A 287,519-nucleotide genomic window follows, 5' to 3' on the forward strand; every position below is an offset into this window, starting at 1 on the left:
TGACATAGGCATTCGCATAATCAATTGCAAAAAGTCATCTTGGTCAAAAATCATTTTTAAAGGTTGCCATATTAAAGAATGCAACATTTTACCTAATGCATAACCCAAGTCATATTCATATAAAATCTTGTAATAGTATTCCATCATCTCAGCCCTTCAGTCTTTTCCTTTCAATGACTGTTCTGTATCTCTCAACCTGTCATCAAATGCATGTGTACATCTGTTTAGGCGTGGCTAAAAGCAAATAAACATGAACCTATTGGCACCATATTTAAACCCAGGCATGGGCTAGAGGGGTATAAAGCCCCCCCCCAGCACTGAGCTGTGGGGTAGTGGAGCTGGTGGTGACTGTCCAACATCCTGACCACACTAGCATTTTGTCACCGAATGCAATCAAATTGTCACAGCAATGCTCCAAAATGTAGTAAAAAGCCTTCACCTGACAGTAAAAACAGGTACTCTAACAAAAGCAGGATAAACACTTTTTAAAACATTTGCACAAGTGTCTCAATACGTTTGTCCATTAAGTGTATATCGCAATATGCACCAACACAATCTCAGTATGGTACATCTGTACACATCAGGCAGTCCTACCACAAAGCCAAGAATCAGAGGATGATGATTAGCTGAGGTTGGCGTGTTCTCTGACTCAGCAACAGTGAACTGGGACAGGTTGTGGTTTCTGAGTGCTGAGGAAAGCAATAGTACAGATTAGACTAAAGACATGTTGTGGTAGGGCTGTATAGTGATCAGTGTGCGTGTGCTGAAAGCCAGTACAGGGGGCCAGTCAGGGCTTAGTCCGTGGAGTCTGCCCTCCACTACTGTCCCTCTGACCTCACCCAGCTCACATGCAAACACACAGACACACACACAGAGTCACATACAACCAAATCAGGAGTAATTCTGAGTGACAGCTACCACAGGGCACGACCCCAGCATCGACAGCAGCCGTTTGTTCCCATGATCGCTCCCTGATAGGCAATTGAATTTGTCAGTGACCCTAAACAATCGCTCCGATGAGGATCAGCGGGCCCTTCCTTCCCCTAGCCCCACTGCCCATCCTGATCAATACAGCCGATCAATGGCCAGCAGCCGATATTGACGCCCCTGTCCTGTCTGCTGCCTGCTCCATGCGACTGCCCAGAAGGGTGGCAGTGGAGTTCCTCCACAGCACTTGTTGAGCACTGCTCACCACAGTTAGACTGACATCTAAATGAACAAATGAAACAAACAGAACAAGCAAAAACACCACCCAGTGCAGCGCTGGGGAACAAAATATCTATACCAGTTTAACAGTGGTTTGTCCATATTAAGTATATGGACAAATGTATTGAGACACCTGCTCATTCGTCATTTCTTCCAAAATCAAGGGTATTAAAAAGAGTTTATCCCGCTTTTGTTGGAGTAGCTGTCTCTACTGTCCAGGGAAGACTTTCTACTATTTTCTGAAGCATTGATCTGAGGATTTGGTTGCTTTTAATGACAAGAGTGTTAATGAGGTCAGGATGTTGGTCAGGATGATCAACACCTCACCTCATCCCTAACTCATCCTAAAAGAATGGATGGAGCACAATCCTTCCAGAGAACACAATTCCACTGCTCAGTGCTGGGGGGCTTTATACCCTTCCATCATCATATGGGCCTACGATCATTGTTCCACAGGTTAGGGTGTTCTGGCTAGTGTGTTAGATTGGTGTTTCTTATTGGATTTTACCAGTAGAGCCCAGCACAAGTCTAGTCTAGTGTTTGAACTAGTGTTACACAAAGTGGGCATACAAACACCTATGCGAACTCCCCAAAATCTAATCAGCGGAGCCCACCTGAGCGCATTGTGCCTCAGATCAAAACAAACATGATCTAAATTCCTGATCTGAGAGCAGCTCTCTGCATCAGCTGAGGTTTATGGTCACAATTGAAGAGGCTCAGCTGCGAGGGCCTGCCAACCCCCTTCAGCTTTGCGTCCTGGCTGGCTGAAGGGCCTTGAGTAATAGGGGAACCCAATTAAATCCCTACCTGAGCTGCTCTCTCAAGTCGGGACGGGCCGTGCAGCCCCTCGCCTCTGCATCTCAGCTGGGTCACCGCTTACCACCGCATACCCCAAAACCCTCTCGTCCACAGGTGCTTAAGGATTTTCTACCTTATGAGCTGAGCTGATAGAGAACCAGCGCAGCGCTCCTGATTCAGATACGGCCTATAAATAAAAACACTTGTAGCTGAGTGGACCGAGCGAGACACACTGACCCAGAGAGGGAGAGAGAAGGGGGGGTGGGGGAGAGAGAGAGAAAGAGAGAGAGAGAGAGAGAAAGCACAGCAGCTGCAGCAATTAAAGCTGATTAACGGCAAATTAAAGGGAAGACGTGGAGTGGCACGACAAGTTTAACAGACATGACTTACTGCACATTTTCGGCGGGGCAGGAGCAGACGATGTCGATTTTGTTTTCCGTTCGACTGGCTCACACATCTGTCTGAGCTGTTGCTTTGGCACGCTCCCGCCATTGTCGGAGCCAAGAGGAGTTAGTTAACCATTCTCATTAATTAACAGATTTAGCCCCCTGGAGAAAATGGCACAAAAGCACCACTGTCAAAGCACCAATCCCCTCACGCTGCAGTCTTGTTGATATTTGTCCATCCAGGCCTTTTGTATTCTGGAGAGAAAGCAGTTTAAGGGTACACACACACACACACACACACACACACACACACACACACACACACACACACACACACACACACACACACACACACACACACACTCCCCCCCCCCCTCTCTCTCTCTCTCTCTCTCTCTCTCCCCCTCTCGCTCACACACACAACACACCTTAAACAAATGAATTTTTAAAGGTTGTGTAGCTGTAGGAATGTTTATAAAAATAAATAAATAAATAAATAAATAAATGAAATTGGCCATAAACATGGCTTATTCTTCACCACGTGAATAAAGCAGAGGGCTATTAGAACAGATGATGGCTGTGTTTGATCTGGGTCAGCCTGCTGAAGGAGCCTTCTATTCTTCAGCTCACACACAAAGAGTGCAATTAGTACCTAATCAATAATCATGCTTCCTCTGTATTTCTCTATCAATTTCCAATGGAATTCACACAAAACAGAAGCCTTGAGATGTCAAACAAAAAAAAACCCACAAAAACCAAAAACGAGCGTGTCTTGTTTACTCTGTGGCCAAAGTTGTTTGTGTGTAATTGGAATTCTTTTATTGTCTTTGAGCAACAAGCCAATCTGCTCTCAAGTGAGCATATGAAAAGAAAATGCATCTGTTTTGTCCACGCCATGCGTAATAATCTCCCAAGAAGTTGTTTTCTATTCCACTAAAGCATGCAGATATGACACACACACACACACACACACACACACACACACACACACACACACACACACACACACACACACCATGGCTGCAGTGAAGAAATGCACTTGTCCCTTTACAAGGAGTGACTTTCACTAACGCACTAAAGTTCAGCTCTAAACGGTTTTAAACACTTAAGTTTCAGCCAAAGCCTCTTGAGTTTCAAGATTTCCCTCCTAACAGATTAATATCTTGCCTGCTGCTTGTTAATCCTTTATTCAAAGACTGAAGAGTGGGGTAGATATCACAAACCAGGCGCAATTAAAGACAAAAGACAAACAGGCTTGGCATTCCTTTAAATCAGTCTGTTGCAGCTTCGTGCGATTCAGCAGAAAAACACTGACCCATAGCTTTTTCTTCCTTCGGGTACAAACAGAAACGTACCTCAGCGCAGGCGGATATAATACGCCATTCTCTTCCCCCCGATTTAACCAGCACCTCCAGGGATGCTGTGCTTTTTGAGAAAACACAATCGCTCCCCTGCGACACTGTTAATGTTTCTGTAAATATCCAGAAAGCGTCTGTTAATGACTGGTTACCCACTAAATCTCGAAAATACAACAAAGGACGGCGCTTTATTCCAAGGTAGCTAATTGGCAATTAGTAAAACAATTGCAAAATGCTGCAGCTCCTGTCTAATTGATAGCTTTTCCTGCGCCCCCCAACCCAGCAGTATGCTTTCTGCAGAGCACACAGCAAGTTACGCTTCCCCATGAAATTACAGCAAATTGCTAAAACTGCAAAATGAGCTCATTTACCTAAATAGTGTGATTGAATGTATGTTTATAAAGTTTGTTTTGTTGTTGTTGCTTTTTTTTTTTTTTTTTAAATGAAACCAACAGAAACTGGCTCATCCAAATCTTTCTCGATTACAGTTTGCAGACAAAAACAAAAAGGCGAAGAGCAATTAAAGCCAGAGCATAATAACCAAAGTTTAACAAGACAGGTAGATTTGCACATAGCCACACAATTGGCTGATGCTACAAACAGCTGTAATACTGTAGTCTATAACCTATAGTCTATAAACCATTACTACAAAATAAATGCAAACCAGCTAACTGATCAAATCCTGCTAATTAAGGACGCAATAAGACAATGAATATAATAAATATTGTGTTTGTATTGTCATACATCTTACAGCAGAAGAAAAAAATCACATTGGGAAGCACTGCTTTTGGTCCATTTACTTTAATGTAAAGAACATTTTCCAGATTCAAATTACGCCAAAAGTGAAAAATGGAGATTTTTTATTTTGGTTGGGAGTGACAAAATGCAAGGCTTTGTTATAATCTGTAAAGAGGGTTATAAAAGACTAAGCAAATAATCTACCTTTCAGCCATCCAGCAATCTAGCTCCTTTTATATTAATGTTAAAAGGGAAAATAAATGTCAAAAAGCAAGTGTGTGTAGAATAACACCCTTCAAGGGTTCCTTGGTAAAGATATATATTAAAATACAGATTAATAGATAGTGAAAAACATTTTGTATATGGTCCTATATAGCACCAAAAAAAAAACTAAAGAACCCTTTTTCAGAATGATATAAAAGCATTTTTCTACAGTTTCCACTCACAGCATTTGGCTGACACTTTTATCCAGAGTGACTTTTGAAATTTGACACCCTTAACAATAAAGGTGCTATAAAGGGTTCTTTGAGCAGTGCCATAGAAGAACCTCTCACATTCACACTCACATTACATCTACAAAAATGTCTTATTAGTGTAACATGCTCAGGCAGGGAATCAGGCAGTGCTGTTACCCACTAAACTACATCAAGCACTAGTTCATAACAAAAACAACTACCCCCACCATCAACCTTAATTTCTTTAATGCTTTCATCCCCAGTTCTATAGCCCAGTAAAATTCCAGCCCCCAGATCATAAATTCAGCTCATCTCAAAGATAGAACATGCCAACATCATCCATCACACAGTCCAGAAGCTTTCGTCAGCACATCCTCCCCCCCACCAACCCCCACTCTAATAATGAGTTCAGCAACTTGAGCTTTTTTCCCCCAATTAACATCAGGACAATGGAGAAATCTCCCTGGGTTTGCTGCCCATTCGCACTGGGGAGAGAGAGAAAGAGATGAGAGCTGGGATGGGAAGAAAGAAAGGTGTGAGCCGCTCTCCAGCACATGCTAGCATATTTGTAAACATCGTTAATCACAGATTAGCAGATGGGGATGTTAATTGCACCTGTGGAAATAACATGACCCAGAGGATGCTTCTATTTACTGACTTCAAACGGCATTTACGCAAGGAGCGCAATGAGAAGGGCACCAGGAGGCTGGATGTGAATGAGTCTCCGAATTGTCATCACCCAGCATCACTATAACACACACACACACACACACACACACACACACACACACACACACACACACACACACACACACACACACACACACGTAATCAGCAGGTACGCCCACTACTCTGCCTCACACCTAGTGTTACCCCAATGTGAGACTCAGCATCTCTCTTAGTCCCTACAGACTTAGGCCTGCAAATGCTGGGCTACACATACCACCTGCTACACACACACACACACAAACACACACACAAATTAAAAGAATAAGATCTTAAAGAAATAAAATAAATACAATTATATATTTTTTCATATACTGTTGAAAATCCAAAAATTAAAAAAAAGATATATATTATTATTCTGTTATTTATTAATGGATGTGATGCCAAAAAACGCATTGTTTTTTATACTTCATTTTATGCTCAATCAAAAAATAAATACAACTAACAGGGCTGGACTTTGATTTTCATATTTAGCTTGACCATGTACCTTTTCAGTGAGGGAACACTAAGGGAAGGTCTTACCACATAGCTAATAGTTGAAAATAACATACGTCTGTGCAATTTTACAGAATAATGCTAAAAATAGCGTATTTAGCACAAAAATACAAGGACATTATGTTGGGTTTTTTGGTTGGCTTGTTGTCTTCCTTGAGAGCAACGTTTTTTGAAGGCTATAAAAAACTGAATGAAAGTAACAGTAAATTAACAGTAAATTCAGGGGTAGCTCAAGAAAATCAAGAAAATCAAGTTCTATCATTTTTCCAACGTTTAAATTTCTTAGTTTTTCTGCATCAAATTCATTAGCAAATAATGAAATTTAATTTTCAAATTGGTATTTTCAATTGAATATAAAAAATATATAACATTAATGCACAGGATTTTTCTCTCTTACCCCAAACACAGTCAATAAGCCAAGACAAGTTTGGTGTCTGACACTGTTTCTGTAGTGTCTATAATATATAGTGTATCTATAAATACGGACAAAAATAGAGATAACTGCCCAGAACCACAAGTTAACTTAAACACCTCTTCTGAGTTTAGTATGTCATGTTGATGATCGTAAAGTAATGGTTAATCTGGATAATAAATGTTTAAAGTTTAAAACTGTCTGTGAGTCTGTGCTGGTTGGCTATAGGCTGTTGGGATTCTAGAGCAGTCAGGAGTCAAAAATCAAGTATCCTAAACGCAAGAGTATATCAAACTTTAGACTTTCAACCCACCAGTAGTGTATCCTGATCAACTCAGCTTCCTCCAACAGCCAACGAAACACTTACATGTAGCAGAGCTTTTAAACAAACAATCGTACAACCCAAACTCTAAAAACTACCATACCAATCCCACCTCACATGCATGACCATCAGTGCAATGTCTGAGACCTTCTTCAGTATAGTTCTAGTATAAATAATGGTGAGATCAACTGCAGCAGGAACAAGTTGCTTTAACTCACGCTTGAGCCTCTCCACAGGAACAGATTTATATATTTCAGTACAAACGCATATCATAAAACAACTCCGGCATCAGGCAGTAATTTTTTTTTTAGATAATAACATACCACTGAGGTTCAGAAACTACATTACAATTTGAGATAGCTATTTAAGATCATATGGCTTGAAGCAAGCATGATTCTTTACCTGCACTAATTTACCACACAGGTCTGTGTTGATTGAATATTTTGGGTTGAGAGGATAGTTCTCTATGTTTGTTTTTTGTCCTTTCGGCCAAACTATTCCTTTAAACACAGACAGAATTCAATAAGTGTTAACACACAATCAAAACTAATCATAAGCATCATATCATGTTTATTCATAACCAGTGATGGCATTATAATGGTGATGGTGGACTCAAATGATAAGACAGACATCACAGTAGTTGGCAGTGTAGGCTTTTAATATTTTCCATATTCAACAGAAAAATCTCTCTAGCCGGGCTAATAGTGAAATAGTTATATTACTATAATTTAGTGTTATTGAATATTTAAAAAAATCCTAAGATTACAAATAAAAAAAAAACTGCTAAATGCTTTATACGCTTATATTATACTCCATACATCTTTTACTGCTTAACTCTGGTCATCAAAAAGGCAGTCTACAGTCTACTGTATTAGTTTAGAGTAACCTGTGCCTTTTCTGAACTACAGCAAGTCTACATACTGCAACAAACACACTACTGCATTACCAATGAAAAGCTAAACTGCATATTTCTACAAAACCTCTTCCTTAGCAGGTGCATGCAAGCTTTGCCCCACTTGGAAACGACTGCAAATCCAGAAAGAATTAAAATACACTTCATGGACAAAAGTATTGGGACATCTGCTCATTGTTTCTTCCAAAATCAAGGGTATTAAAAATAGTTTATTCTTATTTTGCTAGAGTGCCTCTACTCCAGGGAGGGCTTCCACTAGATTTGGATTGCATTTAGCAACAAGTGTGTTAGTGAGATCAAGATGTTAGATGATCTCTACCCCACCTCATCCTCAACTCATCCTATCTATTCAAGTATTGGATGGAGCACCATCATTCCAGAAAACACAGCTCAAAGCTGGGGGGCTTTATATCCCTCTAGCCCATGCCTGGATTTGGGCATGGTGCCAATAGGTCCATGTTTATCTGCTCCAGAGAGTCCTATTCTAAAGACAGAACCTCCCTACAGGGACTTGGCAACTGTGTGTGTGTGCGCGCATTAGCACATCTGTGTCAGCATAGGGTGTAACTTAAAGTAGCTGAATGCATTCATTAGAAGGGGTGTCCACAAACATTTGAACATACAGTGTATCTTAAGCAGTATCACATCATATTAATTGGTGGTAGTAAAAGAGAGTAGTTGTATAAAGGGGAGTATTTCTGTCAGTGCTGACTGTGGGAGGGAGGGGTCCCCTCCCCTTAAATCGAGCCCTCTGTTGCTGGCTCCATTACATTTAACACACAAACACATGCACTCATACACACTTGGATGCTTTACACAAACACAAGCTCCAGCATGCTCCACACTCAGCAGAGCATCAGCAGTCTCAATCAATCAGGGCCCTCCCTTGCAGTGATTGCTAATTGATGCACTAATCCAGTGGTTAAGTACTGTGCCCAGGAGCTCGGGAGTGCGTCCAAAGCAAACACCTGGCGTCGCTCATCGACGTGTCGTCTCTAGAGATCCAATCGAACGGGACGGCACAGTTACAGACTTACAGCGCATGTGAGAGAGAGCTCAGAGGAGGCTGAGGAACCAGCAGCTGGGTTGGGGTGGCAGATTATCATTTTTTAGGGCCTATTCCGATTTTCTTACAGCCAAATTAGCCAACAGATGTTTTTGGCCAATTTGTATTTGCCAAAGTTTAAAGCAACAGGCAATAAAGACCAGTGTAACAGTGCTTATTTGCTTGAAACTTGCACATAGGCTGGTAGGCCCAACACATGCTCAGATATGCATACATACAATCTAAGACAAAAGGTTCTATATAGTACATAAAAGGAGGTTTCTGGTTCATTACAATAGTGAGAGCGCTTTTTGGTGGTATATTGAACCTTCTGCAAAAGGTTTTCCTCAAATCAAAAGAACCTTTTAATCTGAAAAGGTACCATTTAAGAACCAAAATAGTTACCTGAGGTCTTAAAGGCAGGAAGAAGGAAGGAAGAACCACTCAATCACCCTTGTGCAATAGAAATTTGTCCTCCGTATCTAACCCGTCTGTCACAAGGCCTCTTTTCTAACTGCCATGGCTGCCCTTAGAACTTCTATATTGCCAAAACATTGAAGAACTCTTTTTCCAAAAGTGAAGCAAGAAATGTATGCCAAAATGCAGCGCCTATGTCTCAAAAGACGGTGCGATACCACTGCTGTTCTGTTGTGAAACTGATAGTGAAATCTTGAGTATCAGCTGATAACGATACCTTGCATTGTTTTAAATGAGGTTAATGGTTCTATATAAAAAAATATTTCTATATATATATTTTTTTAATTTGAGCATCTGAAAGTGGGCGTTCAAAGCACTCAAACATTCCACCACACCACAGGAAAAACTACACTGCTAACGTTACATCACAGTGCGAGTACGTCCTATTTCAGGCTAGATTTGTGACAGGACTTTTCCCTCCAATACCTAATCCAACATTTTCTACTGACTCGATACCAACACCCACCAGACCACTAACTGCCTCATAAATGAGAATAAATCAGCCAGCAAAGAAGATTTACATCTTGTAATTTACAACACTGCCATAAATCCCATTCAGTCTAATTAGAAACTGTACTGTACGTCTCAAAACACCTCATTTAAAAAACATTATTCATTTAAATGGATAATTATTTTATTTGAGTGTGAAAGGTCACTCTTTTGGGATATACACGATATGTCCAAATGTTTGTGGACACCTCTTCTAATGAATGCATTTGGTTGTTATAAGTTGTAGCATTTTCTGACACAGATGTGCAGACGCGCACACACACGTAGCTTGTCTAGTCCCTGTAGGAAAGTACTGGCAATAGAGTATGACTCTCTGGAGCAGATTAACATGAACCTATTGGCACCATGCCTAATGCCAGGCGTGGGGTAGAGGGGTATAAAGCCCCCTCTAGCACCCTTAGTCTTGGGAGCAGTAGAACTGCGTTCGCTGGAATGATAGTGCTCCATCCAATTCCTCTGGGATGCGTTGGGAACCTGGGGTGAGGTGGTGATCAACCTGTATCCTGACCTCACTAACGCTCTTGTCGCTGAATGCAATCAAATCCTCACAGCAATACTGCAAAACCTAGTAGAAAGTCTTCCCTGTATGGCAGAGACAGCTTCTCCAACAAAAACAGGAAAAACTCAATTTAATAGCCTTGCTTTTGGAAGAAACGTGGAATGAGCAGGTGTCCAGAAACTTTTGTCCATATAGTGTATCTGGTGTGTAGTGTTCTCTCTGCATGGCTTAACAACAACAGCACAGAGCTACAAAGTTGGTAACATTTTCAAATTCAACCTTAATAATGGTATGTTGTAACTCCAAGTCCAACATGAACTTAAGCAGGTTGAATGGGATTTGCCAGCGTTCCAAAAACCTCTCCACAGCTGCTACGGAAGAATATGTGTAGCCAGTGCATGGAGAGCTCAACTGCTGGTCTCATGTGAAATCTGTTCTGAAATCATTCCACATTCATGAAGCTTCTTAAGTGTTGCCACAGCCAGCCCATAATAGTGATCCTCTCCAGTCTCATCTTTACGGTCTCAGTCTCCCCACAGGACACTGTATAAAAGGGCAAGGATCCAGAAGAATGCATAGAAAAGGTGAACACAGCATCAGCCTTGTAGCTTTCCATGAGAGTCAATAGCCCAGTGGCACCTCCAGGCCAAAACAATATGCACTCATAAGTGCACTCAGTGGGCAACACACTATTCAGACCTAGACCATAAGAGTGCGAGAGCCTATACACTATATGTCCTCAATCTTACGATCAGCCTTGAGCCTCAGTTCCTTCTTAAACAATACCAAAACCACCCTGAACCCACAAGGAAGAACACACACTAGCACTGCACATCGCCCATACCAATATGGAGGGTAAAGCCAGTCAATAGGGCAATATTTATTATGGTATTGTGATAAACAGCACAAAGTCACAGTATACTTTTTTTGAGTACTTATAGAACTGATAAACTGCATGTTTGTTTTATTACAAACCAGAGCATATTATGGGCTGGTTAATAGGATTTGGTGCAGAGCAGTGAGTAAAAATTAATTGCATTGTTGTATTTTCCTTGATGTCTCCTTTCCAAAATGACATTAAGTTCTAATGGAAGTCAGTGTAAAAAGATACACTGACTTTATAACAAGGCATTCTGGAGCATTTCTATTGGTCCATCCATCATGAAATATTTCATTCATCACAACTGAGAGATTTACATTGTCAAAAAATATTTTAATATTTTATAAGTATTTGGATACCTGCTCATTCATTGTTACTTCTAAACTCAAGGTTTTGGGTGAAGCGCAAACAGTCCAGAGAACACCTTTCAATCAGAATCTTTCAATGCTCCACAGCTCAATACTGGGAGGCTTTATACTTCCCTATAGTCCACGCTGATCATTAGGCATGGTGATATAGGTTTATGTTTATCTGCTCTAAATAGTTCTATTCTATTGGTAGTAATTCTTTACAGGGGCTCGACAAGCTGTGAATGTGCATTTGCACATCTCTGTTAGCAACCTGTGCAATCTAAAGTAGCTAAATGCATAATGTAATAATTTCTTGACATATCGGGATATGCCGTGATATGCCAGCCCCTAATGTTTCTTTTTCTAGATCTCAGCAAAAGTGTCCTAATATAGCATACATGTGTCGTGGTCACCCAACCTTATTACAAAACAAAATGTCAGTGTTAAACAAGTGTGGCTGCAGAAGCACGCTGCCACCTGATTAACACTACAGAACACAAAGCTGCTTCATTTCCACTCCAGCTCCAAAATCACAAAATGACTTCAAATTCTCAATGTTCTAAAAGCCTTGGAAGCGCTGTATCCCACTGCCTGTCATCTTGACAGAAGTCTCTTTAGTTAAGGTTATGGCGCCCTGGCTCTTGTCCTGACAAGCATGAGCCGCGCTGAGCAGAGGACCGTTTTAGTGGCACGCTACTGCCACCCAGTGAACAAAATCAACCAGGTACAACAGCCTCCAGCACCACTGCATAGCAGGCTGGGCTAGGATAGAGATCCATGACAAGTGAAAGAATCAGCAGGATGATGTGGTATCTGCTGTGTGACAGCATTGTGACAGCATTAGTGCTTTATTAAAATAAACATGTTCAGTGTCAAAGAAGTAATAACACTGAATGGCTTGAACGGTTCATACTGTAATCTGTACTACAATATGTACAGGAGAAAAATAAAAAAAAAGAAAGAAAAAAAACTAACTCTCTAAAAAGCTAATTTACAAGAGTTATGAATGATCTACTTTATATTAAGCTTGCTGTGACATATTTGCAACTGTGTAGTTATTAGAACAGCTTAATGTATAAGGAAACAGTGAATAGCAGTCGTAAAAAGGCTCTCTGTGGAAATCTTAGCAATTTGAGTGAGTTAACAGACACTGGTGGTCATCAAATACTCCTAGAAATCTATCACAAGGCATTCAGTACCGTTCCCCTTCTTGCAACAAAGTCCCTCTATGCCCCTCATACCTCACTCTCACGACATACCGCACAACCTCTCACTCACTTCCCACAGCTTTCTGGCCAGTGCATCGTCCCGGCCGGCTGCACTGACCTCCTGCAGCCCACAGGAGGAGAAGTAACGTCCACTCAGAGGCTCCAGGCCCTCCTGAAGCGCACAGTGCAGTGTAGTCTGAGCCCCTCCCTCTGCGTCCAGGAAGAAGAGCTTAGAGAAGGGCAGCATCAGCAGCCTCAGCCACCGACTCATATTGCGACCAAAGTCTGTGTCAATCACTCCTGCCACAATGAGACAAAAGAGAAGATCACAGCTTCATGTAGTCAATACGGTGCTGTTGTATCAGTCTCCACAAGAATTTTGCAGCGGTCCCTTTTAACACTAGCAAGAAAATACAATACATGGACAAAAGTATTGGGACACTGCTCATTCTTGGTTTCTTCTGAATATAAAAATAAATAAATAAATAAATAAAAACAGGATTGAGTTTATCCTCATCCCCAACGCACCCCAGAAGTATTGGCTGGAGTACCATCATTTCAGAAAATACAGATCCACTGCTTCACAGATTAATACAGCTTTATACCCCTCTAGCCTACGCCTGGCATTAGTCATGGGGTCTATAGGTTCACGTTTATCTGCTCCAGAGGCCTAATGCCAATAGTTCTCTACAGGGACAAGACTGTGTGCTTTTTCACATCTGTCATCACATCTTAAAGTAGATTGATGCATTCTTCAGAATTCATTACATTCATTTGGACATACAGTGTATTTTATGTATGTATAAAAAAAAGAGACTGACAAAAATATAAATCAATCAAGTATTAGAAAATAAATGTTGAATGTAAGTAACCTTTATTCAGAGAAATTAGCTAAATGTATTGGCTAGGTGGATATTAAATATATATATATACAGTGAGTCCAAGAAGTATTTGATCCCTTGCTGATTTTCTTTGTTTGCCCACTAATAAAGACACTATCCTTCTGCACTTTTAATGGTAGATATATTCTAACATGGAGAGACAGAATATCAAGACAAAAATCCAGAATATAATTTTAAAGAATATATTTTAATTAATTTGTATTTCAATGAGGAAAATAAGTATTTGATCCCTCTTGCCAAACACACTCAATACTTAGTGGCAAAGCCTTTGTTTGCAAGCACAGCGGTGAGACGTTTGTTGTAGTTAACCACAAGTTTAGCACACACACCAGGGGGAATTTTGGCCCACTCTTCTTTGCAGATCCTCTCTAAATCATGAAGGTTGGTGGGCTGTCGCTTGGCAACTCTGACCTTCAGCTCCCTCCATAGATTTTCGATCGGATTGAGGTCTGGCGACTGGCTGGGCCACTCCATGACCTTAATGTGATTTTTCTTGAGCCAATCCTTTGTTGCCTTTGCTGTATGTTTAGGGTCGTTATCATGTTGGAAGACCCAACCACGGCCCATTTTCAGATCCCTGGCAGAGGGGAGGAGGTTGTCCCTCAGGATTGTGCGGTACATGGCTCCATCCATCTTCCCAGTGATGCGGTGAAGTAGCCCTGTACCCTTGGCAGAGAAACACCCCCAAAACATTATGCTTCCACCTCCATGCTTGACGGTGGGCACAGTGTTCTTGGGGTCATAGGCAGCATTTTTCTTCCTCCACACATGGCGGGTGGAGTTGAGGCCAAAAAGTTCAATTTTGGTCTCGTCTGACCACAAAACCTTCTCCCAATAACTTGGTTCATCTTTCAAATGATCATTGGCATACTTGAGGCGCGCCTCCACATGTGCTCTCTTCAGCAGGGGTACCTTTCGGGCACTGCAGGATGTGAATCCATTGTTGCGCAAAGTGTTGCCAATTGTTTCCTTGCAAACTGTGGTCCCAGCTGCCTTCAGGTCATTTGCTAACTCCTGCCGAGTGGTTGCAGGACGATTTCTGACTGTTCTCAGCATCATTGCCACCCCACGAGGCGAAATCTTCTTTGGAGCACCGGGCCGAGGTCTGTTGATTGTCATGTTATACTCTTTAAACTTTCTGATAATTGCACCAATAGTTGTTACTTTCACATCCAACACCTTACTAATCTTTTTGTAGCCCATTCCAGCTTTGTGAAGGTCAACAATTCTGACTCTGAGGTCCTGTGACAGCTCTTTGGTTTTACCCATGTTGGAGACTTGAAATCTGTGTGATCTGTCTGATTCTGTGGACAGGTGTTTTTCACACAAGTGATTAGTGAGAACAGGTGGCTTCAGGTCAGGTAACAAGTTGATTGGGAGTGTCTAACTGGTCTGTAAAAGCCAGAACTGCTAATGAATACTAAGGGATCAAATACTTATTTCACTCCATGAAATACAAATCAATTAATATATATTCCTTAGATTTATTTTCTGGATTTTCTTTTTAATATTCTGTCTCTCCATGTAAGAATACATCTACCATTAAAAGTATAGAATGATCATGTCTTTATTAGTGGGCCAACGAAGAAAATCAGCAAGGGATCAAATACTTCTTGGACTCACTGTATATTATTTAATATTACAAATATGCACTTTATACACTATGTCAAATAACCAGAAATGATGTTAAGGTAGCCAATCCATTTATCATGTATTATCATCATATGATCATATGATCATGTATTAAAACTAATATATTATTTTATAAGACATTATAGAAAATATCAATTAATTCTAAAGTGCCCCTTGCCCACCAGACACTTACAAGTTTGAGATTGTGCCCATTGTAAAATACTGTGCAGACCACCCGAGATACTAGGAGTCCTGTGCAATGGAAAAAGATCCAAAAATGAAAGGAGGTGGTCATAGCATAAGGGTCACTAACCAGGATGCAGGCCCATTTAAAAAGACCATTAATAAGGGGTCACTAACCTGGATGCAAGCTATAACAGGTGACGCCAGTCCCCTCAAGACGGTTGGCAAGCTCCCGGGTGAAGAGCACATTGCAGAGCTTGCTGTGGCAGTAGGCCTTGAAGCAGTGCCAGGAGGACTGTCCCGTGACCAGGTCCTTGTGTGTGTTGAGTGTGCTGAAGTCCACAGAGCCCAGGCGATGCAAAAGTGCTGAAACATTGACAATTCGACTCTGCCCCGACGCCTTCAGTCGGTCAAGCAGCAGCAGGGTTAACAGGAAGTGGCCCAGATGGTTGACCCCAAACGCCATGCCAAAGCCATCCTCAGTCCTGCCTGGTCCTATCAGGCCTATAGGAAAGCAATGAAGACACAACACATGTTGAGTGCAAACAGACTGCAAAATAGTTTATGTATTATTAGGTGCTTATTAAATAGGGATGTCTTAATCCAGCCCGTCTACCTCCCCCAACTTCTACTCCTTTTACTATAAATAAATCTGCAATAGTTTTACTTCTGAACAGCCATAATTCAAGAGTAAAGACATGGCGGGAGTTTATTTTCCTGCATGGTTTTAGCATCATGGCCAAAAACAGCAGAAAACACAGTGGCAGACTGTGAATAACCTCCATTTGTGGTGCCTAGAGGATGTCAAAGGGCTCTTTGCTAGAACAAAGTGAAAACAAAGGACTGGAACTGGTTCAGGCTTAAAATAGCCTATTTTTAATCCCTTAACATATGCCTGGATCTGTCCCAATCCTGATTCACTGGATCAGATCGGAAAATACCTATTATTAGCTAACGTCTATGTATATTTACATATGGTCAGCCTACAGCAGTTTAGCCCCACCCGTTTACTTCCGTTTGAAGTTACAAAGAGTGTTTCAGAATTAGTGCTTACATTTTATTTCAATTATTAATCTTAAAGGCACAGTAATAGCCCGGGAAATGGTCTTGTAGAAATTAATTCTGGCTCTTTTTTTTTTTTTTTTTTGTGGTAATTCTACAATTCTTGCAATACTCATAAGTAGACTTCAGGGCAAAAATTAAATACAAGAAAAATGCAAATGTGGACATCTGTAGAACTGTACCTTATTCTCCTCTCCTTTATATGCACTTTGCATGTGACGGACAGATTTGTTTTTCTGTGTATAACTTCTAATACTCAACGTCACTCATAGGAAACCCATTTGTGAGGGAATCTACTTCTGTCCTTGTCTTATTTCCTTTTTCACACTTAAATTGCCTATATTCTGTTTGTGACAGCTACATGCTGGATGTCCCAAATTTCACTACACATCTAAAAGGTAAAACACAAAGTTCTTGAAGCTTTTTGGACCGGTTTTGTTTTTCTAGGTTATTATATTCCATTATAACTGAATTAATATTTAACTGGAGTTAAAAAAAAAAATTAAAAAACAAAAATAAAATAAAATAAAAAAAACAGTGGACTTCTCCACCCTCCTCGGGCCAGATGTTATTGATCACCTGCATTGTTGATGAGCAGATCGAGTCTGGGCTCAGTCTTCAGAAAGGTCTCAGCAAAAGTGCGCACAGACTGCAGACTCGCCAAGTCCAGATGCATAAACAACACCGCTGTGTTCCCGCTTTCCTATGAGACAGGGGTTCATTAATGGGCAGCTGATATCTCCGGAGAGCGAGTGGAAACACGACCTTACCCTCCTAATGTCATAAACAGCAGCCTCTGCTTTCTCTTGATTTCGGCAGGCTAGGATAACTCTGGCTCCTCGTTTGGCCAAATCCAGAGCTGCTGCCTTCCCAATGCCAGTGTTACTCCCTGTACAGAACAACCGTTGGACCCACTAAGCTTTGCATGGTGGACAAAAAAAAAGAAACACTGCTTGTCTGTACCGAGTTTCAACCAACCTGTGACAACCGCTGTTTTCCCCTTCAGCGTTGCTTTGCTCCTGCATCTGGACCCACTGATCACGGTGTAGTAAATCAGCACATACGCTGCGAGAGCGCCTGCTAAGATCGTTAAGAGAGCAGACATTGTAGCAGGGTATTATTATAGATTTTTAAGGCAGTTAAAGATCATTTAAGTTTTTCTTAAAGTTTAAAGCGGTGGGATAGTTCAGCAAGTGTGAGCTTTTATTTTTTGTCTTGTATGACGCCACCGGCCCACTTCCGGACTTCTTTTTTCACAGTCGCATTGCAACACCGCAGGCCGCCACACAAGGTCGCTATTACACTTCCGGTCGCAGTTTACAGGCCCCTTTCAATGAAGCCTGTGTTTGTGTACTAATACATACAAAATATAATAGTAATGTTTACTAAAGTAATAGTAATGTTTACTAAAGTAATAGTAATATGCACAAAATTAATAGTAATGTTTACTAAAGTAATAGTAATGTTTACTAAAGTAATAGTAATATGCACAAAATTAATAGTAATGTTTACTAAAGTAATAGTAATGTTTACTAAAGTAATAGTAATATGCACAAAATTAATAGTAATGTTTACAAAATTAATAGTAATGTTTACTAAAGTAATAGTAATATGCACAAAATTAATAGTAATGTTTACAAAATTAATAGTAATGTTTACTAAATTAATAGTAATATGCACAAAATTAATAGTAATGTTTACAAAATTAATAGTAATGTTTACTAAATTAATAGTAATGTTTACTAAAGTAATAGTAATATGTATAAATTTAACAGTAATGTTTACTAAAGTAATAGTAATATGTATAAATTTAACAGTAATGTTTACTAAAGTAATAGCATGTTTACACATTTAATAGTAATATGTACAAATTTAATAGTAATATGTACAAAATTAATAGTAATGTTTACTAAAGTAATAGTAATATGTACAAATGTAATAGTAATATGTACAAAAGTAATAGCATGTTTACAAATTTAATAGTAATATGTACAAAATTATTAGTTATATGTACAAAATTAATTGACAGGGCATCGTACTGGCCATTTTTCTACAGTTGAATTAAACACACTGACTTTGTTTACTCTGTGTTTGCCTGTGTTAGGCTAACTGATTTAGTTAGTGTTTTGCTTACTAAAAAAACTTGCTTGTAATTTGTATTAATATTATTAATAATAATAATAATAATAATAATAATCATTTAAAACCTTAGTCAACACTATATAGCATTATAAAATAAATAAATTCAAGTATACATAAAAACAGTATACAGTAAAAAATGTTTTATACAGGTAAACTGTTTTCTTTCATTTCATCAGCAGCTCACCTCATTTGCCTTAATGAAGGAGGACTAATAATCTTTTGATGGTAGCTGTAAATACATGGCTTTCTTTGAGCAGAGATAGGCTAACAAACTAATGCTCACATTAGTGGGTTTTTTTTTTATTTAAAAAAAAGTGTATACTTACCTCCCAGATATAGAAATAGCTTTACTAACGTTAATGCACATTTATACAGTACTGTATGTAAATGATTTGGTTTGTGATATCAATGTTTATGAACATATTTGAACCATATGGACTGGGAGGTGAATGGGACAAGTTTAACAGTGTTTAAACTACTTAAAATCTGTTGCTTTTATAGATTTTTTTTTAAATTTATTTAATTTAATTTATAGAAATTAAGTAAAAGTCCATTTTCTTTAATTGGTTATAATGACTAAATTACTCAAAATCCACTTTTTGCAGAACCAGTCCCTCAGACCTGCTTTGTCTAAATCAAATAAATCAAGATTCCATGACAAGATACAAATCCACCCTTATTCAGATTTATTTTTTGCTTTTTTTAATTCAAGCTTGCTTACAAGTTGATGTCGAGTTAAGACATGATTGTGTGTTTATGTCTCTTTCTCTAAAACAAACATCAATTTGTTCTTTTTTTTCTTCACAGCTTTTAAAACAAAAAGAAAGCATTCCACGCACTCTCACACAGCAGAAACGATTTTATGTTGGTACCCTTTATTGATCGCTTTTTGCACAGATCGCACTGTGACAATAATAAGGAGCAAAGCCTGAGTCACATCACTGCCCCATTCACAGCCTCTGCCTGCTGGGGGCTCTCTCACTCCCTCCTTTCTTTTGCCAGGGGGAGCAGAGAGAGAAAAGTGCTGTAAACATTTGCCGCGTAGCACCAGATCTTCAGCCTGTGCCATGAGGAGTCTAACTGGGCTGACCACAGTTGGGGTGGATGGGTGGAGGAGAGGAGCTGGAAGAGGACGAGGAGGAGGAGGTGGAGGTGGAGGAAGGAGGGAGGGAGAAGAAGAAGGAGCTGTCCTCACTGCTGCACTCGGCGGAGGGACTGCACCTGGAAGGTCTGAGCGTGGGAGCCCCACTCCCTGTAGTGTTTGTACTCTCCGCCGTGGCGGTCACACTCCAGGATGTACTGGTACCCACGGTAGCCAGGGTACTGGTAGCAAACCCAGCTGAATAACAAGGGCAGGAATGGAAGAGATCAGGTCAATAAGGACACAGCTTTATCTAGCAGCAGCTAGCTGATTTCCCAGGTACAGATTAATTCCCAAATCCAAATCCTATGGGCCTAAATGTTGGCCCCCACTTTAGTTCCTTACACATATAAGGTCAAGCTTGACATTAATAAACTGCAAATTGCATTGAGTTCCATGATACTCACGCCCCACTTTGAACCTGCATGGATCCAATCTCATTGTTGGGCCAGCCCATGGCCTGAAGAGAGGGGTAGTCATCATTCATTTCCCACTGCCGCCCAATGAAATTCTCCCGCTCGTACACGGTAATCTTGGACTCCTTATGGTTCTGCACATATCAAGAAAGACTCAGTCAGCCCACTGCTGTCTGCAACCCCTTTGAGCTTGTTTCCTAGACATGGATTAAGCCTAGTCCTGGACTAAGTTGCAATGGCAGTAGAGAAAGTAGAGATTTAACATCGGAAATTCTGTTTGTTCTAGACTCAGGGATAATCTGGGTCTGATAGAGTATGCCATGCCACCATGTAAATGCTCTCACTGTGTAGGAAGACTTACAGCACAGCAGATTGGGCGGAAGGACATCAGCCTCTCGATATGATAAGCATTGCTGCCACTCCATGACTCCCAGCGAGGATAGTCTCCTCTCTCCAGGATAAACTGCTGCCCACAGTAGCTGGAGTGCTCATAACCTACCCAGCTACCCAAACACACATAGTCATTGAGGTCAGGATTCAGTATAGGTCAGTATATATATATATATATATTTTTTTTTTTTTTTTTGGTGCAATGTCATAGAAGAACTAAAGAAAATCAATATACTGGATCATGGGGATGCCATGTTTCATCCCCACATCCACAAAGCACACATCTGGAACATCTATATTATAGTGAACATGCTGACAATGACCTACTCCGATTTTGCAAGCCTAATGTGACTACATATCTGTGTCTGTGGACATGACTTACGCTCCACACTCCACCTTCAGGGAGCGGACATTGTCCATTCCACACTCCATGATGTTCTGGCAAGATGAGGTGAACTCCACTCGTTTTCCTTGGAAGTTCTCCTGGTCATAAACTGTGATCTACATGTGGACACAGCAACAGGCTTTAAGAACTGTGGAAGAGTCATTATGTCTGTTCACCTCTATGTGCGTTCGTCATCCCTGCCTACTCACCTTCCATGGTCCCATTGGCATGGGATTAGTCAAAGCCATTCTTGCAAATTTCTTAGTGCTGCTTGACCTGGAGAACACACAAGAACACTTGAGAGTTATATAGACATATATAGAAATATATGTACGGATATATTTACAGTACCAAAGGCAGAAAGCATGCATTTACTGTATTGCCAAGTTCCTCATCCCAAATCAGTGTTAATGCATAAGTCTATATTTCAGAAATGCCATTGTTTTTTCTTTATCTAAATCAGGCATATTTTAGGCCTAAAGGTTGAGATAATGGAAATATTTGGAGCATGAAATGTGTACATTCAATTTAACTTCCTATAGCATCAATAAGATGTTTTGTGCAGTTTGTGGATTTAAAGTTCTGTTAAAAATAATTTGAGTACTTGAGGTGCATGCAGTTGCATTGTTCTACATGTAGGTAAAGTGCCCATGCATGTCTCTAAAAGATGCCTGTTTACTAGCCTGTTATGTTTGTTTTGGGCCATTTTTGTTGAATGGTGCACTGTGTTGTGCAGATTTTGCAGATCAGCGAAAAGCGCTAAAAGGAAAGAGGCTGAAAGGACCGAGATGCATGGCTTACCTGACCTACCCAACAAATAGCTGTGTGCGTTCGGGGGCTCCACACAACGGTCTCCTGACCTCTTGCTGAGGGCTCTATTTATACATGGCTTGGGTGAATGGGAAGCTAGGCCACAGGCTGGGCAGCAGTCAGCACTTTGCTCCAGGCCTCATTGTTTGTGCCTGAGCCACTGGCTTTACCCGGCCCACAATACCAACTGTAAGGAGGGCACTGTGCCCACTGCGTGCTGGCACCAGGCTGCATGCCAGGCCGATGGCTTCCATACATACTTTTACACATGACAGGTTTGTCAGGCAAAAGATACACGGATGGGGGCGACGCTAACAAGCTAACAACAGCGGTTTTAAGTAATCTTTACCTCAAAACGGTTCCTAAAAACATTTTGTGCATAAATAACATTGATAAAGAGTCCAAAAAGAAAAGAAAATCCTCTAGCGAGAACATGTTGTAAAATAAAAGCGTAGAGTTAACAGAGGACTGGTGCTCACTGCTCTCTAACCTCACAGACAGGCAACTAGCCCCTCAACTGACCTCCTGCCCTTACATACCCACACACATGCACACATGCATGCACACACACACACATAGGCCTTTACGTGTGCAGCTATTCAACATCCATGTCCTGCCCACTCCTTTGACTTTATGCAAAGCAGGCTGCCGACCGGGGCTAGGTGGAACATGAGGAGGAGTCTGGCTAGATGAAAGGAAAGTGAGGAATGTATCCTTTGGAGATGCAAACAAATCCTTTTAATCCAAAGAAAATTCATTTGGACATTTTGTCGAGCATGGGGGTAAGTGGCCTCTGTATTTTGTGTATTTGTCAGTGTCAAAAATGGCAGGTAGGCCTTTTATGATTCAGTGGCCCTATGTTGTTTTGTCTCAAAGCTGTAATACTATTATTGCTATCTTTATGGAAGTGGATCAGCAACTAAAGCCAGGCCTATGTTATTCAGGCTTGACTTTTCTGATTTACACAAGATCACAGAAAGTGAAATCATCAAAACACCATGAACAGCTGCAGGTATTTTCAAGTCCACCAGCACACACAACAACAACCCTGAAGCATCTCACTGAGCCCAGCGGCGTGAACTGAGACCAGCCTACTGAGGTCAGCACATTGCTATCAGTGCTACAGAGGGAGAGGGAGAGAGAGAAAGAGAGAGAGGAATGGAGGGAGGCTTTCTGCTGATGGAGGTGGGTGTCCAGCAGAGTCGTGGAACAAAGCGACCAGCAGAGTCAGCAAGGCCACAGAGATAAGCTCGCTCTCCACGCCCTCCCCGAAACCCCATCACTTTCATCCAATAGCGTGGCAGCATGCAGGCCTAATAGCACGACTGGGATATATATGTATATATAGAAGCCTTCCAAAGGCTGGACCAGCACTTCATTTGGGCCTTGCCATCTTTTCCTCTGCCAGCACTCCTCTTACATTCCATTGCTCTGTGCCTGACTGCAGCATTTTGGTGAGATTCAGGAGGTGGGTGGGTGGAGGGGTGGGGGATTTTTGAAAGGAGGGCAAGGGACCAAATTAAAGCACAAAAGAGGATGTCCCTCCATAATATGTGACACATATAAGCCAAAGAGTTAAATGTGTTGTGACTGTAGCAATGTGTTGTTTTATGCAAGGCATTCAAGGCATCAGTGGATTGATAATCAAGAAAATTGCATAAAACAAAGAAAATTGAGGGGAAAGGCTGTTATTCCACTGGGCCTGACATGATAATATAACTACTTCTACTGTTGTTTTCCAAAATAGCCTGATTTCCCATTGTCTGTTGTTTTAATTGGTGGTCTAATATGGTCTAACAAAGCCACAAATGCAGCTAAGTCTGCTCATTTAAGCAAGCAACTTCTGCTTTAGGGCATCTAGGATCCAATAGATTAAACTGAAGGTTTTTTTCAAGCTGTTTTACACTGCAGTTAGCTTAGGTTTTTTATTGGTGCTTAACTGTATGGATGTTTTAAATGAACAAAGTCCAGTTATGTCCGGCTATGTTTTAACTCGATAATCCTATTCAGTTCTACTATTAATTTGATAGCTACTATGGAACAAGTATGTGAGTGAGATGCTGAAGTGTGGGTCCATGCACAGCCTGTTAAGGTGTATGGGGAAAGTGGTAGCAGAACTGCAGATAGTTTTGCTGCTAGTGGAGCTGTAACAAAAGGCTGTTGCTCCTTTTGTCTATAATGGTGCAATTACAGCATGGTCACAGAGCTCTGATTTCAAGCTCTCTTTTCACTCTCTCTCTCTCTTTCTCTCTTTATGGTTGCAGCCTCAGCCATGTCTCATACTGCTGTGCAGGGTAGTGTCGGGAGCCATTCTGCCATGGGGATGCCCACCCACAAAGTAGGTCAACACTTTTCTGTAAGGACGATTACTCTGTTCACTTCAAACCCCATTACCACTGAATTGCTAGTATGAACACCAAAGCATATGCATTGCCTGACAGATAATACTGTTTAGTAATTCTGACCTGTGTTCTGTGTGTGTGCAGATATATCTGTACGAGTGTGAGAACTTCCAAGGCCGCAGGATGGAGTTAAGTGGAGAGTGTCGCAATATCTGTGAAAAGGGCCTTGATCGTGTCCGCTCCATCAGAGTGGATTGTGGACCGTAAGTGTATAGAGCATTAGACGACAGCTAGGCTGTAGACCAAACAGTGCATTGCTGCATCTTCCTGTTACAGTGCTACATTTCGTAGTAGCACCATTTTAAATATTTTATTAATATGCAAATAAATGCAATGTATTTTTCTGTTCATCTTCAGCTGGGTGGGTTATGAGCAGCAGAACATGTGTGGTGAGATGTTCATTTTGGAGCGAGGAGAGTACCCTCGCTGGGACACCTGGTCCAACAGCTACCGCTGTGATCGCTTCATGTCCGTCAGGCCAATCCGCATGGTGGGTGAAAGAGAATGAGCAACCCATTAGCATTGTTTCCAAACCATCTCCTGGTTCCACATTCATTATGCAGTTCATCAGCTTCACTTACATATGGGAGCACTTTGTAGTTCTATACTTACAGACTGTAGTCCATCTGTTTATCTGCATACTTTGTAAACCTCCTTTCCTGTCTGTACCACTCATACCAGCGCAACTCACACTAACACGCCACCACCATGTCAGTGTTCCTGCAGTGCTGAGAATGACCCACCACCCAAATAACACCTGCTTTTGTGGGGGTAAAAGAAAAAGATGGACTACAGTCCATGTAATTATAGAACTACAAAGTGCTTCTATATGTTCAGTGGAGCTGATATAATGGACTGTCAGGGTAGGAACAAGGAGGTGGTTTCAATAAAGTGTCCAGTCTGAGTACATTAGGTAGTTATCATTAGAGTGAAGTGTTAAAAAAGTTGACTTGCAGGTCTGTATCACTCTGCCTGTAGGACCCACAAGATCATAAGATCTGCCTGTTCGAGTGTATGAACTTTGACGGACGTAAGATGGAGGTCTGTGATGAGGACATCCCCAGCCTGTGGTCTTATGGCTTCCAGGACAGAGTAGCTAGTATTCAAGTCACCGGAGGAACGTAGGTCACTTATCATGTAAATGACCACTGTGAATAATTAGCATGACCACTGTGAACAATTCACCGTGATTACTTTCACAAATGCACTTCCACATTTCTGTTCCTTATAGGTGGGTTGGGTACCAATATCCTGGTTATCGAGGATACCAGTACCTGTTTGAATTTGGCCCCTTTAAGCACTGGAATGAGTGGGGTGCCAACCACCCCCAGATCCAGTCTATCCGTCGAGTGCGGGACATGCACACACATCGTCGAGGCTGCTTTGAGATGATTGCATAAAGGACACTGCAGAGACTGGTGGGTGGGGCAAGACCCTGCAGGAGAGGCTCTGTGGACAAATCATCTCAAATCATCTCTCAGCATCTACAGAGCCATTCAGAACAGAGCACGGCTACTGTGGCAGATAGCTCTATTAGTTTACAAAGGGAAAATACGAAGGGATATGTTATGGGGCAACAGGCCACAGTGCCGCTACTGGTGGCTGATCACCTGCGGTTTCTTAGGGAAGAAGAGGGTGGGCAAATATTTAGTGGCATTTTCCGTTCAACCTCCTAGTTGGGCATGTGGGGCAAACTGAACTGATAGATCACATGTGAAGATGATCTTTATTCCAGGAAATGATGGCTCTTTATTAGTTTTGTTGACTTGTTTTCACTTCTAAAACCCCTATTTTATTATATATATATATATATATATATATATATATATATATATATATATATATATATACTCATATATGTTGCTTAGGTATATTAACATGAAAAAAAAAATATATATATATATATATTAGGAGCTTTCCCCAGCAATTTATCCAATGAACTTCAACAAAATTCCAAACCACCTATTCAACTGATTGATTAAACGATACAAAGCTTGTACTGAAGACAGAACACAAAAGGGGGGCGCTGTCCGCTAACAAGCTCCCTCTGTGTTTTGTCCTCTGGCTCAGGTAGGCCCACATCACCGAGCATCTGACAGGTATTGGCATGAGCAGGATGGTGGCTTGGAGTTTTGGGAAAAAGCCCCTGAAATGGCAGGCTTTGCTCGGGCGAGGATTTCCTTTTTCCTCTCCTTTCTTATGGTGACAGGCTTCAGGTGCCCTTTGTCTTCCTTAATGAGGAGACATGTTGTGGTCCTGTTGCACCTGTTTCTTTCTCAGGGATGCTGGCATCTGGAAAATATATTTCCTACAAATACAAATAAATAAACATTTAAACCTATGCCTTTGTGTTCTTTTATAGGCTATGTTTTATATGTTCAGTCTGCAGTCAAGGTGGGACTTATTTATTCACTCAACATCTGCTTTGCATTTTCATTCACTAACACTCAAATCTGTATACTAAGGAATTGAAAGAGCCGGTTGTTGTTGTCTTGTTCAAGTTTGTAGAATCTGCAGCTAGTACAGCATGTTTGGGGATTGAGGAGAAACCGCTTTGAATTTTAACCAGACCGTGTGGGAGATGAGCAGCGGTGGAGAGTAGTCTAAAACTATCCCCAAGTGCTCTTGGTGTATACTAAAATAGGGACTTGAGGAAAAGTGGCATAGAAACGGAAGTTTCTTAGATGGTTTTGGTGTTAAATAAAATGATCTCATATGAAGGCGGTATGAGCAACAGCAAAACATGCCAGGAGCTCAACGAGCTTAAACAAATAATTAGGAATTCAATCTGACAATTTGACAGTGAGGTACAACAAATTCATCAAGAATGCATTAGATGTGAGAGAATGTGATCTGACCTCAATCCGACCTAAGTTTTAGGTGTACTCTGCAAGTTTGAGCTAAATGGTCCCCTTAGACAGTGTTAAGCTTGTATACTGACAAAATATTTACTACAGATATGAACAAATGCCATCCCTGCAGTTGTTGCTCCACGTTAAATTGCACAGAAATCTGTATTAACTTTCTAGCTCCCGTCCCAGACATATCAAATACCAATAAGCAGAGAGAACGTTCACATGTGATTTGTTATGGCACATTTTGTGTGCTTCTACTAGATTTTGAAGCATTGCTGTAAGAATTTAATTGCATTCAGCAACAAGAGTGTTAGTGCTCTCTCTCTCTCTCTCTCTCTCTCTCTCCCTCTCTCTCTCTCTCTCTGTCTCTCTCTCTCTCTCTCTCTCTCTCTCTCTCTCTCCAACCATTTACTCCAGATAAAATGGGAAGCATTTTTTGCACAAAGCATTTGCACTAATAACTTTACTACCTCACTGGACTCAATATTTATTGCACACTGCATAATTTGCACACTACCACCAATTATTTATTATTCTCTGTCTGTATAGTGTTGTATTGTCTGTCCACACTTATACTGTGTTGCACTTGTGTTCTGTATGCACTGTGTCTATGTTGCACCATGGTCCTGGAGGAACGTTGTTTCGTTCACTGTGTACTCTGTATGTAGTTGAAATGACAATAAAACCCCACTTGACTTGACTTGATTTGACTTGACTAGTGAGGTCAGGATGTTGGCTGATCACCACTCAACCTGACCCATCCCAAAAGTATTGGATGGAGCACCATCCATCATTCCAGAGAACACAGTTCCACTGCTCCACAGCTCACTGCTGGGGGGCTTTATACCCCTTTATACCCCTGCGCCTGGCATTATGCAGCATGGTGCCAATAGGTTCATGCTTATCCACTCCAAAAAGTCCTAATGTATTGGCAGTACTTCTCTACAGGGACTACAAAAGCTGCATGTGTGCATTTGCACATCTGTGTCTACCTCTGCATTATGTTTTATGGTTGATGATTTATGCATATGCCTTAATAACTTGTGAGTGGTCTGACTCTTCAACAACGTGATTAGTTTTTTTTCCCACCCATATTCAAGCAAACCCCGCCCCATGTATTTGGATTGGCTAGAAGTACCCAACAGCGATCAGCTCCTGACCAATCCTAGCGCAGGAATTCGGAGGCTATTAGCCAATCGTAGCAGAGGGGGGCGTGGTTAGCGAGAAATTGAGTGGGTGAAACAAAGCTAACGGCTGCGGGAGAAGAGGCAGCTCCTCAGCCCGTCCTTCAAGGCGCTTTTCGGAAATGAGAGTGAAGGCAGGGAACGACGCGGGACTCCCGTGTACAACAGAGGAGGAGCTGCTCCAAAACCCAGCTATAAGGCCCGAGGACGTGCTCGGCCTGCAGAACATCACCGAGAGTAAGTGGAGCCACTGAAACAACGCCACTCCACTTAGTTCAGGAATTGCGCTTCTTCTGCGTGTTTGTAGCTCCAGTCATCACACAGTAGCTTTGTTCCTCCACATGGGAACATTAGGAGCCAGGTTAGGACGGTTACGCGTGCTAATTTCCCCTGGTTATTCTGTTATCCAGTGTTTCTCTGGCTGTCCTGTTGATAAATCAGGACCACACTATTAAAGTTGCAGTGTGGACATATTTCTGTCCCATGTGCTTTACCTCTGAAATGCTCTAAGACCTGCGTTGGGGAAGTTGTGGATCTAATCCTTCCAGCAGCAGCTGAGTATAGCTGCTCTTAACAGGTGGTCATGGTGAAAACTTCGAGAGCCTCTTAAAAGATCTGCATTAGACCAGCCGCACACACACACACACACACACACACACACACACAGAGCTGGGTGACTTGCCAAGCTGCCTAAAATGCAAGAAAGCATGAACATAGGTCGTGGGAGCTGCTTATGTGCTCGCAGTAAGCGGACAGACAGATGGCATTAAGCACATTTTGTAAAAGGTCCTAAATGAGCACAGCTCTGCCCACAGCATGCAGCCTGTGTACATATGTGGCAGAGCAGGTGATGTAACATTGGTTATATAGGCCTAGCAGGGTGTTCTGAATAGAGGCCTACACATATACCTACGTAATATTTAGAAAACTGTATAACAAGGTCATACGCCCTGGAAAATCTAGAAACCCTGGAAATTTAGAGGCCGTTTCCCAGTTTCCCAGTCATGGAAAGATGTGCAAATGCACACACGCAGCTTGTCTAGTTTCTGAATTGAATTGAATTGACTCCCTGGAGCAGTTAAACATGAACCTTTTGGCACCATGTCTAATGCCAGATGTAGGTCAGAAGGGTATCCCCCCCCTTCCATGGAACTGTGTTCTCTAGAGTGATGGTGCTTCATCCATCCTTTTGGGATGAGTTGGGGGAAGTTGAGGATGAGCATCCTGACCTCATAGTGCTCCAAATCTTGTAGAAATCCTTCTTCCTTGGACAGAAGAGACAGTTACTCCAACATTAGCAGGATGTTTTTCCCCTTTTTTATTTTTTAAATGCCCTTGATTTCAGAAGAAACAGTGAATGAGCAGGTGTCCCAATACTTTTGTCCATATAGTGTATTAGTGAGATCCTAGATAAGTTGAGCTACTGAGCCACTGAGATTATACATCTTAGCTGCACTGTAATGTGGATAGATAGACATACCGGCATCATATCTTACAGTGTTTACTGTTACGTAGGTCACTACTCTCATCATGCAGATATTGCTCATTGATAAGTAGGACGTTAAAACGCGTGCCTCATACGTATTGGCAAGTGTGGTAGCAGCTTTGCCAAACGTATAAGCTGTTTTGTGTCTAGCTGCATGTTATTTGCTCTCAATTTGGTGACCGTTGAACATATTTCCATGGATTTACAGGGATTTGTATCTTATGGAAAAGCTTTGCAACTTTGCCCTGGAACTGTGGGTTTCATAGAACTAAAGATATGATAATTAAAAGTCGTACACAGTCATGGGAAATGTTTTCCTAAAAAACTACTGGATAGTCTCTTTTTGCAAAGCATGACCTGGCTTTTAAAAAGTGGTAATAACTTGTGTTCAGGTCTGGATAATATAACCCTTACTGTATTTGGCCTGTGCTCCTGTCCAGAGAGGCTTACTTAATCACGTTTCAGAGGTAGGCGACTGTAGTGAGTCTTGCTGAAAGATGTTGACTGGCATAGATCTTTACGATTAGTATTGATTGAGTGAATAATTGTGTGTTTAACCTGAACTTTGCTTGAAAATGCTATTTATGCATTTTTTGAAAAAGCATTTTATTTAACTCATAAATAAACCAGGGCAAACCTTGGGAAATGGCCTGCAGTGCAATATTTAAGCATGGATGTTCTGTACTTTCTCCAATTAATCCCTGGTAGCTCAATGGCTACAACCTTTGTCTCTGCAAGCTTACCGTCCCCCAAGGGAAACCTAATGCACTGCATCTCGGTGCATGTTTCCTGTACCTAATGCTCATAACCATTTACCCTAGATCTGAAGCCACCTCGCTTTCCAGACAACTGTAAGGGCAGTGTAAGCAGCCCAGACTATTCAGGGATAATGTCTTTCAAATGGGCTAAATATATGAAAGTAGGCTACAAGACTGCATTGTCTATAATATTAACAATATGATATAATGCATCTGACCAAAGTCAAATGCCAAATATTTTTTTTCCCATTTTTAATTGTTTAACTTTGTGTCCAAAACATCCTATAATGAATAATAAAGTCCTATAATATATATTATATACACACACATTAAATTCAGCAAATGAATAGAAACTGCTTTAAGTTATTTTTGTAAAGAATTTAAAACTCATTTATTTTTAATAATTTTTATATTTTTTGCTTGACGGTTGGATGCAAAAGTTTGACAAAGGGTGTTTGTATTAAATAATGAGGTAAATTATTGTAAAAAGTATTTACCTTTCGCAATCTCTAAACACTTAAACATTTACGTGCATTGCATAACTAAATGAATAAATATGGATATGGATCACTGGATTGATATACATTTTACACTTGCTCACTTGTGTTGAGCTTATCCACAATATACTTTAGTTTAGATATTTTAACATTATCATGTCAGTACTAGAGATGCACTGATCCGATATTAGGATCGGATATCAGTCCCGATAGCTGGATTGAGTATCGGATAATTAGGACGATCTATGGAACCGATCCCTTCACTTTAATTTGTTGGTGTGGAACTGCACTAAATGTTTACATGTTTGCAGTTTTTGGTTGCTGCTTGTTGGTTTGGTTGCTTATTTATTCTCAGGTTCAGCCGCTAGATTTTATTTTTAAATACTGTGTATGCTAAATATTATCTGCATAAGATTGATTACTGTTTGTGTGTTTGACAAAGTGAAGATACATATTTTCAGTTTTGGCTTATACATTTTATTTATTTATTTATTTATATATATATATATATATATATATATATATATATATATATATATATATATATTATTATTATTATTATTATTATTATTATTTATTTTTTTTTTTTTTTTTTTTTTTTTTTAAATGGACTCCTTTTTTATTTTGAATAATAATTCTGTGTCCTGCACAATTGTTTATTTTGGTGACAAATAAATAGCAATTAGGTGCATTTATATCTGTGTTAATTTGTTATATTTTGTTTTACGAAGTCAGTAAAGTAATGTTTAAGTCAATGCCTTCAGGATCTCCCACATGGTGAGGTATACAGTTTATTAATTCAACACTGGTATCGGATCTGTATTTGGCTGATATGCAAAGTTTCTGTATCTGTATCGGTATCGCTGGATCAGTGCATCCCTAGTCAATACAGTGTCAGACTGAGGTGTTAAAAGGACTGAACGGTACAGTCCTGGAGCTCTTCAGAATTTAAGTTTGAGAACATAGACGTTTTATTCAGTCAGTTCTGTTCCGTAGGAAAGTTGTACTGATTCCAGGTATCAATGTGGAATTATCAAGACTAGTTCAGAAGATGGTATGAATAGAAGAGCATCTGAGTGGGTTTCAGTCTTGTTTAAGCCACCCACTCCAGCCAGAGAAAAATGTGCTTAGTGGCACAGAAATACTTAAGACAATACTTACAAGGTATTCCACAAAGTACGTTCTAGCCCTAACTTACTGTATTTTATGTCCTTTGTTTTATGACCTAGTTTTGTTATAATTTTACTTTTATTTTACTGTATATTATAGCATTCCTTGTATTAATCTTTGAATCTCCACATAAACATTACTTTCTGTTACTGTTACAAATGGCATGCTGAAGAGTTTAAAAGCTCAGCTTTCATATCAGATTGGACCCTGTGTTCCCAGATTAGACATCGCTGAAGAGTTTTTGCAAAGGAGACATGCTGTGGACTAGGTGCTGATAAATATGTATGAAGTTTTTGTACAAACATGATGCACACAGTAAAATTGCCTGTGTTAAATTAGCTCCTGCAATACCAGTATATACCAATGATGCCAGTATTTCATCACCATTGCTATCACACTACTTTACTTTAAAAGGCAGAAATCCAAAACCTCAAAGTAGTGTTATTAGGGATGTAACAGTATAGTATATCATGTTGCATTGATGTTTATCACAGTTTGTATCATTGTATCGTGACTAGCATATTAGCTTGTGGACAGTATATTAGCTTGCTACTAAATGGCTCTTATTTATTAAACTATATTAATATGATCAAATAGAAATAAATGTTTTAAATGTAGTTCTTTGTATTATAAAGCTCCACCAATGTAGTTTCAAAAGGGCATATTCCTGAAACCTTTCAATATTACAGACTTCAGTGTTCCTATAAACAATTATGTAACCTATGTAAAATTGTTACCTAACTGTAACCTATAAAAATGGCGTTGTGGATCTAAATGTCCGGTAAACCGATTTCACTCTTTAAATAAGTCTGGAACACATGTCTTTTGTCATATCTTGACCAAAAGAACATTAGGCAAGTCATTTGCTTAATTAAGCTACCTTTCTTTATCCTGTGACCCTGATTTTATGTCATTTCTAACAAATTAAATGTAGGTATTTTAACAGCACACAAGAACTCTGTGTAAAATGTTGTATTGTGGTGATAAACAAGGCCACATACTCTCAGCAGACTGAGAACATGTATTTCCTTCCTATAGTTCAGGTCACACCTGCAACTTCCTATTTTAATGTCATAACCAGCCGCTTGGGCAACTTTTTTTTAACTGTAGCGAATTACCACTAAATGCTTCTCATTGCTTATTAAATAATAGAACTTTACAGTGTGAAATGTCTGTCAGCTGATGCCCCAGGACAGAATTAGTTTACAGAATTCACAAGCTCAAGAGTTAAAAACACCAGCTTAGAAAAGTGACCAGGGCGCATGAAACAGTTGATGAAGCACTTCACTAGTGCCACTTCTGAGAAGCAGGTGCAGATATCTGCTGGAGATGGCACCAGCCCTATATCAGGGCCTCAATACTGGGCTGATATCAGTAGAAAATGCTGGAGTGGATATTAGAGGGAAAATAAAATAAAAACATCTGATCAAGTCCTGTAACAAATCTAGCCTGAAATTGCTGACACTGTGTGATGTGGTGATGTTAGTTGTGTATTTATTCCTGTGGGCTAGTAAAAACTTGATATAAACATGATATATTTCTTTGAAATGCTCATCTTAAAGGTTTAAATTAAAATTAGCTAGATTTACAGTGTAGTAGGTTTTAAAGACAAATGATCTGTTTGGGTTTGGCTGATACTCACTGTATCAGTATCAGAAAAGAAAGAAGTGGCATTGTGCCATCTCTAATACATCTACATATGCTTTGCATATTCATCCAGGATCAGTTTATCAAGCCATGTATTTTTTTACAATGCTGTGTTCTACTTATAAGGCATGTAGGTGCTGGCCCGGCCCAACCAGAGTAGATTTATGAACACAGATTGGAGTTCTGATTAACGGAAATTAGCCGGAGGCAGTTTTTCTTTTGTTCTTTACGTGTCTTTCAAAGATAAAGATGAAGTAGGTCTTGTTTTGAAAACTCTTTTATATGTGATTGCTTGTCTGTTAACATGTGAGAGTGGTGAATTCATTGGAATTGTTTGATCTTCTGTCACTGAGGGTGTTGCAATCTGTCATTACACAAACATGATCTTACAAGGGCAAATTGCAAAGGAATTTGCACCAGACATTACAAATAGGTTACAGTTACCAGTGGCTTTGGAAACTGTTTGTGTTTATTTCTGTGATGTCCAGCAAAATCACACAAATTCCAGCATATTAGAATTCTATTGAATTCTCAAGTTGGGTTGATTAGATAGTAGATATGCTCAAGGTGTTTATTTATGTGTTCATATTTTTATTTATCACATGACTCATGTATTCTAGAAAGAGGTTACTGCCTGAAAAAGGATAAATAGCACTAATGATAGCACTAATTGATGTCTCAGAACATCAATTGGGGGGGGGGCTGATCAATGCAATTCAGCATGAACTGCTGCTGCTGCTGAATTTTCTCTATAATCATGTCTGTCTTGATTAATGTTGTGTATCGTGAACATGTCTTTAAATGTCGTGGTATGACATTTACCATATCACCCAGCCCTAGCTTAACATGGTTTTGCATAAGTGAGACTTTCTGATGATAACCACTATGCCTCATGTTGACCTGCATTCTGCACTTAAAGTTGGTGAGTAATGAACAGAGCAAGACCTGGTTTATCACTCACAAAAACACTGACTGTTTTGACCCTATATTTTGATGACTAAACTAAGATACATCCTATCTTAAATCCCTTGGACAGAACCAAATGTTAGATATCTCTCTTCTGTCTGTCAATGGATGAACTTGTGCTGACTTTCTAATCACTGGGATTTACCTCTAAAAACAGAGACTACTCTTGATTGAGGTCACGGCTGGCTATTTTGAGGTACTGCGGACCCTGCCATGGACTAAAGATTAATTAAAGATGCTGGCTGTTTCATTTATTGAGGTTAAGCACCTTTGACAAGAGCCAAGCAAATGCACAGTATTAAGTTCGTCTCCATTAGAAATGTCAATGGGCCGAAAACGGCATTCCAGAGGCCAAACGGTTCCAGAATAGACTGTATGCAATATCAGACACTGAACAGAGAAATGCTGGTTGCAAAGGAGAAAAGGACATATTATGCCCGAGCGGTTCTTTAATCCGCTGCTTTTTCATAATACATCTGCATCATAGTGTCTGTCTGGAGGTCAGTGGATGTATAATACCCTATCCAAGCAGTGCACCCTGTGTTCAGCTCATAGTTTCCTTTGTTTACCTACAAGGTAGAGGTGGCAGAGAAAGCAGGCACTTATCCTGGATTGGTATCAGAAGGCATGTTGCTAGGTGACCGCATTATAGGAAATGAAGTGTGGCTGCTGTCAGCTTCTGAGGGCGAGCCAGATCAACAGTCACACTTGGCTGCCACACTGTAATAACCGGCAGCACGTCCTGTGTCTTACCACATATTGTCTGGGCAGTGCCCTGTGCTGGGCATACTGGAACGAGAACTGAACAGAATGGCCACTTTGCACTGACAAACACGATGTCCCCTAGAAATGCCACAGAGTATTTTGGCCTCTATTTTGGAGGATTGGAAAGAATACGAAATTAAAGAGAACATTGCTTGGGAGAGAAATATCAGATGAATAGTAAACTGGGTCATATGCTGAATGTCTTGGAGAATTATCCATATATCTGCTACAAGCTGTTTACAACATGTAGACAAGACGGATCAGTTTACTATGTTTGTCATCCTAAAGGGTTGTTATTTTCTGTTATATGAGGTACTGCGAACCCTGCCATGGACTGCAGCTAAAGATTAATTAAAGATGCTGGCTCTTTAATTTATTGAGGGTAAGTACCTATGATGAGCCAAGCAAATACACTGGATTGATTTTTGTCTCCATTAGAAATGTTAACAAGCCTTAAATCGCTTTCCAGATGCCAAACGGTTCCAGAATAGGTTTGTGGAGGTTCAATTCCATCACCAGCTCACCTGATTTAATATCATTAAGGACTGATTTACCAAACCAGATGTTGGACGATAACTGTAAATAATAATAGACTCGCATGAGGAGAGTTTTGGGGATTTCTAATGAACACAGTGATGTAAAACCACTACTCTCTGTATAAATGTTATTAATATGTTTTCCAATATTAGTGTTTTGCTGAGTAAATAAACACGTACTGCCCAGATTTTTAATTAAAACTTTCACAGGCCCCTAAAACTTTTGTCTGCATTCTGGCTGTGGGTTTTCAGTCTTATAGCCTTATTATTGGTGAAAGCTCAGTTGTTTTCTCCCAAAGAAAGCCTCCCAGTTTGTAGGAATTGTTGTTCAGGACTTCATCTTTGTTCAGTGTCTACACAATGGTGTCAGCAGGATCAGAAGCTACCAGAAGCATTTGATCCAGCTCAACAGTTGAAATGTGAACAGGCCAGTTATTTTCTACACAAATCACATTCAGAGGAAATAAATCATCCCTTCTTATCATGTACGGCAGCTGCTCTGGGGCCAGACAAAAAGCCACAGTTGCCATAGTAACAATGTCATGCCCATAACAGTTGTCATGGATATTGATGAAGTCTGGTTACATGAGTGTGTTTTAAGACCAGATCCCACTGAATACAAGAGTAAACCAGAGGCGTCAGCCCCTGTGCTAAATTGTTGAGTCTTGGAGGAGGAAATTATGCATTTACTCATAGCCTGATGGTGTGCCATCAGTACACATTGCACGGAATAGTCCTTTAGAAAGGCATTTTGAAAGCATAATTGGTGATACGGTAACCTTTTACACTATTGAAATGTCACATTTAGCTTTAATTTTCAACACTACATCTTTGCCATTACAGCACAATGGTGCCACTCCGACATTCTCTCGCCGTTAAAAGACGCTGCTGTCAATCATGGTTGAGGTGATAATGTGTGTAATATTTGGTACTTTATTGTTGCTGTTGGTAGGTTTTCATACTGCATGCCTCCTAAATAATCAATTGTTAGCTAAATTATCTGCTGATTGGCAGAGCAGGAAGCATGTGAACTGATTGCTGTTTTGATCTTACCCAACTTGTTGGGTCATTTCTGTTGTAAAGCAGAAAGGACATAATGTACAATAAAATGCTGTCAGATTTAAATACATGAAACATGAACACTTTCCTTCTCCAATGAAATTACCATTTTGGGGATGAGTGTTATGACAAAGTAGAAAAGCTACAGTACATGGGATGACTGTCTTGATTTATTTTCAGTGGGATCTCAGTCTGTGTGCCTTGTGAGGGAAAGGTCAACATAGAGGTGCTGGTCCATAAGGTTGTAAGACGCTGGTTAGAATTTCTGTACTGTACTAGGCAAGTCATCTGTACTGGCGGATGGAACAAAAGATATTCCCACAATTTATAGTTTTGAAGGTGGTTTAGTAAAACATTCTTGAATACATTGGTCCAAAATCTCCCACACATGTTAAACCAAGTTGTAATCTAATGTAGAGCTGGCCAATATAACAGTATTTTATCATATTGTGATAACAATATGCTTTTCTAAGCATATCGAGGATACTGTTAGTGCTTAATGTACACTGATCAGCTGCAGGTGTCTTTTTAAGCAGTGTAATTAGGCTGGTTTAATTAGATAAAGTGCCGCAGATGTTGAATAAAAATCACTATTCAGTTCAGGAGAGTATCTGAATAGTAGTTTATAAGAATCTGTCACTACTGTTTACTGTACTGTGTCTGTGATTACATGTGATAAATATTGTGTATTGCGAAAAACTCTTTAAATATCATGATACAGTATTTTTACCATATCGCCCAGCCCTAATCTAATGATTGTAAAGGCCGTAACATATGGCTGATATCATTTTCATTCTCATTAAACCGTTTAGTGACCCCTCGTGCCTTGTGGATGGGGCATAATTGTCTTAAAAGAGACCACTCCAGTCAGGATACAAATGTTTCATCATGAGAAGCGTACAGCCAGAATAAACGTGTGCTGATTTGCAGTGACCCTCACCTCAAAGGGCATTTTTACACCTGCACTTTTTTTGTTCAGTTAAATTAGACTCTGGTCCGTTTTAGGAGTGAATACAGTAACCACACTCGGACCACAACATCCATATGAAGACCCTTAAGAAGACGAGGTCTCTGTCTGGTCCCAAACAAACTTGGCGTGTTTCATTTGTGGTGAGGACATGATCTGACCTTATTCCGACCAAACTGTCCGGTGAACTCTGTGAATGCAAGTTTCAGCTAACCAGCTCCCATAACCAGGTGTTCCCCATATATTTTCTACAGCTATTGACAAATGCCATCACTGCCATTGCTTCATGTTAAATTGCACAGAAATATGCACTAGTCCAGAACACAGACCTTCTCCCTGTATTTACTTTCAAGCTCCCTCCCCAGTCAGGTCTGACCAATAAGCGGAGAGAATGTTCTCACATGGTTTGTTGTGATTCATTTTGGTGCACTTGAATTTTTTCCTGTGTGAAAACAAACAAAAGAACTTTTACTTATGTTAACTGATTCAGTCCACAGCAAACTATAGGTGTGTATTGTGCACTGAAGACTAAAATCTTAGAATGGAGAATTGCACTGCAACATTGGACAGACTGTTCTTCCTGAATCAGTCTGATCACATCTTGCACCGACATTCTGAGGAACAGGTCTTTTGTTTTTGCTTACATACTACAGTAATGCACCAGCATCACGCTCACTGAATGTGCATTTTCAACCACACTTTCCAAGCCTATTTACTTTTTAATGTCTTTTTCAAAAGAAAGCACCAACTATTTGAGCAGTCTTTGTGAGTGAAGCCATCCTGCCATTTGTGCCCCCAAAATGAACCCTTTCAAAGTCTTTCAGAGCATCCAAAATTAGTCAGCTGGTTTGACTAAGAATTTATATACATGCCACAGAGCATAGTATGATGTTAATTGCTTAGTTGTATCATTAATTTTTAGATTCAGTTTTTTTTTCTTTAATTTATGACCCATTATTTCATCTCTTATATCACTCATATCTTATGTCCAGTTGTCCACATGTCCAGTTTTACATCCAGAATGCCTAGCTCCACTTGCTGGCTTATTAGTACCAGACTTAGGCCAGAACAGTCTACGCTAGCAGGCAAATTACAGGGCCCGACCAACGCTCTGCAAACGCATAGGTCTGCTTTACAAACATGCGTTATTGTCTTACTGTGGTGATTAAAACACCATGCCAGTTGACTGGAAAAAGTATGTTACAGCAACGCTCTAAATGCAGTTTTTTAAATGCAACTACTCATGAAAGCCAGCCAACATCCTTGCGTTAAGAATGCTTCGACCCTTACACTGCAGCTACAGTGTGTTTGCTTTTTAATGAAGCAAAACTTAGTAATGGTATTTTGCACTGGAGGTATCACCCAAAAGGCAAAGATGCACTGACAGCACTGTTCTGCTCAGGTGGTGCCAGTATCTCTCCTAATAGACCTTATTTTATGTAGGATACAGCAAGTTATGTATTTAAACCTAGCTTTGACCTCCTATTGGTGCTATGAGCTGAATCAGCATCTGCTGATGCCAAGAGTTGGTGTGAAAAGCAAGGTAGTATTATCACACAGTAAAATGTCTGTAGTTGTGGTACATTGAGCTTTGCGTTTGGTATAAGCTCGGATTTGGATAGATTTTACTGTGCATAACGAAACATTTGTTTGAATGGATCATTATAAAATGAGTGTACACGTTTTAGGAACCTTTCCATGGGTAGCTGCTGCTAGAAAGGTGTCCGATAAGGATTTCAAGAAGAGCACAGGTAGGCAATTGTGTTAATTAACCACAATAAAAGGTCTGTTCAAAGCCGTGAGCTTAAGCAGATGTGTGTCCTGTGCCTCCTTTTTCTCTGCATAGCTCACCCAGAAGGCAGAAAGCCTATAAATATCTCAAGTGATTGGCTAAAGCCTGTTTGGTCCATCTGTTCTCTCTTGGAAAGGCTAGGTGGAAGTATGGCTGCTGGTCTAAGACACTGTTACCATGCCAGTGGATTGTCACTAAGTGTAATGTGGTCGTGAAGTGTTGTAGAAAAACCTGAGAATGTAGGGACCCCAGAGAGTTGAGCTTGCACTTTATGCTAGCTGAGAGGACTATTTAAAATCCCTTTAGCAGACCCCCCCCCCCTCCCCAATCTGACCATGTGATTGTGAAACAATATAAGCCTCTTAGGTGTAATCCAGCCTAAAGGGGAGGTTGACTGTACAGCAGGCTACACAGGGCTGTCCACAGATTCTGGCACAAATATATATCCGCCTGGCGAGAGTCACCCACTCCCACACACACCTTCACTATACACATCTTCACAGTCGGATCATCGTTTCTGGCAGCTTTCGAGATAATTTACAAGTGGGCATTTTTGTTGTCCTTTTTAGGACACGTAGCACCTGTCTAGTTTGGCATGTTTTCCTGTCTTGTAATTTAGTTTTTTATTTTTGATGTGCATATATTACAATATATTAATACAGTAATCAACCATAACATTAACATTAGCAACACTTGCCTTGTATTGTGTAGATCTTCCACAGCCACGACAGATCTGATCAATGAAGGCACGGACTCCACAAGACCTCTGAAGGTGTCCTGTGGTATCTGGCTCCAATACATTAGCAGCAGATCTTTAAAACTCTTGTAAGTTGGGATGTGAGGCCTCTATGGATCACATCAATGAGCCTTAGGTGCCTATAACGCTGTCGCTGGTTCACAGGTTGTTCTTTCTTGGAGCACTTTTGGTAGGTACTGACCACTGTATACCAGTAAAACTCCACAAGACCTGCCTGATGTTTTGGAGATACTCTGACCATGTCGCCTGCCTTCACAATTTCGCCCTTGTGCCTCAGATTTTTATGTTTGCCCTTTTTTTTTTCACATCGCCATAAAGAACTGACTGGTTACTTGCTGCCTAAAATGTCCACCCCTTGACAGATTCATCACCCCTTTATCATGTATCACCCCTTTATAGATTATCACTGTAGATTATATATATTTATGGTACATTTTTCAAATATTCATATTTTCTGAATGAAAAGTAAAAGTTTTCATAATAAATAGGTGCTGCATTATCAGTCACTCTCTTCAGACTTGTTGAACATTTAAAGTATCTCATTACACTCATTTTGGCTGAAACATCCACTATTGAGAGAAAACGTGATTCAAAGCCATGTTTCCAGAGAGAAGCACAGTTAATGTAATCAGAAAGCAGTGTGGTCATCGTCACTGTCACCTCCACACAGATTAGTGAAGGGCAGGAATAGACTTCCTTGTCTCTGCAGTCACTCACAGAAGATGGAGACTCTTAACAGTTCACTTCTCAAAGTCATTTCCACAACAGACTTTATCTATTGTCACACATTTAAAATACATGAAGAAGATCCTTTAGGTTTAAAATGAGATGTGGCTGTTTGGGGGGAAAAGTCCCATAAATTATATGATATTTTGATATAATGAACATTTATTAGTAGTAGTCTTAGTATTATGCCTTTTTTACAGTCCCTGTGGAGAAGCATTATGAATAGAGTAGGAGACTCTGGAGCAGATAAACATGAACCTACTAGCACCATGCCTAATGCCAGGTATGGGCTAGAGGGGGAATAAAGCCCCCCAGCAGTGTCGCACTGTTCCCTGGGCAGCAGAGAGTGTTACTACTACAAGTTATAAAAGAGAGAAACTCAATAAACTGGATGTCAGAAGAAACAATGAATGAGCAGGTGTCCCTATACTTTAGTCCATGTAGTGTATTATCAACGTATTGTCTTGGTACATGATGAGGCCAGCGTTGTTCTGGAGTGTACTGTACCTTTTTTACAAGGGTCGTAATCAAACATTGCAATTGGAACTATTCGTATGTCAGTCAGACTAATCATCATTATCAGCAGGAACCATCCCCTGCCTCATTTCTACTTTGTCTCTGTTCCAGTTTTGGGTTACATTGTTCCAGCAAAAGAAAGCTGGTAGATGTTTAATTAGTTTCCTGTTGCTGTAAGCTGGTCTCATTTTCACAGATTACCTGTGCAGTCCAGAGGACAATGTGCACAAGATCGACTTCACCAGGTTCAAGATCCGAGATATGGAGACGGGGGTGGTTCTTTTTGAGATCACCAAGCCTCCTTCTGCAGGTGAGTCTTTACCATAACCTCTACCTCCCTATGCTGCCTGTGTTCTGCTCATTGGACCAGGAGCTAGACATTAGTTGCTGTGAAACGCTTGCTCTGCTTTCTTTCTACAAAGCCCTGATTTCCATTTAGATACGGTGTGCTTTATAAGAGCACTTCAGAAGTGCAGGCTGTCATGTCTCCCCCTTTATGCCACACAGAGAGTTCAGAGGACAGAAAGGACATTGACCCCAATGCCGGGCGCTTTGTACGCTACCAGTTCACTCCAGCCTTCCTGCGGCTACGCCAGGTCGGAGCCACGTAAGTACACAGCACAGTAGATTACGATCAGAGCACTGTGGCTCTAGACGACCCTATTCTCACCCCCCTGTGTACCTGGCTTCTGCATTAGATTTAGTCTGATTACAGTCTGAGTAAAAGCACACATCTAGAAAGAATTCCCCAACTGGTAATATTTTGCAGCTCTGTGTAGAACTATTACTTTAAAGACAATTTCTTGTTATTTTTTTTCAGTTTTGATAAAAGTATTCAGGTAATCTTACAAAAAGATAGTATTTATTAATAGTGGATGTCTTAAGGAAGCAATGTACATGTAACCACAAAGCTTAAAGCATGGGTTACCCAACAGAGTTAATCAAGCAATTTATCTGATCTTATCCTGCTTGTGTTCATGTGGTAATATGAAGGACATTTCAGGTCACCCGTTAATTTGGCTACTGGTGAAATTGTCAGTGTTTTGGAAGGAGAAGAATGTATGGGACATGAGCTTTAGTGCTGTAAATCAAAAGCCATGGTCAGGTCGCTTTCCAGAAATCAATCCAACTGATTGCTTACATAATTGAGACTGTGTTCACATACTGGGATTAAAGTGCTGCTGTTATTTTTGCCATAGTGTGAGACAGATCTAGAGACAGAGCTGTGTGGACACACTAATTTGGCCAGATTTGAGCACCTTCATGTTTGGTCCTGTATCTAATACATTTACATGTGAAAATAATAAGAATGTGCATGTGCACGCATTACTGCGGTCATTATCCTGTGTGGACAACATGTCGGCAGCAGTTTAGCTGCACTCTTAAAAATAAAGGTGATAGAAAAAGTTCTTTAAATGATGCCATAGAATAACCATTTTAAAGAATTTATGTTGGTAAAGACCTTTACATCCAGTTTTTAACTTTAATCTTTTAAAAGGTTCTTCACTCTCAAATTGTTGCGAAAATGGTTCTTTTATGGCATTACTCAATTGAAGCATCTTTTTAAAAAAAAAAAGGAAAACAAAGGGTGGATCACAATATATGGGTCCTTTTAGAGCTGCGGTGTGTTGACATAAATAATAAGTGGGAGTAGCTTACAAATTACAAAAATCAGAGCTTACAATGTGAATGTATCCTCTGAGACACCACCTCCAGAATACCATTTGCATTGATTTCTGTCCATATGTAGTATGTGTTGCAGTGCACCAAAGCTTCCCTGCCATATGAGTGTCTGGGTTACTATTTGGGTAAAGATCATTTTTAAAGCAACATTATGTATTATGTAGCAACTTTACCTTAAAATAACAGCCATCAAAATCATTTTAATGCTCCACTGACTTGTATTAGGGAGAATAGTGTCTCTGTCATTGCCACTTCAGGTTTGGCACTCTGCTAACTCTGGTGGTGCGTGCTGGGGACCTCTTGTGAGAACTGCGCAATCCAAGGGATATTTGTGTTAAATCTTTTAATATTACTGTACTTTCAGTCCACATGCTTCTTTCACTTTCAGTGCCAGTTCTGTATCTGTCAGCTTGTGTGAAATGCATGTCCTACAGAGGAAGCTCAAAGCCCACTTTGTACTTAGTGTAGTGGTGTAAAGGTGAATTACACCCCCACCTAATTCTCACAAAATTATGCTTTAATTTGGTATACTGAATGATTTGACACACCCTTTTGAAGGATTAGACTTGGGACCGTTTGCATGTAGTAAGCGAGTGTGCCGTGTCTCCTGCCTCTGCAGAGTGGAGTTCACAGTAGGAGACATTCCAATCAACAACTTCCGCATGATCGAGAGGCACTACTTCCGGGGACAGCTGCTGAAGAGCTTTGACTTCGAGTTTGGTTTCTGCATCCCCAGCAGCAAGAATACCTGTGAGCACATCTACGAGTTCCCTCCACTCTCTGAGGAACTCAGTAAGTGTCCTTTCACCTACACCTGCACCTGCACTTACCCTCATTAGCCATGGTTATCCTACTTAAATATAGCACCAACTCATGCCAACTTCATTGCTTTTACTTAAAACACTTAAAAATGTGTAGCAGGTCAAACCCATTTTTGACATGTTAGTCTTTTGTAGTGTTCTAGATATCAAAGCAAAAAATGAATCCATTGCATCCAAAATAGTCATTTAACTCTGTGTCTGGTTAGTGTTTGGGAGAGTGGGGCAGGGGGCTAAATGTAACTGCATAAACTTCTTCATAAACCAGTAGTGCATATTATATAGCAATTTTTAATGACTTACTATAAAAACCTTCAATATACGAGTATTATACAATAGTCATAGTATTGTAGTCTGATAGCCAATAACTTCTCTACCAAGCCTAGATCCTAATTGTTCAGCACCACATCATTACAAAGGTGTGTTTGTTATGGCTATTGTCATTTACTGTATATTAATTCAAACTAAGCCTGCAATGCAGACATAGATTCTTTCAGTGATGCACCCAACAGTTTTGACTTGTGTGCTAATAGTGCACATACCAGAAAAAAACCCCACTAGACCTGCCTTATTTTTTGGAGATGTTCTGATCCAGGCATCTAACCATCACAGTCTGGCTCTTGTCACAGTGGGCCGGATTCTTACCCTTGCCCATTTGCCTGTTCACTTGCAGCCTAATATATCCTACCTCTTAACAGATGTCTCTGTAGAAGATCATCCATGTTTTCTTTACTTCACCCATCAGTGGTGCTAATGTCATGGCTGATCAGTGTGAATTAGGCTTTTTTTATCAGACACATATATAGTTTGATATTTCTTGATATTTTTGAAATCCAGCCTATATTTTTACCCATCCTGTCTCTTCTGACTGATTTGAAGACTAGTTTCCTCACACAGGCCCTCTAGTGGTCCATACTTTAACTTACAATCTATTTTACAAACTTATTTAATACCATGTACTCTAGTAGCAGTACACAAAAAAGACAAATAACATTTAGAGATGACTGAAGTCTAAAATATGTATTTGTATGCATATTACTTGATACTTGATGTTTTTCTCACACTTCTCCACAGTCCATGAGATGATCCTGTACCCGTACGAGACTCAGTCTGACAGCTTCTACTTTGTGGACAACAAGTTGGTGATGCACAACAAGGCAGATTACTCCTACACCGGAGCACCATAGGAGCTCCCCCTCACTGAACGTGCTCAGAAACATGGACAGACTTGTCACAGGCTGGGGAGTGAGGCATTAGGACAGACTGAGAATAGGCCCCTAGTCCAGTCTGGGATGCTTTCTTTTTGGTGAAAAAAAAAAAAAAACCCAAGCTCAGGGTTTGTGTGAATGGATGAGGAAGTGTGTGAATGTGTGTTTCCCAGAGCCAGAGAAAGAAATGGGCTGCTACTGAGCACACATTGTGTACCATTAGATAGTCCTAAAAAGTTTTTCTTTTCTTTTCTTTAAATTACTGCCTACAACAGAATGTGTGTCCCTGTTTATGTATGTGAGTGTATGGGTGTGCCTGCATTCATGTGCATTAATAGTCTGCATGACACAATGAGAAGTTTTTTTTTTTATTCTACTCTGTGCTTCTTAAAATCTGATATGGAGAGTTCATCCACACTCATGTAATAGCACTGCAGAACAATATATCTGTCTTGATGTGATGCTTTGGTGTTATTCAAGGCACAGTGCATTTAATTCCCCTCAAAGCATATACAAAAATACACATTCTTTTTTAAAAAGAATTAAAATTAAAAAAGAGTTTATCCTGCATTTGTTGGAGTATTGTCTCTACTGTTCAGGGAAGACTCTCTACTTTAGAGGAGCATTTAGTAAGGTCAGGTTGTAGAATGATTAAACTCCACCTCATCCCCAACTTATCCCAAAAGTATTGGATGGAGCACCATCCATCATTCCAGAGAACGTTTCCACTGCTCCACAGCTCAATGCTTTGTATCCCCTTTTGCCCCACACCTGCCATTAGGCACATTGCCCGTAGGTCAGGTTTATCTGCTCCTGAGATTTGAACATACATTTTTGTTTTTGATTTAGTAATTTGACCCCATTTAGTAATTTAACTTGTGCATAAATCTGTATATAATAGTAACTCTATTACCCTATGTATATTCCAACTCCATCTGTTTTGGGGTCCAGAACACACCATGTTTGAAAGGTGGATGAAGATGAGCTCTCTATGTGCAGATTACAAGAACCAGAAGCACATTACTGACACAGAATACAGTTTAACACACTGCCCTTAGACACTTTTTTACTCCTTGACGGTTTGGGCTATTTTTGATTGCAAACTTGCGATTTATTTATATTCATATAAAGACCTTTGTCTGAAGTATATTTTATTAGCTGTGCTGGTCGAAACCATCTTGGAGAGATAATAGTGAATATTATGTGTTTATCAATATTGTCTATTTCAGTCTATGTTCTTGAAATAAATAATGTTTTCCCTTTATTATATGCAGACTTTCTATAGAAAATGAAATTGGACAATGACAAGCACCAACAATTTAATTTACATTTTAGCCTGGATTTACATTTACAATGTGCATCTGTTCATTACTATAGATTTGCATGTTGTGAACCATTGCACATGTAATTCCCTTTAAAAACACTGAATCATTTCCTCCAGTGATATCCCAAGGGCATCTACAACCATAATATTTCATGGTAAGCCACAGACCACTGTGGTGTTGTTGACATAAGCTGTGTTAGCACATGTTGTGCCTCTTGAAGGCATTTGGCAGCATTTCCAAAGTCAAGAAGCCCTTTACTGCTCCCTTGTGGAGTAAAAAGGTAGTTCTGTTCTTGAAGATCCAAACGAATCCTTGTTAGCAGTTGCTTGTGTGTAAACATGTGCCCTGATTGGAACATCTACAGCAAATGTGAGATTATACAGCATCTTGAATGACACACTGAAATTATGGTGCCACTCAAAGCATTGCCTTATGCACCCTATGCAGATGTACAAGTCTAAAATTAAAAATAAAATTGTAAAATTAAAGAAATATTCAAGGGTTTAAAACAAGCACCTTTTTCAATCCAGTGTTTTACCAGTTCACCGACTTTCAGTGGAAACCTGCACAGGGGTGCCCGTTTATTAGGTACCCATGCAATTATATGTGCATTAATATGGTTGGTGTACCTGATAAAATGTTTAGTAAGTGTAGGTACAAGGTAGGTGTCAAATTAGGGTGGATGTTAATCGGACATCCATGTTAGGCCGTTACTGAAATGTTGACCTCCTATAATGAATCTAGTTCTTCTTCATAGTAATGGAATTGGAGTGTTTGTTGAGGTGGAGTGGAGGCCTGCCATGCTGTCTGCACCGCTGAAGCTGGGTGAGTAAAGTCCAGTGAGTTGCAGCCCTGTTTCTGACCCAGCTGTGCTCACTTGCCCACTGCCTGAGCCACAACTCCCCACATAATCCACAGCCTGGCTGGGGCTAATCTGGCCTGGCGAGGTGGATGTGTCCATGACCACCAGTGAGTCTGGAGCCAAGCTGTCATCCCTCAGCTCCTCCCAAAGATGACCTGAAGAGAATAAGAGTGGTAAGGAACGAAGACTGTGCTACAGGTTCCAAAAGCAAAATGAACGTTTCTTCTCCAAAAAAAAGTAAAAAAGAGAATTAAGATGAATACTGGTAGTTATTTAATATTTATATTCCTAATATTTAACTGTACAACTCTGAAAAGCCTCTGGCTAGAAAATCACTGACGAATGATCTGTTCTTCAGATGCCTTTTTTCACCATCCCCCATTATTCTGTCCACTAGGATAAACAGCGATAAACATAAAAAAGGGAAAAAAAAGGAACCAGTAAAATATTGTACTCAGTCTTGTAAAATACTGTCTCAGTCTTGTAAATATTTGTTTACCTTTTAGGAAGCATTATTATTTTATACATCAATATAGTATAATAAATATCTTTGCACAGCAAGACAAAAGGTCTGTGTTCTTACCCTGGAGCTGCAGATCCGTTAGACTGGGGTTGAGCGTGTCAACATCATTGCTCAGCTCCCCTTCCATTAGCAACTCCTGCATGCTCTCTGCAGCGCTGTGACTGGCCTGCAGGGCGGCGTTGTAGCTGGGTGGAGTGTGTGCAGGTAAAGGAGAGTCCAAGCTGCCTGTTCTTGGGGGTAGCCGTGTACTGGGCTGCTGGCTGATGCTGGGGTAGAAGGAGAAGGCGTGGGTGCTGGAGGCCAGGTAGGGGTTCTGCGGGACAGCTTGTGAAGGTGAGCTGTAGTGGGTGTACTGGGGCCTCCTAATGTGAGTCCCGAGATTGTAGGAAGGAGGCATGGTGACTCTGGGAAACTGTGGATACGTATGGTTGTTGAGATGAGCAGAAAGGGACTTTTGCTTTTCTGGTCTCTCGCCGAGAAGATGATCCAGCTCTTCTGTGAGAATAAGAAGTAGTGGATGACTTTGTTAAAGCCACTGTAATCATATTACCATGTTTATCATCTACTGATAGACTAATATAATAAATATGCAAACTTTTGAATAGTAGTGTACATTTAAAGCAGTTCAGGTCTCTGTTCACCTGGTCTGGCCATGCTCCTGCGCACAGTCACTGGATCTTTCCTTCTCCACTTATGCAACTCCTCTTGCATCTTCTCCACCTTGGCTGGGTTCAGGGCCCATAGGCAGCCCTTGCGAGATGAATTCCCATTCTTGTTCTCTACTTTCTCAAAGCACTTGTTGAGGGAGAGGTTGTGGCGGACAGAGTTCTTCCAGCCATCAGGTGCTGTCTGCTCAATCAGGAGATACAGGTGAGACTATGAAGAATGCCAATATGAAAGAAAAATACACTATATGGACAAAAGTATTGGGACACCTGCTCATTCATTGTTTGTTTCTTTTGAATTTAGGGCTTTTAAAAATCTGTTTTTTGTTGGAGCACTGCTGGTTTTGACTGTCTTCAGCCACAAAAGCCTTAGTGTAGTCAGGATGTTGGATGATCACCACCCTACCTTTTCCCTAGCTCCCCAGCACCAACCATCATTCCAGAGAACACAGTTCCACTGCTCCACAGGTCTATACTGGGAGGCTTTTTACCCCTCTGGCCCACACCTGACATTAGACAGGGTGCCAATAGGTTCATGTTTATCTCCCCCAGCAAGTCCTATTGGATATATGTCTCATCAGGGACTAGACAAAGTGTGTGTGTGTGTGTGTGTGTGTGTGTGTGTGTGTGTGTGTGTGTGTGTGTGTGTGTGTGTGTGTGTGTGTGTGTGTGTGTGTGTGTGTGTGTGTGTGTGTGTGTGTGTGTGTGTGTCAGCAATGGGTGTAACTTAGAGTAGCTAAATGAATTCATTACAAGGGGTGTCTACAAACATTTCGACATCTAGCATACATGTGCAATATGCATCTGTGATGTGTTGGCACTGGGATATCAAATGAAAACAAACATTGTTGCTCCTGATATCCAATATATACATGCCATCTGAGTAAATATCGGCAACTTGACAGAATTGTGCAGGTATGAAGATTACCTTAAACATGAACATTTCACCCTTGTCTTTACAGTGATTGAAATGACAGTAGTTTAAGGGGGGAAATGAAGGTTCAGGGTTTTAATGTCAGAACAGAATTCAATCCTGAGATAGTCTTTGTCTTGTGTAAGCATAATTTACAAGGAATTTAACCTGTCCTTCAATGTAGAACTGCTATTATGCCTGGAGCTCTATTTGTGATGGATGCCTGGCAAGTCATCAGTAATATAATGAATGGCACAATCATTATCTACGTAATTCACATGATCACAGAAAGCACAGAACTACAGTTCATGCTACTGTACATTTACTCTAAATCTGATGTCACAGGAACAGGATTATTCACACAATATCAACATAGTTCCTATTCAATCTGAGGCAACCTGAATATAAACAAAGCCACTCATTGTCTCCACACTCTCCAGACTAAGGACAACTTGTATTCATTAACCTCAGTTCTACCAGTCCTACACCCTCATCACTCCAGGACATTAAGGTCCACGTAATTCATCTGGATCTGCACCAGAGTTTGTCTGGAAGCAAACCAAAACAGTGCCACGTTGTAAATCCCTTCGCTAGTTAAGCCTATCTGGGAGCAGGACCAAGTCGGCAGATAAAGGCACTGAGATCAAGCTATAACGGGCATAGCCTGCAGGAAATCCAGCACAGAGGAGTATTTGTGCTAGCGATTCTCTGTCATTGATCATGACTGGGGTTTTGCCAACATCATTTTCCTATGAACATACGGTAGATACAGAAACTATCCTGCTACTATCCAGTAGCACTCACTGAGGGTGGGCAAAAATATGGCAAAAATGAAATATCATGATACGTTTCTTACGATACACAATATCTATTGTTTGTAAACAAGTGGGATTTTTTTTCCAAGCAATAAAATCATTCATTAAAGGAGCTATATGTGATTTCTATTCAATTCACATTCTGTAAATTTAGCAAATGTTTCCCCACAGTCTGGTCTGTTTGCATGCTGGGCAAAATCTGGTGTTTGTACTCAGCACTAGGAAACATAGGTCAAGCCACACAACACTATTCCAGACAATTAGACAATTAGCAAAGCATTTGTGCTTGGGACAGGGAAAGGGGAGGGGCAGGGGGAACCGTGTAATTGGCACTTGCTAGCTACGTGCTCAAGAGAGAAGTCAGAGAAACAGCCAAAATGGAAAAGATCTGACAAACAAAAGCTGAATAAAAAGTTCTTATATCAGGCGAGGGCGAAGACAGCACTGCACTGCTGCACAGCCCTGTTGCATCTGATGTACCTGAACCAGCACAACGCACACTAACACGCCACCACCATGTCAGTGATCACTGCATTGCTCAGAAAATAATAACCCAAATAATACATTCTTTGTGGTAGTTGTGTGGGGTCCTGACCATGGAAGAACAGGGTGAAAGGAGGTTTACAAATTATGCAGAGAAACAGATGGACTGCAGTCTGTAATCATACAACTTGTGCAGAGTTCATTCCGAACCAGACGTGGTCATAATATTATGATATGACAGTGTATATAGGAGGGAAGTCTTTTATGTGGTGTGAAAGAGTATTGGTTCAGAGGAGCATTTTGAGATAACAAATAATACTAGGCTTATTAAAGTACCTTGAAGTAAGGAAAATGCTCAGTCATGAAGCTGTAGATTTCACTCACTGGCAGGCTGCCAGTTCTGCTGTTCCTCAGAGCCATGAAAATGAGAATACTGCCGAAATACAAGGTTAAAACATTTACGCTGCCATATAACGATTGATTGCTATTTAAAGTTGCTTCAGTCTTCATAGAACATTTTATGAGCTCTAAAAGAAAACATTAGGAATGTAGCTGCTAGCGCTCTCCCATAGCTGTCTGAAGCCGCAAAAGAACCTTGTGTGCTCTTTAAATCTTAAATCTGATGACAGAAGGGTGACCCTGGTTATAGGTAGATCCAGGTTGGGAAGTAATGGAATACATGTAATTTAGCATTACAGGCACATAAAAAATGTGATTACTAGTAAGGCTTACAACACCAAGCGCGTAGTTGTCTTCACTTTTATGTAACAGCGCCCCTGGTAGATAATCCAGAGATTGCTTTTTTTTTGTGACAAATGTTTTACACTAAATAATAAAATCTGCAAGGTAAAATCTAAAAAAAAAATTAGTGAGTGAATGCAATATATATATACAAAATATATGAATAAATATGATTGACTGATTTACTCTCTTTGCAGTTATTTAATACTCATTTTGGCACATTTTAACAAATGTAAAAGATTTAATAATAAATTATGTTATGTATATTATGTACCCTATGTTATGCCTACATTATAATGCATTATAAAATCAATGTACATTTTAAAATCTATTTCTGAAAAAATAGGAATGCACCTGTAATGTAATGTTTAATTCAGCATAATGTCTAATGTTGGATATTAAAACCCACCTCTTGCTGTTTGATAAATTGATAAATAAAATTGTAAATGTGAAGTATACAGTATGTTTATTTGGCAAAATAGGTACATATCTTAGAGGCAAAGTAAAACCTTGACAATTTTTACATGCTAATGATAGCCTAGCAGACCTAGGATTTTTCATACAATATGTAATATTTACAACAGTAATTGTTCAAAAGTGACCAATAATAAAATATAAGGACATTGATTATTGAAAGAACTTCTTATACTTACTGCCACACCTGTACTGCAGCAGTCATTTACATTTACATTTAAATTATTCATTTATCTCCCAACTGATCAGCAGAAGCTTTAGCTGGCAACATATTAAGATTTCTATGCTAACAGTGGCACCCTAGAAATATGCTACAGCTTAGAATCACTGCAGGATGAAATTGGCTCCCACTGGGACAGGTAATGGAAATATCTGCACAACTGAGAAAAATTTAAGCTCTGATTTCATAAACTGAGGACACCGACAGTTCATCACGCACCTGCATGCCTCAGGGAGTGATTTGTTCAGGGCAGGTGTGTTATTTTAGCATTGGATGAAGGAGGCCGGAGGCACATGAGCCTACCTATAGGAATAGATTGGTTTAGGGTAGAGGGACTGCACGGGACCTTCTTGACTGGTTTGAGGAGAGAGGCTTTGGTAAGAAAAGTGTGAGCTGTCCACTAGTCCTCCAGATGGATATTCACCTGAAAACTGGAAAAAACACACACACACACACTTTAAGTTGCGGTTCATGTGTAATGGTGTGTTTCATATACACCAGACAAGTAAAATAAAGGATGCATTCAAAGCCTGTGACACATTGTAATTCTTGTCCATATCACTGCACTGAATCATACACCGTTCTTCTCCACAAAACCACACTTTTTTTTTTCTCAGGACACTGTACACATGTTGAGCTGTCTTGTACTGGCCTTTGTAGTTTGACACTGTGAAGATATGGGAGAATATCCTGCCAATGTTTTGATTGCAAGTATGAAACAGTTCCAAAATATCCCTCTGTGTTATCATTTGACGCATTTCTTCCTTGTTGACACATGTTAAGAGTTCTGCGCAGAGAGTGATATTGACTTTACACAGTAAATAGAATGCACTGTGAAAGCTGTGAATCAAAAGGGTGAGAACAGGCCAAACCAACTCGTAGAAAGCAGAAAGGCCCTGTATGTGGCTGTAGTCTCTCTTACTGCATTGAAAATACTACCAATGCCCCCAGTTTACCGGTTGTTGGAGGGTGTTGTATGCACGGTGGCTGGACGATGTATAACTGGGCGGCTCTTCAGGCCTGGTTTGCATCTCAGCAGGACTCTGCTCTGCTCCCTGCTCCAAATACACACCATAGAACTATTAGCACAACTACACCAGACGTCAGTTACGTTAATGTTGCAGATGCCTTATAGTGGGGAATCATCTACACCCAATGCAAATCAATTCCCATAAATCAAGACTGGTCAACCCAGTGCACACTAACTGGACTCTTTATTCCTTTGTATAGTTAGACAATGACAGAGAAAAGAGTTGTGGTGGACCACAACACAGCCTAACAGTGACATGTATAAATACCCCAATAAGAGACTGAGCCTTGTGCTACACACACTACTATGTCAGTGTCGCTGATCACCCAGCTAACAACCACAGTCCCCATATATCAGACCTGTGGCCAGACACTGTCAAATGTTGAATATGGTAGAGGACATATCTCATTAAAACTATGCATGATACCAAATGGGATGCTCTCATACAGTGCATTTATTACAGAAATAGAGTAAAGTCAATGTTTCTGAGTTCTCTCTTACCACAAAGATGGAGGACTGGCCACTGATGTTAAGGGGAGTCCAGGCATTCTGCTCTTCTACTTCAGTAGTCCTGCTGAGGGCTGGAGAGACTGAATCAGTCAGCTGGCAGTCTCCAAGGCAGCAGTAGGCTGCTCCAAGCCCAGTGGCCGCTCCATCACTGTACTGCCGGCTGTAAGGGTGGAAGCGCTTGTCCTTGCCAGAGTCAGATTCTTGGCCCAGAGAGCTCCCATCCACACTGTGCCTGCGAAATCGCTCTGCAGGACCACTCTTTAGCATGTAGGGGACATTGTCTCTCTGAGAGCTACTGACAGAGTCTTCTGCAATGCTGGGTTTGGGACACTAGAAATGAGAAAATGAAAGTCAAAATTTCAGAATAAATGGGCCAGTAGAAATGACCCAGAATGACTTTGAACAATGTAATAGTTTTACTTTGACTTCTATTGAAAGTTAAGAAGATTTCTTTCCACATAGAGACTACATCTCTAGTAGTAAGCCTTCCCTGGAAAATAGAGACTCCAACAAAAGCGAGATAATCTCTTGAATACCCTTACTTTGGGAAGAAACAATGAATAAGTGGGTGTCCCAATACTTTTGTCCATATAATGTTTATACACAGTATGTATACAATACATTTTGATTGTTTGTGCGTGTGACAGCTATTTAATCTTTCGGTACATGAAGGATGAGGTGATCAGGTGAGCTTCTGGTGAAATTGAACAAGGATGGATGGATGGTTTGATGGATGGGTATATTGATATAATTGTATGTCTGTGTTTTTTTATGCTACAGTAACAGGAAACAGCAAGGACCTCACTATAACCCTGAGATTATTAAGAAATGAATAAATTCAAAGACAGGCATATAATTCTAATGTCATAATAAAGTCTTGGAAAACCAGCTTGTTGCAGTTTTTCCTTTTAGACCTACCTGACAATTTGAGTTCCTTTACATCTCTGAATAATGAAGAGCATCACCTGCCTCCTGATTTTACTCTAATAGATGGCATAATTTTATTTCAGAGTCCTTCACCATATAAACCGGAGGTGTTTCTTTTTCCATTTCAAAAATGCAAAGAAATATAAAGGTCCTTGATCTGATAAAGATTACATTAAAGCATTTGCCATGATATATAACCCCCTCAGGTTGTCATTAATTAATATAAATGAAAGGAACTTTGATTAATGACAAGATAAAACACAGGCACATTGGCTCCAGGGCACTATGTCCTTGGATGGTGTGTTCTGCTGAGGTTCACGTCCTCTTCAAGCAGCAGAAGCATCATAAAGAATGTACGTGCTATCGTATGCAGCTGCCTGACAGCAGTAACTTATCGGGGTGGCGGCAAGTACAAAAAAACAGTCGATTGAAATATACATAAACCTGCATGTGTACTACAGCGTCCAGACATGTCCATTTCTGACTAAGGTTAAGAAAAAGTCACACCTGAGACAGTGGCATTTGTGGGCAGGGAGTCACCAGCAGGGCACCTTGGAAGCTCTTTGGTAGGCTGCTGCTGACCGCAGATGGAAAAGGCTCAGTAGACATCAATCCCCAACACTGCTCCTACAGAGTGGCCATAAGGAAGAGGTCATCATTGTGGACATGTTTTTCAGTTGCACAGATGCATGAACAGACTGGGTGCATGATGAGAGGCTTGTGTTAGGACTAATTACTAGAAATGTGGTGGTCATCTCCAAAATGAGAAAGTCTATGCTGTTTATGTCTGGTCTACACTCTTTAAAATATTGCTACAAAATAAAAGCTTCAAATGCTATAGAAGCACTATCTTTGTTTTTATGAATACCATTTTTGTAGAAGAGATGTGTGTATTTGTATGTGTGTGTGTGAATCATCATCCAATTCTGCAGAAACCTGAACCACTCATGCCAGACAGAGTTCAAGCTGTGATTAAAGCAGGGGATGCATCATATACTGAGTACATTTAGACTTTTAGTAGGTATTAGAGATGAATGATGTAATCTTGTCTGAGAAATATAATTTGACCCAAAAAATGTGATTAGTTTCCATAACTGATGGAATAAAAATGGTTCTTGGAAGTGATCTCAGGGTTTTGGGAGCCTCTGCATGCAAGCCACTGACTGACAATCCTCTGTTCTTGAAGGAGCCATTGTGAACAATAGACTTTTGGTGCTTTAAAATGCCGAACTGAATGTAGTTCTACAATGTCACTCTATCTCATATTAGTTATTTGTGGCTTTGGCTGATTGCAGAAACACAGTGGACTCTGTACACTCAGGCTCTCTGCTGTATCCTAACATACAGATGTCAAATAATGTATTAGGAATAAGCCTCAAAGATCTGCGAGCAATCATTTGATTTGATTGAATAATTGAATTGTTGTAGCTAAATATATAAATTATTCTACTATGGAGGAGGTACTATGTAAATGTATAGATTTAAAATAATTTTAGGGAAATCTTACAAATGTAAGAAGTTTTACATTAAAATAACCACAATGTTGGACTAACAACAAAGACCTATGCTTGTTTCAACTGTCTATACTTAAAATGATTTGAGGCCAACGAAGATTCAAATTTTTTTGTAATTTGTAAAACCAGCATCAGTATTTCTAAATCTCATAACTCATCCACTTTTTAATGTAATGAGTTAATAAAAAGTCTTAGGATGTAATCCAACTCTCTGGAGAGACTACATTAAAATATATTTTAATCATTAATGTTATTATTAATAGAAACAGAGTTCAGTAACAAACAAACAAAAGAGTTATAAAAGTTATATTAAAATGAACATGCTAACACTATGTTAAAGCATAGGATGAACACCTCACTGATTAATCTACAGAATTATTAGGTGCTTTGAGATGACCCACAGATAAACATAACAACCCATTAAAGAGAGTCAGTATATTCAGTTAAGGTCTTTAAGCTTGACCATCAGCTTCATCATTGCTACAAAGGCAAAACTGGTTCAAGTCAAGGCTTGAAGGCTTCAGAAGTCAACCAAAGTGCTGTACAGTTAAAAGAAAACAAAAGAAACTATAAACTAAATAGTGTAAATAAATAGAGTAAAGAAATCAACTAAATAACATTTCACCTGGACATAAAACAAAGAGCTATGAAAAAAATTAATATGGAAAAAAATAAGGATAAAGTAATTAGGCATCAATTGTAGGTGACATCCTTATATAGGGTGGTAGACTATTCCACATTTATGACATGAACTGAAAAAAAGGAAAATAAATAAAAGATAAACAACAAAAAACAACACTGAGAATGTTAAAAATGATGGGAAGTTTTTGGGTTGGAGCAAACACTACTTGGTGCAGGTAAACTAATGCACCACCATTGTCTAACCTGTTATTTATGTCTGTTACTCTGTACAACAAGTTAAGTTACACTTTGTTAAGTTAAAGAATCTGATTTTTTAGTTTGGTTTATGATATTAATTTGTCATCTTGTCCGCTTCTCCCAGGTCAGGACTACGGTTTGTCCGGAGCATCCCTGGAAACACAGGGTGCAAGGCGGGAATGCATCTGAACAGGCCGCCAATTGACCAATTCAACCACCGGGTTGGGAGCCAGGTGGGAGGAATGAATAAACTCCCCCTCATCTGAAGCAGTCTGGTACACACTACCTACTGTCCCAACGACATTTTTTACACTGTTATTAACAGTATTATCATTCCAACAGCAAATGACCAACAGTGTATGCTCTGCTGTCACATACCACTTTACTAGTACAATGTCAGCAGCTCAATATTTAGATCACACACAGGAGCACTATTAAAAAATCTCTTTATTGTCAAAAGCTACCAAATCCAGATGAAATGCAATTGCAATTAGCTGTAACTGTTCTGTCCCCATGGACCTGTCTAGGCTGCTCTGTCAGCTGTTCAACCCATGTGACCACTCCAGGGCGTTTTCACAGGTTCATCACTGTGTAACTTCTTGAAAGTGATTGAAATCCGTTCCTAAGTGTACACGTAAGCACTTTCTATGACAGGGAATATGTCTCTGTGTGATCGCTTTGAAAAGGGGAAAGTGTATTTCTTATTTCATCCTCCTGATATCTGATCGTCAGACACACGGCCACAGATGAGTTACTGGAAAAGCGGCCTTCTTTCACTTACAGTAAACAGACCGCACTGCCCGAGACAAAAACTCATTAAAATCACCAACACACCATGAAGCATTTGTCACACAAGAGCCAATATATTTGCAGCGTGGAAGTAAAGTGAAATGGAGATGGATGAGCTGGACTTCATGCGAAACATGGAGGCATTGTAACTGAGTATCGGAGAGGAAGTTGAGACGTCCTTATGCTTATCTGTGTGACCGGCTAAAAAATAGTCCTGGGTGCAAAGAGAAAAAGGCTGAGCAGAGAAAATGCTGATCACTCACGTACTGCTCGGCTGAATAGACAACTGATCCAGCAGAGATCACTTTCTTCATGCTTATTCATTACTGCTTTGATTCATTCGAAAGATATTGTCACTATCATGTACATTTTTTATTACTTCGTTACATCATTTCATAATACCAGACGACCTTTATTTTGTATGAACATTTCATGAAAGGCTCAGAGTGACTCAGAGCAGTCTATTGTACTACCTCTAAGGTCTGGAGGTCACATGTTTGACTCCCAAGCCATTTTCTACTCGCTTTGCCATCAGTAGCTGGAGTCTGAGAGAGCACAATTGGACATAGATGGAGCTCTTTCTCCACATTACTCTTGAAGCAATGTTGACCGGCACAGGTATCCGTTGGCTGGTGTGGTGGAGCTGGGAACCTGGCGCTTTCCTCTAAGTGTGTTGGCTGCCCAGCAGTGCTGCTTTGACGGCAGTTCTAAAAGAGGTGGTGGCTGGCTTTGCATGAACATACAGTAGCAAAATATATTTTAGTGTGAATAGCTGAGCGAGTACAAGACTTGATATCCAAAATGCATCAGCATTCTTTAGATGTTCCTTTAAAGACTTCTGATGCTGAATTTGGCGCTGAGGATGTAGGAACTCTTCTGATGATTTCTGTGAAGGTTGTATTTGTGCAGGTGTCACTGCACAGTAGAGTAGTGCTCCACCACTCCAGAGTCTTTTGCCTTCATTTGTCTTTCTTGAAATTCTGCGAGCAGTTCTTTCTTGTAGATTTTCTTGGTATTACAGACCTCAACTTGAACATTTTCCCAGACCTCAACTCTACCATTCTTATTTTCTGCCACTTCTTAATTTTATTTTCAGCTGATGAAACATCTACCTGAAAATGTCTTTGTATCTTTTTGTAGCCTTCTCCTTTGTGTTGTGATAGGGAAAAAAGTGTGAGGAGCTGTGATCTGGCATTTCTTAATAACTGACTGTGACGAAGCCATAACCCAAACATGTTAATTAAGAACTGAGGCATTGGTAAAAGTTATCGGCTTAAGCTCAGATTTCTTGGAGGGTTAGGGTTTGCATGGTGCTTTTTTCGTCGAAAATTGTACAAAACAAAACAAAATTCTTCCCGAAAATGTTAACATTTATTTTAAAAAAATTGTTGATTGTTGTTTGTTTGAACAGAAAAAAATGATATACCCACTACAAGTGTATACAAAATGTTGTCTGAAAAAGTTGAGAAAACTGTGTAAAGTGGAATAAATGGTCACATGAGCAGAGCCATGTACTTTAAGCATACATCTGAGAAAGATAATGTCTGCAAGTCAGTAAAACATCAGAACATTGATATAAGTATTTGGATGTTTGCTAAACATGATCTGTAACAGGTCTGTTATTGTTATGCTGGTGAGGTTGCAATAAAACATTTTTATCAATGTTCACTAGAGATGTAAACATATGAACTGCTAACATTTTGATGGGGGAGAGAACACAGTTACACACTTGCGGTTTGATTATCCAACTATCTTTGCCTGAAGTTTTGGACATGCTAGAACATGATGACCCAGTAAAGTCTACCTGTAACTTTTCCATCATTATATCAGTTTTTTTTACACCATTTCACTGACACAGTTTAATCACTGTTTAATAATCTATTTAGTCTAATCTAGTCTAATTAATCAACTGATGTGACTTTTGAATTTGCAGATTCCCACGTATCACAACTGTCCAAGAAAAAAACTCTTCAAAGGATTTTCTAAAAAAAAAAAAAAAAACAATGTATGTTATTCATGAACTGCCTGAAAAACAATGTAAACTGACAACATTTATGATATTCCTAAATTATAGGAGTGTGTAACAGAGGTCTGGACCCCCAATTGAGTCCTGGTCATTTGAAATGTTAACATCAGTTGTTTGTGAATATGTAAACTTCTACATTTAGCAAGCATTGAAAAATGCACTGATTCTGTTAGCTTAGCAGTTGCACTGTATAAAGTATCTCTAAATGGTTTGACAGTAGGTTGTTTTACACAATACTTCACAATAGTTTCCTCCTCTGTATTTATGCTCATATTCATCTCTAGCTCGTTTCTTGCATGTCAATGCAACCACAGCCTGCCGACTCTGCCTCTTTACCCACGTTTGATTGACACTTCAAATGGACTGTGTGTCTCCCTTTAGCCTTTCATTCATCATGTCATTGGTGGGAGTTTTTTTTTTTTCATGTGCCCTCTCGGCACTTTGGCTGTAAGTGTTGCTCTTTAAAGGTTTCCTCTCAGGTGCAGTCAGCGGGAATAAATCTCGACAGCCTCAAACACTTACCACAAGTGCCACTCAGCAAATCTGATGTCTTTTGCGGGGCGTTTGTCACTTGCTATCAGAGAAATCACGCTTTGTCTGCTGTGTGTAAGTTATGTGTGAAAAAATGGCTTTTTGTGGTATGTGATGAATAGTATACTTTGCTGAACTCCAGAGATTATACACTTCTGGCCTAAGATTATCATCTGAACTCAAATCATCAAATACAATACATCATATTTGCATTGGATTTTTTGAATATGTTAGAAATACAACACCTACTTTTTGTCTTCAGTATGGGCGAGTAATTGTATTCTAGTTGACCCTGATTAAGGACAGGTTCCTACCTGGGCATCCACAATTATCCAGTCTAAACCTCTGTCCTTAGGTCCATGGTTTTGTGGATTAATCACTCTGAACCCCTAAATATCCAGGTTTTTACAACCAAATGTTTAATACATGAGAATACATGGTTGAGTACATTTAAAGCTACAGGAGTGTGGTCGGAAAGCCTGGACCTACCAGCTGGTCCTGGCCATTTAGAGGGTTATATATATATAATATAAATATATAAATATATTTACTTTGACATCTACATCTACCACTACATCTTGCAAACAGCAGAAACCACAGACATGTTGGAAAACAGGTCTCTAAAAGAACTAATCTGTTTGACAGATTAGAGATAACTGATTTATGAAGTAAAACTCCTGGTTATTGTTTGTTGATGTGTTGCAGCAGGTTAGCTACTAGCAGTCAGGATGAATCATTAAATTTCTCCTGATGTTTTTATGACTGCACCCACAAAACAAAGAAATCCGTCCACCACACAGAGAAAGGAAATGAGAATATGTGCAAAAGGTGTGCCCATACATGTATATGAAGAGGAGAATATAATTTTTTTGTTGTTGTCATTGGTCTTTTAAGCCAATCAAAGTATAAGCTAAACATATGTCTTCATTATTTGTTTATGTTTATGTCATAAATGCATCATAATATGTTAAAATACATGTATTCACAAATCAGACAGAAGATGCTGAATAGAAGTGGTGACTGGCTGTGACACTGCAGTCTGTCTATCAATAAACCCCCTCAGTCAGTTCAGTGCTACACTAAGAAAGCCAGGAGACTAGTATTTACAATTTCATGAAAGTATTGGGCAACTTTGACTACATGAACCATACGTTTTGCTGTTTTTTGAGAAGAAGTAAACACAGTTTTTGTAGCTAATCAAACACAAAACACAGCAAAAAAACAAGCAAAGGCATGTTTGGTTACCGTAAGCACTGCAAAAGGTGAGACTTTTTTTTGGTAAGGTCTCAGATCTGGATTTGCAAACAGATCCCAGGCATGTCACCAACTGTAATTAGAAACTGTCAGCTGAAAGTTTCACGTTTTATATATTTTCTGATTTTCCAAGCACTCAGCAACCATGGGCTCCTCTAAGCAAATGTCTAAACTCAAAATCTGAAAATGAAAGTAATCAATACCTCCAAGGCAAGGGAAGGTCATAAGCTTTTATTCTACTGTATCTACAGTGCAGGATATTATTAAGAAATGGCAGTTCAGGGGAACTGTGAAGGACAATATGTAATCCAGAAGACCAAGAAACTCTTGGTGAGAACTTGGTGATGTATGCCGGTAAAACACTGCCAAGAACCTGCAACAAAATTAAGCCAAGAGGGTGGTGCACCGCTTTACCGTGCAGCATTACTTGCACAAACATAAACTTCATACTAAAGAACATCTAGATACGCTAGATGAGTTTTGCAAACAAATGCTAGGGACTGATTAAGTTAAAAAAGTGACTGGCCAAGGGTTAGAGTTAGGGTTAGGGTTATAAATTATGCATTTCATAATTTCACAACCGCACACGTCCTCTACCTCCTCATTCTCCCTCTTTCTGGCTGCTGCATGTTGAGATAGTGACTCATATAAGGTCAGTCTTTTCTTTCTTTATTCTTTATTGACTAAAATAAACAAGTGTCTCTAACATTCTGACCTTTTCCATCTTATTATGACTGAATGGCTCAGCGGTTAGAGCACCGGGATATCGATAACAGGGTTGTGGGTTCGATTCCCGGGCTCGGCAAGCTGCCACTGTTGGGTCCTTGAGCAAGGCCCTTTACCCTCTCTGCTCCCCGGGCGCTGGAGTTGGCTGCCCACCGCTCTGGGTGTGTGTCTGTACTCACTGCCCCTAACACATGTGTGTGTGTGAGTGTGTGTTCACTACCAGATGGGTTAAATGCGGAGGACACATTTCGCTGTACAGTCCACACTGTACAGTGACAAATACGTGCACCTTTACCTTTATTTCAACTCATAACATTACGTACGAGTGTGGTCGGAGGATTGGATCAAATGGTGTGTATGTATACATATACACTTTACTTTCCCATTGTACCATACCTGTACTGAACAGTATGCTGTGTGAACCATACCGTGACTTCTATGTACAGTTACACTCCTACTTCCACAACAGTATAATGAGACAAAATACACCTCAAAACCACCATAGACTATCTGAAGAGACACAAACTAAAGCTTTTAGAATTACCCTTACAAAACCCCTGATCTCAAACTGTACATGGAAAACAACCCCGGAATTTTAGATCTCAAAGTTGATAAAAATAAGATCTAAAATACTTTTAGCTGCTACAAAATATAGGTTTTAGTCCTGACTTTGTAAGATGCCCAACCTTTTGCAAAGCCCACACTGATATTTTTATTTTATGTTATCTAAGACAAAGCAGCCGTGCATTAGGATTTGCTGAAATATGTTTGATTAGCCACAGAGACTGTGATATCTAGTTGAAATATATAATTTGGCCAAGGGTGCCCAAACTTTTGCCTAAGACTGCACTATCACTAACACATCCAGTTTTGCTCAGGAAGGGCTTGGATAAGTCAGGTGTGTTCATACCAATTAGAGATGTGCCATCATAGGAATACAGTACATTTCTGCTTATGCTGATACTGAAGCTGATGGTGATGCTTAACATTGTAAATTATATATAAATTATGAGAATTACTGTCAACTTCATGTACAGTAAATGTAAATGAATTCAGTACTCTGATGCTACTCTGGATGCGCATAAGCATCCAGCTCTTTTGGAGTGCTATAAATATCAGTTTAAAATATCAATTAACTCTAAACATCTGTCAGATGCCAGCATTTGTAATCACTTATACAGCAATACCAATATGATGCAGATTCCATTGTGCATCTTTAATATCTGCCCTATATCTACAATTATTTGAAATTGGAGTTGCTCCAATTTCAGTTTATTTACAGTAGGTATTGTTTTTTTGCACCCAGTGCTCACCAAATGATCAGACTGAATGAAGGTTAAACACAGTGTTGTTTATTATGTGTACGCAGTACATATAATAACTTCATATCACTCCTAAAAAAATCTTCCTGTTGGTTCATTTCCAAGCTCCAACCCTTTAACCATAGCAGGACACAAAATGACCAAAACACTATGAGAGAGCTCACCAACATCCTAATAAACTGTAGGATGGCTTTGCACTGTCATTAAGAGAGGACACATAGCCTATGTTTGTCTATAATATTTAATTATTTTCACAGAAACTGAAAAGTCTCAATTGAGAAGGCTCAATCTCTAAGTCACTTACTGCTGTCAGACCAGGGCTGCATAATACCTACTGTGCGATCATACACTAATCTTGTGTTTGGGCACAAATCTTTATCAGAATAAAATCACAGAGCTCTTTAATACTGGCAAAATGTTAAAATTTTAAAATTCATCTAAAATTTAAAACAACATATTTCTGCATATTTTTCTTCGCTTTGAGGACTGCTCCGTGTCCCGGATGCTACACAGCCTTGGTCATAAGAGTTATATGCAAATCTTACTAGATCAATGATTGGACATGGTGCTGGAATGCAACAGTCTCCCTCCTGCACATGCATGCATGCACTTGTACACATGCCTGTGACAAGGGTTCCTTAGATTCTGAACATGTGAGCCTACTATAAATCTGTGCAATATATGAAGTGTGTATGGAGCACAGGAGGTATGTAAAATAACCAAAAACCACTTCTGAGTTTGGACTTCACTTCAAATATGAGAATTACACCTGACACGGTATACCTGTATGAAAAACACTGCACTGACTTTGCAGCATCTGATAACCAGAATCTGTGCAGTAATGATCAGATTAATTATGTAAAAAATCCAGCATGTTATACCAAAGACCAGAAAAGGTCTCCACAGTTGCAGCAGAGCCCTGTCACATGGCATGAAGAAAATTTTGGATTTAGGCAAGGGCCTGAAAGTGGAATCACTCTTCAATGTGTCATGCTTTACAGTAAATAAAACAATACAAGTCTGAAGATTAAAGAGCCTTAAAACAGATCCTTAAAAACAACAAGACTTCATTAATGGGACACAAACAGTGCAAAATATACCCCAAAGTTTTCATCACAATCGTACTAGATTTCATTGCGAAACAGGCCGCGAATCTAGAACTCAATGTGAAAGATTAATCAGTGTGTCGATGAATTATCAGCAATAGATAGGTTTCTTCAACAGTGCCCATATGACTCAAAATCTTTCATCATAACTGGTATGACTTACCTTACTTCTACCAAGCACCCTCCTCAAAGCTTCTTCCATTCAGACTTTCACACAAGTCATCCCATAATAAGCATATCATGCGCAAACACACCCACAAACATGAACGCCCCCTTCATAAAGCTCCTCGCTCTTGTTCGTTAGCTCTCTCAGTGTGCTGATGAAGTTTCACCTGAAAGAGTGTTAACAGATATCTCTCCCTCTGGCCCAGAGCCAACCTATAGGAGCCACAGAGCCATGGGAGAGGTTCCTGCTGCAACAGGTTCTCCAACACACACACACATACACATAGACACACACATACACACAGAAAACAAGTTGGTGTTGCTATATTTGTGAGGACTTTCATTATCTTTGTTTTGTTATGGGCAAGTAATACTGCACCTACACCCAAACCCAACCTTAATCTTAAAAGGTTCATATCACAGAAATCACAGTGTTACATTTTTTTAAAATAAAAGATTTTGAGGTAGCGTATAAACATTGCTAAAGTTTTAAATCACACCGTTCACACCAAATGCAAACACCAAATGCCACAAAAAAAAAAAACCTTTACATACATATATATCCACCTACCACCTGTTAAAGGCTAAGTGATAGTGGTTGACTAAAAACTGTTATAGGCATATAAAAACTAAGTGTGAAAAAACTAAGCCCCTTAAACTTCATATTTTTACTTTGTCATATTTGTCATAATTTTTCCCTATAATGAGGACATTTGTTTCTCACAAAGTGTTAAAAACATGCATGAACCCCCACACACACTTTTGCTGAAGTCTCTGGTAGCTGATCTCTTAGAGATAGTTGTTTTTGTAAATGAGATGCCAGATACAGTTCTAATCACATCCCATTGCTATAGAGATCAGGCTCGCTGCCCAAAGTCAGCACCTGAGGGGGTGACCTTGCTGAAAACTCTGATTGCACCCTCCCTCTACTGCCTATCTCCATACACTCCTCTGCCACATCCTTCACTGTTTCTCTGCACTGTCTCCATGTGGAGACAAGCCTGAAGGACACATTGCTGTTGTGATCTTCTTAGTGCCAGCAGAAGATACTCTGACAAAGCAAGCAGTTCAAGGTCACGATTGCCAGCTTATAGCCACTGTCACACTTACATACTGTTTAAATGCTAAAAACAGACAACAAACAAGAAACTTGAGCAAACAGTAAATGAGAGAATTACAGTGATTTATTTAAAATAGCATGTAATGACTTCTTCTATCCTTATACCCTCGAACCAGTCCTCAGGAACAACCAAATGTGTCCTTTTCACTCCTAACCAACTTACTACATATAGGGAGTCAAAATCTGGACCTGACTTACAGTGCATCTGTGTGCGTTGTGTGAGTTTTATGTGGTCACTTGATACAATGTCAAAGTCCATTTCTGTTACATCATTAAAATAACACTTGTGAAAAGCAGCATTTTGCAGGATTTGTATTTTTGATCCTGAGCTCCCCCTACAGTAGGAAAGTGTAATTCACTTTTATACCACTGCCATAAATGCAAATCATGCTTTGTGCTCCCCCTCATCGACAGCTGTAAACATGCATTTTTTGACAAGCTGAATGATCCACACGGCCTTTCAAGTAAAAGAAACATGTGAACTGCGGCAGTAGAGTAATATTAAAGGATTTGACATGAATATGACTCGAGCAGCTTTATGTAGTTTTAGCGAGAGGTCTTGTGCAACGCCAAGTTACATAGTGCAGTAGAAGCATTTTGGCCTAGAGTGGCAATGATAGGGAGGCTATTCTCCCTTTCACACGTCAGTATAGCATCAAACTCATTTTAAAACTGTTATTTTAAGGTAGAACTGCAACATAATGTTGCAGTAAAGGGAAACCATTACTAATTACTAATTTGCATATTTCAAAGGAGTACACCAGTGTTAGTAGTGCATTAATTACTGTAGTATATATAGTGTAGAGTATGTAGTTTTAAAAAGAAGAAACAGGTGGAAATAATGATCAGTAGTCAGTTGAATCAGTTAAAGGAGATCACAGAGAGGTGAAGCTATGGTGGAACAAGTGGGAACCATGATGAATGTTAGAAAAAGGGGCAGAGCTGGTCTCAATTAAACCGTTACACTGAAGAATTCATTTATACTTCATTGCTATGGGCAATAAGCCTAACTGTTCATAATATGTTGATAAACATTATTGTACCTGATTCTCAGCTTTTCTTCATGCTGAAGCGGAGGGACACAACAAAACACAAACAGAATGGTTGTGGACTGGTTTCAACACTAAGGCATAGTCAGCACTGATGCACTGGCATGGCCCATTGGCTGTCAATCCTTATGTCTTCTTATTGTAATCCAGTGGTGTCCAATCTTATCCCAAAAGGGATGGTCTGGCTGCAGGTTTTCATTCCAATAAAGCAGGAACTCAACTGATCAACTGTTTGAAAACCGAGACTTACTGATTAAACAAGTGGAATCAGGTATGCTCTGGCTTGTTTGGAATAAAAAACCTTGTGGATATAATTGAACACCCCTCTGTAATCACACCACCATCACAGCTCAGATGAACACAGGCATTCTGGAAAAGACATTGGGAGTAATCTAGTTCCTCTGTGGTGCCACCAAGCCAAACCCACACTGTTTCATTAACAGCTGCACACAGCTGCTTTGCAGTCAAAGAGCACGCCTTGTTTCAGTGTTTTCTTAAGCAAAAAAGCCTGAAATAACATACCCTGAGAATGCTAAGGGGGCACAGATTGTGGCAAATACTTTGGCACCAGGACACGGCATGACAGAGCCTGAGTACACAGCTGCCAGTCTTTGCGTGCTCCATGTTAAAGCAGGTGAACTCAGGGAAACACAGAAGCGGATCAGACAAAACATGTACACTCTGGAGACCACCCTCTCACTCTCACTAATAAACCGCAGAGCACTGAACATTCCTGATCTAAACATAAGCTGTCAATTTTACAACAGGGCTGTTTAATGACTGCAAATGAACAGGGAGTTCTCTTGTCTGATGTCTGGACACGTGCCATTGAGCAAAAGCTGTTTGACAAAAACAAACAGACGGATGTTTCTGTTGACTTGGACTCCAGGTCAGCATGTTGCACTGCTGGAGTGATTGAAAAAGCAGAAGCATGGAGGAAGAGAATCATGGCATGCAATAATCATCTCAAAGAAGGAAAATTCCTTCAAAAAAAAGGAGATTTATGGTTTCATGAACCATTCAGAGGCAAGTATCCCTGAGGCAATTGGATTTATGAACTTGGTGATTCACTTTCAGCTCAAGGTGTAGGCAATAAAACCTGTATCTTTCAAAATAACCCCTGAACAGCTGCTCCGTCTGGGGTGTGCAGCAAGGCTCCTGCACTGTGCGCGTGAGGTCACACCCCTCTGAGCATTAATTCCAAACAAGTGCCACAACCTAATTTCTTAATTCGATGCTGTCAAGCTTTCAACAGGAAATCACAAATAAAAAAAACAGTTCCCAAAACAAATACTGCTGTTCACTATGACCTGTTATCAGGAGAATCTAATTTTACCAACACCTACTATTAAAAGCCTGGACCTGTGCCAATTGTTCCATCAGTTTCAGATATATCATGCACAGACATTTACAACATGTTTAGAAGAAAGTAAGGAGCACTTACCAACTGCTGACGCTTGTGGAGTCTGATTTTGATACAACTGACAGATCTTGATGTTGGGTCATATTTGCTGGTGCAACAGCTGACCAATACCCAAGCCACTGGTAAGCCTGGATGAGTGAGGGTCACAGAGGTCATCCAAAGGTTATCATATCAACCATGATCCATTGTCTTCATTCAAACACTACTCTGCTGTATCACAGGCAAACTGTGCAAAAACATAATATTTTAAAAATATAGTATTATACAAAAATCCATTTGGATTTTGGACTACATGAACAGCCTTGTATTACATTTATAATATATTACATATTTATTTAAGGGTACCATTTTCATCTCTTTGCCTTCCTTCTCTTGCTCTTATCCACTTTACCTCCACTTCATTTTCCTCGCTGAAAGGATTTGCCGTCTGCCCCCTCCACTCGTTCCAGCCCAATCGGGGTCTGTGGAGCTCTAATCCTATCCATGGCATAAAACTGCAGCTGAGGACCTTCATCCACTCAGCACAAAAGAGCGACGGGTGGAGATATACAAAGCGGCTAATGCTAATGCTAAAGTTGGATGCTTCCATCTTCCAGATACAAGGCAACTAATTAAAAATGAAAAAAAAAAAGATTCAATGTTTACATAACTTTAGGGATGTCACTATTGATTGCTTTCTATTAGTACTATAGCAACCACCAATTATTTCTGATGATTAATCAAGTAATCTGGAGTTATTTACAGGCCAAATAACCTTTTAAGAATTTTTGTCAAAAATATTGAATATAAAAACACTGTGTCCATGAAGCATCTTACTGTAAAAGAAACAAGTACAATATGAATTATTAGGGTATCTGCAGGTATCAGCAAATTCTTTTAAATGCCAAGATTGGAGAGTTTTGGAGAAATCTTTAACGCTTGTTTAGCTTTCTGCAGGCTGGTCTGTGAGAACGTCAATGCTATGATAGCACCAAGCTGGCGCAGGATGTCATTCACTTCTCAAACACGGTTTATTGAAAGATTTTCTGTGGTTTAGCATTGCTACCCATGTCAGTCTGAAGCATTTAAAAATTGATGATTGCATTGTCTTTACTTTAGTTTTACAGTGAATACTCTAAATACTGTTCTCATGGAGTAGTCTGTTAGCCTGTCTACACATGCTAAAGCAAAACCTTTCACTTCATTGTCATATAAATTTATATTATTGTGAGATACTGCTGGTGTGGCTTTCCTACAATGAAGTTGATTTACTAAGATTTTTTTTTTTTATCAAGTAATTGTGACAGGATTACTTTAATTCAGCTTGGATGCAAGGTCAAGCAGCTCTACTCTGCATGTACACTGTACATGCAAATGTGAATAGAAAAATATTGTATATAAAATGCCATAAAATACATAATTCTGGTGTGACATGAGGGTTTTTCCTCATGTGGATATACATTTGGATATTTATCTCCATTAGGCTTATTACACAGTATTAGTCAGTTACTAGAAGGACATCTGTACAAACTGGTATTCTTTGGTAACAGAAGTCTGTAATAACACTTTCGGCCTGCCGGCATGTCAAAGGCTGTTTAAGGGGTTACAGGAAAGCAAAAAAACAACACATCAAAAAAGGCTTTCATTGCACTCCCTACTATAGTAATAAAATGGTCAGTTCGCACTGATTCCACAGTAACTATTCAGCATTCGGTAGTGGTTTAATATTTAATAGGGGTTTATTAGGAGAATAAATTGCTTGGATAACTAAGACGGTTGTTGTTCCAGATTTGGACCAGTTGTTAAAGGACTTTTACCACTTCTTTAAATTGTCAAGTTTGTGTGTAATACAGCTGGCAGCTAAAGCCTAACTACAAACACTAACCGTAACTTGTATCTTTTTCATAGAACAGCTGTCACACTCCAGGGATGGCAAAAGATCTTACCTATTATACAATCATGCAATGGCAGAGACCTACACAGACTACGATGTCGACTGCTATCCATGGAGAAAGAAATATGCTTTCAGAGTGTGTAACTCTGTATCTTTTGAATGGGTTCAGTGAACACTGAATGAACACACTATGCACTGTACCTGCAGCAGTGAGGCCCTCTGGAATGCCACATTAGTAATCCCAGTTCTTTTGCACTTCATCACGATGACACCTCCTTTGTTTACTTAACACAAGGGCAGCATGCTATAGCTTACATGTGAGCAATGACTTTGACCCCAGGGCCTGTCATTAGGATCATCGTCTCTCTGCTTAACCCTGCTAATGTGGAACAATACGCCCAGTGCCACGTTCGGGAGAGCAAGTAAATATGAGCGTAAACACTCCAGGATATATAGTTCATGCCCCTTGAGACCGTTAGAAGAGCTGAGTCAGTGTGGAGGCCAGAGATGACTGACAGAGGCAAGAGTTATTCATGTTCTACAGGATGGTTGAAGATAAGGCGTGTTAATCTCAAGAGCCATGTTGGAACATCATTTGAGCATGCACAGCTGACAAGAACAAAGAGGAGGCAAATTGGTCAGGAAATTGAAACAAAATATTTAATTTCAGTAAAAATAGAGTCTATTTCAGGTTACTTGTTGCATACATGCTGGGGGCTTGTTAGAAATGGGTGCATTTTAAAGAAACTAAATGCATTCATCAGAAGGGGTGTCCACAAACATTCGGACACATAATGTATACACTGTATAGTGTATTTCACTGGAACAAAAATCCAGGGAAAGCACAGTTATTTCCACACGGACAACCTGGATGGTTGGCAACTCTAAATGTGACCACATGATTAATGTGATATAGCTGGATTATGCTGAACTGTTATATGCTGTAATCAGTAAAAAGTAATCTCTTGTATTTTTACACTAACTGTAATGCAACTCAGTTACCAGTATGTACATTTACATATGAAGGAATCAACGTAACAGTGATAAACAGTATTTACAGATTTACAGTGATATACTGTGAAATCCTGTCAACGGTGCAGCCCAACAGTGTTGCACCACATTTACAGCTGGCAGTTAAAAGACTGCCGTCAGTCAAACTTACATTATATTCATATTTATAGTTATATTATATCTGACAGTGCTCTAAGTTTCAGTTTGTTGCTGTTATTATTTTAGGGCCTGTATTTGAGTAAAACCACATTAACAGGATTCCTACCATAGATAAAAAATAACAAATATGAACTAAACATGAATATGTCTATTAAGATGTAGGTATAGAAGTAATTGATCTGTACAAATTACAGTGAGTAGTGTAATCTGCATTTACAGTATTAGTCTACATGTTTGGTCAGGGAAAAAAAACTACTTAAGAGGTTAAACTGCGAGCATAGTATCCTGAAATGATTTCCTGAATGTAAGCTCTTCTGATCCCATTATAAGCTCACTTGATCTTTGACCAGGACATGAAAGACACTGGAACTGTCCTAACATTTCAAAAGATTAAATAATGAACCTAAATTCAAAGATTACTGAATAGAATTTAGAGGGAAATGCCATAACCTCAGCAATTGAAGGCCAGCTCAAGTAGGCCTATTCAGTATTCAATCTACTTCTGATTAAAGAGCTTAAGCCTTAAATAAACACCGGAAGGTTGTGTGATCCCGAACCGGCTTTTCATTCATTTCTTTAAAAGGAAGAGTGTGAGAAAGCAAGGTTATTACAACATGCTATGGATTTTTGCCATGGGTCTAATGTGACAGTATGGTATCACACAGAAGGATCTACTATTTCAGGAGGCTTTATTTGTAGTAAGCCTATTTTAACATACTTTACCTAGAGCTAAAGACGAGCCAGCGACAGCCTTCTGTAACATTGTTTGCAGAGCAGTGTTAACTCCACGGTCCTAAGGGCTCATATAACACCAGCTTGTTTAATTCTGAAGGATAAAGAGAGATTTGAAAATAAATTACAGTTATTATTATAAACAAAATGTTTTTTCTCAATTATTAGTATTTGGGCTTTGCATAGGTAGAAAAGTATTTATTTTAATATATATGTAAAACAATTATAACTTGTAATATAATATGACTTGTTATATATATTATGATATAATATATATAAATTGTGTGATTTGTACACAGGTATTATTTATTATAAGTTGAATTTAAGGCCATTTGTTATTTTTATTTTAATTCCTTTACAACTTTAACATTTTTAGCATAATGTCTTGCATAGTTAGGACTATAAGTAACTTATGTAATATTATATATATATATATATATATATATATATATGTGATACATATGAATCTAATTCTATTCAGTAATCTTTGAATTTAGGTTCATTACTTAATTGTTTGAAATGTTAGGACAGTTCCAGTGTCTTTCATGTCCTGGTCAATATCATATACATATAATATCATATACATATATATATGATATAACATTATATATATATATATATATATATATATATATATATATATATATATATATATATATAAAATGTTATATCATATACATTCAACATACATGCATTCAAAGATTACTGAATAGAATTAGATTCATATATATCATATATGATATCATATATGTATATATGATATATATAATATTACGTTACTAATAAGTTACTTATAGTCCATACACACACACACACACACACACACACACACATTATATATATATATATATATATGTGTGTGTGTGTGAATACTATTACGTTACTATATAAGTGATATATATATAATATTACGTTACTAATAAGTTACTTATAGTCCATACACACACACACATTATATATATATATATATATATATATATATATATATATATATATATATATATGTGTGTGTGTGTGTGTGTGTGTGTGTGTGTGTGTGGACTATAAGTAACTTATTAGTAACAGTCCACTATTACTGGAGAAGTAACTATTTGCGCAATCAGCAGAAGGAGCCACACAGGCAGTGTTTACACGTGACCTGACAAAGTTCGGGGTGAAAACAGACACAGCTACAGCCTGCAGACAGCAGAGCTTCCGAGCCCAACCGGGTCGTTTCAGACAATATACAGAGAACCTGAGGACTCGCTCAGGGAGCTTTGGCCGTGCTGCTGGTTTAGCGCTGTGCTCTGTGGCCATGGAGGAAGATTCGGACACCACAGAGATTTTGCCCGCGGACGCGCTGAGCCCCGAGCAGGAGGACCCGGTAGGAAGCCCCCGCTGCAGAGCTCCACCGTACTCCTGTCCGTTTTCAGTCACAGTCCAGCCTGTCCTGTTCCTCGCCACCTTCTCTCTGGCACTGCAGATGCCGCTGTACACTCAGTACCTGTGGGATCGCATTAGTGAGGACTTGGGCTACAACGGAACGAAAGGAGGAGGGTGTAATTCTTCTGCACACGATCAGCTTCAGAAGGTAGACAGACACACACACAGGGCTGCGCTGAACTTGCGCAGGATTTGCGCAGAAATGATCTACACACCATGTGAGTGGAGGGTGTTGTGGAGGGTGAGTGTAGGGTGTTGTGGAGGGTGAGTGTAGGGTGAGTGTAGGGTGTTGTGGAGGGTGAGTGTAGGGTGTTGTGGAGGAGAGTAGCTGAAAATGAAGCTAAAATGTGACTACGGCGGCTCTGAGGGGTCAGAGCCAAACCCTCCCAGAATAGCGCCAATATTATTGCTGAATAAAATTCATAATCATTTTTTTGACACAACAAAGAACTACTAATATTTATTTTTTACATGTTTTTGTTTTATGTTTTTAGTTTTTAATTTATTTTTAGTTATATATATATATATATATATATATATATATATATATATATATATATATATATATAAACATAAATTAGTCTAAATGGTGGTATTAGTGCACAGACAAAACATTCAATAATTTTAATCCAGTTTACCTCTCCAAATTCAGATTGTCCAACCCACTACAAATTAGTTCCTGCAAAAGGTATAAATATGCAAATATTAAATAGCTTAGAAATACACATACACAAATAATGTGTAATAAAGAATGAATGAATGGAAAAAATAAATTAAACAATATAATAGAATATATTAACAATATATATATTCAAATTTAGCTGTTTTCTTTTTGAGAAAACAAATGACTGATCATGACTGCTCAAGACTGCTTGCAAACTGACCTACATGCCGTATACATTTTTTTTAACATACTATGAAAATGCAAGCTGGCCTTTACATTTCATAAAAATTTCATGAACCAATAACAGTAGTCTGAAATGTACACTGACCTCACAGTGACCTTCATTTCAAGTTTTTTCCCCAGTGACAATATATATTTTCCTTTTTTAACAATTCCAAAACAATCAAAATACATAGATTATACATCAGTGAGGGAACTCACTGACTGTGATTCAACAGAAGTAGAAGGAATTAAAAAAAAGTTTAGATTGAACAGTCAATGTCGATCCATTTTCATGATGTAAATCATAGGAGCCATGACTATCTGATCGTTGCGGTATGTTGTATTTGAGTGCAAACTTTGCTATGACCAGTATCTGCTAATTTCGTGAATGACCTACAGATTTATTTATCATGGTGGGAGTCACAGTGTTAAATTAATAGGAAAGGACCAATTTTACCATTTCCTGGTTCACAGTCCAATTAAGCAAGGTCTAATTGAGTCAAAATGTTTCAGGAAACCAGACCTTTTTGATTAGTAATGTTTTTTTGTATTTAATCCAGGAGGTCGAAATTCTAACTGCGCACTGGAACATGTACATCAATTTGGGAGGTTTTCTGGTGGGCCTCTTTGTTGTGATCCTTCTTGGCTCATGGAGTGACCGAGCTGGCAGACGGCTGGTTCTGATCATCCCCAGTCTGGGTCTGGCAGTTCAGGCTAGTATCTACCTGATTGTGATGTACCTGAAGCTTCCTGTGGCCTGGTTCCTCTTGGGAAGGATCTGCAGTGGCCTGTCTGGAGATTTTAATGCCATCTTGGCAGGCTGCTTTGCTTATGTGGCAGACACCAGTGACAAGAGCTCTCGCACCTTTTGTGTGGCCATACTGGAGGCATGTCTGGGGCTCGCTGGCATGTTTGCAAGCATTATTGGAGGCAAATGGAGACATGCACAAGGGTACTGCTTATTTATTCAGTTTAGTTAGTAAGTGCCTTGTTATACGCCAGGCTCCTTTAGACCAATGTTTTAACACCATTTTAATAGAAAAAATATATATATATATAATACAAACTCATTGATATAATTTTCTCCTTACCCCTAAAAATAGCTGATCAGCCAAGACCTACACTATGTGGACAAACGTATTGGCACACCTGCTCATTCTTTCTTTTTTTTTTATCAATTGGTATTAAAATTGTTTATCCTGCTTTTGTTGGATTAACTGTCTCTACTATCCAGGGAAGACTTTTTTTGAGATTTTGGAGCATTGCTGTGAGGATTTGAAAGCATTCAGCAACAGGAGTGTTAGTGAGCCAGGATATTGGTTGATCACCACCTCACCTCATCCACAGCTCCCCAACTTATGTCAACAGTACTGGACGGATCACCATCCATCATTCCAGAGAACACAGTTCCACTGCTCCACAGCTCAACCTCTAGCAAGGCATTAGGCATGTGTGTCTGCACATTTGTGTCAGCATTGGTTGCAACTTAAAGTAGCTGAATGCATTTATTAGATATCATCAGAGCCCCCTGTTTCACACCATGTTGAATTGACTTTCTTTGTGTTGTCTGACACACTATCATATATAGTGTATACATATTAAAATAGACAACTGTTAACATCAAACTTCTTTAACATCTTAAGTCAAGTCACTACATATAATATTTCTAATATTATAAGATTATTCAACTAATTCTTGGGCATTTGTATGTGTTTTAAGTAATATTATCTAGTGAAAATGCCTTTTCCAACTGGCAGACGGAACATACTAATATGTATTTAAATGCTTTTACTAGATTGAAGTAAAGAAGATGAGTAATAAAAAATCTAAAATAGGTTGAATAATCTTATACAACCCATACAACAGTCTCATAGTGACAAACACTAGATTTATTGCTAGGTTTTAGATGTTTTCACTTGCCAAGGTATCATTTTTTGCAGTGAAACCTCATTAGCCAAGTAACTTCAGACACCAAACGTGTCTTGACTGATCAGCTATACTTCGGGTAAAAAGAAAACTGTGTAAATTTTTTTTTTGTCTTTCAAGACTGCACTTAAACCCGTATTCCAAAATCCAGTGTTGACAAGCCTTGCCTTTACTTCCTGTGATTGCAGGTATATCAGCCCCTTCTGGCTTGTTCTGGCCACAAACCTGGCCACAGCCCTGTACGCTTACCTCTTCATACCAGAATCTGTCACTCCTGACCCAGAGGCGAAGCTCTTCTCTGGCCGGCATTATAGGGCTGTCTATGATCTTTATACCTCTGGAGGGCAGAGAGGACATAGGGTCTGGTTGTGGCTCTACACACTCTGCTTTTTCCTGGTGGTCACTGTACACTTTGGCTCCCGCGAGCTGTATGTACTGTATGAACTGAGCGCACCTCTGTGTTGGGATTCAGTGCTGATTGGCTACGGTTCGGCTGCTCAGCACCTGTCATACCTCAGCAGCCTGCTGGGCCTGAAGGCTTTGCAGCACTGCCTGGAAGACTCCTGGGTGGCCATCATAGGCCTGGCCTCCAACATGATTGGCTCGGTGGTGTTTTCTGTGGCAAACACCACAGCTCTCATGTTTACAGGTAATTTGTTCTCAAAGAAAATATCTGCTAAGCTAATGTCATGTATTGATTGTATTTGACACATATTGTGGTGAGCTACTAACATGTTAGCTGTACATTAAGCCATTTCATTATTGCAAATGTGTGTCTGTTTAAAAAAAAGGCTTTTATCTGGGTTTGGTACACGACCAGACACAGCATGTCTCTGATCTTTCTAAACATCACAAGCATCACATACAGAGCTGTTTTTTTACCAGAACAACAAAAGGAAGACATTATGATAGAGGTTAGGGGATTCATTGTTCTCCAGCTACTGATTATGTAATTGAAATTGAATTTGGGAAACCTTTTGCATTTAGTAATGACTAAACTGTAGCAGAATCAGGCCCACAGACTAAGCCACATGCTTCAGAGGGCAATACAATGGGAGTAGATTAAAGTATAGAGGTCAAGGAAATCATCAACCCTGTTTAATTCACCCATGCCCCTGTTTAATCACCCTGCCTGTGATCTAAAGGTGCACTTTGTGCCACTGGTTGAAAGTTGGCCAAGTGCACTCTGAGAAACAGGCAAGTAGAATCCTGCAAGGAGAGTGAAGGACTAGACTAGGTCCTTAAGGCTACTCCACACTGCTATCTGGTGGCTGTGGAGGGAAAAGCTAACTTGTGAAGAGGAACATGACCAGCTCTTTTCATGTGTGTTTACCAGGATACGGCCTGTCTTTACTATTTATGACCTCCACTCCAGTTCTGAGATCCAAGCTGTCCAAACTTGTGGACCCTTCAGAGCAAGGTGTGAAATCATACAATAGAAACATCAGTGCTGAAAGTGTTCGTCCCTCAGGGTGATTGTGTCTTTCATTTTTCCAGGTGCTCTGTTTGCCTCTGTGGCTTGTGTGGAGGGCCTCTGCTCGTTGGTGGCCAGTGGACTCTTTAACTCTCTGTATCCTGCCACCTTACACATAATGAAGGGTTTCCCCTTCCTCTTCGGAGCCATCGTCCTTCTCATCCCTGCTGGAATAATCGGGTAAGGTTACATGAGAGCCCTGACGCTATTTAGGCTCACAAACAACTAATCAGTTAATAAGGAACTACAGTACTGCTAGATGGTTTGTAAACCTGTTCATATTGTTAGCATTTCTGCATAAATTTGACCTGAAATGTGATCAGATTTCAATTTAATCTCTGAAATTAGACATGAAGAACCCAATTAAACTAAGAATACAAAATCATTATTGCTTTTACATTTCTTTATATTATACAAATTTCCATTTCCAATTCTCCAATGTTGAGGCCCCGTCAAACGCATATCGAGATATTTTTAAGAACAGAATATTTTGTCTGTGTTTTTGCCTCCTATCTGCACAAATCTCAATTTTTTAAAATATCCAAGTATGTGTGGAAGGGGGCCTTTATTATCAAAGTATGGTCTTCAATATACAGGTGCCATGCCATAATTCTTAGAGTTATCTAAGCTCACAAGTCTACACTAGTGTTACTCTCATGTCAGTATTCATTTGGCAAACACTGTGCAATGGGAAAAAGCCACTACTCTCCAAAAACAACACTGCTACCTATCTGTGGTTTCCTCAAGAGCACATGGATAAGCCAGAAGCATATTGGAAGAATATTATTTGGACAGATGAATGCAAAGTATAACTCTGGTAAAAACATTCCAACATAAGAATCTTATCCCAACTGCTAAGCATGAGGCACAATGACCCTAAGCACGCATGCAGGTCTACAAATAATGTCCTAGATGGTTTAAGCAGGAGAAATGCAACAGAGATATCAGGTGAGGACATGAAAAGAGCAGTTCATGCATTGAGGCCCACCATTATCATCAAGTTGAAGCAGTTTTGTATGGAAGAATGAGTCCAAAGTTTAAGTTATTGCTGTGGTCACACTATGAAAGCAAAGGTTCACACACTTTTTCCAACAACGATTTTTAATGTACTCAATATAGAAAATAAAAACATATTATGTTAAAAATTATGTTTTGATGAATGATGAATGTAAAGATCACATTTTAGCACAAATGTATACAGAAATACAGAAAAGTGTAAAGGGTTTACAAGCTTTTTAGCAGCACTGTGTATATCATGTTTTTCCTTGAGGTCTGCTTATTTGTGTAGGGTCATGTATCAGAAACTGTCCTAATTAATTAATGAATGCCTCACTTTATTTATTTATTAGCATTATAATAAACAAAATATAACAACAAATACTAAACTGCTGTAGCTTAAACTAGTGGATGTATGTAAAGAAATTGATGATGTGACCTTACAAAAATGACTAACTCAGAACTGGTTGTTTAGTACCGTAGTTGTCATATATGGAACTTATGGGCTGAAGAGTGACATTATGAAGCTTTAACAATGTTTAAAAATCTGTGTGGTGCTGCATGTTCAGGCGTGTACTCGAATAACTGAAATAAAATAACCAATAATCTTTTTGCACAGGCATGTAAGACTGTAACTAGATTTGTATCTGTTTTTTTAAGGGGGTTGAAGTGCCAAGAGCAGAGGATGCACAACAGGGAAACTGCAGTGAACTGAAATTGACCGTGCAAGGCCCTTGCCACATAAACATGGAAAGGACCTAGAAATGGTCCAGTACTGTTTTCTGCAACGATAGACAATACAGTCCATATTTTAGAACACAGACAGATGTCTGTATGCTGGTGATCATTTTAAACCAAGGATCAATTATGATTCACATGACTTAAAGGTGTGGAATGGGTTGTTTCCAGTCCTGTAGCTGTTTCAGATATTGTGTCTTCTGAGCAGCTACATGTTCTACACAGAGACAGCAAGCAAACTTTAAACCTCTCTTTAAGTCTAGAGAGGGTCTGAGATTAATTGACTGCAGCTTTAAAAATGCCTAAATGCAAATGCAAATGAAGAGTGTGTAATGAAAGAGCGAATTTTCATGGCAAGGCAAATTTGTTCAAATGTAAGGTGATTATTTGTCTCTATAGGTTAGTAAGGCTATTTATTAAGTGATTATATTCATTAACAGTTGCATGGCTTTATGTGTCTATACACATTCCCACTGTCTTAGAACCTGGGCCTACTTGAAGCCCCTGTCTGCAACATCCTACATACAGCAAAATGTGGTCACCCTACCCCTTAAAAGATTTTGTACTATTTCTCAACTTGCTCAGATAAAAAGAGAGCTGGATCAGTATCTACATTACTGAGTTTCATGTAGATGGCCTGTAGAGGTCCCTTAAGTAGACTCCGATAACAGCCACAGTGTTGGCACTGGACACAGGTCAGCTCCCACTGGTATTGTTCATAAAGTCACATTTATACTTGGAGTGACACTTTCTGTTATGTTAGTCATTTTTTATCCCCTTCTAAAAGCCCCAGAGGCATGTGCACAGGCTGACAGGGTAACTGGGAAATGGTATTGTGGTTGCAGTGTTTCTGCTCAGTTTAGGGTCATTTGACCTATATGTGTTGGTTAGGAAATGAATGTGCTGGATTGGAAATGAAACTCTACTTGCTTCCTCTTATTTTTTCCTTCTATTTTTTTTATTTTTAAAAGCCGAACCTACCAATTTCACATCAGCATATTAGCAATAATAATTTACCAAATATTTTACCCTGCATTCCCAACTCCCCAACAGCTCCAAGAAGTAATGGATAGCGCACCATCACTCCAGATAACCCATCTCAATGCTGGGGGGCTTTATACCCTGTAGCCTACGCCTGTCATTAGACATGGTGCCAATAGGTTTATGTTTATCTGCTCGAAAGAGTCCTAGTACATTGGCAATACTCCTCTTGACCAGACAGACTGTGTGTGCGTTTGTGCATGTGTCAGCAATGGGTAATGGGTAAGAGTAGCTGAATGCATTCATTAGAAGAGCTGTCCACAAACATTTGGACATATGGTGTATTTTCCATTTTTGCTGTTTTCCACGGTTTAATGAACGGACCAATAGAAATGCTCCAAAATTACTGGGAATAAAATCTTGCATTGATTTCAATTAAAAGGTACAGAGTTTTCCCTTCCTTTTGCAAAGTTGTCATTTTAAAGATACAAGGTTTTTGACTGAAAGTGATGATACACCAAAGTGAATATTATTGTGAGATAAAGACTGTAAGGAAATTGAGGACTGTTTCCAAAAACATTTTATTGACATGTTCTTTTAATACAAATAAAAGCCCTGATATTGTACAGTTCTTATTACATGATCACTTGGCCTACTCTGGGTCATCTGGCTCTACCAGTTATTTTCTGCACCAAACTATCTTTAATATACATATGTAAGATTTAAACATTAAGGCAATAGAAGTTGGCCCAGATGAGGATAAAGCTATCAACACTGTAAGAGGTGCTGGGGAGAAATTATGTTGTGAATGTCTAATAGCATAATTTTATGTAAAGGGTAAATTACATGGCTCAAATAATCACCCACTGGGAAATTACCTTCCGCTGACTCTAGCCAGCAAACAGGTAACCATTTTAGAGCTGTAGTAGCAATATCTAGTGTTTTCCAATACTGCATATTATACTTTTTAATATCAATAAGTTCATGTGTTACACGGATTTTCAGATACACCTGTATAGTGACATGGAAGCTGGTTCAGAGGCGAGTAACCATAATAGGTTCACTGTATTGCAGCTGATGCAAAGCAAGCACCAGTGTGATCATGAGGTTATGGTTAAGAGCTGTTAGGCATAGCCACCTTGTGTGTGCCTCTGTACTTTCTTCCCACTTCCCATTCTCATTTTCTGCAAAGTGGCCCCATGTAAGGAGTTACAAAACAGACAGTATGTGGAACTTCATGTGAACCGTAGTCTTTAGATTTTTATACTCCTGTAGACTTTTTCTTTTTTCTGTGGATGCATACAAAAAAATATGACTGCTGGGTGAGGCTGTTCAAGTTATTTCCAAGTTTGGGATTATATAATTACAGCAGAACTAGAGGTATAGGTCTAGAACTATTCCTACAGTATGCTAACAATCCCAGGCAGGTTTCCCAGGCTGGGAATCAGCTATTTAGCAACAATGGCCTTGATATCCGGTACATTCACTACAAGATACCATTTAAGGCAGCCATCTGCCGTTTTCTACCATAGACATCATAAATGACATCATGAACAAGCATGCAAAATCCAGACTCAGCATTAAATAATGTCACAAGACATTAATGTAAATTAAGTTTCAGTGCAAAGCAGACTATGTTTCTTGGATTTGATAAATGATAGACAGACAGCACATTTATATTCCTGAGTGATAGGCATGTTCCTTCACACCGGCAAGGAGATGCAGTGGATACATATTAAGGGCCAAAGTAGACTTCTTTCACATCACACTTGTGTATGTACAGCAACAGAACTGGCCTATAAGATGTTAGTAGTAGTGTAGTAGGTTTGTGTCTGTTTGGGTATTTAGCACTTATATTATCACTAGCTGTATTGGATTTAAACCAAAGCTGAGACTTGAGCAAAGATGTGGTGTCCACTGCAGGATATTTAGGGATCAGGACCCCTGCTGGGAATCACAATGATAGTTTTAAAAAGGAGATGCAAAAACTTAAATTGTACTGTAGTCAGTTAATTTGTGATGAAGCTCATTACTAAAAAAAATATTAATTCATTCATTATTGTTAATACATTTTGGCCAAACAAGAGATGGTTGAAGTCATGAATTTATAAATTCATGTCTTTGTTCTCTATTAATTGAGGTGCGCAACATGCTACTTTGCAGGCTATAGATTTTCAAAAATACGGTCCACTTCATACAGACCTGTGTTTGTTAGGAAGGTAATGAATAAGGCTACAAAGCAAGTAAGAGATTCATAGTTTGAAAACTGATAAATGAAAATAAATAGTGCACGGCTTATTCATACCTGTTAAGAATGTATTACTTGTTTATTCTGCATAATGTTCTCACATTCAGTGGCATCCATGGTCTGCAAGCATTCATTGGGAAACCACTGATTAGTGACTCTTTGCTGAATTGCTCTGTGGTTCCTTGTGGCTCTTCGAGCTGTCTGGCTGATCTTGACAAGTATGTCCCTTGAGGAAACGCAGAATCTTATCTATGGTGGCTTCCTGATACTCATGGGACCACCTGTAGTATTGGAGAGGTAATGAGGTCGATGTTATTGATAAGCATAATCTAGTTATATCCTAAATGGTGTTCTAACAAACTGATCTGTCATTATCCAAAGCATTTATTTGATACTGCAATAGACAAGCAATTATTATAAATGACTGGGTAACAGTGATTTGAAGCAAGTAAAAAAGAATCTATAACTGCATACTGCTTATTAAAAATACAATAATATATTGTTTTACATTAAACATTAACTTACTTGATGCCATTAAAAGTTAGAATGGAACGCATGTCCTCAGGCAGACAGTTGGGATCAGGCCACACAAAGTTGTCAGTGACGGGGACAATGTTCTTCTTCCCATGGAGAGCAGTGACAATCTCCTGCAGATGATAGACTACAGTCACAAATGTAGATGCCACATGACTGTACTACTACATGAAAAAAGGTTAAAATTGTTATTCTGCTGCTCTGATCTGAGACAGTTTTGAATGTTAATTTATAGTGGTAAGGTTACGTCTTTAGGTAGGTACACAGGTGTCACACCAGTGTAAAATGGCAAGTTTAATGTTAAAGCAGGTTAGGAGAGGCATTTCCGGTCTAACCTTATGCACCCAGTCTTTCATGCCTGTGTCTCCCATGCATTTGTCCAGAGCATTGGCTGACAAGACCAGGATGAAGTTACGCGCTCGCTGCACACTGCTTATCAGCTTCTCCTCAAACTTGCCTGCCTCCAGCTTCTCTACATCGATGAAGACGCTGAAGCCACGCACCTGCAAGTGCACCTTCAGCAGACTATAGAGAAAGAGAATCAAAGCATGCTTTCCGTTTCACTGAAGCATTCATACAGATGGAAACGCTTTCATTCCTGTCAGATTGCCAAGACTGTATTTTGTAACTAGCGTTTCTAAAGGGAACAAACCACCAGAACGTTTTACAGAAAGACAATTATAGTTGCTTTTGACTATAGTTTGAATTTTCACCCTATTTCTGAACATGTCTGAGTAACAATAAAGTCCACATCTTAGTTACAGTGGTGGAATATAATTGCTGGCATCCGCTCTGACCTGGCAAGCTGAGAGCCAGTGGTGCGGCGATAGCTGATGAACACGTCTGGGCCTGCAGGCTGTGAGTCAGTGAGACAGGGCCTGGCAGGCCGACGGGCAGCCGCGAGGATCTGGGCTCGGTGGATTCCATTCTCCACTCGGCAGTCAGACTGCAGCTGCTGGTCCGTTATCTGGAGGATGTTGTTGCGGTCCACGCCAGACTGCACCATTCCATAGGTATACTGACGGAAACGAGGGTCCACATCTGCCAGCCAATCAGCCAGGTTATTGGGGTCACACATGGAGTAGTTGGCGTAAGTTTTCAGGACTCGCAGGTCTCGCAGAAACCTGGATTTCCCAAGATAAATTAGGTAAACGAGAAAAAGAACATGACAGAAAATATGACCTCAATAAAAAACAAACAAACACTGAAATACATGTCAAATAACAATTCATTTAGCATGGGAATTATTTTGTACACAATACTGAATTATTACAGGTGACTTGCATAACACCAACCTTTTGCGGGTGAGCCCAGATGTCATGCCCAGATCACTAACCAGATCCTCTTCTGTGATGTTGAGTAGCAGGTCTCCATCCACCTGAAGTTCCTGACAAACATTAACTGAAGAGTCAACCTCAGTGAAAGCACTGCTGCATTACAATATAGCCTAATATCATACAGGTAATTCCTTCAAAATGCCAAATCCAAGTTTCGATAGTGATATTGCATTTGTATTTGCATGTGTAACCGTTGTTAAACAGCACTAAACAGCAAACCTAAGCTGCCATTTTACAAACCTGGAACCGATCACTAAAGGCACTGAAGCCAATCTGCTGCAGCCACCTCTCAACTTCTCCAGTTTTCCAGTTGGGCACAGAGGACAGTATGCGACGTGGAATGTCTTCGCTCATCATAGTCAAGGCCCGCTTGGCCAGAGAGAGTGTGGTGCCATTACTTGAGTACATGACAATTCTCTTTAGGCTCTGCACTGCTCCAATCTCCTGGAATATCTGAGGGAAAAAGGAAGAGGACACAAAAGTATAACCTAATGAAATTATCATCTTATGAAAATTATCTCTTTAAAAATGGCAGTTTCTGTGGCAGAGAAGGGAAATGCAGTGATATTTTTGGAGCACAAGACCAGCATGATTTCAGCAGCGTTGGTGATGCAAAAATGAAATATTAATTTTACACTACAATATTTACCTTAATTAAGTTGTAATTTAATGTTGTAATTAAAAAAAAGATACATCTTTAAAAGCAAAACATCTAAAATGTAGCAACAGAGCCTTTGCAAAAAGTTATTATACTCACAGTGGAGCCATTCAAACTATTTGATTATGTAGTATTAACTAGATGGATTGGCTTTCGTCATTCCTACCTTTTCTGCATTAAAAGGGGAATTACATGCTTTTACTCCACTGTCTTTTACCTCACTATGTAGTACGCTAATTGTGTATGCCTTTTTAAATGGATTTGTCTTAGATTTTGTCATATTAAGGTGGCCAAAATATTTTATTAGGCTTAAACTTTAAAAACATTTTGAAGATTAATGTCAAGTAACCATCAGTGAATGTTTAAAGTGTTTATGAAATATTTACACAGATGTTCACTGTAAATGAGCTTAAAGAGAACACTTAACTGGAGCAGCAGCAATTTCTGATAAAAAAAAAAAATAAATAAAAATAAAATATATATATATATATATATATATATATATATATAATTTTAAGGACAAATTATGTAACATAAATGATGTAGGAGTATATAATGATATATATCATTTTAAGATTGTATTAGGATGAACAACCAATATTCAGAATGTATAACTAAACTATACTTTTCCTTGCTGATGTCAAACTGATGCACTTAGATTTTTAACTTGTACTTTTAAACTCACCTTACAAAAATAAGAATTCTGTACAACTACTCACCATTAATAAACTGAACATTTAAGATATTATAGATTTTTTAATTAAAGCCAGTAATGCTTGTGATGTATTATATATGTGTAGCACACAAAGCCACAAATGTCAACAAACAAAAAAAGGAAAAATGTGGCCTGAACTATAACGTAGCATAATCGGCCATTAGACATTTAGGATGTCACACCCCTGAGATCTTTAACCCCTCAGAATTCTGCATTGGACATCCTGTTTGCTTTTAGCTGATGGCCATCTGTTTACTATGCACTTTAACTTGAGCATGTCTTGGTAATACAATTTAAGATTGCAGCTCAGGCCACGGTCGGCCTTCCAGTGTGTCACTGTTTTCTGTGTGGGTGGGGGGTTTATTTGACATATGAATGTCTTTATACACTGTGCAATACTTTATTCTTTGTTAGTACTATACACACCTTGCAAGCTCAATCTTGGCCTCACCTTGGTGTTCCGCTGACGGGATTTGATGCTGGTCTCTGCACAGAGGTAAAAGGCAGCGATGCACTTCCCCTCCAGTCGTGTGCCATCCAGCAGGGGCAGCAGGTGCTGGAGGTCAGCGGCCGTGCGGCCCTGTACGCTGTCCGCGCTGTCCTGCAGGCTGCGTGCAAACTCATCAGGATCGAGTGAAGCGATGAAGGGTTCAACCAGTTCCAGTGTGCCAGACTTCACCACCTCCTTCTCCACCTCCCTGTTAGCGGCAAGCACAGCCACGGCCAGACAGGCATAGAAGCGGATCAGCTCATCCTCTTTGGAGAAGGCAAGCGGAAAGAGCCACTCGGCCGCCTGCTTCTCAATCATCAGTCGCTGGCATCGATGGCCACCGTACATGGCACAGTTGGCCAGTGCCACAGCACAGTGGCGCAGAACAGTGGGATCCGTGCCGCGGCACCAGAACAGCAGGGCATCCAGAGCTCCGTTGCTGATAAGCTGCGCAGACGTCTCTTCTGTGTGTTTGAACATGTGCTCCAGGATGCCTGAGATGCTGCGTGCCAGCTGAGCATCCTCCAGCTCACGGGTCAGGTTCAGAATCACCCCAAGGCCCATGCGTGCCACGTAGTCTCTGAAAAAGAGGAGGGAGGTAAAGAGCACAATTTAGATAGTATGTAATGCACAGTGGATGCACAGCTACTTTAAGACACTACTTTAAGACAATTTCCACAGAAAAGCATTGAAAATAGAATTGGATGCTCTGGACAAGCATTACATGAACCTATGGTTACTGCATCGGCAAGAAGGGTACAAAGCCAAGTGGTCTAAAAAGGTCTAGCAGAACAAGACACGGTCACTATGACCAGAGGATCACTAATTCGAATCCCCGCCATGCTGCTAACCATCAGCAGTCGGGGCAACTGGCCATGCTGTCTCCAGGGTGGCTAGATGGAGCTTTCTCCGCACATCGCTCTACTGCAATGCTGGATGGTACTGGCTGTTGGTGCTGATGCTGATGATGGCCAGTGCTTACCTCCGAGTGTCAAGAGCATTGCATGTGATAGGGGGAGAACAGGTATGGGTTGGGTAATTACCAATCGCAATTGGGAAGAAAATGGGCAAACTCACAAATAAAGAAAGGATAAAAAGCTGCCACCCCACCCCTGCCTGGGAAGCGATTCTAATATCGAATTCCTTTGGGGTGAGCTGAAGTATCATTTGTGATAGCCTTAGGCTGATAATTAATATTGAATATCATTATAATTAGTCCCGATAGTATGAAAAAGGATTGCTCTTTTGTTCGCTTTATATTCAAAAATGTACACAGCAGAAACAAAGGCACTACTACTATACTACATATATATATACACCACGCTGTACTGTCCACACTAAATGGACAAAAGTATTGGGACAAATACTCATTCACTGTTTCTTCCAAAATCAAGGGTATTAAATATATTTAAAAAAAAAAAAGAATTTATCCTGCTTTTGCTGGAGTGACTGTCTCTACTGTCCAGGGAAGGCGTTAGGTGCTAGATTTTGGAGCATTGCTGTGATTTGACTGCATCCACTGACAAGAGCCAGGTCAGAATGTAGGATAATCACCACCTACCTCATCCCCAACTCCCCACCTCCTCTCAAAAGTAAAACTGCTGTGATGCATGCAACAAAGATACTCTAGAAGATCTACTTTCTGGCAGAAAGGAAAATGACTAAGCTCGTCCAGAAGATGTGTGTCAATGACAGGCAGATTTTTAGTTTCCAACCAAATGAATGTTACCTGCTGTCTGTGCAGATCATACTTATATATATAAGGAAAATTACAAGCCAGCCCAGGATATACATATATATATATATATGTGCTATAGGGTAAGATGCTATAGAGTTAGGGTGTTGTATTTCATAACTGACTTTAGACCACGATAATATTATTTATCTCAATCCTTTTCAAGACAATACTCGAAATGTTGGATCTGTGGGTATCTGCAAACCTTGGGACCTGAATTTTATTCACCTGGAAATGACTCCCAAGGTTTAAACAGGAAGTGAACGGCTGGCCTACCTGTTTTCTGATATGAGAATCTGCTCCAGCAGCTTGGCTGACTCGTACGTGATCTCCACAGCAGGCGTCTGCAGGAGCTGCAGCAGAAGCTCCAGACCTCCATCCAGGCGTATCCTGTTGCAGATTTCTTCTGCTACTTGGCGGCCAACTGTAGGCAAAACCCAAGCCTCCTCCACCAGCTGGAAAGTTTCAGCGATGGCTCTACGGGTGTCCTCCAGCTCCCCGGTATCTCTGGCAGACCTGAGGGTTCTCATCGCCGCCTTCAGAGCCGGCAGAGTCGCGTCCAGGACACCCTGGACCTCGGCATGGACACCTGGAGAAACGGCCTTGGGGTCGGAGCTCGTTCTGCGGGGCTGAAGCCGGCTGACATAGTCGGGGACAGTGAGTCTATCTGAGCTGAACATGGAGAAGAGGCGGCAGACCTTGCTGAGACAAACGACGAAGGACAAAAACATCTACCAAACGTTTGTCATCGCCCGGCGTGACGTCAGCCTCCAGGAGCTGGAAGGGAAGGAGGACCTGTGGCTGCGGGGAAAGCCTGTGTTACTGGATGGTGTTACAGACGGTGGTCCACTTAACGAAGCTATTTAGGCTAAGCTAGCGCTAATTTAGCAAGTTGGATCCGAAGACTTCTAGCAGTGCTGATTCCTCAGAGGCCTGTAGAGTTAGCTATATAGCTATTGTCTGGAAAAACCGAGTTAACAGCTGGCTATCAGCTCACACGGAATAAATGCATATATATCTGACCTATTTCTGGATATAATAACACACAAAAGAGGCCTAGCATGAATTCAGCTGAAGACGATCAACAACACACCGCCTGTCCCTGCAGTCAGCGAGCTCTCAGCCTCAGAGCACCTTTTGCCGTCGCCGTTTTGAGGAAATGCGCATCAGCTTCCTGATAAGTATCAGGGTTGGTTTTGTTAAAAAAATGAAGTCAAGGCTGTGATTTGTTTTTTGGCTTATTGCCTCTGAGCATCCTCCGAGCATCCTCCGCGCCGCTGTGTGACACAGGCAGGGTTGTACACAGGCAGCAGCGGCCGAGTCGCCCTCTAGCGGATATGAGGGGGATGGATGGATGGATGGGTAGGTAGATAGATAGATAGATAGATGGATGGATGGGTGGATGAATAGGTTGGTAGATAGATAGATGGATGGATGGATGGATGGATGGGTGGATGGATAGGTTGGTAGATAGATAGATGGATGGATAGATAGATAGATAGATAGACAGACAAATAGGCGGATGGATGGATGGATTGATGGAAAGATGGACGGGTGGATGGATAGATAGATAGATAGATAGATAGATAGATAGATAGAGTTATTTATCCCATGGATAGATAGATAGATAGATAGATAGATAGATAGATAGATAGATAGATAGATAGATAAAGTTATTTATCCCATGGATTGATAGATAGATAGATAGATAGATAGATAGATAGATAGACAGACAAATAGGCAGATGGATGGATGGATTGATGGAAAGATGGACGGGTGGACAGATGGATGGATGGATGGATGGATAGATAGATAGATAGATAGATAGATAGACAGACAGACAGACAGACAGACAGACAGACAAATAGGCGGATGGATGGATTGATGGAAAGATGGACGGGTGGACAGATGGATGGATGCATGGATGGATAGATGGATGAGCAGATAGATAGATAGATAGATAGATAGATAGATAGATAGATAGATAGGAAACAGTAAACCTGACTATAAATACAGCTATAATATACATAATAAAACCCAATTATATAAATAAGAAGTACTAGAAAAAGTGATTGCAGTGCAGTAATTACATTAATATAATGTAATATACAGAATGAATTATGTGTAATGAAACAGTGCAGTAACTACATTAATATAATGTAGTGATGTAAGGCATCCTGGGGTATCAGTACAGTATAAGTGATAAACAATAGAGTTTTAAAGTGGCAGTGCAGATGACAGAGCTGTGTGGCAGTACATAGTGATGAAAGCAGCACAGCTCAAGTCAAGTCAAGTCAAGTGGGGTTTTATTGTCATTTCAACTACATACAGAGTACACAGTGAAACGAAACAACGTTCCTCCAAGACCATGGTGCAACATAGACACAGTGCATACAGAACACAAGTGCAACACAATACAAGTGCAGACAGAGAATAATAAATAATTGGTGGTAGTGTGCAAATTATGCAGTGTGCAATAAATATTGAGTCCAGTGAGGTAGTAAAGTTATTAATGCAAATGCTTTGTGCAAAAATGCTTCCCATTTTATCTGGGGTAAATGGTTAGAGAGAGAGAGAGAGAGAGAGAGAGAGAGCATGTGGGAGAAAAGACATCAGTTCAGAAGTTGAGTTGAGTTGAGAAGTCTGATGGCTTGGTGGAAGAAGCTATTGCAGAGTCTGGTCGTGTTGGACCGGATGCTGCGGTACATTCTTCCTGATGGCAGGAGGGAGTACAGTCTGTGTAAAGAGCGGGTGGAGTCATCCACAATGCCGGTTGCTTTGCGGATGCAGTGTAAATGTCCATGACGGAGGGGAGAGAGACTCCAATGATCCTCTCAGCTATCCTCACAATGCGTTGGAGGGTCTTGCGGTCAGAGGCTGTGCAGGTTCCAAACCAGGCAGTGATGCAGCTGCTTAGGATGCTCTCTATGGTCCCTCTGTAGAAGAGGGTGAGGATGGGTGGAGGGAGACGGGCCTTTCTCAGCTCAGCTAATGCCTTAGTTTTGGAACTGCACCCCTGATTTACCTTTCGAGTGTCTAAATGTAGGGATCCCAACATAAACAGCTGCATTAGTCAATGATGTGCCTGTGGTTGGTTTAACCACTTGGCATAAATCTCAAATATGGCAAAAAGTATCAGTATTTTAGTCGCTTAACATAGATTAAATGTACAGAAGTATTGAGACACCTGCTCATTCATTGCTTCTTCTGAAATCAACAGTTAAAAAAAAGAGATTATCCTGCTTTTGTTGGAGTAACTGTCTCTACTGTCCAGGGAAGGCTTTCTATTAGATATTGGAGCATTTCTGTACTCTGGATTTCATAGCATTCAGCAACAAAAGCATTACTGAGGTCAGGATGTTGAATTATCTACATCCCTCCTCATCCCCAACTCATCCCACCACCATTCCAAGATCACAGTTCTACTGCTCCACAGCTCAAGCCCATGCCTGGCATTAGACATGGTACCAATAGGTTCATGATTTTCTACTCCAGAGAGTCCTATTCTATTGGCAAGATTTCTTTACAGGGACTAGCCATGTGTTTATGTGTGCCTATGCATTTGCACATCTGTGTCAGCAATGGGTGCAACTTAAATTAGCTAAATGCTTTCATTAGAAATGGTGTCCACAAACGTTTGGACATATGATGTATTTCAGGCTTGAATAAGCTAATTTTAGCTTGTTGGAGTCCTCAGAGGGAAGTTGTGGCTCAGTGAGTAGTGGTCTGCTGAGCTGGGCTGCCACTGTTGGGTGTTTGAGCAAGACCCTTGACCCTCTTGGCTCCAGGGACACTGTAGCATGAAGTTTTCTTAGCTAAGATATGTGAGGAAAGAGATTTCTTAAATGTTACATTAAATGCAATCTCAAAAACTATATTTGTATATATTATATTATTATTATATATATATTAAATAATTTTTTAGTTCTGCATCTCAGTTTGATCTACAATATGTTTTCAGTTGGTCTCACCTTAATCACACAATCTGCCTAAATTTAGTAAAACAATTTCTCTGCTGTTTTATTTTACTTTCAATCATAGGACCTTTAACAGGTACACTCATTGGGCGTATTTGTGGCTGGCGCATATTGAATTACACACTAATATACATAATTAATCACTGTAATTACTTACAGTCTGTGCTAATATGAACTGTTATTTATAAATCAGATTATGCATTCAAAATAAAACATATTTGCCACATTTGTATATTTTTTATTATGTGCCTGATACATATGATAAAAAATACACTGACATGGGACCGCAGTAATAAAGGTAAAAGCCAAATAGCTCATCAGAGTCATTAGGAGTAACATGGCAGCCTTTATTTGGCCTGGAGCTTCTTTTCTCTGTACCCTCCATTATGTGGTACAAACAACAGGGAAATGCCATAATAAGAGACCTAATGGAATAGCTTGGTTCTGCTCTGCACACTATATTCTTCCTATAACAAACCTCACAATGTAGAGCACATTTTTAGAAATGCAGTTGTTGTTGAGTTCTGTCTGTATCTCTATCTCAGTTTAATGATTACTTCTGTTGAACAAGCAAAAAATGTTGCCAACAAGTTCAAGTAAACAAGACAAGGTGAGTGACATCAGAGTACACTGATCTGTATGCCTCACTGGCCCTGCATGTTCAGTGCAGCCCAATAATTCTCTCTGACAGGCATGAAGCTGGAGCTGCTATTGCTGCTAGCACTGCTAGCTACTGCCTGGACTGCACAGGGTAAGAAAGCCTTAGATTGGTTATTCTGAGACATAACCATGTTTTCAAACTTGGTTTATGTGGCAAATGAGCTAAGTAGGTTGTCCATCTTTTTTAAAAAGCACTGAGTTTCGTTTCTCTATTCCAATTTTGGTGATGGAAGTAGTTTTAGGCCTGCATGGAGGCCTGCACTTTAATGTATGGCTCTCATTCCTGTACAAACATGTATTTGCTTAACTTTTAGTTTTTTTAAGCAAATGATTTACAGTAGTTCCTAAATAATACTAGAGTTTAACAGGCATTGATTTGGAATTGCTGTAATAAAAACCCATCTCTTACTATTTGACCATATTCCCCTCACTAAATAGATGTGTAATGCAGATTATATTTACTGAGCAAATTATACCATAGTCTGAAAGCTGAGAAAAAAACAGCAGGGTATTGGTGTGATACAGCAGGGTATTGGCTCTTCTGAACATTTTTTTTTTAACATGACAATAAATTGTATCTCTATGTTACCCCGAAAAGTGTGTGTGTGACCTCTTGGTTGAGTTGCCCAGTTAGGGTAAACAGAACTCAGTGCTAACTTTAGGACAGAATGAATTCTGCGTATTGTAAGATCATATTGACAGTTTCCTGTCTAGACTGAATTACATGTGTTTTACCTTCAGATTAGCATATTTAATAGTAATAGTAATAGTAATTTAATCTATAAACAAGATGGTAGCTTGTAGTACTTATCAATCATAGCTGAGGATCACTGAAGAACACGGATTTGTGCATTGATTAGATATAGCTACAGCTACATTTAGAAAGGCAGGTAGCTACAAACAACACATTATACTCTAACAAATACATAAGGCTGTAATTGAAAGGATTGACATTTGTGTTTTAGCACAATGTACTTGATTATATTCTAGTTCTGTTGTAGTACAGTGCTTCTTTTGTAACAGAATTACAACCAGCTGGATGACTTGCATGTCTGCTTCCTGAATTAGTCATCTTGGGGAGGGGGGAGCTAAAATTTGCTAAATGAGGATCCAGGAATACAATAAATATTTTATTTAGCAAATGTTATTCTTAGTGTGACTGTTAGAGGGTTAGAGTGTCAGTGTAGGCTTATCTGTCTTATTACATTGATGTCCTCTCCTTCTGTATCTTCTGCTTGTCAGAGTCTTGTATTGAACGTTGTGAGAATGGCTTTGATGCAACAAAACGGTGCCAGTGTGACTCTATGTGCACTTACTACCAGAGCTGCTGCACTGATTATGAGTCGGTCTGCCGTATTCTGGGTAAGAGTTGAATAATTACTTTATTTCTGCACCCACAGAGGACCTAACCTTTTTATGTTTGGGTTTATTAAGGGAATAGCTCATAAGCATCAGTCTTTGTTTTAATGAGTAGCCTATTACCTCGAAAGAGGTAATCGAAAACTGGATAGAAGAAAGACAATTTAATAGAAGAGACTGAATTGAGTCATCTCTTAAAGGATCTATTAATCCTCTGCATTCACAGCCCGTGGAGACACTTTCCCATCTTTTCCTGAGGATGAGGAGAACAGCACAGCGTTGCCACCTACACTGCTAAGGACTGTACCATATCCACTGCTAGGAACTGAACCACCTCCACCTCTGAGAACTGAACCACCTCCACCGCTGAGAACTGTGCCACCTCCACCGCTGAGAACTGTGCCACCTCCACCGTTGAGAACTGTGCCACCGCCACCGTTGAGAACTGTACTATCTCCACCGCTGATAACTGTGCCGCCCCCACCGCTGAGAACTGTCCCACCTCCACTTCTAAAAGATGAGAGCACCGCAGCACCGCCAACCCCTGACCCTGATGCTGAGAAATGCAGTGGAAGGCCATTTGATTCCTTCATGCAGCTCAAAAATGGTTCTGTGTATGCCTTCAGGGGTGAGTAGTACACAACATCAGCACATGGCATTATTTATTTTATTATTTCTGTAATGGTTGCCATTGTACTGTTTTTACAAACCTAGCCCCAACAGTTTGTATGGAAGTCCCTGTAGTTACTGAATAATTTGATAGTTTGATATGGCTGAATGCTTAGTGTTGTGTTAACAGGGAAGTATTTCTTTGAACTGGATGAGAAGTCAGTGTTGCCCGGTTACCCAAAGCTTATTGAAGACTTCTGGGGAATTAAAGGTCCTATAGATGCAGCGTTCACACGCATAAACTGCCAAGGAAAGACGTACATCTTTAAGGTATGGACATAAGTCTTGACATTCAGAATGTGCATTTTGAACGAAGCACTTGCATATGTATATCAAAAGAAGAGATGATCACCATGATCTGTAGCAACAGAAATCTAAAGATGCACACAAATTGTCCCATAGGGTAACCAGTACTGGAGGTTTGACAATGGTGTCCTGGATGAAGACTTCCCAAGAGATATCTCTGTGGGGTTTGAAAAAATACCAGATCATTTGGATGCTGCCTTTGCCATCCCTGCTCACAGCCACCACGGCAAAGAGAAGGTTTACTTTTTCAAAGGTTAGACCTTTCCATGAAAATGTCAGATTTCTTCTTTGCTCCATTTTTAAGTATCCACTTCCCATTTTCATGGTATTGATCCATCCACTTTGCTCTGCTTTCTCGAAAACACCATTCCCAAGGTGACCGCTATTACCAGTATGAGTTTAAGCACCAGCCTTCCCATGAAGAGTGCATTCAGCTGTACAGAAGTTCCCCCTCTGCCCTCTTCAGCCGATACACAGACCTGTATTATGACCGCTGGACAAACTACTTCAACCAACTCTTCAGTGGATGTAAGGCAGCAAACCTCAACATCATTAAAATGCATGAAAATTCTCAGGATTTAGTTCCACTCATGACAGAATTGAGGTTATTGCAGAACTGCACATGAAACAGAAGATAAAGCTTTAATAACAAATCCTACACTTGCTTTTTCCAGCTCCAAATCATCATGGCAGCCATCACTTCATCGATAAGGACTGGATCGGTATCAAATCCCCAGTGGATGCTGTGTTGGCTGGAAGGCTGTATGTCTCTTCTAGACATTTACAATGGCCCAGTAGAAGGCGTCAGGATGACGATCAGCAGCGGAGCCAACAGCGGAGCCAACAGCGGAGCCAACAATGGGATCAACAATGGGGCCAGCAGTGGGACTCCAGACGCAGGCAGAACCGATCCCCTTACTGGGACACTATGGCTGAGAGGGGTATCAGCATTGGGCAGGAGTTTGCTCAGAGGTTTGAACAGGAGCGCTGGAGAGACCAGGACAGGCGAAGAAATGACTATCGGCGGCAGTATGACTATGATTATGACTACAGATACAACCCTTCTGAGGACGTTGCCATTGACATACTGCGTAGGAGCCAGCCATTACAGAGTGTGTACTTCTTTAAAGGAGGTACTGTATCCAAATCTCCAGAGTTCCTCTTATATCAAGCTCCTGACTTTTATCTATATCAATTACATACAATAATGTCACTATTTATTCTCTGCTTTGTTTACAGACCAGTACTACAGGGTAGATTTGCGGACCAAGCGAGTTGACCGCACCTTTCCTCCATACCCAAGACCTATTGGCAAATACTGGCTGGGCTGCTCAGATAAACCTGGAGCAGAAAAGAGATGAGTCTGTCTGTAAAACTATAATAGGTCATAGTCCTTGTATTTAGCATAGCAGAGAAATAAACATGTAAATGTTATGACAAACATTTAAGACAAGCAATTAATGTAAAGGAACATAGTACCCACTACAGTTCTATCTGTACAATCTAAAAATGACTACCCCTGTATGTTCCCACAAATATTTGGTGTCTAAAGTTTGCTTCATTAGTTGTGCACTAGAGCTATGAGGAAAGTAGCAAACACACAGGCATCCATGTGCACAGTGCAGCTGCTGTCCAGCGTCCATATCTTACTTACCATACAAAATGGATTGTATGGTAAGTAAGATACTGAGATATTCAGGTGAAAACAGAGTTATTTATCCTAATGATGTCTTTCAAGCTTTCAAGCTATAATAATACATGACGTTTGCTAAATCCCAGGCTTCTGCAATCTAAGTTTCCATTACTAGTTCGCTATTTTGGACTCGTAGCTCTAGTTCACAGCTAAAGAAGATATTTTTGGACACTAAACATGTCTTGGCTGATGGGATAAGAGAATCGCATACATTCCCTGTTCTCACTTTTGGACACAGATGACCTAAATGTAGTGGGTGCAGACAGGTCAATTCACAGACAGAGGGTAAAGTTCATTCTTTAATCTATTCTAGTTGACTCCTGTATATACGTTCTGGAAGGCTGAACATTTGAGGGTTTGGAACTACACTCTAAGAAAATAGTTATATGGAGTACTGAAAAGGGTTCATTTTACTATATTTGGGGTTAATCTAGAACCATTTTGTAAAGGGTTCTATATAGAACTATATATTAAGGGGTTTCCAGTTCTAGTGGTTCCCAACAGTGGTTCTTAACAGTGATTCTCAGTCCCCCAAACACCTGAACTGGGATCATCAGCTTATTATCAGGCTCACATGGTTAAGGTGTTTTGGAGCAGAAAATACATAAAGGCGTGCAGGACAAGGGAAACCATACAAACGTAGAACCACTCTTCTATACAATTACTATCACATATTATTCTAAATTTAATATATGATGCCAAATTCCAATTAAATACAATTATATGATCAAATGTGCAATGTCATTATTGCCTTTAATATACTTTACAAATTTGTGACCTTGAATGTAATAAAAGATGGTTGCCGCAGGGAGACAAGCTTTTGGCTTGTATCTTCAGTTCAGTAAAGAAACTTAATCCCACACCTGAATCTCCTGAAACTCAGTGCCAGATAACACTGCCAAAACACATTTGTAACTGGGAGTACTACTTCCATTAATCACACATGTATGCTTGTAAGTACACTAGTGCTTACTCAGCTTAATTTCTCTAATATAGTCTAATATGATGTTTAGTTTGAAGTGACACACAGAGTCACATATTACAGTCATTCACTTTAAACAAGTTAGTCTAGTTTTAAGGTTAGTTTTGAAATGTCAATCACTTTTTGCTCATCTGTCCCGAGCGGTCCAGCCGAATAAAGCGCTGTCACTATGATCAGAGGATCACTAGTTCGAATTCCAGTCATGCTGCTAGCTAACGGCTGCCTGGGCCTTGCTTTCTCCAGGGTGGGTAAATGGCACTCCCCTTTTTTCACTCCAGTGTAGTGCTGGCCGGCATTGGTGTTTGCTGTCCGATGCTTCAGAGCCGGGCACATGATGCTTTCCCTCAAGCACATTGGTTACCCAGTGACATTGCATCAGTAGCAGTTCGGAAAAATAGGCCCTTTTTGACTGTGCACGTGTCAAAAGAGGGGTGTGTCAGTTTTCACCCTCCTGTTGCATGTGATACAATATGTATAGGTTGGGTAGTTGGTGATTCAAAGTTGGAAGAATTTTTTTTTTCATTCATTAATGATCGAATACACTCAAGCAAAAATGATTCTTTTACTGGTGTGTAAAACTATTAACTTCTTTGACATTAATGAAATTGATAAATGAGATTTCATCCATTCACTTACAGCTCTACTTTACTACTTTAATTATGGACACACTTGGGAGTCTAAAACTTACCAAGAGAAGCAGTTAAGAGCTATCTTAGTTTTTCTATATGTAAACTGTGTGAGGACAATTATGGGCATAATCTCATATTCCATATAACCATATTCATCCACTCAGTTGTGTTTTGTGTGACAACCTAGCATTTAACACAACAATTACCATAAGGCATTATGAAACCCTAAGAATAATAACCTTTAAAATAACCTTTAAAAAGCCAGTGGAGATCTGTTGTGTAGGCAAGAACTGCACTTAGTCACTGTCCAGGAAACAAGACTTTAAAACAGGACCCATTGCCCTCTTTAAATAACAATCAACTGTAATAACTGTAATAAGTGTCATTTAAAGAGTTTAATAAGACTTTTAATAGCCTGCCTTTTGATATTTTACACCTGGAATTATTCTTTACTTATAAAAGTAAAAGCACCAACCACTAAAATTATAATTAAAATCTGTCCTTTAAGACATTTTAAGTACACAGAAAAGGAGGTATTTTTAGATGCCAGGCAATAAAATGACAACATGCAGTATATTTGTAAACCTATACAACTGTAAATCTCAACAACCTATTACAGGGTTTCTTAAAAGTCTCTTGAAGTTGCATTTTTCATGAGTAGATAAACTGGGAGCTACAGCTTATAGGTGAAAACAGGTGTATCATTACGTATTGTCCATAAAATGTATTCAGCTTCAGTTAAAGCCCTGTAAGTATTATATTAACCTTAAAAAGTAAACAGACTGGCTGTCTTTAAATTTGAGGTTCACTGAATATCAAATAGTAAGTTAGCAGAACAATAATCATGTGCTTTACTACTTAAAAAGTAGTTAACTTACTATTTAAAGTTCAATAAAAAACTTGTGCAACCAGATTACTGACTTTTTAAAAGTTTAAATTCCACTTTTTCTAGTATAAGGAAAGAGTTTGACCTCATGAAGGGTTTATATAAACATTCTCATAATTGGGCCCATCGTCTTGCACTGCCAGAGTCTCATTAACAATGACCTCTGATTGGGTGGATGCCTCTTCAGATGGAGCCACTGTCTCATAGCCTGCATCTATCTGTGTTTCTGGTTCAGATGTTGCACTTGGGTCAGAGCTCACCCGTAACTCTCGCACTGGGCTTTCAGGAACACTCTTGAGGGTGCAGGACAGGGGCCTCTTGGAGGTTCTGTTCTCATGTGGAGTTTCTGTATCCCCTGCTGAGTTGCGTTTCTTGCGACTAGGCTTTCTCATGACTACCTCAGATGGGCCTGCCCCAGCAGCCTGCTCCCAAACACTGGCCCGTGCACCCAGTTTCCTGCGAGGGGGTTTTATCATGGCTTGGTTTTTGCCTTTGGGCCGGTTTGCTTCCTCCCTCTGTCTCTGGATGCTACCCAGCCTTCGAAGCATGGCCTGTACTGGCCCTTCGGAGCTGCTTTCTGGCTTTCCAACTTGAATAGCTTTGCCCACAGTCATGTAGACAGTAGTCACTTTTTCTGTGTCCGTATCTGCTGCCTCCTGGCAATCAGAGGAGGCCTGGGGTTGAAGGTTTTTCTTGGTGTTGGATAGTGTGCGCCGCCTGCTGCCTGGAACAGTTAGATGAGTCCTTGAGGCTGATTCTGCCTGAAAAGCCTCAGGGGCTAAACTAGATTCTTGGTCCTCTGTAGAGGCATTAGCCTCATCAATGCTCTCTTCCTTCTCTCCTTCCATGTGCCCATGGTTCCCCTGCTGCAACGCAGAAAGCATCAGGACACCCCAGGGGGCTTTAGACTTGCGTGAAGTAGTAGGCAGCTCCTGAGCTGAGCCACGGCGCTCTTTGGGGCTAAACTTGGTGCCCTCAGCGAAAGAGACGGAAGGTCGCTTGGACTTGGCGATGCTGGAGGTGCGGGGGATGCCAAAAGCCAGAGACATATCCTCACTGCTGAATGCAGACGGGTCAGGAAAGACGTTGCACTTAGAGCTCAGCTCCTGGAACTCACCTCCTGCTACAGCTGGGATGTCTGTCAGGGGCAGAGGAACATAGCTTTGATTGGATTCAATGAAGGACAAAAGGTTGTAGTTTATTCAGATAGCTAATCGTTGGTGTCACTCAAAAACATATATCTTGTAAAGCTTGTATCTCCAAAATAATAATAAAAAAAATTATCAAAAACATGGTCCATTTATCATACAATTAAGACACAATAATAAAGGCCAACAGACTACAAATATGTCATATGGTAATTTTTTTGCATGGCAGCAACGGTATCCATATTAAGGATAAGTAAATAGCTAATATACCCAAGACAAACAAAGAGAGAGAGAGGGACAGAGAGAGACAGAGAGGGAGCATAAGGAATGAGCAGGGCTCCTGTACCTTCTCTGGGTGGGAGGCAGTACAGAGCCTCCCCATCCTCATCAGTCTCAAAGGAGTCAGTGACCCAGCCAGAGGAGGGGGGCTCAATAAAACTGTGGTTAAAGGTGAGTTCTGGATCATGATGAGACACTGAAGGAATAACAGAGAACATCACATGCCATCACTCCATTATAGTTGAGTAGTAGAGATGCCACAATGTATACTTCAGTTCACATATTCTGAATAATTGATCAGATGGGCTATCAGATACAAATACAATAATAACAATAATAACACTGTAGATTCAAATCTTAGATTAGATTTTGACCAATACTAATACTGTAATAATGGGAGGTTTTTGAGCCAAAATGCATTACAAACACTTCCATGGCATTTCTCTACATGAATGTTGCTGTGAGTGGGTTTATTTTAGACATATTTACATTTTAAGACATTTTTCATGCCAGCTAGAATTCTTTTGAAACTTCTTTATAACCAATATTGGTATAAGTGGTATAGACAGCATTTTGGAATGACATGTAAATCATATGTAAATTATTATAATTTTTGAAGCTTTCGAATGGCAGGGCATCCTTAATATTAAGCAAGATGTTTAAGTTCTGTGTAATGATTCCTTTCCCACCACCTGCCACTTTACAGGAAAAAATGTGCTTGTATTGTTCAAATGTTTTTTTATTACAATAGACACAGATCAGCCCCAAATGCCCAATAGTGAGTAGGTCCCCTTTGGGCCGACACAACAGTTCTATGTGTTCAAGGCACATACTCCACTCCTCTAAAGGGGTCCAGTGGTATCTGGCACCAAGACATTACAAGTCCTTTAAGTTGTGAGCTGGGGCCTCCATGGATCGCATCAATGAGCCTGAGGTGCCCATGACCCTGTTTCCAGTTCACTGCTTGTCCTTTCTTGGAGCACTTTTGGTAGGTACTGATCACTGCATACCAGAAAAAAAGACCTGCCTGGTGTTTTGGAGATGTTCTGATCCAATCACCTTTCCAAAGAAGCTCAGATTCTTATGCTTGTAATGTAGGTAGTAGAGTTAATGACAAAACAATTCAGCATAATATGGAAAGAGTATGGCACCACGTGTGTAGCCTTTATAAGAGCATCTGACCTGTAACTCTGGGAAGCCCAGAAGACCAGAGGGTGAGGCATGGCATAGCGGCACTCATGTTGGCTAGCACTGTGTAGACATGATGCTTCATGCGACCTGTAGTGCTTCCATCCCCTACTGCCACCCTGTGGTTCATACAGAACAAACCGGGATCATATGCTGGTCTAAAGCTAAGACAGAGTGATGCTAAATATATGAAGAAATGTTATACTCTATTGATCCAGATCAGAGATCTCACCTGTCTTTTCCATCCACCGGACTTCCACAGCAGCAGCAGCAAAACAGTAAAGAAAGGATAAGAAGCACAAGAGGAATCAGAAGCCCTATGAGAAGGGCTGCACGACTGCCTGGGGGGTACACAAACACACACACACATACATGTACATATTTAAGTGTAATGTGTTTATTCCCACTGTAATAACACGAAAGGGTGAACTGATAAAGATCTTTATGCACATACTGTAGGGACATGCCCCGGTTGCAGGATGGCACACATCATCTCCACAGTCACAGGCCAACGAACAGTTTATTCCATACTGACGATCTGGACACGAGCTGTTGCACCTGCCATGACAACAGCTTTGTAGTCTCATTACAACTCTTGTGCAAGCAGACACACTCTCAATTCCTCTTCACAATCCTTACCTCTCACCCTGAAAACCAGTGTGGCAGACACAACTTCCTGTCACGTGGTTACAGCGACCATGATAGCAGGGGCTACACAGGAAGTGGCAACCATCCCCAAAAGTGCCCTCAGGGCATGGCTGGTCACACCTGGAGATGGAGAGGAAAGGGGGGGGGGGGAGTTAACAAGACTGCACAGGACTCACAAACAACATTTGTCTGTCAGAGAGGCTATGAACATAGGAGTATACTGCAGGGGGCGTCATTAGACCCAAATTACTGGGGCATGTGCCTCAGTGAAATGTTGCTGTGCCCAACTAAAATCACAGCGGTAAAAAGTCAACATTATTATGGATTGCTGAGCAGAACTACAGGACACATCACATAAATTCACTACAGGCACAACATTTCCCATAATACCCCAGTGGGGCTTAGTAAAATTGTGGTTAAAGGTGAGTTCTGGATCATGATGAGACACTGAAGGAATAACGGAGAACATTACATGCCATCACTCCATTATAGTTGAGTAGTAAAGATGCCACAATTTATACTTCAGTTCTAATATTTTGAATAATAATCAGCAGTACAACCTATCAACAATACATATATTTTTAGTGTAACAGTAACAGTAACAGTAACACAGCTAATGAATCACATAGCGATGAGAGGGGAAGTCTGGGACCTGACTTGTTTGGAAGAAACAAATGTTTTAAAGGTTGGTAGTGCTGTGGAATTCATGGCAGTGAGGGTCAGTAGTTGGTCTGTACCTTGGTCCAGTCCAGCCCGGGTTACAGTGTGAGCACTCTCCTGTTACGCTGTCACACGGCTCCTCCATCCTGCAGTAAGGACACACTTTCTGGCAGAGATGACCATAGTAACCCGGTGAGCAGGACTGGTTGCAGCGTGTGCCATTCCATCCTGGTGCACAGGCATCACAAGTGCCGTCCAGCTTGGAACATGGTTTGTCACCTTCGCAGTGTCCACAGCTACACACACACACACAGACATTTACAGCCACGCACATTATACAAGCATTTCCTAGGTAATAGACTACTGTCTACTGTATACTGGAAATGTTTGGAATTGCACTCATCAGCAGTCAAACATTTAAACTTTGGGCCAAAAGAGTTTCAATGATGTGAAAAAATCTAAACATTTTATAGTCAAATGTTTTATAGTCAAAAGTTATAAAAAAAAAAAAGGGGTTTAGGATGTTCTGAAAGATATGTCTCCCTAAACTTTGACATGTATGCCCCACAATGCACCACAATCCAAAAGCATCCCAATACAATATCACCCATATCCACACACGTAAAAATCATATAATTTCTCATATAATTGCTAATAAAGCATTGTGACCTGGCTATTCCTGTACCAGTGTCCGCAGAATGGGAAACTCAAACTCGGAATGCAACCGAGTATAGGCTAACATGGATCCGTACTAGGCTAAAAGCTAACGCTAGCTGCCAGGCTTTTACCATCCTTTCTCTCCATCATCAACTCCCTTGCAAAACCAACTGGCCTACCTCAGCTGATCATCAAACCTGAGCTAAACACACATCAGAAAGAAAATTACAAAGTTTTTGTACTGGTAAGACCCGAGCAAGCCAAAACCTGGGAAGCGAGTGGGGGTTAGTCACTGAGAGGCACAACGAGAGTAAAACCACCCTCCATGATCCATTCATAAAAGTTAAATATGAGCAATCTACTGTATTCTAAGTTTAAGCTAAAAAGGTGACTTAATTCCCTGTCCCATGCCCCTCTGACCTCTGCTTACAGCCTCTCCCGTAGAAGCCTGCGCCGCAGGGCTCATGGCAGAAGGGGTTCTTGTAGCCCGGCTCACATTTACACTCGCCCGTGTGCTGGTCACAGTCTCCATGGCTGAGGTCACAGATGCAGCGTCGGTCACAATTCCTTCCCCACCAGCCTTTCAGGCACTGGCAGTCCCCTGAGTGCTGCAGACAGGGCGAGAGGTAGCAGTTGCAGCGTAGACTGCACTTCTGCCCATAGTAACCCTCGTTACAGAGGCAGCGCCCCGTGGTCTGGTCGCAAGTGGACGTGCCCTGGTGGCACTGGCAGGCCTTACTGCAGGTGGATGTCCACCAGCCTTCATCACAGGTGCAGTTGCCAAACACTGGATCACAGCGCCCGTGACGGCTGCATTTACAGCTGTTCTGGCACAGGTTGCCCCAGCGGGTGGGAAGGCAGGTGCACTTGCCCGTAGCAGCATCACAGTGGCCATGAGGGTGGCATGGACAGAGCTCACGGCAGTCTGAGCCCCAGAACTCAGGTGGACAGCCTGCAGAGCATATGGGTGATAGATTAGCTGAAGGAAATGTATTGTATTCTGCATAGGTGGCCAACATCCCTGCTCCTGGAGCTCTACCTTCTTCCTGCAGGTTTTGAGGGCCACTGATCTTCATAAAACAGCAAAACAGCACATGAGCAATTAAGTGAACATGTATTTTTTGAAAAACAATTTTACATTCACTAACAATGGAAAATCATGCAATCATTATATATTAATGTTAATTAATATGTATCAAAAATGAAAGGCCATAAGAACATTTATATACTACTTTGTATTGTACAAAAACAAGCAATGATAAATATTATACTGTAATATTTCCTCTTACAATGATGGGACTGGACAAATGCCTAGCTACAGCTTCTTATTTGCATCTAATTGACATAAATTGGCTTTCAAATATTTGTACTTAACCATATAGAGAGTACTGTAATATGTAAAGCCATTCTTTGTGGAAGGCAAAGTTTATTTGTTAAAAGACATGAACATTAGGGTTGTGACTTAATGTGTGTGAGTTATTCAAAAGTTGACTTTGTACTCACGAGTATTACACTGGAACCCAAAAAAGCCAGGTTTGCATCTACACACTCCTGGAAATTCACACACCTCGTCCTGTGTGCAGGCTCTCTCACCCTCACAGAGTGCTAAGGACACATGGGAGAAATATTTTACTGTAATATTTTAAAGCCAGCACAAAAGTACCATGTTAAGACCCTTGTCACACACAGTGATACCATAAATAGGTTTACAGGGGAAAAACGTCTTATTTAGTTTAGCAATGCAAATTTGCTAGAATTGTTACACTCACGTATAGTACACTCTTCATCCTGCTGGGCCCATCCAGTACAACACACAAGAGAGGAGTCCCTGTGTATGAAATAATATATACATATTGTAAATAAGTGAGTTTGTAGTGCTTTTCTGTGTAAGTCTTTACATTAGATGTGACATTTGCTCACATTCAGCTGCAACAGCATTAGTGAGGTCAGGTTCTGATGTTGGATAATTAGTTCTGCATCACAAATGCCACTACTCAAAAGCCCAGTGTTGGAGGGCTTTGTACTGCCCTAGCCGATATAGTGGACAAAGTTAAACACACTGAACCTTATAAACCCTAAAGGTCTTTAGGCCCACATTTAGACCCACATTTCAGTTCCTCACTCTCATATCCAAATATCAGTTTTGTAGTAGTTACTGAATAATTCATAGTAGTGACTGAAAAATAGGACTTATAATTAATATATAATAAGCCTAAAGGTCAAGCAGTTAAAGTCATTAAAGAATTCTATTCAAGAAAGTATAGATGATCTGATCCAGTGGATTGGGACGGGGGCCGACCCAGGCATAATCCGGCATAATTTCCGTGTCTTTGCTTTAACCACAGCCTCAGAGCGCCATCAGGTGTCCTTGAGGTGCCATTAACGGACACTTTTGCTCAGCTGGCGGCAGTGCGGACGTTCTTAGAAATTACATAAAAGAGTTGAAAGTCTGCAGTGAGAAGCTATTTTACAGTGGATCATAATATGTGAATCTCTGAAACGCTCTGTTTTACCAGCGGGAGAACCGCTCTCCTTTCTCTTTCTGAAGAGCACATTCAGAACCGCGTGGAGGCTAATGCTAATACTAACACACACACTATAGAAACCCAAATCACACACAGCACATTTACCCACTATACACCAGTTAGTTCACATCAGTAGATCAACAACTATAGATACTATACTATACTATAACTATAGTGTACCACTACTCACACACACGAAGAGAGTTGACTGTGGTGTTTTAAATGAGCTGGCAGCTGCGGGGTCAGGGAGGAGAGTCAGACTGGATTATAAGATATTAAACACACTATAAAACGGACATTTTAAGAAAAGTCTCTACTAAACTAAATCAATCAGTCCAGAATGTCTCATTATAGAAACTGATACTAAAAATAAAGGGATTTTACTGAACTTATTAATCAGCAGCTCAGCTTATCTAAACTCTGTGACTATTATGAATACAAACACAAAGATCGGATCGGGAAAATAACATGGTCTGGATATTCCTACTAAGTCTATATCAGTCTACGTGTTTTTCTCAATTCCCTTAGCATTGAATGTTTCTGGACTGAGAAACATAGATTTGAGAAAAGATTGGTTCATATTTTAGGAGATGGTAGGACATAAAAAGAATAGAAACCATCAGAGAACATTTAAAAAAAACACAACAGAAGATCTAAAGAAGATGCAGCTAATAAAGTCATTCCAGTACCTGGGGCTGAGGCAGACATTCTTCCCTGTGAGCGAGAGCGTCTGAGCGTAGACCAGAGAGCAGAGGTGGAGCAGTCCCAGGCAGGTCAGGACCTTCTTCACACTCTCCATGCCTCTATTCTCTTGGGAAGAACCAGACCACTGTCCCTGAGCTCCTGACCCAGTACAGGACAAGGCTAGCGGTCAGACCTGCGGGCTATAGCCGGCGCTGGCCCACTGCTCCTCTTTCTCACTCTCTACACATCTGCTGTGGGCCTGGAGAAACCCAGGCTTGCCGAACCTCTCTGTTTCCTCTTTGAGTTTCCTGGGGAAGCATGGCCAGCTTCCTCCAATTCAATCAGCTGCTGGCCTTTTTAAAGACACAACCACAGCCTGGAATTCTGGGAAGAACAGCATTTTTTAAAGCTTAGTGTGTCTGAGCATGACCAAATGTCTTCACTCTCCTAGTTTCCCTGTCTCTCTGACTCTCACTCACTCATATGATGTACATACAGATGCAAGATCCAATCCAATCCAAAAGAGAACCGCAATACAAAAGGAACGGGACAAACTTCACTGATGTTTGAATGATTTATTTAGATCCAAAGCCTTGTACATACTGTATGTTTACAAAAATAAAGTGTAACATCACTGACAGGTACTGTGGTGAGGACAGAGACACCCAGTGTCTTTATTTCTGCCCACCAGCCTGTTATGATCTGAGAACACTCGCACGATCTCTGGTTTCCCCTAAAGGAAACAGAGGCTTCCTCTGAGTGAACACCTAAAGACGAACAGACAGACACAAAGAGACAGCAGCCCAACCCATGCTATACACACAAGTACTGAACACAAATTATGAACCTTTCCAGATACTCTTAATAAACCATGCGTAAAGGAAATCTTTGGCTTTTTTCAGACACATATTGAGGTGCATTATTGCTATTTATCATACAATTCATATATAGTGTTCAGACATACCAAACTCTACTGCATTTAGAGGAACAACTCATTTCTTAACAGCTGGTCTACAGACAACAGAACTTGTATATTATGCCAGTATTTTTATATACTTTAAAAATAGACCTGCTCCAAAATAATTAATAATTATTATTAATAATTACTGAAACATAAATGAATGTTGAGAATGAACGGCATCCCAAAAATTAACAATAAATTACAAAACATGCTAATTATTTTGAAGTGAATAAATCATTATTAATAATTATTATTCATAATAATTATTAACATAAATTAATTACATAATAATGATTATTAATAATAATTATTAATAATAATATTTAAGTATAAACTCACATAAAGGCATGCTGAAAAAAACCAAAATGTCAAACTGAGTTATCTCAGGAGAAAGAACTGCATGAATCCTAAAAATTAACAATACATTACAAAAAATGCTAATGACCCCCTAGTGGCGGAAAGAGGTACTGTAGAGGGTGTGTGTGATTGTCTTGGGAGTTGTTTTTAATACATACTGGCATCTTTGGTTAAAATTCATACTAAAATACACTTTCTACAAAAATAACAGTTTTAACTCTTCATAGAAAACATTACAAAAATGTTCTTATAGACGTTTATGCTTTCTGACAATATTGGTTTAAAATATAGAGTTTTAGTATATAAAATAATTGCTTTCATTATTTCATTATTTTTCCAGTGCTTTCTGTTAATGCTTCAAGCTAATTAAAGGTTTCTCTGAAGGAACCTCTAAATGTTATCTAGGGCTTCTGTTCCCTTCAGTATTTTATTCTGTAATCTGCCATCAAACTCTGCAGTGTTTTGCAGAGCATGTATAGCGTCTAAGCTGTAGACCTTCAAGCACTGCGCAAGTTCTCAAGCAGGGTGAATTTAGCTCTCAGGGCGGGTCTCTGGGTTAGGTCTCCTCCTCAGGCTCCTGTTCGTCTGGGTTGATGATCTCCCATGTGGAACTGGACGTTTGATGGCTGGGGCTCCTGCCACTGCCCGAGCGGGTCAGGAAGCCGAAGCTGAGGGAACAAGCAGCAGGAGATAGCACACATCTCTAATCAGTGATAGAGTCAGAGAAATGGAGGAGTATTTCCTCTGAACACAATTAAGACTGTCAACTCAAACTGCCAACATGAGATAAGACTGTCAACATGAACTCTTCGGTCAAAGGAAATGACCTGTAAATTGCTTTTTTTAAAAGGGGAAGCATGTTTGGGGAAACAGTAGTAAAAAGAAGTGCTACTTTAAAAGGGGTGTGGCTTGTTCATTATCTCTGTTTACAGTTTCAGAAACATACTGGCAAATTTGCTGCGTACAAAGGAAAATAATCTGATATGCAAATCCATGTAAATCCATTGTAAGTCACAGCCACAGTAAGAGTTAGCCTGAAACCCCAGCTGCACCTGCCTAAAAAAGGAAACAAGATATGTTGCAAAACATGTCTCGCAGGCTATGTGCTATGTGTTTACATACTAATGCACTGACATTGTGAAATATTTTGCTGATAAAAGTGAAAGTTTTACACACTCTTCTTCAGCACTGCATTACTTTAACATTTGTATTACTGCATTTCTAAAAATGTGTGGAAAACCTATTTCAGCTGAACCAATGGATCAAACTTACATGATAATATGATCAATTAAGACACACCCAAGTTTCTTCCCTTTTGAATCTAAATGTTACTTTGGAAAACTGGCATTTCTTACTTATGGTTTCCTCCTACAGGCGAGAAGTGTAATTCGTGTTTTGAGCCACCACTAAAGGTTGTTTTTTTGGACAAGCTGAGAGATACCGAACCATTGCTGACATTTTGTACTGTCAATTAACCTACCCAATTCGTAGCTACCCCAGCACTAGCAATGCTCCTGACACTTAGAGGGTAGGGGATTAAAACATCTTTCCTCTAATACATGCAGAGCTCTCATCTCAGAGGAAAGTACCAGGTCCCCAGCTCCGCCGTTCCAGCAAAGAGACACCTGTGCCGGTCAACATAACTTAAGAGTGATAAGGGGAGAGAGTGCCATCAACCCACCTGGAAAGTGGTCTCTCAGACTCCGAGAGATGGCAAAGCGGCATGGCTCAGGATTTAAAATTGCGACAATAGTGGTAGTGCCGTAAACCGCTGAGCCACCAAGAGCCCTGTGAAGCTGTCATTTTAAGGTAAAATGCTACAGATTGTTGCATTAAATGTAAAGTAGTCAAAAGGCTCCTAAGAAGCAGCACACTACGCCACAATCAAAAAGAAATTCCTTAAGAGATAAGACGTTCTCTTCGTTGAAAGCTCTTGGACCCCAGCGAAACATTATATTCAAAAGCAGAACACTTGGAACAGTAGTGAATCTTCTCAGGAGAAGCCAGCCTACCAAAATTCCTTCAGTGGGTGCAGCGACAACTCGTCTAGAAAGTCACAAAAGAACCCAGATGAATATCTATGGAATTTTAGGTCTCATTTACCCTAGATATGGTCAGCATTCATGAAATACAGGGAGATAGAGCCAGTATCCAATGGAGGGTTTCCGGGTGAAAGCCATCAAGATGCTAAATAAGATGAACATAGTCTCATCTCACATCTGCCAAAGAATACCGTGATTACCCCCTAGTCTTTAGATTTTACAATCTCCTTGCTACCACAGATTCCTGTAGGACAATGTCCAGTCAACAGTCTGTGATCTAAAGCTCCAGCGCAGTTGGGTTATGAGGCAAGACTACCATTCACTAGTCAACGTCCTAACTTGAACCCAATTGAGATGTTCTGGCAAGACCTTAAACAGGAAGCATGCAAAGACAAGTGGGCTATCATTCATCCTCATCAGTGTAACAGACTGATCTCTTACATTTTGGGGGCTATTACGTTTTCCACATAGGTGATTTAGGTATGTTAAAACTTTCTTCAATAAATGAAATGATCATTTAAAAACTGTGTTGTGTTTCACCATGTTCCCCTTGTCTTGATCTGAACCTCTGTAATGTGATGAATAAGCAAAAACAGAAAGGAACTACTTCCATAGCACTGTAATAGTTTGATTCCATATAATCTTAATGGATTAAAAAGCTGTAATCAAAGCTGTGTGGGTGCACTCACAGGTTTCTGATGCGTGATTCTGCAGGTTTGCTGTCAGTGCAGTCTGTTTCAACGTCCTCGTTCTCTCTTCTCTCAAATAAAGGTCCCTTTTCTTCATCACTGGCGAAAAACAAACAGAAATATTGATAATATGTATAACTGTAATCTGACTATAATATCTATAAGATCTGTTTAGACTCAGTAATTCACCTGCTGCATTCATCCTCTGCAATGCCCAACATTTTGGCCTTAATGACTGTCCTCTGCTTCCTTATGGCAGAGCGTACTGCCTCCAGTAAGAATCCTGGGCATCTCTCATCATTCAGGATCTCTCTGAAACATCAGAGAAAACAGACTGTTGAAAATAATGCACAGGAACTAATAGCAATTTTAACAAAAATGTATGTTTGGAATTCTGGTGCAGTTCGTTGAATTACTGATGGACCTGACAACCGAAGTAACTGATAAAAATATAAACAAACATAAAAGTTGTATACAAGTTGTATACCAAGAGGCAAGCCAAGAACCATAAAATCACCAAGAAATTAACAAGTCTTATTTAAACCTCAAATATTTAGTTTGGTTTGGTTTTGATTTGTAAAGTAAGCGGTATCACCATGGCCAGTTCCAAAGAGCCTGGTAAGAGCCTTGGAAATCACCCATTCCAAGTGAAACTGCTGTCAGCATGGGCATGTTGGGGCGTCCAAGCAAGACGCACTTCTACCTGTTCAAACAATTTACATTTACATTTACATTTACATTTAGCATGATATTGCCAGTCTTCTCACCTCTGATAGTAGGCAAGCTCTTCTTGAACCAAAAAGAGATTGGCCTTCAGCTCATTTCTCTCAAACAGCATGTCCCGCACCTCCTGCTTGGTAAAACAGGGCCGATTCGGGTCCTTCAGGTCAACAATCATCTTATCAGTGAGGTCAATGGTTGGACTATTCTGTAGAAGGAAATCACAGAGTTTCAAAGTCATGTGTCACCATGTTATAAAAAGTGGACAAGTGAAACCATGGTGAAATTATACTGGAGTGTTTTTTATGACATAGTGCTGACTGAAGCACATGTGGTGACTAGCCAGTGATTACACTTTTGAACTTTTGTACAGTTGAAAATGAAAGACCTGTGCAACAGAAGCCCATCAATTTAGTTGTATGATCTTCAATTTTTTTAATCTTCCTTCTTCTGTCAAGTAAACTAAACTGTGCTTTGTTTACTTTTAGACAAACACAACTTTCTGGTGTGTTTTAAAGTTTAGACTATAAAAAACAATCCACTGGAGCTCTACACCAGGAGGAAGCTGAATACAAGCTTGCCTCTTCTGCCCTTTATGTAAGAATATAACAGAAAACAAGAGGGCATTCAGGCTATTTGGCAGTGGAACAGTGAAACATGTACAGATTTGGTAAAAAGCACTTTTTCTACAAAGTCAGGAGCATTTACACTCGTACCATTCCACTGAAGAACCAATGTTTGGTCCAATAAAGAAAAATGTTTGTAAATAGAAATGTGTAAATTGGAAGAACCTTTAAATTGGTAAAGAACATTTACATCAGGTTCTTCACCTTTCTTCACAGGTTCTTCACACACTTCTATTTACAAACATTTTATTCGTGGCACCAAGAGCGGCTCTTCTATGGCACTGAACTTCTGTTACAAGCTAGAGCTCTCATATTTTTAATTTATGTCTACATCATCTACAAGACACATGATGTAGGCTATATTGCATGAACGTTTCATGATTAACTGGCCAACAGAAATGATCCAACATTCTTCTCTTATAAAGTTATCATTTTTGAGATACATTTATTTGGAGAGCAACAATATATGGCTACAGTCTAGTACACTTCAATACTAGTTACCCTAGCATGTAGTTTGAGAAACAGTTTGGCATGTTTTCTAATCTATTAGGCTAAACTATTTACAAATATTTTTATTCATGGCACCAAGAGCGGCTCTTCGATGGCATTAAATTTGTTACAAGCTAGGGCTTTGCAAGAACCTGGAGATACAATATGTATCACAATATAGGGGTTACGATTCTATATATAGCAATATACTACCATACTGTAAGCAAAGAAATATATTGCACATTTTAAGTGAAAACTGTCATTATATATATATTTTTAACAATTATAAGCATAAAATTTGAGTAACAGAAACCTTTACTTTTATACAATAAAAACAGGGATCTGAAGGCAGCTTTTGGTTCATTAAAGAAGGAGGTTTGTAATAGAGATTTGTGAGTGTGAAGAACCTTAAAAAAGAACATTTATATTAAGTGACGGTTCTTAAAACTTTTCTTCACAGGTTCTTCACACTCACACATGTCTGTTACAAGCTGTGTATTAGCAAGAACCTGGCGATGACATACATATCACGATACAGGGCTTACAATATATAGCAATATCCCAACACTGTACATAAAGAAATATATTGCAATTTGTTAGGGTAATTTTAATACCATCAGAACAGGGAACTGAAGACAGAGTACAACACTGCTATCTAATAGTCAAAGTTTGAACACAACCCAGAATGAACCACTGTCTGCCCACAATCTCTGCCTGTAAACGAATAATTACAATCAATACTGTGTTTTTAAGAAACAAAATACTGCAATATATCAATATTTTCTTACACCTATATTACTACATTTACTACATATATTAATAAACCTATATTATATTGTTTTTAAGAGTGTAGTTGGTCTGAACATCATGGTAGGTTTAAGCTGTTTTTCTCTAGTTCTCCTACAAAGTCAGGACATGTTTTATTCTGAACATGTACAAAAATGCCCCACCCCCCATCATTACTTATTACCGTGCTAGCAGCTATGTGTGTGCTGGCCTGCTCCAGCTGTGTGGTGAGTCGTTCTATTTCTTTCTGTTTCTCACAAAGGTCAGCCTCCATGTCTGCTCTCCTCTCCACAGAGCTCTTGAGCTGAGCCTGCATCATGCTCTGCTTATGCCTCAGCTCTCCGTTCATCTTCATAAAGCGCTCCAGCTGCTCCTGGAGCTGTCACACAAACACAAAGCACCTTAATACACATTAAAACATATTGTGTAGAATACGTGTTCATGCAGTCATACAAGGCTACTCTTAACAAGCTACAGTTCTTGGTCTATCTTTACTACCGTAATGTATCTCAAGCTATCTTTTTCATTTATGTCTACATAACTTAAACACATGATGTAGGCTAAAGGGTATATAGTGTGAATTTTTTATGATCCAACATTCTTCTCTTATAAAGTTACCATTTTGGAGATACATGGTTTATTTGGAGAGCAACAATATATATGGCGGGAGAGAGCGGTGTCCAGGAGAAACTAGCTCAAAAGATCTCAATTGCGTTCTTCAAAATGAGAAATTCTGGTGACTTTTTACTGTATATATGATTCCTCCAATCATGCCGTGTAGGTGTATAAAACCTCTGCAAAGTACTGTGCACAGCATAGAAAGCTCACAATCCTAATGCATTACAGTCCTCATACTTCAAATACATAATGTGGTCTTGTTCTGTTTTTATTACTTGTAATGTGTACTCAAGTCATTTGAGCAATGTGTTCCAACAAGCAGCTCTCAAAAGAAAAGAGAAAACGCATACAAGCTGCTCCTCAGAGTGACTTTTGCTCAGGCTTGTTTTCTCAAAGGTGTGGCAGGCTGTTCTTTAGCTTTTGGCCTTTGACTTGATTAACTACTGTCAAGAGCACAGTAACTTCAGTCACAGTACACAGCCCCTGCACTCAACATACACTTCCCAGTCAGCTGACACTTGCCAACCACACAGTTAGCTTTTTGCTGGCATTGATAGCGCACCTGCAGTAAGCCAAGCAACGGTAGAAACGGTCACAGTCTTCAATTGCTATCTGACTCCTTGGAAATTACACCAATTAGCATATTCTTTGTAACAAGTGTGTGTGTGTGTGTTTGTGCTGCCTAGGTAAATCCATACCGCTTCCACCTCCTTAGACATGCTGGATATCTCTTGCACTTTCGCTCTGAGCTCATCACGCTGTTTGTCCACAACTTCTTTGAGTTTGAGCATCACCTCTCTCTCCTGGCGTTGTGTACGATCTGAAGGAACAAGGAGGAGATACTGTTAACAGACAGCTGGGCACCAACAACACAATATGGATAAAAGTATTGGGACACCTGCTCATTCATTGTTTCTTTCAAAAATCAAGAGTATTGCAAAAGAGTTTACAGCTTTTGTTGGAGTAACTGTTTCTACTGTCCAGTGAGGACTTTTTAATAGATTTTGGAGAACTGCTTTAAGGATTTGATAAAAGCATCAGTATTGAATGGAGCACCAACCATGATTCCAGAGAACACAGGTCCACTGCTTCACAGCTCAATACTGGAGGCACATCTCTAGTCCACACCTGGCATTTAGTATGGTACCAATAGGTTTGTGCTTATCTGCTCTAAAAAGCCTATTCTATTGACAGTGCTATTCTTTTCCACAGGGACTGAACAAGCTGTCATCAATGGGTGATTCTTAAAGTAGCTAAATGCATTAGAAATTCATTAGAAAGGCATATCCATAAACATATGGACATATAGTGTATCAGCAGGACAACTAAATAGTAATGAGTGCTGAGTTCTGACTAGCAAGTGAAAGGATAATCATCCACAAATGCAAATGATTCACTGCCTGATTTAAACACTTTCTACTGATATATGACAGTGTATAATTAACTGTTAGTAACAGGAAAGAAACTATGTTTACATCAGATCACCAAAAGTAAAATGAAAACACTCCTTAGTTTAAAAAATAATAACATTGGATGTAATCTAGGTGTAAATAGAATCTAGCTAAGGTACATCCAAATCCAGACACTGCATATATATATATATACATATATATATATATAAAATGTAGCTGTAAACAATTATGCTGATTAAAACTAAAATAATAACTGCAAGTGAAATGTGAAAGCATTACAGTGAAGTGAAACTAAATCCATCTCAGGCCTACTTCAGAGACTGACCTATAGTCAGGTCAGACACAGAGCCAGACACATTTTCTAGGAAGTTGGAAACTGTGTTATGGATTATACTCCCCTAAACAGCTGGAGTTTCTCTGACCTATTTCAGCCAATGACATACATCATTTAATCTCCTTGTGGCACATTTCCAGAGGACTTCAGACTTTAGAAATTCCTTCACAGGTGGGATAAAGCTGAAGCTATACTAGTATACTAGTATATAAGCTATACTCTAAATATTCTTAACTGGTACAATAAAGGACAAATCCGATAAAATTACTTCAATCAGATCAAATCAAGCAAAAGATTCTTTATAAGTAACCATAACTAATGTTATGAATACATTTCTAACAACATAACAACATAAGACTGTATGCTGAGCAGCACTATTGCAAATGTCTTAATATGGAATGCATTTAGAAATACATAAATATTAAAAACATTAATATTTTCTTTTACCCAAACGACATCAACATTAAAGAGACTACTTGCTGAAAGCTGTGCAGGTTTGTACCATATCATGTTCATATTTCATTAAGGATGCAACACTTCCCCCTTTTCATTCCCGATATTGATTTTGATACCTGAACTCAGGATATTGTCTAATACCTTGGTATTGATCCGATACCAAGGCCATGCTCTTTTTGTCCTATTTAAAATCTATACCTCACTGTGAGGAATTGCTTGTGTAAGGTAACAGGGAGCTGTGCCCTCTACAACTATGAAGGATAAATAAATAAACGAATGAATCAATGAATGAAGACAAAATGTAAGAGACAAAGTTTATAGAAACTGGATAAAACAATGCACTGTTCTAATATTAGAACAATCACTTTAGAAATGATTAAGAGGTGATGAATGTGGATTAGTTAATGCATCAAACTAAAGTTCAGTACTGTTGCAGATCCCAATCCCGTAGGTTAGATTAGTGCATCAAACTAATACAGAAAACATATTTAAAAATGACTGCAAGACTAATCAGATGAATGTCCAATGTCATTCTACCTTCTTTCGAGAGTGAGCCCAGCAGCTCCTGGTTCTCCTCCTGGAGCTGCAGCACCTGAGCCTGTAGCCCCTCCACCTTTAGCCTCCATTTCTGCTCCTTCTGCTGCCAGTCCTGCAGCAATACACAGTGGATCACTCACCGCCTCACACATACATATATACACACTCCTGGTAGGGCAAGTAGACAGAAGCATGGCTATTCATTCATTTCTTACACTTGATGTGAGAAGTTTTGTGAATGATTATTGATTGATCTTAATAATGCAGGTAAAGGATTGTCTACATGCTGAACTGGACCAGCACCTCATCTCAGTGATGGATCCACACCATTCACCTGAATGTAAAAATAACTACCCAGCCAAAAATGTATTAAAGGATTAAGTATTTTATGTGTCTCCAGTTATTATATATTATCACCACTATCAACTTTCCATCACCACTATCAACTTTCTGTTGTATCTGCTTTGGTCATTTTTATCATTAATGTTTAAAACAGTCTGGCCAGAGGAGGATGGGTCAGGTCCCCCTTGTGAGTCTTGGTTCCTCCCAAGGTTTCTTCCTCCAGCTCTGAGGGAGTTTTTCCTTGCCACTGTCGCCGTTGGCTTGCTCACGGGGGTCTTTGACGCTTCATGTTATTCCTTCTTTCTTCTCTGTCTCTGTCCTTATTAAGTACTAATTATGTAAAGCTGCTTTGTGACGACAACAGTTGTAAAAAGCGCTATACAAATAAATTTGACTTGACTTGACTATTATGGGCAACCTTGTAAGTCGCAAGTCGCTCTGGGTTAGTGCGTCCGCTAGATGCCATAAATGTATCAAATTTTCATGTGATAGACAACTTTCTATACAATTTAGCAAGATATTAACATAACTGACAGTCGTAGGACTGAAAGAAAGACTTTCTTTAATGACAATGCAGTTAAGGTTCAGGCAAGACATCAAGTACAACCACTCAAAATGACCAAACTTAAAATAAACAGTAAACAGTACGTAAAGTCAGTGTGCCCTCCCAATCTGCCCTCCAAATTTACCCTGGAGGTATCTGCAGTGGTGGCTAGAGGAGCTCTTCATGTCTTATTAATGAGTAGGTAATGTCTTACTGAGCACTACCACTGATTTGATGATCAATTTAGCTAATAATAACCTTACACTGTGCATGGCCTATAGCTAGCTAGTGTACAGAGTGTGCAGAAGGGACATAGTGGACAGAAGGGACGTGTTTTACCATGTGGTTCCCCAGACAATCTGACCACCCACCCCCTGATTAAACAATCAGCTAGGAGTAATGTGAACATAATGACTATAATAGCTAGCTAATGTCTGGCTGTTAAAATGGACACTCTTTGTCTGTAGGCTTTAATAAATCGCAGTCATGGCTCAGCTAACTTATAAGGATAAGCTGTTATTTAGCTAGCCAGCCAGCCAGCCAGCCATGTCACCAGGGAAAGTCCACAACATGTTAGCTATAGCTATAGCTATTGTATATAGAGCTAGGGATATATAGCTAGCTAGCTAAACGTATCCTAGCTCTACTATAACTTCGCTAGCGATACTCGAAGAAAGTAGCTAGTGCTACACATAAGCCTGTCTGTATACATATGCTACTCAGCAGCGATACTAAAGGGCATGTGATTCTCTAGCACTATCTATCTATCTATCTATCTCTAGCTTTCTCACCCTGAAGTCTGCGTTGCTGCTGCTGCCGTCTTCACCGTCCCTCGTACTCCGTTTCTTCTGCTGCTGTACCTGTAGAGTCTCAAACGCCTTCAGCAGATCTTCTTCCTTACACCTCTGTGTGTGATTCCTGGCTGCGAAACTCTCCAGTAGCTCCAGTACCTTCACTACCTTCGGCACCAAACCCTCCACGCTGGCCTTGCCGTAGTGGTCAATGAGCTTTTCCACCTCGGAGCCGATGAGTTTGGCGATTTCGTACACGTCGTCCACGGTCAGAGCTGCAAACGTCCTCTCGAAACACGCGTTAATCCTTTTGGCGTCTTGGTCTGGCTCCGCCGTTTCCATTGCAGACTCGTTAGCTAGCTCTCTAGGTCAACCACACGAAGTCAACCTGCCATGTTCCCAGCAGCGACTGACTGTAGCTAGCTCACCACTTTCTTTTTCTGCTTTCACTTCACTTCACTCTCCTGGGTAGAAAGCAGACGCTTCTGTATTCTGGAGTGTAACAAGTTCAACAAGCAAACCCCCACGTTCATTTCTACCGCTTATTTTTGGCCCATGTTTCCTGCTTGAGGATCTACCCTGACAAGTTCTGACACATGGGTTCTTCAACCTACGCGGTTTGTTGCAACATGATACAGACGAGCAGTGCCCTGTTGTTTTGCATAGTGCTGATCCACGCAGCCTAACGGTACATTGGTGGAGCTGTAAAGGCCCAGTCTGTTGTTCCTCCACTGCTGGACCCTCCTCCTCATCCTCCTCCTCCTCTGACCAATACAACTCGAGAGCTTTGCTGTGGCACTTTGCTTAGGGCGCTCCTGCTCAGTCTACTGTAACAGACAGTATGAGACAGCAGAGGCAAATTGGCTTTGCTCTACATGCAGCCTAATCAGGATGCAGTGCTTTTTTTTTTTTTTTTTTTTTTTAAATACAGGCCACTCACTTGCTTGAAATGCTTTAGGTTCAGTTATAATGGTGCTTCCAGCTTGTATCAGGTAACTGAAGATGCTTTTAGTATGAGGTGTATCCACCAGAAACGTCAAATAAAGTGTTGTTCTTTATTTCGACCCAAATTACCATGTACAAGAAAAAGAGCACAACATAGCTACTCAGTACAGGCTTATCACAACTTATAAAAAAAGAAAGCATTTTAATGTTCGTGGAAAAGAGCACTGATTGACTTAAGAACTTTCACATAGTTTTAACTCGTAACTACAGTGACAAAAATACCATTTTAGGAATGTGCATTAGCACATTAGCACAAATTATGACAAAGAATTCAAGGTAAAGCAAAGATTCTACAATCTTCGATCTTAAAACGGGTGGTTCCAAGCTGACAAGACCGTTAACTCCATGATAAAGTCTTGAAAAGGACACCGCACACAGTGGCTTTGCCAGCTTAAGCCTCTTAGGTGCTTGTTGAATATCAACAGCAGCAGTCCGGGGTGCTAAGCATACATGTCCTCGCGGTCCGCGTTGTAGATCTCACCCTCTTGCAGAGAAGCAAAGTTGAGGAAGTGAGAGGGCCGGTGAACCTCGTGGTAGAACTCTTTAGGGTTGGACAGCTGCAGGTCATACTTCATGTTGGGGTCATGACGGACACCTGTCACGAAAAGAGATTTTAAGCATTAAACATGGAAAAAGTCCAGAAAAAGTGGCTTTAGATGGCATGTGAACCATCAGCCTGAAAAAGCTATACTCACCCATGAAGTTGTAGTTCCAGGAGACCTGCCCAGGCACCATGAAGAAGCCAAGGAAGCGATCAGACAGCAGCATCTGCACCCTCTCGTAGTGGGATGGCAAGTAACCCTTAGGGTTGTTGCCCTTGTCAGTATTCTGCCTGCCCCATTCATATCCACTAGGAGTTAGCTTGTAAGCAGTAAGAGTACAGGACCCTGGGGTAAAACTACACAAGAGGGAAGAAAAAAAAAAATCCATTAGTGGATGCTTGAACATTTTAATAACTCATAGTACGATTTAAAAATAACTAGTCATGTCTTTAGCTGCGGATAAAAGGTTAGGCTGAGGCTGTTCATGTACGTACCTGCAGGTGATAATGATCGTTTTTTCTCCATCCCAGGATGGGTTGTCTGCCATGACCTTGGCATGTGTGGTGACATCCTGAGGAGAAAGCTGAGGAGACTCATTGGGCTGGGTGTGGATCCAGCCAAGTGGCTCCATTTCCTACAGAAAAAAACAAAACGGCTATAACAAGCAGTTCTTTGCAACTACAGACCTGTGCAGTTATAAGGAGCATCAGAAGTTTGAAGTGGTAGATGAACATTTATGGCTTTGCAGACCTTCAGATATTCATGCCCTGGCAGTTGATTGGGTAGGTGAACAGTCTGGTGTGTGCCCCACTGCGGCACCATCACAATGCAGCGAATCTCCTTCACTTGTGGGTTATCTGGAGGACTAGTGCCATACAGATAGCCTGCAATCTAAAGATTAAAGTAGTGAAAAATATAAATATAAAATCAATAACCAAAGAAAAACATCCTCCACAAAAAGCAATGAAACAGAACAATGTGACTCACCTGAGCACGCAAGTCAGAGATGCAGATGAACTTCTTCAGCACATTCTTGGGAAGAATATAAGTGTATCCAGTTTCTTTAATGTCATCCGATGACACATAGATGTGATTGGTTCGTAAGTGCAAGTTGGCAGCAGAGATGGCCCTATAAGATCAAGGAACAGTATACATACAGCTTAAGGTCAGCCACTGTATAGTATAACTTACATTGTACAGGACATGTATAGCAGTCAGCCCTACCTGACTCTCCATTCAGTCTTGGAGGAGAAGGTTTGCGTCTCGTAATTGCTGGTAGTGGAAGTGATGATCTCATCACCATGCTTGTTAACAGTGCGGGTCTGGGTGGCTGTTAACTGAGACTGCTCTTTGGTCTGCTTCTCTATCTCAGCAATCTGCTGTCTCTGCTGGGAAGGAGCAGAGATCTCCATACCCAGGATGATGTCCCTGATCTCCGACTGAGTCAAAGAAGCCACATTCACGCTAAAAGAGGGAGAATACAAATTATTTTCTACTCATTGAATTTTAGACTTTCATTCTTTATACTTCAGGGATTTCGTTTAATTTTCCACCAAAGAACTTATTAAAACGGCTCAGCTAGCCTACTCACTTGTTCTTCTTGCCATAGTCAGCCAGAATGAGATCTTTGAGCTGCACCTCAACCTTGATCCACTCCTCATCAGTTAGAGTGGGCCAGATATGGTGTGGCTCAGTGATGGTGGTTTTGTCTGGCTTCAAGATCACCTTTGCACGGTCATTGTTCACATGCAAGGCTCTCAGGATCAAGATCAGACGTGAGAAAGCCTAAGCAAGTAAGAAAGAGGAATTTTAAACAGAGCAATAGACACATTAGATCTCGCTCTTAACCAGGTAGGAAATAAAAATAAAAAAAATTTAAAAAAAAAAAAAAAACACACACACAAAAAAAAAAAAAAAAAAAAAAGTAGTAAAGAAACTTACAGTGTAAGAGGAGATCGTCTTCAGCCAGTCATCATACAGATTGAACAGGACCATCTGAGGCTCAGTGGCCTTCAAAATGAGATCTCCAAACTTCTCCACCTTCAGACAGGCCTGGAAGGGCAGCTGTAGCTCAGAACCCTTGATCACAATGTTGGGGAAATCCAACAAGTGCACCTAGAGAAAGCGAAAACTCAATTTAATTTGATGACATTACATAAAATACTGAAATCAGGAAAAAGGGCTTGAAGGGGGAGCTTACCTCAAGAGGATCCAACATGCCCTTTCTGGTGACAATGATCTGCTTGGGCTGCTCTTCAACAGGCAGTGATCGAATAAGAGCAGCCACTTCTTCAGCAGTCTTCCATTTGGCCAGCTATTAGGCAAGAAAAGACCAAGTTAGATTTCTGACTATATTTCAGACAAGCAAGAATTGACTAAGAAACGTGGGAGAAGGGGTTTCTTGCCTGTCCCAGACGCTTCTGTCCAGCCCACACTGAAGTGTGAATGATCTTAAGGAAAAGCTGTCCAGTTCTTGGATTAAAGATGAAAATGGCTCCATTGATTGGTTTCGTGGTCAAGTTGCCCTCAAAGGTCTGTGATGGGAACACAATGTATGGTTTTAATGAACATATCCAAAAATTATACCTCATTTAGACACAGACCAAAGTAACCCCCTGGGAAAGGTTCAGAAGATGCTAAACTTGCCTTGTGGATGGTGACACGGTACACATTAGTGTCATCCACAAACCAGATGATCTGGTTGGAGAAGAGCTCTCCATAGTTCTGGGAGGACAGGTAAGGCTCAGTAGGCTCAGAGGAGTAGAGTTGCAGACCCTTGCGGATGCGCTCCCTCAACACATACAGGGCAGGATTGGCCTTCATGATCTTAGCCATGGCCTGCTGGATCAGAGGCTTGCTGCCAGGGAACCAGTTTCCATAGGCACTGCAGAGATGATACATCAGGATAAATTTCAGGCTTGTGTATGTAAAAATTACAAAACACTAATAATTTTACAAGGTTAAAGCACGCTGACCATCACAGCCTTTTTGTGCAGGGTGCAAAGGGAAGACTAACCTGTGCAGATTGTACGCCAGATCAATGGCAATCAGCACACCAGTGGGGGATGGGTAGATACTCATGTTATCTGTGGTGTAGTCCAGGAACTTGGCTCTGGCATATCTCTCAATATCATGGGAGTCATAATCTCCCCATCTGAGCTGAATGTCAATCCAGTACTTCTGAGTGGTGGTGCTGTCCATCACATCCCTGTAGCAAAAAAGCCAAAATTAGGAACACTTATTGCAACAGAATCTTAAAAGAAACTTAGCAGGTAGTCAGCAGGTCTTAGGACATACTTGGAGTCAGCAAGCAACGATGGTCGTGAGACATTCCATTTGTAGGAGGCAAACAGCAAAATGTCTGCACAGGAGGAATTCATTTTGTAAGACTTCCTAGGATGGATGGTTTCCTTCTGGACAGTCTCAATCTCCAGAGCATCCAACTCTTGGTCAAACACCTGTACACAACACGTTTACACAGTAAAGCACTTGTGCAAGGTACAAAGTTACATACAGGGTCAGACGTTTTCAGTTTTGTAAAAGTTCTGAGAGACTGTAGGTTCTCTCATAGGCACAGTAAAACATTTTCACCTGACAAAGATCCATAACAATGCTCTCATGAATCTTCTGCCACAAGTGAGCCCTGAAGATCTGAATCAAGGAGATCTTGAGTGTTGGAATTTTGCCATGCATGAAGATTCCAGTGAGATCCAACTGCACTTGGAAACCCACGTATACCTGAAGTGCAAGACAGGAGACTGTTAGCAGGAGCAATAGTATGGTTGGGGGAGGGAGAGAAGTGTCAGGAACAGTAAAACTGAATGCATACATTAGCTCTGTTGATGGTGGGAGACCACCAAAGAGTGAATCGTCGATTTGGGATCTGATTCAGACCAGATCTCTGAGCATTGGTCAGCTTCTTCCATTTCATGGACTCCTCAAAACCACTGGCTTTTTCCCTGTGGAGAGAAATTGAGAGGTTAACAAGTTACTTGCAGAGGATCGGTCAGGCTAAACAAGCCAAAAAAAATACCAAATGTCTGAAAACGTCAGAAAAAAACCCACCAGAAGAGACCTTCCCATGTGGGAAAGTAAGTGCCCTTGAAGAGGGTGTGCTCCAAAATTCCCTCCACTCCTCCCAAAGCCTGGATCATGTCTGTGCGATAATTGTTCAGATTCCACAGTTTTCCGTCATGTCTCTGGTGAGTCCACCAGAAGGGATTTTGCTTCAGCACCTGAGGAAACACCAATATATTTGAGTCTTAAGGATTTCCAGCACTCTAAAGAAACCTCATCAAATAAAAGACCAGTATGGCTTGAAAGACTTGTCCTAACCTGGTACTGTTTGAAATCTGTTCTGACTCTCCAGCCCTTGTCATAGGCCAGTGTATGCCGATCTTTCTGGAAGAGGGTGTTGATACGAGGAATACCTCTGTCCCATGAATCCTCCAAATCCTCAAGAGTCAAGCGTCTGTAAAACAATAAAACAGCAAAGCATTTTATTTTTAAAAAAACCACATTGAAAGCAAATGCATCTAAGAAGCATCTACATTGAGCCTTCTGAGGACACTGTACCTGTTCTGGGCAATGGCCTCCTGCCTCTTCAGGGCATATTCAGCCCAGACTCTCTGAGAGTCAATAAACTCACTCTCCCAAGGCTGAATGTAACGGTAAAGATTAGGAATCAGCTGATCCTCCTCATGACTCATACCAGAGCGGAAATGAGTGATGCCTACATCTGTCTGTTTGGACCATCTGAGGATGCACAACATACCCATTTTAATACAAATGTTCACTCTTTAATTACAGATTTATTGACCTTGTTGGGCAAAACGTTCCCATTAAGACTTAGCTGTACGCATAATAAATGGCCCACCTCAGGTCAGACTGTGGGATGAGCACATGGCCCATGGACAACATGCCCAGACCCCCCAGCTCCTTAGGGGTGTAGAAGACCACAGGGGGGAAACGGCTAGGCATTTTGGAGTTCAGACCAATCTTGATACGTGTCTGGATCTTATTCTCGCACTTCACTAGAAGGTCAAGCAGCTCCTGAGTGTTAACCACAGCCTCACGGAAGTAGGTCATCAGACCAATCAAAGCGGTGTTCCATTTGTTTACAATCTGAAAGGGAGAGAATAAAAAGTAAACCAGGGAAAACATCTAAACCACATTCATTTCAGTAACTGTTGGTTACTGAAAGTAAACACATTTTTCTCTTGATAAAGTGTGTATTGTACCTTGGTGAAAGTGGTAGATCCAGAAGCCATAAGAATCTGTCGCACTCTGTTATGGAACCTCTGCATGGATTCATCATCCACTCGCAAGAAGCACTGAGCTGTCCTTTCCTTGGTCACCTTTAAATAAAAGCAAACACTAGTCAGAAAACCGAACCTGACTGAAAACTCAAATGCTTTGAACAGCCATTTAAACACATTAGCTGGTCTGTCAAGTTTACTGACCTCATTCTGCAGGTTCCACACACCATCCTTGTGGGTGAACTCTTCATAACTGGTGCGGCACTTTGGCAGAATACGACACTCAAAGCCACACATGTTGAAGAGCAGGTTGGGGTTGTCTTTGCTGTAGACTGAAACAAAGCTGTTCTCCCATTGCACTGTGGTCACAGAGCGGGGAAGACGATTCTTAATGTCCCAGAACACAGCACGACCCCTTAACAAGTCAAAGGAAAATGAAAGGTCAGTACAAATTAATTAATAGACACATTAATATACAGAGGTAATTGGATGGATTAGGGTATATTAGAAAAGTTGGTTGTTTTGGCAGAACTCACAGGTTTACATCATGCTTCATTAGCCTCATCCTGGCATCTCTAGGCCAGCACTTCTTATTGTTGTAGCCCACAATGTTCTCATTGTTGGGATCTGGATGCTCAGTGAGATACCGCTGAATCAGATCCCTGGCCTCATCAGCAGAAAACCTGTGGGGGGGGATTAAATTAATTCATGTACAATTTCTTTCTATGAATTCTTACATTAAATAATTAAACAAAACACAATGTCCAAAACTGTCTGCAATACTGACCGGAAGAACATGTGGATGCGGTCAATGTATCTGCAGTACAGGCGAATAGGATGTGCAGCCTCTGTAGCACTGTCCTGGAAGCTGAGGAAGTCGTTAGGCATCTGGGGAGGTCCTGCCATCTCACTGGCACGATGAAGACCCAGAACAAGAAGGTCCATCACCAGCCCATAGTACTGGACAATGAAGGAAGCGAACTGCAGGCCACGAATGATGCCATACGAGTTGGTATGGTTCATGTCCTAGAGTAAAACAACAAGGAACTCCTCAAACAGGGTGGCTGGTACATACAGACAATGTCACCATTGTGTCTACACAAGCAGCAGTTATTGCAAAACAAGATGAACTGAATGTAAATTATTTATAATGACTGCAGATAACCAACCTTGTAATTGATGACTACGTTGTTCTTGGCAGTCATATAATCAGCAATGTTGTGGTCAACAATGAGACGGAGCAGCCTGTTGAGCAACGTCAAGTCAATCTTTTCATACATTTTCTCATAGCGTGACTCCAGCATGACATTGCATTCTCCCTCTGTCGTTTCCCACACATCCTGAAGATTGTTGATTCCTGGAAGAGACAATGAGAATCATTTAAAAGGCCAACCAAACATATTATCAAATAAGCAGCATAAGACACTGATTATTCCAAACACCACATTATTCTGCATTAGTATCTTTTACCTTGGCACCATTTGTAAACCAAAAGTGGAGGTGGCTCTGTGTCAGCTGGTTTGATCCAAGGCGGGAAAAGCCGGCGCTTGTCAGCCTCATACCACAAATACTGATCCAGGTAAGCATCAGTGATCTTCTCCAGAGGCTCCACATCGTACACAGGTACCAAATGACTGTAAAGGTCCATGAACTCAATGCCCACCTGGACAGATTACAAACAGGACTGGCTGAGACATTTATGGTAGGGCTAAGATTGTTTGAGAAGATAGATGCAATCACAGTGAACTGGTTTGCATACAAGTGTTTGTGTTTACCTCTTTGAAAGCTCTCTGGGTGAGGAGGTGACGCTTGATTCTGGACAGAGCCTCATGAGGGTTGTCATAAGCCTGCTCAATCAGACCCAACTCCTCACGCTGAGACTGATTCAACCTCGATTTCACACTAAGATAAACAAACAAAAAAAAAATCATCAAATTAAAATCAGGCAGATAAACAAAATGAGTTTGCCAAGTTCAGTAGTGCACCAAATGTCTGAGGTATCTACACTAACCTGTAGGCTTCTTTGAGTCTCTCTAGAGCCAGGATGAGAAGCTTGGTGTCGTGTTTGTAGGAGAGAGGAGGGAAGGGAATTGGAGAGAAGCGCCGGCTCTCCAGCCAATGCACAGTAGTGGTGTAGATGGCCACTGCCTCTTCTGCCGTGATGTACGGACCATCCTGAGAAAGACCAATTTAGACATAATGCTCATGGTGCCATCCTTACATTTCTGTGAGCAAATTCCACATCCCACATTATTGAAGTGAAGTAGCACATGTTGACCTATACCTTCAAGTAGTTGTGCTGTCTCTCCTGCTCAGCCTTCAGGTACAGTCGTGTGAGGCGGCCAAGATTTTTCTTGCAGACAGTCTTGTCCACGGTAGCACCTCGCCTAATTCGCTCCCTGTTGTAATGGGCTGTGTTAGTCCACCAATCAGCTTTGGCCTTCACATAGCGCAAGATCATGTTCTCAATAGGGGTGGGAAGCCCTGGGACCTGCAAAGTTAATGAGGAGACACTGTAAATATATCCATTCCTGAAAGTGTCTTCAGACAGAGAAGTTAAACATATAAAAGATGTGTTTATGATCTTAAGATTAGAAGTCAAGTACCTTCCAGGGAATGTTAGCTTTCCAGCATCTCCAAGACTCGCTGAGGTGCTGCAGGATGGTCCTTGCCTTGTTCTGTTTGATGCCTTCTGGCATCATGTCCAGGATGTCATGCATCACAGCTGCTCTCAGCTCCAGATCAAAGTGAGACTCCACACGCTGCTTAGTCACAGTCTTTGCAACTCCCTTGGAATGACGACCTTAAAGACACAACCCAACATTACTACCCAAATTCCTTTACACACGCTGCAATATTCAAAACCAGCAAAACAATGGACATGGTCAGTGATTTACCTTCAAACTGCCTGGCCAGAAGGTTGCCAAGCCATCTCTCCAGAAGAGGAGTAATGCCCCTCATAAAGAAGAGCCACACTCTCCAACCTGGAGCCCAGAACCCACAACCTGGACCCTTCCCAACAGGACCCTGAAAAAAATAAGGTTATACTTAATACTTAAGTATTATTCCATTCCATTATCCATTCCATAATTACTATTCCATTATCTCAATATTCAATGAGCTGAAGACATAACATTGCACTAACTGTGTTGAAGCGGTAGTAGATGAGATGTTTCAAGTCTTTGCACATCCTGATCTGCCTCATGAGCTTGTACTTGTAGCGATACATGCCAGTGAGCTGACCCACATGGGCAAAAATGTACTGCAGCCCATCTGCCAACTACACACAGAGAAACAAAAACTTTACACAAATGACATTACACAATATTCCATAACATTCAAATAATACATTTGATTTAGCAATGTTGCATTGCTTTATGTTGTAAATTAAATACATACTTGGAATGCATCAACATTTCCCAGTCTGTACTGCACATGGCTGTCCACTACTAATTTGCTCAGACGGAGAACCTCACGGCACAAGTGGAACGCATTTCCGAATCGAGACTTCTTACGCTCCTAAGAAAGTAAAACATTAACATGAACAAAGAGATCAATGCAGATAATACTGATTTTGTTTTAAATCTAATATTCCTGCTTCTGCATCTGTAAATTAATTACCTTTGTGGTGAGGGTTTTGACAGGCTTCAAGTTGAAATTGTAGTCCAAGTGCAAGTAGTTGAGGTTTTTTCTGTGAATCAACAGGTTGAGCATGTTGTAACCCTGTCGACACACCTGAAGGCCCACCTCTACCCAGTCTAGCTTTGTAGACTGGAAGAACTTTGTGGCCTTGAAGGAACGGAAAAGATACCTGTGGGATGCCAAAAGAAAAAACATTAATGGAAAAAACGTCTAAACTTCAGACCAAAAACTATTGTTTGCAGAAATACACAAGACTCAATTACTATAATGACTAACCTCTTCTTCTGTGCTTTAGGTGGTCTATGTTTCAGAGCATTGAGAACATAGTACTTCAGGAGCTTCTGGTAAGATACACGTACTTTCACAGGCTGCCCTGCAGGGCAGTGCTCCCTGTACCTGTAAAGATATGACAATTGACACTACATTTAGAAGAAGCTATTGCATTTCACATAAAATCCAAGAAAAACATTAAAGCAAGCCACTTCTTTTGTAGTTCAGCGCTCACCAATTTTTGATGAGAGGAACATCAATGGCACGACGGGTTCTTCCAGAACGCAGGTTGAACGGCCGTGGGGCCCAGAGGAGGGCAATTCCATTGGCTGTGTTGTCAGTATAAAGAGGCGTCTCCTTGAGGAAAGGCTCCACATACTCAGGAAGTTCAAACTCCTCATCATCATCAGGCAGTGGTTCTTGGCTCTGAGAAGATTTTTTTTTTTAAATAAATAAAAATACATTATTGTTGTAAACATTAGAGAAACAGTGAAGCTTTTAATTATCGCTGATGTCTATTAAGGTGTTTTTTATTTTCTTTAAAATAAACAGCATGTAACCATTCTTAACAAGACTTTGGTTTTGGAAAACTATAAATCGAATAATCAACCATCACTCTCCTGTCTAAATGGAGACAAAGATAACACTACAATAAATGAAAATCTATTTAACTGTCCTTACCTTTACTGAATGCCTGTGAGAGATGGGATTGATCAGAGGATCAAAGTAGAAAGCAGGCAGATCAGGATCCTCAGTCTTGATGAAGACCACATTAGGAGTGTGGTACCTGTGTAAACATGTGCGTTAGTGGCAAATATTTTGCATAATGTGTATAAGAAAAGTTTTTAAAGATTTTTTTTTTTTTTACCAAGTGAGGTGGACATGATGTGGAAGATTGTTGTACAAGTACGGGAAAGCAATCTTGTACTCTGTCCTAATGGGCTGTCGGATGATGATCTTGTTAATGTCGTTGAACTCATTCCAGTCTTCATCCCTGTAACAGAAGTTGGTAAACTTAGATCAAGTTTTAGATGATTTTGAAGGAGATGGGACTCAATTCTCTAATACACTGCACTGAAAAAGAATGTGATTTCACATACTGGAGATTGATGTCTCTGACCAGGGGTTCAAATTTGGGTCCTCCAGGAATGGCCATGTTTAGGGCCTTTGAAGTGAAGAAGGCCTTCAGGTCAAACAAATAGAAGTAGTTTCTATCCACCAAGTCAGTCATCAGCTGATTGGCCAATCGATAGAGTGTGGACATCATTGGCAAAGTGAATTGCCAACGCCTGTACGTAGTCCCATTGACATACCTGTGAAATTCAAACACAATCATGTAGACGAGAAAGCACAAGGGCTGAAATTATTTGCTTTATTGCCAAATACTCACTTGGTTGTATCCTTAAGTGGCTGATGCTCATAAAACCATTCTGCCACAGAACTGTCCTCCTCAGGGTCCAGCTCCATCTGAATGGCTTCCAGGGGCTCCACATCCAGAATGTTATCTGCATAGTCCAGTGGCGGCTCCTCATCATCGAAGGGAGGGAAACGCATACGCTTGAAGTGCCTTCTGTCTCTCTTCTCACGACGCATCATGATCCACATAGTACTATAGACAAAAAGAATGGCCAGTGATTAACAGAATTCAAGCTGCTTAACATCTCTAATAAAAGGACAATATTAACCGATATAGGATAAGAGTTTGTTTAGAAGAGAAAACCACTCACCCCCACTGTGCAATGTATACTGGCTCAATGACCCAAGGAATTTCATTAACAAAGGAAATTGCTCCTGTAATGTGGTACAGCACTGGCACATCTCTGATCTGCTCCCAGGGCATGGGCATATTTTCGAGCAGCTTCAGGACTGCATGAGGCATGTATTTCAGAGCCCTAGACACAAGGAACAATAAGCCATTTATGTGTATTACAAAAAAGAAACAAAGTATTACACATTTAAGTCATTGTCTAATATAGTACTACACACTACTGTTTGCAATCTCAGCATTTCTGGGCAAACAAATGTTTTGGGGGGGAATAAATGCGCACAAGACTCTTCATTTACCCAAGGTAGACTCGTTTGTCATGCCGAAACTTCCTGTTGGTCATATCTCCATGGTCCCTGATAATTTTGCGAACATGCTCAGGTGGCATGTCCTCTTTCTGAGCATCAACAAAACCAAATTTCCTCTTCTCTGAGTAGCGTTTTGCCTGCAGCTGCTGCCATTTCCGGGCTGGAATTAAAAACAGACCAAAGTTAATAAGAATTCTGAAAACGCAGCAATATAAAAAGTGCACGTAACTGTTGTCAGGTATCCTCACCTTTTTCTTGAAGCTTCTCCTCAGACATGTAGTCTGGCACCGGAGCAGGAGGAGGAATACCTGGGGGCATCCCCGCAGGGACACCTCTGTAGGGGAACGTAGCTGCCATGGCAGCGTCTACTGTTGGAGACAGACAGAAGGACAGACACTTAGGTCCAAAAGCAGCATTCTGAAATAAATATATAGTAGATTTGGCCTGTCAGAGCTCTTACACAACACCTGTCCTAAAATCACTGCACTGGGTTCTTGTGTGTCAAATGTCACATTATAAAATCCTGTTTTTGGTTTATAAAGAATTAAACAATCTCTGGACCAAATATACTTGATTTGCTTATACTATTTACTGATACTTTTAATTATTTGCTGGAATGACACTTCACAGGAGATAGAGAAAACCTTTATTGACTTTCACTTAGGGCTGCACAATATATTGTTCCAGCATCATCCTAGCATCCTCCATGCACAATAATCACATCACAAGATGTACAATAGGCAAAAGGAAATTTCACACTTCTCATTTTCCATATCTACTGATTAGGCTGATTACATCTGCCCAACATTATTTATTTTACTCCAATCTCAGATACACAGAGCACATCAACAGCATTATAACATGCTGGAAAACTGACTTACGGTGAAACTTTTCCCACTTTTATTTTAACCACAATATATATGTAAAAAAAAGGTGCAATATCAGTTTTCCCCCAAATATCATGCAACCCTACTTTTATTTTAAGCCAACTACATATTTGAATCCATCAAAATCATATTGGAGCCTTTTTTATTTGTAATTTAATAATTGAAATAGTCTTAGAAAAGTTAGGAAGAGTTAAAATACTTAGCTAAAGTGTGTAGATAGCTATATAATGTGCATTTCTGCATATTTGTAAAGCGCTTTAAGCCGCATTGCGTCTGAATGGTAGATAGTAGTAGCTACTGTGGGATGCTAGCTAGCGTTAGCTAGATAAACTTGAACCATTAGCTAGAACCGACAAACACACAAATCACAAAAACAAACAGGTTAACATGTTTCAGTATCTGTCGAAAAACAGAAAGCAAATGTTGTGGGCTTTAAGGCATCAAGCTGGCTCTGGCTTTAACGCTTACTCTAGCGTTAGCCACGCTAGCCACAGCTCTGGATAGCTAGCCAGCTAGCCAGCTAGCTAAATCCGGGCCATCAACACACACGTAATGAGCCGTGGTGTTTATTTACCCCACATTCTTACAAAAATCAAGATTAGACCACTAAAACTAAACTAAACTGAAGCTAAAGCCAAATCCCGCGTCGTCTGACTGTGTGAAACTGGGCAAAGCTAACAAGCTAGCTAACATCACTGCAGCACGATACGTAGCTAGCTAGCTAACAATGCACGAGCTGAGGCTAGCTAGCTAGCTAGCTAGATACAAGCTACAGCTTGCTCACAAATTACACAACATGCCAACCAGCACAGATTTGCAACATATATGCTTATAAAAGCTAAATAAAACGAACGCAATTATTTAACACAGCATAAACTCGTCTTACTTAGCTTGAACCCAGCGTTTCTCCGGAGTTTCCTGCAGAATGGCGCTTAGCGAAACGACACCACACGTTGTGCGTAAAACACGCGATTCACCAACGTTACGTGCGATGTTTCCGACTCTGAACTGCGAGCAAGGGACGACCTCCTACGTCAGAATACTAAATCCTGCGTAAGCCAAAGGCCCGGATGAAGACCGGATGAGGAAACAATACAGATTTTGTCTGGATCCGGTAAAGGTTTATAAATACAATTTAATTAAAGGTAAAACATGTTTGTTATAACTGCATTAGTTTCTGGGAACAATGCTTATTTAAAACGAATATATATATCAACTTTATTGACAAAATATATATATTTATAAAAGAGTTGATTTAAAATGAGATACAAAAATATCTATAAAGCCAGCTTTAAAATTCAGCTGATCGCTCAAACCTCTCTAGATAATGTTTCGCATATTTATGAGACTTATTTAAGAAACCAGAAATCAGAAAATGTAAAATAATAATAGATGTATTTGTTGAGACGCCCAGCAGATGGCGTTGTCGGTAAACAAGCCAGCGTGTGAGCGTAGCACCTATTTATCTGCCAGCTGGGTACCGCTAACGATCAAAATAGCTGGATGGTTTAATTTGTTGTATTAAAGATTGTATAATGTATACTGTATATATGTATATATAATTTAATTAAATGTCTTAGTGAGATCAGGCTATACATAATGGCAAAAAATATATATATATAGCTTTCTAGTCACACCCTACACCATTATTATTATTATTATTATTATTATTATTGAATTAAAGTTGCTAAGCAAAGTTTTCCATCATGGAAGATTCAACACTCATCATCGCTCCCAGTAGAGGCTACTGCGAGTCTTCCTGTGGGCAACATACTGAAGCCAGCAAAGGAAGCGGAGTAGGACACTCAGTGATGTTGTGGGAACAGAATGGCAGTAAAAAACTCTGCACTTCCCCTTTTTATGATAAAAATAGGCATTGCTGTTTCAGAATTATTCAGTCACTCATCTCCTTGTAGTCAATACTGTGCCATAACGTTACACATAGCTGTGTAGTGCCCTTCACCTGTCACCCCCCACTGCACTTCTCGATTTCCCTCCAGCTGGCAGCTCTCCCAAACAGGATGCCATTCCTCCACATCCCACCTCTGGCCACTCATTGCAGCCTTATAAGGGATTTCTAAAACTTTAACTAGTTCTTATAACTTGTGATTTTTGCTGTATAATCTACATTTTAGTTGGATTTTGACAGATTTGTTTTCATTATTTTAACCCCTTAATAGTGTGTTCTTACAGGAGGTCAATTTACCAGTTAAAAAGGGGTTCTGGCTGATCCGTCATCTGTGTGTGCTGTCGGAGTGGGCATTTGAGGGGAAAAAAAGAGATGGAAGGGAGAGGACAGGAAGCACACTCACTGCGCTTCTTCCTGCAAAGATGTCTCTGTTTGATGGGTAACTTGTCATACACAGCAGATGGCATTTCAGCTTCCCTGTTTATTGGTGAGCATTTATGTTTCTTGGCAAGCATTATTAAAGGGCCCATATCATGAAAAACAGCCTTTTCCTTGCTGGGTTAAAACAAAAGAGTTTGATGTAGTCTGTAAACATTAATGTTGGGTCTTTATTTGAATGAAAATCTCACATAACCAACTCAAAGCTGAAATGGGCCATGTCCAAAATCCCAGCCCCCGTTTCTGAAAAAAACATGCATCTCCAAAATAGTGACTTTATAGAAGAAGGCAAAAATGTTCTTAACTTTGAATGGAAGTCAATGTAAAATAGTAAAATAGCTATAGCTTATGTAAAATAGCTTCTATTGGTCCTATTCTATTAATTCATCCAGAATTATTCACAGTGTTCAGTGTTCAAACCATGGAGAAAACTAAAAACAGACAAAAATGCAGATACATGGTTTTGATTGGACAGCACTAATACATTCCTTGGCACCTCAAATGCATTTTGAAACTCCCCAGGTTATTTTGAATTCCCATATTTACATTTATCTGTTTATTTAGCTTGCAGTAATTTATCCACTCCATTGAAATTGAAGTTGAAGTTATAAGGAGTGTGTCCCCCAGGACCATATCATCTAAAAATAACAGCAACAAAACACTTGTTTTAAAACAGCAGCAAAACAAAGTTTTCATTTTAAAACATTTATTAACTGAAACTTTTAAAACCATTGCACATTAGTGACTATACTGAGGCTATACTGTCCCCCTGCTCTGTCCTGAGGGATGCAGCAGCAGGGTTCTAGGCTAAGCAAATAAGTCTCTCTTCTAGAGAGGCCTATTTGAAAATGTCATTTATTTCTAAAGCAGTAAAGGAAATATTAATATGTCACTTGGGTTTCATCTATATGCACTTAATCAAGATGCAGTAATTTCATATGTTTTATATGCCTGCTTTTTTTAATTTAACGAATCCCCTACTGACATTAGCCATGCCTCTGCCAAGGGAACTGTACTGGACATCTGTTCCATTTCTTTCCTTTTGGTAAATGTACCAAACAGCAGTACTAAAGTGTAATGCGTAATTTCAGGTAAAATAAAATAAAACGTATGTACCAAAATTACCCACTACATCAGAATACTAAAATATGTCAGCCATAATTTATTATGACCATTACAAACTACTATGCTTTCAGTGTGACATTTGTAAATCAGCTATGTTTGATTGGCTGCCCTGAACTACACCCCCTTGTGATGTACTCCTTATAAAATCTGGGAAAAGGAGTGGGGCTAATTGCTATTGGATAAATATGCTAGTCATTGCTTAACAGTGGGATATGCCATATTTGACATATTTGATGCAGAAAATGAACTGTCTAAGATCATATGAGATGAAAATGCCTACTACTAATTTTCTTCCTTTATTAAATCCCATAATGACATTAGGCAAGGCCTCTGCCAGGACCAGCACTGTGGGGCGTCAAAACTGCTGTTTCCTGTTGATACCCAGAAATCATGAATGTCTCAGCCGTGTCACAGGTCATAGGATGTGTGTGTATGTGTGTGTGTCATTTCCTCTTTTAACAGTGCTATATTTTAATGGAACACCCACTACTGACAAGAATCGGTACCACACACACACCCACACCCCCACACACATGAACACAAAATCATTGTAATCATTCAATAACCAGTGAGAATATGTTATTTTGATGATTGGGATAAAATGGGAAAGAAATGGGAAACAAATAATTTAATGTTGCTGTGAGATAATTGTGTTATTGTGCCTGCATATCACCAGAAATCTCATATATTAATTAACCAGGCATATTAATTTGCATTACGTTCATTTATATGAATTTTATGTATTATATTTTTATGTAGGCCTTGCACCACATTGTGTTATCTGTAAGAGCTTAAGAAAAGGAGTCTAATCACTCGGGTGTGATTGCTGCTCAGGAACAAACAGGAATGTCTCGGTCACAGGCCTGTCAGGTTGAGGGTCAGCGGAGATGGAGACATTCAAAGCCTGCCTATCAAACTTGAAAGCTCATGGCCACCTTATCCTGCTACCATGTCTTCTCTTCATAAAATCAGTAGATCCAAGTGTTGGAAGTGACTTAACTTAACTAAGGTTACTTGTGAAAAAAAGGTTTTCCTTAAAGAAGGGCAAGATCATGTAAGGAATTTGTGAATGTTGTATATGAAGGGGAAGCAGAGTGGCTTCCTCCGGTGTTTACTCAGAGAATGTCGAAGACAGGATGCTGGAGTTTGGAGGAAACCCTGGCGGCAAACCCTCGCCGTCCAGAGCAGAGCGGCAAAGAAGGAACATCAATTATATTGGGGCTGGCTTTGGGAGAAGGCCCGGACATCCCCACATATCTCTCTCCTGCCGAACAGAGGAAGCTGGCAGTAGCTCTCTGACTGTGGCAGGTAACACTATTGCACCGTGTCTCTCTGTAGCTTTCACTGGAACGACAGTGGTGTATAAGGACCAGAGTGTCAGTGAGGAGGAGGAGAACAGAGGAGACATAGGCCATCATGATGGAGCTGAAGATTCAGTTGGTCCCAACAGGGGAAATCATCCTGTCTCCAGGGAAGAATGGAGAGAGCTACTGTCACAGCTGCTCCAAGGTAAGGGCAGGTCTAATGATTTGTTTTGAGCTGTAGTGGAACTGCAAGATGGTGTTTTAGCTTGTTAAGATTATGGCACTGGATTTTACTCCTAATCAGAAAGCAGATACTGCATTTATAATAAAGACATTCAAAAGTTTGGAATCAATGTTTTCAGTAATAAACATCCAGTATTGTGGCAGATAAACATTAGAAATTGATCTAATATACTAGTTTATGTCATTACAAATAATCAGCAGGATGTTATACCATTAGGTTTTAAACATTAACATTCATGCTAAAATTAATAATGTAAGCCTTGTTTTCCAATCGCAACATTGTTTATGCCATAGTCGCCATAATACTTTATATATTGAATGCAACATCTGAAAAAAGGGTACCCTGCATTTAATATGATGTTACATTATAGTACATTACCAAAATGATACCTTTGAAGCAATAGTGTATTACAGGCCAGAAGTAAACATAGAGCCATGAACCATGGTCTTCGGTCTATGCGTTCATTCATTTGTGGCATATTCCTAAGCTATCCTTTTTCTTAGATTACTGAAAACCTTTCCATAAACATGTGTTTGCACATGTTTAGTAGGAAAACTGTAATTGTCCATGCTGTGAGCATAATGGTAAATACTTTAATGACACCTGGGATATCACTTAAATCCAATCATTGTTTACTCAGCACTCTTTTGGCTATAGGACCATTTTTAATACATTAACAATTGGCTCCCAAAAACGTTTGACCAGGTGCAGACAGCAATAACAATAGAGAGAAGATGATTGTTATTAAAACATATTTCTACTGCTATAAAACCTCTAGACATACCTTGAGCTGTGATAGGCTGGCATTAGGAATTCTGTGAAGTGGGTTTCCAGTTGTTTATGTAATTATAAGAAAAGAATCTGAGCAACACTGAGTTTAAGGCAAACTTGATGCTCAGGTTACCGTTTGCCTTACTCTTACTTTTGCAGAGGAAAGGACAGTTTTGGTTAAGCCCATTCATTACAGGCAAATGTGCTCTCTGCTGAAGTTCTGTTTTCATAACTATACAACATCATTTTTGGGCCCCTCCAAAGACTGTTTGGAAGCAGTCACCAAATAAATTAGAAAAAGAAACACAGTCATTAGGTCTCAGTGCTGTTTCTGTCTAGACTGCCTCAAATGTGAAGGGTGAAAAAAGGACATCTTTATTACCAGATTATTTAGTCTTCTTTAACAGCTTTCACAGGGAATATAATAGGGATTTGAACCGGTGGCATATTTTCGATCTCTGCTCTCATCATAAAAAAAGGAAATCTTTGTAAATATGGACATGATTAGTAAAGAGATGTTACCAGGTGTTCATATAAAAAAGAAGGCATCTTTTAAAGGAGGAACAGAATTTGGGGGCAATGTATGAGGACAGCCATGGCCTAAAGGTTAAGAACACAGGCCTGGGTCTGGAAGGTCACCTGGTTCAATCCCCTGGACTGGCAGGAAGTAGGGTGGTGGGGAGTGAAGGAACAGCACTTTCTCCTCCCTCATCATTCATTGCTGATGTTTCCCAATCACTCCCCTGGTGCAGAGGTGACTGCCCACCGCCCGGGGTTTGCATTTACTGCCATGGATTTGTTAAATGTGAAGGTTGATTTCTGTTGTAGTGCTGTGCGAGCTAACACTGCAAGTGTGCTTGTAATTGTAATGTACAGCTGATTCTGGAGTGACATATTAGAGAAACACTGCCACCTAATGGTTAGGGGTGAATTTATAGGTCCAATATTCATGTTAATGTGTCTGTGTGTCTATGTGATACCATAAATAATGCCTAAAAACATTTCCAACTGTTTGTATGATTTGTTATTCCTTACACTGGGATAAAGGGGCTGTTAGGCAGATGGGGCTTTTAAAGCTTATAAACAGTTTAAGTAAGTACATACATTATTACACTCACATCAGTTATAAAGTTAAGTAGCAGTTATAAATTAAGTAGCTTCAGGAATACTTCACTGAAAAGTCAGATGCATGTCAGTCAGCCAAGTTTAGCCCCGGGGCTACAGGGCTTATATAATATAATAAACCTTGTAGCGCCAGTGCAAAACTAATGCAAACTTTGGGCTTATCCACTGTTTGGGGTTAGGACAAAATTGTGTAAATTTGAACACGGCACTGTTTAGAAAAGTGGGCAAATGTCAATGGAGTCATGCATCGAGATTGGTTTTGTTGTATTATATCACATAAACATCCACTGTCCACTGGAATGTAACTGAGATAAGGAAACAACACAGAAATGTCTAAACAGCACACATTTCCTGGCATTCTTCCTAGGTCACATCACCCTGTTAGTGAGCAAGTGTGTATGTGTGCATGCTTGTCAGTGTGATGTGTGTGTGTGTGGCATGAGCCTAGAAGAGAAGGCAGGCTTTGAGCTATTATTAAAAAAGTTATCAAGACAGGAACAACAGCCATAATGCCCATTTCCACCCTAACCGGTGACAGGAGACAGGTACACACCCTGAAGTAGAGCCTGTCGGTCCAACACTGCCTTGTCAACAGGATACAACCTTTCCTCCCGGCTCAGCTGTCCTACGCAAATTTGCTTAAAGCCGCTCTCTTATTGATTCCATGCCAGAGCAGAGCAATGTGGAAGGTTGAGATTTGGGGCAGGATCAATCACTCCACCATGCTCCAATCCATTACAGTGGGGACTGTCAAGCATCTGAAGCCAGCTTTGCAGAAGCGAATTGCTTTTGGGTTGAATCACTTTGATAGAGAGGTCATTTGGTCATGCTGTTAAAATCTTTCATCTGTAAAATCTGTTATCTTGACACTGGTACCACTCTGACAATAAGTCACATAAAAAAAAAAACAAGTACATATGTTTGGCATTTAACAATCAGCTTGCTGCCAGTCTTTTAAATGGCAAGGGCAGTTGTCTGTGCACAGGAAGACAGTAGCTGTACTGTGTGGTGTCAGCCATCCAGTGCAGCCATTCTTAAGAGTTAGATTCTCTCCTCTCTGGCTGGTGGTTTAGAGCAGCGGCAAATAATCTTTACACATTCTTCTTAATTTAGACAGAATTTAGTCAACAAAATATCCAACAGTTAATTGGTTAATCATGACTTGTATTTATGTACGGGCTCTGAGGCTTAAATGTGTGTACAATGTGTGTTATGGACCGTATATGAACTATAAAGGATAGTCATTGTATCAGCGGTGAGTCACATTTTCCAGTCTTTGTTGGACAATGAAAATATTCTATTCTGTTCTATGCTACATGGACAAAAGTATTGGGACACCTGCTTATTAATTGTTTCTTCTGAAATGAAGGGTATTAAAAGGAGTTTATCCTGCTTTTTTTTGGAGTGGCTGTCTCTACTGTCCAGGAAAGGCTTTCTACTAGATGTGGAGCACTGCTATGAGGATTTGATTGCATTCAGGGACAAGAGCATTGGTGAGGTCAGGATGTTGGATGATCACCACCCCACCTCATCCCTGCTATTGGATGGAGCACCAACCAGCATTCCAGAGAACACAGTTCCACTGCACTACAGCTCAATACTGGGGGCTTTATACCCTTCTAGCCCACGCCTGGCATTAGGTATGGTGCCAACAGGTTGATTTTTATCTGCACCAGAGCATCCTATTCTATCGGCAGTACTTCTCTTTGCTCTGTGTGTGTGCATTTGCACATCTGCGCCAGCAATGGATTCATTAGAAGGGGTGTCCACAAACATTTGGATGTATATTATAACTTAAACTTAATAATAGGAACTCCCCCAAATTAAATTAAATTATTATTATTAAATATTTTATAATTAAGTCATTTTGGTGACTTTAATTTATAAGTGTCATGTTATTAGATACACTTTTTGACCTGGTGTCAAATATAAATCAAACACATTTATGATGATGATGATGATTATTATTATTATTAGTAGTAGTAGTAGTGGTAGTAGTAGTATTAAAATATATAAGCTATAAGAACATACAGATATTACACATATACTATCTACATCACTTAAATGTTAGATATTTTACACAAACATCGCTTTCCCAGATCACTTACACTACAAGGACAAAGTTGTGGGACACCTGCTAATTCAATGTTTCTTCTGAAATCAAGGGTATTAAAAACATAATTCACCCTGCTTTTGTCGGAGTAAATGTCTCTACTGTCCAGAGATTTTAAAGCACTGCTGTGAGGATTTGACCATTGGTTAGGTCAGGATGTTGGCAGGGTGATCACCACCCCACCTCATCTCCACGTCCCCAACTCATCCCATCCAAAAGTATTGGATGGAGCAGCATCATTCCTCAGTCCTCAGTGCCACTCCTACACAGCTCAATGCTGTAGGGCTTTATACCCCTCTAGCCCACACCTGGCATGGCCCAGGCATGGTCCAGTAGGTTCATGTTTATCTGCTGCAGAGAGTCCTATTCTGTTGGTTATACTTCTCCATGGAGACTAGGAGACTAGACAAGCTGTGTGTGCATTCGTTATGATGAGTGTCCTCAAACATTTGGACATATAGTTTATCTGTCCAGTCAAATTATTGTACACTTATTACTGTCAGAAAAAATACAGCTGCAATTGCCTTCCTTCTGTCAGCAGAGGGCGCTACAGTAACGCTATAGTGCAGCTCATAGCCTTCTAACACAAGCACTCAATACACTGTAGTTCTGAACGAGCTCCAAGAAACACCAAAGACGATTAATTACTGAGAGAAGAACAGAAAAGCGCACAGTCACGTTAAATCTTCCTAATTTCATGTCTTAGAGACTTTGTCGGCTGCCCTTCATACATGGGTGTGCCTTCATACAGGCTTCTGGGTGAACATCGCAGTAATAAAGGTGCTAAGATTTCCAGGTTAACGCCATAAAAAGTGACATTTAAAAATGAGAGACTCTGTAATCAAACTAATGTGAGTGAGGTGTAAGCCGACTGAGTCAGAGCCCTCTGGTTCAGCTTGGTTGGGTGAACTTCCTGTAGGTGTATGGTGGAGGGGTGGGGTGGGGGAGCGCGTGTCTCACATTTTCTCCACACTCGACTCAGCGCATGGCTCATTCCTCAGTCCTGCTCATTCATTTAGGAGCAATGACCGGCTTCTGACTTCGCTTTAACCGCGGGGAGTGACCTCCACACTCGTCTGGACCGTAAAGCCTGAGAGACTAAGGAAGGACACCGGCTGGAGAGCTGTGCGCGCTGCTGAGTTCAGTATTGGCTACATTGGTGGAGATTGCGCGTAAACAGCGTTTGGAGTGACGTAAGCCTAGAAAGGGCAGCCTGAGGAGTGTGTGTGTGTGTGTGAGCGTGTGTGAGCGTGTGTGTGTGTGTGAGCGAATTTGGGATTAAACACACCTTTCGTGTCGCATCTGTTGAATGAATGCGGTGTTACAGTGACACCCCGGCAAAGATTGAGCACAGCTGTGGAGAAAGGAGGAGTTGAGGGCTGACTGACTTCGGCTTTGTGGCTTTAAGGTAAGCGTGAACCTTCACTCCTCAAGGTTTAAAGTTCACTCCAGTCCCTTATGTCCTGCTTGCTCAGCTCGTATCCTCGGTATTGGAGTAAATTCACACCAACTTTTGTAACTAGGGCTGATTCAGAAGGTCCAGTGAAGTTTCTAAGTGGTGGAGGAGGCTGTAATTTGCCATGTGTCAGCTCTAATGCAGCTGGAGAAGACCTTCCTGTTCTCAGGTGACCATTTACTTAAGCTGTGGTGATCTTAAAGACACTTTCAGTCTGTGGTTGGCTTTGGAGACCTTACCTCCAAGTGGTTAGCATAACTTCATGACCACACACGTTGCCTCAATAGCTTCTCAAACTCGTCTTTAGCTCTTTCCTGTAGTTAAGCTGAACCTCAAAACTGTCTTCAGTTGATCTTGGAATATATAGGCCAGTATAGTCCAAAGCACACGTGCCACAATATGGATTTGCATGATTTTCAGGCACAGTGGACGCTGGCATTGCCAGGTCACTTCCCAGGTACTGGCCTCCATTCATTTCTCTGGTCTGTCAGTGACACCAGAACGCAGAACGCCGTAGGGCAGTGGGATGGAGAGCAGCTGTCAGGCTAAACTTCTTCAGACCCATGTTGCACAAGAAACATTCCAGAGATTATCTGCCTTCTGCAACCCTTGGACTAGCCTGACTTGCACTGGACTTTAGGAATGGGTGGGTGTGGTGGTTCCAGCACTGTATTCTGATGTTAGAAATAGGATGTGGCTTGTCATCATGGTATGTCAAGCTGTAGAAGGTTAGTGACATCTTAAGGTTGTTTGTAGGTCATGTCCTTGAGTGTCCCACACACATTTCCTTTGTCTGTGTGTGGTTTTTTTTTTTCTGGTTTCCAGTCATATCTGTTAGAGAATGAGTAAAATGTGGTATGTACACTTGCTGCAGATGTAAATGTTATCATGAGCAAGACTAGAGACCAGTTTGTTGACTTGTTAGCCTGATGAAATACGTGGAATTGTTTACTCCACATGAACTGTTGGGCTAAATCAGTCACCTGTTGAGCTGGATTCGATTTGATGTACTCCCAGCATCTCATTAAAATCAATGGGCCCTCCAGCAAAAAGTCACCTTGTCATTCATGGCTACGCTGGGGCGGAAAACGGCTTCATTGATGTCAATAGATTTTTCCAAAACAGAACTAGTCAGGCCTGTAAACTGCAGCTGCTCACTGTGTGTTCACATTTTGTGGGATGGAACTTTTGGAAGGAGACTCCCAGGACATTTTTGGAGAGAAGTGGGACTCTGGTTTGTTTAAAAGCAGAGTGGCTTTGGGCATAAGCTTTTTTCCAGCTGTCCCAAGATCTTTTCAAACTCCAGCCCTGTCAGCAAAATGCTGTGTGTGTGTGTGTGTGTGTGTGTGTGTGTGTGTGTTTTAGCAGCGACGTTGCGTGCTCAAGGCCAGACAAAAGAGCTGACACCCTATCAGCTGCTTGCGTGTTTAGCCTATGCAGTTTATCTTCCAATTGCTGAGTGTTCATTAGATGTTAACAGATATTCCTATTGTGATTTGAGGCTTCCAAATGTACCAGAAGCTGATGACAAGATCCATTTAGTAGGAGGACCAGTGACACAAGCATCTGAGGAAACATGGTCCTTTCTCCAGTTCTGTCACCCAGCCAGCTGTCAACGTGGCCCAGGCCCTAGAGAGATCTCAGAGGGGATGCACCTGCTTCTATCGGCCATAGAGCAGGAAGCCCCCAAGACTGACCAACCAAACTGCCAAAGAAGTCCCCCCCCCCCCCCCCCCCTCTTCAGCTAACACTTACCAGAATTACACTCTCAGGAGAGTACTCGCAGTAATTGCTGAAAAGTACTGTCATTCAGCATTCAGGTTCCTAATGATGCAGCCTTTTTGAATAATAGGCCCACATACGTTGGTGCCTTCTGATTTTTGGTTTGGGTTCTTTGTGTACAGATAAACAAAAGGGATAGTGGACCGCAAACACACTAGACTTGTTTCCTGTGTACCCATAAGCAAATTTACATCTGTGTGTTTACATTCAGCTGTGTATGCGTGGGACAAAACCCAAAAAAGAGAAGCTTTTCTGAGTGTGTGGATTTAGTTTGTAAGGGGAATGAGTAAATGTCTTGCATGCATGGCGGTGCGTCATTAGGTCATTGTTGGGTCTACAGCTTGTCTGGATTTAGCTAAGACTATTCCACACGAAATTTCCTAGCACTGAGGGGCCCCGCCCTAGAACTCCAGCCATCAGGAAAGAAGACCAAATGCACAAGCAGATTTGTCTACACTACTGCTTATAATAAATTCATTTCTTTTAACAGTTATCTCTGTTTACTGTAGCTTATTAAATAACAAAGTCACAAACTGTCCTTCCTGTTGAAATTTGCATGGTGATAATGCAGAATTTAAATTCCTCTACTTCCTTCTTTTGCAAGACACAACAATGTCTGATGGAGAGACCTGCTTATATGCTGTTTTTGCCATATACATTTTTTATCTCAGTGGTAGAGGAAACTTAAAGGGTCTCTTAAAGGGCCCAGTTTTAATCCTTTTCCAGTAAAATACTATTTGAAATGTTTGAAAGGCTAAGCATGGTTTGTAATAGTTCAGCTAATCTTATTTTTGTGTCTGGCCTATTATTGTAGACTCAGATTAATCAATGAATTGTTCAGATTGAGCAATATAATCAGAATGCATTGGTTTTAGTCTTGACAGTCAGGACTGCATGAGGCCTAGTTCAGTCTGGCATTTAAATTTATCTGCTCAGAGAGCTCTGATGTGCTGACTGGGTGGATTCTGGCATACACACTGTACAGATTAACCTGATGGCGTGAGGTGTTGTTGTTTAATCCCCCTCCAACCCTTTCTCTCTGGCTCACCTATTGTGATGGTAATGAACAGGGACATTCAGAGGGTGGAGTTGGTGGATGCATGCAAACGAGGGGGAACTATGTGGCAGATGTTTCTTTTATTCTTAAATAAGTCATTCTGAAACTGCATCAGAGTCATCACTTCCTTGTCCTCTGTAGTGTTTATTTTTATTTGAATATCTATCTATCTATCTATCTATCTATCTCTCTCTCTCTCTCTCTCTCTATATATATATATATATATATATATATATATATATATATATATATATATATATATATATATATAATAAATATAATAAAAACATTTTTTAAAGATATTTTTACTTTTCTGCCTGAAAAGTACTTGCAGTCTCCTGTTCGGTTTGACTGAAGCTCATCTAGGACCTGAGGCTGGATACACAAAAGTGTCTTAAATTTTTTCTTTTATCTTAGATGTGCTTTTTTTTTGTAACTTTATGGTTAAGATATAACATTTTTAAAGAAATCATTTTTTTTAATATCTAAGTGGAGTCTTTTCCACTTAGAAAAGCCTCACACATGTCTTAGAGTGTAAGAGTTCAATAGGTAAGCCTCTAAAAAATGATCAGGCTAACATTGTGTAAAATACAGCAATACAGCAAGATCAAGCATTTTTTATCTTTTGGAGAATTGCATTTAAGGACATTCTTCTGAACTTCTTGGTGTTTATTATTTAAGTTTTTTCTTAAGAACACTTTTGTAAATCCAACTCCAGAATGTTATCTCGCATGATGTCTGTCAGTGCACTACAGCATTACTCATCAGTGGTTAGATACAACCATTAACTTGGAGTCATTGTGTTCCAGCCCACCTCGTCCCCAGGGATGAAGAAGGTACGTACGTCCTCACAGAAGCAACTCCCTCCTGTTATTTCCCTCCCAGCCTTGCTGACCTCTGTGACCCATGTTTTTATGAGCTATGAGCTACTATGCATAGGAGCAAGTTAGCCCTATTATTAACATGCTTGATGAAGCTATTCCATTTAAGTGTATTGTGGTCGTCATATGATCTGATATCTTTCCTTCCGTCTGGGACCATCTGCATGTACATTCCCTCATCAGGCATGCACCTGTCTTTTATCCCCTGTAATGTTAGTCTTCATTGTGTGAGTAGTATTACACACAGGTACGTTGCTTTGCTAATTCACACAGGATAGTTCTCACTCTCTCCTATTCCCTCACACATGGCCAGATCTGTGGTAATCTTTAACCAGGTTTCCTCTACCACTGAGATAAGCTCTGCAATCCCTGGCAGGTGTGGCCTTGTTCCTAAACTGCTCTGAAAGTGAGAGATTAGCATACATGACCAAAACTGTTGGTCCTGACCCTTACACTTATTGCCTGCCGTCATGTCCTGAAGAAACTACATCGTAGCTGTTTCTGATCATTTTGAAGAATACATATTTTGACATTGACAATGGAAACTTCCTTGTGTTCCTTAACCTGTGTGAAAATTAATGGAGCTTTAAAACATACACTCAGTCCATACTCTCTTTTTATGGAAACAGATATGCAACAATAGATACAACAACAAATACACAATTGGGACACCTGCTTATTCATTGTTTCTTCTGAAATCAAGGGTATTAAAAAGAGTTCATCCTGCTTTTGTTGGAGTAACTCTCTCTACTGTCCAGGGAAGGGTAAAGACTACAGATTGTAGATTTCTACAATTTGATTGCTTTAAGCGACAAGAGCTTTAGTGAGGTCAGGAAGTTGGGCGATCACAGAGCCACTTTATCCCAAAAATATTGGATGGAGCACCATAATTCCAGAGAACACAGTTCCACTGCACCAATGCTCAATGCTGGGGGGGCTCTACCCCTCCAGCCCATACCTGCCATTATTTATGGTGCTAGAGGGTTCATGTTCATGTGCTTTAGAGACTCCTATTCTATTGCTAGTACTTCTCTACAGGGACTAAACAAGTGTGTGTGGGTGTGTGTAGCAAAGGGTGCAACCTAAAGTAGCTGAATGCGTTAATTAGAAGGGGTGACCACAAATATTTGGGCATACAGTGTACACACAGCCCGCCAATTAAAGCTAAATTGATAAGAACGTTTTTAACACAGTTTAATACTGTGATGTTGCTGGTTGTCAGGAGGCATTTTAAACTTCATCAGATCCTGATATCTAAGTTTGGTGGAGACTTTTTATGAGTGCTCCCATTCAGCTCAAACTGCTTTCTGAAGGGGTGCAATACACTGCAGCCTATCAAAGCTTGCCTAATTAACATAACTGATAACTGATAACATTACAGATCAGCTTTCATTTCTTCTTTTTCTATCTCTGATCAGTAGGCCCTCCACCTCAAACATGCAGAATTTTGTTTGAAATATATTGTGATGTTAAAGGATGTCCGTGTACATTTTATGCAAATATGAACCCTGTTCTAATGAATACATTCAGCTAGTTAAGGTTGCACCTATTGCTGACACAGATGTGCAAATGCGCTCACACACACACCACTTGTTTAGTCCTTGTAGAGAAGTATTACCAATAGGGTGGGACTCTTCTGAGCAGATAAACATGAACCTATTGGCAATATCCCTAATGCCAGACGTGGGCTAGAGTGGCATAAAGCCCCCAGTACTGAGCTTTGGAGCAGTGGAACTGTCATGCTCCATTCAATAATTTTGGGATGTGGTGGGGTGTTGATCATTCTCTTATTCCTGAATGCAATCAGATCCTCACAGCAAAGTTTCAAAATCTAATAGAAAGCCTTCCCTGGACAGTAGAGACACTTGCAGGATAAACTATTTTTTTTTATAGTATCCAGTAAAATGCAGTGTATTGTTATTTGTGACTGTGTGGTAATATCAGTACTGTACCACGGACCAGAGATTTGCCTCAAACGATGCATGTATATCACCTGTTTAACTGAAGTCTGTGTATGTTTTACTGGTAAAGGAATGGAGGAAAAAAAGTTAGGAATGCTTATACAGCCAAGCAGATATCACCGCCCAGATAAGGGGAGTATGTGCAGAGCTTAGTTCTGGCATGTTTCTAAGCTATTATCATCAGCATGCTTATAGCACCTCATTATTGTGCCCTGATTCAAACAAGCAAATTCCTAGAAAAGAGTAACTGCCTGTTAACGTAGCATCCAATGATCTGCACAGATGGTTTATTATGTGATAATTGAAGACGTGGCTGTGAAATGACTGCTTAAAAACACAGAAAGGGGGGAAGGGTACATTTGTTTTTATGTTTTCATATGTTTACACATTAGTTAAGAACTTGCCTGTTGTTAAGAATAACTAGCCTATGAAATTAAGTAGCTGTTTACAGTCATCAGAAGCTCTGCACCCGGGTTAGCTCTAAGATGAACCATGCCCTGTTAGCCTCCCTACCCCTCACCCAGGGGATCGGTGGCATCTCCTAATTACAGCTGGCAATGTGTGGAATGGAAGGGATGATGACTGGCATAATTGCATAATCACTGTCTGTCTGGTCAGCAGCTGGGAGGAATAGCGAAAGCTACATGGCTAGCCCCTCCACATGACTCTCGTGTTCTGGCTGTGTGGGCTATATAAATGACTGTGTGATGCTAAGACATGCCAGAGATGTTGTAATATGACTAGTGTCTCAAATTGTCAGTAGGCCCTATTGTTTAGGAGAACATTTCAGAGATCTCCAAATTGTTGTTCACTAGCATTATGCAAACAGTTTCTAGCTTAGTGTTTCAAACTGAGGTAACTGTTTTCCCATTATTTGCTAAAAATCATTTCAGCACATATTTATGGCCAAGATGCTCGGTTGGAGTTGCTGTTCCTTTGTATATTCTGTCTGTGAGTGGTTTTAATGTATAAAATACCGTTTCTCTACATTGCATACGTTGCCACTTATCCTGTCTGGTCTCTGATCACCCAATATGTCTTCCTCAACCCTTGTGATTACTCTCTGTAGATTACTCTTTGTATTCTTGCTATCAGCTATTTAGCAATCGGCTGACCTATTGTCCGTGTACAAGAAGACTGGTTCATAAGGTTGAAACACTTGTGAAATGTAAGGCCATGTAGTTTGTCTGGTTCAGTCTGGGGTAATATGAAGGCAAATGAGGGCTCTTGGCTTTAGGAGTTTCATAACAATGTCCTGTGTTTGCACAAACAGCCTAATTGCTGGAGATCACAAATCTATGAAATCAAGACAAACAACGCAAACAGGAAAGTTTATCTTGAAAATCTTGGCAGCGTCTAAAAGCTGGCCCTGCGCAATTCGTTTCCAGTAGACGTGGAAGAAAAGGCCTAGAACACACAGGGCATATGATTCAGAGTTTATCCTAAAGGGCTACTGTAGCTGAAGACCATATACTTGGATAGAGGAAGAAAAGGCTGTCCTAGTCTTGTTCCATGCTCTGTTAGACAAGGACGAGAGGAGTCTTGTGGGAACCCCCTGCCCTGTTCTGAGCAGCATGACCTGCCCTTATAAGGCCCTGTGGGTATTCTAAGCACTAGGAGGAGGAGACTGGGACTGCGGCTTCTCTGGCCCAGCTGCCCTCTGACTGCCAAAACTGTGCGCTCCAGCTGCCCTGGGGCTGACACAGCCAGCAGCGTTGGGCCAGGCAGTGCCATGCCCTCAGAGCAAAGCAGGGTGTGGGGCTTGGGGCCTTCTGAATCAGTGAGATGTTTGGAGTTCCTCTTTGACGTGTCTCGTCTCGTCCTTGTTTACCGCACCACTGCTTCTTTTCCATTCAGTTGGGGTGAGGGCAGAGGAAGAGAGGGCACTGTGGGAGGGGAAAGGTTGATCTCTGAGCACTTTATGACATAACCCACCACCCCATGCACTTGTATTGCTACCCAAGCTGTCCGTCTTCTTTCCATTTGCTTCTCAAGCCCCGCCTCCGCTAGCAAGAGCTGAAGAGGTATGGGTATGGTTGATGTACCCACTCTTTATGTTTGTATCTGCAGGCTGAACTGCTTCCTCCCCCTTTATTCCAGCTCTTCTAATGGAGAGGAATTGTGTGCAGGCCAGGGTAATCTCTTTATGGAACACTTAAGGAAATGCCAGTTAAACCAAAGTGCTGGTTAGGCGGAAAAAATGCTCAGCTGCCCTCTCTTGGAGGCATGCATCCCTGTGTGTGTCAGTGAGAAGCAGCATATTTTCAGGCTTTCCCAACACTAAGAGTGGTTAATGTAGTTTGGATCAGAGCCCAGCTTTGATGGCCGGCATTGGAGAAACCTCTTCCTGCTCCACTAAACATAACAGTCCACAGAGAGCGCTTTGAAATCTGTGGAAAGATGTCGCTTCTGCTCTATATAAGCGAGCAGACTTCACACTCCCATGAGCATTCCATGAAGTACGTGACTCATAAAACCCTGAGATGGCCTGAGAGGATGATGGTGAGAAAATGTGACTTAAGCCTCATGCAAATGCATCCACTCATATGTTGAGAAACCCTGACTTCAGACTCATCTTGATACTTTCATCACCATCAAAAGTCACTTCCTGACGTATACGTTGCCATGGCATCGCATTGTTTAGTTATGTCGCAATGCCATAACAGTTATGTCTGCCAATTACCACAGTGGTGTGAGTGCTAAGAGAGAGAGCGGGAACTGTGGGATTCCCCTCTCTTCTTATCTCATTCGCTTTCTCTCGTCTTTTCTCATTGTCATTTCACGACTGTTTTCCACCCATACGGCTTAAATTTTTCTACTCTGACATCACAGCTAGCGAACTGTAGACGTTTGACTTCCCTTGGGTTTTTTTCCTTTTTTCTATCTCTCTCTGTCTCTCTCTCTCTCTCTTTCTCTCTCTTTCTCTCTCTATGACTGTTTTCTTATGCTTTAACATGTAGGCCTCCTGTTAGCTCCTTATATCTTCACTGCCTAATATTCTACTATTCTGTTGTTCTTCTTTATTGTTCTCATTTCTCTTGATTCAGATCAATGCCATATACACATAACAAAATTAACCTTGTTACAGCGGCATCTGTGAAGAGCCGGGATACATTAGGCAGCAAGTGAACAGTCAGTTGAGCAAGCATAAGAATCTGAGCCACTTCAACATGGGCTAAATTGTGATGACTAGACAACTGCGTCAGAGCATCTCAAATAACATCAGACAGGTCTTATGGGGTGTTCTTGTTTTGCAGTGGTTCGAACCTAAAGTAATCCAAGAAAGGACAATCAGTGAACCAGGGTCAAGAACACCCAGGGCTTACTGGTCTGCCTTAGCAGCAAAGACTTGTCTGTTTGATCCAGTCCCTAAGAAAAGCTGAGAAGAGCTAATCACAAATTGCTGAAAAAAAGTTCATGCTGGCTATGTCTTAGGGGGTCATGCCTTGACCTTGTTTGGTGGCATGAGGGGAACCTACACAATGTTAGACAGGTGTATGTTATGTAATGTACGGCTGATACATAGGGATATAGAGACTTGCCTTGCAATGTCATATAGAAGTCAGTCCATGTGCAAGTTAATCAATAGCAGTTCCTGAAGTACAATTCCCAGCTCCTTTGTTTCTGCCTTTCCTTTTCCAAGCCTTTCTCACTGTGATGTCTGTGGCCTTCTACTGCCTCATACGCTTTTGCCAAGCTCCCACCGCCATCGCCCAAGGCCATGACACATCAGTAAACAAAGAAAGGCTCTTTCTGCTACGGTTTGACCTGACACCAAATTCTCAGCGACTGTTTAATGGCATTGTGAGAGGGAGAGGGAGAGGGAGAGGGAGGAAGGACTCGGGCAGCAGTAGAATGGTCAGCTGTGCGGGTGCTATTATTGTCCTGCTGTCCAGCACTGTATTTACAGTAGACCAGCACAAAGCACAGGTGAGCTACATACTTAGGTTAAGGCCACATTTACAGCACTGTTAAGATTGTGAACAGACTCAAACACTTACTGACTTCTGTTTATCCATATCTGAATCTAGTGTAGGTTTAACGTTTAAGCAGTTTATAGCTTTTAGATCTGATTCGTTTCTGAGCTCCCTCACTGTGAGTCAGCCAGCTATACAACAGCTTCTACAAATAGACTCCTCTTAGTGTTGGAGTATAAATAGCCCTGCTGCGCAGAGAGGGAGGGAGGAAGAAGGGAAAGGGGCGGGAGAAAGAGTGAGAGAGACAAGGAGGGAAGTAGATTTGTAATCTACAAAAGGCGAAGATTTTCACGCTACCCGGCTACACTCCATTTGAATTAAAACGTCTCTCTGCCTTATCGTTCTGTTTCCAACACACAGGGCCCTCGCAGAGTTGAAAACAAGCTTTAATGTAGCCATCTTAAATGGTTGAGAGTAGGGCTAAGAAAGGGTTTGTGTGTGAGTGTGTGGGTAAACTGGTGGTTGCAGACAGCTGGCAGGAGGCTCTGGGAAGAATAAAATGGAGGAATGACTGAGTGACCGCCTCTCTTCTCAGTAGCAGTGCACGAGGAGGAGGAGGGTTAAGAGAGTGGGCCACTGACGTGTGTTAATAGTGACTTTCAGGGTGGACAGAGAAGTTGAACTGGAAGTTGGAGAGTTACATAGAAGGAGGATGGTGTGGCACAATACCTGGAAAATGTAACTTGGTGGTGATATTTTGGGTTTCTTGTCTTAAATAGACCTAGACCTTCTCAAATAGACCTAGATGTGTTGTCATTCTGTAGTCTACAGCATGTCGGTGGAGGTTGGTCTCATTTGTTATAGAGCTCATTTGCATGCTGTAGCCTTCTGCGATTATCAGTACTGCAAAGACCAATATCACAGTAACGATTGACCTGCTGTCAGTGTAGCACATAAGAACAATGGGCCTTGTTCACCAACCATTTAACCATCCCACACAGTTTTCACAAAGATCCTGACATTCAGTGTTTTCTTTCTTTTTTGGACATGTTGACAATAGGATTAATCATTTATAAGAGCATAGCTGTAAAAATCCTGCGGTTTAAAATCACATCATGAATCTGGCTTAGACTTTTGGGAACAAATTTAAGGAACATATTAGTGAATGAAGCCCAATGTTGCATTGTAGCTTTTCTCAAACTAAGAACACTTTATTGTACACAAGCAAAGCAGAAGCGAAGAGTGAGGAGGCGGCAGGCGGAGGGATGCTGCTCTGATGGAGCAAAGTAGCTCAGTCAGAGAGGAAGTGAGGCAGAAGGGGCCGAGGAGAGCAGAACAAGAGTTTTAAGTGGAGTGAGAAGAAGAGAGGCATGCAAGGAGAGGGGGGGAGAAGTTTCCATTTGTGATTTCCCACGGATGTCACGACATGTGACTGTTCTCGGGAGAAGGACGCCTGCATAGCACAACAAACAAACAGACGAGTGTTTACTCTGCCTTATGGCATTGTGGAGCTGTGGCCTGGGTTCACGTCACTGCTGGCTCTGTAGGACGCTTCAAAGCCCGGGCCCTGTCTGGCACACATAACTGACACTAAGCCTCTTGAACGTGTCCCTATTAACCAGCAGCAGGTGGGGGGAGTGAAGGAGAGGCTGAGGGCTGACACTCCCTTTTTTCTGTTTACTTATCCTATCTGTAGGCAATAGGCCCGTTTTGACTCTTGTTCTGTTACTGAGTACAGTACGTGGGCTTTGCGACTAGAGATGAAAGGCCAGGAGCGGCTCATGAGAGAAAGAGATGTGATTAAAGTGACCCTGGGTAGCAGAATTCAGCCATAGGCATGAGTAAGAGGTGGCCTTCTAGATAACGTTTGTTTGTTGGTTCTATAACGTTGACAACTGGGATGATGGCTGTGTAATTGCGGGTGTAAAACATGGGGCAATCTTGGGCTAAGGTGTAAATGGATGTTGGATATGTGTGTTAACGATAAGATATCTTTATATTGCCCACCTCCACTACACACAATATGCACACCAGAGATCTGCGTTTCTAGGTTGCTGACCAACTCTATATTTCATAAAAATAAAGGTGATAATACGTCCTCTTTTTTTTTTTTTTCAGACAGGTCTGAAAAAAGCGTTCAGGTGGGGTTACTTAATTGCATAAGATGTCTAGGGATGTTTCTACAGCTTTAGCAAGTCTTTAGCAAGCCTTCTCACCATCACAACTGGTCTCAACCTACATCTACATGCAGCCAAACATTGGTCAAACTGCTTCCCACCACAGCCTAAAAAAATGCCAGTTCAGGTTGGAATAGATGGCGCTCTCTACTCTCGTCACTCCTAAGCGATATCAGTTATCTGGTGTGATTGAGCTGGGGACCCGGTGCTTTCCTCTGAGCATGTTGGCTGCCTGGCTATGCCACATCGGCAGCGGCAGGCTTCACGTGAAGGAGGAGGAGACGTTTTGCGTCCTTACGCTCCAAGTGTCGGGAGCATTGCTAGTGCTAGGGGAAGCTACAAATGGGTGGGGTGAAATTGTGGGGTTTTTTATGGCAGCTGACTTTATTAAAGTGAAAAGTGTCTTATTATTATTATTATTATTATTATTATTATTATTATTAATAATAATAATAATAATAATAATAATAATGTGTGTGCATTTGCACATCTGTGTTAGCAATGTGTGCATCTTAAAGTAGCTGGATGGTTACATTAGAAGTGTCCCCAAACATTTGGACATATGGTGTCAGTAAAGGTATGAAGGTAGCTCTGTGTTTTGTACAGCAGTAAGGGGCTCAGGTCTGTCTGCTTTTTATGTGAATTGGCCGTGTGATGCTCGTGTTCCCAGAGAGCAACAGAAACTCACACCGTCTGGAAAGCATTACTCAGATTCCTGCAGGCGGGGGCTCTGGTTATGCTGGTTGCAGCCAGAGAGGGAGAGCAAGAGAGAAGGGAGGATTTATTAGAACTCAAGACTGAAACAGCTAAGCCACAGACAATGCTCTGCTCAGATGTTGACCGGCTGTGTTGTCTTCCATCTTAATAAGGTTAGAAACTATACCAGCAATAGTGCGCAATTACTTTCAGAATGGCTCTATAGTTTAGCAACACCAGGCTGAGAAAAGAAGTCTGGATTGTTCTGTCCAGCAGAGGGCATCGTTCTGCTGCAGGGGACGGTGGAGATGACCTTGGCTAGGGCTTTACCTTGCACGTGTGTGAATAGAACAGGTGTTTTTCCTGTGTAGAGCCAGGCAGGCTAATCGAGAAAGAGTGTAATTTTTTTTTCTTCTTCAAGGGTTCAATTTTTACTCTCTCTTTCTCTCCCTCTCTCTCTATACAGCATGTTGGCTCTCTTAGCAATGATTTGCAAAGACATTTTGTAGACCTCTGGCCCATTATTGCGCCTTCTGTCAGCTACACTACATGGACACAAGTATTGGGACACCTATTAATTCAATGTTTCCTCTGAAATCCGGTATTAAGAGTTTATTCCGCTTTTGTTGGAGCCACTATCTCTACTGTCTAGGGAAGGCTCACGACTAGACTAAGCGTTTCTGTGAGGATTTGATAACATTCAGCCACAAGAGCGTGAGTTAGGTCAAAATGTTGGATGATCACAAGCCCACTACATCCCAGACTCTCCAACTCATCCCAGAGGTATTGGGTGGAGCAACATCAGGGCTTTATACCCCTCTAGTCCACACCTGGCATTAGACATGGTGCCAATAGGCTTGTGTTTATCTTCTCCAGAGAGTCCTATTCTATTGGTAGTAATCCTACAGGGACTAGGCAAGCTGTGTGTGTCTGGAATTGCACATCTGTGTCAGCAAAGGGTGCAACTTGAGCAAAGTAGCTGAATGCATTTATTAGAAGGGGTGTCCACAAACATTTTGGCATAAGGTATTTTTATGTAGGATCTAGTTTCTCATCTACCTCTCTATCTGGTTGGCATGAACACCATCAACCACATGCCTCTAGTCTTGATCACTGTAGCTGTAAATCCAACAGGCACGTCTTTCATTGAAGTATGTAATACAGCCAACCCTGCTTGGTCCCACCTCTGATCTAATACTGCTGCTCCTGAGAAGCTCTGTTTGGAGTCAAACTCTGATTAATTAGTGGTTTCTAAGGCATATTTGCGTCAGGATGCTTATGTACTGATAAAGTATCAGTGAGTTTTTAAAAAGAGATTTAAATCTCAGATTAGTTCTCAAGTGTCCTCATGATTCAGGTCACACACTGAATACACAAATATGGTTGGGGAAATGTATTTACATAATAGTGGAATGTAGAAAAAGCATTTATATTATAAACATGCAAATCCTTATTAATGGAGTATAATCAACGAAAACATTTTATGACATTTGACATTTCTCCTCTTATCTGTATCATCACATCTCCTCCCCATACAAACACACTTTGTACCCTGCACTTACTGCTGGTACTCCTATGCACAGTCACTCTGCACCCACAAACACCTCTTCCACCAACACTACACCTGAAATCACACCCATCCAGTGTCTTTTGTAAATAATGTAAATATTTAGATTATATCAAACCTGTACATTTAACTGCTTTAAACCAGTGCAATATTGTAAATAGAGATTATGTATAATGTGTGTGTGTGTGTGTGTTTAGTATAAGTTAAAGAGTAAATATTCAGTATTTCTATTTTGTAAATGTGTTCTTCTTTTTTTTTTTTTTTTACTACTGTGAGCCACAAAGTTTTTCATTCACCTAACATCTGTGTAATTTGACTTGACAATAAACATTTTTATTTAAATCACATTACAAAAGCAGGGGATTGTACAGTTGGGAGTCTTTGGGCCAAGAACTTGTGTAGTGGGTAACAACTCAGCCCTCCCTGTTGCAGACTAGGGTTGGATTCACCACACCAATAAGAGTCATTGGGCAAGATTCCGAACGCTATTTATCCAAACGTATTTATCAGTGCATGTATACTCTTAACCAGAGTATTTTCAGGTTTCTCAGTCTGCGCATGTGTGTGAACGCAACAGACCGCATTTACATGCACTTGATTAATCAAGTAATGGGGAAAATCCAGGTCTACATGAGTTATTGGAGTTCTGCTCCGTAACCAGCCAGTAATTTTACAGAATAAGACATGGCGTAAACATCATGTGAAACAGAAAGAGCCACAATATGAACATAGTGTTTTGTCACTGTCTCGCAGATGCCATCTTAAATGCTGCATACTTATTTCCTGTTCCACAGTCTGTTTAATGCATGCGCAAACTGAGAAATCCAAAATAACTGGTTGGAGTATACATGCACTGAGCGATTGAGTCCGAGAGTTTGCTGGGGAGGGAAGTGTTGTTCCTAACTAATGCTACACCGACCACTATGTATGTTTTAATGACAATTTAAATGCTGCTATGTACCAGATGTGCAGTTCAATGACCTCCTTCTAACCATTATGTATCATAATGCATTTTTATACCCCCTTAAAATTAAGCTAATTGTGATCTGGGAGCTGTGAAGTGCATTTGGCACTACTTGTTATTGGTTCTTTTATAAGCCCTGCTGGACTTCTTCCTCAATCTTCATTAATACTGCCTTAAATCTGCTTCCGTTTGTGCTTCAGTTTTCAAAACTTGTGCTGAGAGATGCAAAGGTAAACAGTGCTTAAGCAAGGAAGTTTGGGAGGTGTGGGTGTGTGTGGGGGGGGGGGGGGGCATACTTGGCATAATCTTTGTGGAGTGGATACATTTAATTTGAACACTTAGATCCTGCTACAGTCTTTTCTAGATCTTAACTCAAATGTCTCCTTTTTTTGATTTGGCCCATTTGAGGCTGTTTTCTCTACACCAGCCCCATCCCCATCTCCCCCTCACCCCAGGCAGTCAAGTCCAGATGTGAGTCTATGCCTTGCTGTTTTAAATGCGTATCTGTCCAATCTGTAGCACTGGGCCGGGGCATGGACTGAGCAGTTGTACCTTTTTGACTCTGAGGCTCAGACCTGGATTTAAAATGCCAAGTGGGAGAGGCAGTGAGCTATGACTGAGAATGAGTGTGTGTGAGAGTGAAGGAGTGAGGAATTGGACGGAGTGGGGGGTGGGGGGAGTGTGTCACTTTTCATAGGGACTTGTGCCTCCGTGGAGAGAGAAAAAGGAAGGGAGAGAAGGGGGGTTATAGAGGAGGAGAAGTAGAGAGAAAGGAAAGGAGTAAGGGGAGAAGAAATGGCAGCTGGAACGCTGCTGCACATGGAACAAGGAAAGTTGTTGTTGTAAGGCGTCTTCTGCGTGATATATGTGACTTGGATTCCTCTTTTGGAGCATAAACCTATAGGAACACACTGGAGGGGAAGAAAAGATGAAGTACAGAGCAATGGTAAGGGCTACAATGTGCATTTAGTCTTTTTTTTTTTCTGTGTGTGTGCTGTGAAAAGCCAGATCCCTACTGAGCCGTGAAGCTGAATGTTGACAAGCAGTGCATTTTCATCAGATATTCTTCCTTTGCAACACAGTGTCTTGTCTGGGTTGCATCATGTTTTAGATGGGTGCTAAATGGTCTGTGGAAATGAGCCATTTGGATCAATCTGGCACAATTGCATCATATAATAAAGACATTGATAACTAACTATGATTGGATTTATTCTACAACCCTGGATCATTTAAAGAGCCTGTAGCAGCCCTTTCTTTTGATGTCACAAAATCCCACACCTTTACATGTGACTTTATACTGTTCAGCCTACATCAGACACTGGGTAACAAATCTGAACAGAGATTGTTTAGATGGCACACTAAATAAAAAGCCTGTTTAATTGTTAGGAATCAGGTTGAACATTTCCTTGTATTACTGATTTGGTGTCAACATTATATAGTGGAATTCAGGGAAAGAATGTAAAACACAAGGAAAATTGTATAATGTGGATGATTTAATCCCCTAAACCTGAAAGCTATGGGTTTTTACAGTGTTTGCAGCTACATCCAGGCCTTCTTAATCTCCTTCTGTTCTCCACTGTCAGCCATACTGAATATTTCCATCTGTTACGTGTCTTTTTCTGCATCTGCAGTATCACAACATGCAGCAATCTCTGGCCTCGGCTCAAGTATCTCTGGAGGATTCCTTGTGACTGAGAGATTTAGACAGAGAGCGCAGGAGTGACGGTGCTAATGAAACTGCTGTCAGTCAGCCGGCAGTTTCCACCCTGCACATTTCTTTCTGCCCATGTCATCCCTCTGTTCTCACAGGGCACAATAGCTTCTACATAGGTTACACACTATCACACACATGCTGTGCAGTGGTGTGGAAGTTTCAGTCACACACTCAAACCACATTATCTGTATTTGCACAAACAGAAGTGTTTCAGTTAAATGGGGGTTTTATTTTGGCTTAAAGAACAAGGCCAAACAGCCTAACGTCTCAGGACTAGGGGTGGGCATATGATATTTAGTCTATACAAAAACGTATGTCACAGTATGGTTTTAGAAAAGAATATTGACACTCCTCAAAAAAAACATGATTTAAACTCGCGTTTAGTTTTTGAAATATACTACTAAAATGTATGGCTATTTATTTTCTGTTTATCTTCTGGATAACAGTATGTGAACTGACCATACAGTTGGAAAGCAAACTGCAGATTAATTAGTAGTAGACTAATTAGTAATTTTATTTATTTATATATTTATTTATTTATTTTTAGAATATGTAGTATGTAATATATCCAAGTATCAAAGTTGAATATACTCAAACATCCACTATGCATGTTTAACCAGTACTTTTTTGTGTGGTTTTGATGGACACTATTTTCACACAATGCAATGCAAAACAGAAGAGAGGATGGCACTCATGTCTGGAGAAAAAATAGTAAAAAAACAAGGGATAACTATACTGTTGTGACGGCAACAGGAGAACTTGCAGTGAAGTTTTTTTTCATAGCAACACTTAGTCACTTCCTGTTGGTACAAAACAGTTTGGTATGCTAATGTTTTGTGTATTAGTATATAGCCTTTACCTTATAGCATTAGCGGGTAGTACTCAATTGGGATGGAGCCTAATTTATTTTTACTCCACTGCAGTAAAGCAGCAAATCGTGCTTTGAGCTCACATTGAAGGACACACTTTACACACACATTTCTGGACAAGCTGAAAGCTACAGAACTGCACTTTGGGCAGCTCCAAAGGTCCAACGTTTTATAGTGCAGTAGCAGCTTTCTTGTCCAGAGTGGCAATGATGGTCATATTATAGGGCAGTGAAACATGATTTTGAAGCTGCTATTTTAAGGCATAAAAATATCATCTTTTAAAATGATTACTAATCAATAATACACTCTAATTTGAGTGTTAAAAAATTAGCTACAATTTTACATTAGATTGCCGGTGTTCTGTAAAACTTGTCCAGCCTAGCAACAGTTGTTACCCAATACTGCTTTTGTAAGTGGAGCAAGCATAGGTAGATATGTTTGGAATGAATGTCATTTGTTTCCACTGCTGTGTGAAATGAATGTCACAGTGCTGCCCAGTTTATACAATACAGCATTTCTTTGGAAGCAGTTTCGACTCAGATTCCTTCCTGCAGTCACTGTTTTTTTTTGTTTGTTTTTTTTAGTTGAGTTTATTTATTTATTTATTTTTTAAACAGAGTGATACTTTTCTCAGAAAGAGGAAATGGAGTTTACTCACTAGCCCACTGATCTCGATGGCCAAAAGAATATGAGAGATTAGCAGTGTTGTGGATGTGTCGCAGCGCCTGACGTGAGCCTGCTAAGTGTCTTTAAGGAGTTGTGTTTGGTTTAGAAAGAGGGCACAACACTGGTGACTGGTAAACAGATAATGGAAGGTAGATTAACACTGTTAGCAATGCAGTGGCTTCTTCATCTGCCCTTTCCTGTGACTCTCAAAATACTCATTGGAGCTTAAGCTGTTCATGAATACTAAGCATTGTACAGAGGTACAGCACAGGAGACTAGTGTTGTACAGCATTATATCTCCCCTGGTTATGGTTATGCCTTTTCAGGGCATACACTACATGGATAAAAGTAGTGGGACACCTGCTCATTCATTGTTTCTTTCAAAATCGAAGACAAAAAAATTGTTTATCCTGCTTTTGCTGTAACTGACTGATTGCAGGGGTAGCTGCACTGCTCCACAGCTCAATGCTGGAGAACTTTATACCCTTCTAGCCCATGCCTGGCATTCGGCATGGTGCCAATAGGTCCATGCTTATCTGCTCCAGAGTCCTACTTTATTTACTTTTCTACAGGGACTAGACAAGCTGTGTGTGTGCATTTGCACATCATCTGTGTCAGCAACAAGTAAAACTTTAAAGTAGCTGAATGCAATTATCAGAAGCAGTGTCCACAAACCTTTGGATATACAGTGTACATCCTTATATTGTAAAAAAAAAAGTAAAAAAAGTAAAAAGTAAAAAGTAAAAAAACAAATCAGTACAAAAGGTATGATCTCAGTGTAATGACTTGTGTCACAGTGTGCTTAGAAAAGAACATTGTATAGGTATAAAACATGTCTGTGTGTTCTAAGAGGGGCATATGTTGTAAGTACTTTCACCTGTTCAGGCAGAGCCCATCACACCTGTCCGTCAGCTTTCCCTGAGAGTCTCACACACAGCAGCTGAGTGTGTAGTCAGTCCACAAACACACTCTGCTTAACCTGTTGGCGTTTATCACACAGCTGAAGAACGTCTTCCTCAGCAGAGCAGAAACAGTTAACTGTAGAGCTGCTGTGGAACTCTGGCTTCAGGGAAGAGCAAGCCAAACTTTCTCGACAGCCATCTGCAGCAATTTGAACAGTAAGCTTCGACCTTCTGCCATTTCTCATAAAACTTTAGAAAAAAAATAGAACGATGCCAAAAATCAGGGAAGGCCCAAACTGTCTCCTTTTTTTCCCCAATATTATGTCGAATCATCTCTGATGCTGAGTGTCTTTGGCTTTGCTTTTCTCTCGGGTAATCAGCTTCAATTTAACAGTGTGTTTCACACATGAGCAGCTGTATAGCTGTATTCACCTCTGTTCTCTCTTTCTAACTGGAGACCTAAAGTGAGGAGCAGTAAGAGAGCCAGATGCGTGATTCAGGTTGGAGGAATGTGGTGCCTTCATAAAGTTCATCATAATTGAGCAAAAGCTTCAGTTTTTGACCATCCTTGGTGAAATATATCTCAATGGGTGGGGCACCAAACCTCAAATTGCTCTGGTTAGGCCTATCTCTGAAATCCTGAAAGGAATGTGACCTCTTCACCTCCTCTAGTTTTATCACACTCAGTGCCTTTTTATGGCAGGCAGAAAAAAAAATGTGAACTGTTGGTTGGAATTCTTCTTCTTTACTCTTTCTGAGTTGGATTGAGAGATGCTGAGGTTCTGGGTTGTTTCAGAAGTCTGGTGACATTAGAAATTATATACCTATAATTTTAAGGGCTCATATTATGGACAGCCAGGTTCTCCTCTTCTTTCCTTATTGTGAAATGAGAGAGTTTTTGGTGACGTTGCTAACATCACAGTTGCATTTACATACAGTACTGTATAAATGTGTGCAGCCATATGAAAAAATGAATTTTTGCTCGAATATTATTAAAAGATGTTGTTGCCAATTATCTGTATGCTTATCAGCCAGTACAGATTTTATCTACTCAATCTTTCATTAAAATTAATCAGATGAGCAGCTGGTGGAACTGAACAAGCCCATACAGTGGCTGGAGTTCACAGAGAGGTCATTCATAATCTTAATGAAAACGAGTTTCTTTTAATGTACTTTGGTCTTAAACAACCATCAACACCACCAAAGCCTTTTAGGTGCTGTATATCCACCTTTTCAGCCTACAGCAGTTTAAACCTCTTATTTACATTGAAGATTCGATAATTATTTCCCTTGACCTCAAGGGAAAAACATACAGTACAAGGAAAAAGAAGGATGTAAGCCCTATAAGGTTGCAAAATGCAACCTCTAACATCTTTGTGACCTCTAAGTCTATGATGGCTGAAATACAGGAGGGTATAATTTCTTTCCTCAGTTTTCTATTTGAAGGTTATTGATGTCTTTGTAATGTGAGAAGTGCTGACAAAGGCCCATGATGACTCTGCAGATTTCACTGACACTGCTCTGTCCAACAAACCCCAGCATTTCAGCTCCTTTTACTGGTGCCTTTCAAGGTGCATACTTAAAACTCTTGGAAGGTCAAGCTAAGAGCAGGCATTGTTCAAGAGCCACTATTCTCTGGTTTCCTCAAGTCCCTGCTTGTTTGCTCTACATGAATGAAAAGGAGAAATGGAAAATATATAATGGGTGGAACGCAGAGAAAGTAAAGGAGAGAGGATTTGGTAAAAATTTGACAGTGGTCTCCTACTGGAGCCTGTCTCTCAGCCTTTTTTGTTCCTTTTGCAGGATTTGGAAAAAGTGACTGAATGGCAAAGCACTGTAGGTAGCCTGCCCAAAGCGCACGGATGGGGAAGGGGTGCGGGTCGGGAGCCGGAAAGCAAAACTATAAAGCTCATCTATGAACAATACAGTAATGGAACAAGCAGCCGAGGAACGAAGAGAGGGAAGTGGACTTGAAACAGGGTCTTTTCTTTCTTGTTTTTGGGACTGGTCCTTTTCCTTATGTTTTTGGCCGAGTTCCATAGTGTAATATTGCTTTAACAAAGTGCTTTCCCTTTTAGCTGTCGGGGGACGTTATTTGTCAAAGGAGATGGCCTGATAACAGTCCTTAACAAGCTGTTACAACACGTTGTGAACAGACCCTGACCCTGAGGAACCCTGAGCCAAGCCTCCTGGTTCCTAATGCACACACAATGCTAACACACTCTGACTTCAGTGACTTTAGTCCACATGGCTCTCTGGAGTGAAATCTACCTCTCCTCAGTCACAGCAAGCGACTATAGAGAGGCTTAAGGATTGAAAGGCAGCATTGCAGGGCAGGGTGTGAGCTGTTCTGACCTCCTATGGTTAGTTCATTGTGATAATATTTAACTAATGCCAACCCAAGCCTTCAGAAGTGTGACCTTGAGTGGATTCCAGTTTTGCTGTTGACTCAAACAACACAGTCGCCAACTGTTGTTTAATCAATGTGATTCATTTTGACATGTAAAAAGAAAGCTGACAAATCTGTCTGCATAGTTTAGGCCCTTGTTTGACGAGCATTAGGAGGGCGATTATACCTATATGTTGAAATAATGAATTGATTTGATCTTGCTCAATCTCTAGAAGCTTTAGTGTTCAGTATTAGAGAGACCATTATCAGAGTAGACATGTTAATATGTGTCTATCTATCACAATAAGGTTACATAAGACTTAACTGTACATCTCAACTATACACAAGTATAGAAAATAAAGTAGTGGATCAGAATAAAAAAAAATAAATGAAATGTATGAGCAAGTATTCTACTGTGTAGTGCGCTGTAGGGATGGACCAAATATTTGGCACCTGGAATTATTTAGCTGATGATGACAAAAAAGCACTTTTAGTGAAAATGCAGAAAAAGTATACTAAACAATGATGATTTTGATGACCCAAACAAATCACTGCCAGTGTGGTGTGAGGCGCTCTTTGTAAATGCAGCAAACATGTCAGATTTTAATGTGCCAGAGAATGACCCTGTTTGCAGACCCTGTTCTGCTGATTTGTCAAAAGGGTGTTTTGTTTTTGTTTTTTTAAAGCAGGACAGAAATACGGTTTGTTTGTTTTTTGTTTTTTATTTCCCATGTGCAGTTTTATAATGAAAGTATCAGTGTGACTAGACTGGTTTCCATCATACCAGTTTGTTAATCTCTGCTTCCTCTGCATCTGCTGTCATTCACGGTGTTTCACATGGATCGGTTCTTGGACCTCTCCCAATGATCATCTTCTTTCCTGCAAACCTTATACTCTCAGACCTTCTTCAGCTGGGCTACCCACCATTCCTTTATCCTCCTTCATGGCTTTCTAGATGTTTCTTAGATTTGTTGCTCCACTATGAAACTCTTTTTCTTAATTGGTCTAACAGTCTAACTCTAACTCTATCTAAGATAATGTTCCTCAAGCCTAAACCACTCAAGCCACTACTACTAAACCACTGTTGGTATTATTAAGGGCAGGATCTGTGGCAGTACCAGTGTACAACACAAGTCTCAGCTATGTGAAAGAGGCAGTCTACCTACCATGGGACAGTGTTTGAGCAGTGAGAAGGTGCTGGTGTTGAGCTGGAGTAGTAGCACTGAGACATTTGTAAACAAGGTGGCTCTGGAGCTGAATGGCACACGCTGTTGCACAACGCTGCTGTTGCTTGGCAAGTGATGTCACTGGACTCCTGGGTTGGTTTTGCTTATGACTTTTTGCCAGTAGGTCTTTACTAAAGGGCTTTATGTTATACTCATGGTGGTGTGTGGTTTTTTTTTTTTTTTTTTTTTTTTTGGTTTGTTTTTTTTTTGTTTTTTTACAGTGCTGTCAGACTGGGTCCCAGCCTAGGATGAGACAACACCTTGGCACACCCACAAGATTTATCTGTGTTGCAGACAGTGAGGAGTCCTTTTGTAACTCAGTGGCGTCTCCATGGATTTGATAAGGCTTGGTTTAGGGAATATGAGCTACTCCCCTGTTGGGCCCTTGAGCAAGGCCCTTAACCCTCTCTGCTCTGGGAAATGCAAAGATAATATCTTTCGTAGACTGTACAAGTAAGATGACAATGAAGGTAATTATACCTATGTAGACAACCTATCACACAGCACTATCCCGACTGATTCCAGTCATCTCCCCTAAAAGCTTCAGATGCTCCTCATGTTGGAAGACAAAACAGAGACAGGACCGTGAGTGAGGAACAAAAAACATGGGGAAGAACGTAATAGACAAGTGTTTTGCTAGGAAGTGACTTCGTCCTCAATCCCTCATCTCACGGACAGTACCAACTCCCTCAGTCTGTCGTTCTCTCTGTCAGCCATTCCATCCCCTTGTTGTTTTTCTTCTACACCTACATCATGTTCATGAAACAAAGCCTTATCAAAACCATGGATTCTCATTGAGGACTGCAACACAGATAAATCTTGCAGGTGTGCTGCTGTGCTGGCTTTTATTAGGACAGGATGGAGTCTGAGTTTCAAGCAGAACTGTCAAATTAAGACTGTCACGGTTTTAAATGTATTAATTAAAACTTAAATATCATCCTGCAATGTTGTATTGTGATGTATAGGAAAATATACTAAAGTGACTTAAGTTTTGGGACACCTGCTCATTCATTGTTTCTTCAGAAATCCAGGGGTATTTAGAAAGAGTTTGTCCCGTTGGTGTATTTGTTGGAATAACTGTCTCTACTGTCCAGGGGTGGCTTTCTGCTAGATGTTGGAGCACTGGTGTGAGGATTTGATTGTATTCAGCGACAAGCGAATTAGTGAGGTCAGGATGTTTGATGATCACCACACCGTTTCATTCCCAACTCCCCAAAAGTATTGAATAGAGTGCCATCATTCCAAAGAGCACAGCTCTGCAGCTCCTCTAGCCAATGCTTGGCATTAAGCATGGTACCAATAGGTCTATGTTTATCTTCTCTAGAGAGTCCTATTTTATTGGCTGCACCTTTATAAAGGGACTAGACAAGCTGTATGTGCGTTTGCACAATTGTTTCAGCAATGGGTGCAATGTAAGGGGGCTGAATGCATTCATTAGAAGGGGTGTCTACAAACATTTGGGCATCAGCTGATTTGTCTGTTAGGAAAAATGTGGATTGCGGAAATGCTGCTTAAAAGTATGACCTGTTTTCTTGCTGCAGTCGTCTTTGCCTCTCTGCTTCTTAATTAAATGCTCTCTCAGGTGCTCTCTCTCTCCATTTCTCGCTGTCTTACTATCTCTATCTCTCGGGGATGGGCACTGCTGTGTCAATAGCAAAACAACGGCCCTGGCAGCTGGTGTATTCGCACAATGTGTTTGTGTGTGTGTTTCAGTGCATAATTGCACATTTGTTCAGCCGTGTGTGTGTGTGTGTGTGTGTGTGTGTGTGTGTGTGTGTGTGTGTGTGTGTGTGTGTGTGTGTGTGTGTGTGTGTGTGTGTGTACACATCACTGTTCTTGTGCAGAACAAAGGAAGCATCCCAGTTAATGCTCTCTGGTCAGGGTCTCTGGGCCGAAATGGGGAGAAAGTGAAGCCTAGCTCCTTTTACAGGACTGTGTGTTCTTTTTTTTTGTGTGTGTGTATTTCTGTTGCTTAGCTGTTGTTTCAGAGCTTCTGAAGGGTTCTGAGGGCATGTTTGGAAACATGGATTTTGGTAATATGCCGGATTTGCTACGTAAGACACAAGCCTCTATTGTGGAGAAGGGCTATGTGGTCCAAAGTATTGATTCTGTCACTGATGTAAGTACGCTCTGTCACTCTGTGCTGCTGTTTGTAGAAGCTAATTTGGGTGGAGCTGCTGTTTAGAATGCACTAATGCACACCATGGTTTTAAGTGTGAAAAGTTTAGTGTTTGGTGTGACTCACATTTGTGTTGCTGCACTACTTTTGGACTGTTCTATAATCTTAGTTTTGTCTGTTCTGCAAATTACACCTTCCATTTGCCAGGTTATTAAAACTGTGTGTTGGAAGACAGCAGCTCTGCGAGAACGAATGGTCCGTACTCTGAAAACTTCGCTATACTCTGAAAACGTCGCTATAAACGCAAACAAGGCTTCTCGTAGTACAGTTTGTGTTTGTTGCATTTCATCATGTGTCATCAGCCCTGTGTACAGAGCATCAGTGTAGAGTTTGGGAGGTGGAGTACTGTTGATGTGCATGAGTAAGGCTCTTGGAGGGCCTTGAAAGACTGTGTGAAATCACAATCCGTGTATGTGTCTGTCCTTCTAGACCACTGAAGAAATTCATTTACATTTAAAGCATTTAGCAGACGCTCTTATCCAGAGTGACTTACAAAAGTGCTTCGCTATTTACCCAAGAATAACCTCAGCTAGTTTGAATAGACTAAAAATTTAAAGATACCTTTGAGCTTAGACACTACTAAACACAAGTCAATATGGAGACCATAATACTTTACTATTCGCCCAAGTAGGGGTGGGTCTTCAGTCTGCGTTTGAAGACAGCGAGCAACTCTGCTGTTCGGACACCTAGGAGAAGTTTGTTCTACCACTTAGGTGCCTGGACAGAAAAAAGCCTGGACGCTTGTCTTCTGTGGGTTTTAAGGGATGGCGGGTCAAGCCAAGCCATACTTGAAGCTCAAATGGCTCTTGGTGCAGATCAGCTTTTGACCTTTTGAAGACAGCAAAAGTAGTCCTGGTTAATTGGATTTAGTGAAACAATAAATGGGTCATTGCGTTTATGGTTTTTAGTGTCAGTTTTGTATGGTGGCACTATTAATGAATGTATGAAAGACTTGTTGTGAAGTATTGTGATGTATTTTTAGCATATCTCCCACTTCTATGTGACCATATGAATAGTTATATTATTTTAGACAATATTAACTTCAACAGCATATCTTTTAAATACTGTAAACTAACATCCAGGAGGGCATATTTGGTGTTTTGTTCAATTGGTTTGGTTCAGTTTGGTTTTAAATTATATATAATAAACTGGAATTGTTTATTTGTAGTAATTTCTTGTTATTTCTCAAATATAAGCTATTTACTGACTGATTAACTCTCTGTTTATTGTTCTAAAACCTCTAATTTTCACACAATTTCCTGCAGCTTATTTAAAGCATAGGATTTTGTTGAGTACTGGTATCTTGAATGGTTTTATTCTGCAAACATATTATTTATTTATTCATTTTTCTAATTATATAACCATATTGTCTCTGTCTCTCCCTCATCTCTTTGTCTTTGTATAGGCGGTGGGCAGTGACGGTGTAAGGGTCATGATGGAGAGTGCCCTGACAGCCAGGGATCGGGTGGGGGTGCAGGACTTTGTCCTGTTGGAGAATCACACCAGCGAGGTGGCCTTCATTGAAAACCTGCGCAAGCGCTTCAAAGAGAATCTCATCTATGTAAGAACCATTCAACTGCGTCACTTGGAATGCTAAACTGTTCTATACAGTAATATACGGACGTCAGAGACCACATTGAAAATCCCGGAATTTGAGATTTTATGATGCAGTTACCTTTCAAGAAATGCTGATCAAAATACACAACATGGACAAAAGTATTGGGACACCCGCTCAATCATTCTTTCTTCCAAAACCCTGCTTTTGTTGGCGTGTCTCTACTGTCCAGGGAATGCTTTCTACTGGATTTTGAAGCATTTCTGTGAGGATTTAGTTGCATTCAGCAACAAGAGCCTTAGTAGGGTCTTCTCCAACTCTCCAACTCATCCCTGAAGTATTATTACTCGAAGTATTATTATTACAAAGTATTATTATAACCCATTATAAAATGTCCATTCCTGACATTTGGCATGGTGCCAATAAGTTCATGTTTATCTCTATGTTTATCTCCTCCAGAGAGTCTTATTCTATTGACAATACTTCTCTACAGGAACTAGACAAGCTGTGTGTTGGTGCATTTGCACATCTGCGTCAGCAATAGGTGCAATTTAACATAGCTGAATGAGTTCATTAGAAGGGGTGTCCACGGACATTTAGACATGGTGTATAGTGACATTTACACCCATGTTCACATGTTTACATCTCTCTCTCTTTCTCTTTCTTTCTCTTTCAGACATATATTGGTTCAGTGTTGGTGTCTGTGAATCCTTATAAGGACCTAGAGATCTACACCAAGCAGCATATGGAGCGATACAGAGGGGTTAACTTCTACGAAGTCTCCCCCCACATGTGAGTTCTTATTCCTACCAGTGTTGCCCTCCTGCATGGCCAGAGGAGGACTCTATGCTACACATTGAAACATACCTGCATACTGCTCAATTCATGTCATGTTCACAGTGGTGGGTTTGACCTGTTTGTGTTAGTAGCTGAGGGAATGGCTATGAATGGGAATGTCTTCGAATGCCTATGATTCTGAGTTATGTGAGTGCGGGCTGTAGTAGGAAAGTGCTGTATCCTAAGGTCTGTGTGTTTGATGAGGGACTGGGTGGTTTTTGTAGTGGTGTGTATGACTGTGTAGAGAGAGGAAGCAAGTGGGCACTGTGAGGTCAAAGGGAGATTCCCCTGCACTGCTGTAATGGGACACACACTGATCACAGACTCATGCAAGCTCTAACATTATTTATCTCAGTGGTCAGGCAGGCTGAAATAACACAGTGCTTCTCCAGAGCCATTCTACAGCTACTTAAATGACTCACAACAGCAGAGCAGTTTCCATTATCGATGCAATGCCATCCATCTTCATGGAATCATTTACAGAGAGAGTTCATGCGAAGAAACTAATTTACACAGCTACCCCCTCACTCCAAATCCTAACCAAGAAGTTTCTGAGGTTTCTTTTTTACTGTTGCAGTGGAACCATGAGGCTAGGAGTATGGGACGCAATTTTCTTTTGATTTATGGAACATACTTTTGTCCACTTGGCTGTTTTGCTCACATTTAGGGTTTAGAAAATCTAGTGTAATTTTATTTCAACTTAATCATAAAGTATATTTTGGGGGTCCAAGCACCACAGGTGTGGAAACCCTATTGTATTTGCTGATTCTTTTGCTGAGGTTGTTTTGTTTGAGTCCCAAGTCTGCGTATCAAATTGTTCGAATTTTAAATCCTGCATTGACTATAAATGCAAGAGTGGCTCATGTGTGCATAGTTTAACACAGTTACTGACTTTACATGATTTTACACAACGGTTCACAATTGGGCTTGAGTTGCAGTTTGTGGCTATATTCATTTACTTAATCATCACTTTCTCTTCTGTATGCAGTTACGCTGTGTCTGATAATGCATATCGCTCAATGCGGACGGAGAGGCGGGACCAGTGTATCCTGATCTCGGGTGAAAGTGGTGCTGGAAAGACTGAAGCGTCTAAGAAGGTCCTGCAGTACTATGCAGTCACCTGTCCTGCCAGTGAGCAAGTGCAGACCGTGAAAGACCGCCTACTGCAGTCTAACCCTGTCCTGGAGGTAAAGACCCTTCCCCCAATACTATGAGCAGGTTAAATGATTTCAATGTTCAATGATTTGGCTTAATGCATATCAGTATAAATTATATTTTTAAGTTAAGTAATAATTTTAACAGTAGATTAGTAACATTTTGCTACTGGTTTCTAAGTGATTTCTGAGTAAGAAACAGATTGTGATACTGATTGAAACCTTTTTTTAATGTATTTTTTAAAGACCTTAAGCTTTATCTACTTCACATCTCTACAGTGCTGAAACACCAAACAGGTGTTTTTTTGTTTTTTAATTCCAAAGCAGTTTGCTTAATGTTAGATTCTCCTGTAATGATAGAGTTCTGTAATGACCTGCATGGGAGGTGTAAGCTACTTTGTGATGAGACTGCACATCTGTAAGCAGGATGTCTAAAAATATGAGACAGTAACAGTGCAGGAAGTGCTGTGCAGCATCCAGGTGTTTTGCAGATGTGTATTTAGGTCTAGACTGCCCTTTAATCCAGGATTATGTGTGATGTGTAATGGTATGTTTATAGAAGCATGTTACTGTCTGAAGTGCCGATAATGCTGTCCTCCATGTTTCTGTATCATTCCCTCTTTCTCTTTCTCCTCCTGGCTATTCTCTTATGTTTCAGGCCTTTGGAAATGCCAAAACGCTGCGTAATGACAACTCCAGCCGATTCGGGAAATACATGGATATTCAGTTTGACTTCAGGGTAGGTTTTTTTTTGTTAGTGTTAATGTGTGTGTAGTGTGTGTAGTGTGTGTAGTGTGTGTGTAGTGTGTGTGTAGTGTGTGTAGTGTGTGTGTAGTGTGTGTAGTGTGTGCAGTGTGCAGTGTACAGTGTATAATGAAAGTGAGAGTGTTGTAACAGAGAAAGTGAATTAACACTAGCAGGTTACGAAATACATCACATATTAGTATACTGTTTACATTGAGCTGTACAGTGTAATTCAGCAGAGTTCAGTCAGCAGGAGATTTCTGGCCTAAAACCTTGGGCCTGAAAAGGTAACTGGAAACTTATTACTGTGCCCCCTGTTCTCATTGGCCTTTATGTCTTGGGCCTCAAAAAGCAGTTCTAGTGTAAACATAACTTTGGCAATAAGTGGGCAGAGCTCAATCCATGTACGCTCTGTACTTAAGGGTGTGTTATTTTTCATTGTTTTTGCATCTGAATTTCCATATGTTGAACATAAGATTGAGTGTACATTTTTGCTAAATGTTTGAGCATGCCCTGTAGCTCACCTACACATGCTGAAATTAACAAACCATCTGAAATACAATACAGACTATCAGTAACATTAGATTTTCTATTGGGACTAGTGATGGTATTTAAGTGTTTAAAAGGAGGTGAAATTGATTTGAATAGATGTTTAATAGATTTTTTTGGAGTGATGCCATATAACACTACAATCCTAGTCCTGGAGTAGAACTACCCATCACATTTTAAAGCTTCGTCTTCATTGGATGAGAGAAAATACTAAAAGAATCTCTGCATACCTTATAGTTAGACAATAAATCTATGTCAAAAACTTTAAATTCAAGTCAAAGCCAAGGTTAATATTCACAAAGCAAGAACCCAAAAATAAAATGTTACTGCATGCTTTATGCACCTATCTGGTATCCCTTGTATTCTCCTTGGGTGTTATTTGTGCACCTGTATGGCCCTGTGTGTTTGCATGCATACGTACGTGTACGTCAGAGTCCCCGCATTACCCCTTCTGCCTCTCGCTTTGGATGTCCCCGTTGGCAGGGCGCTCCAGTGGGTGGACACATCCTGAACTACCTGCTGGAGAAATCTCGAGTGGTGCACCAGAGTCATGGGGAGAGAAACTTCCACATCTTCTACCAGCTGATTGAGGGAGGAGAGGAGGACCTGCTGAGGAGACTGGGCCTGGAAAGGAATACGCAGCAGTACCAGTATCTCATCAAGGTTAGGAAAAAAAGAGAAAGTGGATCTGCCCACAAGAGGTAGCATGATACCACTTTTACTTATTGTCATCATACATACACAATACAGTGAAATTCTTCTCTTTGGGTATCCCAGCTTGGAAAGCTGGGGTCAGAACACATGGTCCGCCATGCTACAGTGACCCTGGAGCCTTGTGTACAAAGTATGTTAATTGTCTTGCTCAAGGACTCAACAGTGGCAGCTTAGCAAGTATGGGTACCAAACCCACAAGCTTGTGCAGAAAGCAGGTTAATTAGCCTTGCCCATTGACTTAACAGTGGTAACTAAGCAGGCATGGGTACTGAACTCACAGCCTTGTAGAGAAAGTAGGTTAATTGCCTTGCTCAAGGACCTTGTGCACTTAATTTTTCTATTTTCCTTTTAACTTCTACTATAAACTATACTATACTATATACTATAATTCATGAGACGGAGTGCTATAACATGATATATTGGGACTGGTGGCGGTCAGAGGCATGGTGCCACAGGCACGAACCTTAAGTGTATTTTCCAGATTATATGACCGTTTTGTTATCGCCATTTATTGTTAGATTTTAGGATAGAGGACAGAAAAATGATTTATTGACATTACACAAAATGAATAACATAAGATTAAGCCCTTCACATAGAATAGTTAAGGAACAGTTTATAATTTCTTATTAGGGTGTCATTAGGGTGACAAGCATTGCTTAATGCATTAGCATAAAACATTAGGGGATGTTGCAAGTCATATTAGTCCTAGATTAGTCCACACACTGCCAAAGCTGTTACTTTTATGTGAAGCTAAATTTTGTTTCATATTCATCTGCTCTGTACTCAAATTACCCTGTCTGTGTTAAATGATGCAGCAAATCATGCTTCCTCTGATTGGCTGATCTATATCCATGTCTCGAACCACACAACGTACCCTTCCTTCCTACCTACCTACCTAGCAACACTTGTGATGAGTATTGATCTGTTTTAAACCAAGTGTCTTTTATTTAGTGTACTTTATGTGTGAAATCTCCAGCATTTGCCTTATATATATATATATATATATATATCACTCTACGTATGTTAATGTTAGTCAAATTTTGTGGCTACTGTTATTACATGGCCTGCTTTACTTCTTTCTTAATTTTTACTCCCATATTTTCTACCACTATCGGCCCAGTACAGATACTCTGTATTGGGTCAGTGACACCTTTTATTATACAAACATTTACACTTGCGCTCAGGAGACTCTTTTTTTTTCTCTCTCTCTCGCACTCTCTCTCTTGCACTCTCTCTCTCTCTCTCTCTCTCGCACTCTCTCTCTTGCACTCTCTCTCTCTCTCTCTCGCACTCTCTCTCTCTCTCTCGCACTCTCTCTCTCTCTCTCGCTGTGTGCACTCCCCTGGTGTTTAATAGAGGAAGTTAGGAGTAGCCTCCCCTCCCTCTGCTTCCTTTGCTCTGCTGAGTCTGCGTGTGTGTGCGCGCATATGTCATTCTCCCTGCTGGGCTCTTTGCCTGTGGATAGTTAATTAGTCCACACTATAATCTACAGCTACTGCTGCAGCTGCTGTCCTCTCTTACAAAGACATGTGAGATTTACTGTATTTATTTTTCTAGTCGTCCATAGTTTCTTTGGTGATCAGTGCAGTACATCTAGTCTATTTATCTAGATAGGGCTCAATCATGTACCACCCTAGTGACACATAAAGATATAGTACCCATCCACCAATCAAATCAGAGTGCAATGGGAATACCCAGTGTGACTGGCAGTGAGATCTCCATTTATGTTTTCTATGTATGTTGGACCTTTTTAATGAATGTGAATTTGCATTGCAGGGTAATTGTCCCAAAGTGAGCTCCATTAATGACCGCAGTGACTGGAAGGCAGTGAGGAAAGCCCTGAGTGTGATTGGATTCAGTGATGATGACGTGGAGGTAAGAGAGAATGAGTATGTTGACCATCTACACAGGCAGAGCATGTTTAGGATACGCCCACGTCATGGGAAAATAACTCCCATTAATCTGCACTGTGTACTTCTCACGCATGATGTGGCAAGTCAGTGAACCTCCATGATTGCTTCACATCTTCCTTTGAGAAAGTGAAGGAACTCCCTTTTTATATGGGAAAAAATATTTATTTATTTATTCATTTTGCATCCACTGGTAAAGTAATTGATACTTTTTCAAAATCATAGGTGTGTAGATGCCTAACAAAGATTAGGTGCTGCTACTGTAATGCTCCATCTACCCAGATAGCATAATAGTAATTGCAGTGTGAGTAATATAATACTAGGCCTACCCTTAGACTTGAGCATTTGCTCTAATATTAAATATTGGAAGTTCATACGACATTGACCCCACCTTAACACGAACCACATCAACCGAGATTCATGAGAAGAGGTGGCCTCGGTCCTCGGTTGCACAGAAATATGCACTAGTCCAAAACACAGGACATTCCTCCCATATTTACTTTTTAGCTCACGGCCTAGACAGGTCTGACCAATAAGCGAAGAGAATGCTCTCACATGGTTTGTCTGTTTGCATTTTGGTACACATGTTTTGAAACAAACCAATCTATGGGGGGAAAAAATTTTTAACTCCATAACTGATTCGGACCTGAGTAAACGAACTACAGGTGTGAAAATGCCCTAGCAGACTCAAAAGGCCCCTCATGTTTCTGCCATCTGTTTGTATGTGTTCTAATATGTGAGAGAACCTTTTTTATATAATCAAATATTCAGTCTCTGTTCGTTAGCCTTAGGCTCTCTCTCCCTCTGTCTCTGCAGGAGTTGCTGAACATTATTGCCAGTGTGCTACACTTGGGGAATGTGCAGTTCGGGGGCGAGGACAGTGGCAATGCCTACATTACTACCGACACGCAGATTAAATACTTAGCCAGGGTAAGAGTCCAACCCCATTACTGCATGGCCCAATGCCTGACACAGTGCATATAGCACAGGTACATGGACTTTGTTAGAACAACCAGTCTCTTTTTATCTCTCTTAAAGTGAAAGTCATTAGAAAGACTCATTGTGGAAAGAAAAAACGTGACCACGTCGAACATGACTTGCATGTTTTTGCACTGTAATCGCAGTTGATAGGTGTGGATGGCTCAATTCTGAAAGAGGCTCTGACACATAAGAAGATTACAGCCAAAGGAGAAGAGGTATGACCGTTATTGCAGACAGGGCACTACGTCACTTGTCAAATGAAAAACAAATATGGTGAAAAAAAAATGGTACATTTCTTAAGTTTGTTCTATAAATATTTTTGGGAAGTGTGCATTATTTGCATGACTTCATTTCAGTATGCCTGTATGTTTCTTGCAGCTGATGAGCCCACTGAATCAGGAGCAGGCTTCCTCAGCACGGGATGCTTTATCGAAAGCCATATATGGCCGCACCTTCACTTGGCTAGTCAACAAAATCAACGACTCTCTTGCCTTCAAGGTACAGCTGCTGGATGATTAGTTTATCAGAGCGCTGGGCTGGTTCTGCTGTCTCTGATTGAAGTGTCAGAGTTTGGCTCCCTCTTGTGGAGAAACACTGAGATGACCTAAAATGCTAACTCGCAGGACTGCCTATCTGTCAAATGATCTTGCCGTGTCCTCCACATCCGGATATGGTGTCACTGTGGTTTGTCTTTCTGAATGCGTTGCAGGATGACTCCTTCAGCAGTAAGAATACCTCTGTCATTGGCCTGTTGGATATCTATGGTTTTGAAGTCTTTCAGAACAACAGGTAGGCATAGTCCAGCTGTTGACGGTATTGTTAGAATCAGAACAGGCCATTTACTTGGCCCATTACTCAAAATAAATTCTAAAACTTTAAAGAATATGAAGCCTTTAAGGATTCTGCTGCAATATACAGTAGTGTGCAGAAGTTTTAAGTACCTAAGCCAATTATACAAAATAATGTATCGCTGCTATGAAAGTGTTTTTAAGAAATTTAGTTGATCTGTTGTCAGCTAGTTTGAAGAACTTGGTTCCAGATTTCTGATGGACATTCCAGCTATAGTTACTGTCCATTCTAATTTTCTCAGGTGCCTTAAACCTTTGCACAATACTGTATATACACTAAGCGTCCAATGTTCATGGATACCCCCATTATTAGTACATTCAACTACTTTGTTTCATCCACTACTATAACAAATGTGCAAATATACACATACACAGCTTTTCTAGTCCCTATAGAGAAGGACTGCCAATAGAATAGGACTCTCTGGAGCAGAAAACATTAACACCAAATGGGAGCAGCAGAACTGTGTTCTTTGGAATGATTGTTGATTCTCCATCCAGTACTTTTGGGATGAATTGGGGAGTTGTGGGGTGGGGTGGTGATCATCCAACCTCCTGACCTCACTAATGCACTTGGTACTGAATGCAATTATATTCTCACAGCAATGCTCCAAAATTGTAGAAGGATTTACCTGGACAGTAGAGACAGTTACTCCAACAAAAGCAGGATACTTGTGGGGTTTTTTTCTTCCCCTTTTTGGAAGTAACGACAACAGAACAGGTGTCCCAATGCTTTTGTCCTGATAGTTTTAGAATTATCTGTAGAATTATCACAAGCATTTATCAACTGATGTGGACTAAAGCTTGACTTGAATATTATCGCTGTCACTCAAAAACCTTGTATCTCCATTTTTGCCTGACATTATTTAAATCTGTTGTTCTTTACATTGTGCCAAATGTCATGATGAATGGTCCAATAGAAATACTCCAAGATGTTTGTTTGTTTGTTTAGGTTTTTTTGTTTGTTTGTTTGTTTTTAAAAGTTTTTTGGCCACAGAGCGACAGCTCATCAGTTTAGTCTTGTGTCTGAGGCAGTAACGTGGCCAATCTCTCTGTATCCAGTTTTGAACAGTTCTGCATTAACTACTGCAACGAGAAGCTGCAGCAACTCTTCATCGAGCTGACCCTGAAATCAGAGCAAGAGGAGTACGAGGCCGAGGGAATCACGGTACGAGCCGCCTCCCCACACACAAACACTCACACACAAGCGTCTTGTGACTTTCAACATATAGTCCTCTGTATACAAGGGCATGGGAGAGGGGATTGGTCTGGCTTTAGGCCCAGCTTGAAGGCCTCATTATGGGCTGTTATGTGATTGTGTGTGTGCGCTCTGTGTGTTCTGTGTCATTTCTATGATAATGTTGACCTCTGGCAGCAGCATGACTCATCTCAGCACCGTCACTGTTAAAGAAAGCCTGTCTCTGACCACACGCCTAGAGTGGGCCGCTTTTGAATTCCTGACATTCTGCAAATGTTTGCTTTCATAACTTGTAATATCAGCACAGAAAAGATGAATAAATATCAGGTCTGGATTTAATCAGGTCCTCAACCCTAATTCTTAGCTGGGGTTCTGTCTGTTTGCAGTGGGAGCCTGTGCAATATTTCAATAACAAGATTATTTGTGATCTTGTGGAAGAGAAGTTCAAAGGCATCATCTCGATCTTGGTAAGAATTCCTCAAGAACATCCAAATCAAACATATTTGGTATTTCTGATTGGCTGGAAAGCATTCTATGTATGTTATGTCTGATAATAGCATGTGTTTATTAAATTGAATACCCGCAACAATAGTTGTATACAATAAGCTTCTGAACTACTTTTTGCTGAGGAAATTATACTCATGATGATATTCACAATATACACCCTTCCTGAACAGTTTGCTTGGAAGATTTTGTATGTTTTACACTCTTTTCTCCTGTCTGTCTGTCTCTTTCTCTTTCTCCCCCTCTGTAGGATGAGGAATGCCTCAGGCCGGGAGATGCCAGTGACATCACTTTTCTGCAGAAGCTGGAGGACACAGTGGGTGGCCATGCCCACTTCGTAACGTTAGTCACACCATTGATCATATTTACCTTATTTTCCATAAAACCATGGGGATGACCGTTTTTATTTATGTATTTATGTTATTTATGTAGACATTCCAGTGTGACAGTGGATCAGTTAATATAGAGTACAACCACAGCAATAATAAACATACAGTGAATAGTAAAATATGCAGTTACAGGGTGTCACAATAACTGGAAGAAGAGGAGAATGGTGTGTGAACTACAGAACACAACACAAAGATGGGAGTGTTGTAGAGCACCAGATAACAACAGATATCCACTACCTTCCAAAGAAGAAGACCTGCGTCTATGGCTACAGGTGCTAGATTAAAAGCAAACGTCCACCCAAACGCATGTAGAGGGAGAAATAGCTCATTTATGAAGCTTATAACGTTGGCTGCTTGTGAGGCTCTTAGGTAGGTTAGTGCTTAGGGAGGAAAGATGTTAGAGCCTCGCAATCACCTGCTGCATCCGCTTCACCGGAGCCTCATAACCGATCCATTTCTCTGGGTTGTGGTGTTGGTTTTCCCTCCATAAAATGGTAAGAGCATACGTACGGATGTTTGGATGGGTGTTTGCCTTCAGCTTTACATGCAGGTACTCTCTTTGGAAATGGTGCCCCGCAGCACTCGGCATATCTTTTTGTTGTGTTGGAAAGCTTGTTAGCCCTGTTCCTATTAGCCCATGTTTGTGTTACCAGGAATTCTACACAAATGTGAAAGAGACAAACCTTTGAAAGTGTGGAAACACTGAAAGGCTCCTCCAGTATGCATCACTCATAGTGATGATATTACCTGTGTTTGTTCTCCAGTCATAAGCTGGCTGATGGAAAGACCCGGAAGGTGATGGGGCGAGACGAGTTCAGGCTGCTGCATTATGCAGGAGAAGTGAACTACAATGTGAATGGTAAGTGTGAAAGAGAGGGAGAGAGAGAGAGCACAAGAGAGAAAGACTAACCTAGAGGTGATTCTAGGTAATGGTCACCGAATAACCTTATAATAAGCTGTATAAAGCCAAAGTAGGGTTGGACTGGTGTATATTTGGACAGGTAAATTGGCTGATATTAAAGAGGCAATAAAATCTCTTTATATTATTTTTATACACTGATCAGCCATAACATTAGTAACACCGACAGGTGAGGTGAAAGACATTGATTATCTTCATCTACAGTGGCTTCACACAGAAGGTGATTTGTTAAAAGCAGGACAAATTAGCAAGCTTAAGAATCAGACTGTGGCAGCTAGATGACTTAATCAGAACATCTCCAAAACATCAGGCTGGTCTTGTATGAAGTGGTCAGTCCCTATCAAAAGTGGTCCAAGAAAGGACAACCAGTGAAACGGTGACAGGGTCATGGGCACCTAAAGCTCATTAATGCGATCCATGGAGGCTCCACCTCACAATTTAAAGGACTTGAAGGATCTGCTGCAAATGTCTTATTGTGGTTTCAGATATCACAGGTTGTCTTCAGATGTCTTGTGGAGTCCATGCCTCAAATGGTTAGATCTGTTGTGGCAGCAATAGGGGGAAACAACTTAATATTAGGCAAACTTTGCTAAGGCGAAAATTACATTTCTTGAAACTCTTTATTTGAACTTCAAAAATGTACTTATAGGAACTGTTTATCAGCCAGTATTATTGGATAACCCTGTTTTCACCTCCTCAGAATTGGTTTTGACGTAAGTGCTAATATTCTGTATAGATTGGGTTCCAGTCCAAAGCTGTTTCCCAGGCTGATGACTCTGCGCAAGCAGCCTGTTTACTGACCCCTCCGTATTATTTCCCTCTCCCAGGCTTTCTGGACAAGAACAATGACCTCCTCTTCAGAAATTTGAAGGAGGTGAGTGTGTGGGACTAGAAAGAAATGTGTCAGGACAATGCAGTAGCGTTCTGTGCTGCTGTTCAGCTTTTACCGGAGTAGACTGACATAACACTGTGATATCTGATCAGCTCTTGGTGTGTGTTTGTGTAATACAGGTTATGTGCATGTCAGAAAACAAGATCCTCACACAGTGTTTTGACCGGGAAGAGCTAACGGACAAAAAACGACCAGAAACGGTAAGAAGTCCAGCTTGCCACATGACCCAGGGCTGTATTAAAATAAAGAAAGGAACCTAAAGGGTTCTTTAAGTTATGCCATAAACTGATTCTTCTGATTCCTGGGAAAAATAATAAATGATGGATCTCTAATAAACCATTTCATAAAAAAAAAATGTTTCAAGTTCCTAGGGATCCAAACATGGTTCTCATGTGGCTTTACTCAGGGAGGCCTTTTGGCACCTTTATTTTTAAGAGCTCAGGCCCAAAACTTGGCCACCCTCCATTTTCCCCAACGCAATCTGAATGATAAATAGGGGAATCGCTGCTAGCCGCCTATGCAACGAGGAATGCCCTGACTCTTGGGTGCACTCTCTACTGGTGTGTGTTTGTGCAAGTGTGTGTTTGTGTGCGTGAAGAGCCCTACCCCCCCCATGCCCACTCTGCAGAAGGCCATTGGCTGATGGAGAGTGGGCTGCTGATGCTGTTTAGCTGTTTGTATGCATTGTTGATGGTCAGCCTCTCCCACACTGTCACCGACTGGCCGGACCTGCACACTGGGACGTGTGTTCTCACTCCTCCTTCACTCTGCTCTCTCCGTTTCTCCCTTTATTCTCTTCGTTTTCTCTGCTCTGCCCAGACGGCTACCCAGTTTAAGACTAGCTTGGCCAAACTGATGGAAATCCTGATGTCCAAGGAACCGTCGTACGTGCGCTGCATCAAACCCAATGATGCCAAGCAGGCTGGTGAGTACCTTGATTTAGACTGCTGTGAGTGGGGTTGTTGCTCTCTTGCTCTAGAAGTATGATTATACTATTAGTTTCTGTTGGTTCCTTTTTCATTATTATATTATGCTGATGTTGAGAGCTGCACAGCTGTGTGGTAAAGAAGTGCTGAACTTTTGTTGAAGAAATCAAGATAACATGGACACAATGTCTGAAGGGGGTTCTGTTCTTTGAGCTGCTGTAATACACTACTCACTGCTGCTGTCATATTCTGTCAGACTACCGTCACACTGCAGCCTTTGTGCTGTTCATTGTTGTTTTTTTCTCCTCCATGCTCTTGTGTTCTCTCTTTCTCTCTCTCTCTCTCTCTCTCTCTCTCTCTCTCTCTCTCTCTCTCTCATATTCTTTCACTCTTTTGCTGTCTCTCTCCCTTGTTTTGGCTAGGAAGTTTTATTTATTTTCCTCATACAATTACATGTTACAGTTCTCTCTTGTCCCCCTTTTACTCCCTTATCTGATTTATTTTCTTTTTGTCCCACACTGATGGCTGTGGCATCACAAGGGATTAAACTTGACCCAAGGCTAGGGCCACAGTTTAGTTGTAAATTACAGGTTTTCAGGCTAAAATAGCTTGTTTTCTTTGAGAATTTGAATAGCACTTACTTATCTGTTTAAACCACTTTTAGTTAAAGATTTCCATTGTGTGCTATGAATCTTGAGCGTTTAAATGGTACTTTTGCGCTAGTAAAATGATTCTTTATTTAAAAGGAAAACTCCTTGTAGCTGGTTCTGAATGTCAAACCTTGGGATGGTTCAGATTTTAATTAAAATAAAAATGTGTGTCTTTCTGCAGGGCGTTTTGACGAAGTTCTGATTAGACATCAGGTGAAGTATCTGGGGCTGATGGAGAACTTGCGTGTGAGAAGAGCTGGCTTTGCCTACCGTCGGCGCTATGAGATCTTCCTCCAGAGGTCAGCAGAACTTCTTTTTACTGGACATCCCCGTGCATCTGCCCACTGGTTTTACAGTCCAGAGGAAATGCTTTCCTCATACTCATACTTTCCTCAAGTATAACAGATGCTGAATCAGGGTTTTCAGTTCCTCTCCTGTACACTCATGACCTCCTGGGGATTTTGGTGTATGTGGTGGTCAGCAGGGTATTGCAGTGTATTTATCACACATGTTTTGTTAATTTGTTTTGTGGCAGGTACAAGTCTTTATGTCCAGACACCTGGCCAAACTGGGATGGCCGTTTGGTTGATGGAGTTTCCACACTTGTCAAGCACCTGGGCTACAAGCCTGAGGAGTACAAACTTGGCAGGTTGGTCATACCTGAACAGGCTCTTTTAAGGATTCACTTTTTAATTTACAAAGCTCATGTACAGTGTGATTACACATTATAATACATGTTGCATATTTCAGGTCCAAGATCTTCATCCGTTTTCCAAAGACCTTGTTTGCGACAGAAGATGCCTTAGAACTCAGAAAGCACAGTCTTGGTAGGAAACGCTTTTGTGACCAATATCTGTAGACATAAATCCACAGTATTATGTGAAAACAAGAGTTTTTATAGTACAGGATTTAGTGATCTGCTTAAGCCTGCTATGTTTCACACCATCTTATTGAAATTTGTACTTTTACAGCAACCAAGCTTCAGGCATCCTGGAAGGGCTACAGTCAGAAATCCAAATACCGTAAACTGAGGCACTCAGGTAAGGCTTTAGAAAACTTATTTTTTCATGCTTTTTTTGTCCTTTCATTTTCAAAGTCTTTGTAAATTTTTATGTTTTTGTAAAAAAAAAAGGAAATTGCCAACTTTCTTGGTTCTTGTTCTGCAGCCATTCTGATCCAGGCCTGGTGGAGAGGTATTCTGGCTCGCAGGAGAGCACAACGCAGAAGACAAGCTGCTGACACCATTCGCAGGTATAACGATACTTAAAGATGATGCATGTTGTGATACACTATATATCCAAATGTGTGTGGACACCCCTTTTTATTAATGCATTAGGCTACTTTAAGCTACACCCAGATGTCACAGATGTGCAAATTCACGCACGCACAGCTAGTCCCTGTAGAGAAGTACAGTCAATAGAATAGGACTCTCTGGAGAGGGTAAGCATGAACCTATTGGCACTATGCCTATATGCGTGGACAAGAAGGGTATTAAGCATTGGAACTGTGTTCAGTGGAATGATTGTGCTCCATCTAATACTGAGCTGGGGAGTTGGGGATGAGATGGAGTGGTTATTATCCAACATCCTGACCTTACTAATGCTCTTGTCCATGAATGCAATTAAATCCTCACAGTTGTGTCTATATTAAAAAAAACACAGGCATTTTCATCAGATTTCACAAGAAATAACCAGAAGTCAATATTCTAACATGTCATGATATTGCTAATGCACTTACATTATCATGTGTGAGAACCATGTATGTGTTGACCATCACCATGCCCCCTATTGTTATTTGTTTAGACTCTAAAATCTTTCCTTTGTCCTAGGTTCATCAAAGGTTTCATGTACCGTCACCAGCCCCGCTGTCCTGAGAATGAGTACTTCCTTGACTATGTTCGCTACTCCTTCCTGATGAAGCTGCACAGGAACCTGCCTAAAACAGTTCTGGACAAGAGCTGGCCCACTCCCCCACCTGCCCTCATTGAGGTAGGGCTACACTTTCCATCAGCTTTTCACTTCTTGACACACACACACACACACACACACACACACACACACACACACACACACACACACAGATTGTGTAGTCCCTGTAGATAAGTACTGCAAATCGAAAATGATGTATGTACCTATTGGCACCACACTGTTGGCCTTATACTGTTGGCTAGAACAGTATAAGGCCCCCCCTCATTGAGCTGTGGAGCAGTGGAACTGTGTTCTTTGGAACGATTGTGCTCCAGCCAGTACTTCTGGGATGATGTGGAGTGGTGATCATCCAACATCCTGACCTCACTAATGCTTTTATCACTGAATGCAATCAGATCCTCGTAGCAGTGCTCCAAAATCTAGTAGAGGGTATTCTCTGGACAGTAGAGACAGTTATTCCAACAAAATAATCAAAAATACAATCAAATCCAGATGCACTGAATAATTTCCAACAGCTTTGTAATAAACCTGAATCTTTGTCTGTTCACTGCCATACTATACTGGAAACTCATGACCTTACAATATCTTTCTAACAGGCATCAGAGCACCTCCGCAAGCTGTGCATGCAGAACATGGTGTGGAAATACTGCAAGACCATCAACCCAGAGTGGAAGCATCAGGTAGGGACTGGATAATGGAGCTTATTTCAGAACGATATTTGAGTTGAACATCGGATTGAAATACATGGTTAATGGTTTATGTTTAATGTGAGCATCTTTCTTTCTCCCTGTCGTTCTAGATGGAGCAGAAGATGGTGGCCAGTGAAATCTTCAAGGACAAAAAAGATAACTACCCTCAGAGCGTCCCCAAGTTGTTTGTTGGCACAAGGCTGAGTAAGTTTTGCCTTCAGCTAGTTGGACAGTGTTTTTTGCTCTGCTATCATGCTGTTCTGATGTGTGCATGTGTTGTTTTAGATGGAGAGGATATCAATCCTAAAGTGCTTCAGGCTCTGGGCAGTGAGAAGATGAAGGTGAGCATTGTGCCCTGTTGTTGTTTACCTTTATTTATTCGGCCTGCCGGTCATAGTACTAACTGCACACTTTACAGATGGCCAGTTTACTGTAATAATCAACAGCACACAAAAATTCATATGATAGATTTGTGTAGACTTGTTCATAAAGTTACATTTGGTCTTTCTGTTCCATGCAAAAATCACAGATCGGAAAAAGTTAGGATTTATTTTTGTTTCTTCCCCTACCAAAGTCACAGTCTGCCGACTGGTAGGGCATTACAGAAGCATAAAGTCAGACTAATATCTGACTTTGAAACTGTGAACTTGAAGGTTCCTACACAGTTTCAAATTGAATAACCTCCAAACGTTTCCGAAGGATCTTATACTTTTAACAGTGTACCTTGAAGGATGCTGGATGTGTATATCTTGTGTATTTTATACAGCGCTGATTTTTAAGACTAGGCACCCAAGATTTTCACTCACCTACATATGTTTGACAGTGGAACTTTCGTGGCAGTGATGAACTGAGAATACTGAGGTATATTTACTTGATGTGTGTCTCTACAGTATGCTGTTCCAGTGACTAAGTACGACAGAAAAGGATACAAAGCTCGCGCACGGCAGCTTGTGCTTACCAGCAGCAGTGTGGTGATAGTTGAGGATGCAAAGCTGAAGCAGCGCATCGATTATGGCGCACTGAAAGGTGAGTAGCCTCGTAACAATGAAAGAGTGAATGATGATGATGATGAACTGAGAGAGAACTTGTGTGAAACTGACTTCCATCCATCTTTAGGGATTTCTGTCAGTTCCCTCAGTGATGGCATGTTCGTCCTCCATGTTCCATGTGAAGACAACAAGCAGAAGGTGCGACTAAAGACCATAGTTCCAGAGGAAGTCTACAATTACAGCTCTGGATGCATTTATTTGTTTTAACCCTTGCATCTCATTTTAGGGTGACGTGGTGCTTCAGAGTGACCATGTGATCGAGACCTTAACTAAAGTTGCAATCTGTGCCGACAAGATCAACAACATCAACATTAACCAGGGAAGGTGAGTCTCAGGAACTTTTTTTTTTTTTTTTTTTTTTTTTTTTTTGATACTTGCAAATAGAGGCGTCAGTGATTTTTTTTTTATTTTATTTATTTTTGGTGGGTTCTGTATATATCCTGAATTTATATCAATAGTTAAATAAATATTTGTATTTTTTATTAAATGGTTCTCTGTTGCTCTAAAAGCGACACTTTCTTGTTTCTGGACAGCATAAAGTTCACAGTGGGACAAGGAAAAGAAGGAATTATCGACTTCACATCTGGCTCTGAGCTGCTGATCGCCAAGGCTAAGAATGGGCACCTTTCTGTGGTAAGGACTGGAGCAGATATCCACATAAAATTCTTCAGAAATTTCTAGATTCTTTTGTAACGATAGATGATAACTAAAATGTTCCTGATCGGATAATAAATGGCCACAGCAAACAACAAAAAACATGTTGAATTCGACCAAACATTTCAGGACAAACACAAACAGGCCAGAAACGCCAACCAAACATTTGGGTATCCCATGCTCGTCCTGTCTGTGTGCTCTTCAAAATATTCTCAATCTCTCTCGCTCTCTCGCTCTCTCTCTCTCTCTCGCTCTCTGTGTGTCTGTGTACATACAAGGAAAAAGTACATAGCAAATATATGTTATTTTTGCAGACTGCCCCTCGCCTCAACTCAAGATGATGGACTCATCATGACCAATCACTTCCTGCATCCTTAAAGGATGTCCTTCCAGATATGCTCTCCAACACACCAATCATACAACTGCAGGCAGAGCCTTGCTCTGTCAGTAAAAGATGCCAGCCAGCTGCACCAAAGGCTTTGCTTCCAGCTAGAGAAAGTCCAGCTAACTAATTGATATTTATGTTTATATGTTTTGGGGAGTTTAATACTGTTATATGAATATTATGATTTTATATTTTAAGCCAATGAATAACAATATGCAGGTGCACAGTTCTGCACTCTCTGACTCTTTCTGGCTGATCTTGGGGGAACAGTAGTTAAGATATTTGAGTCTCAGCCTTGTTGACGAGGAAATCAGGGTTAGCAGTAAGTAGATTTAGGTTGTTTCCATTCACCTTTCCCTGGGACTTTATCCCTTATAAACATACACAGAAACCACACTCCTTACTTAATAATAGTGAGAGGATATTTGAAAGTTATTAGTGGCTTGCTTAGAGAGGGAGAGACGGGTCTAGATATATACCTGCTGGTGGACCTGGCTGCAATAAATCATTCTGCACATACCAGCCTATTGATTCTTACTAGTTTAGTGAGGAAGAACGTTTAAGAAGGCAAAGATTTCTGTTTTTTGTTGGGAGTGTATGCCAAGTATTTTGAGAGAAAATATGTGTGGTGGCTCCTTATCACATTATATGAGATACTCAGATTTATTTTTTTCTTTTAAAGGTGCTACAAAAGGTTCTATGAGTGATTTAATAGAAGAACTATTTTTGGTGAAGAAAAGTATAGGTTTTTCACATTTAAATTCAGAATTAGATCAAAGAACCCTTTGTAGCACCTTTATTTTTAAGAGTCTATAAAAGATATAAGAGATATTATGTGAGAAGCCAATGCCCTGATGGTAAATTAACATTAAATATTAGACATGTGGAAACAAATAGTATATCAACACTGTCTGGCATTGTCTTGTATCTCCAAAATTGCAACTTTTCAGGAGAAGGAAGAAACCTTGTTAACTTTTAATGAAAGTCAAATTTTATTCCCTATCATTTTTGGAGAACGTCTTTGAACTTCTTTGGAGAACACTCTTCAGAATGTAAAGAACACTTGCCAGATTTACATTCAAAAAGTCAAAGACAGCAAAAATGGAGAAACAAGGTCTCAGCTGGTCAAAAATTAAGCCTAAAATTTCAGTAGGCTGGGTTCCACCAACTTCTTTGCTTTTCACTCCATATGGGTGCCTTTTCCCTAGATATGCAAATAGAAATATTTTGTAATTTACAGGGTTAAAAACTCTAGTTACTCTAGTAATAGTAGGCAACATGTTCTGCCTATCAAAAGAGTTTTTGACATTTACGGTAATAAGCAACTATGTCTCAGTTTAAATACACTGGATACATGTACCACCTCTGTTAATGCCATTTTTCAGCATAATCCACAGTTGGCAAAGTCATAATATTGTCACAGCTGTGCCTATTTCGTTAGCTTTCCGAAGAAGAAAAAATGGCAGAAAAGTATCTGCAACAGTGTGTATTTGACTGTATTTCTCTGAGACAGTTTTGTGTACTGTATGTAGATATCGCTATTGTAAGCTCAACTTAATAATTGTGCATCAACCAAATAAAGACGCCACTTCAGGAACAAAAGTGCAGATCGGCACGGGATGGAAATGCTCTTAGGGAATCAAGCATCCTTATACTGTGTTTACAGTATATTCTCTCCTATTGCAGTTTCTCATACAATACTGATTGTAGAAGGGTCGGTTGTAGAAGGTTAAGCAAGTGCCTAAAATGGTTACTCTCTTAAGCAGAGGATGGGCTTTAATAATGACACTAGTAGAAGTGTAAAAAGCTGTTAAGTGCCACTTGTAAAGTAGAACAACAACAAAATATATATATATATTTTTATGGTTATAAAAGGTCCCCAGTGCTGTCCTTTAAGAAGCTTTGATTAACATTTTCTTACTGCTTTTCGTATTTGGAAAAGCCAAGCACCTATAGACAAGCGCCTAATTCAAACTTTGTGATGTTTGTTTTATACTCTTTGTGTAATTTAAAACAAAACTGAAAAGAAAATGTTATTCAGACGCAAACTGACAATGTACCTGAGCATAATAAAGCTGATTTCATAATAAAGCATGTGCACCTCCTTCATCTTCCTTAAATTTGCCAAACTAGGGTCATCGCTGTAATGCATGGTGTTCATTTATATACAGTGTTCAGTCACGTACCAAAGCTCTACAAGCAAATCTAAAACATTTATTGAGGATTGCTGTTTTATTGTATTTACAATCCCTTGGTATTTACTGTGTCCAAATATTTGTGGACACCCCTTCAACATCATTAATTTGGCCGCTGGCTTGATAATGTTGCTACTAGTGGTCTAACCTTAGACCACCCAGATAATTGTCATGCGTACAATATCTAACTACTTTTTTTTTTCAAACAAATATTAAATACATTATTTTTACAAATATTACAGACAGCTGAGAGAAAACTCATAATGACTAAGACTGATAGAAAAAAATGAGCTGTAAATGTTTTGTTTTTCTTAAATTAATTTATAAAGGATCAAAAACAGGCATAAATTAGTGGAAAAGAGTAAGTAGTTACAAAATTGAGCAAAGAAAAGTGTAATTTTGTCTAATATCCTGCTTAAGTCAGCTTACTTTTGCTGCAAGTCAACCAACAGTGTTCCTATCCTGTCCTTCCCTCTTGCCATCAGGGAATGCCTAAAATGTGTCTCTGTCCAAGGCTGTTCGTGATGCATCAGGTGCGTTTTCAAAGGACGATGCTCAGAAGATGCTCTTAGGCTGTGTAATGAAGGTGTACAGCTCACTGCAGCTGTCCGTGCTTCTCTGGGTTGGATCTCTTTGGTGAACTAACCAAAAGCCCACACTGAAGTGGTCAGCTCGCCCTACGTGTAGGTTGTTCCTCATAAATCGGCAGGTATGAGATAAAAAACAAAGCTGACGGCCGAGGAAGGGCCGAGTGTAGAGGGCGGAGACTCGGTCCCGGCAGCAGCAGCAGAGGGTTGCCCAATGGTCAGGTGACTGAAACCGCCGAAGCAGAGACTGAAGTCATGAGAAAGTGTAAATAAGCGAGACGTTTATGGCGTTTAACTGGGTCTCAAAGCTACAATGAGGTATTTTTCCGTGTTGGACTTTGACTGTTCGCGGTTTGGGTCTCAGGTTGCCTGTTTTTGAACGATTGGCAGTCCTCGGAGAGGCCACGGAGGTTTCGGTTTTAAGGAAAGAGAGAGAGGGCAACGTTGTTTAAACACCGAAGAGAAGGACTTGAGGAAACCACTGTCAGAAATACTTGATAAGTACACTTTCAGCAAAACGAGTTCAATATAACACTAATATATATATATATATATATATATATATATATATATATATATATATATATTATAATAAATATATATATTATTATATATATATATTTATATATTATATATATATATTATATATAATAAATATATATATTATTTATATATATATATATATATATATAATAAATATATATATTATTTATATATATATATATATATATATATATATATATATAGAGAGAGAGAGAGAGAGAGAGGGAGGGAGGGAGGGAGAGGGAGGAACCTTGTTTAGTCATATCATTAAAATCTTCTAAATTATTCCTTATAACCTCTCTCTGTGTGCCCACACTTCATTACAGTCATTTATTATATCAGTTTCATAAACCCTAAATAGCCCCTGTGGGAAATCTGCTAAGCTAGATGGCTATACAGTGGTTCTTTGCTTAAGGATTAATAACTGAATCATGAGCCTTGGGTTTTAAGCAAGAGCTTTTAACCATTCATTTTTAAACAATCAATTTACTTTACTACAGAACCCTTGAGGAACATCTTTTTTTAAGGGTGTGTGCAAAGTTCTGTAGATTTCTGATGAACACGTCTATTCTAAACTATTGCCATAATATCCTAAAATCAGCAGCCAACAGGTGATAGGACCATGTAGCTAAATGACTTGAAGCAACAGCCTGTATGTGTAGGCTACCTTTTAAATAGATACTAATACAGCAAGAAACAACTACATTGAAGTTACACATTGAAGAGATCAGCCTCCAGCAGCTGATCCTGACTGTGGTTTGCAGTCAATTTCCCCTGACAACGACTGATGGCTTTGGGACCATGCAGTGCAGAACTGCAAAAACGGCGTGTGGAGCTTGTGAAGAACTGGAGCAAACAGATAGACTCCCTTCTGGATGTCCTCTTCAATATGGGGACAGTGACCGAGGAGGACATCAGCTTAATACGAGGTGGCGGATGTACAGGAGAGCGGGATTGCTTGAGGACGCTGCTAGATGTTCTTCAAGGCAGAGGAGAGGAGGCATGCCGTGCCTTTCTGTTTGTGCTGTCTAATGTCCAGACTTCAGAAGCCACTGGAATAGCCAAGTTCTTTCCACAGAACACTATGAAGGAACATCTCCAGAAACACAAAGATATTCTAGCAAAACAGCATTATCCAGTATTATCCAATTATCTCAGCAGACCTGTTGATCTTTCCAGACCTTTCACAGACATTACTTTCTGTAGGCAGGTAGGATACCCAGTGCCACTGCAGTACCAGCACGAGGCAGCTGTGGTCGGGGATCCTTTCAGGGCAGGAAGGGGTGAAGGTGGGAGACAGGGCGAGACCTGTGCTTTTAGACAAGTGTACCAGAATCTGCTCTGTGTCTCAGAGAATGGCGTGGCACTGCTTTCTGGGGTTGCCGGAAGTGGCAAAACTACAGTGATAAGGCGGCTGGTGCAAGAGTGGGCTGCAGACGTGAATGCACAAAAAGTCATCCTGTCCATGTCTTTCCGTGAACTAAACCTGATTACTGAGCCCCAGAGCTTGCAAGGACTGTTATCTGATCATTATAGTCATTTAAAAACCATCCTTTTAGAGTTAATGACTTCAAACCAAGGCCAAATATTACTTATCCTGGATGGGCTTGACGAGTTCTGCTTCCCTCTGGACTTTGAACGTACCCCTAAATGCTCAGACCCTGAGCGGGAGCTGTCTGTGGGGGCTCTGTTAGTGAACCTGATCAAGGGCAACCTCCTGCCTGGCACTGCCATTCTGCTTACTTCCCGGCCCCATGCTGTCGCCAAAGTACCCCAGCTGCTTGTCAGGCAGTTCTACAGTGTGTTGGGCTTTTCCCCAGCTCAACAGCAGCAGTACTTTGAGCAGAACTGCAGCTCCAGCCAAGCTGCTGCCACAGTGTGGAGTTTTGTGTCTTCACACAGACCACTTCAGCTCATGTGTCACATCCCTGCCTTCTGCTGGATTGTCTCCACTGCTTTGCACGATGGGACTTCCTGCCTCTTTTCTGACGCTGTTCAGACGGGTGCTGCATTGCAAAAAAGTAGAAGTGGCTGCACTGAGGAAGTCAGTGGTGCTACGTGCCCATCTGAGCCTAATACAGCATTGGCAAATTTCCCGGCCGCACAGAGTTTCTCCAGGCCGGTCACGGTCACTGAGATTTACTGCTGCTTCCTTAAATCTATTGTGGTCTTCCATGTGGGTGGGTGCATGGAGGGCATGCACCTTAACAGGCTTCAGGATGCCCCTCGTGTCTTAAAGGAGAACAAAGCAAAGCTTAAGTGTCTCGGTGCCTTGGCCTTCAGGGGCCTACTGGAGAGGCGATTCCTCTTTGACCTCTCGGACCTAAGCTCATTCTCTCTGGACAGATGCGAGCTGACGCAAGCCTTCATGGTGGAAGTCCTTAAAGAGGACAAAGCTTCACTCACCTATGAGAAGAGCTTCCACTTTATTCACACCAGTGTACAAGAGTTCCTAGCTGCACTTTATTATGTGCTGGAATCGTTCTCAGGTTCAGACCCATTTTCAGGACTCAAACCAACTGTAGGCCTGCTGCCTCCAACAGCACACAAGCTTCTGATGTCTATTGTTAATAAGCGACGGCCACAGCAAGTCTTACTCAGATGTGTTAAGAAGGCTCTCCAATGCGGCGAGAGACATCAGTCTGGACACATGGATCTCTTCTGCAGGTATTGTATATTTTAGCCTCGTTGTAATGCTTGTGCTTGTTCAGATTCCATAAACTATTGAAATCTATTTGTGCTCAGTCTCTAATAGGCAATTGAAACATGTTAAAATTCTTGTTGTCAACATGTTGACCTGGGTAAGAATGTCCCACATTTGGCTACTTTTAATGAATCAGTGGGAATGTTAAACACAGAACAAGTCTTTTGAATCCATTAACAAGGCCTCTGACAGTAGCCCAACTTCAACCCAGAGTGCAACAGAATACCCTTTAATATATTAAAATAAATATATATGAATTAAAAAAAATGAATACCTCAGATTAAAAGCATTTGACTGACTACTACTTTGGACTTTATAGTGCTTCTTTCACCAAATATGGAAAGAAGGAATTTGTAACCAATGGAAATAAAAGGTTTTATATAGCAGTGAAAGTCTGATTCATATTATTGGAACCTTTTTAGTGCTATAGGGAACCCTTAAAGACAACAAGACCCACTTTTTTTTTATAAAAGACACTGTGGGCTTAACATGCAGAATAAAAAGCTTGAGTCAGTGAGGGCTTTTATTAGCAAAATTGCATTTTTTATATATTTCTTTCTTAAAACTATTTATTAAAAATTATTTTAAAATAAATTACATTTATTAAAACACCACATACAGCTAAATCTGCCATCAAACTGCGGATTACAAAAAAGGAAAAACATTCCTACTGTGTAAAAAAAAAAAAAAAAAGCCAACTTATCTGGGTAATGCCCATCCAGTAATCTAGGGTCGTTAAACTGAGCAGAGTTTTATGTGATGTGATCTCTAGGTGTGGAGTAACAATGTGTTCCCAAGACAGCTTTAAGGGGTTTAGCACACAAACAAGAGAAAACCTAAATGTAACCTCCATCTAGCTTTTCCTTTTATACAAAGAACCATTCAACTATGCAGAGAAACCATTTAGCAATCCAGTGGTGCTATGCAGATCTACATAGAACCACTGTCTCTTTTTAAGAGCCACTTAGCCACTTTTCTGTGATGAGCATCCTAGATTCAAGAGTTCAAAGTTATAAACTGAATGTCTCTCTTTTTATGTGACCTTTTCTCATTCTTTATAAACTATGACACTATATCACACTCACATTTTATCATCCCTTTACTTTGTACACAGGTTTGTTTCTGGCCTTTTTGTTCCTAAGACCCGCTTCATTTTGGATGGTCTTTTCTCTGGTGAGTCCAGGCATCGATTGCCCTTGTGTGTGCCTTTGCCCTCTGCAACCCCTCCATTCGTCGTGCAGCTGCTCCGCTCCCAGCTTTACAGTTCCAGCCTCAGCCCAGAGAGACAACTGAACATATGCCACTGCCTTTACGAGGCCCAGGACTCGGGGCTGTCACTGCGTCTCCAGCACTGGCTGAAGGTTCTTTCCCAAAAGACTTCAGGACAGTTTGCTTCATTGAACAGAGACTGGAGTGAGCTGGCTTTTCTGCTGCAGCTCAGCCCAGACCTGCAGCAGCTGAATCTGGATGCTCAGGGGCTGAATGCCGAAGGACTGCGCAGACTGCTGCCTGTTCTTCCCCTATTCTCCACCGTCAGGTGACTTCACAGACTATGTCTCAGCTCTGAATGTATGAGTGGAACATTGAATAGAATCTGTGGTGTTCGTCTTCATTATTAAATATCCCTCTTCATTTTTTTCATGAAGTCTTGGACAGAATCCACTTGGTCCAGAGGGGGCAGAGGTGTTATCTTTAGCACTGCAGAGTCCAGACTGTCAAATTGAGAGACTGTGGTGAGTTAGAGTTTTTATTAAGATGCTAATTTCTAGGGATTCTAGTTTCGTCAGACCACAGGACATGTCTCCAAAAAATAAGTCTGAAAGATTAAAGTTGGAGCATATGATGATGATATATTCTATATTTCACCCAATCAAGGCATATTTCAGGTGATTGATATCAGCTTAATATTAAACCTGATCCAGTTCAGCACTGGAAATGGGTACTCTAAAATTGCCCTGGTGTGTTTAAATGAGTGTGTCTATATATGTATGTGTGTGAATGAGTGTATGTCTGTATGCCCCAATGTATTTGCACAATGTGAACCCCCCAAGTCATCGATGCAGTCCTCCAGGTTGACAGTCGTTTCCAGTTAAGAGTATGCTGTTTGCAATTGGCTGCCGCTTCTCGCTGGTGTGTGTTGGTTGAATGCTGAGTGTACAGAATTTGAGGTGTGTTGATTGTAAAGTGACCTTGGGCATTGGGAAGGCACTATATAAGTATAACTTTCATTCATTTATTTTAGCAGACTGGAATCGACTGTATTAAACCTGATCAATTTCAACACTGGAGCTAATCAAGACCTGTTTTAGTGGTTGTACTAAACATTTATTGGTTGTACTAAACATGATCCAGTTCTGTAATGGAGCCAGAACAGACCTATTCTAGCAAATTGGTGTCAGCTGTATTTAACCTGATCCAGTTCTTTATTGGAGCCATTTAAGAGATATTTTAAGGGAACAGTTTTGGCTGCAGTAAACCTGATTCAGTTCTGTATTAGAGCCAGTCTGGATCAGAATTGGCTGTCTTAAACCTGATCCTGTGCCATATCAGAGCCAGTCAAGCCCTGTTTTAGTGGATTTTGATAGCTGCATTGAACCTGGTCCATTTCTGCATTGGAGCCAGTCAAGACCTGTTTTAGTGGATCAGGATCAGTTCTATTGAACCGGATCCAGTTCTTTATTGGAGCCAGTCAAGATATCTTTTAAAGAAACAGTGCTTGCTGCATTAAACCTGATCCAGTTCTTGTATTTGTCAGTCTGTATTCAGCACATAATTTTAATTATCTGTGTTGGCAGTATTGACCCTGATCAAAATATAATAGCCTTAGTTAAGACCTTTTTACCCCATCAGTGCTTATTTGACTTATGCTATACATGTGTGGTGGGGCATTTAACAGTTGAAATGACAAAGTCCACCTATCCAACTGTAATATACAAATTTACAAAGTATGAATACTCTTTAGAAGCAAACTAAAATGTGTTTAAGACACACTTTGTCCTAAATATTCCAAAAAGGTCTGTGTTGAGGATGCACCGCAATTAGCAATATAACTTAATTAGCTTAACTGTAACCTATTTAATACTATATTTTGCCTAAATTGATTTATTTTCATATTTTATTAACTTAAGTGGACTTGGTATCTGACAGAATCAAGAGGCAAAAGACTTGTTTGGGACTTCGAAACTGTAATTACTTTTTTCACATTAGGACTCTTCAGTGATTGTGTGTTTTGTGTGTGGCAGGGTGGTATCGACAGAGCTGGGCTGTGAGGGACTCAGGATCTTGGCAGAGGGGCTTAAAGACAATAAAACAGTGTTTGACCTCCGGTAAGCAACAGATTTTCTGTCTATATTGACCAAGACATCTTTATTTAAATTGTCTCACAGTTTATATTGTGTATATCTATAGTTGAAACCGGAAGTTTACATACACTATATAAAAAGACACATATTTTTCCTCACTGTCTGACATCAATTTAGAATAAACTTTTCCCGTTTTAGGCCTATTAGGATTACCAAAATTATTTCTATTTGCTAAATGCCAGAATAATGAGAGAGGGAGTTTTAAGGCAATTTTTATTACTTTTTTCAAAGTCAAAAGTTTTAATACATTTTATTAGTATTTGATACCATTGCCCTTAAACTGTATGACTTGGGTAAAACTTTTCGGATATCCTTCCACAAGCTTCTCACAATAGTTGGCAGGAATCTTGGCCCATTCCTCCTGACAGAACTAGTGTAACTGAGCCATGTTTGTAGGCCGCCTTGCTCGCACATGCCTTTTCAGCTTTGCCCATAAATTTTCAATAGGAATGAGATCAGGGCTTTGGAAAGTTGGAAAGCTCCAAAACACTGACTTTTATCCTTAAGCCACTTTGTAAGCAGTTTACCAGTATGCTTCGTATCATTGTCCATTTGGAAGACCCATTTGCACCCAAGCTTTAACTTCCTGGCTGATGTCTTGAGATGTTGCTTCAGTATTTCCATGTAATGTTCTTTCCTCATGATACCATCTGTTTTGTGTACCAGTGCACCAGTCCCTCCTGCAGCAAAACAACCCCACAACACGATGCTGCCACCCCTGTGTTTCACAGTTGGAATGGTGTTCTCAGGCTTGCAAGCGTCCCCCTTTTTTTGGTCATTATGCCCAAACAGTTCAAATTTTAGTTTCGTCAGACCACAGGACATGTCTCCAAAAATTAAGGTCTTTGTCCCTGTGTGCATTTGCAAAAATATGAATCTGGCTTTTTTATGTTTCTCTTGGAATAGTTTTTTTGTAGTTCTTTCTGGCAGAGTGGCCTTTCAGGCCAGATCGATACAGTACTCGTTTCACTGTGGATAATGACACACTCTTGGAAGCTTCTGATTAGAGAGTGTTTAAGGCACACCTGAAACACTCTGCTTCTTTGTGTAACATCATGGGAAAGTCAGCCAAGATATCAGGAAGAGAATTGTGGACTTGCACAAGTCTGGTTCATCCTTGGGTGCAATTTCCAGATGCCTGAAGGTGCCTCGTTCATCTGTACAAACAATTATACACAAGTACAAACATCATACCGTGTCCCAGAGATGAATGTGCTTTGGTAACATGACATCATTATATGGGCTGTCCCAAATTGTTTAAAGGCATAGTAATCTTAGTGTATTTAAACTTTTGACTTTGAAGAAAGTAATAAAAATTGTCTTTAAAAATTCCCTCTCTCATTATTCTGGCATTTAGCAAATAGAAATAATCCTAATTGACCTAAAACAGGAAAGGTTTATTCTAAACAGATGTCAGACAGTGAGAAAAAATGCATATTTGTCTTTTTATATAAGGTATGTAAACTTGGTTTCAGCTGTATGTATACATCATCACTTAGTGTATATCTTTTGTTGTTGTTGTTTTTTATTTATTTTTTTATTTTACCACAATTATTTGATTAGAATGGCAATCAATGGCATTGGTGACATTGGAGCTGCCTGCCTTGCCGAATTGCTGAAGGCCAATCGCACTCTGAGAGATATCAGGTAAGAGACGTAGACCCATTAGTTTGATTATCCTGCAAACCCTGTCTAAGTGTAAACAGAACAGCAGTTGATAGAACAACTTGTTGGTAAATGAGTTTGTTTCATTTTCTAGGCTTAGAGATAATTTAGTGACTGATAGAGGGGCAGAACGTCTGATGGAAGCCCTGATGAAGAACACCACCTTAGAATACCTCTGGTAAGTAACCAGACCGCTGTTAGGAGATTGTGTAAAACAATGGTGTGGAACTCCTCCTCCGGGAGCCAGAAATTTAAGGATGTGCTAGTTAGCATTTTAACATAATGAATAATCACAGAATATTAAACTTTTTAATCCAATGACACCACTAGCTCAAACATTGGGTTCAACTCCACTGTTGATTGCTGGGTTTAGTTGGACTTTTAGAGCAGAGGAATCAGTAAAATCCACCACTTACTTCACCACCTGTTGTGTAAAAGATGGGAACTTATTGCCCAGTTCAGATGAGAGAATTGTTTTACTAGGCTCCACAATATACACATTGTGCTCAACAACATTATATATTATACTAATATACTGAACATTACTGTAAATGAAAGCTGTCAAGTGAATGTGTTAAATAAATAATGCATTAAAACAACCAGTTATTAACTGCAGTAATTTTTAGACAATGTTAACAGCATTACAAAGTAATTAGTGTTGTAAAAAAGCATTGTTCTATAAAATGATGTGGTGTTTTAACTGGAAGTACCTGAAATCTTATAAGTTAATAAATTAAAAGTTATCAGAAAACAGCACACCAATTATTCTTCTTGTCTATTAGGTACTGTTATCAGTTACCCCAGCTTTAATTTAGCCAACTTATGTTTTAAGTTTAAGTTTAAATAACGTTTTTAATAGATTGTAGATTCATGTATTTTTGCAGTTTGAACAGATGTTTGTTATTATGTTTGTATGTTTCAGGCTATTTGACAACAAGCTCTCCAGAGATTGTGTTCAAAAGCTGAAACAATTCTCAAAGAGCAGATCCAACCTTGACATCAAAGTCTGTTACTGAATCCCTACCAGAAATGTATCTGATAGGTGGGGCCAGTATTGGTACTACTGAGACATTCTCTCCTTGAATTATTTTCAGGTGAAAGGGCAAATGTGCAACTAACAATAGATTTTATGTTACATTGTAATGGAATTTTGTGGGAATTGTAGTGGAATTCAAGCAAAAAAGCTTGAACAGTGCTGACATTTATGAATTTGTAACTATGAGACCAACTTACTGTACATTATCTGTATGTTAAATGGAAGGATATGCAGGGGTTCTCAGTAGGTCTAGATAACCCCACTGCACATGGACTTCTTGGTATGCAAAGGCCTTGACCCACTGTCAGCATCAGGTCATCTGCATCACATGCAACAGGAAGAGAAGGGAGGAGTACAAGCTGTTTTTTTCATTTGCTGTCATGTGATAATTAAAATCACTATGATGAAATGACTGACTGTACTGACAACATGCTGCTAATTTCCCACCATTCCTTTCAGCACCTCAGATTAAAATGTTTGGCTACTTTGGACATCCTGTGAAACTTTCCACTTTCTGCTTTCTACTGGGCGTTCTGCAGATCAGTATTCAGTTCAGGGTGTGATTTGTTAGGTAATACTATTCTAGAGTGTAACTGTTACAGTGAAATGTTAAAGTGTCTATTTCTTTTTATACTTTTGTAATGTTCTCGTAGGTATTAATCAGGTAAAGTGCTGACTCAACAATGCCTTATCTGTGTCTATAGTTTCACTTATGTTTGTGTACCAAAAATGTATAATAATAATAAATAATGAATATTTTTTGCATGTGCATTTGTCAACCATTTATTTATCCTGTGTTAAACAGACAGTTTCAGTTGACTTGCCCCTATCATTATAAGATCGCAGGTTCAGTCTTGAGTGATTCATTCGTGGTCAGGTGTCCCAGCCAATATAATTGCCCTCTCTCTTTCTCTCTGTGTAGGGTAGGATGACCCTCCCTCCTCCTCATTACTTAGTAAGATGCTAACCAACGTAGGTGCCTGTTGGCTGATGTAACACAACAGATAGTTGGCGCCTTAGCATCAGCTCGAAACTGTAAGGTGCTGCTTCATGTGACTTGGAGGAAGAGCTATTTACCAGTGGTTAAGTACTCGAGATGCCTAATATGGGGGGGGTGGGCTCATATACTACATTATACTACATTAAACTTAAGAATAAAGGTAAATGTGCACATGTTTGTCACTGTACAGCAAAATGTGTCATCTGCATTTAACCCATCTGGTAGTGAACACACACATGTTAGGGGCAGTGAGTACACACACACACCCAGAGCAGTGGGCAGCCAACTCCAGCGCCCGGGGAGCAGAGAGGGTAAAGGGCCTTGCTCAAGGGCCCAACAGTGGCAGCTTGCCGAGCCCGGGAATCGAACCCACCTGTTATCGATATCCCGGCGCTCTAACCGCTGAGCCACCACTGGTTATGCATTGTCTCCTTAACTTTTGACCAAAATATAAAACATAATACATGTTAAAAAACTTAGTAAAAGAATGCAATGGTGTAATGGTTAATACTACGTACATGTAATATTAATAGAATGGATATGGCACTTTCTCAAGCTTAGTCTGAAATCCCTCCTCACTGTGGAAGAAACATTCCACAGCTTTATTCTGACAGGTCTGGACTTGGCTCCAGTTGTTCAACTCTGTACTTTTTAGAGGAAGGTTGTGCCACTTGAATTTGATTTTAGCAGTTGGAGTAGCTGATCAAATAAATCCCTTAATGCTAGCAGACTCTCAGCCTGCCTATCTTTACAATTCTTTATTTTAGCAGGCTTTTGTATATAGCTTCTTCTGAATAGAATAGTAACTATCTCTACAGTCCAGGCAAGGCTTTCTTCTAGGTTTCGGAGCATTACTATGAGGTTTTGATTGCATTTAGTGGCAGACATTATTGCTAGATCATCATCACAACTGCTCTTAACATGAGTTCAGTAATACCCAATGTTTCCTCCAAGTTGTCCCGGTCACATTAAGCTTGAAAATCATCCATTAAACTGCAGTGCCTCCAATTTACCTCGTATTTCTGCATTATGTAAGACGTTAATTGTAATACTAATGAGTCAGCCAAAATAATGTATAAAATGGTATTACTGTAAATGTGAAGACAGAAAACCTAGACTATTACTAACTTGGACTGCAGAAAAAATACACTTTTTGCACTTTACTTCATTAAGTTAAGGTTTAGTTAAGTTTAAATGTAGATTTTTATTGTATAGCTTGATGTGAGCAGACTGTCAAAAAAGCATTTCACTGCAAGTTATACTGTGTATGACTATGTACGTGACAAATAAAATTTGATTTGATTTGATTTGATTTGATTTGAAATAAAAAATAGTATCAATGAATGAGTTATTGCTCCTTTACACCACTAGAGGCCGACAGTGTGTGTTTTTCCTTGTGGGTTGTTTTGCTGTGCGGCTGTAGAGCTGTAGGTCCTTTGTTTTCCCAGAGCTGTGCTGGTAGTGTGTGCTCTTCTGCAAGTTGTTTGGAACGAACAGATATAAATAAAAAATAATATAATTGATCTTCAACTATGAAGTGATATGCTGACAGACAACAACCTCCAAACAAACTTTAAAAGAGAAGAAAACAATCTAATTAATTCAGTAGTTTAATGTAGGAAGAATCTATTCCACACTGGGCACAAGGCAGAAAGACCTTCTTGGACCACAACACCAGGCAACTACGCACACTACCTACAGCACCACTGTGCCACCCTTATTCCAACTCATTTATTTTGATCCATTCTGCATTACAGCTTATTCATATATGTGTATATGTGTGGGTGTTTACATATTACATAATAGACATGTGTTTACAGTTATATCTAGGGCACATAACCTACCATAGCACCATAATATCATAAATAACTGGTGTTATTAAACATAATCTGAGACAAATATATCCTTGAACATGTTCCACAATAGCAGAAACCTGAGAGCTGGCCTGCCTGCCCATCACGGTAAACAGCTGTTTCATGGGAAACTTCTTTCATGAGCAATACAGGGAACAAAATAGGATGCCCTATTACATATTCATGAGCGGCCTCTCCCGATTGGTTTGCGTTCGTCTCTAGCTCAGGAGGCAGCCAATGGGGAAGTTGGCTTGTTTGTGAAGCGAGCGGTGCAAATATAAAAACAGCAATCTGAGATGTTAGGAAATATATTCATACAAAGAAACCAGATATTAGTTAAGCTACAGGAGAAGACCTGTCTTCATCCTCGACCAGCGTGGTAATACTACGCCTCGGTGAAGAACAGCGATAAACAGGTGAGACTTTTGTTTATTATGGGTCTGGATAAGGGACGGTGCGGCTCCTTGTAAACGATGGCATCACACCCTACAGTTTGTGTTGTATAAATAATAATAATATATTATAATGCCATGTAGAGCATCCCGGAGCATCCCGTTGAATAGGGAGGGCGTCTAGCCTGTATTTGGTAGCTACAGCTTTGGAGGCAGCTGCTCGTTTCAGATGCTATCTCTACAACTTTGTCCACTGGTTATAGCACTAGCTAGTGCCCCTGTCCTAAGCTTGCATGGGATGCTGGAAATCTAGCACCAGCTCACACGCACCAGTGCTGAATCCTTGATGCTTGGGTGGCTTTACGCTTTGACCTGACATGGGCCAGACGCTGTAGATAAACAATCATGAGACTGGATGAAGATCCAACATGACAACATGCCTCGCATCTGCATCCCTACGAGCATCAACTGGTGCTGAAAATCCAGTATTTACAAGACCTACAAGACACAGCAACAGCAACCAGGAAGTGCAGAGTGTGTGTTAGGTCTGTACGGCTGTGGGCTGCATATGGGAGATGTGTGTGTGAGTGAGGGAGGAGGAGGAGGGGGGGGGGGGGGGGGGGGGGTACAGGCGGAGGCGCTGATTACTCTGGCCAGTTCAGACCAGTTTTAAGGCGGCTCATTTCCCGCAGGATACCGCATAATAATCAGGCGTATCGACACTTTACGCCACGGTAACCATAAATATGCATCCAAAATATGCAAATTACAGTGTCATTTTTATAATTCAGCGGATATTAGTGATTCATTTAGGCACCGAAATTCGTGAGTGTGTTTCAAACTGTAAAACTCATTTGTTTTGTTTCCTAAAACAGCTCTAAAATATAAAATCGTGTCGTTAGTGTTAAAAACGTTAGCTAGCTGTTGCTCTTTACGACGAGCTGCAGAGCACAAAGGAGACCGCTGTAGACTCGCGCCGCACTGGTTCGAACCGGCTGGATCTTGGTCTCACGTGGAGCCGTTCTCGGTAGCTGTTTACCGTGTAGCCAATAGGAGAGGAGAGTTGGAACTCGGTCGTCCAATCAGTTCGTGCGTGGGCGGGATATAGGCGGGACAAGGGGCGGGGTTAACGAACAGCACGCGTTGAAGAGCTCAGCTGTTTTTTGTTTATGAGCTGTTTTTGTGCAGAAGTGGAACAAAGAAGTGGGTTAAGTGACAGAAAACGCTTAAAACCGAAGGCATTCATGTGGAAAAATGAATAAACATGTCTACACAATGTGTTCAGACACACTGTGTAAAGTTTGAATAATTATAACAATCATAGATTTATTTATAAAGCACATTTCATTCATTAAAATACTGTTTTCACTGAATATGTGAAGCAATGCAAACAAGACTATGCGTAAGGCTATGTGGGAACATAAGAAAACAAAATACCATAAAAATGTATTCAAAATGAAAATAATTGATAAATTATAAATAAAAAAAAAACACAATGACAGTAATAACATACCCAGTAAACATGTATTTCGTTCTTAAAATGTTAAAACTATTGCTTAATGATCTTAACACCTGTTTTGGCATTCTGAATTATATGCTTTTTTAGGCCCATCACCTTATGTGCATATTGTTTTCACAGATTTATCAACCAAAGCTTTGAAGACTCGCTCTGTGTTGTCAGTCTTTGACTGTCACAGTTTCCCACATCATGGCTCCCTCGCTGGCCACAGCCTTTTCTCGCCGCTGGTGGATGGCGGTGACAGCAGTGATAGAAAACCTGCTATTCTCCGCTGTGCTGCTGGGATGGGGCTCGCTGCTCATCATGTTGAAATCAGAGGGCTTTTACTCCTTCCTCTGCAAAGAACCAGGTAAGACAGACCACAAAGGTAAAACATGAGAGTATGATCACATGACGTGACTGACACTGGTCACTGTGGTTGTAGTTCATGAGCACACTTTATACGTATAGGTTTGTTTAGGAAACACTCATGAGTCAGTAGTATTTTCACTTTTGGTGAAATTTGTACCAATACATTTAATTGATTGAGGACTGCATACATCACATAATGCTCCATGAAAACCACTGACCACAAAACAAGCTACTTTGTGATATATTCTTATTGCAAAAAACAGCAGTACAAGCAGTGCAATGTGTTGCCTGTATTAATGCTGATTTAAATAGCATGATGCTGGGATATCATGACATATTAGGAACCATCACTGTCTGGTATCTACAAAGTCACAACCTTACAGGAGAAGGAAAAAACATTGTAACATGCAATGGAAAAAGATTTTATTCCCAGTCTTTTTGGAGCATTTCTATTGGTCAGTTGGTCACAATATAAAGAACTGTCAGGTTCACATTATGTCAAAAAGTGAAAAACGACAAAACACCCAGCGCTACTGATCAGGCAAAGTCTGACAACAAACCACCAGACCATAAACGTGAAGCCTATCTAGCCTAGATAGATTGGCCGTTTTCTACAGTTGAACTGAGGAGAGTGTGCAGCTGCACTGAATGTGCTCAATTAAAAAAAAGGGTTTTATTTTCATCAGTCGACCCTCATTAACGCAGCTTTTTACAGTAAAATGTTTGACAGTCTAAATGTAATCACAGATGTGGTCAAGAATGTGTCTTGCAGTATACTTCCCCATAGATGCTCTGACAAAGATGTTGATTCACCTTAATTGCACAATCCCACCTGCAGCTCCCAGGCTTTTCTAAAGAGCTGCACCTTGTTATCTTGAAAGTTGAGCATTTACCATTGTTAGCTGTGATAATCACATCACTGATTAGTGCCTGCTTGAGTGAATGCACTATAACGTAATACTAGCACAACATGTTTGTGAGGGAAAAGCAAGCTCATTAAGGTCCATACAAAAAAAAAAAAACCAGAGGTCCAGCATGCGTCACAGGTATTGGCCGTGTTGCCTGGATTTAAACTCAAGAGGCTTTTCCGCATCCAACTGCTTTTAATTTGCTTCTTTTCTTGAGTTTTCATTAGTAGTTGCTGCACTTACAGTCTGGCTGGGGATCAGGGTCTTTAAGCAAGGCCTTAGCGTGTTGTTGTTTTCAGTCTCTCAAAGTTAATCTGGAGAGAAAACAGCTTATTAGAGATCAGGTTGTTTAGTAAAGCAGTGTTGAGTCAGAGAAACTGCATCTGTTTGCCAACAGTGTTTCTGAGAGGTAACGAAATAAAAAGAGACACAATGGACCGCAACAGTCTGCTAATGCAGTAGATAGCACCTATAAATAAACAGAGCAGCTGATGTTGTTAGATTATGTCCGAATGTGTGTTTTTATGATCAGAGCACCTTTTCACTGTAATTAGATGGATTATTATTATTATTTTTATTATTATTATTAAATAGATTATCTAGGGTTTAATAGTTCAATTTTACATGTTTTTCTCTTTGTTATAATGTATACTCTCTCGTCTTAAAGGCTCTTGTTACTTGGGGCCATAGTTGGCCCTTTGTGATTGCCGCAGTAGGCCTCATGTTGTTCAGATCAGCCTGTATATTTGCACATTTGAATTGATAATTAAGAAGCATGTTTTTTTATTGATAATTAAGAAGCATGTATTTAGGATGAATCTGGTGGCTTAAAATACACATTTTATTCAGTCAAGTCCAAAACTTAACCTAAATTTAAAAAACTGAACTGGGCTCTTTGCAAGTAATACGAGATCTTTAATGGAAACTTGAATTTATACTAATCGAAAACACAGATGTCACCACCAAATATTTTAAAATTTTAATAACTACTGTTCATAAATTAAATGTGCCTGATATATATTTATTCTCAGTAAACTGGATCATAATGTAAATTTATATATGAAATTATAAAAACTCAGTTGGTTTGATTTGTTAAAACTTAAACTCTCTGATCTTAAAGACTTGTGTTACTCAGAGCTCTAGTTGGCCTCGAGCGATAGCGGAAGTAGGCCTGCTGTTGTTCAGACAGACTGCTACTCTAGACCCAGCAGAAGAACCAGAGCAACATGTGACCACCCAGAGTAGAAATTAAAGCACTTTGTGAGATGATATGTGGGTCGTGTTTAATTTATTTGTTGTAGATCCTTCTTCTGGAGTTCTGCACTTGATGAACCGTCTCCGTGCTCTGCTATTCGTCCGAGTGACAGTGCCCTCTAAAGGAAGAAGCTTATATAAAACTGTTCTCAGTACACGACTGTGTATTTACCACTTGCAGAGCACACAGAGTTCTGAAACATGACTCGACTGTTTAACACTCACCAGTACAACTTGTCTTAGGCTTATGATTTCTGAACAATCTTATGAACATTGCAGACCACTACAAAACAGTTCTTCTGAAATTGTGCAAGACTATGATGTACCACGGTAATTGACAGAAGTAAGTCAACTAGAAGACAAACTTGCAGTGCAGCATTTGTAACCGTCTTTACCTCTAAAGTTTCATAACCTTTGATGATTGATTATTTCGTCTGACACCGGATTGTGGTTTCTCCGTTCTGGGAGCTGCAACTGTTTTTCTGGAGTGAGCTCTATGTACTGCATTCCACTTGACAGTGTTTCCCTGTGGGTTGGAATGAGGGTCAATACTTAATGTTGTGTCAGAAGGCCTTCCAAACACTTCCACATGTCTTTGTGAAGAGACCTCATAGCACATAACTTGCACATGTACTCTCCATAGCAGCCTAACACTGAACCTTGCCGCACGTGTCATTCGGCTGACTGTGGCAGGGTGATGTCAAGCCAAAGGAAAGCTACAGTTGTCTTTTAGGTGTCTTATCAGTTGAGCAAGAAATGCTGGTTTATTAGGCTGGGTGAAGTTTGAGGGCACAAAATAGTGCTCTGGTCGACCAAATTTTCTGTCGAAAGGCGCAACCCACTATGGTCTAAGGATCGCTGGCATGATGCAGGATTCGAACCAGCGATCCTCGGATCATAGTGGTTGCACCTTTCGACAGAAAATTTGGTTGACCAGACCTTACAATCAGTAGCCAGAGTCTGAGAGAGCAGTATTGGCCATTGGCTTGACCTAGCAATGCTAAATCAGCAGCAGTTTGAAAAGAGGCAGTGGCTGGCTTCATATATGTTAAAGGAGATGTGCTAGTCTATACCCAGTATACCCCCCCCCCCATGAGCCTTTCAAATGATGAAATGATGTGATACCATAGAAAAACCATGTATAGTTTTTAAAGAGCTTAAATATCTTAGATTGTATAGATTATATAACATATAACATAATTTAAAGGATTTATACCATTTAAAAAGTTACTTTTTCTGAAACATCTCATGTTTATAGAGGACAAACCATGGATCTTCTGTCACATCACCCTAAAACTCTATATTTGTATTCAATCTAGAACAGTATGTGGAAGCCAGAAAGCATTAAGGAACCTATTGGAAAAGTTACACATTGTGGCTTATTGTGTCAAGAGGTAGTTTAAGTCTAGACACACTGTGACCGTGTCTGTGATTCTAGACACAGTGCGTCAAATGTCACATGACCAGAAGCAGAGATGTGAGTGTCATTCAGATTTGTGTCTAGCTCATCACTATCAGGTTGCTGTCTCACATGTTTCCTTGACCTAATGCTTCCATCTCTCCTTTATCAGCAGCATGGTTTACTTCAATCAGCTGAAATGCTGCAGTTCCTCTGCTTTTAATGTGGGAAGTCATCTCTGTCGAAAGAGGCAATCTGTCCTTTGATATCCACATGTAACACATGCCAGGTCTGATAAGAACAAAGTGTTGTACAGGGATGTGTCTTTTTGTGTTTTGGATGTAAATAAGTACAGATCTTGTCTGGTTTTGTTGGTAATCCTTTTAAAAAGAGGTGCTAGAAAGGGTTCTTTCAACCAAAGAAACTTCAAATGGTTTTCCTCTTCTTCAGCTTACAAAGCACAGGGTCAGCCATGCTACCACACCCCTAGAGCAGAGGGTTAAGTGCTTCGATCAATAACCTAGCACTCTAACCACTAAGCCACCACTGCTTCAACCCTAAGGAATATGTGCTACAGACTAAACATACACAATATGGACAAAAGTATTGGGACACCTGCTCATTCATTTCTGTGTTTCTTCTATAACCAAGGGTTTAAGTGTAACTGTCTCTACTGTTAGGCAAGACTTTCTACTAGATTGTGGAGCGTTGCTGTGGGGATTTGACTGTATTCAGCAACAAATGATTAGTTAGATTGGGATGTTGGATGATCACCATACCACCTTATTGATGGAGAACACTGCTCCACCGCTCAATGCTGGGGGGTTTATACCTCTTTAGGCCACACCTGGCATTAGGCATGGTGCTAATAGGTTCATCTGCTTATAGAGTCTTATTTTATTGGTATTTTTGGTAATTAGAGGTAATTGGTATTTTTGGTAATTAGAGATTCAATTAGAGATTTTCCTAGAACCATATATCCAAGACAAGAACCATTTAGGATTTTTTATCTAAGTGTGTTTAACACAGTGTGATCATATATTGTAACTGATAAAACTGGTGTTAAAATAAAATGGGCTTAGTAGCGGTCTGTTAACTGAAGCGTGTGTGGGTGTGGGTGTCCTCAGGCTGCACGGGCTATTTCCCTTTATTGACTCAGTGCAGCTTAGTACTCCTTCATTACTCAGCAAAAGCCACAGAAGCTCAGCTGCTGTTTGTTTTCTAGTAACCAGCTCATGGACCTGATCCATTTGCCGTAAATCTCCAGGCAGCAAGTCAGTCCTGCTCCACGAGCATGGCTGTTTGTCTGTTACATTTGAGAAAAAATCCCCTCATTCCAAGAAACACAAAGACATTCTGTCCCTGTCCGTGCTCATAATCGTAGCACTCGCCCACACGCTGCATGAACGAGCGCCCCTGTTCAGCTTGCACTTCCCAACAGCTATTCCAGATTACTCTTTAAAGGCATTAGAAGTGGATACTCTATGCAAAGAGGTTGATGAACAAGTTTGAGAAATACACAACCAAGAGAGATGTGTTTCTCAACCAGAATGTGATTATACCCTGGTCTGAGCAGTGCTGTGGGTTAGTGAGGCGAATAACATAGGGCGTAAGTGAACTGAGATGGCTCTGAAGTGAACCTCAATACAAGGTGACTATTTCATGTGGAGAGTCAGAGTTCAGGGGGGTTCAGGCAGAGACCGCTTCTGCTATTTCTGACACTTGTTTACTGTATGAGGCTGTGGCTGTTTGTCTGACCTTCCCACCTGTTTCCTGGCCACTCACGCCCAGAGCCCTAGACACACACAGAGAGAGAGAGGTGGTCAGTCTGCTTTCCAAACATGTTTCCTCTTTCACAGTCCCTAGGGTCATCACTCTGGTTCCTCTGAAGCTTTTACTGAGAACACAGCTCCTCTTAGCTCTACAAGTTTTCCATGTGAGCTGCTACCTAGTGACTTCAGTCTGGATCTCTTCCAGCGATAGATGTAATATAAAGTGGCATAGTCATGCTATCTCTGTAATAAACCTTTAATAAATAATAGGATTATAAAAATAGCATTGAATATCTGAGCCTTCTGTCTGAGATATCTCTGCATTTGAAACCTTTGTATTTGGTTCTGTAAATGTAACGTAAATCAGTTTGAAGGCCACTTTCATTTGATGACACAACCATAATAATAATTATAATATGTAACATTTTGTCACTTTACCATGTGCTTCTGTCATATTAGGTAACAGTACAGTGCGCAATGGGACAGAGGAGGCCAATATAACAATGGTGGAACCAGCAGCTAATGAAGATGAGGAGTTCCTGCAGATGAATGGCTGGCCCATTTGTAAAGAGCAAGATGAGATGCTGAATCTGGCCTTCACCATTGGCTCCTTCCTCCTCAGTGCAATCACCCTGCCCCTGGGTATCGTCATGGACAAATATGGCCCACGGAAACTCCGCCTGCTGGGCAGGTGAGGAACAACAGACCTGATACTATGTTCTAGAACTCTTCAATAATAGCGGCAATAAGGAACCACAAATTGTTCCTAGACAGTAAAGAACTTGACTTGAAATGTAAATCATTTTTAATATGAAGTCTCTGCCATTGCAGTGCCTCCTTTGCCCTCTCCTGTATCCTGATTGCCTATGGAGCCAGCGATCCAAGAAGTGAGCAAAGAAATCTTTCACAGTACAGTCTTTACTATCAACCCAGTTCCTCCAGCTCTGCTGCTCCTTTTTTAAGACTATGTTTATGTGACTCTTGCAGATCTCTCTGTTTTGATCTTCATCGCTCTGGCACTGAACGGATTTGGGGGAATGTGCATGACCTTCACTTCACTTACGGTAAGTGCCAGTCTTTATTCTGGAGCTGCTTTGTACTGGTGTGGTCCTGTGGATGCCCCAAAACGGTCTACTGTGCACAGGCTGCAATCCAGCATCACAGCAGCCTCAAAGCCTTAAATGCCTCTCTGTTTGCTCACTGCAGCACTGGGCTCTGACCATGAGCCAGAAAAGGAGATTGCATCATGATGTATTAATGTTTGGATGGACAGAGTGCTCTCCGCAGTCCTGCTCCTTAGCAATACCACAAACATCATGCTGGTTACTTGTTTACATATTCCTACACTTGGTCAAATGAAACTTCAACAGTGTGACTTCTCTTGTTATTCCTTTACCAAACGTAAGACTTACCTTACAAACCTATTATTGAACTGCTATGAGTTAATACTTGATAGCAGGAGCAGGTTAATTCTATTAACCAGTCAGTGAACTGCTTCTGAGAGAACTAGGTTCTGGTACATCAGGGTCAGTCTTGAACCATTGATGACACAGATGAAGACACAAACAGACAGCAGAGTTCACATCACGTATGACAGCTCAAGGCCAGAACCAGATTTTCTAGCTATATTGTTGGTATTGCACTGTTTGTGCCGTCTCTTAAGCATGCCTCAGCTTGCGCCACCATGTCTGCATTTGTGCTCTGTCTGCACGTGAGGAAGCCAAGAAGCCTATGCAAGACTAGAAGGAGAGATACAGGAGTAAGAGAACAGTGAGCCAACGAAAAACTGTGTTTGCACGTGTGTGTAGGTGTGCCAAGGGGTGCATTGCACAGTTCAATGTTCTGGTTTGTTATTTCAGCTGTTCCAGCTGCTGTGCTCTGGTCAGCTCTCCCTGGTTACTTTGAATAACTGTCTGTTTAGCACAGCTGATCAGAGGTTTGAGGTTAGAACTACTGAAGAGCTTCTTTGTGTTCTTTGTGGTTCTTTCTCACCTGCAGCCTCCTTTTTAGGCCTCGTTTGCATGAGTTTTCAAATGGAGCTTTTATAGACATGATTTAAAGCAAACTTTTTTCAAGTTGAACTGGAAAACCTGGACTTTTCACAGTTAGCTGTTACAGTTAATGATGATCTGTCTGTATGATACTGAGAAAGCAGTTTTAACTGCTTCTGTTGCAAAACTGGAAATGACTCAAACATGTATGCACAGTACTTTTTAAAAGCAGCATTATACATTACTTGGTAGTTCTTGCTCCCCCTACAGGAAAGGAGTGTAATTCACATTTTGAGCCCCCCACTCTTTAGTCATGCATTTTTGGACAAGTTGACAGGTAAAGACCCATCACTGCAGGCGAAAGAAGCATGTGGTATGAGGCAGTAGAGTAATATTAAGGGATTTTACACTAATGTAACTTTGCACAGCGTTAATCAGTTGTCCTGCCTGCCTCACCAGCGCTACATAGTGCAGTTAGCTGTGTTCCAAGCCAAGCCAAATATCAGCGATATAGACACTGTTCTCCTTATTACAGACAGTGGAGCATCAACATGATTTTAAAGGTAAAATTGCTACATAATGTTGAAAGCGTAATTAAAGGCAGTCAGTACTTAATACGTAATACAATAGAATAATATATTTAATTTAACAAAGGAGTGAAAATATATAACACATTAAGAAAATAATGAAGCAACATAAAGCCAGTAAATGGAGCATCTATTATTGTCAAAAGACATTCTGTTTTTCTTGTCCTTTTACTCCTCCATCTGTTCAGCCATTACCACTTTTCCTCCCTCTTGCTCTCTCTATTAGCTGGCTGCTTGCCCTTTCTGTCTCTCTCTCTCTCTATCTCTCTTTTCTCTCTCTATCTCCCTGCACACACTCAGCACTATATGTAGGCTCGTAACTGTGGTAAACAAGTGAGAATAGCAAGCAGCAAGGGGGGTAGGGGGAATAAGAGAGATTCCTTCCCCAGCTCACCTCACTCTCTGTGCTTGATCTCAGGATTCTGACTCAGCGGTCTTTCTATAATGGCTGGACTGTCCCTCCGCATCCCTTCCCTTCCCCTCCCTCCCATTACCTTCCCTTCCCCTCCCCCTCCCTCTAGCTTCACTTCCTCTTTCAACATTCTGACCTCAATTCCCTCGTCTCCTTGTTCCTTCAGTCTATCATCTCTCCATCTGTTATGGTTATTAGCATAATATTAATTTAGCTGTAACACACATAGCAAATGCAAGCATCTTAAATGACTGTAAATTTAACCCATGCATGGCAGTAAATACACACACTAGTAATTAGAGCAGTGGGAACACACACCTAAAATGGTGGGCTGCCATATTCAGCACCCAGAGAGCAATTGCGGGTTAGGTATCTTGCTCGAGTTCACCTCAGCCAAGGATGTCGGTCCTGAGTCCAAAGACTTCCAGGCTCAAGCTTTCTTCTCGACCCTTCTCGAGGCCAAAGATGCCCAATTTTCTCACAATGTGCTACTGCCAATTGATCCACCCATTCATAGCTGTCCCTAGCATTAGTAATGCTTCCGACAGTAGGAGGCTGAGGACTTAACACGTCTCTCATCAGATACATGCAAAGCCAGCCACCGTCTCTGTTTGAAATGCTGCTGATGCAACATCGCCAAACTGCCAACACACTCGGAGGAAAGCATCAGGTTCTCAGCTCCGCCGAACCAGCTTACAGACGCCTGTGCCGGCCACCACAAGAATGATGGGCAAAATATACCCACCCTGAAAGAGCCATTGATATAACTTAACTTGCTAAGATAGTATTTTGCTCAGTACAGTTATGCTTAGAAATGATTCTTATATGTAGAAAGAGAGAGAGAGAGCAACAGTATTGGAGGAGGGGGCGGTTAAAAGGAGCTAGACAGTGGATGAGTAATAATAGCTCCAGCTAGGAACAGACACAGACTGAGTACAGCCTGTAAACAAGACACACAGTTTCTGATTTTCAGAAAGATGCTGTTCCTATCATGCATGCATTCTGAATGGCACTGGTCTGAAGGTCATGTTGATTCACTGTGTCACGCTGAGACCATGGTGCCAGCCAGCTGCACATGGCTGTTTTTCTGACAAACTTTGCTTTGTCTGCTAAATCCCTTAATGATGACAGACTGGGCACTTAACTGTCCTATCAGAAGAACAGATACTTCAGAATGTCATTAAGAGACCCTGTTAACGTCATTCTCTTCCACCTCATTTCATGATCTGACTCAAGGCTCTCTGGACTGGGCCAGTTTCTACCAGTTCTCTCTTTTGCTGTTAATGGCTGCTGACTCACTTTTCTGTCCTTCTCGGTTCCCTTTTGGTCTTCCCAGGGTCGTCATGTCCAGCGTCAGAGATTTAGCCACTCTGTTCCCTCTAAAGCAGCTCCATCTGTTCCTCATTGCGAAATCCTCTCAATTCAAGTGGCATTCTGAGAGGCATTGGCAGTTTTCTGCACTGCTCCAGACAGAAGGAGGTGACTAGGCATTGAGTTTAATTAGTAGAGAGCCTTAAACCAATGTTAGGTGCTTCTCCATCAATCACAAAAGGCAGTGGGGGATTGTACCGAGTGACTTCACTGTATACAAATATTGATCTCAAACAAAAGTTTCAGCCTCAGGTTGGATGAGGTCCAAAATTAGCACTGGTGTCTCTGGTGTGTTTGTTTCCAGTGAACCTGCATAAATAGTCCTTTGCAAACAATGCCACGTTTAATCTGGGCTCCAGTTCAAATAGAGCTATGTCCAGGGAAGTGCACAGTATTTCCTCTCATTCTATTTATCAGATGACCTAGGCCTCAGCTTTCTTGTACTCACCCAGGACAGTGCAGGGTTATGCATCAGTGAACTGAGGTCTTAGAAACTTTACTTGTACAACACCTTGTCTGCAGACTGTCGATAATAAATCCATTACACCAGCTCATCAGGGCAAGTCAGACTTACACACTCAAACAACTTCCAAAGGCCATCATTTTCATTCAAACACAGACCCGTCCAGTGAAAAGAGAAAAAAGAGGCTATCAGCACACCAACAATGTAGGCAAATGTGTTACTACCATACAGCATCTAGGCCTGTGCTAACATAACACTAACATCAAAGCCATGGACCACCCAATCATTTAAATTCATTAGCTTTTCTTGCCCTGATTAAATCCATATTCTACAGCAATGGTTCCTCATCCTGGAGGATAACCTGCACTGCACATTTTGCTTCAACACTCTAGCCTCAAGTCAGGAAGAGCTTGGTAATTAGCTGAGTAGCTGGACCAAGTGTATTATGAGTGGGTAAATACTAAACTGTTCAAGTCAGGGGGTTCTTCAAAACCAGTGTTGTGAACCTTTTCATAGGGCCATATGTTTGTCACTTTTGAATAAATGGAAGAGATAGTAGCTTAGAGATGCAACCTGACATCCACAGATTGTCATTGTAGCATGACTTTATGATTGAGAAGCAAAACTGGTAACTAAACTGTGACGTAGGTTGCATATATTCTTAGGGTACCCAGAACCCTCACTCAGTGACTCATCAATTTAGATGTAGTTCAGTTCTAGCAAACTGGAAACTTCTTTGCTCAGTTTTTTAACATTAGTGAGTCAGCCTTGCTACACTGTAACTACATATACATCTGTGTACTCTGTATCTCATTACACTGAGGTGATGTATTGTCACTGTCATAACAGAAGCTTGCATCTCTAAAAAATTCATTTTCATTGTAAATTTCTTTTCAACTGGTCTATTTATCATGAATTATTCCCTCAAAAAAATACAAAAAGAATTTATAGAGTTTGGAGGTCTTGGTATGACTGTGACACTATCCTTTACCTCTAGCATCCTTTACCTCTAGCACATCAAATCATGTTAGTCCCAGCTGAAGGATTGTGGAACTGTGTGCTATGTTTTCAAACCAGGAAGAACATATGTGTGTGTAACAAGTGAGAAATGTAGGGGAAAGTTTGTTGCAGTGCTGTCTGTTTGCCCGCTGCCTCACGTGACTGTGCGTGCTGTCTGAATAAGGTAAAAGCAGGTGATGTTGAAACACAGTTTCCTTATGAGTGTGTGTGTTCTGCTTTGAACTTGCTCTGTCCTGTTTACCGCTCACTCAGCTTTCTGCAGCCGTGCATAAGAGTAGCAATCGCTTTCCTTTCTGCCACCCTGCCAAGTCCTTCATGAGGGCATGTGTTCTGTGTTGTGCTGCCAGCCTGGGGTCTACTCCACAGCCCACTGGCCAAAAAGCAAACTTTTTTTTTTTTTAGCTGTGAAGGCCATTTTTTCAGAATTGGGCTGCAGTGAGTGACTGTTATTGTTAGTGTCATCTGGGATGTTTTGGCTCTCCCTAGTGCCGACGACCTTTCCTCTAATTGGAGGCAGTGAATGACGTCTGGGTTGGGCCCCGGGCAGGAGCCTTCATTCTTGCCTGCGGGAGGTGTGTTTGTGTGTATGTGTGTGTGTGTCAGTGTGAAGAGTGGAGGAGGAGGGGTGGGATGCCAAAAGAACATGCTGGAGGGACGAGTTCTTAGAAGAACTGATCTGAACAATAGCCAGTTAGAGTACTGCGAAATGTTTATCCATATGGATTCATGGAAGTCCTCAGAGAAGAAAGAAATGCATTGACGTGACCTCATTCACATGTGTCTGCAATTTTCACTTGAGTGAAACAAGTTCACACACAACCACTGGCAGAAATACCTTCAAGAAAATGAAGCTAAATAGTTCTTGGCTCAGGTCTGCAGTTCTAGGAAAAGAAGCACTGTAATACTATAGAATTCATTTTTTTATTTATTCAGGTTTTTGAAAATTTATTTGTATGGAAATGGGCACACATACTTGTTCGGTGTACATAAACAAATGCAAAACACTGTCTGTGCACTCTTTCACTTGTCCTGTTTCTTTTCATTTATCTGTTTGGTTTCATGCCTCCTTTACTTCTAGCTGCAGGTTTTATGACAGTTGTTTATCCTGACTCCACATTTCGGAACAGGCCGTGCTCTCTGGTGCTTCAGCCCTGTTGAAAGAAAATGTCAATATGCAAGCTCTCCTAACCTCCCTCGCACACTCTCTCTCTCATTCTCGCTGCTAAAAATACTTTTCGTCATGCAGCCACATCTGAAAAAGAAGCCCCCTCGCCCACATGCCACTCTCCTTTTTTGTCGTGCTGACGTAGTATTTACTCCCATTAAACTGGTATTGACACCATGCTTGTTGCTTGTTGTTAAAGTTTGGAGATTTTTGTGTTGTGTCCTCAAGACAGACAGACATACAGCTTTAAGTGTGTTTATTATCTATTGCATTATACTTATGCACTTGTATAGTACATACCCCAGCTTTTTTAGAAAGTCAGTGTCAGAATTGCTACGGCACCCCTGGAACAGCGAGTGTTAAGGGCCTTGAGCCTCAAGGGCTCAACGGTGGTTGCTTAGTGGGTATTTAACCGACAACCCTGTGAGCAAAGTAAGTTGTTTTAACAGCAGACGAGGCACATTTCAGGTTGCAAACAATGAAGCTAAATAAATGTAAAATATTACATTTAATTCAAATACATACATGCAAATGTGTTATGCTGTCTTATAAGCATATCTTATCTGGAGTTGGTCCTCTCAAAGAACAACAGGTCCAGAGGTTCTAGGAATGGTCCCGATGACATATTCAGCTTCGCCGATACGTTTCCTGATCAGTATGTGGTCTCTGTGTGTGTTCCTCAGCTTCCCAACATGTTCGGAGATCTTCGCTCCACTTTCATCGCACTAATGATTGGATCCTATGCCTCCTCTGCTGTCACTTTCCCTGGCATAAAGGTAAAAATGTACTAATATATTATAAATTATGCTGTGATGTGAGGGAGAAACTGAAATGTGGGCCCACATACAGACCAGTAGGGTTTAAAACATTAAAATCTATTGTTCTTGCAGGTAATCTATGACATAGGAGTTGCCTTTATCACCATCCTGCTGGTTTGGGCTGGTTGTGCCGGCCTCGTCTTCATCAACTGCTTCTTCAACTGGCCTCTGGAGCCCTTCCCTGGACCAGAGGACATGGACTACACGTATGTTCTTGCCTAAACAGCCCACCTCTATTAGGTTTTCGTACCTAATTGGTCTGTTTCCTGATTATTCATAGTCTGTTCAATCCATCCAACACAAAAACACATTTGTCATTAGAGCAAGTAAACTGCAAAAATGGAACATCGATTTTTTACCACCGTCCATTTATCAGCCTTAGCTATCTCATGGCAGTTCATCTTAAGCCGTACTGTCTGTTTCTTCCAGTGTGAAGATCAAGTTCAGCTGGCTGGGCTTTGACCACAAGATCACTGGAAAGCAGTTCTACAGGCAGGTGACCACTGTGGGCCGGAGACTGAGTGTAGGGAACTCCATGAAGAACCAGCCCAAAATGCTGGCCACCCAGGAGGGCAACAAACTCTGCTTGTCCACTGTTGACCTGGAGGTGCAATGCAAGGCTGCAGAGGAGTGTAAGTGTCATATCTCCTTGTATGTTCCACCAGAAGAAGTTCTAACCATGACCGTAACTGACTCTTGTGACCTCCATTCTCCATTCACTGTCCTAGACTTTGGACCGAAGTCTAATTTATTTAGAAATGCTTTAGAGAATTGTGTACAACCTCAGTTTTGATGACTTGGAAATACATCCACAGCTGCCAGTCAAACCTTGTGCTATTTATGCAATCCTTCCAAGAGTCAGTCTTATTCAAACTCACATTAGTCCAGAAAGACAAGAGAAAGAAAGACAAGGGCTTTGCCAGCAGGCTGCCTCGAGCCAAGTGATTTACAAAGGCTTTCCCTTCATTGCTTAGGCCTAGCATCCTGATCCAGGGCATAGTGGGGAATACGCATGAAAGCAGACAAGCTAATGGATGGTTTTAAATAGAGCTCTTTTATGTGAATGGAAATTCCTTTAGTAGCCAAAAACAGATGTAAAACTAGTGTCTCAGGTGTGACGGAAGCCTATGATAGGGTAACTGAGGCCAGTCTCAAGCTGTAAATACAGACGTATTGTGCACTTTGCCTGTACTAACCCAGATCTGTACCATACAATTAGTCCAAGTGCTTTTAAATGCAGGCCATAACAGCCCCTTTAACTCACAGTGGGGGTCCCATGTTGGACTCTTTCATGTCAAACGGACCATGCAATTGATTAGGACTGCATTCCTAGAAACTCAGTAGCAACGGTGTGTCTATTGGGGTTTAGAGCTGGCAGGATATCAAGGTTAGGGCAGACAGCAATAGGTCAAGCAAGAGGATAGGGCCTGATTTGCTTTAGCCTCTCTGCAGGATCCCGGTCTATAGACTGTGGGAGGTTTTGAAAAGGGGATTATGATGCTGATTTATTCCTACTGCTGATACCCTGAAACCCCCATGATTTCACTCCTCTTGTCAGTTACAGTAGACCTCAGCATTAAGACAGCTCTATGTGTGTGTGTGTGTGTGTGTGTGTATGTATGTGTTGGCAAGCATGCATGTGTGTGCATTTAGAGGCTGTTGGGAGGTAAATTCCTTAACTACTAGGTAATAAACACTGGCCACAGCTGTGGTCTCTATCATTAAGGCCCTTCCAGCATTGGTCATCGGGAGTTTATTGCCCCAAGCTGGCCGATGATTAACTGGCAAATCCTCTTAGCCTTTAATGGACCAAGAGGGTGTGTTTCTGTTGCCTTGCCATCAGAACACCTGTAGAATTATTTTCCATTTGAACAGAGGCCCCTGTAATCTCTCAGGACATGCCATGCGACAGGTGTGGCCTCAGCTTCTTCAGGTCAAGATGACCTAAAGTTGCAGTAGTTTTCCAAATGTAGTACTTTAGTACTGAACCTTAAACTATGTAGATTTGTAGAAATTGTAAAATGCCTTTAATGCCAATACCTTGCATCTACATCTTAATAAACCTGATTTCTCCAATATGAATATATTTGACACTTATTTGACACTACACACTGTTGTATTATTTATATACCTAGAAACAAAAAACTTCTGAATGTGTGTGCAGTAAAACAATCAGTGTGCCCCCACAACAAAGGCAGCACAGTTCTTCTTTTTTTTTACAGTGATAGAAACAGTGCCACACAGTTTTTCTGTTTTATAGAGGTTCATCAATTGTCTTATGTTTTTTAACACATTAAACACTTGTATTGTGTATTGTTTTGTTCTTTATCCTACTGCAGAACATATTATGAGTTATTTGGTAGCCATTTCTTGATGCTGTTTTCATATTTATTCTTGTCTAGACTTGTGAAGAACACGGTTTGTCATAAACAAATATTTTGAGCATTAAGCCCTATAAATGTGCATGCATTAGAAACTACTGCAGTGCACACAACAATAAAGGCAACACAGTTCTTTGTTTTACAAAGATAGAAACAGTAACTAATGCATTTTACTCTGGCATTGATGGTCATGCATGCATCATATCTACTCTTGAGCAGATTTTAACGAGTAAACGTTGACCACAGAAACCAAGATCTCTTCATGTAGTGCTAATGGATAGTTGTCTTTAAAATAATGATTTATTTTTGGTTGTATCTCTCCCTCACTTTTCTATAGCCCAGTCATTCATGCGCAGTATCTTCAGCCCCATCTTCATGCTCAGCCTCATCACCATGTGTGTCACCCAGCTGCGGCTCATCTTCTACATGGGGGCCATGAACAGCATCCTGGAGTCTCTGACTGATGGAGACCTCAGCACAGGTGTGTATAAAATTGGATCAAGTACTGGCTACCTTCATTTCGTCTCCTGTTTTCTCTGGAACGTTGCAAGCTCTCACTGTAACATGTAGCTGATCTGTGATTGTAATGCCTTGTTAATGCTGGAGGAGGTGTTTCTAGTCTGCTGGCTGCTTCAGGCACATGTTGCTAACTCTTCTTGTCTGTGTCTGTCCTGTGCGCTCTCTGCCTGCTCTCATGCATCTTGATGCCTTCTCAGTGGAGAAGATGGAAGTGGGTAAGACTGCAGGCTAAATTAGATGTGCATTCTTCATTCTCTGTCCTCCTCCTCCTCCTTCTCTTGACATTGATTCACCTTGTCATCTGAAAGCATGAATGGATTTCTGTCTGAATTAGAAATGATGCTTTTGTGTCAGATTCATAACTCTTCTATCATGTCCATGCATTCACCTATACTAATGTCAAAGAAATTTAAATGAAGCCTTAGACAGATGAAGTTAGTATTTATAGTCTTAACCTCTGTCTCTGTCTCTCACTATTCTCTGGATCAGTGAGCACATACACCTCCATCTTTGGAGTGCTGCAGCTGCTGTGTCTCTTGACCGCACCAGTGATTGGTTACATCATGGACTGGAGACTGAAAGAGTGTGAGGACGAGAACGAAAAACAAGTCAAGTAAGTGGAACACATAAACACTCCAACTTCAAGGTCTGCCTATCTCACCCATGAGCACTCACAAAGGTCCCTAAATGGTTCTTGGCTTCGTTCTATTAAATGAAATAAAGCCATAATTAGTATAGAGTCTTTAAATTACATGGATGTTTACTAAACCTATTGCAGAAACTATTATGAATTATTTACATAAAGTTCTTGGAACCAAAGATGGTTCCTCTTTGACATCCTCTCAGACACTTTTTTTTTAAGATTGTATGGCACAGATCAAGATGTTAAACCATATTTAGAGTGGTTAACCATACTTAACCATGCTCTGTTTCCTCATTCTGTTCACAGGGACCCTACACAGCCAAAGAAGCGCGACAGGCAGATCCAGAAGATCAGCAATGCCACCAGAGCCTTCATCTTCACCAATCTGCTGCTGGTGGGCTTTGGAATGACCTGCTTGGTGCCCAACCTGCCTCTCCAGGTAAAAGAGATGCACGCTGTACACTGTGTAAACCCCGCAGCCTGCAGAACACACTAAAACCCATAGGGAGGGAAGTGGTGCAAAGCAAACTCACATGTTACTGCAGCTGTTGTGGTGGGGGCTGTGTAGTGAGATGGTGACCCCTTGTGGATGAATGGGTTATTGCAGTGATGAATTGAGGCATGCCTATATCTCCAAGTCATTATTATTTATTTATCGCATAAAGTATTTTAGGAAATAGAAAACGTTGTAGGGCACTTGGGGGACTGGTTATGTAATTCTGCATCCTAAAGACATTACGGTTACTATCTCCACAGATTTTGTCCTTTGTGCTGCACACCATCGTGAGAGGCTTCATTCATTCTGCTGTGGGAGGCTTGTATGCTGCCGTGTGAGTATAAGCTATGGACCTATATATAAGCTATGGAGCTATTTGGACCTTTATATGTTTTTTGTGTGTTTGTTTAAATGCTGTTTATGACGGTATGTTTGCTTGCTGTGTTCTGCAGGTACCCTTCCTCCCAGTTTGGCAGTCTGACAGGGATGCAGTCTCTGATCAGCGCACTATTTGCTCTGCTGCAGCAGCCTCTCTTCATGGCTATGATGGGCCCACTAGAGGGAGACCCTCTCTGGGTGAGGATCAGAGCACACACTAAGAGCTTTATCAATTGTTGTGTACATGAAAAGAGGCAATGTGTTGAATTTACTGGATTTATCTGAAAATCAGTTAAATACTGTATGTTACATAAACATGAATATGGGCAAGAGTAAGTAAACTGCACAACAGAATTCATATGGAAAAGGATTCAAGCAGATCCAGAACTATACTTTGTTTGGCATCCAATGAACACTTGATATACATGCAGTTTACACAGGGTCAGAATCTTTTTTCATTTCCCAAGTACAAAATATACAGATATATGTATAAGGAACCTTGCTCAAGACTCTGACAGTGACAGCTTAGTAAATGTGGGTATTGAGCCTACAACCCTGTGGTCAGTAACATAGTGCTCTGGCAGAGTACTTTGGCACGCCTGGAACCGAGAGGGTTAGGTGCCTTGCTCAAGGCCCCGACAGATATCTTAGCGGACATGGGTATCAAACCCACAACTTTTTGATCAATGCCCCAGTGCTCAGAGCACTACAGAGCCCCAGAAGCAGAGAGGGTTCTTAGTGGACATGGGTATCAAACCTACAACTTAGTGGTCAATAACTCAGAGCCCCTGGAGCAGAGAGGGTTAAGAGCCTTGCTCAAGGGCCCAACAGCTTGCCTAGCGGATGTGGGTATCAAATCCACAACCCTGTAATAAATAAATTACTGCTTTAACCACCTTATAAACAATAAGAATCTACAAATAAAAAATGGCAAGTTAACAGTGTAATCATATTTATGGCACTGGAAGAGAGTCTTGTCCAGAGCAGCTGACAGAGGTAGGCGGATATAGTATTTGGAGCCTTGCCCAAAGTCTCTTGTTTGTACAGCACTGTGCCCTTGAATTTAACCCAAACTGCCTTGTCCCTTTACATTCCCCAAATGACTGACTGATGACTGTGTGTTTTGTGTACAGGTTAATGTGGGCCTGCTAGTTCTCAGCATGCTGGGCTTCTGCCTGCCCTTCTACCTGCTCTGTTACGGCAGGCAGCTGCGCCGGGAGAAACAGGAGCGCGAGGACGACCCTAAAATCTACGTTCAGATCAACAACGGCACCAACGCACAGGCCTTCGTCTAAGCACGCACACAAACGTACACATGTGCTCGGGAGGCAGGAGCCAGAGTGAAAGAAAGAGGAAGGAGGGAGGAAAGGAGGAGAGAGGAACGAAAATCACAAGCAGTGTGATTCCACCTTTTTTCTACTTCTTCCCTTCTTCCGTCTGCACCTGTGTTTGGCTACACATACACTTACACACTTACACACATACACACAGATACACGTTCACAGCCAAAGCAGCAAAAAGACACTTTAAACTGTAGGTTAAAGTCACAGTGTGCCACCCTGACGTGTTTACACACAAATTACTGCAGTGGACTGGGTGAACACTGTGATACACAAAGCCACAGCCGCTCTCCTCCCTCACACACCCATGGCTCATCGACGAGCTCATGCTACAGTCATGAGTAAAGCAGACACTGGGCCACACACACTGCCCATCCATCTCAACACGTCAGGAAAGAGGGATGCAGAAAAGAAGGGTGAGGCCTTCCTCATCCCACAAAGACACTCTCTGTCCTCTCTGTTAGTTGTGTTCTTCTTTGTGCGGAAGAATTTGACACGAGTGAAAACCCCATCCAGTCTGAGAACACTCAACCCAGCTCAAAAGACACTCAGTTTTTTGGTCACGTTTCATTGTCAGTAGACAGAGGCGGAACGTAAAAGTCCTTCCCAAGATTTGGACTCCTAAGCTCTCTTCCTCTGGTCCCTGTGATCATACAGTGATCATCATACACTCAGAAAATCTGATCCAAAGCTCCTACTTCGAGTTAGTTTCTGAACGCCTAGAATGCCAGACTCAGTTCCAGCAGCATGCTACGTAAAGCAAAGCATGGGCATGAGACTGCAACCTTTTCTGAATGGAACAAGATTCGAGATGAGCTGCATGCATTTAGATGAGGTCATGATACACAAGTGTCTCTATATGGTCCAATATCCTCCAAGTAATTGTTGTTGTTTTTTTTTGTTTTTTTTTTTAAGATATGTAGACTCTACTTGAGTGTGGGGTGCATGATCAGATTTTAGAGATTTCAGGAAAAAGAACAAAACCAAAGTGTTGTTTCTCTAAACACGGACACAATACCCATGCAATATCTTTTCCAATATATTTGAAATGGGTATAAATATGAGAACAGAGTCCATTCAGAATGTTGCAGTAGTCATAATGCCATAAAGTACACCAATCAGCCAGAACATTAGCACTTTCTGCCTTATATTGAGTAGGTCCCTCTTGCCTGTCACAACAGATCTGACCACTCGAGGCATGGGCTCCACAAGACCTCTAAAGGCATCCTGTGGTATGGAGCACTGAGAAGTTAGCAGCAGATACTTTCAGTCCTGTAAGTTGTTAGGTGGGGCCTCCATTGATTGCATCAATGAGGCTTAGGTGCCAATGACCCTGTCGCTGACTGTCCTTTCTTGGATCCCAAGAAATACCAGAAAAACCCCACAAGAACTGCCTGATGTTTTGGGGATGTTCTGACCTGGTCGCCTAGACGTCAAAATCTGGTTCTTGCCAAAGTGTCTTAGATTCTTTCGCTTGCCCATTTTTCCTGCTTTTACCACATCACTCTCAAGAACTGATGGTTCACTTGCTGCCTAATGTATCCCACCCCTTGACAGATGCCACTTCACCTGTTAGTGGTACTAATGTTATGGCTGATTGGTGTATATTGTCTGTGTCACACAAAACATCCTCTCCATTTTTGCCATTTGTCACTTTTTAACAACAAATCTGGCAGTTGTTCACTACATTGTGTTGGAATTTTATGATAAATGGACCAATAGAAATGCTCCAAAATAACTTGGAATAAAATCTTTTTACATTGACTTCCATTGAAAGTTAAGAAGGTTTTTTTTCCTTCTCCTGTAGTTGCCTTTTTGGAGATTCAAAGTTTTTGTGTGACAGTGACGAAATGCTTTCCCATATGACTAGTTGATATTGGTCAACTGTCAGCAAACAGCCAGTAGGGGGCAGTGTTACGAGTGTAAAATTCAGTATATTCAGTGATCCACATACAGTGTGACTGAACTTCACCAGCAATAATTTGCCACACCATATTGCACAGTTGTTAGATTGTAGGAAATGTATTGATCATGGTGTTTCCAATGACCTGCTCAGTAGTAGCCCACTGCTGGCTAGGTTTAACATGTTAGCACGACATTAAGTGTGCCTGTGGGTGTTTTTTTCCCTCCATATATTTTCTTAGTTGTTCGCGTTATAGGCTATTAATTGTGTCAAATGTATTTACCTGCAATATGACTCAAGTTCAAGGTTTATTCCCATGACAATATGTGTATGTGTACTGTATGTGTGTGTATATGGAGAGAGATAGAGCATATTGGTACAGGGCTGTGAGTAGGATGGTCTGCATTCGCTGAGTTCCTGAGACAAAATTGAGGATGTAAAATGGCAGGAGTACTTAATGTCAGTCTTTTCAGAGCGCCGCTCATCTATACTGTATTCTTTCCCCGTATACAGCCATATGAGTCCAACACACAAGGCCTTTTTCAGCAAGCAGTAGTCACGTGTGTGCTCAAGGGTGTTGGCCTATCACAGTGTTTACCTAAATGGTGCTTTGGGGAAAAAAGAACTACACTTTCTGTAATGGTCATGTATTAGTGAGTCTTTAGTGTATCTTGTGACAGTACAAAAACTTGAATTCACTTTGAGAAAAAAAAAGAGAAAAAGGGAGATAGAGATGCTATATCTCTTCTGTGTCTCTTCTTTTCTGGTCCCACACTTTTGTAGCTGATCCTATGGCTGAAGTGCAGTGTTTTAGTCCAGTGTAACTAATGATTCAGTGTCATCTTTATGGTCAGTGTTGAACTTCTAAATTCAGATTACTTACCTCAGCACTTCCACGTGCACCCCGAGAAAAAAACATAAGTGTACAGCTGATGTGAGATGAGACAAGTAGAAAATGTATCATGTACCTTTGTGATGTTAACCCTTGCATTACTACAAAGACTGTCCTATCAACTGTTCATTATGAGATGGACTTGCTTGTCTTATCCACGGCTCTGCTAGATCCACTTCTGAACATCACAGAGAGGCATCTCCACAATTCTAGGCCTTAGCGAATGAATGGTGTGGTGAATTAATGGCACTGGTGCACCTTAACTTTTGATCAGGTTGCTGAATGACTCAGCGGAAGAAATGTGCCCTTACTGTGCGTATAAATGGACAACAGCTCGCAGGTTGAGCATGATTGTAGAATATATGACCAATAGCTTCTTTTATATATATATATATATATATGTTCTCCCAAATATATCTATCTGTCCTAGAGATCTATATAGTGTCCCTGACTGGAGATGTTTTCTAGCTCTCTCTGTCTCTCTCAAACAGCAGAGCTGTGCAGAAAAACAGGTTAAGTCCATCTCACACCCTGCTTTTATTGTCTGTCTCTCTTTGCATGAATATGGAGATTAGTTGTGTATAGAGTACCAGATGGGCCGCTTTTATTGACTTGAACATGCCTAGATATTGCAGGTGGAATTTCTCATTAATGCAGTACTGTACTAAAGCGCAATGAATGTGGGAGTACGACCTTCATGCCCTCCTCCGCCCCTGACTGGGACAAGCAGCACTTTTTTTCACTGCCATACCTTAAATGTTAATCCTTTTTCATAATACAATCATGTAGCTTTTTTCCTACATCCAATCGACCCAATCCATTTGTTTGACTGGTTGATTCATTACTGAATAGCAGCAGTGCAAAAGTGTGAAGATGATTGTGGGATGCTGAAGTGTAGAAAGATATATCAGCTGAAACATCATTATTATTTTTTACCATGACTTGTGTTTGATGGTTCATTAAAATGTAGCCTGTTTTTATTTCATCTTTTATAAATCTTTTTTTTCCTGTTCTGTGTGTGCATTGTCTCAATACTGTGTATGGCATTTTGGTTACTTTATCACTGTTTAGCAATGATTATTATTTTTTTTTATTATAGTTCCAATGAAAAATCAAATATAAAAAAATAAATATAAACTTAAAAGTTGCATATAAATAATAGTGTCATTTTGTGCACGTAGTTTTCCTTAAATTATATTATGGATCAACAATACAGAGTCAATATACACTATATGTCCATATGTCCATCTAATGAGTGCATTCAATTACCTAGAGTTGCACCTATTGCTGACACAGATGTGCAAATGCAACACACACAGCTTGTCTAGTCCCTGTAGAGAAGTACTGCCGATAGAATAGGACTCTCTTCAGTAGATAAACATAAATGATATTAGCTCCATATCTAATGCCAGGTGTGGACATTCATTTTAGAAGAAGCAATGAATGAGCAAGTGACCAAATACTTTTGTCCATATACTGTATAACATTGTTTTGATCTCGTACTCCAGTCTAACTGCACTGTGTGGTTTAAACCTGATGGTTACTTAGCTAAATTGACCTACAGTGTAAATACTATGACTTGTAAAACTTACATCTACCAGAGACATAGAGAGAGAGAGAGACCAGGAGATTGTTTAACAAGAACAGCTTATGACTATTGACTGCAGCCTAAATAATGTCAAAATGCATATATTAATAAACACAAACCAGGTATATACAAACAATTCTGTGGTTTTGCCTCGGTTTTCACCATATATTATAAATATTAAGGACCAAAAACATTGAGTTTCAAATGACTAATCAAATCGCAATATCACACAAACACATATAGCCTGCTGGCCACACCAGGCGGGCTGCAAAGTTTGTATGTATGTATTTTATTGTGTTTTTGATTAGGTTTACTTTGATCATTGGAGATCATTTGACCATGTAGGCGACTAAAGTTATTTATTAGTTTTGTTTAAAGAGTTTATGTTTATGTATATGAATGTTCGTTAGTGTAGTTGCGTGGTTTTAGAGGTATTTAACTCCCTTACACCCTCACATTACCACCGATCGACTTTGGCCTAGTTGAAACTCACACACCACATCCTAACCAGTGTCATCATTTTAAAAAAAAAAAATATCAAAATATGGTGACACTAACCAAGGCCCCAAAGTCACGTAGTCAATTAGAATATACATGTATCGGCCTTACTCTTTTGTGGACCCCAGAAAAAGAAATAATATACCAAAATAGAAATATGGGCCCTTTGCATGTTTGTGTTACCAGTACGTGCACACCTGTGTGCTACCTTTTGACAGGTAAATACTTTACCTCAAGCAGAAGTGCACTGTAGACAGAGCACCAGTCCAGCAATATTGTACCAGAGGTATGTCTACTTTCACTAAAGTGTACTTTGTCCAAGCACATGTCAGGAAGTCCCTCTGCTTGTGTGACATGGTTAACTCCCTCAGTAGCACATATGAGGGAATGGAGGGAGACCAGTCTGGTGTGTTTCTTCTCTGTTCTCCTGATAGAAACACAGGAAAGGCTGGTTTGTGTGGAGAACGGGTTCCTACTGAAAGGCTGCATTCAGCCCAGTCGCTCCACCCAACAATCCTCTGCTCTTTAAACACATGGGCATAGGGAGTCCATAGGGAGTCCATACACTCTCAATGCGGGGAAATAACGCATAGAGAATTAATTGAATAAATGAATCCCTCAATTAAATCAGATACAAGGCCAGGGGGAGGAAAGAGCACCCAAAGGCAGCTCCAGCTCCTCACTCTTCTTCTCTGAAGAGCTGCTCGTGCATGTAAGCTAACACGGAGGCTCGTGGCCTTCCCTGCCCGTCAGCAGGGCTGCCGCAGCGCTCCCCGCCAATCACGAACGAGTTCGCCGTCGCGTGGGTGTGGTTGCCGTGACAACGCCGCGCCCCCTTCGACATCTTTCAGGAAACGAAATCCAGGAACTCGGAGGGAGGCGTTTAGCAGGCGGACGAGAAAAGCGGCCGAGTTTGAACCCTTTGAATGTTGCGGACGGCATTACGGGTCCCAGAAGATGCTTATTAAAGAATTGTAAGTAATGTTGACTTTGAATATTATTAATAGGAGCCCTAAAACGACCCCCCGCGCCTCTCAGGAAAGAGTTAGCTGTAGTTAGTTAGGAGGCGATGGGCGGCGTCAGCGTGAACTTGACTCACTGCTGCTCTGCCTGCTGAGCTGGACCAAACACTCTCTGTAATGTGATATAATCTCGGGTATGAGTTTTTTGTTGTGGCTAATATCTAATTAGATATAAAATGCAAATGACCGACTGAGCGTTTATCTGGCGTGCTTGCTCTAACTTTAAAAATGCTACCTTAGCTTAGCATAACCAGCCATTTATAATGTACAAGCAAACAGCAGCTCGCTCACATTGCTGCTGCTGCTGCTGCTGCTGCTGCTGCTGCTGATAATCTGACTTGACCTCACCTCGTCTGATCTGATCTGATCTGATCTGATCTCTAAGGTATACTACAGGTAAAAGATCAGCATGTCTATATGGTTGATGCTTTATTTAGCTGGTGCTAGCTAGCTAACGTTACTGGCTGTGATGTGTGTCACATGCTCCTACTCTCTAAGTCACGCGTCTGGTTTACTGTAACCTTACTGTTAATAAACCTCCAATGAATTACCAGTTTCACACATAATTTACCAGTTTCAGTACATAATTACAACGATTAAACTGTCATTGTATAGAGGAATATTTTTTTTTGCTATTCTGCATAGCAGTTTCTTTGTGGCTGCTATCAATTCAGATGTTAAATGCTGATAAACTTGATTTTATTGTGTCTGTCTTTCCTCCTGCTCCGCTTGGAAACTTAATAAGTGCTAGTTTAGTTTAGCATAGCCAGACATGTCTAATGTATAGGCAAACAGCAGCTGGTTCACACCACTTCCTCTGATCTGATCTGATCTGATCTGATGATTAAACTACCTTTACATACTCAGGGGGGTCGTGATAGTACGACACGGTGCAGATGTTCTTCTGTTTGTGTATATGTGATGTTACAGCTACTAAATGTGATTGTCACATGCTCCTATACTTAAGTCACGTGTCTAAATTGATGTAATGTTATAGCCAACATAAGGCTCAGGGTAGGACACGACCACAACTGTGATTGTACAGAGTGTTCCCATTCTGCACGCTGGCACAATCTGTCGTCATATTAAAGCTTTAGGCTAGATAACAGTATATGAGTTATTGTTATTTTAGGTAGATTAGACTTCAGAAGATGCTTAGTGCTGATTGACCTTTGGTCCTTATGTTTTCTGAGATTTCCTGGAACAAATCCTAAGAAATCACATTTAACTAAAACAATAGAACATCTGCAGTCGATTACAGTTGAACTGTTCAAAAGGATAAAATGGGTCAATGTCCACCCAATGTATGACTAATCACGTTAGACCCATCAGAACAGGTTCTGTGACATTTTGTCTATCATACTGTGTGTAGTTGTTGGACGTGAATATCTTGAATCAACAGGCTGCTTTTTAAACTCAGTCCAGGCCAAAAGCATGGCTCCCTGCCTGAAATGTGATATCAAGCCTTGAAAGGACATCACAGCACAATTTGTGTAGTTAGGCCTATATTTACTTCTGTTTGTTGGATTAGAGATAAGGTAGGGAAACTTGTGTCCCTGTTGGATGGTTAGTAATGGAAACACTTCTCTCTTCCAGCCGAGTTGTCCTTCCTATTTCCGTTGAAGAGGTAAGTGCTCAGTCACCTCACCCCCCCCAAAAGACCTTTAGCCTTCTTGTGTACTTCCCTTTAGCTTTGCAGTAAAGCAGGAGAGCCAACAGAAAGTGTCTCTTTAGCAGAAACTAGTCTGGTAAATTACAAGGCACGAGATAAGTGGCATTAAGGAATCAGATTTACCCAAGACCGTGCTTATCACACCTTATTCAGAATCCCTTCACCTCAATTTTCACCTGATCTGGTAACGTGTCTCCTCCTAGATCTTCTTTCTGGGCAGTGCATTTGAAATTAGATCCCTTACATAGCCAACCTGACAATCTTGATATGTAGCATTTGTTAAAGTAGGTTGGGTAATTAGTGTTCATAGCTTTTTAGTGACTTTGCTCACAAAGGCCTCACTGCCGACATGGCAAACTCATTTGAATAGTATCATTTGACTTATTAGGCTGTGGGAGCAGTTATTAAATATGCTAACGTGTAGCTAGGGATGTTCACATGTTTGGGCTTGGCAGATGAAACTGCACTGTTTAGTTAGGTTGTGTGTGTTCTGGCCCCTCCCAAGTGTGGCGTCTTGGGCTGGGCCCTCTGAAGGCTATATGACTATTTGTAACTCAAGCCCAGAGTCAAGCAACCTGCAATAATGAAATCAATTACTTAATCATTCTTTACAACGATGAATTGCCTTGTAAATAATTAACATTTATATCCAGTGTTTGAACCCATGTTGGGTAGAGTACTTGTAGAGCCAGGTGGTATATTGCATAAACTGGTATACACTCTTTAAAAAATGAAGGTGTTGAAGAGGGTAGAACAGAGGTTATATTCACAAAAGCTTTCCCAAACTTAAGAAGAAAGATAAGATGGACACTAAAGTTCAGACGTTGTCAAATATTCTCATAAAAAGTCATACTTTTTTATGATTTCATTGAGACTTTTCATTGTTTTCTTATTTAGGCTTTATGTCTGTTATGCTGCATTTTACAGCTTATTATAACATTTTTCATTTTTCAATATTCAGCCGAATCAGACTAAGCGTTCAAACATTTTAAATCCAATTAAATGTCTAAAGAGCTGTAAAGCAGTGGAACTGCGTTCTCTGGAATGATGCATGGTGCTCCATTCAGTACTTTGGGATAAGTTGGGGAGTGGGCATGAGGTGGGGTGGTGATCATCCAACATTCTGACCTCACGAACGCTCTTGCAATCGAATCCTCACAGCAATCCTCTAGAATCTAGTAGACAGCCTTCCCTGGAAAGTTGAGTCAGTTACTTGAGTTACAAAAAAAGCAGGATAAATCCTTGATTTCAGAAGTAACGATGAATGAGCAGGTGTCCCTATACTTTTGCCCATATAGTGTATTATGTGATACTGTGAAAATAACAGTGACAATTTAATAAATATGAATTTTCAGTGTCACTCAGTGCTGTGTGTTCAGAAAATAACTACCATTATAGCTAAGCATTATGTGAAATATGTCTATAAATTAGGGTACTTAACATTTTCAGTAAGGTTAAGGCAGTTACCTCATTGTGTGCCCAGTGCAAGGCTGCTGTGGGTTGAAAATATGTCAACTGCTTGGATTTTATGCAGACCTTAAGCTCAGCTCATTAGTCGGTTTCCTGGAAGTGATGCTTTGACATCCAGATAGTAGGATCTGTGCAAGATCACTGTTAACCAAATGCACACAAAGACCATTAATCTCTTCTGCTAATGGGAGGTTTCTTTAGACCAGGGCTGTAATTTATCTACCCACTATATTTGGTTCCATAAAGAACCATGTTTGTAGCAGAGATAGGAATAGAGTGAAGAACCTGTCTAAAGAACCATGGCCATTTTATGGTTCTCCACACTCTCTCTATATCTCTATAATATCACTATTAATAGCATGGTTCTTTATGGAACCAAAAGTGCTTCTTCTATGGCATCGCTCAAAGAACCATTTGAAGCACCTTATTTTTTTAAGAGTGTAGAAGGAGAGCGTTTAATTGGTGCACACATAACTCTTGTTGGTTCCCCTTGTACTATTGCTCATCTTTTTCATGTGCAATTTTTGTCATCCTCTAACCATTCATCAGTGGTCAGTTTTGACCACAGTACCACTTTGGCTCACGCTGGCTCAGTTTTTAATTGGTAGACTGTTCTCCACCTGTTAAGGCATGTTAAATCCCAGTAACACTGCTGCCTGATTCACTCGTAGCACAGCAGCAGATGGGCTAAGTAGGTGTATCCCTTCAGTGAGTAGGTGTACCTGATAAATAACCAGTGACTTTAGGTGTAGTATAGGTTTATGTAATAGCTATTAATGTACAGTACCATGCAAACATTTGCTCAGTAAAATACCAATATACAGGTAGCATTCATACAAAAAGTAGATTTTTCATCACTGTGTTTATTAATACATCCCCAAAGCTCTTCCTATAAGAATCTAGTATTATTTATGGTCATTATCCAACACCTGGTTTGGTAAATCAGTGCTTAATGATGGTAAATCATCCATGTGCTGGCTCGGGGCGTCTAGGAGAAACCTGGCCAAGTTTTGTTCTTCAAACTAGTCCACAGGATCTCTTCTTTCAAAATGGGAAATTTGTGTGAATTTTTATTTTTTATTATTTTTTTTATTTCTTTTTTTATATTTTTTAACTGTATTTATGTTTACCTATGTCTGCTTCAATGTGATCTCTTATTGTTGAGAGTAATAGTTTTAAATATGGTGCCTATAACATCTGAGTTTGTAGTATGACTTGATTTGATAAACATGCTGCATTTTTTGTGCTCAGTGCTTTGAAACACAGAACTACATGACTTAGTTTAAAGGTTCTCTGTGCTGCTCTGTAGTACCAAGTAGGCCAGCTGTACTCCGTAGCTGAGGCCAGTAAAAATGAGACCGGGGGAGGAGAAGGGGTGGAGGTGCTAAAGAATGAACCCTATGAGAAGGAGGATGGGGAAAAGGGACAGTACACACACAAGATCTACCACTTGCAGAGGTAAGTACATTCAGATCATAGCAGAAACTCATAACATATAATATAGTGACACTGTAGAAGGTGAAAAAAATAATGAAATCATGACATTATCAAATAAAATAAAAAAAACTAAAAACAATGGAGTTACAGAGTTTGATATGATGGCAGCAAAATGTATGAATCTGCATTTATACCTAATGTGCTTACTTACACACTTTGCGCATTCTCTCATTCTCTCTGTTTTGTAGTAAAGTACCGACATTTGTGCGAATGCTGGCTCCATCTAGTGCTCTAAATATCCATGAAAAGGCCTGGAATGCTTACCCGTACTGTCGCACAGGTAAGTCTCACCAATATGTTTATAATGAAATCTTCTAGACGAGTAGTTTGAATAATCGCATACACACTCTTAAAATATAATAAAGATGCTTTAAATGGTTCTTTGAGCAATGCCATAGCAGAACCACGTTTGGTTCTATAAAGACCCAATTTTGTAATAGAGACATGTGAGCGTGAAGAATCTTTTAAATTGGCATCAAATGATGATTCTTTAGACCTTTAGACCAAATGTTCTTTACACTCACAAACCTATGGCACCACTCAAAGAACCATTTGAAGCAATTTAGAGTGTATTTAGAGTGTCTTGTCTTGTCTGAGTGCATCTCGTTGCTGTCAAACCAAAATCTTGTACTCTAACAAGATATATAATATATGCACCCACTTACTCAGACAAGATGGTTTGGTTGTAAACAAAGCAATTACCCTGATAATCATTGTATTTAAAATGCACATGCTACATATTTACATATCTACATTTACAAAACTGCATAGTATAATAATTTCAATTATTTCTTTTCCATGTGCTGTTCTTTGTCCTCATCTATAGTGCTCACAGTAAGTAATATATACTCCTTATTTATCTTGGCTATGGTGTCTCCTAAAAAAAGTTACAAGTGCTTCATATAAATAAATAAAAATGCATATCAGACAGTTCTGGCCCTAAACTGGCCCAACTGTAGTAGCTCACATGCAAACTACTGTGTGAAATGTTTGTAGAGCACTCTCTACAAAAAAGTGCTACAGAAGGTTCTCCGAGCAATGCCGGAAAAGAACCAGTGTTGGTTTTATTAAGAACACTTTTGTAATAGAGTGTAAATGTCCTTTAAAGGCTACAGGAATTTTCTCTTGATGTAAAGGTTCTTCACATTACCACATCTCTATTACAAACATGGTTCTTTTTAGCATCTTTCTGTGTGGGTTCTTTCTTCTGTGGGTTCTTGTGTGGTCTTTTGTAGCACCATTGTTTTTAGGAGAACTGGGCCATGACTTGTTTGCTGTCTAAGGCATATTTGTATGGTGTGAGAGCTTTGGAAAAAGGTAGTAGTTTGCCAGCCCACATAACCATACAGAAAGACCAAAAGTGTGTATTTTTGTGTCAGTCTACTGCACTTGTTTAAGAAAACGAGCTTAAGATGGATGAATGTATGGATTTTACAAAAAGTTTGTGGGTTGTTGAAGTCTTGCTGGCTGAAATGTTATTCGGGTCAAAACCTGTTTTCTCTCTCTCTCTATGTTGTAGAATGAGTACATGAAGGATAATTTTATGATCATGATTGAGACATGGCATAAGCCTGACCTCGGTGACCAGGAAAATGTGAGTTGCAACCAACAGTCTATAACTGTACATTTTTTATATATATATAAATATGGCTTATTGGTTTGTCAATAAACACAACAAAATAATTAGAAAACAATACAGTTTTGCAGTCAAAGGAAATGAGGGCAAAATTTTCAGTAAAAATAAGTAAAGGGAAACCCATATCTAATGTTGTATAAAATAGTTTGTTTATTTATTTTATATATACACATTTATACTCATACAGTCATATTGTGCTTGCAGAGCTGAAGAATACACACAGTAGCCTATTGTCTTGGTGTCCTCTTTCATGTCCATTGTCTTCTGTGCAGGTACATAAACTTGATCCTGAAACGTGGAAGAAGGTTGAGGTTGTTTACATTGATATTGCAGACAAGAGTCAAGTAGATGCTAAGGTGAGCAAATAGACGTTTGCTGCTTTTCCTGAAGATTCAGGCTGAGTGCCTGACGATGGGTCTGGATTGCTCTTGGATTGCTCTTGTCCCGCTCTTGTCACAGTAATGCAGAATCTGGCTGGCCATTTATTTTTCTTTTTTTTTTTTTGAGCTAGTGTTTGGCTATTCGGTCTTAATAGACTTTCAAGTGCAGAGAACAGCTGATACTGTAAAAATAGGTATCAGGAGAAGATTTGGTTAAGCTTGTGCTAAATTGGCATATGTCTTTGAATGCATCATCCTAAATGTCTTATTTATTAAGAACATCAGTATAAATTATATACTTTAGTTGTTTTTAATAGAAATTCTTAATGCACTACACTCGTAAAAAGGTGTTAAAAGTTCTTCACACTTGCAACTCTTTTACAAAAATGCTTCTTTATGGAACCGAAATCAGTTATTCTATGGAATTGCTTGAATACCTTTTTGTAGTGCTCAGAATATCAGAAAATTGTGAAAGATTAATAATTTAATTCAAAAATGTGAACTGTCCATTTTTCTTTTCATTACATTTAATGTGACATTTCAGTATCAACATTTGTGTTCATATATGTTGATGCTCTTTGCTTATCAGTTATTATAATTTATTTAAAACAATTCATTACTCTTAAATATTGATTATAGATTCCTGCTATTCATCAGGTAACAGCCATAATATGAATATAAAATGACACTTTACTTTTTGAATAAAACTATAAAAATGTGATAACGAATGAACTTTTTCATGATATTCAATTTTTTTGAGATGTACTTCGTATTCCAAAGCTTTGCTTGGTGTAACCAAACTCCAGCTCTAGCTATAATCTTAACTCTGGAGAAACTCCTCTACTGCAACTGTATTTGGATGTCATAATCCGAATCCTAACCAACAAAAAGTGGTGATGATCTCAAGACAGTTTGAATTTTACCTGACTTTGGTAAGCTCTAGAGAAGCATCAAACCCATCGTGACCCATTTTTGTAAAGAAATTTCCTGGGAATCCCTCCTCATTTATCATAATTCTGATAAGTAACAAATCCTTCATGAGTTAAATTCCGTGCATTAGAACCTATTTAGGCTTGTGGTGTTCCAGGACCTGAGGTGAACACCTCTAATCTGTGGCTTGCACTTTGCAAAGTCTCTCTACAAAAATGTCTGTATCTTTAGGCTCTTGCAGATACAATGTTGAAAATGATGTAAGAAATACATGTAAGCAGATGTAGATCATGTTAACATCTGTCATACCATATTGGGCCCAGGGCCCCCCAAAGCATCTTAGTATTAAGATCCTCTTAACTGATAGCAAAGTGTTCAATGTGATACCATTGGCCATGTTATCTTGTGTAAAGAGGCTTTTGTAGAACTGAGCACAGTGTTTAAAGGTTTAGAATGGTGTCTTTATCACCTCTATGTAGCCATGATGCATTATGCTGTAAGACACACTAATACAGTAAAGTGCTTCCAGTAAATGTATGTTTCAGAAATGTTTTGCAGACACTCCAGATATTCTTGCAATTCAATTTGAATCATATTATGGAGGCAGGCCAGTGTAACATAAGGATTCTTGGCCCAGGACTCTTATTGGCATTGCATGGTATGTTTGTCCAGATGGATAATTGAACCCCTGTCTGCTGAAAGGAGAGCAGTGGTGTTACCAACCGTGCTGTATCAACCACTATAATAATGATACATCAACAATCTAATTTCGATGTTTAAATATTAAAACCACCGTCTTGTTTCTACTCTTATTTTCCCTAATATCAGCTCCAGCTCATATAGGATAACATTGTAGTTCTGTAATTACAGACTTTAGTCCGTCTGTTTCTCTGCATAGTTTATTAGCCTTCACCCTTATTCACCCTGTTTGTCAATGGTCAGGACCCCACCTGACCACCACAGAGGAGGAGGTGGTGGTTTTAATAAATTGGCTGGTCGTCGTACATTGAAAATGTAAAAGTTACTAATTACAAGTCGACCAGCTGGAGGCCAACTGACCTTTACATTCTGTTTTCCCCTTACAGGACTATAAACCAGAGGAGGATCCAGCCACATTTAAGTCTGTAAAGACTGGAAGGGGACCTTTAGGGCCTGAATGGAGAGTATGTATGATATACCTTAAAGTTTCAGCTTTGAACTAAGCTGTGCTGTCTAAAGATATAAGTGTTTATGTACACCAGAGGTCTAACCCAGCTTAATTCACCTGTTTATTTCCCCCTAAAAAGAAAGAGCTTCCTCAGAAGACGGACTGTCCTCACATGTGTGCCTATAAGCTTGTCACTGTCAAGTTCAAGTGGTTTGGCCTGCAGAACAAAGTGGAGGGCTTTATCCACAAGGTACAGAGTGTTTGTTTTGGTTTGTCATTATTGTATAAAAAATAGCTTTCATTGAGTTCTTGCTATTGAAGGTTCTGTCTGCTTCAATTTCCAGCAAGAGAAGCGTCTGTTTACCAACTTCCACAGGCAGCTCTTCTGTTGGTTGGATAGATGGATTGGTTTGACAATGGAAGACATTCGACGGATGGAAGAGGAGACGCAAAAGGAACTCGATAAGGTATTAAATAATATATCAGCTGTATTAAATAGCTTTTAAGGGTATATCAAATAGCTTTGTTGCTGCTGTACATTATTAAGACATTATAAGACTATATCTTGTAATGTTTATTTTTATTTATTTATTTAATAAATATATGTGGCTTCTGTCTCTTTAAGTAGAGTCCTAAAGGAATACACCATTATTAATAACCTGTAACACACAGAAATTATTATTAAATAGAACCAAGTAATTCATCATGAGCATCCCACAGGTGTCAGCTAATTATTTGGCTCTCTTATTGGATTGGAGATTAGAGTCCTTTCCATTATTTAGTGCCATTGTCCGGTCTAAGACTTTTCCCTTATGCCCTCCATCTGTAGATGCGAGAAAAGGACCCAGTGAAAGGGATGTCTGCCTCAGATGACTAAGGCCCTGCAGCTGGGACTGTGTGAGTACACTGAAGGTTCTAATTACTGACATTTGGTAGAATAATTGCTACTGAGCGCTGCTTCGCTGGCATACAGTGACAACTGCCTGCAGTCATGTTCAACCAGCTACGTTATTGCATAGTCAGTGTAGGCGTCTTGGAGATTCTGGATACTTTGGAAAGTTATATACACAAAGAGAATTCATTTTTATTGGTATGCAAGTCCTAATGTTTGTCCTAACCATTTTTTCATTCATTCACACAGTTTTGTCAACGTTTCTCTTGTAGGATAAAGCAACACAGTATAGCTTTATTTATAATGTTTTTTATGGATAATTCTGAATTAACAACAGCAATATGCAATTTTTTATTTGTCAGATTTCTTTTAATGCTCTTAGTAGAAGTTCACCCTTGTATAGTTTTATTGGGAGGTTCCAGAGCATTTAAGATATTCGTAGTGTCAGATCAGGTTAGTCTTAAGGCTCATTTATGCTTAATGCTAAATATAGATACGGACAGAGCTTTCTGCCAGTGCTTTGCCTTTATTTAGTCCGTATTTGTGCATGTTTTCTAAAGGTTACAGACGGAACAGAGCTGTACTACTGTAAACCTTGAGGACAGTGTAGCCAATAGTTAAAGCAAAACACAACCCCTGCCATATGGACTGGCCTGGGATTCTATCCTCTGATCATAGTTGCAGTGCCTAAGGTCATGATTGTTTTTGTCAGAATGTTTTACCTCTCTGCTGCTCTCTAGTGGATATGCTGTTTAACATCATGCCATTGTAAAGGATGCATATAAGTATGTGGGCCGTGAAAAACGTCTTCATTTTCATACGAAACGGGAGTATAAATGAGCCTTTTAGTCACCCACTGTTGAGCATACTTAACTTTCTTGTATATCGAATATTTTTCTTTCTTTTTATATTTTAGATGTTGTCCAACCAGCAGCAGTATTGTTTGTCCCAGACAGTGGTGTTAGAGAGTTTCGCTCTCCTACTCTTTACGGTCCAGTCCAGTATGGTGCCTCTCTCAACTCCTCCCACACCACGGAGGACTTGCAGGCTGCAAAACCCTCCCACAGATGATTCTTACACTAATCAACAACCTATAATTTTGTCACTTGTTCTGAATGGTTTTTATATATATATATATATATTTATATATTTTATATATATATATATATCATATATATATATATGTAATTTACTGCTGTTTATTTTGAAAAATTATTTTTGACCACATGTTTCCCTGTTATTTTTGTTACCAAACAGACTGATAGTTTTTGTGGTTGTTATATATATATTTTTTACACTTAAAATGTATTACACAATTTGCATCATCACTGACAAACAAAAACATAACACTTGGCACAGGTTTTCACTTTTGTTCTTTTTTTTTTTTTTTTTTTTTTTTTTTTTTTTTTTAATCCTCCACTGATTAGTTCCATTCACTGCTTTCAGCTGCATTCACTCCATTGTGTTTTCCTAAGCTGCCTTAAGGGTGACGAAGCCTAGTTACCCTGAGCATGTCTGGATAGGTGGTCTCCATGGGCTTAGACCCAAGCCAGCTCCTAACCACCACTTTTTTTTACATATCTGAAAACACTGGGTCTAAGCAGTATGGTGTAGCTGTGTTTACATGAATTAATGTCAACCTGATTAATTATGCATTAATGATCTGTAGGAATTGAAAATGGGGAATCTTTAGTTTTAGGGTGAATGTGGCTTATTTTTAATGGTAAAGCCATGTCCTGGCTGGGATAATTATGAATTGGGTGTTTGTTTGGAACCGTGTACTTTGCCTTTCACAGGGTATTTTACAGTTTTGTCACATGTTCTGTTCTGGGATAAAGCAACACTGTATGTGTTTACTTGGCTGATAATGTTCTACCCTTCTCCCAATTATTATCATATCATATTACCAGATTTGAAATGGTTAAAATAAAAAAGATGAACTTGTATCTGCACTGTTATTTTTCCTCTTTACAGTCTTTATTATTTTCTGTGAAGTCTGGTTTTGTTTGTAAAAACTCATTTTATGGAGATCAGAGCAATGAGGAGCTACTTGGAACTCAATAGCTGTTGATATGTTGTTTAATGGGAGTCTTTGGAAGTGCAGGTAACACTATTTTGTCTCACCGTTGGAACTCTGAATGGTGACAATGTCTGGGTCTAGTGCGCCACTCTTCAAAAGCTGACCGTTATCTTCACAGAGGAGCCCAATATTTCTATTATTAGAGCCATACATTACACTATAAATATTAAGGGATACTCCAAGCACCTGCTGGGGTTCCTAACCTTGCCACACTGGCAGAACCCCTTAGAGAGTCTTTAGGAACCTTTTTTGAAAAGGGTGGTTCTTCAAGGAACCTAAGATATTTTACAAGGATGGTGTTGCAGGGTTACGTTGTTCAATTAACTTTTAGCTTATTTCAAGGTCATGACCTTTTACTGCTGTAGATTCCTGTAATCCTGCACTTTTATAAACCAGTTACATTTTATTTACAAACGGTGTAAACCAGGTAATACAAATTAAAACACTGAAAAAAAACAATCACAAGTAACTACATTTTACAAACAAATACATACATCAAGAAAAAATCATTTTAAACAATCACAAGTGGAAAAACTTCACAAACTGTACAAACAAACACATTAAAGGCCAATGTATTAATTCTTTCAAACAAGAATATTAAGAATATCAAATAAAAACATAAAAGCCCATATATTAATTCATGCAGTATATATATATACATACACTGTATATATAACCTCCAGCTGCAACAGTAGAAGTAAAGTCTCACAGTTGATCAGGGCTTGGAACTTCAAATGTTCACAGATGGATCCAGTGCTCCTCTCTTCAAAAGCAGACCCTGTCATCTGACCATAGGAGGCCCTTAATCCAGTAGAGCTTTTTGATGCTATCTTGTTTAATTATTCAACATCCTACATTGATTTTATCAGAATGTGAATGTCTTGATTTAGATCTGGGGATGGGATGGGGGGCATAAATCATACACTAGATGTGGTAGACAGGATACATGCTGGTGTACCCTTCCTGAAGATCTGTAAAGCTTCCCCTGACTGGAGATGTTAATTTTCTTATCTGTGTCGTCTTCTTTCACACTCTCACATTCACAAACAACTGCACTGTCCAGACAAACAGGTTCAGTCCGTCTCATAATCTTTATAGTCTGTTTCTCTTTGCTCAAATATGTAGATGAGTTGCTTTTACTGGTTTGAACATGCATAGATATTGCAGGTGGAATTTCTCATTAATGCAATACCGCACTAAAGCGCCATGAATGTAGGAGTACGACCCTAATGCCCCCTCCATCACTGGGAGAAGCATGTCTAGATATTGCAAGTGGAATTTTGCAGCTGTGGAAAAGCACAAAGAATGTGGGAATGCAACCTGAAATCAGGGGGATTCAAAAAAGAGTTGATCCGACAAGAGTCGAAAGTTAGTGAAGTCAGGATGTTGGATGTTGATCACCACCCCCTTATACTCAACTCCCCAACTCATCTCAAAAGTATTGGATGGAGCACCATCCATCATTCCAGAGAACACAGTTCTTCCACTGCTCCACAGCTCAGTGGTGCAGGGCTTTAAACCACTCTTGCACCACACCTGGCATTAGGCATGGTGCCAATGAGTCCTATTCTATTGGCAGTACTTCACTACAGGGACTCTGTGTGTGTGTGTGTGTGTGTGTGTGTGTGTGTGTATGCATTTGCACATCTGCATTAGTAATGGGTGCAGCCTAAAGTAGCTCAATGTATTAATTAGAAGAGGTGTCCACACACATTTGGACATCCATGATTACTCTCTTTTCTAGACCTGTCAGGACAAGTATAAATACACATACAGACTCTATTTTGGGCCTGTAAATTTGATCTTTTCCTGATACGCTGCCAGTTTGAACTTTACTCAGACATGCCATAGACGCAATAGAGAGTGCTGAATTACATATCTGACCCCAGTGACCGATGTGACCCAGTACTGCAGAGACTAAGCCAGTTCTATCCCTGCACATCAATGTGCCATTTGTTCGGAGTAAAATCCACTAAAAATTCACAGCACTGTGGTGTGATTTCAGAAGTTCTGCCCATGTCTTAGATAATATTGTGATGTCTGCTCAAGGCCTCAAGATGGCAGCAAAGCTCAAAGTTTCCACACCCTACCCGGCCTGGCAGATAGACTACAAGTTTCTGTTGAATTTGAATGAAACTACTGTTTTATTAAAGCTGCTGTGGAGTGTGTTCCCCTGAGCTTAGTTTTAAATCAGACATTGATAATGTGACAATTCCTGTCACCTTTCACATTGTGGGTACTGTCTGAGTTAGGCCGTCTCTTACCTGGCAGGAGTCTACAGGGATTAAAGACTACCTAAAGAAACAATAGACAGACTAAGACTGGCCCCAAACGCAGCAGCCAGAGTAATGACATCAACTCTGAAGAATGGGTGTATTATACGTGCTCTGGCCACTGCTTGCATTCAATAGTTTCATTTAGGCTGGATTTTAAAGAACCTTTAGTTTGTGTTTTAAAGCTCTAATTTGTAGCACTTTAGCATAAACTGACCGAATGACTTATAAAAGCCCAACAAATAAAAGCCCTCGCTGTATGACATTCTGCACTTCTTCAGCCTTTAGATATATATTATAACTATGTATATATATATACACTATATTTTTACTTTTTATTTCTGCATTTTCTTTGAGCTTATGTATTGTTTTTTTTTCAGGTATATTTGTGAAATCAGAATTTCATTTATTTATTGACACAAATACAAGTCTGTTTCAGATTATATATAGTAATTAGAGTAATTAATACAAGTGTAGTAATTAGACGTACATGATGCTTGAAGATGTACAGTATGCATTCAATATTACAATGGCTGCAGAACTATACTGGAAAAACAACCCTATATGTAAACATTGTATGTAAGATGAAAAATCTGTAACTATATGTGGGAGTGTGTATGTGACTGTGTGTGGTTTGTGATCTACTTGCCTTAAAATGATACAGCTGGAAGACAGAGAGATCCCTACAGTGCGGAGAAGGAGGTTTACCTTTAGCTTCACTCCACTCTCTCTCTCTCTCTCTCTCTCACACACACACACACACACACACACACACACACACACACATACACACACACACACATTTTAACACATATAACAGGCCCATATTACACTAAAAGTTTAGCATCTGTGTAGCTTTTAGAAATATATTGTACTGTAATCAAGGTCAAAAGTGTGCCACACTCTGTGAGCAGTGACAGTTATGAGTAACAGAGTAACACCCTTTAATGCATTGAGCTATTTTTAGAAAAGCTTTCTGAAACCCTTCCTCCGCCTTTACTCAATACCAAAACACTGTGCCCACTCTTCTTCATTTACACATTTATGCCTGAAAGGCAGATGGCTTTTCTTCATATCCTATGTACAGTCCATATCCTACTTTTCTCCTGTATTCTATGTATTTGATATGACGTGTTTATCTGATTTGAATGGTTTTGTATCTACTTGTCTATCAATATACGGACAGTGCAGACTGAGGAGGGAACAATATCTAACATGTCCTTTTACCAGTGACTCTGTGTGTGAGTTCCAATGCTAAGATGAGACTGACACTGCTGTTATACACTCACCAGTTGTTCAAAAAACATTTGTCATTTTTGTGACGCTTCCAAGCAAACAAATAAATTATTAAGATGTGTAAAAAAAACTTTTATTATTTACTTTTTTATTACTGGCTGTTTTCTGTGTTCTTTTAAAATTAGTTTTATATATATAAAAAATAAGCAAAACAAGCAAAAAACCCAACAACACACACACAAAATAAGTCAAAGGCTTTGCTTTGCACAGTCCTTTGGTTCTTCTCTATGACGGCTGAATTCTCTATGTACAGCTATTTAAATATAAATTCAATATAACACCAAAAAGATGTTTCAGTACTGTCACAAGTCAAAAACCCTTTTGGTCAAATATAGAACCTTATTGAGGGGTTATTTAAAGACCCATGTACAATATAAAGGTAAAGGTGCACGTATTTGTCACTGTACAGCAAAATGTGCCCTCTGCATTTAACCCATCTGGTAGTGAACACACACTCACACACACACACACACACACACACACACACACATGTGTTAGGGGCAGTGAGTACAGACACACACCCAGAGCGGTGGGCAGCCAACTCCAGCGCCCGGGGAGCAGAGAGGGTAAAGGGCCTTGCTCAAGGGCCCAACAGTGGCAGCTTGCTGAGCCCGGGACTCGAACCCACAACCCTGTTATCGATATCCCGGCGCTCTAACCGCTGAGCCACCACTGCCCATACTGAAACATCTTTTTGGTGTTATATTGAATTTATATTTAACTGCTATCGTAGACAAGAAACACTAAAGTGTGCAAAACCCAATTTAATGTTTTTTTTTTTTTTTATTGTTGTAAATTTAAACAAATCAAATGGGCACTTTTGCTTAGAGGGTGTCAAAGATTTATACCTTAATGATGTGTTTTTATCAGCTTTGTGAAAAAATAGTTTTCCAGCAGACTTTAATGCCTGTCTTGTTTTCGTCTGATGTTTTTATCTGTTGTGGTTCAGTTCGTTCCAGTCATTTTCTGTAGTCAGCTTCTCGCCCCCTCGTTCCTCGTCCTTTCCTGAGGGCTTAGTGTAAGTGCACTAGACTGTCCCGGATTGGAGCTCGACCGCTCGTGCATACGTGCAGCGCTGCACTCTCCGCCGCGGCGCATGCTGGGAGCGCGAGCAGCAGCAGTGACCTTGGCAGTGAGAGAGCTCATCCTGCAGCACAAACAAGCGAGCACAGCTCAGCTACTTCTCTAATTATAAAAACGTCCACGCACGGACAAATTACGTCCCCCCACGTCTGACCATCAGTGGTTATGGATTGGTGCAGCTTTAAATGAACAGAATTGGGCGTTACATTAGCGCTCCGTCCTGCCACACAAGCAGCCACCTAATCTGACTGGGATCAGCTCAGCTGAACTCTGACCTTCACCTAAAGCTCCGTCATATTTGCTGAGACAACATCTGCACCCCTCCTGACCGATTTGCACCCCTGCTCGTGGAAAGACACTATTTCCCTGTACCAGAAACTATTGGCTGTATCCCAATACGAAGCTGTAAGGGGGGAAGCTTGCACGTGGGAGGATGGTGTTGGTGGTGGGGTTAAGACGGGGACTGTCAACTGTAAATATATGTGAACCCATAAGGCATTTTTTTCTGAAGCCAGCAAAAATGGCACGATTATGGAGATATGCAAACACTGCTGGGTGCATAAGCAGAGCATTCATAATGTAATACAGCAGACTGGACCATATAACACACTCCTTTACATTATATGCTTTTTAAATATGCTAAAATGGGTTTTTGATAAAATAAATAGAAATGCAGATGTGTCAGTGTGGAAAACCTTTAAATCAAGTGCAGGTTCTTCACACATCTCTCATCTCTTATTACCGAACATGTTTTTTTTTTAATGGAACTATAAGTGGCCTTGCTTGAGGAACCATGTTAAAGCCCCTTTGTATTTAATGGTGTGGATGTTATAGATTTAGGCTAAACAAGCAGTTAGAATAGGACAAGAGGAGGAGACGAAACAGACAGGGAGCAAAGACAAAACATGGCGAGACAATCAGCCAGACGAACAGTAAGACAACAAAAACAACAGCAGAGGTCTAATGTGGACATAGTGGACATCTCACTGTTCTGTGAGCTGTAAGTAATAATCATATATGAACATATTTAAATTAAATATCTCGAAAATCATGCAACTTTGTTAATAAACATTAATACATAAATATTTACATAAATATTTACCAAGACTGATAAATAGCCTATTGCTAAATCATCTATTTTTTCCAACATGTATAATAAAATTAGAATTTTCTTTTTTACAAATTTAAAATAACTTTTTCCCCAGCTTTTACATGAATATTTTTGAAATGTCAAATTGAAAATTAAAAACACATCAATAAAATAGAAAGTCAAACTAATTTGTGTTTATTTATGTCTGCGTTTAGGCTTTTTAGACTGTGGTCAGTCGGTCGTAGTGGGAAGCAGTTTGACCAATGGTTAAGGTAGATGCAGGTACGTGCATCTATCTAGCTAACGTGACAAAAATGCTAAATTCCGTCTGGAGGCATTTTTTACATCCCAAAAAGAGGACGTGCTGGAAAACAAGGACGTGTGGTCATCCTATTTATGCTCTATTTGGGACTGATGTGACAATTGCTGGAGCATAAAAGGCCAGTTCCCTATTTTCTGTACCAATGAAATGCCATGTGAAAAGTGATTGTTGGGCAACTGTATGTGTTCTTGTTTTGTGTTCTTAAAAGGAAGGCTGCTTATAACCATATCATGGATTTACCATCTATCTGCTCTCAGCATGACTTGGGAGTCTGTGATGGCCATGTTTACTCATACAGTCAGAAAGTGAAGAAAAGATGAACTGAATCAAACAATGAAAATATGTCTGTATATTTTAAATGAACCCCTTAAACTGCAATTACCTACAGTCATTTGCCCCTGTAGACCACCTCAATGAATTTGAAAAGAGACGTGATAGAAGTATAGACTTTCTGCTTTAATTCAAGGGGGTTAACATAAAAATTGCATGAAGTGTTTAGGAATTTCCATAATTTTTATGCAGTCATTTTACAGGTAATTGGAAAAATAACTGATGAGCAGTTTCATGGGCAGTGTGCCTTCTTCCCTTATCATTTCACAATTAAAGTATATTGGGGGGTCACAAATGGATGCAGTCCAATAAGGTGTTGATACAAGTAATGCAGGCCTTTTTTAGACTGAATAAAACAGACCAAACCTATACAGAGAAAGCAGAAACTTTAGAAATGGCCAAATCAACTCTCTAGTACATTTGTTTTGAAGAAGGAATGCACTGGGAGTTGTAAGACCACGGAAGATAACTAAAGTGGATAACAGAATTTTTTCCTTGATAAAGAAAAGCTTCTTCACAACATTTGGGAAGTCAAGGACACTCTTAAGGAGGCAGGCGTATTATTGTCAAAGTCAAGAGACAATCAAGAGACGTCTTACTAAAAGTAAATACAGTGAGTTTACTTCAAGATGCAAACCACTGGAAACACTCAATAATAAAAAGGCCAGAATAAACTGCTGGAATCCATTGAAAAAGAGATTTGAGTTCTGGAAAAAGATTATTTTGACAGATGAAGCCAATATTAACTTGCGTACTGAGGAAAGGGATCATGAAGGGCATATGATGCCTTCCACAACAGCTGTCAAACATGATGTAGACACTGTTATGGCATTAGCGTGTATGGCTTTCAATAGAGCTGGGTCACTGAAAGTCTCTGAAAGTAGCAGGATGAGTTCTAATGTGTATCAAACTATTCTTTTCTGCTCAGATTCAGTCAAATACAACTGTCCTCATGGTGCCTGGTAATTAGGGGTAATGACCAAAAGCTTAAGGCAAAGAAATGGAATGTACTTAAGTCAGTCACCCAGCAGAGCATGCTTTTCACTTACTGCAGATACAACGGTAGGGAGAAAGACCCACAAACAAAGCATGGCTAGGCAAAGCTCAGCATCTGGTGATGTCCATGGGTTCCAGACTTTAAGCAGTCAGTGACTGGGTTCATGATCCAAAGCCTTTCACATTAACTGTCAAACATGATGGAGGCACAGTTATGGCATGGGCATGTATGGCTGCCACTAGTGTGGGTCACAGGTGTTTAGTGACAATATGACTGCTGATAGAAGTAGCAGGATGAATTATAACATGTGTCAAACTGTACTTTCTGCTCAGATTCAGTCAAATGTCTATTTTTAGGGAGTTCAGAGATCAGAGTTACTCAAACGCATTTATACAATCAATTGTAGTTAATAATGTAACAGGGTGCAAATCTCATTAAATTATAAAACAAACTAACTAACCAATATTGCATATAGGGTGCATAAAGATTGCCTTGAAGAGGGTCAGGTGACTTGTAGCATGTAGAGTGGGTGGGAAAATGAAGTCAGTGTTAGTGAGTTTAGTGAGTAAAGCAATTGTGCAAACCTTCTGCTCCTGCCACTCTTATCTGGCTCACTAATGTCTAAGACACTGCTCTTTTGTGGGACATTTATGGAAGAGCTGATCAGTGACCTATATGTGGAAATTCTTTTTGAGCTTAGTTAATTTATTTATGTTATTTATTTAACATATTTTAGGGCTTGTATAATAATAGCATATATAAGTTTAATTATTATGAGTACTATTACTATTATTAGTATTTAATATTAATATTATATATGAATTAATATCAGCAATTGCTACTACTGTTTCTGGATATAAGATCTTTATGTATGTTGCGTTTGCGGTTGATAAGTTGTTTTCACAATGGAATAATGATCACAGCAATATGTTTAAAGGTTTCCTAGAATGGAAATCTGTATTTTTTCTGTAGCTGAATATGTAGCTGATTAAGAAGTTTGAGTTCATAGAAGTGACAAACCGTAACCATTAAACTCTATTGTCTCTTTGTTTAAATCAAAATCCCACATAAGCAATGTCCATTTCAAAACCCCAAGACCCCAGTCTTAACCCACTTTATTTACACCTCCAAAATGTACATACATTTATTCCACTAGTGAAAGCCTTTCAAGCCTTTGATTATGGTGTTTCGATACTTGTAGTCAGTAAGAAAATCACTGGAAGACTCAGATAGTTGTAGTTGGAAAATGGTTGACAAATTGTTCTTGTAACAGTGCTAAAAGCAGCTATGCTATGCTACGTGGCTCCTGTGAGTGATCACAGTGACGTAAACCAGCTAATCAGAGCTCAGCTTGTCATATATATAAAAAATGTTTTATAAAAAATCAGGGGATATAACAGTATAAATAAGTAAATAGGTTTGAAAAATTGCATCTGAACAGTTCTTGCCCCAACCAAAGTCAAAAATCTTTGATTTATACATAAAAAAACACCTAAAATACAGTGATGTGACAGTGGATTCCTGTGTATCTAACTCTCTATTTACACCACTATGTGTTTATATGACTGTCTTTCTGTTCCATTGTAACAATATTTGATCAGACTCCAGACCACCGCAAAAGAAATGAGCCCAATCAGTACTTGAGAGGTTTTCATTTCTAACATTTAAAGGGTCAATTTCAAATCACATTCAATCAGATTCATTTGTTTAGTGCTTTTTACAACTGATGTTGCAAAACAGATTTACAGAAATCAAGTAAAAAGTAAAAATAAAAAACCAAAAAAACATAACTTTTCTTCAGTTTGAAACTTTGGAGGAACCTATTAAGGTGTTTTGAGGAACCTTCAATAAAAGGTTTAGAAAAAGAGGGTTCCTTGGAAGTCCGTCAAAGCACCTTAAGAGATTCCACTACAGTTTCAAATTGAAAACCCTCTAAACATTTCTCAAGGAACTTATACTTTTATCAGTGTGCTCATTTACTGCATATTCAGCCTACAGTTTAGCCACACACATGAAGTTGACATTATAAAGAATGTTTCAGTCTGGGCTGCTTTTTTAATTAGATACATGACAGACAATCAGAACAGCAAAAAGCTGTTCTGAAAATTTGAAAATTAAATGGTAATGTAATTAATGAAATCTATGTTCCATACATGAAACCACTTATTGTTGCTGTCATGCAAAGATCATCTTCTTTTTTGCTAGATTCACATCTTTGACAAAATTGGGAATCTATCAGTTGATACATGATAAACTGACAAGGAAGAAATGTTTCAAAATGACTTAAATATTTTTATATGGACTTCTCCTGTAAAGTTGCCATTATTTTGATACACGGTTTTGCATGACAGCAATGACAAAGTTCACCTGTTAACTTGCTATTGTCTCATATATATATATATATATATATATATATATATATATATATATATATATATATATATATATATATATATATATAAATACCACCAGTATCGTCAGTGGGTGAACCCTAAAGTAGCTGAAATCACTAATTATAGGGGTGTTAGAATTAAAGATTTGAAGAAGTAGCCATACTGATGGCTACAATCAGTGGCCATTTTATGGTCCATGACTCTTATTGTCTATAAGGACTTTTGACTTTTGACCTGCCCACTATAGCTCTCTCTTACACACTCAAGCAGGAAATGGCAAGGGGTAGGTTTCATCACATTTCTGCTGACTCACTCGAGTTGTGCCAAGCAAAGCTGCCTGCTGCCTTACTCTATAAAGTGATTATAAAGATAATGTCTTTGTAAAATATTGCTGTGGAGAAAAGTTATTGTAGTCTCAATTAAGATCCATGACAAACACATACAGCGTGGAGATGTTTGCACTGGCCCTGATGCAGTTTGATGTAAGGGGAAGTAGGCACTGAACATGTTCTAACTCTAGATGTATTTGCATGTACGAGTAAGTAGTCAAGACTGAATAACTGAATTAGTGATAAGGAATAATTGTTAGTTGACATTATTTAAGTAGGAAAAACATTAAAATTAAAATAAACAATCATTCAATTATACAAAACAATGATTAAAATAACATGACAACGGTAGTATGTGTGTATTTACTCAGCAAAACACTAATATTAGAATAAAAACAGTGAAAGTAGTGAAAAAGTAGTGAAATTCATGAGTGGTTACTGTTATTTTTTACTGTAGTGTATGTAGTCAATGTAAAAGATGTTATTCCAAGTCATTTTGGAGCATTTTATTGATCTGTTAATGATGTAAAGAACAACTGCCAGATTTCCAATTTTGTAAAAAACTAAAAAATGTCAAAAATAGACCATTTTGGAGCATTTCTATTGGTCCATTCATCGTAAACTTTTGACACATTGTTAAGAACAAATGCCAGACTCATATTATGTAAAAATGTAAATGCAAAATTGGAAATACAAGGTTTTTGCGTGACAGCAACCATATATAAGGCTAATATGAGTGACCCTTGTTACGACCCTTGTTTGCGCGCCGGGTGTTGTTTCTGTTCGCGCTTCTGCGTCACGTGACCCTGGTGCGCACGTGTAAGTGACAGAAGTGCTCATGGAGAAAGAGAGAGAAAGAGACAGATGGGGAGGGGGGGGGAGGAAGGGAGGGGATATAGGTAGAGGCAACCGGAGAGAACGAAAAGGAGAGAGAGAGGAATGGAGGAAAGAGGAGAGAGAAAATAGAGAGAAAAGAGACGGGGAATAAGACGGAAAGAAGTGAATACAGCGAGCAGTTTCGGCGAGGCGGTATTTTTTTATTTACTACCCGTATTCGCACAAGCCCCGCCTCAAATCGTCTTGTACATTTCTAACCAATCCTAATGCAGGACGCAGGACCTCACTAGCCAATCCTCGTGCAGTATACAGAACTGCCACGCATTTCGTTTGACGTACTCTGAACGGAACGATTTGAATGGGAACTGCTGGCCAATCACAGCGAAGGTGGGCGGGGCTTGTCCGAATATGGGTGGGGAAAGTGTGGCTGACTCGATGGGCACGCATTCATGTACACATAGACACAGAGGGGAGCGGTGCGGCGGGGTGACCGGCTTTTTGTGTTTAAATAGGCCAAAAACCTGCCTTGGCTTTTATTTTACACCACAGGCTTAAGATTTATTTTAGTCTGGGGTAAAAGTGGATCGGCTGTGAAGGAAAAACAACCAACATTGCGGTTAATGTAGCTAACGTTAAGCCGCCGATCATTTCTCGTGCCTGTCGTGCACAGAGGTAAGCCGTATATATCTAAATATACGTGTTATATATATATATATATATATATATATATATATATAAGTGTTTCTAGAGTTTTATATTGTATACGGTCATTTATATGCTATAACCACCTTAACTGTCCTCTTTCAACTCTAACATTATTATTATTATACATTACTATACCCAACATTAGTGCTCGTGTATTCCCTTCTGTCTGTCCCGTTTGGGTTTTCTTGAAATAGACGTTTCTTTTGTTAGTACAGTTTATTTTTGTCTATAAACTTTGTCAGTGTCCTAATGTGAGCTGAGCTGCACTATAGTCCTACTGCCTGCTGCTGTGTTTGGCTGTTTCCCCCATAGAAAATAATGGTGCGCTATTTTCTGGCTGGCTGTCTTCACTGAAGACCATCATTTGGAGCAAAAAGGCAAACATAACTACTGTTTTGGTGGTTTACTATAATCGTGGACTTACACAAGCAGCCTACGTGCTAATGGTTAGTTAATAGCTTATAGTTAATGATTAGTGCGACCCGGGCTACTGGGGTCTGAGCAAGTAGCGTTAAAGCTACTGGAAGTGTAACAGACTCACGAAACTGAAAGTTTAATTTCATTTATTTTATTTAATAAATATATTAGTTATTTTCAGGTATTTATTATGTTTTTTTTCATTAAATAAAAATGCAATGTCTTTTAATCTGCTTGGACTAATTCACTATGTATGTTGTGTTTTTATATTTCGTCTGTAGGAAATCGTGTAACAGTCCGAGATGGAGCCGTAATTCAGGGTAAATCTATTAATAAAAAAAAAAAGAAAAAGGCTTTTGCATCTTTGGCTGGAAAGTTTTCTGGCTGGACATGGTCACGTCGCTCGGTGCTAACAGCGCCGCCAGTTGTGCAGCACGCAGCCATGTGTACGAGCGATTTGGTAGAAAATGAGGATTGGACGTGAGCTACGTGCGCATCTGGGAGTAGACGAGATGAAATGGAGAGCTTGGGCAGCGCGGACCTTTTAGACGAAAGCTCTTCTTGCGGAAACACTAGCGTTTGCTCCAAGCCGGAGAAAGGGGCCCACGGCTCGGCGGAGGGTCATGCGGTGGTGAACATGGGGCTGAAAGCTTACTGCGTGCCCGCGCCTGGGAGCAGCACGGCTGCCGAGCTGTTGGCGGACCTGGCGTCCAAGACGGTGGGGCCTGGGATCACTGTGCTGAAGAAAGAGGCCAAAACCGGCTTGCCGTTGTGCAACGGAGAGGTGCTGTCCCCCACGGCAACTACAGAGGCCAGTCACTCAGGGGTCCCAGCCCAGACGCCCAATGGCTGCAGGCAGTTGAATGGACTGAGTGAAACTCAGAATGGCCTCCTGCTGAACTCCGACAGGATCGCTCCTGCACATGAAAAATGCCCACTTCTGACAAAGCGAGCAAACGGGGACTTGAAGTGTAGACAGCCACAGCATCAAAGGCGGAGAGATGATGAGAACAGGGCATCAGGGTCTTGGGTTCTGGATGGAGGCAGTGTGGGGTTAGGATCATCGGGTGCTGCTTTAGAAGCACCCAATGGGTTAGACCCTTGTCCGCCTTCTGACTGCAAAAGAAGGAGGCTGGAGGCTGAGGCAAAAGCGGACAGTGGTAAAAGCACGCAAGCGGTAGGGACCTTTGCATCCAACAGCCAGCACCACAGTCATGGCAACTCCTTCACTGTGTCGTCGCCCAACAGAGTCCACCACAACAGCAGGCACAAAGTGACATGGAACGGCACACTGGGGAACGGGTCCTCTTCAGATGCACCCTCCATGCCTCCAGTAGTGGGAGCTGGGGATGGTTGGTCTGCGGAGCGCATCGCCCAGCTGTATATAGTGCCTTGTATGAAATACTATGGCATCTGTGTTAAAGATGGCTTCTTGGGCCCGCGGTTGGGGGACCAGGTTCTAAAGGAGGTGGAGACGCTAAATCAGAGTGGGAAGTTTCGAGGGGGACAGCTGGTGAGCCAGAGGAGCATCCCTTCTAAAAATATCCGTGGAGACCAGATAGCATGGGTGGAGGGCAAGGAACCAGGCTGTGAAAGTATCGGCAACCTCATGGCACATATTGACGAGGCCATCATGCGCAGTTCTGCCAATGGCCAGCTTGGGGATTATGTCATTAATGGCCGCACTAAGGTAAGATGTTTAAGATGCAGGTAATATTAAATGGATTTTGCTTGTTTTTGGTGCACAAATGTTATGATTGGACCTCTGGGGAGAAAATACAACAAGATAAACTAATTTCCCATCAAGTTACCCTTTCAGAGATGAAGATTTGTTGTTTTGTGGTAATAGTGAGGATGTAAGATATTACTGTTTGTATACACCTGTACACACACATGCCTTTTGTTTGTGTTTGTATATACGTGTGTGGTGGTTTGTGTACAGGCCCCATGACACACATCATGCTCATCTCACAACACAACTGGTGTGCTGGCAGCTGCTTAGTGATGTAGGCCTGGACCTAGTTTCTCAGAGCTTTCGCACTGCGTTCACACTATCGATTTTAAGATGATTTGGACTGATGTTTAATGTGATACTTTAACATTTTAAAAATGTTGTTGCTTTGCAGTATCTGTTTGTAAATCTGGCCTTTACAATGTGGGTATAATGGGAAAACTGTGGAAATTTGATTTTGCAGCACCAATTTTTTCAGCAGTGCCACTGGAAACAGAATGCTGCTGTTTTGACCAGGCCTGATTACATGTGCCGTTAGGGGCCCAACTATCTTTCTAAATAACAAACTTGCATAGCAGTTCAGTCTTATGTTTTTGTTATGGACTCATAGTCTCAAGGCAATATGCGTAAACTCACAGATCCTCTCAAAACGTATGGCTTATCAGAGGGTCATGACAGAACCTGAACTCAGATGTTTGTTTTCAGTGTATTTCACAGTGTTATTAGCGGCCCCACCCTAATAAAAGCAAGCATGTTGATTTCACCTACATTAATTTCCAAGATAAGAATTTAGCTAACCAAATTATATGGACTTGAAAAGTAAAATACAAATAAGAAGCCAAGTTCAGCTTCCTTGCTGAAGTAACTACTACCATACCCACTATTATAGCACTATACTACTACTCCCCCCCCCCCCCCTTTGTTTTTGTGTTTTTGCTACTATGTATGTATAAAAATAGGCTTCTGTTGAAATACCCCTTTGTCTATTGTCAGTGTTTGTTCACATTAAAAAGGAAGAAGTGCAGTTGACCTTTTCTAGGCAATTTTAAAACTAAATTTGTTCTGGAATAGAGAATTACACAGAGAATTACTGGAATGAGAATTACACACATTTTTGGAGCTTATGGACTTTAAACCCCCCCCCCCCTAAACTTGCCCTGGTCACCCCATTTATACAGTCCTAGAATCACCACTGCTGACAGGAATAAATATCATTGGCAAAAGGCTTACCGTAGGACCCTGCCCAAGGAAGCCTTTAGGTATATCTTGCCCACTAATAGAAAAGGAAGTAGTTGTTAACACCAGGGCTGCAGTATTGACTGTGTGAAGTGGCGGAAGTTGTGAACCGCCATAGCAAGGCGTGATCAAGTTATCTAATGTTTTAATGATCTCAACCTTCATCACTGTCTGTAGACAGCGATATGCAGTTTCATTGGTTCCGAAATTAAATTTGCTGCTGGCTCTCAGACTAATTCTTGCACCTACTCTAGCTTAGGTAGAGCTACTGTTCTATCAGCTCTCACGATCAGTGCTTTGTTGGCTTTGAAGGCTACTCTGTCAGTAACTACCTGCAACCCCTACCAAAACAACGCATTCTTACTGACGATGCGTTCTGCAAGGGTTTGTGTATGTTGGTACTTCTTGAATAGTGTAACCGTCCTCCTTTTGTGCAGGTTGGTCTGTTTTTCAGAACAGCTTATTCTGTACGTGCTTGAGTCAAAATCCGACCTGCAGAAATGGTGTATGCCATAATCAAATTCTCCAAAGTTTACAAAACACCTGCTTATAGTAACTTTTTAAATCTCATACTGGCAATGTTTTCTGCTTGAGAACTCTGAACTCTGTTTTGTGTGTGATCCTTTTCCTACGTGCCCAGTACAAATATTTTTCAGTAGAAATTGAAGGCAGAACTATGCAAGATGGCGTCACTGACCCAGATGCACTCTGAATATTCCAGCATGCCCATCACCCCACATACATAGCTAAGAGAGGAACTGCTCCCATGACGCAGGTTTGGTTATTGGAGCTTGTTGGGTCATACCGGGATCGAGTGTTCTTTTTGCGCCATGCTCAGGTCACTATGTTCTCTTGGCACATGATGAACGTATACATTCATGTGCCAGATATTGTTTGCGTCCATCAAAAAAGACTGCTAATCTGATTATGTGTATTATTCTCAGTGGCTACTATCCTGGGTTAAGTCCCATTTTACCCTCTTAAGTTTAGTCAGTGGAAATGTAAATAAGGTTTCCTTGGTTGAGAGATGGCCTTGGGTATGGTAATTTTTGCATTTTTAAAGCATGCTGTTCAGCTCTTAAAAACAATAGTGTGTTTAATATAGTTGCACTTTATAAAAGATGATTTACATACTGTCCTAGATTACATACAATTAATGTTTTATCGTTATTTTGTTGTCTGTAATTCAAATATCCACATCAGTAAAACATAATGTAATGTAAAACTAAGTACAAAGCCAGTTTTATTTTCTTTTCTGTAGCAAGCAGGCAAGTTGGCAGAGAATAGAAAGGCCTTTACAAAATGTCCACAAACGCAAAACCAGTAGCTGAAGGCCAGTTGGAAACTCCCCATGTTTCCTGTGCTGAAAGAAACCTGAGCTAGTTGAACCTTCTTTAAATGCAAGTGCTCTAAAAGTGGTAACTTTTCCACTGGTGTGAGAGTAGGGCAATAAGGGGTGAGCTGCCATTTTGCTACAGTTCCCGTGAGTGTGTTATTGAGTGATTACCTATTCTTTAGTGCCAACTGTGTTATTCCTTGTCCCTCGCCTTTAAAAAAAACTAGGATGCTATAAGTGGTATATGTGTGAAGAACCCATTAAATGAACTTTAATGTAAAGGTTCATTTCCATGTTGGAGGTTCTTCATACTCTCAGCTCTTTTATAAAAGCGGTTCTTTTATGACATTGCTCAAAGGACCTAAATTTGTGAATAATGTGTGGCTTATAAAAGGCTTTAGGGTGAAACCAAAGAAACCCTTACATGGATTAAAGCAGTTGTGTATTATACAGAATTTCGCACATCTCAAAAACCTTCAACCACTAATAAACACATTGGCTAAATGTCAGGGATGAGATTCAGTGACCAATTAAGAAGTCATCAATTAAAAAGCCACCACTGTTAAATAAACAGCAGGTTTCCAATGTTTTGTTAGCCAGAAGCTCTTGTTTTGTTATGCTTGAGTCAGAAAGTCAAAATACAGGAATAGAGAAACCTTGAAAGTGGGTAAAAGTTAGATGTGTGGCCTCCAATTGATTACCAGAGTAGCTGTTCCAACAACATCCACTAGATTTGAAGAGTTGTATGTAAGCAAGAGACTTTAGCATCAGAATTGCTCGTCCTTTCTCGCTTGCTCACAGGGTATTAGGTACCCCCCCATTTCCCTAATCGCCCCTCCCCCACTCTTATTTTGCTCGCTCAGTCTCCTTTTCTCCAGTGCCTTATCAGCCCCTTTCTTGCTTGTTGGCCAAAATATTTCCCCTACCGTTTCCTTGGCAACAGGGCATGCAGCACGGTGCGGAGAGTGAACATGAGGGTGAGTTTGGACGGCGTGCCCATAAAAATGCCCAGAATAATGCCAGTGACACATAAACACCTTCTTGCTGCTGCTGCAGCGCTCAATACAAAGACATGCTCTCAAATCTTAAACCTCTTCTGCGGTTTTTATTACTCTACCTGCATAAATGCGGAACGTGGCATACAGAGGAAGAGATGATGTGCTGGATGGATGGAGTTAGAGAGGAACAGAGAAAGAAGAAAAAGAAAGAATGGATGGATGGATGGGAGAGAGGGAGGGAGCATTTAACAACACTGTCCACATGGTAACGGGAGTCTGCTGCAGTGTGTCCTCATGTGCCCCTCCCCGAGCTGCAGACAGGCAGATACAGCACTGAATCTTGTGTAGTAGCTCAGCACGCACCACGCTGGCAGCTACGCACAAACACTAACAGACACTGCGCTATGAGAACAACAAAGGCAGTCGTAGCTTTACCAGACAACAGCTACTAGCTTTAGCTCTGAGGCTAGTCTGGTTGTATACAGCTCAGTCACATCCTATATGCCTTGTGTGTATCAGTAGACCTGGAATAATGGAGACACTCCATTAAAAACCTTTGTTTGTTTCGAATCGATTTTCTTATAGTAATCAATTGTAAAATGTAATTAATAGAAATGCAATTTCCCTGTGAGGAAAACATTAGGACCCTACATTTGTTGCTACTTAAAATGTCTAAAATTAGAATCAGGTGCAGCACATCAGCTGTGGATGATTAGAGCATGGTTAGAGAGGAGTTTGGGGAAGGCAGTCTTATTCAGACCTCAGACTTTTAGTTTAGTTTGTTGAAGTGAATGGTATCACCATGGTGGGATCCAGAGAGCTTTCTGAAATCTTTAGGAAAAAAGTAAGCATCTAACTTGCAAATTCAGCCCAAGAGCAGTTTCATCAAAATTAGCCAGAGAACACTTAGAAAAAGACCTGGACTTCTTTAGTTTTATATTATATTACCTCCATCTGTCAGTATTTCAAATGTTTATATATATATATATATATAATATAAAACATTTGAAATACTGACAGATGGTAATATATATATATATATATATATAGGTTTCCAAGGTGTCCTAGTGTTTTCACCTGACTATATATCTTCCATATCTAACCATTTTAATGTTTTTTAGCCTCTTCCCTGTGACGCTCTGACTAGAACACAGGATTTTGATGGTAAATAGAAGGCAGGAACCAAAGCACTATTGAAGAGAGTGAGTCAGTCCTGCGGTGTTTGGTCAGTGGAGACAGGAACGTTCTGTGATTTCATGGTGGTTTTGAAAGCTGTACTGGCCGGGCTTTCTCTGTGGACCGCCACAACCACACGAAGGATGCATCTTTCAAACCATGACGCATTCAACTGAAGGAGAGTCGCTAATTTAGAATGTCGCAAAGATTTAAGGAAAGCTGCGATGAAATCTGAGCGAGGTGGCTGGGCAAGTGGGACTCCGAGCTTTGCCGTGTTTCTCAACAGTGTGACTCAGAGTCAGGCACAAAGCCCTGACACCAGACCCAGTTCTGAGAATTCAACAAGACTCACGGTCACGTACGCATGCACAGACAGACAGATAGCCGGATAACCTTTCACACACATGCCCCATCACCTTCTGCTCAGCTTAAAATAAACTGATTGCAATTTTTTTTTTTGTTCTGTCCTATAATTGAGATTGATCTCTTTTAGTAAAATGTTAGATGTTGACTACATGTTACATTTCCAGAAACAGTGAAATCCAGATTGCTTTTCAGTCATAAGCTTGGTTTTGTTTTAAATGATCAAATAAACCATTATTAACTTTATTATTATTCTTATTGCTGCTACTTCTGCTAGATTTGAATGCTTTGAAATGGAGAATGAACGAGTTTTTCTACAATATCAGATGCAAAAAAAGCTCTACAGACAAGAAAAGCCTAGAAACCACAAGAAAAGATTAGAACCTAAAAGGTGACTATTAACTGAAAGTGTCGGATGAGTTGTATGCCGTTTTCGTACACAGAACAGAGGAGTCAGTCACTCGAAAGGACCGGTCACACATGACCCGGAGTTGCATTTAGCAAACTCGATGACTCCATGTTGACTCATGTCTGTTTTGAGTTCTTGCCAAGATGCTCTTCTGCTGACAAGAGTTTTAAATGTGCAGGATTGCTATCAGAATGCCAAGTGAATGCACCGTTTCCCTGTATTTTTGTGGCCCTGTCCCACCCCAGTGTCCTCCTTCCTCACTCTACTCAACTTCTGCAGCATGTTTACAGTCTGGTTTATTGTCATTTCAGACTAACCTGATCTAAATTAAATGAAAGACTGGTATGCATTCAAATACAGTTTATTGTAGGTATGTGCCGTATGTTTTACAGTGTTTGTGTTAGTCAGGCAAAAGTATTATGTTGGCAGTAGTGCGGCAACCTCTCGGACAGTAAATCAGTCAAATTTGAATTATGTTCATAAATCTATACATAAACACATCATCTGCTTACATTTTATTAATTTTTGTCCCCAATAACTACGTATGTTATTAGTTTGCCAGTCATATGTGTATATGCAGAGGCGTGCTTCAGGGCTCATACATCTACATGTCAACTCAGTTACAGGTTTGGGTTTTCTTTAGGAACATAACATTTTAATATTTGGCACAGAATAAATTTCCATTTCAGTTCTTTTATTATATTTTGTCATGGCCATGCGAAATCTGTGTCTCCAGATTGGCATCTTTACAGGAGAAAGAAAAACATTCAATATTTTTCTATAAGTTTTCATATATTATAAAGATCATTTCTGACATCAGTCATTTTGGGGCATAGTCCATTCAACATGAAATCTGACTAAATCCAAAGAACCAGATTCAAGTGTTTTACAATTCATTCATTCAATTCATTCATTTTCTTCTTGTATTGATTCGTTATGATAAAAGCTGCATCGATCATTAGATGAATTTAATTGTAAGAACATGAAAATGCAGCAGTGTAATGAATGACATTTTGTTAAAAAAAATTGTTTAAACAAATACTTCACATACAATTATAAAATTGTTTAAAAGCAATTAAGTAATATAATTAAGTAAATAAATATCATTTTTTATTTTGTTTTAAACATATCTATACAGAATGGGGGAGTAGAAAACAAAACCAACAACAAAAAAAAACCCTTACATTTAGTCTTACTTGAATTGACGAGAGATTGACAGGTAGATTGTTTAAAATATAAAATTTTACTTGCGTCTGTTTGTATGGAAAGATAATCTGACAATCTCAGTCACCCCACTTTCTCGGGTTTAGCAGTCCCAATTCTTTGTTTTTTTTTTTTTTTGTTTTTTTTTTTATAAACTGGGAGTTTTTTCATAAACCTTCATGGGTTGGACCAGATGCATATAACTAAATGCACCTGCACAATAAAACCCAGAATCGTATAACAAAAATTAATAAATAAAAAATAAATTAATGTCTCTTTTTTCTTGCTTAATACTTAGTGTGTTGCTATATTACTTTAAAGCTTGAACAGCTGAATCGAAGGCTTCAACTGTATTATTTTGTTTATTTACTGTGTTCATAAATTGAATGGATTTGCTCTTAACTCAAAGGTTTCCTTTTTTTCTAGTGACATTTTAAATAATCAAGGCTAAAGCTTTATCTCCAGTACCACCAAATGCATATCATGTTGACCCATTGCATTTTACAGTTTGATTATCTGTACATAATGATGAATTCACTCGCTTGAAGTTTGAAGCACCTTCACAAATCTTTTAAGCTTACTTTTTTTTCCTTTCAGTTGAGACTGTCATCCACAGTGATCATGTGATACAGAGACGGGCCTTTCAATCAGATAGTATCTTTTCTTCACCCTGCACTCCAAGACGTGCATTCACATACATTAAAGGCTCCAGTGCTGCCCAAGCATCTATAGGGACCTTTTGTGTTTATGCTCGAGGCGAGGGTTGTGACTGGCGAGCCTTAGTGTCATGCTAATTGTGGTTAATTATGGGCAGTTTGTCTGAGCATTCCCTCTTCCTCAAAGTGACAGCGCTGCACTACTGTATCTAAAGAATTCGACTTGGCTGTCTTTATTGTTCCAGTGTGGATAACTGATCTGTTTGTTGTTTTTGCTCCTGTCTCGTGAAAAGTGGTTGTTTTCTGACTATCATATCTGTTGCTCCACCCTCCATTGATGTCATCAGATGTCCCAGAAGGACTTCCACCCTGTGGGGGGTTATCCGGCTTATTTTCCAAACTCCCCTAACTATGGCTTTTATAGTCTTTTAACAGTAAAGCCCCCTTCCCAAGTCCTCTGAGAGTTCCACCCTGTAGGGGGTCATCCTGCTCGCATTCTTAACTCCACTAAGCATGACACGTTCTACAAAGAGAAACACACACACACACACCCTTTTTTCCGTGAACACACAGAGCATGTCTTTACACTCTTCTCTCGTATTCTAAAAAAATCTGATTCGTCTGACTCCATAGTGTTAATCTGTGTGTGATTGATTCTGCCTGATGTGGCATGTATCAACAGTTAATAATAGTGTAAAAGAAAAATCAGTGTGGCCATGATGGGGACAGGTCAAAGTTTAATGACCAGACAATGGTGCCACATTACTCTAATGAGTGCACACAAGCATGACTGCTTGGAAAAACCACACAAGCAGAAGAAACACGCTTACTCGGACAGTCGTTTGGCAGTCCCCACTATGACTTTCTCGTCCAAACCTAGTTCTGTCCTAATTGGACTGGAAGGCACCATTCAGCATTTTTGGTTTTTTTGTGCTTTAAATGTAGGCACTCTTCTAATGCCTTTTGTAAATTGTTTGCTTGAACCTAGGAGAACGTGTAATAAACAAAGATGCAGGAGAGGTTTGTGCAGTGATACTAGATCTGTGGAGGTGGTAGTGGTGTAAAAATGCATTAGTTTGAGATCAGAGATTTGCAGCCTAGTAGTTTCACGGTGTTGTGTATAGGTTAAGCATCATACGAATTCCTCTTTGCAGGCCTGAGCCCCATGTGCAGCTGTAGTGTCCATGTGACTCGCTGTGTTTACCCCCCTGCGTTGGGGAGGGGACGATGCATGATAAGAGCTGAAATAACAGCGAGTGAGAGAGCCTGTTTGGGCGGGGAGGGTAGGATCCGTTCTCTCTAGGGCTTGATAAAGCGCTGACAGTATCTGAGAGTCAGTCAGAAACCCGGGGAACCCTGATGGCTCAATTTTCTGTTGAAACAGCCACTTCTCCTCCCCCCTGACTAGGACTACACCACATAATCTGAAGGCTGTCTTTCTGAATCTTTTAAACCTTTTGTTGTACCAAATGTTTCATGCATTTGAGGGCAGATTAGATGTTGGCAGTACCTCACAGACTCACACAGACTCTCCAGATATTATTTCATTCCAGATGGATCTTCTGATTTGTATGGAGGTGGCCAGGGTAGAGGTGGTTAACTCTGTGCAGGCATCACATAGCGTTACATGAACAATAACATTTTAACTGACTAACTGGACAGGAATAAGTCACTTTAGTAATTCTAAGTGATCCTGACTGTTTGGAAGTCTTCCAAGCTTTTGTGTCATCCTGGTTGAGTTGGACAGTTTGTTGTATTTCACGTCTCTTATTTGGGCATGACCAATTATAACATGCCAAAAATATTAGTATTTTAGTATATAATATTTAGTATTTAAATATATATTTTAATATGACTTTATATGAGCAAAATAATTAAATGACATTTATACTTAAACATAACGTGAGAGGAATTTCAAACAGAATATACACATATAACATTAGTACAGGTGAAAGGATACACATTGATTATCTTTATCAACAGTGGCATCTGCAAAGGGGAGGGATATATTAGGCAGCAAGTGAACAGTATTGTGATGTGGGCTAGACGAGTCAGAACATCTCCACAACAAGAAAAGACAAAGACAACTGGTGAACCAACTGGGGTCATGGGCATCTAAGGCGCATTGAGGCGATCCAGGGGGGCCCAACCGTACAACTTGAGGACTGTTTTGGTGCCACTGGATGCCTCGAACGGTCAGACCAACTCAATAGCACCCTAAATATTTGTGCTTTATTGGTGTGATTATGTCCAACAGATAGATTGATTGGGAGGTGAGCTAAAAGGGCAAGGCTGTTTTCTATTTTGTTCGGTGCTTCCACTAGTGTAAAGGGGTCTCTGCTTGCTGATGCGGCAGTTGGTGTATGGCGGAGGACGAGGCTGGGTATGGCTTAAAGGCGCAGTGTATTATCTTTAGCGCTCAGGCGTGTGTGCACTTAGGCAGGTGCTACAGAAATAATTCTTCATCTTGACACCAGGACTAGCTTTCAAATCGAGGAGCACAACCCTACTCTTGAAGGGCCAGCTTCCCCGAACAGCTGCATGCATGTGTGCGATTTGTCATTGGGTTCATGTTTTGAAAAAAAGAATAAAAAAGAAAAAGGGGGCTTAAAAGTCAGGTGTGTGTGGAGTAAGAGACTTGTGTGGCCCATTGCCATTCCTGTTAGCTAATCTCCTGCTAATATTGGCCTTATTTAGAGCTCCCTGTACTCAGCTGAAGGATAGAGTTTAAGAGCTACTTACCAAACCAATGACTTTTCTGACGCCTTGTTCATGTTCCTGTACCCGGCTTCTTAAGGAATAATAAACTGCCATTCCACAGGAGGGTAATGGTGCAGAATATTATACTGTGGTGTTTAGTATGTGCCTCAGACATGCATTCAACATAAATGAGCAGATTTTCACAATATACTATGTCCCGATATTTATGTATACAAATTGTCATATTGCCCAAACCTAATGTTTTTCATGACCTCAAGAGCAGTTTAGACACCCTAAAGGTACATACATTTGAAATTTTGTCCCTGTTCATTTTTAACAGGTAGTAGCCAAAAAATGCATGAGGAATTGTGGGCTGACGAGCTGCATGAACACGACTTGCAGCAAAAAACTTTGAGCTGGCTTCAACTTAAAGCAATTTAAACACATAGCAGCCACGCTGTGCTGATCAATCGGGCAAAAGCCACACTTCGTTGTCCGTTCACATGTCAGTGAACAGTGCCTACATGTAAACCTAAAAGGACTGGAACAGTTCCAGATTAAAGGCAGCTGTGACCCTCTTTTTATTTTTATTTTATTATATCCCCCCCTTCTTCTTCAGAGCATAGTTTAGCATGTTGTTGGCATGTTCAATTTAATAATTATAGTTGAGTACAGTTGAAAAAAAGTGTGGGAGAATTTGTCATTGAAAGCAATTGTAAAGCAACAAAAAAGAGACATATTTCAACTACCATCATACTTAAAAAGGCCAAAAAGACCAAGTGTATGAGTAGTCTGTTTGAGAGGATGCGTTTAAATCCACAACTTGATTGACTGACTGACACATTCCTTCACGTCCTTGATTGACTGACACATTCCATGATCAGTGCATTCCTTCACATCTTGCGCTGTAGGCAGACATCACCAGCGCCTCGCCGCTTAAAGGTCTGGTGTAATCTGTCTATTCTTCACACCTCATGCAGCGGACATGCACCTCAATCATGGCAAAGGCTCAGATTTTTTGTCAAGGTCTCAGTAAGGGCTGATTTTGGAGGACTTGAAATGTTCAAGCTTTGTAAATTCTTCTAAACGTGCAGCCACCCTCATGAGCATGAGGGTTTAAATATCCCAAAAAAATTGATTAATTTTAAAGTATGAAGTAACATCTGAAGGATGCTGCAGAATAGCTGGAGTAGCCATATAAGTGGTGTAAACTCCAGAATAAATCACAGTCTGCAAACTGTATGTTTTGGAGTAAAGAAAAAAGGGAAATAAAAAGTAATGGAAAAAAAAACATTAAAAGAGCACCTACCCAACTGTTCTGGTAATCTTTCATTGTTTTGGGTTGTGTTGCAGCCAGTGGCATTGGCAATATTTTAGTGGAAGAAAGAAGAATGGATTCTGCAAAATAACAAAAGATCCTGGATTTGTTTGATTTGAGGCTGTGGTGTTTACTATTTTTCCAAGAAAAAAAAACACTATCATTTGGCCTGGTGTGCAACTTTTTCTGTATTAGCCTGAATCTGGTGCAGAAATTGTCCTGTTCAAATGTTGAATTCTGTAATATACTTAGATAGAAACATTAATTTAAAATCAATTAAAGCCACACACTCCTTATTTTTGCTGCACCTAAAAAGTATATTGAGGTGGTTAGGAGTTGTCGCTGGCTTGGTCAAACAAAAGCTTGTATGTGAAGGTAACAGTCATACAGCATTTCTCACAATATAGCCTGTTGTTCTTTCTTCTCTTTCCTCAAAGAATTACAGAAGCACAATGGTGTCTCTGAAATGTTGTTGTCTTTTGTTTTTTCACTCGCTGATCCCACTGTTTCTCAGAACGACCTCTCTGCCTTCATCCCTAGGCTATGGTGGCGTGTTACCCTGGCAACGGCACAAGATACGTGCGTCACGTGGATAATCCGAACGGAGATGGACGCTGCATTACCTGCATCTACTATCTAAATAAGGACTGGGACGTGAAGGTACGCTATCTCACACCGACTTCTCTCACTGACGTCAGACCAGCCTGGTCAGCTGGAAACAACATCAGCGTGTACTTCATGCGTAGCACGCAACCAGATAGCATGCAGCTATGTAAAAGATGACTCCTCTGTACATTGCGATGGGGATTTCTTTGTCTTATCAAGATATGTGATCTGTTTGTGTGTGTCTTCTGTGTGTATGTATATACAGGTTCATGGGGGCCTGTTGCAGCTATACCCAGAGGGGCGAAATGTCGTTGCCAACATTGAACCGCTTTTTGACCGTCTGCTCATTTTCTGGTCTGATCGGCGGAATCCTCATGAGGTGAAGCCAGCCTATGCCACACGGTGAGTTAGCAGTCATATACTTACAGGGAGCTGTAAGTAAGCTTTATAGCAAGTTAGCTTCAGCCATGCTGCATGACAGTCGCATTGCAAAAAAAAAAAACGTATTTTTTTTTTTGCCCGTAATCTGCTACTGGCCTCTGTTTCAGTCTGCACACACACCCACATGCTTCCTCTCCACACGTTCTTCATAACCCCTCACACAGTCAACACACACACTCTGCTTTAGAAAAGAAGGAAAAACCTTAACTTTTAAGTGAAGCCGGTGTAAAAGGAGTTCATTCCAAGTCATTTTGGAGTATTTCTATTGGGCCATTTGTAGCATAACTTTAAAGAACAGTGTGTGTTTTATATTAATACATTATCCACACACACACACACAAAATGGCATTCAAAAGTTTAGGCACCTCGTTCAAAAATCACCTGGTCTGTAAAACAGCTGAAGATGAAGAGTGTGGCTTCTGCAGCAGGATGATGATGATCCTAATCACACCACAAAATCACAGTGGTGAATTCAAGATGAAGGTTTTGCAGGTCATACAAGATGTCCAACGAATCTTACAGATACTTGCTACAGGGGGTGTTACGAAGTACTGACCATGAAGGGTGCAAAAAAAAATTGGTCTTGGGCCCTTTTCCCTGTAAAAACAAACAAAAAAGCAATTCATCTTGAACGTTATGCTTTTTGGAAATCAGGTCAACAGAAATTTGACCCATGGATGCCCAGGTGTATATAATTATACACAGTTTATGTAAGTAAGTTATATAAATTGTGTAATATATTATACAATCATTTTAACTTCCTGCTCTTCCGTCTCTGCACTGCCGGCCACCTGTGTTGACTCTCCCCAAAACCAGCCCTTATTTGATCTTGCACTACAGAACAGCAGGTCTTCCTCAGGAAGAGTCCTCTGTTGAAAGGTGTTTGCAAAGTATTTTTGGATCTTACATTGCACCAAAAGAAAACACACTTTCCTTTTGTTACGTATCTAGAAGATCACTTATCTAGAAGGCCAGATAGGGTTATTAAGAATAGGAGTGTGTGTTTTGTGTGCATACAGTATATGTGTAGGAAGGTAGGGAAGTAGGGGTAGGTGTCTCCTGTATGTATGAACCGGTGACAGCTGGGGCGAGGCAGGGCACAGGAAGTACGCTTTTCCTGAGTGTGAGAGCCCAGCGGTTCAATATCAGCATTTGCACTGAGGGGAGAGAGACAGGAATAAACAAATGAGCCTCGCTGGGGAGCCCAGCTTGGCAAGCCTTCTCACTGAGGTGTTTACTACAAAAGCAGCATTGTTGAACTTAGAGCTGTCACTATTGATTATTTTAATAATCAAGATGTCTTCTGCTCATGTTGACAATTAATCAAATCTGGTTATATGGCTGCCTAACTCATCTAAACCTCTTTGTTTTTCCATGCCATAGCTATGCCATCACCGTTTGGTACTTTGATGCAAAGGAGCGGGCTGAGGCCAAGGAAAAGTACAGACTTGGTGAGTTCCAGGAATATTTCCACTTTGGGATTAGATCCTAAACTAAGGCCCAGAGCTAGTTGATGGTAGTTCCTTTTCAGAGAACATCTATTGCTTGACTTAAAGATCATGCCACATACAGTCTCCTCTGAAGGTATTGGAATGACAAGGTCAGGTGTTTTGTTTTGGTTTGTGCACTGAAGCAATTTCAGTTAGAGATACAAGTGAGATGATGAATCAGAATTTCATCTTTTATTTTCTAATATTTACATCTAGATCTGAAAATGGCACCTTTTTATAGCATATCAAAAACAAAAAAATGGCTTTGACATTCCAATTTTTCCAGAGGAGACCCTATATTTACTTGAACAGCTTTAGCTCATAACACATAAACCAATCCAGGCACTGGTGCATACCTGAGATTTTAATCTGTGGTCGTACTGATGCAGTGTATTTCAGTATCTGGCAAGCGTTTTTCAGATGAATGCTTGAAAAATTGACCAGAGGAGGATGGGTTTTGAGTCTTGGTTTTTCTCAAGGTTTCTTCCTCTCAATCTGAGGGAGTTTTTCCCCTTGCTGCTGTTGCCACAGGCTTGCTCAAATAGGCTCAGACGCGGATCTCTGTAAAGCTGCTTTGTGACAGCAGTCAAAGTGAAAAGAGCTATATAAATGACTTTGAATTTAACTGAATGTAATTCATAATGGCCTAAAGCGTTTTACCAACTAATTATCTACACACATACATACTGTAAACACCACAAAAATCTTGCTTTATTTTAGTCAATTTCTTTCTTTTCATTAGCATATGCAATATATTTACTTGTATGCTTACAAGAATGCTTTCTAGAAGGAAAACATATTTTCTGTGTCTGAGGATGAGATTTGATTGGTCATCAGTATTTTACACTTTAAAATGATTTTACTGAGCTATGTGTCATATTTCATACTACAAAGATTAGTTTTGCCCAGATAAATAAAAGTTCCTTAATATGTAGGTTTTTATTTATTTATTCATTTTTTTATATCCCTACCTCTGGAGCCTGGATTGACCGTTTACTGAGACCAAGAAGGTTAAATGTGTTTGGATTGTTATTGATTCTGACCCCAAAAGTACAAAAATCATATAAGTAAAGTGTGTATGATTTTAAACTTATGATGCACTATTGTGTGGTTTGGTGTGAGCTAAATAAAAGTGATAAATAAGAGGACTATAAACCGCTGCATCTCAAACTGTATGTGACAGCTGTTGTGTTAAAATCAAAGAAAAGGATTCAACCCTTAGTCAGTTATTAAATTCTTGACAAAATAATAAATTTGGTCAATTTTAATGAAACAATAATGTATTAATCAAGGTAACAATCCTAAAGGATTGACAAAGTAATAAAAGAACATCTCTATAATACATACCTATACTCTGTGTTGCAGGATGAATTATTTATATTCACATTTCCTAACAACCAACAGCTCCCATTTTTATAATCCTTTTGCAGTACAAATAAAGACTTTATCATCAGAGGAATCAGTTAAACAATAGGCTAGGTGGTGGTTATTGTTGTTTCATGACATACAATATGAGAAAGGACACTCAAAGATTGTAGGAGTCCTCAAGGAACTATGGTTTATGGGCAAATTCCCCTCATCTTGGGGAAGGGGTACACTTAAGAGAGAATGTAATATCACAATTAACACCATGGAGAGGGTTCCAGCATGTCCACAATATCCCACCCCTGCAACGCACATCCGGTAGAGATAAGAGAGGGACCTTTTGCTCACAGTTTGTTTGATCGCTGCCACCTGCAGTTTTATGGTAGGCTAGGAACATTCCAAGGATCCGATCTGGGGCCTTTTTTCAATCCTGGTCAGGCTAATGCTCATATTCACAGTCGGGGACATGTGTAGACTATGTGCTGCTGTGGTAGTTTTTTTTTGTTACTGTCAAATGATGAAACTGATCACACTTATTGCAAATCAAAACATTGATTTGCAATAAGATTTTTAAAAAGTGGTTCAAATCTTTTTCAAAAATGTTTCAGCATGATTTTTTTTTTAAGTGATTAGAATATTTTTAGCCGTGATCCAAATGTTTTGATGACTAATCCAATTCTTTAGAAGAATAATTTAAGTATTTTTGAGAGACATGCACTATATTGACAAAAGTATTGGGGCACCATTATTGTTTCTTCCAAAAAACAAGGGTATTAAAACTGATTGGACTCCTTTTGACAGGTTATTGTACAGACAAGCTTACCTAGAAGAAAGGCGCCGCATGCCAGTTTGCTCATATTTGGATTTCCTACCAAATAAAATATGAAGATGCACTGGATGTTAACCGCAGATTTATAATTGACAGTAGAGTTATCATTGAGGATGTTTTAAGTTATATTAGAAGCTAGTCCAGAAGAGGCAGTTGTATAGGAATTCTGTTACTGTCAGGGAAAATGAAAGTTGTGTAAGGCTCTGTAATGCTGTCATGTGGTATGACTGAATACCAATAATATAATTTATTGCAAAAAAACAGCAGACCTTTTGTACTTTTAACAGTATTGTCCAAGCTTAAAGTTGGCAGTTCATCTTCTTTGAATGCTAACCAAACATGCTTTCTCTCTCTCTTTTACAGCTACAGGACAGAAAGGGGTTGAAGTGCGGGTTACTCAAAGTGAGAACACCTAAACTCTCACCAGCTCAGACAGCACAGTGTGTCCTTCCATGTACGTGCCTACTCGCGCTGTTACCTGAACAACTGTTTAAGGGAAGACATGAAGAGCATGATGGGCAGCAAAGGCCACTACAGTTGAACAATCCCGGCAATCCCTCCTATTGGTCTCTGACTAACCAATAAGACACTTGGGTGAGATTCTGTTGACCATGGAAGAGGCTGAGCAAATACAGAGGATTGCTGTCGGATTGGTCACTGACTCAGTCAGTCACACTCAGCTTGGCCGCGACTGAAGGGCTGAAAACTTGTGGATTTTTTTCTCACTGTGGTGAGAAGTCATCTAACAGACATGCCAAAATGTTTGAGAGAGGACCGTTATTGGACTTTTTATTTTGTTTTTGCTGCCTCTTTGTATTAAGTACTGTTTTTGCATAGTAAAAAAAATCAGCTTCTCTCTGGTCACACATGCTCCTTATATTATTATAAGTATTAGCATGTTTTTACGTAGAAGACAGCTGTGACTCGACCAGGTTGGAAGGAGAAGAGGATGAGAAGACTTCAGCAGACTTGGTCCTAACCATATCATAGCCTCCACAAAGGAGCAGTGTTATTGGGCAGCACTTCTCAGCATTTAAAGAAATGATGAGAAACTGTCACCATTGAACTACACCAAGATCGACACCTGACTCACACACAGTATCTGGCAAGGTTTGGAGACATTTCGGAGTGAACAGAGAACCTTATGACTGCTGGTACTGAGAGCAAGAGCTTGGTCATTTGTCACACATCAAGTAGGAGCATTCCCACTCAAGCATGCCTCCACTAATACACACCAGTGTATAACCTGGAGTACACATTACAGCAGGAGTACAGCAGGAGGGTCGAAACAGGGTTCGCTGAATGTGACCTTTTTATTTGTGTGTGTGTGTGTGTGTGTGTGTTCAAGTGAGAATGTTAGTTAGTCTTTCATGGCCTACCCTTGCCTGTAACAATGTTCTTTTAAACTAAATGGCCTTCTCTTGTTAAGAAGCACAGACTAAGTGAAGTTTGAACCTGATATATGCTAGTATGCCTTTAAAAGGTCTCTCTGAGACCCCATGGTGATGCACTTGATTGAGTCGTCTTCAGATATAGGGAGCTGACAATCTCTTATTCCAAGAGTCGTAACAAATGGCTGAATATACAGCGCTTAGCAAGTTACAGTAGTAGAGCACAGGTCGGCACAAAATACATCTATCCCTGCTAGGACTCAGCCTCTCTATCCTTGTGCCTACATTTCCCAGAAGGCATTACATGTTCAAATGCAGAATCGTACAAGAAATTAAAGGAATATGGACTCATGGTGAAAAAAGATAAGAGGATAAAGTGAGGATATAATAGGTAGCGAGGATAAGATGCAACACCTATAGTCTTGTGCAAAAGTTTGGACACCCCTGGTCAAATTACTTTCTCCCCCCCCTATAGAGGTTCTGACTCTCCACAGATATTGAAAAGCATAGTCCCTGTTTATTTGTTTAATTTTAATTAATTTTTTTTTTACAATCTGTTAAATTCAGATGATGAATAGCAATTGAGCTGTGAAATGAAATGTGCTAATTCTATTTTTTTTCCCCTGTATAGGGTTTTTTTGCATTTAGAAAGTCTACAAAGTATATAATTTGACCAGAGATGCTAAAAACTTTTCATGAGACAGAGTATGTAGTGGTAATTTGTCTACATGTCAACTGGAATTAGTTTGATCACAGCATAGAAAATGGCACAAAATAGCCAGAAATTATTTGTAAAACAAATCTCATGATTACATTTTAGTGCCTAACCCTAATTCACTATCACCACTAACTGACAAGGATGATTAAAATGATCAAATAGATTTAGTATTCATTCAGAAAAGTATTATTACATTTACTCTTAGAAAACAATGAGTGGATGTGTTTACTATGGATGGAATCGATGCAAAGACAGACGTGTGTGATGTGCAGCAGAGCCGCCCAGGCAGCCATTAAAATCAAGGGGTGGATTTTTACTTTCTGGACCTGGATTTCCACCTCTTATGATGTATATCCCCTTTCTAGTTATGTTGTCTTTTGGCTGTCATCCTCACATGACCACATTTGAGGTTCTGATCTATTCATTTTCTAAATGAATGCAAGTTCACAAGTACATGAAACTAGAATGTCCAAGAAACCTTCATCAAGTTTTGAGCAACATCGAAGCCTGGAGCCTTAAAAATAAGGCCATTTGTTATCTTGAGGTTTAAAGTAAATTGCTTTTAGACTGGAATTGGATTTGGCTAACTAACCGTTACAAAAGTAGACTATACTATGAGACTGGATGTGGCCTTTTTCTGTGTTGATGTGTTTGGATATTTGCAGATGGTCAGAGAAGTCATTAACAAAGCACTTTATTGTACAGAAAATATGATTGATCTGAATGAGAGAGAAAATATATGTAAATTGCTTTGTGATGTGTATAATAACATGATTAAAATGCAATAGACAATTTAAAACGATGAGTATGGAGAAGATGGAGAACAAATTAAATATTTGCTTACTTTTTCTCAGTTTTGCATTATTTAATTAAAAGCTCTCTGATTTTTCTACACTTTCTATTTTGTGTGTTTTATGGTGGTACGTCATTTTAGTTTATTGTGTTAAATGATGATAAAGTAGTTTGTAGTTTGTCTGTTTGTTGTTTGGCTTCAGTTCACGTTCGTTAGTTTGGCTTCTGCACAAAAGCCTCAGGGGGGTTGTTGTTTATTTTTGGCTACTGACGACCATTTCTGATCAATATTCAAAAATCCTTAAAGCTTGACTGCAGTCTGTAAGTATTTGGACAGTCAGAACCAAAGGTTAAATTGTATTTATGTATGTATTTAGAAAATATTCATTATATACAGTAACTTATTGTATATTAAGTTATATACAGGACTCTCCGTTGTTTGTTGGTCAGCAGTGCATTGATGCACAAGAGAGGTGGCCAATGGTCTAAATTTAATGGTAGAGATGTTATTTGCTCCTGGAGTCTAGACTGTAACAAACAAACAAAAAAACAATATCTATAAGAAAAGAAATATATATATTAGATTTTATGAATGATGAACCTATACCAGAATGATAGGAAGAGTGAGGGGGGAGGGGGGGGCTGATTCTGTGACCAAATGTTTGCTGATTTCCGAATTATACAAAAGCACCTTCGTCCATAAATTTCACTTGACAGTAGAACCTGAAATAATACACCTAGAGCAACTAATTCTTAGGGCCTTAGGGCCAAAATGCAAAATCCTTAACCGGTCAAATAAATCACCTGACCTGAACTTGACCAAGTGTCAATTTCCTGAACTTAACAGAAGACTAAAGGTGAGAAACGCACTGAAGGCCTGTCAGAACATTGTCTGGAAAGATATTGGGTTGCTATATTTAAGAGGCAGAAATCTGTTAATCCAATCTTTTTAAAGAAAACAGTTTATATAAAATATAGATCAACAATATATATATATATATATATATATATATATATATATATATAATTCCTGATTATCATGAGCTTTCATGGCTTACACCAGGTAATGATTATTATAATTTTTCGTATTATTATTATTATATTTTAAGTGTTTTATATTTAACCTTTGTGTACCCTTGGTGTTTCTGGTCAAATACAACTGGTCATTGAGAGTAAATATATTTATGAATCTCTTCAATTTTGATGGGCAACATAAAATGTTTTGTGTGACTACTAAAAAAATAACTAAATGTAATCTAAACGGCACAATATGAATATTTGGTAAAAAAAAAAAAAGCAGTAAAAAAATGAAAGTAGTATATAATTATCTTTTTAATCAAAAACAAATTGAATGAGCTCAGGCCAATGAGGCCTACAGGCCATAAACAGCAAATAGAAGTTTGAAAGTTGTAGTATTCACAAAAACCTAAGTTGATTAAATATCTACCATGACATTATGTGATAATATATGTATTATTATGGATTTATAATTAGCTATAATGGGGGGAGGGGGTCATTTTGACAGGGAACACAAAACGATTTAACATTAAATGAACACTACAGGAGGGTTAAAGAAACATTTATTAACAATACGATTACTTTAGTTACATGTTGCAGCTGAATTATGAATAACGTAATAAGGCTATAGAAAATACTGTACATTGTAAATGAGGCAGCTACCATGTATAAATGCCACCTGCATAGCACCTGATAGGTAGATAAAAAGTGCAAAGAATCAGAAAGAGAAGGAAAGCTCACTGCCTTCTCCCTGGCTCTCTTGCCTCAGGGATTCTGTCTGTCAGAGGTTCTGCCCTTTTATCTGACCAGCCTGCTGTCATTTGAACTCGAGCTGGTCTAACCACCCAGTCCAAAGTAACCATGTGTTAACATCCCCTGACAGACTCCCCCAGGACCATGCTGTTAAGCCAGTGTCCATTTGAAGCTGGAGTTGAGCAGTCGAGCAGGGCAGAGAGGCATCTTCCAATGTCAATTCCACCACAATATCCAGTGCACTGGATTTCTTTTGCAAAGTGTGCCAAGAAAACCTTCTTCACACCATTACACTACCTCTATCTGCCAGGACTGTGAACACAAGGCAGGTTTTGTCCATGGATTCATGCTGTTGGTGCCAAATTCTGACCCTATCATCTGGGTAGCTCTGTGAAACTAGGCTACGTTTTTCTGCTTACCACAGTTATCCAGAGTGGTTACCTGAGTTACTGTAGTCTTTCTGCCAGCTCCAACCAGTTTGGCCATTCTCTGGTAGTAACTGAATTAATGAGTAGGTGAACACGTATTCCTAATAAAATGCTTGGTGAGTGTATTAAAGTCGGCACACAGCACATTGACTTTATTGTGGTAGGTGCAAGGCCTAATCTGTCAGCCATTGAACTGTACTTTACAGACTTGCCCACTGTCAAAACACAACTAAACAAATAAATGAAAATTAAGCTGAATTTGAATTTCTTAAAAAGTGCTTTTGATTTTTCTCAAAGGGAATGTAATAAAGATACTTTACTAATAACGACATTTAAGCTTGAAAAACCTTCCCATCCCAATGCCAACACTAATTCTTGTAGCACTCTGCTTCTTGCTAGCCAAATTGATAAAGCAATGCGTTCCAAAAACGAATGCACTGTAAATGTCGTTTTCTGTGCTTAAAACCATCTGTCTCAGCTTATAAATGCCTTACCATGAGTCAAATCAGGTGTGTTAGTGCAGAAATCACAAATACACTATATGTCTAAATGTTTGTGGACACCCCTTCTAATGAACTTTACACCCATTACTGACACAAATGTGCAAATGCATACTCACAGCTTGTCTAGTTCCTGTACAAAGCCACCCAGCACTGAGCTGTGGAGCAGTGGAACTGTGTTCTCTGGAATGATGGATGGTGCTCCATCCAATAATTTTGGAATAATTTGGAAAGTTGGAGATGAGGAGGGAAGGGAATAATCCAACATCCTGACCTCACTAACGCTCTTTTCGCTGAATGCAATCAAATCCTCACAGCAATGCTCCAAAACAGCAGACAGCTATTCCAACAAAAGTAGCATAAACTCATTTTTAATACCCTTGATCCCTTGATTTTAGAAGAGACAATGCATGAACAGGTGTCCCAATACTTTTGTCGTGTATGTGTAAGTGCATTGGTTGATGATTAATTCTGGATCACAAACACCACACCAACTCACCTCAAAGGTATTGGGTTGCGCTCCATCACTCCAGAGAACCAGTTCCACTGCTCTACAGCTCAACACTGGGGGGCTTTATACCCTTCTAGCCGACGCTTGCCATTGGGCGTGGTGTCCTTAGGCTCATGTGTGGTTGCTTCAAAGAGCCTCATTATTTTGCCTGTGAAAATTTCTTTACTTTAATTCACCTTCATGCAACTGAATTTATTCATTAGGTGGGGGGTTGGACTTTTGGTACATGTTATGTAGTTCTTGGAGGGAGAACGCTTGTCTTAGAGGTAGCACACTTGCAGGAGATTGAAGGTCCTGGAATGTGTCAACAAACAGGAAGTGCCTTTCCTTATCTGGTTTGAGCGCAGACTGAGTGGAAACCTGCTGGTCATTCCTCTCCCTCACTGTATGTATATGTGTGTATATATGTGTGTGTGCTGGCTTCCTCACCTCTCTCTAGGTACTTTCCCAGCTTTTAACTGTCAGTCAGCTCTGGAACACATAAGCACAATAATGCTGGGTGAACGCACAGGCTAAAGAACAGTCCTACAGAGAACGGATCTGATGCACATTAGCAAATCTACAGCAGATTAAGGAAAATATGGTGAAAACGATTATATTAGTAATTTTGGAATCTATTGATAATTTGGAAGATTTATTGAGCAATTTAGTCTTTAGAAAAGGCACAAAAAAAATTAACAATAACAAATCTTATGAATCAATAACAAATCTGATAACAAAAAACATGCTTAGCCTTTCAAATATTCTAAAATTATGTTTATACTTACAATATGGACAAAAGTATAGGGACATCGACACATTTCACCTGCATGATCTTTTAATGACATCCCATTCTAAACTCATTGGCATAAATATGAAGTTGGTCCCCCTTTGCAGCTCCAACAGATATTCAACCATCAACACTCACAGTGATGAGGGAGGAAATTTCACCAACAGACTTGTTGCAACGGTGGCATCGTATTAATGCACCACGCTGGAATTCAGTGAGCTCCTTAGAACCACATAGAACCAATTCTTTCAATAATGTGTGTAAATGCAGACTGCATGGTTAGGTGCTTGATTTTATACACCTGTGGGAATCGGACTGAATGAAACACCTAAATTCAAGGATTAAGGTTTTGCCCATAGTCTTACATTTAAAACAAAACGCAAGGTTGGTTAGCAAGATTAACAAATTAAAATGAAGACAACTAATAACACAGGCAGAAACAACTAACTTTAATAAACAAATAAAAGTTAAATAAAATTGTAAAAATTTAAATGCTGTAAAAGGTTTAAGAATCAAACTGATCATCTTGTAAACAGAGGAACACTGAGTTCCACAGTGTTGAAGCATAGAAACAGCACTGGATTTTCAGAAGACCAGAATCTGCAGATCTGAGATTGTGTGTTAGATTATAAACAGGCTGAGAGTCTGTAAGGTATGCAGGTGCTCAACCATCTCAGCCATTTACAGCTTTAAAAACAAGTTCCAGGACCTCAAAATCTGTCCTCAATTATACTGGTAACCTGTGCATTTATTTTAATGTGATTATGAGTATGAGTGATTACTAAAACAGAGTAGCAGGAGAATTTCAAATATGCTTTAGCATATTCTATCTGAATATCTGAATTCATATCTAAATATTAAAGATTTACTCAGCTAAATGGTATTTTCAGACCTTTCATGTTGCTTTTTGGAGAATTGTAACTTTGTGTGATAGGAGTTTTTAAATATACAGAATTTGGAATCCACAGTAAGATGAAATACACCAGTTTTATATTAATTATCAGTTAATATTAAAACTAATGACTGGTGAAGTGAATAACATTGATAAGGCAATAGCATGATACAATGCCACCTGTCAAGGTTTTGGATATGCACTGTTCAAAGTATAAGATCATTGAAGAACTTTAGGAGGTTCTCCAGTTTAAAACTATGGGGGAACCTCTTGGTGTTTTGAGGAACCTTTAATGAACCTTTTTTCTTCTAGTAGCCTTTTCTTAAAAGGTTCCTCAAAGTACCTTAAGAGGTTCCTGAACAGTTTCAAACTGAAGAACCTCCAAATGTTCCTCAAGGAACTTATAGTTGCGGGGTGTTTCCAGAATGCAGTGGTCAGTACCTACCAAAATGCTCCAGGGCAATACAACCATGGGTGACCGGGTCATGAGCACCCAGGACTCATTGATGTACATGGGGGAGCTAAAGGCTAGCGAAGCTTGCGGAGGCACTGTGATGCTCTGGACAGTGTTCTGCTAGGAAACCTTGGGTCCTGGCATTTACATGTATGTTACCTTGGCATGTACCACCTACCTAAACACTGTAGCAGACAGTGAAGCCTCTGAAATTCCCCAGATCCTAATCTATTGAGCATGTGTGGGATGAGCTCCAGTCCTTGCAGGGCCCACCTTACAACTTACAGGACTTAAAAGATCTGCCGCTGACATCTTGGTGCCATATACCACAGGACACCTTCAGCTGTTTTGGCAACATAAGGGGGACTTACACAAAATTAGGCAGGTGGTTTTAATGTTGGTTGGCTCGTTTGGGTAATCAGACCATGAGAAACTGAAGAAGAAAGTAAGCACCATGTAACGCATCAGTGCAGGCACATACTGTTCTTAAGACAAGAATAAATCTCTTGAGATCAGATCGCTTACTGACCCCCCAGCACCCAACCACCATATTCCTTTCGTCTGTTCCTTTAACACTTTCCCGTCTACTTCATCGTCTGCTTGATGGCAGCCTAACCACTTACACATACATAGACACAATATACACACATGCTCCTAAGAATCCTAAACTGTATACAATTTCCCCAATTTCAAATATGCACTAGTCAGCCATAACATTAGTACCACTGACACTGACAGGTGAAGTGAACAACAATTATTATCCTCATCTTCAGTGGCATCTGTCAAGGGGTGGATATATATTAGCCAGCAGGTGAACAGTCCACTCTTGAAAGGGATGCGTTTTGTCAAGAGTAAGAATCTGAGCCACTTTAACAATGACCAAACTGTGATATCCACAAGACATTTTCAAAACACCAGGCAGGTCTTGTGAGGGTTTTCTGGTATACAGTGGCCTTGACCTACCAAAAAGTTCTCCAAGAAAGAACAACCGGTGAACCAGTGACAGGGTCATGGACCCTAAAGGCTCACTGATGCTCACGGAGACCCTACCTCACAACATATAGGACTTAAAGGACTTAAATCTGCTGCTAACGTCTTGGTGTTCAATCCGATAGGACACTTTTAGAGGTCTTGAGGGGTCCATGCCTTGAATGGACGGATTTATTGTGGCGTTACAAAAAGAACCTACTTAGTATTAAACATTATGGCTGATCAATGTAATCACTTCGGCAAGACAAGTTTGGACCCCTGTTAGCACTGTGCAAACTGCATACCTAAATCATCAGGTTGTTAAGTCATCTCAAACAGATTTGATTATGTGATTTCTGACACTTTATGACTGTCATCTAGTTCGTTTGAGGTTCCTCAAGTTTCTTCTTCTCAAGTTTCTGTTTAAATAATCTTATATATATCTTATAATGTAATCACATCTAATGTAAGACTGAGAAATCTCCTGTTAGCAGAAGAATCAATGCTGGACAAACAAGTGAAATGCCTCATAATATTCTCAAAATGAGAATTATTCGATGTATTACCGAAATGTAAGATGACGTCACCTGCACATTCATAACCACTGAAGACTTTATGAACATGTTCCTGAGGTGTAAAAAAGTCTGGGAACTGTGCTCTGATTGGTCAGCTTACTATAGCGTGACAATGTGGCGCTAGACTAGAGTTCAGCAGCTCTATACATCAAAGACTACTCTTTTCCTTCACAAACGCCTCACACACACACACACACATACATTTGTTGCTTTCCCGAGACTGGCTGGCTTCCTCTCTGTGCTCCTCACGCTAAGGAGCCATCAGGTAGTGCAGGGTAGTGGCCTCTGTTCCCCGAGGAGCCGCCGGAGACAAAGGGCCCCACAGTCAGGCAGGAAGAGGCCTCACTCTTATCTAGGAAAGACCGCACAAACAGGGCCCACACACACATACACACGTGTGCACGCCAACACAAGTCCACATTTCTATGCATGCACAGACACACAAAGGTATACAGAGAACATACAAGCTCTCTCTCTCGCTCTCTCTCTCTCTCTCTTTCTCTCTCTCTCTCTCTCTCTCTCTCTCGCTCCCTCTCTCTCTCTATCGATTTATTTGCCTGAAAATAACCACAAAGACTCTTTAAACAGCGTTATCATCTGTAACACCTCATACCAGTGACTTATCTGTGCATGATTTATTTCATACAGGGTCAAAAGTAGGCAAGCATGGAATGTGACCTGGGTGACCCCGGAAATCATGATAACCACATTTTTAAAGCTTACACAAATAAAACTAATAATGATGAATGTTAAAATACATGTGATTTTACACAAATGTGAACACAGGACGACAGAAAGATAGAAATCACACAGAAATGTTGTTTTTTCCTTCGGCCTGGTTCATCCAGTCAAGCGACTCCGCTTGCCTTTAATTTATGCGACAACAGCGCCCCCTCGTGGACGAGTCTGCCAGTGTCCGGATGATTTAATGAAACGTCCCCCTTTTCTTTTGGTCCTCTAATGGGTCGCACTAACAGACTTAAGTTATTTTTCATTAAAATAAGGGAAAACATTTTGGTAGTTCATTCATACATCTAGTATATTTCCCGTATTATCAACATTTTAACAACTTTTAATGTCAAATTTAGAAAAAAGTAATTTATTATTATTTATTTATTAAAGTAAAATTATTATTTATTAAAGTATTTATTGTTAATGAATAATTATTAATCGAGTTACATCAAGGAATAAGTAAATAAAATGCACTATTTTAAGATAAAAAGTCACGTTTTCTACATGCAGAACAATAAACACCGCAACAAGTCAATGTAAAACTGCATTTTTTTGTGGTTCATTTTTATTGGCCCTTTCATCATTTTTGATACAATGTTAGGAACCACTGCCAGATTTAGATTATGTGAAAAATATGATGATAATAATAATCATAATAATAATAATAACAACAACAACAATAATAATAATAATAACAACAACAACAACAACAATCATAATAATAACAACAACAACAACAACAACAACAATAATAATAACAACAACAATAATAATAATAATAATAATAATAATAAATATAAATTCACGGTGTCAGTGTGCAACGTCGCCGGTGTAAAATACTGCGTAAATCCTGCCTTTGGTATATTTATTATACCAAATATATTTATTATATATTATATAATATATTTATTATACCAATATTTTAAGGTGGAGTAAACAAATCTTGCGGTTTATTAAATTAAATGGTCTTTTTTTTTTATCTGTAGGGAAAACAAGCCACAACACTGACCATTATGGCAGGACAGCAGGAGTAAGGGCGAGCTCCACGGACTGCAGATGGCGCTGTTAGTATTTCCAGGTGAATCCTCTGACTATCGGCCGCCTCTTTTCAGCGCTCGTTCCGCAGAGGGGAAAGTTCAGAGGTGTGAAGGCCGTGTTTGGTGTTTTATGAGGAGCCATGGCTTCTCTGTGTTGGTTGTCGTGTCGGTATCTGCGTCGGTTCGCCTCTCCTCTGGTTCAGGTCGCCAGGCGGCCCGGTGCTGTGCGCGCTGAGCGCCGCCTGCAGCGCGAGACCTGTCGGGGTTTCGCGGAAAAGAGCGCGTGGAGGAAAACTGCAGTCGAGCAGAAGGAGCTCACTGATCTGGACAGGGCGGACGCGCTGGTATGAGGACTACACTCACTCTCACTACTGATACTGCTGACCTTCTCACCCCTCTCACCCTCATCTTCATGTCACCCTTCCAAAGAATGCGTTTAGCAGCTTTAAGCCTCACCCAGTGTTGACACAGGTGTGCAAATGCACGCACACACAGCTTGTCTAGTCTCTCTGGATAAAATAGGAGTCAAGAGCAGATAAACATGAACCTATTGGCATCATGCCTTATGCCAGACATGGGCTGGAGGGGTACAAAGCCCCCCAGCATTGAGCAGTGGAACGGTGTTCTCTAGAATGATGGATGGTGCTCCAGCCAAGACTTTAGGGGTGAGTTGGGGTGGTGTTCATCTAACATCCTGACCTTACTTATGGATCTGCGCCTTAAATCCTCACAGTGCTGCTCCAAATCTAGTACAAACATCTCCCTGGACAGTAGAGGCAAAAGTGAGCAAGTGTCCCAATACTTCTGTCCATTTAGTGTATATAAAAGAAGGGTCGTGAAGGACTGTCAAAGCTAGCCAACCAGCTGTGACGCTCATCTGTCACAGTGGTCTCTAATACTTTAATGGGACGTTGCAAACCTCCCTCTTACTGTGGTCAAAGCTCTACTCTATGGCATACATGCATCTGTGCACTGTGGTACATTATTGTATTATGCTGTAACACACTGTAAATAGTAGTAGATTTTGTTTCCTCAAACTTTGTGCACATATGTACATATTCACATGTTGTGTTTTAGCTCCTTGGGTATAACGAGGGGGCAGTGATCCAGGAGAGGGATGCAATTCTAAAACTACAGGAGGACGATGAATTCTCAGCTCCATCGTACATAAGATCTACCCATTTGTTTTGTATTAATTCACCAACACTGTTCTTCATTGTGTGCTGGCTCCCATCATTCAGCTAAAAGAGCCAACTCCGAAGAGCCAAACCGCAAACAGTACATCACTGTATTGCTCTGATGGATTAAATTACATTAATAAAAGAATATTTCCCTGTTCTAATCTCTCAATCATGTTTCTCCACAGATGCTGAGGAAATCCCATGAAACCGGTGAGCTGTTTCTCCATTAAGAATGAGCATTAGCCTCAGATTTCAGTTTGTTCAGGATGTGCATGGTCTCTTTTTAACCTCCGTTCATAAAGGAAAGGTTATAATTTGATTAGAGTGGTTAAAAGATTTGTCTGTGCTTTCAGTTCATTGGGATGGATAATAATAATAATAATAATAGAAATACATATGTAATAATTACTTTATCATGTGCATGTCCTGGAAATATTGGTGGGTTCTGTATATGCTGAGCTAATGAGCCTCCCTTTACAATTGAATATTTTAAGCACCGAGGCTTAAAGGTTTATGTGTAAAACCAATGTACACTAAGGCTTGTAATACATTAACTGAGTGTACATGGTCCTGTATGGTACTCATGAAAAAGGTCCTGGGAAAAGGTTTTTCTAGAAAGAGTAGGAACTAATTTAGAATTCACCATTTCCTTCGTATTGGTTAATTGCCAGGTTTAGTTTGCATCTTTCAGGAGGGAAATCATCAAACTCTGCTGGCCCTGGTGTTTGATCCCTTTAAACTTTTTAATGAGTGTTGTTATATTCTGAATATCATTAGAGGAGAATGATCAAAGTCCTTGTATTTGTTCTTATTGTAGGATTCCTGTCATGGTTCCGAAATGGGTTACTGGCTACTGGGATTGGAGTCATTGCCTATGTACAGAGTGACGTGGGAAGAGAAGCAGGATATGGTACTGAAAGATTGCTTTCGATTCTTCTCTTCTCTTTCTTTCTATTCCTCATGTTCACTTTTTATACTTATATTCTTATAAAATCAAATAAATGAAATATATCTTTATTTTATTCTTATTTTATACTTATAATACTTAATTCCTGCACAGAGTTTTCCAAATACCTTATTCAAACATGCACCAGGCTTTTTGTAAAGTATTTACAGCTGCACTCAAAATTATTCGACCCCCACTGCAAACCACTCGGCTACCGACAGTGTTTCTGGGGGAACTTTAGCCAGTTCCTCATGGGCAGTGGCCTCCAGTTCGCTAATGTTCTTGGGTTTGTGTGCTGCAGCCGCCTTCTTTGAATCCCACCAACAATTTTCTATGGGATTCAAGTCAGTTGACTGTGACGACCACTCCAGAATCTTTCAGGACGTCTTCTGAAACCAAGCTTTGGTGAACTTTGAGGAAGGCTTGGGATTATTGTCCCGTTGGAAGGTTCAATGATGCCCAAGCTTCAGCCTCCTCATAAGAGACATGACGTTTTTTCTTGCAATTTCCATCCATCTTGCCCTCCACATGCTGTAGGTTTCCATTGCCAGAGAAAGAAAAGCAGCCCCAGAGCATCACAGAGCTGGCAGGGTGTTTTTTTCAGCGTATGCGTCAGTCTTCCTCTTCCAGACATACTGCAGATCTATAGAACTAAATAAGTGATGTTATTAAATAACAAAATTTGGGAGTAGAAACAGGCCCGAAGCCCCTCCTCCCAATCTAACATCCTATAAATACCATATCTGTCTCGTTCACATGTCTGCAACAATATAGTTTTTTTTTTTTATCTGAACTCCTTTAGAAATCCCTGGGTCTTCTCCCAAATCACCATGCTGAGGGTGTGGTCTGAAATAGTATAGTTCCAGTTTTAATGTATCGCTCCACAGAAACTTTGGGATGCTGTTCTGTGGAGTGATGAAACAAAACTGGAACTTTTCGGGCGTATGGATCAGCGGTATGTCTGGAGGAGGAAAATGAAGCATACGCTTAAAAGAACACAGTGAAGCATAGCGGTGGTTTGTTGATTCTGAATAATTGATTAATTTGAAAATGAATCATTTTGAGTGCAGCTGTTCACTGACAACTGTTCAGGGACAAATATTTTTAATTAATTCAATATTCTTTCTTTGATTGCGATTGCTTTGGCACAGGAGACTTTCATTTGGTGCATTTAACAACAGATTTTAGGAGAATGTTGTAGTTAGTTAATAATTGTATAGCAGAATCATATTAAACATATTAAGAAATAACTTTGATTTATTCCAGGTGTTTTATTCTTACTTAACTGATAAATGTGATCATTTAAGATGCATAATTACAATGTAAACAAATAAATAAAAAAATCTGTTTTACCATTACCATCATATCACTAACATTTTTCATATCAAAACTACTTCTCTTCCTTAGCTTTTTTCATCCTCGGAGGATTGTGTGTGTCGTTTGGAGGAATGTCTTACGTGGCCAGTTTGGCTGCTTATAGATACATCATGCTTCTCACTCTGCCGGCTGCACTGTTCCAGTGTACTGTGGTGTCCCTCGCCGGCCTCCTCTGGCTGTGTGCGGTATCCCTCTACATTGGCCGCCTCGAAGTGGAGATAATCCGAGATGAGGATGAAGATGAGGAGGGTGGTGAAGAAGGCAGCGAGTGTGCGGAATGCAGGGCTCGCCAAGACAGGCACCACACGAACGAGAGAGGCCAGGAGAAGTAATGGAGAGAGAAGAGAGAAGGGGAAAGCTCCTGTGCTGTTGGAGCACTGGTCCAGGACCAGCTTTCTGTACCTAGATCTTACTCATAAATGCAAAACTGTTCTCAGATCAGTGGGATAAAGATGACTTCTGTGGCAATAGAGTATCCTTATGCTGGTTAATGTTACAGGAATACGTGGAGAGGGGTCTGTTGAACTATAAAATGGTCTTCATTGGTGCATGAGGATCAAGATCATTGACAATTTGTGTGTGTGTGTGTGTGTGTATTTGTGGATGTGTACAAAAGATGACGAGCTCTTTTAAGCGTAGGT

At 40.3% G+C, this 287,519-nt stretch overlaps 17 protein-coding genes across 26 annotated transcripts in view; 10 read left to right on the top strand and 7 right to left on the bottom strand.

Moving 5' to 3' along the window:
* Positions 1–12,377: 12,377 nt before the first annotated feature.
* Positions 12,378–17,759, bottom strand: dhrs13a.3 (dehydrogenase/reductase (SDR family) member 13a, duplicate 3). Its single transcript, XM_072691655.1, has 5 exons — positions 17,536–17,759; positions 17,328–17,446; positions 17,137–17,260; positions 15,673–15,999; positions 12,378–13,078 (listed from the first exon to the last, which is right to left on the bottom strand). The coding sequence occupies exons 1-5, from the start codon at positions 17,660–17,662 to the stop codon at positions 12,819–12,821; spliced, it is 957 nt and encodes a 318-aa protein (XP_072547756.1). The 5' UTR covers positions 17,663–17,759; the 3' UTR covers positions 12,378–12,818.
* A 2,131-nt stretch (positions 17,760–19,890) lies between these two features.
* Positions 19,891–21,282, bottom strand: cryba1a (crystallin, beta A1a). Its single transcript, XM_072691007.1, has 5 exons — positions 21,241–21,282; positions 21,029–21,147; positions 20,618–20,759; positions 20,248–20,390; positions 19,891–20,038 (listed from the first exon to the last, which is right to left on the bottom strand). Exons 1-5 carry the CDS (start codon positions 21,277–21,279, stop codon positions 19,891–19,893), a joined length of 591 nt encoding a protein of 196 aa, XP_072547108.1. The 5' UTR covers positions 21,280–21,282.
* Positions 21,283–24,113: 2,831 nt separating this feature from the next.
* Positions 24,114–25,643, top strand: crybb1l3 (crystallin, beta B1, like 3). 2 transcript variants are annotated; one of them, XM_072691005.1, is made up of 5 exons: positions 24,114–24,197; positions 24,328–24,446; positions 24,601–24,733; positions 25,222–25,364; positions 25,475–25,643. In XM_072691005.1, the coding sequence occupies exons 1-5, from the start codon at positions 24,114–24,116 to the stop codon at positions 25,641–25,643; spliced, it is 648 nt and encodes a 215-aa protein (XP_072547106.1). The 2 variants fall into 2 exon arrangements, with proteins under 2 accessions (XP_072547106.1, XP_072547107.1); XM_072691006.1 differs by having other exon boundaries at positions 24,114–24,179.
* A 2,697-nt stretch (positions 25,644–28,340) lies between these two features.
* On the top strand, positions 28,341–46,897 carry unc119a1 (unc-119 lipid binding chaperone a1). The gene is made up of 5 exons (XM_072691008.1): positions 28,341–28,519; positions 42,121–42,234; positions 42,432–42,531; positions 44,227–44,399; positions 45,500–46,897. The coding sequence occupies exons 1-5, from the start codon at positions 28,405–28,407 to the stop codon at positions 45,610–45,612; spliced, it is 615 nt and encodes a 204-aa protein (XP_072547109.1). The 5' UTR covers positions 28,341–28,404; the 3' UTR covers positions 45,613–46,897.
* An 812-nt stretch (positions 46,898–47,709) lies between these two features.
* Positions 47,710–69,481, bottom strand: foxn1 (forkhead box N1). The gene is made up of 10 exons (XM_072691183.1): positions 69,417–69,481; positions 69,047–69,153; positions 55,629–55,748; positions 54,186–54,524; positions 53,611–53,709; positions 52,958–53,085; positions 51,556–51,652; positions 48,985–49,192; positions 48,404–48,838; positions 47,710–47,975 (listed from the first exon to the last, which is right to left on the bottom strand). The coding sequence occupies exons 3-10, from the start codon at positions 55,728–55,730 to the stop codon at positions 47,710–47,712; spliced, it is 1,674 nt and encodes a 557-aa protein (XP_072547284.1). The 5' UTR covers positions 55,731–55,748; positions 69,047–69,153; positions 69,417–69,481.
* A 4,478-nt stretch (positions 69,482–73,959) lies between these two features.
* Positions 73,960–81,856, top strand: slc46a1 (solute carrier family 46 member 1). Its single transcript, XM_072691657.1, has 6 exons — positions 73,960–74,370; positions 75,669–76,060; positions 77,223–77,683; positions 78,371–78,454; positions 78,532–78,688; positions 80,165–81,856. The coding sequence occupies exons 1-6, from the start codon at positions 74,095–74,097 to the stop codon at positions 80,217–80,219; spliced, it is 1,425 nt and encodes a 474-aa protein (XP_072547758.1). The 5' UTR covers positions 73,960–74,094; the 3' UTR covers positions 80,220–81,856.
* sarm1 (sterile alpha and TIR motif containing 1) lies at positions 81,278–90,260 on the bottom strand. Its single transcript, XM_072691656.1, has 8 exons — positions 89,217–90,260; positions 87,167–87,785; positions 85,583–85,795; positions 85,301–85,392; positions 84,803–85,129; positions 84,341–84,530; positions 83,997–84,118; positions 81,278–83,752 (listed from the first exon to the last, which is right to left on the bottom strand). Exons 1-8 carry the CDS (start codon positions 89,669–89,671, stop codon positions 83,620–83,622), a joined length of 2,151 nt encoding a protein of 716 aa, XP_072547757.1. The 5' UTR covers positions 89,672–90,260; the 3' UTR covers positions 81,278–83,619.
* A 131-nt stretch (positions 90,261–90,391) lies between these two features.
* Positions 90,392–98,322, top strand: vtna (vitronectin a). Of its 2 annotated transcripts, XM_072691659.1 has the most exons (9): positions 90,392–93,527; positions 93,609–93,668; positions 94,820–94,939; positions 95,163–95,564; positions 95,736–95,875; positions 96,008–96,164; positions 96,287–96,439; positions 96,586–97,044; positions 97,151–98,322. In XM_072691659.1, exons 2-9 carry the CDS (start codon positions 93,611–93,613, stop codon positions 97,270–97,272), a joined length of 1,611 nt encoding a protein of 536 aa, XP_072547760.1. In that variant the 5' UTR covers positions 90,392–93,527; positions 93,609–93,610; the 3' UTR covers positions 97,273–98,322. The 2 variants fall into 2 exon arrangements, with proteins under 2 accessions (XP_072547760.1, XP_072547759.1); XM_072691658.1 differs by having other exon boundaries at positions 90,392–93,668.
* Positions 98,323–99,111: 789 nt separating this feature from the next.
* scarf1 (scavenger receptor class F, member 1) lies at positions 99,112–108,120 on the bottom strand. The gene is made up of 11 exons (XM_072691672.1): positions 107,896–108,120; positions 106,451–106,509; positions 106,185–106,286; positions 105,102–105,633; positions 104,102–104,320; positions 103,356–103,484; positions 103,171–103,274; positions 102,949–103,057; positions 102,711–102,835; positions 101,596–101,724; positions 99,112–101,239 (listed from the first exon to the last, which is right to left on the bottom strand). Exons 1-11 carry the CDS (start codon positions 108,003–108,005, stop codon positions 100,188–100,190), a joined length of 2,670 nt encoding a protein of 889 aa, XP_072547773.1. The 5' UTR covers positions 108,006–108,120; the 3' UTR covers positions 99,112–100,187.
* Positions 108,121–108,450: 330 nt separating this feature from the next.
* Positions 108,451–120,395, bottom strand: rilp (Rab interacting lysosomal protein). The gene is made up of 8 exons (XM_072691676.1): positions 119,595–120,395; positions 117,918–118,029; positions 115,877–115,998; positions 114,745–114,939; positions 112,707–112,867; positions 112,129–112,251; positions 111,940–112,038; positions 108,451–109,876 (listed from the first exon to the last, which is right to left on the bottom strand). The coding sequence occupies exons 1-8, from the start codon at positions 119,934–119,936 to the stop codon at positions 109,765–109,767; spliced, it is 1,266 nt and encodes a 421-aa protein (XP_072547777.1). The 5' UTR covers positions 119,937–120,395; the 3' UTR covers positions 108,451–109,764.
* Positions 120,396–120,635: 240 nt separating this feature from the next.
* Positions 120,636–134,250, bottom strand: prpf8 (pre-mRNA processing factor 8). Of its 2 annotated transcripts, none has more exons than XM_072691660.1 (43): positions 134,158–134,250; positions 132,633–132,752; positions 132,376–132,544; positions 132,039–132,203; positions 131,702–131,920; positions 131,412–131,624; positions 131,180–131,305; positions 130,993–131,098; positions 130,547–130,737; positions 130,318–130,437; positions 130,021–130,210; positions 129,799–129,918; positions 129,545–129,679; positions 129,297–129,426; positions 129,006–129,202; positions 128,684–128,890; positions 128,411–128,574; positions 128,175–128,301; positions 127,870–128,062; positions 127,569–127,756; positions 127,187–127,425; positions 126,936–127,082; positions 126,604–126,814; positions 126,382–126,498; positions 126,018–126,265; positions 125,717–125,896; positions 125,477–125,612; positions 125,207–125,376; positions 124,971–125,100; positions 124,733–124,879; positions 124,439–124,599; positions 124,158–124,349; positions 123,788–124,025; positions 123,547–123,675; positions 123,342–123,455; positions 123,083–123,256; positions 122,733–122,926; positions 122,366–122,605; positions 122,129–122,270; positions 121,892–122,032; positions 121,636–121,775; positions 121,295–121,497; positions 120,636–121,194 (listed from the first exon to the last, which is right to left on the bottom strand). In XM_072691660.1, exons 2-43 carry the CDS (start codon positions 132,739–132,741, stop codon positions 121,040–121,042), a joined length of 7,017 nt encoding a protein of 2,338 aa, XP_072547761.1. In that variant the 5' UTR covers positions 132,742–132,752; positions 134,158–134,250; the 3' UTR covers positions 120,636–121,039. The 2 variants fall into 2 exon arrangements, with proteins under 2 accessions (XP_072547761.1, XP_072547762.1); XM_072691661.1 differs by having other exon boundaries at positions 132,633–132,749; positions 134,158–134,241.
* A 3,803-nt stretch (positions 134,251–138,053) lies between these two features.
* On the top strand, positions 138,054–190,266 carry myo1cb (myosin Ic, paralog b). 5 transcript variants are annotated; one of them, XM_072691669.1, is made up of 33 exons: positions 138,234–138,252; positions 143,628–143,708; positions 170,109–170,264; positions 170,935–171,050; positions 172,084–172,282; positions 172,908–172,988; positions 174,026–174,205; positions 176,033–176,131; positions 176,983–177,096; positions 177,291–177,362; positions 177,526–177,645; positions 177,857–177,936; positions 179,055–179,160; positions 179,577–179,657; positions 179,945–180,036; positions 180,848–180,942; positions 181,830–181,876; positions 182,014–182,094; positions 182,714–182,819; positions 183,652–183,769; positions 184,006–184,119; positions 184,221–184,297; positions 184,442–184,510; positions 184,637–184,721; positions 185,299–185,458; positions 185,995–186,078; positions 186,198–186,291; positions 186,373–186,428; positions 186,978–187,113; positions 187,204–187,274; positions 187,363–187,460; positions 187,646–187,769; positions 188,105–190,266. In XM_072691669.1, the coding sequence occupies exons 3-33, from the start codon at positions 170,136–170,138 to the stop codon at positions 188,129–188,131; spliced, it is 3,111 nt and encodes a 1,036-aa protein (XP_072547770.1). In that variant the 5' UTR covers positions 138,234–138,252; positions 143,628–143,708; positions 170,109–170,135; the 3' UTR covers positions 188,132–190,266. The 5 variants fall into 5 exon arrangements, with proteins under 5 accessions (XP_072547766.1, XP_072547767.1, XP_072547770.1 ...); XM_072691665.1 differs by lacking the exon at positions 143,628–143,708 and having other exon boundaries at positions 138,054–138,252; XM_072691666.1 differs by lacking the exon at positions 143,628–143,708 and having other exon boundaries at positions 138,054–138,252; positions 187,670–187,769.
* A 1,493-nt stretch (positions 190,267–191,759) lies between these two features.
* On the top strand, positions 191,760–200,987 carry LOC140565201 (NLR family CARD domain-containing protein 3). Its single transcript, XM_072691025.1, has 7 exons — positions 191,760–194,167; positions 195,319–195,741; positions 195,851–195,937; positions 197,447–197,530; positions 199,130–199,213; positions 199,326–199,409; positions 200,154–200,987. The coding sequence occupies exons 1-7, from the start codon at positions 192,288–192,290 to the stop codon at positions 200,245–200,247; spliced, it is 2,736 nt and encodes a 911-aa protein (XP_072547126.1). The 5' UTR covers positions 191,760–192,287; the 3' UTR covers positions 200,248–200,987.
* A 2,410-nt stretch (positions 200,988–203,397) lies between these two features.
* On the top strand, positions 203,398–228,818 carry slc43a2a (solute carrier family 43 member 2a). 2 transcript variants are annotated; one of them, XM_072691673.1, is made up of 15 exons: positions 203,398–203,536; positions 205,152–205,380; positions 211,175–211,406; positions 211,547–211,602; positions 211,703–211,779; positions 218,408–218,500; positions 218,615–218,748; positions 218,972–219,174; positions 221,261–221,404; positions 221,640–221,657; positions 221,932–222,055; positions 222,392–222,524; positions 222,842–222,915; positions 223,034–223,157; positions 224,093–228,818. In XM_072691673.1, exons 2-15 carry the CDS (start codon positions 205,221–205,223, stop codon positions 224,252–224,254), a joined length of 1,734 nt encoding a protein of 577 aa, XP_072547774.1. In that variant the 5' UTR covers positions 203,398–203,536; positions 205,152–205,220; the 3' UTR covers positions 224,255–228,818. The 2 variants fall into 2 exon arrangements, with proteins under 2 accessions (XP_072547774.1, XP_072547776.1); XM_072691675.1 differs by lacking the exon at positions 221,640–221,657.
* A 1,229-nt stretch (positions 228,819–230,047) lies between these two features.
* Positions 230,048–241,216, top strand: pitpnaa (phosphatidylinositol transfer protein, alpha a). Its single transcript, XM_072691678.1, has 12 exons — positions 230,048–230,154; positions 231,799–231,829; positions 234,654–234,802; positions 235,030–235,121; positions 235,668–235,675; positions 236,361–236,435; positions 236,750–236,833; positions 238,873–238,950; positions 239,074–239,184; positions 239,279–239,401; positions 239,764–239,831; positions 240,743–241,216. The coding sequence occupies exons 1-11, from the start codon at positions 230,138–230,140 to the stop codon at positions 239,809–239,811; spliced, it is 816 nt and encodes a 271-aa protein (XP_072547779.1). The 5' UTR covers positions 230,048–230,137; the 3' UTR covers positions 239,812–239,831; positions 240,743–241,216.
* A 12,014-nt stretch (positions 241,217–253,230) lies between these two features.
* Positions 253,231–274,793, top strand: egln2 (egl-9 family hypoxia-inducible factor 2). Of its 2 annotated transcripts, XM_072691671.1 has the most exons (7): positions 253,231–253,528; positions 253,874–254,007; positions 254,260–255,668; positions 267,646–267,765; positions 267,977–268,113; positions 269,536–269,603; positions 272,200–274,793. In XM_072691671.1, exons 3-7 carry the CDS (start codon positions 254,496–254,498, stop codon positions 272,250–272,252), a joined length of 1,551 nt encoding a protein of 516 aa, XP_072547772.1. In that variant the 5' UTR covers positions 253,231–253,528; positions 253,874–254,007; positions 254,260–254,495; the 3' UTR covers positions 272,253–274,793. The 2 variants fall into 2 exon arrangements, with proteins under 2 accessions (XP_072547772.1, XP_072547771.1); XM_072691670.1 differs by lacking the exon at positions 253,874–254,007.
* An 8,620-nt stretch (positions 274,794–283,413) lies between these two features.
* tmem160 (transmembrane protein 160) overlaps positions 283,414–287,519 on the top strand; it is a 6,541-nt gene continuing 2,435 nt past the window's right edge. Inside the window, exons 1-4 of the mRNA XM_072691677.1 lie at positions 283,414–283,718; positions 284,741–284,765; positions 285,373–285,465; positions 286,909–287,519. The exon at positions 286,909–287,519 is cut by the window's right edge and continues 2,435 nt beyond it. Coding sequence (XP_072547778.1) covers positions 283,515–283,718; positions 284,741–284,765; positions 285,373–285,465; positions 286,909–287,210 — 624 coding nt within the window. The 5' untranslated portion in view covers positions 283,414–283,514 and the 3' untranslated portion in view covers positions 287,211–287,519. The remainder of the gene's footprint in view (positions 283,719–284,740; positions 284,766–285,372; positions 285,466–286,908) is intronic.

The sequence above is a fragment of the Salminus brasiliensis genome, chromosome 11 (assembly GCF_030463535.1).
Source record: "Salminus brasiliensis chromosome 11, fSalBra1.hap2, whole genome shotgun sequence".
NCBI classification, from domain to species: Eukaryota; Metazoa; Chordata; class Actinopteri; order Characiformes; family Bryconidae; genus Salminus; species Salminus brasiliensis.

Bases quoted from the DNA above. Each gene is read 5' to 3' on its own strand.
- pitpnaa (XM_072691678.1), top strand. The intron at 231,830-234,653 runs GTAAGTGCTCAG...GCTGCTCTGTAG, and splicing joins TTCCTATTTCCGTTGAAGAG to TACCAAGTAGGCCAGCTGTA. The intron at 238,951-239,073 runs GTATGTATGATA...CCCCCTAAAAAG, and splicing joins CTTTAGGGCCTGAATGGAGA to AAAGAGCTTCCTCAGAAGAC.
- dhrs13a.3 (XM_072691655.1), bottom strand. From the start codon at position 17,662: ATGTCTGCTCTCTTAACGATCTTAGCAGGCGCTCTCGCAGCGTATGTG. The intron at 17,447-17,535 runs GTTGGTTGAAAC...TGTTCTGTACAG, and splicing joins GAAAACAGCGGTTGTCACAG to GGAGTAACACTGGCATTGGG. The intron at 16,000-17,136 runs GTGATCAATAAC...GCTTTCCTATAG, and splicing joins TCTGCTCATCAACAATGCAG to GCCTGATAGGACCAGGCAGG.
- rilp (XM_072691676.1), bottom strand. From the start codon at position 119,936: ATGGAAACGGCGGAGCCAGACCAAGACGCCAAAAGGATTAACGCGTGT. The intron at 118,030-119,594 runs GTGAGAAAGCTA...GTATTGCTGCAG, and splicing joins GCAGCAACGCAGACTTCAGG to GACTGGCAGCAGAAGGAGCA. The intron at 109,877-111,939 runs GTGAGTGCACCC...TTGTTCCCTCAG, and splicing joins GAATCACGCATCAGAAACCT to CTTCGGCTTCCTGACCCGCT.
- prpf8 (XM_072691660.1), bottom strand. From the start codon at position 132,741: ATGGCAGCTACGTTCCCCTACAGAGGTGTCCCTGCGGGGATGCCCCCA. The intron at 132,545-132,632 runs GTGAGGATACCT...TTTTAATTCCAG, and splicing joins GGAGAAGCTTCAAGAAAAAG to CCCGGAAATGGCAGCAGCTG. The intron at 123,676-123,787 runs GCAAGTTTAGCA...TTCCCATCACAG, and splicing joins ACCGTGTCACCATCCACAAG to ACCTTTGAGGGCAACTTGAC.
- LOC140565201 (XM_072691025.1), top strand. From the start codon at position 192,288: ATGGCTTTGGGACCATGCAGTGCAGAACTGCAAAAACGGCGTGTGGAG. The intron at 195,938-197,446 runs GTGAGTTAGAGT...TGTGTGTGGCAG, and splicing joins TGTCAAATTGAGAGACTGTG to GGTGGTATCGACAGAGCTGG. The intron at 199,410-200,153 runs GTAAGTAACCAG...TGTATGTTTCAG, and splicing joins ACCACCTTAGAATACCTCTG to GCTATTTGACAACAAGCTCT.
- unc119a1 (XM_072691008.1), top strand. From the start codon at position 28,405: ATGAGAGTGAAGGCAGGGAACGACGCGGGACTCCCGTGTACAACAGAG. The intron at 42,532-44,226 runs GTAAGTACACAG...CTGCCTCTGCAG, and splicing joins CTACGCCAGGTCGGAGCCAC to AGTGGAGTTCACAGTAGGAG. The intron at 44,400-45,499 runs GTAAGTGTCCTT...ACTTCTCCACAG, and splicing joins TCCACTCTCTGAGGAACTCA to TCCATGAGATGATCCTGTAC.
- egln2 (XM_072691671.1), top strand. From the start codon at position 254,496: ATGGAGAGCTTGGGCAGCGCGGACCTTTTAGACGAAAGCTCTTCTTGC. The intron at 268,114-269,535 runs GTGAGTTAGCAG...TCCATGCCATAG, and splicing joins AAGCCAGCCTATGCCACACG to CTATGCCATCACCGTTTGGT. The intron at 269,604-272,199 runs GTGAGTTCCAGG...TCTCTTTTACAG, and splicing joins CAAGGAAAAGTACAGACTTG to CTACAGGACAGAAAGGGGTT.
- vtna (XM_072691658.1), top strand. From the start codon at position 93,611: ATGAAGCTGGAGCTGCTATTGCTGCTAGCACTGCTAGCTACTGCCTGG. The intron at 93,669-94,819 runs GTAAGAAAGCCT...TCTGCTTGTCAG, and splicing joins TACTGCCTGGACTGCACAGG to AGTCTTGTATTGAACGTTGT. The intron at 94,940-95,162 runs GTAAGAGTTGAA...CTGCATTCACAG, and splicing joins GTCGGTCTGCCGTATTCTGG to CCCGTGGAGACACTTTCCCA.
- sarm1 (XM_072691656.1), bottom strand. From the start codon at position 89,671: ATGTTTTTGTCCTTCGTCGTTTGTCTCAGCAAGGTCTGCCGCCTCTTC. The intron at 87,786-89,216 runs GTAGGCCAGCCG...CCTCTTTTTCAG, and splicing joins ATTCTCATATCAGAAAACAG to AGACTACGTGGCACGCATGG. The intron at 84,119-84,340 runs GTTAGACCGGAA...TATCATCTGCAG, and splicing joins TGAAAGACTGGGTGCATAAG to GAGATTGTCACTGCTCTCCA.
- myo1cb (XM_072691665.1), top strand. From the start codon at position 138,160: ATGATGGAGCTGAAGATTCAGTTGGTCCCAACAGGGGAAATCATCCTG. The intron at 181,877-182,013 runs GTGAGTGTGTGG...TGTGTAATACAG, and splicing joins TCTTCAGAAATTTGAAGGAG to GTTATGTGCATGTCAGAAAA. The intron at 184,298-184,441 runs GTAGGAAACGCT...GTACTTTTACAG, and splicing joins ACTCAGAAAGCACAGTCTTG to CAACCAAGCTTCAGGCATCC.
- slc43a2a (XM_072691673.1), top strand. From the start codon at position 205,221: ATGGCTCCCTCGCTGGCCACAGCCTTTTCTCGCCGCTGGTGGATGGCG. The intron at 211,780-218,407 runs GTAAGTGCCAGT...TGTGTTCCTCAG, and splicing joins TGACCTTCACTTCACTTACG to CTTCCCAACATGTTCGGAGA. The intron at 218,749-218,971 runs GTATGTTCTTGC...TGTTTCTTCCAG, and splicing joins CCAGAGGACATGGACTACAC to TGTGAAGATCAAGTTCAGCT.
- foxn1 (XM_072691183.1), bottom strand. From the start codon at position 55,730: ATGTCTACTGAGCCTTTTCCATCTGCGGTCAGCAGCAGCCTACCAAAG. The intron at 51,653-52,957 runs GTAGGCTCATGT...GTATTTCGGCAG, and splicing joins AAACCAATCTATTCCTATAG to TATTCTCATTTTCATGGCTC. The intron at 47,976-48,403 runs GTAAGAACACAG...TATTCTCTTCAG, and splicing joins AACGGATCTGCAGCTCCAGG to GTCATCTTTGGGAGGAGCTG.
- crybb1l3 (XM_072691005.1), top strand. From the start codon at position 24,114: ATGTCTCATACTGCTGTGCAGGGTAGTGTCGGGAGCCATTCTGCCATG. The intron at 24,198-24,327 runs GTAAGGACGATT...GTGTGTGTGCAG, and splicing joins AAGTAGGTCAACACTTTTCT to ATATATCTGTACGAGTGTGA. The intron at 24,734-25,221 runs GTGGGTGAAAGA...CTCTGCCTGTAG, and splicing joins CCGTCAGGCCAATCCGCATG to GACCCACAAGATCATAAGAT.
- slc46a1 (XM_072691657.1), top strand. From the start codon at position 74,095: ATGGAGGAAGATTCGGACACCACAGAGATTTTGCCCGCGGACGCGCTG. The intron at 76,061-77,222 runs GTACTGCTTATT...CTGTGATTGCAG, and splicing joins AAATGGAGACATGCACAAGG to GTATATCAGCCCCTTCTGGC. The intron at 78,455-78,531 runs GTGTGAAATCAT...TCATTTTTCCAG, and splicing joins TGTGGACCCTTCAGAGCAAG to GTGCTCTGTTTGCCTCTGTG.
- cryba1a (XM_072691007.1), bottom strand. From the start codon at position 21,279: ATGGCTTTGACTAATCCCATGCCAATGGGACCATGGAAG. The intron at 21,148-21,240 runs GTGAGTAGGCAG...GTCCACATGTAG, and splicing joins TGCCAATGGGACCATGGAAG to ATCACAGTTTATGACCAGGA. The intron at 20,039-20,247 runs GTGAGTATCATG...CTTGTTATTCAG, and splicing joins ATGCAGGTTCAAAGTGGGGC to CTGGGTTTGCTACCAGTACC.
- scarf1 (XM_072691672.1), bottom strand. From the start codon at position 108,005: ATGGAGAGTGTGAAGAAGGTCCTGACCTGCCTGGGACTGCTCCACCTC. The intron at 106,510-107,895 runs GTACTGGAATGA...TTTCATACACAG, and splicing joins AATGTCTGCCTCAGCCCCAG to GGACTCCTCTCTTGTGTGTT. The intron at 103,275-103,355 runs GTAAGGATTGTG...TTGTCATGGCAG, and splicing joins ACTGGTTTTCAGGGTGAGAG to GTGCAACAGCTCGTGTCCAG.